The 288358-nt window shown below is 37.7% G+C and overlaps 12 protein-coding genes and 1 long non-coding RNA gene across 31 annotated transcripts in view; 10 read left to right on the top strand and 3 right to left on the bottom strand.

Annotated features, from left to right (window-relative positions):
- The window catches only part of LOC146518007 (metabotropic glutamate receptor 4-like), a 197185-nt gene extending 161849 nt beyond the window's left edge, over positions 1-35336 (top strand). For 3 of the 4 annotated variants that reach the window (XM_085158659.1, XM_085158661.1, XM_085158660.1), the window contains exons 8-11: positions 7222-7358; positions 8556-9491; positions 23066-23312; positions 26120-35336. In XM_085158659.1, coding sequence (XP_085014785.1) covers positions 7222-7358; positions 8556-9491; positions 23066-23312; positions 26120-26169 — 1370 coding nt within the window. In that variant the 3' untranslated portion in view covers positions 26170-35336. Of the gene's footprint in view, positions 1-7221; positions 7359-8555; positions 9492-23065; positions 23661-26119 lie in introns of all 4 variants that reach the window. The other variant, XR_014873973.1, reaches the window with a different exon arrangement.
- A 36961-nt stretch (positions 35337-72297) lies between these two features.
- On the top strand, positions 72298-97730 carry LOC146518006 (immunoglobulin-like and fibronectin type III domain-containing protein 1). 2 transcript variants are annotated; one of them, XM_085160189.1, is made up of 24 exons: positions 72298-72485; positions 77601-77691; positions 83762-83881; positions 84143-84285; positions 84400-84499; positions 84639-84683; positions 85899-85932; positions 86021-86204; positions 86356-86469; positions 86559-86727; positions 86997-87269; positions 87524-88489; positions 91123-91247; positions 92332-92473; positions 92668-92961; positions 93064-93360; positions 94067-94246; positions 94354-94482; positions 94571-94879; positions 95304-95389; positions 95487-95679; positions 95771-96067; positions 96544-96870; positions 97133-97730. In XM_085160189.1, exons 2-24 carry the CDS (start codon positions 77643-77645, stop codon positions 97135-97137), a joined length of 4581 nt encoding a protein of 1526 aa, XP_085016315.1. In that variant the 5' UTR covers positions 72298-72485; positions 77601-77642; the 3' UTR covers positions 97138-97730. The 2 variants fall into 2 exon arrangements, with proteins under 2 accessions (XP_085016315.1, XP_085016316.1); XM_085160190.1 differs by lacking the exons at positions 72298-72485; positions 77601-77691 and adding an exon at positions 78939-82595.
- Positions 97731-104381: 6651 nt separating this feature from the next.
- On the top strand, positions 104382-110816 carry LOC146518005 (immunoglobulin-like and fibronectin type III domain-containing protein 1). The gene is made up of 4 exons (XM_085161381.1): positions 104382-105474; positions 108934-108996; positions 110000-110122; positions 110498-110816. Exons 2-4 carry the CDS (start codon positions 108951-108953, stop codon positions 110695-110697), a joined length of 369 nt encoding a protein of 122 aa, XP_085017507.1. The 5' UTR covers positions 104382-105474; positions 108934-108950; the 3' UTR covers positions 110698-110816.
- On the top strand, positions 110817-120105 carry igfn1.4 (immunoglobulin like and fibronectin type III domain containing 1, tandem duplicate 4). The gene is made up of 19 exons (XM_085161367.1): positions 110817-111002; positions 111202-111283; positions 111359-111551; positions 111722-111835; positions 112195-112363; positions 112463-112735; positions 112901-113116; positions 113326-113361; positions 114686-114801; positions 114999-115140; positions 115232-115525; positions 115642-115944; positions 116202-116381; positions 116479-116607; positions 116717-116796; positions 116985-117177; positions 117351-117647; positions 118715-119041; positions 119132-120105. The coding sequence occupies exons 1-19, from the start codon at positions 110903-110905 to the stop codon at positions 119134-119136; spliced, it is 3249 nt and encodes a 1082-aa protein (XP_085017493.1). The 5' UTR covers positions 110817-110902; the 3' UTR covers positions 119137-120105.
- Positions 120106-126321: 6216 nt separating this feature from the next.
- Positions 126322-136990, top strand: LOC146518003 (immunoglobulin-like and fibronectin type III domain-containing protein 1; the record flags this gene model as incomplete). The annotated part of the gene is made up of 22 exons (XM_085159268.1): positions 126322-126466; positions 126558-126697; positions 127652-127751; positions 127860-127886; positions 128175-128220; positions 128295-128490; positions 128770-128883; positions 129001-129163; positions 129268-129540; positions 129741-130070; positions 130547-130671; positions 130821-130962; positions 131258-131551; positions 132371-132670; positions 133052-133228; positions 133353-133481; positions 133618-133926; positions 134560-134645; positions 134751-134943; positions 135576-135872; positions 136435-136761; positions 136877-136990. Coding segments are annotated over 22 exons (3918 nt in total), but the record flags the coding sequence as incomplete, so codon positions are not given.
- A 1722-nt stretch (positions 136991-138712) lies between these two features.
- LOC146518002 (protein phosphatase 1 regulatory subunit 12B-like) lies at positions 138713-150809 on the top strand. 2 transcript variants are annotated; one of them, XM_085161377.1, is made up of 8 exons: positions 138713-138840; positions 140846-141020; positions 144800-144816; positions 144991-145129; positions 145782-145883; positions 146070-146120; positions 146200-146250; positions 147794-150809. In XM_085161377.1, the coding sequence occupies exons 2-8, from the start codon at positions 140919-140921 to the stop codon at positions 147878-147880; spliced, it is 549 nt and encodes a 182-aa protein (XP_085017503.1). In that variant the 5' UTR covers positions 138713-138840; positions 140846-140918; the 3' UTR covers positions 147881-150809. The 2 variants fall into 2 exon arrangements, with proteins under 2 accessions (XP_085017503.1, XP_085017505.1); XM_085161379.1 differs by lacking the exons at positions 138713-138840; positions 146200-146250 and having other exon boundaries at positions 140543-141020.
- Positions 148890-177116, bottom strand: syt2b (synaptotagmin IIb). Of its 4 annotated transcripts, XM_085161373.1 has the most exons (10): positions 176934-177116; positions 176768-176790; positions 160189-160417; positions 159912-160072; positions 157773-157904; positions 155993-156160; positions 154916-155083; positions 153768-153885; positions 153437-153570; positions 148890-153296 (listed from the first exon to the last, which is right to left on the bottom strand). In XM_085161373.1, the coding sequence occupies exons 3-10, from the start codon at positions 160391-160393 to the stop codon at positions 153081-153083; spliced, it is 1302 nt and encodes a 433-aa protein (XP_085017499.1). In that variant the 5' UTR covers positions 160394-160417; positions 176768-176790; positions 176934-177116; the 3' UTR covers positions 148890-153080. The 4 variants fall into 4 exon arrangements, with proteins under 4 accessions (XP_085017499.1, XP_085017497.1, XP_085017500.1 ...); XM_085161371.1 differs by having other exon boundaries at positions 176768-177115; XM_085161374.1 differs by having other exon boundaries at positions 157773-157895; positions 176768-177114.
- A 3494-nt stretch (positions 177117-180610) lies between these two features.
- Positions 180611-191023, bottom strand: mybphb (myosin binding protein Hb). The gene is made up of 12 exons (XM_085161369.1): positions 190734-191023; positions 189641-189703; positions 189334-189468; positions 188538-188705; positions 185300-185388; positions 185020-185215; positions 184800-184939; positions 184471-184630; positions 183323-183459; positions 181965-182151; positions 181787-181840; positions 180611-181092 (listed from the first exon to the last, which is right to left on the bottom strand). Exons 1-11 carry the CDS (start codon positions 190939-190941, stop codon positions 181809-181811), a joined length of 1515 nt encoding a protein of 504 aa, XP_085017495.1. The 5' UTR covers positions 190942-191023; the 3' UTR covers positions 180611-181092; positions 181787-181808.
- A 154-nt stretch (positions 191024-191177) lies between these two features.
- On the bottom strand, positions 191178-278105 carry LOC146517997 (neuron navigator 1-like). 11 transcript variants are annotated; one of them, XM_085161355.1, is made up of 32 exons: positions 275831-278104; positions 274964-275050; positions 244280-245088; positions 243899-243987; positions 229969-230071; positions 227491-227850; positions 213625-213775; positions 211955-212255; positions 209935-210694; positions 207886-208296; positions 207165-207206; positions 206919-207079; positions 206271-206444; positions 205672-205724; positions 205289-205312; positions 204689-204766; positions 202860-202943; positions 202351-202462; positions 202135-202256; positions 200928-201106; positions 200567-200723; positions 200176-200368; positions 199547-199647; positions 199352-199447; positions 197796-197964; positions 196300-196535; positions 196019-196170; positions 195862-195933; positions 195307-195503; positions 195087-195205; positions 194674-194871; positions 191178-194569 (listed from the first exon to the last, which is right to left on the bottom strand). In XM_085161355.1, the coding sequence occupies exons 3-32, from the start codon at positions 245059-245061 to the stop codon at positions 194486-194488; spliced, it is 5760 nt and encodes a 1919-aa protein (XP_085017481.1). In that variant the 5' UTR covers positions 245062-245088; positions 274964-275050; positions 275831-278104; the 3' UTR covers positions 191178-194485. The 11 variants fall into 11 exon arrangements, with proteins under 11 accessions (XP_085017481.1, XP_085017486.1, XP_085017483.1 ...); XM_085161360.1 differs by having other exon boundaries at positions 199547-199644; positions 275831-278101; XM_085161357.1 differs by lacking the exon at positions 274964-275050 and having other exon boundaries at positions 275831-278105.
- On the top strand, positions 264812-269543 carry csrp1b (cysteine and glycine-rich protein 1b). The gene is made up of 6 exons (XM_085161376.1): positions 264812-264944; positions 265825-265934; positions 266384-266552; positions 266801-266930; positions 267024-267117; positions 267941-269543. The coding sequence occupies exons 2-6, from the start codon at positions 265826-265828 to the stop codon at positions 268015-268017; spliced, it is 579 nt and encodes a 192-aa protein (XP_085017502.1). The 5' UTR covers positions 264812-264944; position 265825; the 3' UTR covers positions 268018-269543.
- On the top strand, positions 274202-275570 carry LOC146517998 (troponin I, slow skeletal muscle-like). Its single transcript, XM_085161380.1, has 5 exons — positions 274202-274322; positions 274413-274544; positions 274670-274759; positions 274907-275083; positions 275302-275570. Exons 1-5 carry the CDS (start codon positions 274314-274316, stop codon positions 275404-275406), a joined length of 513 nt encoding a protein of 170 aa, XP_085017506.1. The 5' UTR covers positions 274202-274313; the 3' UTR covers positions 275407-275570.
- Positions 278106-279227: 1122 nt separating the features above from the next.
- LOC146517996 (uncharacterized) lies at positions 279228-282400 on the top strand. The gene is made up of 3 exons (XR_014874312.1): positions 279228-280054; positions 280203-280247; positions 280366-282400. It is a non-coding gene; the product is annotated as an uncharacterized LOC146517996 (long non-coding RNA).
- Positions 282401-282407: 7 nt separating this feature from the next.
- tnnt2b (troponin T type 2b (cardiac)) lies at positions 282408-287792 on the top strand. Its single transcript, XM_085161375.1, has 10 exons — positions 282408-282434; positions 282560-282581; positions 282678-282741; positions 282843-282959; positions 283047-283124; positions 283303-283404; positions 283489-283598; positions 283732-283822; positions 285018-285058; positions 287392-287792. The coding sequence occupies exons 4-10, from the start codon at positions 282861-282863 to the stop codon at positions 287429-287431; spliced, it is 561 nt and encodes a 186-aa protein (XP_085017501.1). The 5' UTR covers positions 282408-282434; positions 282560-282581; positions 282678-282741; positions 282843-282860; the 3' UTR covers positions 287432-287792.
- Positions 287793-288358: the final 566 nt, after the last annotated feature.

Raw genomic sequence — 288358 nt, 5'->3', positions numbered from 1 at the left:
CGTGGATTAGTCTCCCCAGAGCCCGGATCTCAGAATTGTTGAAGCAGTGTGGGTTCATGTTGAAAGAGAACAAACGGCAGGCAATTCCTGAGGACAACTTCAAGGCAGCTTGCCTAATTCAGGATCATTAGAATTGTAGACACTCTGTTTTTGTCTTAAATACAGTATATCTTGATATCTGGAGTACGAGGTCTTCTCCTCTGGGAAATACAGTAAGAAATGAGGGGTGATTCAAGAGTTTTGCACAAGAGCAACCTTTTTAAAATCTTATTACATAATTCCTCAACACAATTTTTAGCATCAGTTCAGCTCTTTTCACCCTATTTATGATATATTGATGTAAAGTACTGATTACAATCTCCTGGCTTAGTAGTAAATCAGGTGCCCTTAGCACTGCTCCACACCAGCTGAGCTGCTCAGGATCCAATAATGTGAGAGAAAAACAACTCGCAACATGCAGTATGTTGTTGACAGTGGTTCTCGTGATCTGATGTAAAACAGCTTCTGTAGTTTTCTTTTCATCCCAGACAAACAGGTTCTGATAGTTTTTGTCTAGACAAATCATGTTTATGTCATTGTTTAGACAGTGATGTGCAAGATTTCCAATTGCATATGCTGTATATAGACCAGTAAGCCTGGAGGTTCAAAGGCAACCACTCTTGAATTTAATGCAACTTCTGTTTCTCCCTTTTAGAGCTGATGTTTGGATGCTCCTACAAGAAATGACATTTTCGACCATGGGAAACAAGACATTGAATTAAAATTGACATATTGAATATATAAGAACTGCATGATGGAATAGCATGTTAGTAATGTGTGTGCATTATAAGTGCATCCACAATCATTTCAAACATTTATTTAATTGGGCTGTTTGTAAAGTAATGATTGAGAGATGCTCTCTGTAAAAAGTGGTTTCAGGGTTTTTAGCCTGTGAGCAGGGACAGAAAACTCCTGTGCAGTAAGCACTTTTGAGCTGAATTTTGTTCTTATCAGGGAGACTATATTCACACCATCAGACCAGAGGGGTTGCCTTGAGGTTACACTACACTTCATCTAATTGCATCAGCTCACAGTAGTATATTGAACTTGTCCAGATACATAAAACAGCCCAACAGCTGACACTGTACTTACTGGCCAGTGTACAAAAACTTCAAAGATAATATTTATCTCTGTGTTGGGATATTAGCATGTTACTCAGCAGTAAATACATCTGAGCAGTTGTCCTGTTTCTTCCTACAAATTGACAGAAATGTATGTAAAAGTAGGTCATTCTTTGTTGTGATGAATCATTCTTGAGGCAGAGCCAGCAAGAATCTATTGTTACACATTTCTGTTTATTGTAAGCAGTTTCAGCAGACATCTTCTAAAAATAATTATAATTTCTTCCTCTGCAGACCTGCATAGTTGTGCCAGGAAAATACATAAATGCATCAATATCTGAGCAGACTGTCATGGGCTCAACAAGGGACACAGTAGCTGATGACAGATAACCTTTTAGAAAATATTAAAAGAAAAGTCAAAAAACATTTATTTCTATTGGTCTGTGGTGTCTGCGCTTTCTCGAAAAAGCTTTTATTCTTTTGTATTTTCCCACACAGATGTATCTGGGGATGTAACTGTGTTTCGTCTTTTGTAAATCACCAACTTCACAAGTGCTGATTATTGGTTCATTCAGTAGCAGCTGGAGCTGCACTCCACAAAGCGAAAGAATCAAACACCTTCAATCTATCTTTATCCAGTGTTTGACACTTTAGAGCTTTCCTTTTCTTCCTCCTTCTCAGCAATGCATGTATCTAATGGTTGTTGAGACTTCAGTGGGCCACAGTTGAATGGAGCTTCCTGTCAGTGTTTCATGGCTCCTGCAATCACATCAGGGGGAGGTGTTTTTGTTCTACCTCTGACTGAAAAGCAGTGGCCTTTCCACTGTCTTTCTCGCCAGGGACAGCAGTTATGAGTGTGGAATAAAGGCACGGTCTCAGGTTTTTCATTTTTCATTTTCTTCTCTTTCTTCTCAAGGATATGCAAAATCTTCATTGTGCATGTGCAGTATGTCTGGGGTTTTTCTGTATTCGGCATCATACTCAATCATGTTATTGACAAAAGATCCCCCCATATCTTATAGGAATAGACATTATCTTAAAAAAAGATCTATTTATCATTCTCTACTATCAACTTCTGTCCCCTCAGATGAGCAGTACATCCTGTTGTTCACAGAGTCTGTGTCTAATACAGAAGCTATAACAGTTAAGCAAATGTTGAAATACCAGCTGGGGTTGTTATTTATCTTTATTTGAAACAACTTTAATTCTACCAGAAATAGGCCTTCTTTGCTAGTGCTTGTAACCGTTTGATGAACTGCTCTCATTTTAAAATCGTATTTAGGGTGACTGTAGGAGGTGTGACCTCGTGGCTATGGTGTGTTGCAGGTAATGTGGAAACACAGAGAGAATGACTGACCACCACTCAGTGTAGTGTGGACAGCATCAAAGAGCTCGTAGTCAGAGCTAACCAGGCATGAGGAGCTACTGTCAGACTGTGTTTCTCCTCTGGAAAGATGGAGAGTGCGGTGGAGCTTTGTCAGCCAATGGAAACACATTTAAAGTCCTTTGAGAGTGTTCCTGTGCACGCACCTTAGTTGTACTATAGCTGAACTGCTTTTCAGACGAGAGTGGCTTTTCTGTGTTCTTGTTTGTAAGGCAGTGTTAGTACATGGCCACATAACACAATTTTGTGTCTTCATCAGCCCTAAATAATTTGTTATGCATTGGAAGTGCAGTGTTTACTTGTGTTTTTCTGGCGAGAACTGCTGAGTCAGCAGAAGACGATAAACTGAACAAACCAGTTTTAGTGCAGCGGGGTGTGGCAGTGGAAAGCTGGCAGATGTTGCTCGGAAACACAGACAGAGGGAGAGACCTCTATGCTCGTGAAGAGAATCTCTGAAGTTGCTTTACACTGATGACTTTTCATTGGGAAAGTTTTGAAGTAGGATTCAAAAACACTTCTCATCAATCCATATGAAAGCACTGTTTTCATTCATTTACTATTCTAGTGAGTGTTTTGGGGTCTTTTTGCATCTTTCTGAGCCTAGATTAAATGAGTCAATACAACAAAAGCAACACTTGCAGCACATTGAAAGTTCAAAAGGTATATTCATGCTTTTACATGCTTTTAAAACAGCTGCACGTCAGGTTGTATTGACAGTATTTTATGGTAGAGACAGACTAAATGAAAGCTGTGTTTCTGTTTTATAAAGAGAACGTCCTAAAGAGAACTGTTTAGTGTGACATAGCTGCTCTTGCACTGATGAAAATAGTGCTGTGAGATTCCACATTATGCTAAATTTACCATGCTAGCTCTAACATTACTGTTTTTTCACTCCTCTGATGCTTTTTGCATGTCCTTCATTTGTTTGTGTTGGGTAATATTTAAATAACGGCTTTTATGTGACAATTTGCAGTGTTATAAAATATCTACACTCTCTTAGCAGATCCAAAACCCAGATGTGTTGTGGTGATTTGAATATATACATTTTCACATATTATAGGGTTTTTAAAAGCAACCACTTGCATGCTTTCAGAACATTTTAGGGCCAGTTTGAGAGTACTTGCAGATAGTGAACGTGTATATATGCTATGACTGAGCAATGTAAAGGTCATGCCTGTGACTGAATGGCTTAAAGAGTGAAAGCGGATCCATGTCAAATTCGACATTGTGTGTCTGGGTACAGGTCATTAAGAGTTAATGACCAGCTGTCATGCTGTTGTCATTCACTGAGGTGGTTGTGCATCGATGCAGAACAAGCACATGCTGGATTAATGATCATATCATGGCAATTATTAAGGAGTTTATGTATACGTTTACTCGGGATTGTCACAACAGTGCAAGAGAGAAAGAGGTCAAAATCATTAAATATTACATATAATTACAAGCACCTCATTAACCCCAAACGAGCAGCCCGAGGTACACACTTGTGCTACCCCAGGCTACACTACCACATTAGTTCACAGCACAATGGAGCCATGGGACAGTCCTCTGTGCAAATAAATCTTTCCTGGACTTGAGAGTTGACTATTTAGACAAGCAGTTTACGGCATGATAAATCTAATTTCTTAGCTGCAACTGAAAACTGACCATAGTGCCGCAAAATAAACTACCTTCCTGCACACTTAAGATTGTATTTCCCCATTTTGCTTTAATTTTGTTTCATTATAGAAAAATAAGTGGCCAATATGTTGTTAAATTTTGTTGATATCCTGTTCCAGTCCCAAAGTATTTGCCCCCCCCCCCTCCCCCATACTGCATTATTCTAGAAAAGCTATGTCTAGTTAGGATTTAGAAAGCTAGTGTTATATCATGTGATAGCAAGGTAATTTATAGTCATTTGAAAAGAAAAGTACACCACATGATTAAATAACTTGTGGAACCAACTTCATCAGCAATAACTTAAGTAATCTCTGTAAAATTACTGTACAACATCTTTACAATATCTGTAGAACATTGCTTAAGTTGATTTTGGTTTGCAGGCGCTTGTTTATACAAATGTTTCTCAAGGGCCCACCCAGAGCTTTTGACTGGGTCAACACCTTGATTCTTTTCTTTTTCACCCATCCTGTTGTAGATTTGCTTGTGTGTTTCTAGTCATTGCGCTTTTGTTTGGCCCATTTTTCAATAAGCTTTAGCTGTCAGAAAAATGACCTCGCATTTGACTCTGGAATATTTTCACATATAGATGAGTTCAGTCGACCTAGTGACTGCAAGGTGCACAGGTCCTGTGGCTCAAGACAACCCTGTATTATCACCACCGTGCTTGACAGCTAGTATGAAGCGTTTGTTCTGATATGCGTTTGGTTTTCAGCAAGTGCGCGCTGTACATTATGGCCAACCATCTCTACTATGGACCCACCTATCTAAAGGACATTGCTTCACAAGTCTTATGGGTTGATTAGGTTCAGCTTTACATATTTAAGCTGTGCTGCTGTGTTCTTTATAGAGAAAAGACTTTTTTACCTTTTTCTTCTTCTTATTAAGAAATACTTGCTCAGTCTTTTTCTAATTGTACTGTTATGTAGCTTTTATAGAGTTGGTCACACTTGCTGACGATCAGTTAATCAACTGCTTTGATTAGCATCCAGCTGTTTCTTACTCTTAGTTTTTTCGCTGGACTTCATATTCCTCACATTTGACTCTTTGCATTAGTTTCTTGAATTCCCCAGATTTCCAATATTAAAAGTTACATGGTGTGAAAATGCTTTAGTTGTCAAGATCCAAAAGTATTCAGTTGTACAAACACTGTTCTTGCTGATGTCTCTTTTAGTGCATCTAACCACATTGCTCCATGCTATTCAAAGTCAATGTAGCACAAGGAATTTGGGGCTTAATGCACCCTGTCTCTATCAGAGAGTTACTTGTGTGTCCCACATACATACTAAAACCAACATCATTGTTTTTATATTTATAATGACCCAACAGAAAAATAAAGAATAGTCCATTTAAATGTTATTACAAAAACATATATAAATAAAATCACTGCAAAACTGCTTTGTTTTTGTATATGTGCATAAAAGAGAAGATTAACAGTTGCTCAGAGACTCAATAAGAGACCAGTCAGTCTATGAAAGGATTTAATTTGCAAAGCAAGCATAACCAAAAGGCCCACAAGGCTTTACATACAACTATATCAGACGCATTGCCGTATCATTCTCTTAAAGCCGCCAGTGACATTCATGGTCCGTTTTCCTCTTTCACTGAAGGTGTCCATAGGAGCGTTTGATCTCATAGTCTATATCCAAGCTTTTAAGGCTTTAGCTTGAGGTTATGTGTTCAACCATGACAGCGTAGGCAGACAACCATGACACTGGAAGGAAGATAACTTTAATCTTTTTTAAATTCCACTGGTCATTAGTGAAAATAAAACAAGCTTTGCATGATTAAAATCTCTGAGCAAAAATGTCATAGCTTACTAACACTGGCGATGTTCTTAATATTTTTATATAAAAACTGCCTCTGTGGTTCATAAAGTCACTGTAATCCTCCCATGATCAGTAGCTGCTATGTGATGTGGGCGGCATTGTCACAAGGCTGAGTAAAACAGTAATGCCGTAATCCAACAGGGCTGACTCATCAAGATGTGGATTAGGGTGCTGCTTCCCCAGAATTGAAACAAAGAGCAAGGACAAAAAAAATTCTCATCAGCAGAAAATCCATCAGCAGCAATTGGCCAGGTTTACCTTTTTCGTCTTAACTGAGATTTTAATTGTCTTTGGGAGACTTAATGTTAAACCACAAGTGGCCTAAATTAAAATAAAATGAAATAAAAAGAAGCATTTACGTCATTCTCTGGCCAAGAAAGATTATTCTGTGAATACCATACTGTGATTAACATACTTATAATAAAACAGGAAGACAGGAATATTATTTAGAGTCATTATTGCAAAGATAAATTATAGCCCACCTTAGTTGACAGAAAAATCAGTACAAAATGCGGTCAGTACTCTATCTCTGAACTTCCTGCTCAAGTCCAACTGTTTACAGCCAGTTTGCTGTAAGAAAAAGGTGGGCTCTTAAGGTTTCTTGTGTGCAGTGAGATGCACTGATAATGGATTTTTCTTAAAAACAAAACAAAACACAGAAACAAAACAAAGTGATAAAAGAGAACCACGAAAATTCTAATTAATTGTCAGATTCTTATGTATTTTTTATTTATTCTACCATATATGGGTTTAATTGCCAAGATTGATAAGCTTAGGAAACTGGAAAATTTGATTATGTTCAAGATGAGAACTGCTGTCTTCACTTTACTTGGTTCTTTCAGATTCTGTTTTGTTGTGTTTAAGAAGTTGGCATGTTGACATATCTGTCCTACCACTTTTAGCCAGTGCAAACTACAATGGAAAAATAACATTTACATTTCACCTACAGCCAAGTAGAAATGTAGTGGAAGCAACTGTCAAATAGCCAAAAGCTAAAAAAAAAAACAGAAGTCACCATTGCTTTCAGTTACTGAACTCAGTGGAAATGTGGTCAGTAATCCAAGACTGGATGGCTCATTTAGAACTTTGCTGGTCTTTGATGGATCTCCACCTCCTCCACGCCCTTACTTTCCACATATTGATGAATTATTGTACACTATAAAATCACCCATGACCACAAGAACTGAAAAATTGTAAAAAGCCCACACAGAACACAGATAATGACGATGAATATTTTTGTTCTCTCACTCAGGCATAGCTGGCAACCCAGTGCTCTTCAATGAAAACGGAGATGCCCCTGGACGCTATGAGATCTACCAATACCAGATCAGAAACCGAACAGCCGAGTACAAAATTATTGGTCACTGGGCGGATCAACTCCATCTGAATGTGAGCACTGGCATTTTCTATTCTGTGTCCCCTACAACTTATGTTTGTGTCAGTGTTTGCAATGAAAATCCTCCGAAAGGTTACTTCAGCTCTGCAGCTGCATGCTAGATCTCTAACCCCTCTAAACCATTTCACAGTGCTCAGTTCTATCTTCAAAGGTGTAAATATCCAGGGGGCACTTTAAATGATTAACAGAATGCACTGTGATGAAAAGAAGGCCATGGGAGCTTACGGACAGACATATTTAATATCAGGCAGCAGACGGGATCACTGACTTCCAAAAACAATACTGTGGGCAGGCAGTGTGATGAAGTAACAGTATTATAACAGTAAATTACATAAAGGACTCAAACAAATTATGTTTTCACAAAATGAAGAGGGGGCCTTGGGCAGGCAAATGAGTTCAATTGAACACATGAGGCCGGCTGAGGGGAGCTTTGTCTTCTTCTCCTCTTTCAGCACATGTTGTTGAAAGAGGTGATGAAGACAAAGCTCCCCTAAAGGTAAGGTATTTGTAGGCACCTACTGTAAAATGTGCCAGGTCTCATTTTGAAAGGCAGCAGTATTTAATTAGTGTTATTTGAGTTCTCAATTAAATACACATTTAAAGACAAATTTACTGGCTTTGAATGAACTGGCACAATTAAATAAAACCGATAACATTAAAGGGAGCAGACCTTGTTTCAAATGATGAATTTAATTTATCCTCCAAAGTGTGCTTAGGAAACCAGAAAATCCACAAAGGGGAATAACAGTTTGAAATGAGACATCTCTTTCTACTTTGATTGATTAATTTTTAACACAAAAAATTGCCAAAGCCAAAAAAAAGAATACAGGAACTGTGCCATTAGTTCACTGCAGCACAAACATTGCGTTTCTCTTTTCCTCTCAGACTTGCCCTTCAGAAAAGTTGACTTACCACTGAAAAATTTTGCTGAATGTATGAGGAATACTTGAATAGTTTGCCTTTTTTCAACTTCTCACCCAGATAAATACAGAGAACCAAAAACACGAATTCTCCTTGGCTTCCAGAGCTTATGATGACCATTTTGGATCAATAAAGCACCCTTTTGTACCTATCTCAGCTCTATGCAATTCAGTGAGCTTTGTACACTAAAAATCTTTTCTCAGATGTTTCTTCTCTCTCTCTCTATTTGTCCATTCATCCCTTTCCACATTCCTCTGCCTCCCTCATAGGTTCGTTCAATGCAGTGGCCCGGTGGGGTCCGTCAGATCCCTTTCTCAATCTGCAGCCAGGCCTGTCGGCCTGGTGAGCGCAAGAAGATTGTGAAGGGCATCCCTTGCTGTTGGCACTGCGAACGCTGCGATGGCTATCAATACCAGGCAGACACCTACACGTGTAAGATGTGTCACTTTGATTTGAGGCCCAATGAGAATCACACAGGCTGCGTTCCAATCCCCATTGTTAAGCTGGAGTGGAGCTCTCCGTGGGCAGTCATCCCTGTGTTTGTTGCAGTCATTGGCATCATGGCCACTTTGTTTGTGGTGGTCACATTCGTTCGCTACAATGACACTCCAATTGTGAAAGCATCAGGCCGGGAGCTAAGCTATGTCCTGCTAACTGGCATTTTTCTCTGCTATGCCACAACGTTCCTGATGATCTCTGCCCCTGATGTCGTAATCTGCTCCCTTCGTCGGATCTTCTTGGGTCTGGGGATGAGCATTAGTTATGCTGCTCTGCTTACCAAAACCAATCGTATTTACCGCATCTTCGAGCAGGGTAGTATGTCTGTGAGCGCACCAAAGTTCATTTCTCCAGCCTCACAGCTAGTCATCACGTTCACCCTGGCCTCGGTGCAGCTGGTCGGGGTGTGCATCTGGTTTGTTGTGGATCCCTCCAAAGCTATTATTGACTATGAGGACCAGAGAACCTCTAACCCATCGCTAGCTCGTGGTGTGCTCAAGTGTGACATCTCTGACCTGTCCCTCATCTGCCTGCTTGGCTATAGTATGCTGCTCATGGTCACCTGCACAGTGTATGCCATTAAAACCAGAGGGGTGCCGGAGACCTTCAATGAGGCCAAACCAATTGGTTTTACTATGTACACCACCTGCATTATTTGGCTAGCATTCATCCCAATCTTCTTTGGCACATCACAATCAACAGAAAAGGTAAGCTTACAACTAATACTGGAGTGCAATTTGCATTTTCTGTCTGTCAGTTTCTTTTAATAAATGCTTAGACATGCAGCTACACAAATCTCTAACACCTATTAGCATGGCTTTTGGCATTCTTATATTTCTTGACATTTACTTAGAAGACAAAAATAACCTCACAAATAATTGTACGCTGGTGACCATGTAAAGCAGAAGTAGTCTTATCATAACAAACAGATAGCGGGTTTACAGACTGACTTCAACCAGTATTACGTGGTTTCCCTATTTTCCTTTAACAATTGTCTTTATCTTGCTTTAGTAGAATATCACAATTATCAAGAAAGACATGAAGCAAAGATTATAGGAAAGATTTTTTCTACTGCTCTATCCAGTTATTCAACCTCTTGTGGGTGGTGGGGTGACCATTGGGTTAAGCCTTCCTGCAGTATTAAGCATTTATAATTAGATCCACCAAGTCTGCTGAATTAAAGTGCTATTTGAATGTTAAATATGTATCTAATTATAATGAAAAGGCTAAATTATGGTTATACTCAGTTTTCCTTACTGCTGTTCTGTAATTTTTAAACATTTTGTGAAGTACCAGTAATTATAAAAACCAAGAACTTAAAAAGAGGATGCTTGTGAATACAGAATCTGCAACGTGTACACATAAAGTAATGTAAATGTTTCTGTAATAACTCTGAAGGCAACTCACAAGCCTGTGACTCACATATATGTGACAGCTGTATGCCACAGTGCATTAGGGAACCATGAGCTGTTTACATAAACACAAACTCCCACTCTTATTCCCATGTCAAATCAATGTGCCCGACCTCTTGAACCATAGACCTGGACTGTGTTCAGCAGGAGCACTGAGGTCAAGAGGGATCCAAATGGGACATGGAAATGAAGGTTGGGCTTGGACCTCACATTCAGAGGAGAAAGTCTGGGGACAAAGCCAAAGGGGTACAACAATGACACAATAGCAATGTGTTGATGCAGTTGAAAGAGGTGTTTTGGCAGTGTAACAAAAGGGGCTCGATGGCTACAAGAGAGGGCAGTGGTGAGGCAAAAAAACAAAAAAGCCCTAAAACTGGCACGGACACTATCAGCAGTGCCAGCATGGGTCTGACAGATGCAACAAATTAATCCTTACCTTCTTCCATTTGGGATTAAACAAAACAATGCTTCAAAATGCTGGCCTGGAAACTGGCTGTGATAGTTAGCTTGGTGGGAAGAAAAGTGTGTATTGTGGTTCAGAGCACACCCCCGCCCCCTCCCAATTTCTGTAGTTTGCGGCATTGCAGAAAATCTGCATATGACTGTAGCCAATTGTATTATATTTATGCATTATGTGATTGGCAGTACAATGACTTATTTTCATATGCTGCATGTTGCATTAATACTATGAAGTCTAAGCTACAGGCTGTCTCCTACCCCAAATGTTAACTAGCATGAACAGAAAAAGTGCAGACAACAGTATTTAGTTGCTGAAAACTGAGAGACCAGTTGAGTTTCACACATATTGCTTGATTAATGTTACATTTCCTCAATATAGTCAGAGGGGGGAAAACCCATCAGCTGTCGTCACTATACATTTTTCATTATCATACACGTAGCATACATAGTAAAGAAGAATTGGTCCAAGTGCAAAGCCCACATTATTTTTTAATGTGAGTGTTGCACATCTGAAGTCGCATGTCAACACCAGCCACGGAGATCAGTGAGTTCTTTGTTTAATCATTCCATCTCCTCTCTCTGAAGATGAAAGAGAATTATACAATCACAGAGAGATTGAACAGCTTTTTTAGAGGATGAGGTAATCCATTAGCTAGCCTGGCTTTGAATAGTAAAATAGAAGTGAAAAAAAATCTTTGAAGGGTATGTGAAGTCCTACTTTTTGTTCCTTACCTCAGATGAATTTAATTTACAAACCCTGAAAACTTTTCTCACCCAGTCTTAATATAAAACACTTTTCTTGATCTAAATTACATGAGTCACTTATTAATTATTATTTCCTGTGGAAAACTGTACACACTATGGCTGGAGGACAGTTTTACTTTTATCATTTAGAAAACTTTTACTTTGGCCCCGAGCTATGTTAAGGTAAAACACAAAATGGAACACAAAATGGAAGTTTAGCTTCAGGGAAATGTCCTACATTTTTTTTCTTTCCTCATTTGAGAGAGAATAATCATATTTAATATATAACCCAAAAGGGCCTTTGAGTGTTGAGTCTGAAAAACTTAATTTAAGTTACTCTCCAATATGGTTTATAGCTTTGTCAGACCACACAGCATACTGCTACTGCAAATGTTTTTTTGGTTTCTTTTTTTTTTTTTACCAAGCACTTAGAAATAATGGGAACAAAGACCAGATGTAACTTAATGAATCAGAATGAGTTTTGTCCCTTGAGAGCAAGAGCCAGTATTAAGATATTGCTGTAGAAAAATACATCAAAGTCTTAAGAAGGCAGAGGTCAAAGCAGATGAATGTCCACAGGACATGGAAACATTGGTTTCTTGTAACGAAGGCTACATCCACACTAGCCTGGATAGATTTGAAAAGGCGTTTTCGTCTGGAAACGCCTCGCGTCCACACTATCGTTTTCAGTCGTTTTCACAGAGTTGTCAGTCCACACTCAAACGGCCAAAACCACTTATGTTCCAATACTGCACATGCGTGAAACGCAAGACGATTTGATCTGCCTCATTTCTGTCTGTTGTTTATTTACTTTCCGGCTCTTTGAAACGTCGCGGCAAAATGTCGAGGAAAAGCACCAAGTTTTTTAAACGGACTAACGATGAGGTGGAGTTCTTGCTGCGAGTACCAAAAGAGTACGAAGTTGCAAAAGCCAGTGAGAATTAAGAATTTGAAGAAAAGCTATCTGAAGCATGTACACAGTGGGGAAAAAAAAGGGATTGGCCATCTCTTGGATTTATGTAAGCATCTTGTAGCTCCAAAAGTTGATTCTGTTTATCTGGACGTAGTGTTTTGTGGGAGAAACGTTTCGTCACTCATTGAAGTGACTTCTTCAGTCTCGACTGGTGGTTACATTTACAAAAGTCTAACTTGTAATTTGAACAAAAATGATTTCATGTTTCTAGGTTGAACGTAATTAAATCATGTAGGATCTGTATGAAATTCAACAACTTAATTTGTTCTTGTTGAGATGACATGATAACCTAGTAAGAGTGGTTAGTTGCTGGACTCATGAAATTCACAAGATCACATGACATTTCAAACTGTAGGAAAATCACTGGCGTTTTAAGAGACAGACAACTACACACACACCACGTGTCTGCTATAGCTATTTATTGTAGTTTAACCTGTCAAGGACAAAAACGTACAGAAAATTCTGCATCAAGCCTTGAAATCACAGCTTTCCTACTTTTGTTAAGCCTGGATTGGTGGTGTGGTGGTTAGTGCTGTTGCCTCACAGCAAGAAGGTCCTGGTTTCAAATCCACAATCTGGGTATTCTGGTTTCCTCCCACAGTTAAAAGTCATGCAGTTAGAGTTCGGTTAATTGGTGATTCCAAATTACCCATGAATGTGAGTGTAAATGGTTGTTTGTGATAGACTGGTGAGCTGTCCAGGGTGTACCCTGCCTTGTAACCTATCACTTCAGAGTTATCCCCTGCAACCTGGATAAAGATAGGTCCACTATTGAATTAGTAAATCCAACATGCTCTTTTTTTCAGTGCAAACTGATATTAATCTTTAATAGGGCTGTCAAAATTGAGAGCAAACAAAGAAACCGCTGTATAATGCCCTCTGATATCTTAATTTAACTGGTCACTGGAATTGCATCACATGACTAAAATGTGTCATCGTTTTCAAAAAGTCTCAGTTTTTGCTGTCCACAATGCAACGCAAAAGCACCGTTTCAAATGTATGCGTTTTCGAGAGTGTTTTCAAAACACTGCATTTTCCTTGAGGGAAAGCACCATCTCAGTGTGGACGGAAGGTCAAAACGGAGAGAAAATGATGCGTTTTCAAACGAAAACACATTAGGATGGCTGCTGTGTTTGCTTCGGATTACTCCTCACCCCCCACCCGACCCTGTGGCTTGTCACGTGTTCCATAATGTTGTGCTGTGGACATTTATGTGCTTTTTTGTGCAGAGGAGTTTTTTTGTTTCCTGTTCTCATGCTGTCCTCCCAGGAGCCCAGCATGAGCAGAGGTCTCTTTTTTTCCTCTTGTACTTTCCCATTGTAGTGTATATTTTAGTGTTTTTTTCTGTAACGCTACCGATCTCCGACCTGCATCCCCATGTGATGTCTGTGTTGTGTGTGTAAGGTTGGGGGGGGGGGGGGGGGTCCTATTTCACTGCAGGGCAACCTGTACGTGGCGAATAAAGCCTTGATTGATTGATTGATTAGTGTGGGTGTAGCCGAAGAGATAGTTCCAATACCTTGAAGACAAATGACACCCTAAATTATTTTTAGGGTGCGTTCACACTGAACGCGATAGACGCGACCAGAGCATCAGGTTTACATGAAAAGTCAACGGAGGAGCGCGATGAAGCGCGACTGGGGGTCCTGCGAAAATTCAGAAGCAGATTTGCGTCGCGGAAACGCGTGCATTCGCACATATTGCATCTACCAGTCAGGAGCCTGGTGACGTGATGCTCTGACCTAGTTCAAAGGGGCAGGTCCAGCCAAAGCCCTTCATTCTTCATTCAATATGGAGGAAAGGCTAATCAACGCCGTAGCAAGCCACCCGGAGCTGTACGACACCAGCTGCTTTCTCTACCGAGAATTTTAATATTATTTCAAATAAATTTTTGTAATGACTAATGTCTCAGTTCTACTACACAGCAAATATTGGCACACAACTTGACACATGTAGAATTTATTTCATATTATACTAATGAAAAAATATACTACTATATAGGAACATAGTGAAGCCCAATTATTTAAGAGAATAAAGAGAGTTTAGTTTATTTTGGAGGCAAGCTTCATTTATTAAGAAACTTTTTTAAGAAAAAAAGGCAGGAACGCTCTTTAGAGGTTTGTTTGTGGCTCTTAAAAGGGCCGTTGTGGGGAAGTCACTGGGACTTCAAATGAGCATATATTAGCACAGGTATCGATAAAGGACTACTGTTTTAAACACTTTTACTAACCGCAGGCAGACGGACAGGTGTTTAGGTGGGCGATGCTTGGACCGACACGGGACAGCAGCTCCTCAAACTGGGCGAGGGAAAGACGGTGGTACCGCTGAAAGCGTCCGTCATCCAGACACAGCTTCTGGAGCAAGTGGTGAAACTCGCCAAACTGCTCACGCTTCTGGAGGACCTGATGGACCCAGGTACAGCGAGGATGTCCTTTACGCCGCTGTTCTGCTCTCCAGAGTAAATAGAGAAGGGAGACTCTCTCTTCAAAGGCTAGATCGACAGCTGCCATATGGCACTATTTCCTCCCACATTTCCGCTTCACGTGCGTGAAAATTGCATGTTTTGAAGTGCAACCAATTCACGTTGGTCGTGCGTCGATGTGCGAATGTGCACGCGACCAGCTAGGGGCGTCTGGCGCTTTTTGGTCGCGTCTATCGCATTCAGTGTGAACGCACCGTTGCTGAATACAGATATGCATGGAGTTGAAATTCTCTTGTTCAAATTTGCTGTATACAGGACTTCTAGCTAAATTGAAGGGTATTAATAATAACAATAACAACAACAACAACAACAATAACAATAATAATAATAATAATAATAATACTATCAGAACCATGATGAGTTTTTCAAAATAGTCAGTAACAGTCAGTCAGAACAGTAATATCACTGCAATAGCAGCAAGATTGTCAGAGCTGATGATTTTCTGTGACATAGGGCCTAAATGAGCGTGTTGGAAAATGCCTTCTTCTGTCTTTGTAGTGTGTACTGCAGAGAGGATGAGGATGGATAGTCCATGATGGAGAGTATTTTGTTCAATGACCTCCTGCTTTACACTGACTTGGAGTTTTTTTTCCCCCCAATTAAAGTTTGGGCCTTGAGAATGTTTTTTTCAATTCTGTTGCCATGTACTCTCCTTGAAACCACTCCACAGTTTATACACAGCACACAGTCTGAATGAAGACTACTTGAAAATCTCGGGAATATTTTTGTGCACAAAACTCAGCAAAAAGAAAAGAAAAAAGAATAATCATCTTGTTCTTGTACACTTGCACTAGAGATGGTCATGGGCTTGATTGCACTTCTAGCCATCATAAGATTGTTGACTATCTTCCCGGTCTTAGTGCACTTAGTGCAATTTGCCTCATCAGGGCAAACAAATATCCACCATTACCTCAACTCTAGATGATCTGTAACAGCACTCTACCACTGCAGAGTGGTCAGAGCCTTTACAGGTGGCTTGAGTTAAACTGAAAAGCTGAAGCGAAGAGAAACGGACAGGATATGACCCCAGTGGTGCTCTTCTGTTACCATGAAAACAGTGACATAGCTGCCATTTACATGTCACCATTTCTGATGAATGTGCTCAAAGCCAATAAGACCTTAAAGGAAACTTGTTATGCCCATTTCTAACTCCATATTTTTACTCTGTTAGAGTAGTTTGATGGGTCAAAATAATCTTTATCTACATGGAATGTTGGTGCACACAGTTTCTCCAGGCCTAAAGCAAGCAGCTTGAGCCTTTTTCTTACTCTCACTTACAGCCAACTTTGCTCTTATTTACTTCTCCTCATAAATAGAAGATCTGAACAGCAGCTGTGTACCTGAGATAACTATCCTAAGGATACACGCTCTCATTGGCATCATACTGCACAGAACCAACAGCAGAAACACTCAGCATGCTCCCCTCATTGGTTATGAATTTGGTCATGTATAATATGACCACTCATCATTTTAACAATATATATATTTATAGAAATGAAGAAAATGATAACAGGAATAAATATAGGAAGTTAGATCATTAAGCAGATTCAGAACCATTTTAGGAAGTGTGGACAAATAAAATTTCTCACCTGTTGAACAAACATTGCATTTTGGAAAGTTAGCTAGTTTTGCTGTGCCAGATTTTCTTCTTCTTGTTTTATTTTTTTAAATAAAGCCCGTGACTGATTTGCTGAGATGTTATATAAACAATGATCTTATTTAAGGAATTAACATGTCAAAGCAAACACACCTCATAATCATGGTACTGTAAATGTCAGGCTGCACAAAGCTTCACAGCCCACATTGACGAGTCTTTCAGAGCAATTAAATGCTCCACTTCCTTTGGGTCTCGATTTACCTTATCTAGCTGTGTACGCACTCATCACCCGTTTACAGCAGGCCTCTGCCTCAGCATTACAAGCACCGTCATTTAATTGTCATCTGGTGCCAAGACACATGCAACGAATGCCATAGGAGGCTTTTCTATCATTTAGACGAGGACATCTGGTCTATCTATGGAGTGTTTATGCTACCTTCAGGAATAGATGTGACACCTGCTTACCTGGAGAAACTGTCTAAATCAGCGGCTGTCTCAAAGATATAGGAGGAGGAGGGGCAGCAGACAATAGCATGCATGGGAATGAGGCTACAGCGCAATGGGCTCAGCTTAAATTCAATCAGCCCACACAAAGAGGTCCTGCCATTACAGGGCATGAATCGTCTGATTAACTGAGTGGTGTTGTTTATTTCTGTATGAAGTCTCCATCTCACTATTGGCACCGTTAGGACAAAAAAACAAAAAAACTGCTGTTAAAGTGGTTGTCAGACAAAGAAGTAGGAGTTTCAGTTCAACCAGACCAGAGTCAGGAGAGGGGTTTTTTGTTATTTTTTTGTGTTACACAGTGTAATCTGTGTTCATACCTGCTACCACCCATTCCATGTTCCTTTCCATTTCTCCCTTTGTCTTTTCTCAGTCGTAAGATAAACAGCGTTATTCACAGTAATGCCCCTCAGGCTCTGTAATAAATAATGAAGATTGATGCTACGAAGCAGAGGAAGCTAAGCAACATCTTGGACTTCAGAGAGCAGTTGTTGCATTCATTAGGCCTAAAGCACTGCAGCCCTCTGTTGACCTCTGGGTGCTTTGATAATGGGTGGATAGGCCGTGAAGCTAATCAAAGCCAAAGAATTGTGATCTTTATAAATGACAATCTGCCATGAAGCTATATTATTGTGTCCCCTAAGGGTTCTATTTGTTTATTGGCTTAATTAGAGTGCAATTACAGTGAACTCTTATGCAGCAAACTCCTCCGCTCAGTAATTCCATAGCATGCTGAGAAAAAAAAGTGCCTTAATATAGTGAGGGAATTATGCAAGTTTAAATAAATTTGATTGTTTGCATCCTGCCTCAGAGACTCTCTTGGGTTGAATTGAAAATGCAGTCTGTTCACGTTTATTAGCTGTCAAATTAATGTTATGAGTTATCACAGATGTTTTTACTCAGTTTTTCTCTACTCACCGTAGGCCAGGGTGTGGAATTGTTTTATTACTTCTGCAGGGATGAAAATAATGAAATACAATTCCTATGATTACTGTAAGAAAGTAGATTATCATTATTGGTTATCTTCATGTGTATTTTTTCAATTGCAGAGTTACCAACAAAAAAACAAAAATCTAATGGTCTAATACATCTTCACGCCCAAAGCAACACAGCTTCATTATGCAGTGTTTTCACAACCATGTAGAGGCCCTCTCTTACAAAAACTCTACATACTACCTCTTCTGCAAAAGTATTGTATGTTAATTAACTGTAACGACTTCAGTTCAAAGGTTACAGGTATAGCAGATTGTTAATGTTTCAAGTTTGTGTTAGCCTGGCAATCTAACAAACTTTGGCTTGCTACGTTTGCTTATTTAGGATGCATTACCATTGTTGCTCAGTTAATGCTGCATTTGCTTGTTCTCTGGCTTGACAGAAGTTGAGCTGTGTAGGAGTAAATAGGAAATCCACATTTAAATATGACCTTATCATTTCTGTTATGATTTTTTTTCTTTTTCTTTTTTAGAGGAACGGAGGTTCTGAGACTAAAGAGCAAATTCAGCAGATACAACAACAGCCTAACTGCTGTTACACAAAGTATTCAGTTTCATATAGTATTTTTGTGAGTGCATTACACTGTGCGTAAACATTTTGCAGCTTCCTTTTTTGCTTTAAAATGTCAGTTTATGAGCTTTATCTCTACATTTACTTGCTTTAGGCTCGGTGTGGCTCACTGGACTTATTATCACCATATAACGAATTTTCTTTACCACAACAATTTGCTGGGCCCCCAGTGAGACCCATTGTGTTACTTTGTATGTCACTCACAATTTCCCCAGCCAATATTTTTACTGGCCCCCATATGACCACACCTATTAAAAAAATTCTGGAGGTGACCCTTGCTCTTCAGCTTCCTTTTTTGTGTAATACAGCCATGTTTACTAATAATACCATTATTTCACCTACGTTTTATTGGAGTACTGTTGTACACAAGTACATTTTTAATTGAGTAAATATTTCCAGGACTCTTCCCATCACTGATCATCCAGGTACTGATAGATCCATGACTTCTTTCCATCTAGTTCAGTCATTAATGAGTACTTCTTATATGTTATGTTTTGCCTAAGGCAAGCTACGCTAATGGCAGTGTGATGATATGTGTGTGAGATATATGGTATCTCTCTTCATTTCTCTTCCAAGTTGCTCCAGTGATTGAATGCTCAGGTACATTTCAATCAGGAGGAAACAAATTAATGGACTGAATATTGGACGTGCTCTGACATTGAAAACAGGACTCCATTTGTAAGCTAACATCAATGAGGCAATGGAGAGCGGATGAAAGTTTCTTTTCTCATGGCACATGTTATCTGATGAAATACCAAACAATAATATATTGATTTCAAGTAAGGTCAAGGCATTAATTTCCTTTCATCTAACATATTACATTATATATATATATTATTATAACATATTGCCATAGACCAACAAACAAGCAGGACTGAGATTAGCTTATAAAATGTGCTGATTTGTTTTTCCATTGTTCATCTATAAGAAGGTATCCATTACTATAAAATCTATCACTTTGTCTATAATGCTGTTACAATTGATTCAAAAGGTAAAAATAACAAATAATTGTTTATTTTTAAAAAAGTAAACAGTTCATGCACTAACTGGTCACTTCATTAGGTACACATGCTAGTCCTGGGTTGGACCGCTTTTGTCTTCAAGTGCCTCAGTTATTCTTGCCATAGATGTACCAAGGTGCTGGAACATTCCTCTTGGATTTTGGTCCATATTGAAAATATATCATTACTCAGTTACTGAAGATTTGTTAGCTGCACATCCATGCTGTAACTCTGCTGTTCCACCACATACCAAAGGTGTTCTGAGATTGATTGGTGACCATGGAGGCCTCTGGAGTACAGGGAACTCATTGTCATGTTCAAGAAACCAATTTGAGATGATTTCAGCTTTATGACATGGTTTGCTATGCTGCTGGAAGCAGCTATCACAAGATGGGTACACTTTGGTCATAAAGGGATAGACATAGTCAGCAAAAATACTCGGGCAGAGCTGTGATGTATTGCTAACTTGGTACTAAGAAGCCCAAAGCATGACAGGAAAATATCCCCCATGCCATTGCACAACCACCAGACTGAGCTGTTGTAATAAGACAGAATGGAACCATGTTTATGTCAAATTCTGATGCTACCACCTGAATGTTTTGCTGTAGAAGTCAAGACTCTTAAAACCAGGGAACATTTCTGCAATCGTGTATTGTCTAATTTTAGAAACTGTAGCCTCAGTTCCCTGTTCTTAGCTGACTAGCTGTCCTTCAAATCACCTTTCTTCCCCATCCTGTTCAATTTTATTTATATAGCACCAATTCACAACAGCAGTATTATTGTAGAGACCCTACAAAAATACAAACATTACTCCATTTAAATTTAAATAGGTCATCTTGATCATCTCTACATACCTTGCCTTGAGTTGCTGCTGTTTGGCTAATTAGATATTTGTGTTAACGAGCAGCTGAACAGTTATACCTAATTAAGTGGCCAATGTATATTATCACCAACATTAAATGTAAAATATAAATTAAACTATTATTCTTGCACACTGTACTATTTGGCATTAAATCCACTTATATTCTATTCTTAGCCTCTACAATGTGACAGCTTACTGATTGTCCTTATTTATATCACTGCTGACATAATATTCAAAATTTAAAATAACCTTACCTAAGGTTACATTAGATTAAATGATAATAACAATAATTGTGTTTGAACGTGAACTAATTTACAGTGAGATATGGTGCAATTACATAAGCATAGTAGTTATTATTGGAACTGCGTTGATAAGTTGATTAGTTGAGCCACAAATAAACCAGTCTTTTGTTATAATCAGTGACCGAGAGGATGGATTTTAAGATGATATTATTCCTGGGTGAAAGGCAGCAGAACACTTTTATGTTCTGTTTATGTGATGAACAGCTTGGGTTCAACAGTCCATCCCCGAGGCAGCAGTGAACCAAGCCCTGAGCAGTTCACTGGTTAATACTCCCCACAGCTGGGAGGGGAGCGCTGCAGCTGTCTCTCTATAATACTGACTCCATTCTTCCTTCTTCTCTTCAGCCAGCAGTCTCACATGGAAAGAGGGTTGGCTGAGTATATAGGGAAAGCACTGTGGAGAGTCAAAATAATAAAAACACACAACATATTAAAATAGAGGTCACGTATGAGAAACTGTTACTTTTGTTGAATCAAAAAATAGCAGAGACCTGATGAGGAAAAACTTAAGCTAGTCAAAAGAAAGATTGACTCTTAAAGTACCAACACATAAAATACTAGTGAGTAAAAATCGATGCATGAGAGGATTTATCGTCTGATTCGAATATTGTTCCTGCAAGAAATAACAGATTCTGAATTGTGCGGAAATGTGTGTTCATTTGAATACTGTAGTCGACTGTGGTTTAATTATCTTTGTAAATCAGTGATTATGGTAACCAAAGAATGAAAAACCTGCTCTCGTTTCAGTCTTTCTTTTTGTTTCCATTGAGATTCGTGTTGCAGTGTTTCATACTGGAAATCTGCTGCTCTATTCTAAAGGGAAAAACAAAACACAAATGGTCCTCATAGGGCTTTTTTTTTTTTTTTTAAATCAAAAGCGCTGTTATTTTTTCAGCTGTTCAGTGAACTAAAAATGTCTCATTAAACACTTTTGAAAGTGATGGACAAGGAATAAGTTTTGCTTAATTCAGTTTGAGGAAAGTGTGAGGGGGAAAATGCACTTACTGTTTCCCATAGTAACAGATGCACATTGCATTACAATACATTTTTGTATGTATTTATTTTATTGTATCTTTAATAAAGTTAAACTAAACTATTAGGACAAGATCTAAGCAAAAAACTTAACCAGAATTTTCACTTCAAAAATGTAAGTTAGTTAGAGCCACAGACTATGCTAAAAGTTAATCTACATTAAGAATAAATCTAATGGCAGACATTGCATTTATTTGCATGCTAAAGCCCATTCATAATTGTTTTGTTTTTATATTTTCACATATAGGCATTTTTCATTTTTTACAGAGAGGATAATCCTTACTACTCGCACCTGTCCTCCTCCGACTAAATACATTAAACCTTACACCCACAGCAGGTTATAACCCATTACATTATTTTAAGCCTCGCCATCAATTTTGATGCATTAGGAACAATTTTGGTGGAATTGAAGGAACAACAAAATTTCTCATTATCTGGACTTGACAGTATTCATACATTTATGTAGTTACACCAGGTAAATGATCATAATTAGATTCTTGTTGTGTGTTACACAGGTGTAGTAAATTACAGCAAGCACAATTTAATTTCTATCCAAACAAAACTCCTCCTTTTTAGTGAACTGAACTTTCAATTTTATATATATGTAAAAATAAAATTTTATATATTTCGTTTATATCTCGCTATATATATATATATATATACATAATCGATGGATCGAGATAGATAGATAGAGTGTGTGTGTGTGTATCCCAGTATTAGCCAATAGTAAACTCATTCCTCAATCAGTCACAACAGTATGATGTTTAGAAATTGCATAAGCTTTTCTTCTACTATATTGCATCTTTAAAGATGACTCATTAATTTGCTGCAGTTCTGCAAACAATTAAATGGAATGAATGAGGATGATACTCTGTTGCCCTCCCCCATAATTTGGAGAATTTGACCATGTGTAAAAATTTCATGAGCTTGTTTCTTTTTTATGGGCCTGCTTATTATGAGTCAGAAAAAGATCCAATCGACTGGCGTGATCAAATCTGTGTTCAGGGTGGACGTGATAGTCATATTAAAACTAGAATGGCAGAAAATTAAGTAAACACTGTGGCCCTGGCTGGCTCAGCACACATACACCATAAAAGCAGATAGGATGCTGATTTAAAACGAGTTTAACACATCATTTTCATTAGATAGCTTTGCAGCTTCTACTGGACAAAGTGGATACTCGTTTAAAAACTCCTTGACCAACACACGGGTCATTGAATACTCTAATTATAATGATGCACAGCAGATGTCTCTTGTACTGTACATGCCACTGCCCACACAGAAAAATCTGTAATGCAAAACAGTGTTAAACTGTTTGTATCATTCATTTTTGGTTTTTGCCTCTTGCAGATGTACATTCAAACAACCACGCTGACGATCTCTGTGAGCCTGAGTGCTTCAGTGTCCCTCGGGTTGCTCTACATGCCCAAGGTCTATGTGGTTCTTTTCCACCCTGAGCAGAATGTGCCTAAGCGCACACGGACCCTCAAGGCTGTGGTTACTGCTGCCACCATGTCCAACAAGTTCAACCCCAAGGCTGGACTCAGACCCAACGGAGAAGCCAAGACCGAGCTGTGCGAAAGCCTCGAAACACAGTGTAAGAGCAAAAATGCAAATGAGGAAAGCTTTGACTAGAAACCTGCTGGCTTAAGTTCAGGAATGTTTTGTCCTTCCGTGTCTGTAAAACAAATTGATGCAATGATAGGATGCAGTGTGAAAAAAAACAAAACCTTATTAACAAATGTATAGCATGTTATTTAACACTTCATTGAATCTAGTAAATGTGACACTGTTATTCATTTGGTGGTGAGGCTGTGGAAATTGTTTTTCAAGAAGCATTACAGGAATCACAATTATGTGTGTGAGAATGAAGTCACAAAGGAATGGATTAGAAAGCATATTCTGGAGTCCAGCAATGGAACTAAAACGCCTGTAAAACATTGAGGTATGATTTTATTACTGGCATCAATCTTCTTTTTTTTTTATTAAAGTGAATGTTTTCCAAAATGTCAAACTATTCCTAAAATAACAAGTAAACGAGGGTAACACACGTCCAATCGTCTAAATTTTAGGCCTTCTCTAAAAAGATGAACATGACTTTACCACATCTTAAAATTTGATACAATTTGATTGTTTCACTTTTAAATGTGTTTTTTGAAAAATTGTATTGATCATGTTGTAACAAAATTGCAGTATGAAACCAACACGGAGTCAATAACTGCTAATGCAAACTGTGCAGCCCTGTTAGAAGCATACAAGTCTCAAAAAAGGTTAGGACAGAGCTGTGTTTACCACTGTGTGGCATTCCCTTCTGTTAAAAAACAGTCTGTAAATATGAGGGAACTGAAGAACACCAGTTGCTGCACTTCTGGGAGAGGAATGTTGTTCCATTCTTGTCTATGTCCGTGTTTTTACATTTTTGAAATTCTTTATTATATATTTTTTATTCATCTTATCATAGAACAGTTTTCCATTTTGCCTCAGTCCAGATGAGCTGTGGCCCAGAGAAGACAGCGTTTTTTCTGGATCATTTTCACATATGGTTTCTTCTAATCATCATACTGTAGAACTTTAACCTTCATTTGTGGATGGCACAGCAAATTGTGTTCATAGACCTGACCTTTGTCCCTTTATTCAGATTCTCAAAATCATTTTGTGATATTATTTAAAATGTACTATAGGTGTTGAGTTAGTCAAAGTCTTTATTCTGAAAGTCATTATTCTAAAATAATGAATAATGAACTAATTATTCTGGAAATTATTCTACAATTTGTAGATTTTTTTGCAGACTGATAAATGTCTACCCATCCTTACTTCTGAGAAAGGCTGTCTCTCTGAAGTGCTCTTTTTTATAGCCAATCATGTTACTGACTTGTTGCCAGTTAACCCAATCAATCGCAAAATATCCCTCCAGTAGTTCTCGTAGTGCAATACCACTTTTCTAACATTTTGTTATCCCTGTTCAAACTTTGAGACATGTTACTGCCAACTAATTGGAAAATGAGCTAATTCATCAAATATTAAAATGTCTCAGTGTAAACTTTGTGTTTTCTATTTCTATCTGTTTGAATTCTGCTTTATTTATATTTTATATAGCGTTCCAGTTCTTGTGTGAAACTGGGTTTCTAATAATTTTTAGTTTATCTCTGACTTAAACTGTTGATTTTTGTCATGCAACCATTGCTTATAATTCATTATAATGCAAATATTTACTTGCTCTATCCTGTAAAATGAAGCCATCGGACTGGGAAATCTATCTGCATTCATTACTATTAACTGACATATATATAAACTGAAATAATATTCAATAGATAAATTATTGAATCACTAATCAAAGCCTAGTATTTGCACACATTATTAAAAAAACAAGAAAGGTGTTATCTTTTATAAAGCAGCTGAATCACTGTGTATGCCTCCTAATCTCAATACCAATAAAAATGCTTGGCACTCCTGTGACGCACTGTGGATTTATATTAGTGAGGTAAATAATGACCTCAGCAATTGAGTCAGCAGAAATTACTCAAGTGGCATTAAAAAAACCTCTTCTTGCCTTAAGTTGGAAAAGGTTTTTATCAGTCTGTGGTCAAAACCACAGGTATTGACAGCTGTTTCCTTTCATAGGAGAATAAAATAGCTGACATATATTTACTGTTAGCACAAAACCAGAAATCAATGTAAAACTTATCACAATGCTCTGCAGTAACAATAGCACAATGGTGTGAGGCCAGTCACAAAAACTACACATATCCAAACAGAGCAGCATTAATTCCATTCTTGCTTCATGTTTGTGTGGATGGTTAAAAGGGCCTTTTGTTAAAATAAGTGTCGAGAAGGCAGAGACGCTGAATTGATAGCCAGCAGCAAATTATCCTGATGGGGTTACCGTTTACAGGGGCTATACAGTGTATGGCTATTTGAATGAGCGCCATTTGTCATTGTCATCACCAGTGTGGATATATGGCTTGATGAAATTGAAAAATTCCTGTCTGGGCCAGCTCCCCCCAATGCTGAGATGTAGTGGCGATATGTCAGGATTTATCTGCTCCCACTCAGAGAATCAGCTAACATGGTCCGGGGAGACAGCTGGAAAGTTAACTCCTGATAGCTGTGAGGAAAAAAAAAATGGTAGTGGTAGCTAAAGGTAATAGTTACATTTGGCACATGCTAAGGGGAAAAACATGACCTGAGAACTAAGGAATTTTTAATAGGATCGGAATATCATAACCAATCAGGAACTAAACACATTTTTTTCAGCCCTGTGTATCAGTTTCTTACTCTTGTTACTACAGGAAGAGTGCTAAACAAAAAGAGCCTCATGCCCAAATCAGCTCCCTTTCTTAGGTTACAAACTTTTCCTCAACTGTATCAAACTCTGACTCTTCCTTCTCATTTCGTCTCTTTCAGCGTTTTCAACAAAGCAAACCTACATCAGCTACAGCAACCATGCAATCTGAAGGACAAAGGTTGTTATCACGATTCAGGATTTCCGTCCCAGCAAAGAAAACAAATCATGCAGTGGAATTTCAAGCATCCGGCAAAAATAAATAAAGTCAAATAAATTAAATAGATATGTCTTTTTTGCGGGTGGAGATCGGAGAAATATTGCACAAAGACGCGACATTGTGTGGAAAGAGCACATGAGATGCAGGGACGGACAAAACTTGGGACCAGAACAGATAACAGCACAATTTTAAGGTTCCATCTTTGGTCTGCCTCACAAGAATACATACATAAAAGAAAAATGAAAATATTTGCATGGCAGAGGCCTATAGACTGAAGGATGGAGCTTTCCTTTTCTGTGTTTACATTTCAGCTATGCCCTCTTTTAAAGACTTCTCCGTCATCTTTCGCAGCACTGACTGAAACTGAAACTGAACTACGAGTGAGAATATGTTCAGGTTCTTAATGTCGTCTGCCAGTTTTGTGAATTATAATTAATCTTCAAATCCTCAAGGCATCACAAGGGATTAATCAACACCAAAAAGGCATGAAAACATGGTCTATGGATCTCTGAGAGGGGCTTGTGTTTATTTTTATTTCTAAATGTGTTCTGGTCTCGTGAGTCAAATGACTGGAAATATTGATCGTCACAACAATGCAACAGATCTTTACCAGACTCCATGTATTTTGATTTCCTCTTCCAAGTTGCCGATGAGTTAATAAGAATGACTACACATATAAAATGGTCTCTGCCGATTTTGAGCATGCCAGTTTTAACATCCTGTGTTGTGTTGTTTAAAAAAACAAAAGGAAAAAAAAGGAATGCGTTTAAACTCTGTTGCAGTGTTGTTAAAAATTGTTTGGGCCTATTGTACGTTAAAAACTGTTCTCAAATGGTGAAGGTCTAGTGAGTGATTGTTTATCTGTGCTACAGTAAGGCCATGATTTGTATTACCAGCTAGCCCAAGGCTGCCACTGCCCTCTGCATATCTGTATGTGCTTTGAAACAGTGGCTCATGGTTAAAATAAACAGTGTTTTAGCCAGGAGATCTCACTGTGAGCTGTTATCCAGGATGACCCTACCACCACTGCCACCAGCTATTCTCACACATTCATAGTGTAAGGGTAAAGCTTAGCTGTACAGATCCATTAGTAGGGGAATTAAGATGAAGTATGCCCTTGAGAGGATCATGCAATATACCCTGAAGGTGATATCCATAATGGACCAGCTACTGAAAAAAAAAATCATGTCCTCTTCAGGCACTCTTGTGATAAGGAGGAGGTGTCAGGAAGTTGTAAGGCATTTTAGCAAATGAAATTCTAATTGCAAAACTATACAATATCTCTATCAATCACTCCGAGTTGGCAGAACAGATTAAGGGTTGGCTCCGTGCAGTATAAAAGCCCTCTATTGTCTTGGGGAAAATATTGTGGGGTCATTTGTGTTGTGAATTCAATGCTGCTTTTCATGCCTCCCTCTGTATTACTTTCAACACCATTTGTGTTGCAGAATAAAATGTCAGTGCTGACCAAATTAAATGGTAAGTTAATGTATGTTATTAAATAGATTGATGATGTCTGCTTTATGTCCTGACATATCTTAAAATTGGGGAAAAAATACAAAAGGATACAGTGCCTGGCTAGCTATGTATTTGTTAAACCTCATGAAAACTAATGAAGTGTGTGAAGCATGTTTAGTTTTTTTTTTATACAAAATTTTATTTCTATTAAAAATGTTTTAAAACATTATTGTCCATTTTCACATTTCTGTAATTCAAGAAAGTTGAAAATTGGTTTGTTTATTATTTTATTTTCAACAGGTTATCATTAACAGTTCCTGTCTTGTCTTGTACATATGTTGCTTGAGTTTTAAAAAAAAGAAAGAGAAAATGATACATTAGCAAACTTACAATATCCCTAGCTAAATGATTGGCAGCACTTCTGTGTGAGTGAGTGTGTACTTTGTTCCCAATGTAAAGTGTTTGTCCGCCCTGAAGAAAATAAGACAATGGGTGACATCCTCTGAATAATACGTTGCCACAATTGCTCTGATAATAGTGCTGGAAGAACACAGAGTTGGTGGAAAGAAACATGAAATTATTTTAAATGAATGGGGAGCCCCTACTTGCATCCAAGGCCTTTGCATGCAGAAAGCTCTCTGCATCTATCATCTTCTCCACGCCTCCCTGATAGTGTGAGCCCACAATACAACAAAAGGCTTGGAAAATAACAGTCATTGCATAGCAAGAGGAAGAAGAAACAGAGCACAGAAAAATGACGCACTTCAGTACATTATCAGTACATTATTAGAATCATCATTATTAATAGATCTGGAAGAAAACCCATCAAAAACCAGTCCTCCATCTCAGTAGGTTTTCTAATGACTACTGGAGATGATCCAAAAAGCAGATCACAAGACATGCTTGTACATCTCTCATGCTTTTAAAAACACAAGCTATAAGCATACACTGTCCAAATGTTTATTACAATTCATTTAAGTTCACCAACAGCGCAGGTATGTAATAAGATTGATCTGATCTACATAACTTGACACCCTATACCACACCTCAGTAAATCCATACATTTAAACTACAACTGATAAAACAATCATTCAATTCAAAAACTGCAGTATCTTCTAAATGGTAAAAACTTCAGTTCGCAAACTTTTAATGTGAAACAGCTGAAGAAGGGCACAGCAAATGGGAGGTGATCATAATGAATCAGTGGTACACTACATGCTGTTTGGAATCATTATCACCAATCCTGATATACTGCTAAATTCAAACCAACAATATGGTGAGAATTGCATTAGTTTATCAGTTCATGACATAAATGATTTTGCATATTTAGCACCAAAACACAGTTTGCAATATGTATGTATGTGTCTGAAAGTGGATCTCTCCTTTTTGATTCTGTTCTGCTTATCAGCAAGTGGTGGCAGTACTATTCCATAAAACGCAGCAGTGAGCCAACTGCAGACAATCAGATCTACATTTTTATGTTTTGTGTTTTCTAAGAAAAGCAAACAAAATTGGATTTTTGCAATGCCTGCCATCAGAGGAATGTTAGCAAAGTCCTTCTGGAGGCAATGAGCAATCTTGAGCTATATGTGTTATTGTAAATGTATGTTTGAACAACTACATTACTGCATCAAATACAGTAACGTAATTGTTGACCGATGATGTCATGGATGTGCTATGAGCATGCAGAGGTAGGACCCAAATGCAGGGCTTGAACACAAAGGTATTAACTAAGGAAGGCAGATTTTATTGCTGTAGGGCCAAACACAACCTGGCAAACCTGGAACCTGGGAAACTGAACTAAGAAACTAGGAGCTAGGAGAAAACTAAGAGTAATGAGCAAAACTGAGGAGCTCGGGGAAACACACAGCAATGTGGAAAACGTGACAACATGCAGAGGAAGACAGAGGAGTAAAATACACAGAGGATAACGAGGAGATGGGAAACAGGAGGGAAACACAGCTGGAGCTAATCAGATTAACGGCACAGGACAGGAGACTATCAAAGTAAAAACAGAAATGTGGGACACACACTAAGACACGGACTGACTGAATACAGGAAACAGAAGAGGTGAGAGACACGACTGGAAAACAGATGAACAAACATGGCGACAGAATTAACATTCATGAAAGACAGGACAGACTACACACTGAACATGGACATAGGGGAGGCAAGTAAACAGAATGAGTAATACAGCTAAAACAAAGAATATAAATCAAACACTGGGTCACAGACCCAGGACCATGACAAGTTATTTTGATCCAATGTCATAATGGTGTAGAGATAATGATTGTCTCTGGCTCACCCCATCAGACTACTTTAACAAATGTCATCCTAATACATATAATTAATACAGTAAGAAGCAAATAGATAAGTACACTTAAGTGAACTAAGTGTGACATTATCTTTGAGGTAACAAAATATTCCTGACATCAAACATTTGCCAGTGGCAATGATATCTTGCAGCAGGAGTTAAATGCTCTAACCACTGAGTTCCAATAGAATACAGCCCAAAAATAAGATCAGCACTCAGCACCAAACAACTGAACTCAACACTTATTCTGGTTCTCAACAACAAATCCACCAAACTCGAAGTAGACAGATTTAACCTTTGTTGTGACAGTCAAAGTGTTTATTAGAGAGATAGTTATGTGGATGATATATAATGTCTGACTAATAGAACTTATAATAGCTGAATTCATGATTGATACAAAGGACAAAAAGAAATAAACCTAGTTTAATGATTTTTTCAAATGATGGTGCAACCAGAATCTTCAGCCCATCAAAGACTTTGGTGTCTGAAACTATGGACTTTCGTCCCAACTTTGCAGGAGACATGCGAGTGTGAATGTGTTATTCTGCCAACAGCTGGCCTGTCCTTGCTTCAATGCGTCTGACTCTGAAAGAACAATATTTGGGACAACTTGAGATGTTGTTTGGCAGCACAGCGGCAAAATACACTCAAGAAAGAAAATTGTGTGGGTGGCCATATCGACACAACTGTCGAGCGATTCAATGCAATCTGTTCAACTGTGTTATTGCAGACAGGGAGATACAAATACTCAGATAAGCAATGGGGGGGGGGGGGGGGGTTATCAACACAGGCTAATGATACACGTATGAACCAGTATGACGCTAGAAATGTACAACTACATCTCTGATGAGGTGGTCTCATGATATGAATAGTGACAGCGAAATCAAGAAAGTAAGCTTCCGTTTTGAATATAGATCTCTCCTCAGCATTATGTGATCTTGGTAAAAGAGACAGCTGCTTTAGAATAGTGGAATAAATGAATTTCAATGCTACTCACACAATAGGGGAAAATATTAACATAGCGTCCATGCAAACCCCACCATTTGACAACTGGATCATAGAGCAAGCAATAATGCTTTCATATGTTCTTGAAATCATCTTGTCCATGTCAAGTCTTTAAAATGTGTAAATGCAAGACATCTGTCTTTGCTCTGAAAAGCACTGCAAAAGTAATATAATTTGGTTTTAGTCATCAAAAACATTTCATTAAGCATTTAATCTGGATCTGACTGCAGTGGATGGGAAGTGAAGTGCCAAAGCTGAGACAATCCTCATGCAAGTATGAATAGCTGAGCCGATAAAATGTTTATTCACTAGTCCACTCCCGTGTGCACCTCAGAATAATACAATACAACTGCCCTCAGGTGACAGAATGAGTGCAGGAGCACATTTGTCTCGAATTGAGCACCAATATACAGCAGGATTTGAGAGAAGCAATGCAGTGATGCTTTCTCTCTGGGGTCCCGTGACTGGGCTCTCTCAGCTGTGCAGCTATGCTATTGTATACCATCACAAATGCAACACTGACAGGGGCTGCTTTGCTGTAAAAAGCCTGATCTAGAGGCAGCGTCAGTCGAAGAGGCTCAACCAATTCACTGTGGACAGAAACAGAAATGAATGCGTGAATTAAAAAAAAAATACCAGCATGTAACAAAAATAAACTGGAAATGTTTGAAAAGCTGTCTGTCCCATTTCTTTAAACATTTAAACCCCTAACATTTCATTCATCTTTTGTCTTAGTGATCACAGACATGCTACTATAGCTCATACAGTACACAGTGCATACACTATGTTGCTAGGAAACAGTACCTCATGAATATCCTGCAGTTACTGCGCAATCAAAGGAGTAATGTTCTGATAATGCAGTCACTGCATAAAAGCAAAACGTTGAATATACTCACCAAAATGTGTTACACTGCAGTTTTTTGTTTTTGTTTTTGTAGTGTGTTGCATGCAACATTGTAAACAAGACTGCACTGATGCATGTGCTGCACCATCATTTCACTTTTTGTTTAATGCTTCAGAAAGGTACTTTATTTCCATTTTCTCTGCAATGGCAAAAATGTTACTAAAAAGTGTGAATATGTTATCAGCATTAATGCTAGATCTGCATATTGTAAATAAAGAATAAAGAAATTAGAGAAAAGAAAAATACCACACTGCTCTGACAGCCAGTACTTGACTAGAAATGCCAACCAAGTTTCATTAATTCATTCCACTGTGCCAGAAGCATTATTTTACTTGCTTTACTTGCTTATTTTACTTATTTCATTGGGACATGAAGATATCATTTGCAATTTCAAGTCAGAGGTTAAGGTTTTAAAGAAAACACACTCCTCTGTAACGCTCAACACGTCATCATCTTGACTGTGGAGTCCATTGAACAATATTTCTAATTGAGCCCCAGGGAAGATGAAGATCCAGACAAGTGCTGTAAGTAGAGCTCCCCAGGTTAAAGAGAGACACTGTGGTAATGTGTTTTCCTCTGGGGAGAAAAAAAAAAGTGTGAGGAGGTGGGTAAAGTCTTTACAATGAAACTAGGCCATCCTAAAAAGAACAGGGAAAGGCTGTGACAGTAGAATGCAGAGCCTAGTTTACCGCAACCTGGGTCTCATATTCACCACCAATAATGCTTTCATTTGCTATGCACCACTTCACTCTCTCCTTTTAGCTCAGTCGACCTCAAACGCACAGTGCTCTCTGTTAAATACATCTTCTTAGGTATTCTGTCAGAGAGTCGTTTCACTGTCCAAATCTAGATTTTGATTATACAAACAACGACAGGAATATATTGTATGTTTATGCTGATTCAAAAATGTGGCAGCACTGACATGACGTTCTTTTAAAATTTAATGTATTTTGTTAATATTTAATGCTTCTATTCATATTACACAACAACAGAATTTATATTTCTAACCTGTCATTTCTCTTTCTGTGCACCTGAATATGTCCTGTATTTATTTATTTGAACTGAATTTCCTTAAATGCCATACCAGTATGTATGATCGCTATTACCATGGTGGTGTCATAACATTATAAATTAGTCCACCATTACCAATTACTGGATTTACTGTCATGAAATTCCTTCAGGGTTCTTCATTATAGCCTGTGTCATGGTCCAGTACAGTTTAAAATCTAATTTCTGTTTTTGGTTATAGTTTTAGTTATATTTAAATCCCTGAGTTAGCTTCAATGATTTGGACCCCTGGGTTGTTATCACACTGACTGATAATACCTCCTTTGCCACAGTGAAAACCCTCTGGAGCAAATCATATAGTTTTAATACTACAAGCCATGATCAGTAGTTTAAAAGAAAAAGACAGTCATTATGTTATTAAAGTTTTACACTACTACTTGCTCACTCTGACACAACCAGGGTTTTTTTTTATGATTTGCATAAAAACCCATGAGATGGGATAAAGGGTAGAATGAACTTTTTAAACTCAGGCTTTCTGCTTGAGATCCATAAAAAGGCATGTTTGAAGAGTCATTTGAGTTTTCTTCTAGTAACATCAGTTACTTACATCATTCACAGTATGTTAATAACTTTTTCTGTATTACTAGTCGTCACTAGAAATGCCTTGATCCTTTGCTCATCCTGAAGCTGCTGGTTTGTGGGTGGCTCTGAGCTCTAGATAGCTTAAGCTTTAGACATTTTTTTTCTTTTTCATCCTCTTTAAAATTTCCATGTCGAACTGGAGGAAGGCAATTTAAGTATCTGATTCTGTTTTTGACAACATTGTTGTGCTGTTGAACAAAGGTCACCAGGAGGAGTTCCCGGTAAACTTTTTGTGTCCACCTCTGTGTACATGAGGAACCTACTGACATGTTAGCATGTGGCTGTGATTCTACACGTGATTCTGGTCCCTGGATGGTTGTTTAGTGCATCTCAAAAGTGGATATGTGTATAACCTTCACAATTTTTAAACTCTGTTTCAAAAAAGGCTATATTATTAGTATCGGGGCTCTACTCAGATCTGCCCAGATAAAAAGAGAGCCATCTTTGTGCATTGAGAACTCTGGCTTTAGGGTCAAAATATCTGACTAACCCTTTAATCTTGCTTGGTAGTACATGCCTCCAGATGGAACTCGAACTGTGGAACACATCAAGTAATTGCAGACTATTGAGAAAGCCACTTTTCCACATTTTACATGTCATTTGGTAGTGGTCTAGTTTTTGCATGTCATTTTACAAAGTGTCATTTTATAGCATTGCATCTTGAATTAGGGGTAGGAGATAGGCCTAAATTGTTATTAGCTATAAATAAAAGCTGTTAAATACGACTTTAGCTGCACACATGTATTGTATTAAGACACAAAATGACTCAAGAAGAATAGTGGCCTGAATTTTTGATATCAGTCTTGTAACTGACAAAATAGCAGGCCACTGACAGCAGGTCACTGACACAAAAGAACACCTTATTACAAGCACTCAAATGTTAACTATGATACTGTACATTTGAAAAAGTAGGGCACAGTAAAGCTTAATACTTGGTAAAATTCAACTGACTCACTAGAGAACAGATTTTTATCTTTTGTTGTTTAAACCTCTGAGCACTCTAACTCTTTTGTTGTACCTCTCTTCTTCTGCTGAGCAAGTGTTACTAGCAGTAACTAACAGCAGAAAGGAAGTTGTTATTTCAAAAATGTAAACCTAAAAATCCAGGTGTAGACATTGTTGAGCAATTGGTATTGATTGGTATTGATTTTATCTTCGATCCGTGGAGAGGACATTATTTTTTAAAATTGTGGTTTAAATAAAGTGTTTTAATAGTGCAAAGACTGTAAAGTATGTCTGCTTTTTATATGATTTTTTTTGCAAGCGTTTAAGTATTTTAGTCATGGTTCTTGAGCCAAACCTAATCTAAACATAGAAAGTTTGACAAATTGAGCATTGTGGCTGTTCTCAAATGATGCAAAGTCAAACCTAGCTGTAATTCCAACAGCCATGATGATCTTAGTGCCAGCCAGCATCAGCTTATGGCTCAGCTGATGCAGTTCTATGCATCCAAGTGGCAAATTTCAAATACTATTGAAGCTGCTTTAGCCTGCCCACAGTTGCGGTGCAGCTGCATCCCGCTTTGTAGCCTACCTCCAACCTAGCTCCTCCCTTCGTGCTTTGTCCGACTTAATCATTGTCAAATCTGTTTTCAAAGATGCCCGGACTGTTCTATGCTGTGGCCTTGCTGGTGCTCCTCTAACTTCTGGCTTTCTATCGACACATTGGATGGACCATCCTTTGCTTTCAACATCCAGTCATGTGAAAAAAAAAAACCAAAGTCTATAACAATACATAAAAAGTCATCCAGATCTTACTAGACTTTAAACGAGGTAAATACAATCTCAGGTGCGCAATAACACAACATATTACATCATGTTAATATTTAACAAAAATATACTAAAAATACAAACATTGTGCACCCCAAGATTCAATGGCTTGTACACCTACATCTTTTCTTCTGAAGCAATTCTGTTGTAGATTTGCTGGTGTGCTGGGGATCATTCCCCTGTTGTATGACCCAATTTCACCCAAGCTTTAGGTGCCTGACAGATGCCGCACACTTGACTCTGGAATACATTGGTATACAGAGGAGTTCATAGTCAACTTAATGACTGCAAGATGTTCAGGTCAGGCTGTAAATCCTCACTCCTCCACCACAATGGTTGACAACTGGCATTAAGTGTTTGCACTGATACAATCTGTCTAGTTTACACCAAACACAGCACTGTTCTCTATGGCTTAATTTTTCCACTTTGGTCTTATCAGTCTAAAGGACATTGTTTCAGAAATCTTGTGGTTTTTCCAGGTGGAACTTTAAAATAAGATAAGATAAGATAAGATAAGATAACCTTTATTAGCCTTAACCATTAACCTTTACAAACCTAAGGTGTGCTGCTACGTTCTTTTCAGAGAGAAGAATCTTTCTGGTAGCACTTCCAAACACGCCACACATACTGTAATAAATTGTAACATTTGACATGCTAACTGAGTCCTGAAGAATCTGAGATTTACTTCTTGGGGTTTTTGTCATTTCTCTGTGTACTGACCTTGAGTGGATTTGCTGAGATGTCCGCAAATCTGGTAAGACTGGCAATTGTATTGAATGTTTTCCATTTGTGAATAATCTTTTTTACTATAGAATGATGGTCTTGAAATTGTTTGGAAATGGCTTTATAATGTTTCTGAGATTGAGCAGGAGAAACATGTGCTTCTCTAAGATTCAAATGATTTTTTTTTTTATCATGTCTTGATACATAAAACCTTCGAAATGAAGGAGGATGCACTTTTTGCCATGACTTTATGAATAAGCGACAAGGTCCCAGAAGTGAGCAATGCCATCAAAGGTACATTGGTGCAGATGGAAATAATCTTCCTCTGACTTTAGCGGCTGTGAGTGAAACAATCATAGCTACGGTGAAACTAAAAGAATTCAACAATTAATCCATGACTCAGTGCAAAGAAAATTAAATGATTATGGTCGAGCAAGAACGCCTGAGTCAGTCACAAGTAAGGGAACTGACTAACTAGCTGTTTTCCAGATTTTTTACATTTTATTTGGACTTCTGAACTGTCTCAAGTTTGTTTTACATATTTTATTTCATCACATGTTGTACTTGTGATATCTGAGACTATAATAGGTAGCAGGTAATTCAAAGAGAAACATCCTAAGAATGAGACTCATGTGTGATGTTATACAATAAAATACTGGAGCAGAATGTGACTTAAAATGGTTAATAAATAATGGGGGCTGGACTATAATGGTGATTGTCTATGTATAACTAATGGAATGACAAAGTGGACAATGAGTACTCCGAGAAGATCCACATTTATCTTTCATCTCACGAGGGACTCTGGAACAACTTTGTGTGGACTTCGCTAAGAAGTAGGTCAAGTCTAGATAGAGGTGAACTCAATCCCTAAAGCTGTTAAAAATCATGATTTATTGCAAACCATTCAAAGCCCTTCACTGCATTAATACTGGATGAAAATGTGATACATAGGGTAAAAAAAGCTTTCTAGTTTTATAAGCAAACATTGGTGTCTGGTCACGGAGAAGATGGGAGCTCATATTGTAATATATTGTCAGAGAGTCCAACATAAGAGGAAATATGGGCCCATTTTTAATATAGTTCAACCTTCCAGGCAGATAGTAGGGCAAGGGTCTTCTAATATGACCACTCATATTTTTACAAATATTCTCCAATTTAAGAAACACCGGCTCTGATTATATTCACAAAGATTTTCTCGCTACAAACAATAACCGAGATATTTGCTCAATTTCCATGGAGGCAGGTTGGCAACAAACTATAAGGATTATGAGCTACAAGGGGATGTTTATCTCTTTGAGTCTCACTTTTCTACCACAGAAACTGTAATTCCCCTGGATTGATTTGGTTGTTAAATGTTCTATTGAGATTAATATTAGATCCACAGCCTGTTTTTCCTATAAATACAACTATGCTTAAAATGACTTTGTGCTCTCACTCTTCAAGCCAAAAAGCCTTTTTACAAATTTGATACATGTTGATCTTTTAAAGTAGAATATTCTACACACTAAAATCTGCAATACCATCATCTTTTACCCATTATAGGACTTCAGAAACAAGCACCTAATATTACTAAATTACTGCCTTGTGTTTTCTTGCAAAAAACTTTTTACTCGAGGCCTGTTTATTTACTAACTCAGCAGTTGCAGAGCAGCATTAGTCTAATAATTTTAATTTCAATAATCAACTTAAATAACCCGGCTCTGCTAAATATTCCAGTGTGTTCAGCAAAGAGTTTTAAACTCATGTGCAGCAGATTTTCAGTACTTTATCACTTACACCAGCTGCCTGGCTCCAGCCGAAGACGACACCATAAGGGTGAACGAAAATGGTAAAAAACCTGGAATATAATGAGATACAACTCCTTGTAAAGTTTTATAACACTAAGCAGGGTTGCGGATTCAGGTGACAATTACCTTTATTGCCCCTGTACCCATATGACTGACTCTTTTCACACCATCACACATTATTGTTACATCTCCATTTCCATCCATCCATCCATCTTCATCCGCTTTATCCGAAGCCGGGTCGCGGGGGCAGCAGCCTAAGCAACATCTCCATTTCATAATTTTAAAAAAGTACATACAAGTGTATGAGTGTGCTATTTTAGCTTTTTGAGTTATGCGTGAGAGAATACTAGCAAAGCAAATAAAACCATATTCACAGTTACACATATTTCAGGGGAAACCCATTTTCTTTGAAAAGCCTCTGAGCATGTCACATGTAGACTGTCATTAAGTTAGTATTTTGAAGAGAGAATAGCTATGAGGATGCACTTCCTCATATAAATGACATTGAATGAAATGACATTAAAGCAGTCTGATGTATGGCTATCAAGATAGACAACTGACAGGTGGCCAGATGGACAGATTTCTCAAATTATACTCATTAATGTCATGTAATAGTAATTGCAATTTCATGACCTCCTCTTAAGGGCACAGCTACATATCTAAATGGACCACAAACTAAACAAAGGTGAAAGCTTTAACTTTACATTTTTTACATATTTGTAATGCAAATTTCAAACTTAAGGTTCATATAGTTTTGGGAATAACAACTGAGACAGTATTTTTTTTCCCAGTGAAAACTATAAACATGGTGACACTACTGCTTTTTGACTCAAGGCAAAAAATTTAAATTTACCACTGGGCCTCCAAAGTCTCCAAATGTATGTTCAACAGTCTGTGACAAATGCTATTAGTCACAATGTCCCTCTGATGTAGAGGGTATGATATAGGGCCTCATCAAGCCTTATCCAACTTAATCACTCTGAGTTTCAAGTCTTGATGAGTGCACAAAGTGCCTCTTTCTCTCTTGCTTCACTTGTCACCTTAAGGCTTTACTCTGTGCTCTCACAATCTTGGCAACAAAAAATATTAAAATAAAATATACAAATGTCTTTTTTCCCCCATGTTTTTTACTTGGGAAGATATTATAACTGAACAAAATAAGGTTGTTAAAGAAAACATCTGAAACGTAATAAATAAAAAGTCAGTTCAAAGTATTAGAACAAGGAGGTGATTTTTGTAATATGCCTCCATGCATCATTATGATGGTTTTTAAAGGAGTTGAAGACTTAACTTTCAGCTTTAATTCAAAAGGTTAAAAAACAAATAAATATAATTCTAAACATACTTTTTTTGTAGGATGCATTTCTATTTTATGTAGATAATGGACATGTGGATGCTGCCTTCAACTGCTGAATATTTGTGGTTCTTTTTGCTTTCACTTTCATCTTCAGTAAATGGAAGTCACACTCTAATACTCTTATATTTAAGATCATTCAATTTCAAATATTAAGATGCACTTGTTTTGCTTTCAGGGCATGCTCTGGGTCATTATGCATCTGTATTATGGAGCAGCATCCAATCAACATTGTGGCATTTGTCTAGATCTGACCAGACAGTATACCTCTATACACTTCAAAATTAATCCTGTTGCTTCTATCAGCAGTCACAACATCATACAGCAATGACCCAGTTATATTGGCCATGCCATAACATTGCCTTTACCAGTTTTGACAAATGACATTGTGTACTTTGGATTATGAGCCTTCCTTTACTTCAAATTCTTCATTTCCCACTATTTGGGTACACGTCAGTCTTGGCTTCATCCATCTAAATAATCTTGCTCCTGTTTAGACATTTATTTAATGTAAGGCCACAGAATTTAAGATCATGATTAACTCCCACCTGGTTATGGGTACAGATTTGCTGGGTACAGATCAACTGATAAGACAACGTGTGAGGGTCACATCGCAACCAGCAGGTTACACCAGTAAGATGTGGTAGGTGCTGTGCTCAGCAGTAACACAAGGTTTTCTGGTGCTCTCGACATCTTGAAAGCATAGGTAGAGACAGAGTCTGTCTATTTGGAGAACCCGATAAATAACATAGTTGACTTTGGGCCAGAGGTGCCAAATTCCATCAATCCCACAAAATGGTTCAGAGAACAGTTGTTAGGCTACAAAAGTGTTGTGCCAATGTGTTCTCCCTACCAGGTTGCACCAGTCTCATACAACATAATGCTGAAACTTGGTGGTTCTGTCATGACCCATAGGTTACCAGAACAGAAGTTCTGTAGAAACTGAAAGCAATGCTGGAAATGGGGGTGATGATCTCATAGTGTCTGCTATAGCTTATACCCAACTATTCATGTCATTCAAAATGTTAAGCGAGTGAAGTGTCATGGTTTTATGCTTATCCCATGCCCCTGATCAAAAAGCTCCTGGAAGTTAACCAAGCGTTCCTGGAAGAGTTCCTTCTCCTCAGAGTCTAGGGAAGTTGGTATATCCCACTCTATTCAATATACCAACTTGATACATTTACTTTCAGTTTCTTTATTCTTTTTAGGTACCTTATGGACAGGGTGCAGCGTGTTATGCTGCTACCTGGACAATGTCATCATCTACTGCTCACCTGGCATGTGCAGCAGGTGGCCATGGTATTGGAGTCTGGGCTTATCACTAACCTGAAGAAGTATGCGGATCGATGGAGAGAGGTACAGTATCTGGGGTACCACATGGGCAGTCAACAGGTGGTCTCTTAGGCGGATGAAACTCACTTTGCTCTCATCCAAATTTGTTCCAGAGGCCAGAGCAATGCCAGGTGGAATTTGAGAGTGAAACAATCTCCACTCAGCGCTCCTTGCTTCTCTCCTCTTTGTCTCGCAGATTCATGCTTCAAACACAGGGCTCAGGGCCATATTGTTCCAGCATGGATATCAGCCAGAAACTGTCAGAGTGTGGAATCAGGCTACAGTACTGTTGAGAAAGAGTGTCCTAGGATACTGTACCCTATTACTGCCTGGGACACTCACTGGGGGCTGCAGGAGGAGACACGGGGCAGAGTGATTTAGGAACAGTGCCAGGTGAGGTGATTGGGACACCTGTTGTGCATGTGCCAGTTATCCTCTCCCTTTTTTGTGAATTAGGTACAGGCCTCTTCAAAGACACACACACGCTAACCTGGGAAGACAGCCAATAGGCTGTGGAATGGAAGACGGCTCTTCACCCTTAAAGAGTGCTCTTCATTTAACTAGATGTAGCCAAGAGTTTTTTCTTGACCTACTTTAGTTGTAGAAGTCATTTTAAGAATCTGACAAATTGATGATGTGGACCCTTCATCAACAGCTCCTTGGACTGAATATTGAGAGTTTCCATGAACAGGTGCCAAATGCAAATTCAGCTATTGGACTTCAGTAATGAATTCAATTCATTGTCCAGTTGCTTTTGAGCCCGTGGCTGTGATTTCTAAATGGTAAAACCAGAGGTGAACATCGCCATCGCTGCCCCTAGACTCTGGAATAATCTCCCAGTCGAAATCCGTACTTCGGAATCAATTCAATCGTTCAAATCCCATTTAAAAACACACTTGTTTAACTTAGCTTTTGAAACAAATTAATTTGACTTTCATTCAGTCTGCACTACACCATGTAAATTCAATTTTAAGTATAATTGTACTATTTGTTCTTTATTCTGCCTGCACTGTGGTTTTATTGTGAAGCACTTTGATGTACACTAGTTTTTTTTTAAAATGTGCTATATAAATAAACTTTGACTTGATTTGACTTGACATCTCAATTTTGTAATTTCAAATCTATTGTGGCGGTGTTGAAATTGTATATTTCAATACTTGACCTGACTGCATAATACACCAATCAAAACACAGACACAAACAGGGAGCTGATTTAGCTACTGGCTGAGTCAAAGTCAGAAATCTGGTGGACACATTCACAGTACACTAAATACTTCTTTCATCAACAACTTAACCACACCAGTCCTCAGTGATAGTCAATTAGGCGTGAGAAATAACAGGGTGCAGTCTGGTTTCTGTACTATGTGGAGCCAAATACAATGCTCATAAAAGTGACATATTTCAGCCCCCTAATTATTAACCACCATCTGCACGGTGTCTGAGGGATTAGGATGATTTTTTTGGGGAATCCTAAATAATGAACCCTGACAAACAAAGTGGCACAATGAAAGCTAATACCATATTTCAGAGGTTCAGGCTTTATGCTTAAAATGTTGATAACTGCACTAATAAGACATTACGGCGAACATCTCTGTTATTGCTCTCCATCTCAAAACGTAATGTGACATTTTTGATAGGTAGCAGGAGCTGGTTTACAATGTTAACCACTTAAGCTTAGTGCATTTGTGTTTTAATATTTACTGATGAGCACAAACAAAGACTGAAGAAAATGGGAATGTTATCTCTTTGACAGTTCAGACCAATCATTGTACAAACCAGTCCATTCAGTATGCATTGATATTGATATTTTCAGTTAGATTAAAGTGGGAGACAGTAGTTTGGAATAATTAAACATATATGGAAAATTCGCTGGTTAACTTTCTCTCTGAGAAAATAAGGATTGATTTTACTCCTATGTCATTTTAGTTCTATGCTGAGTCAGTGCGCTGTGGCAAAGAGTAAGTAGAAAGCTCAACCTTGAAAAGAAAAGGCCATAGTCTTAAAAGTCTAACGGCGCTTTCACACAAACTACACACCTCTAACTATCTTTCTCTCTCTCCTTTTTTTTAATAATTTATTTATTTTTTATTACACCACAGAGTAATACACCCAATTTAGCCTGTCTATCTCTATGTGGCTCCAAATGCCCTCTTTATTTAATTTAACACTCGTCAGGGGACAGGCAAACAACAATTTCAACCACTGAAACGAGGAATACAACCTTTTTCAACCTTTTTCTCTTACTACTCTAGAACTCAACCTTTGTTTGCAAAATGTGTCTTGTTCTAGTCCAGAATAAATGTAAACCCGTGATTACACAGACGTTTTCAGTGTTATTCTGTAGCTATGCGGGAGTCCTCAGTTCCCAAGTCACCACCTCGGCTAACCAGACGCCGCTGGACCTGCCTGCGCGTCCACAGACAGGGGGGTTGCCACACCATGAACAAAACCAATTTCCACAGGTCCACTAGGCATCAACCTTTGATCCTAAAATGTGTCTTTGCTCTAATGTCCTCCCATTCACACATCAACCGTCACTGTCACCATGTTCATATTTCACACACAGAAACACAGCAAGCGCATCTCATCAGCAGAAACACACAGAAACACAGCAAGCGCATCTCACCAGCAGAAACACACACAGAAACCTCTGAGCTCACCTTTGAAAATGCAAGCGCACCACAAGCCAGACTCTATTTCACCTCTATTTCATATTCTACACTTTGGCCGCGTTTTGGAAGTTTTTCCCCCATTTCTTGCACAGAAGCCAGTCATAGACAAAATTAATTATGGAGGGTAAAGTGGGCTGCGCCCTAGTCTCAACGTAGTAAGTTTTTAGTATCTTGCTAGAGCCAGTTCCTATAACACACTTGAATTCTAGTCTCAACGTAGAATGTTTTTAGTATCTTGCTAGAAAATTCCTATAACACACTTGAATTCAGCCTCAACTTATGTTGTTAGTATCTTGCGCCGAAAACCAGACACCGACAATTTAATGTGAAAATACGTGTAACTCAGCGAACAGATTAATTTGGAAAGCCCAATATGCACATTTGGTATTTATAATACAACAGGCTGTGCTTACCTTTTTATATTTGGACCCGGTCCTCTGTTTGCTTCGTTGCACGATCTCACCACAGGCCAAATCTGCCCCTCCTCAGCACACCAAAGATCCGGGTCACCAGGCACCAAGTTGTTGAAATCTCCCAATTCTTTGAATCTTTGGGCTGAAGGAAGGACAATACTCGGTGTATAAATGCTCAATCAACAATCCTTTATTTCCATACAATTTCCACACAATGAGCATAAACCATCCGGATGGGGAGACATGCATGAAGAGGGTTACAGCAAATCTCAAAATGGTGATGTGTTACACAGCTTCTTATAGTCTCTACTGGCCCCCCACCTTCGTAAAACCTAAACATTCACATTCTATCTGTCAAGGCGCCTAAGTTATCACCTCGGCTCCTTGTCTTTCTGCCCTCTACAACGGTGGGGGCATGGAATGTGGTCTGTTTCTGCTATTATCGGCACAAGGTCCTTTGCACACAACATTCTATGCATGATTTAGCAGTCTGACATGTCAAGAAAACAGTGTAATACATTCACAGCAGATAAATGGTGGCGCCCACCTGTCTAACAGAACCCAAAGATGGTCACATTCTTTCAACCCCAAAAATATACTGGAACACTTGTCTAACATACTACAAAAATGGTCATGTTCTTTTAACCTAAAAATATAAGGGAAACTAAGCTACATAGAATAATGATCTCACATTATTAACAGGCTCTCTCTTCTCTCTATGTCCTCTCACCCCCTGTGGGCGTTCTGTCCTTCAAGCTCAGGTCCTCTATCAGAGGCCTGGGAGCTTCAGTATCCTGCGCAGCTGTACCTAGGACTGCACTCTTCTGGACGGGAATGTCGAATGTTGTTCTTGGGATCTGCCTGAGCCACTCGCCTAGCCTGGGATTCAGTGCTCCAATTACAACTGCATAGTAGCATTCCAACAGCGCCCTATTTTCATCTCTTGCCCACAGATGCCATCTTATTCCAGTAGCCCACTTCTCATCAGAGTGTCCTGGTTCCTCAATGCCTCATGTGACAGGTGATAGGCTTGGTTAGCACGGGGGGTCTAGGCTAGAACCCTTACTGGATACAGAAGCCCTGGTCAGGAATCAAACCTGCGACTCCCATTATAAAGGCGTGCAGTCTTACCACGAATATATTGAATGAATGTCTAAATATATTGAATGAATTGAATGTGTTGGCACCAGATGTGTAATATTATAGCGCGTGATGTCGGTAGACAGGGAAGCTGCATTCGTAAGTAATGAAGACATAATTCTATGGAAAATGCTTGCACTGTCCAAACTAATGCTAGTAACAGCTTTCAGGGCAACGATAATCAGCCTTTCAAAAATTTCTGATACAAATTCTTAGGCAGTACAAAAGACTCCAAAGAAAACTGTGGAGCAATTCAAAGCATGCACTCTAAAGAATTGTTGAGAGCACTCAAGGAAACAAGTCTTGGAAGTTGCTCTGCATATGTTTAGGCAGAGTAGATAATCACTAACAATCACTCCACTCAGTCTTATAAGGTGTGACAACTGACACGTGTTTTCCTGGACACTCTCTCTGTCTGGTTTCAGTCTGAAAATTGCACTGCCAATATATATTACCTCCTATAGACTTGCTTAAGAGGTAGTACAGGGAATACGTGTTAAGAACCTCAGAACGGATAGTTCTGTTTTCCCTGAGTTCTTATTTGGTAAATGGTAAATGGACTGGTTCTTATATAGCGCTTTTCTACTCTTCTGAGCACTCAAAGCGCTTTACACAACTTGTGCATTCACCCATTCACACCCATTCACACAAGCACATTTCTCTAGGTGCTTTTCTAGATAACATTCACACACATTCATACTCCGATGGATGCATCGGAGAGCAATTTGGGGTTAGTATCTTGCCCAAGGATATTTGGCATGCAGACTAGGGGAAGCCAGGAATCGAACCACCAACCTTCTGATCAGTAGATGACCTGCTCTACCACCTGAGCTACAGCCACCCCATTTGTGCCCTCCTTTTTGCCTCTACAACATACTCTTAAATCCACTGGGTTCTGACATGCGCGACCTGCTGACTGATACAGTAATTGAAGGACAGTTGGTAAACTGTGTGTCTGGCTGCTACTACAACATGTATGCTTAGTGCTGATAGGAGAAAATATTAAACCACAACTGGGTAAGAGTCTATACTCTGTCACTTTTCAATCAAAGGTTTTAGAGTACAGATAAATCAATATCTGTGTTTAGACATATTCTACCTGTAAACAGATTAGTGAGTCAGTGTGCTGTGGCTGGATATTTTAACCTCCAATCATAACTGAAAAATGATTATGTTTTCAATGGTTGTAAGGATTAATGGTATATTATCTGACAACTACAATAAGCAGCACTTTTGCTTTTACAAGAAAAACCTACTTTCATTAGATAATTTAACCTCTTTTCATTGCTTAAAACTCTTAAGAATTGCTTAAAAGGAATAGAATATACATTTATCACAGAATCGGTTTCATGGAACTATATACTTAAGTGAGCAGGCTTTAAACAGAAGCAGGTAAGGGCTACAACACTTCAAGATGTCCTAAAACCTCAATGATTCTTATTAGTTACTTTACAAAGAACATTTTGTTTGTGAAATTGTATGACCTACTCATATTATCTGACAAAAGACTCTGAGTGACGCTTAAAAGGTACTGTTGTTTTCCAGACTGCAGATGCTTGGGTAAAGAAATTCACTGCTCAGTCTGTTAGGTCTCTGGCGAGGTTTTCTGCTGCTTTTATTTTAGTATAATCAAGAGTCCTTGAAGCTGACAAACTGCTTTTATCCTGCTCTAATGACGGAAGACACTGACAAGGAGCAAACATCACAAGAGGAAGGTGTACCTTCGTTTTACATGTACAGTGAAATGAATGAACCTCATGAGATGGACTCATGACTCATAATCCACAGACATAGGTGGGTGATTCGAATGACTAATACTGTCCCTTTCCTTACATATTACTGTCAAATTGCCCTTCATGAAGGCACTGAAATTCGTATTCAGCAGGAAGGATGGAGTACGCAGGTAGCTGTGGTGGTTGGATCCCTAGGGAGAAGTATTTTCTCTGTGCTATTAAAAAAATAAAACACCTACCTTGTTGAAAAACAACACATGCCCCACTGATTAGTATCGCTGTGGTGGCAATTAGTAGTGCAGAGTTTTACAAGTTTATTGTTAAGCAGGGTGCTAAATAAAACAGTGATGGCAAGGCTTTTGATCAAATAATGCTGATGATGAATCAGCAAAATCAAAAACATAAGAATTCATACCTTATTAAGTCTCGCTGATGAATATTAACCTGTGTCTTTTGGTAAGTTTTTGACATCCTTTTATTTGTGGCTCCAATATTGTATTTGCAACAAACATGATAACTTCATGCAGTCATGCTGGTATTTTTTTTTTCTCCTAGTCAATATTTCAGAAGTATACATGCACTATAAGTTATGTGTTTCTGGAAATAATAATTAAAAAGCAAGTGATGCATTATATCTATAGACTAGAAAAGTATTATCATGTGAAAAAGTATTATTATCGACACTAAATGGTCTTTTTACATGGAAAGAGTTTCCTTTACATGCTATTTGAGGTCTTATTGTTAGCAGGTTGTCGTGTTTTGATCTTTTAAAATTATATCTTTTAAAATCTAAAAGTATTTTCTCAGGTTCATTAACTCTACAAGAGTTTTTGCTTGATTTGTGAAGCAATGATTTCTTGAAAAAAGTCCAAAATGCCACAGGATCATAAAACAAGTAGCCAGAAATCCATCCAGAAATTTGCATAAACAAAGTCTGCAAAAACTGAGAAATGACCATGAAAGTATACAACTGATAAATAAACTGCAGAAATTAATCTTTGATTCAATGGTATTACTTCCAGTTTTATTTTTATATTTTATAATAATGTGTTCTCAGCTCAGAGTGTCAAATACACATTGTTTCAGATACTGCTGGCATTGCAGAAATATGTACAAGGTGTCATTTGGCTTGGATGTCTTCATGCACCAGCTGCAGCAGTATTGTAAACCACAGAGGAAAGGTCCGCATTAGGATGCTGGAGAGGTGTCATAAATGGTTCTCAGATAGGAGAACACAGTTGGTATCCTGTTTGGTCGTTAAGTTACGGCACCCAAATTAATTGATTCGGTTTAGGCAGTAAAAATAACTTCTATGGATTTATAAGGTGATCTTGTATTAAAAAAAATATGAAATGTGGACTGAGGTGGAATTATGAATAGGCCTATACGGTATACTGGTACATGAGATGTCAAGGGATCCTTAAAAAGTGTTCATATCTGATGAGGTGGGAATGGGAGCCATCAAACTATTGTCATAACTGGTGTATCATGTTGTTGACTGTACTACTTGACTGGCTCTAAATTAAAAAAAAAATAAAAGGGTTCTTTTTATAAACTGTTGAGTATTTCTTTTCTATTTCTGTGTGTCATCTTTTCACACAACTTCTACAACTAGAATAAATATAGAGAAAAACAGTAGGGAAAAAGTTTATAAACAGAACCCAAATAAATAGAACCCTAATAATATCTTATGAGATGAAATGTTATATTCTGTTGATCTGAAGTACAAAGTATTTGCCCCCTTCCTGATTTCTTTAGTCTAATGATCACAGTGGCAGACATAGAAGAAAAGGTCTACAGTATGAAGAGTTAGACAGCACCAGGCCCCAACATGATTCACACCTACTGGTTAAAGAAGCCGACTGGACTCCGTGAGCGTCTGGCAGCACAAATGAACCAGCTGCTAATGGAAGAGAGACACCTGGAATGGCTAACTGAATGTCAGGCAGTCCTGATCCCCAAGGATCTCCAGAAGAGACAGATCCCATAAACTACCGACCAATAACCTGCCTCAGTACCACATGGAAGCTCCTGTCAGGCATCATAGCCGCTAAGATGAACAGGCTCATATCAATACATAGCACAGAAAGGCCTTGGCAGGCACACCAGAGGGGTGAAACATCAGCTATTGGTAGATAAAGCAGTCACCAGAAATGGCAAGACCAGGCTTACCAACCTGTGCACCTGGATTGAAGCCTGTGACTCAATGTCCCACATATGGATCCTGGAATGCCTTCAATTCAACAACCTCAACAGGACCATAACAGCTGTCATCAGGAATTTGATGGGGATGTGGCAAACAACACTAGAGGCTAACTTCAAACCAGTCGCACAAGTCCCCCTCAGTGAGATTACTGACAAGATGGATACCAAGTACGGAACAGAGAATTGTCAGCCACCTCCTCTAAATAGATGACATTAAGCTGTAAGTCAGGAGTGAACGAGACATACATTCACTGGTTCACACCACTAGAATATAAAACAACAATGTCATTCTGTCTGGAGAAGTGTAGTTCAATGGTAACAAAGACAGGGAAGGTATTCAGAACTGAGGGCACTGTACTACTACAAGGGAAGATTGTAGATGACTTGTAGATGACAGCTACAAGTACCTTGGAATCACACAGGCAGACTGGAACCACGATGAAACTGCTAGGAAAGCTGCAACCACCACATACCTGCAGAGGGTCAGGCAAGTCCTAAAGATCCAGGCAATCAACATCTATGCCCTACCAGTGATCAGATACCCTGCTGGGATAATAAGCTGGCCAAAGGAGGAGATAGAGGAGCCACTGACATCGACACAAGGAAATTCCTTAGCATGCATGGAAGATAGCTACAACTGACAGTGTGCTTAGTGAATACCTCAGGCAGCAAAAAACCTGACAAAGAAGAGGAGCACGACAGGCCCTTGCATGGCATGCGTCACCGGCAGATTGAAGAACTGGCTGACATCCAGAAATCCTACCAGTGGCTAGATAAAGCTGGATTGAAAGACAGCAGAGAGGCACTAATCATGGCAGTCCAAGGAACAGCAAAGATACGGCGCAAACCCAAGGATGAAGGGTAAAGACCACCTCGCAGGGCAAGTGGGGACCTTTATTTTACATGTACACAATTACCCATTTGAACCCTTTAAACAAGCTGTCAATGCTGGAAAACCCTCCAGTGTGACTGAACTAAAACAATTCTTCAAAAACAGCCAGCCAACGCCCCTCCAGAGTGATGCGAAAGACTCATCGCCAGCTATTGCAAATCCTTGACTGCAATTTTTTTGCTTTCACAGCAGTGAGCAGTGGGCATTTATAGACAGATAATCTTAAAAAAAAGAATTAAAATGTCATAACTCAAGATTTTGGAAGTATATTGTGGCAGGAAAAGTAGATATCTCAGAAAAAAAAGTTGTTGGTACTCATTAGGTTGGAAAGGGTACCATCTTGGAGTTTGGACTCCACCAATTTACAGGCACCAGTGTGTATACAAATTAACCCTAAAAGCCTGAACCATCAAAAAATTACCAGAAAGTTGTATTTTATTGAAATGGTAGTTTTGAATCTTAAAAAAAAATGTTAATTTACATATATCAGTTTTAATTTGTATCATATTTGCTACATCCAGCTCTTTTATTGCAATGTATTGCTTTTTTAGATTATTTTGATTTTTCGGCGGGAACAAACATGAAGATATTGTGAAGTCACAAAAGCTAAAAAAAACCAAAAAACCCTCATATATCTAATATGATACACTAGGCATTAGCATAGAATAACATTAACATAGAATATAATAACATAAACAAAATAGAACCTTTTAGTTTAAATTAGAAGTGTTACATTTGGAGAGAGAAAAAAACATTGTGGTGGTACAATTAATTCTAAATTATATCAGAGAATTCTATAAAAAAATGAAAAAGTGAGTCATGCAGAAGAACAATAACCCTCAGTTTCCACATTGTTCTGCAAAAAAATGCTTGAGGATGAATAAAGAAAACATTTTACACAATCAAGTCTGAGTCAAAGTCCTGACCTTAACCCAGTAAGTTGGTGGACGGCATGAAAGTGGTTCATCTGAGGTTAGTTGCTGGAAACAGTAACCTGCAGTTATTGCTGCACCAGTGGATCACATCAATGACTCACTCTAACATTTCCATTTAATTTGATTTCATTCATTTGTAACTAGATTCTCTTTTTCTACTTTAAGGACCTATAAAAATGGATGATGCTTTATTTCATTCGTATCCAGGAGAATAGAAAGGGTTTACTATCCCCCCACCCCCCCACCCCATCCCACACACACACACACACACAAATGACGTAGTACTCATATTTAAAAGGATTAAGACCGTAGGGGATCTCTTCAACATGTTTATTGGCAATTCTTGTAGAATTAAAATTAGCAAGTAATAAGCTAATGAATGGATGAAGTTGGATGGATGAAGGGCCCTGGTTTAAGTACTTGAAATAGAACTTTAGTTTTAATATTGACTAACAAACCTACTGAAACTCGCAGTTCCATAGTCTGGCTTTACGATAAATTTGCTGTAGTTAAACAAAATGAAAGAGAAACTGCATGTACAGCACACTGGTAACATGACACTATCATGCTGATAAGAGGTAATGGAGAAGAAATGTGAGTGATGATGAAAGGGCTGGCACAGTTGAGGTTTTAGCCTCTTGATTTCTATGTACACTGTGTTAGCAGTACAGCCAATGTCATTGTTGAGCAATGAGTCACAGTCAGTTCCTTGTGGGAGAATCATCCACAGGAAACCTGGATTTAGAGGAGTTTCTTTATTAATGTTATACTTTTGCTCCTTTTCTTTTTTGCTGGAGGAGCTTTTAAAAAAAAATGAAGCGCTGCCGCTCATTCAGTGTGACAAGTGAAAAGCCTGACTTTTTCAGTGTATTCTACAATAACATAATATTGTGGTTCCTTACCCCCTGACCTTGAGGCTACACTTGTCATTCACACCTACTTGCACTGAACAGATGTGGAGATGCAATATAACATCTAAAATGCATGTAAACGTTTAGCTGATCATACTCTTCACACACCTTTTTAGTGAAGTTTAGTGACCTATTGCTATTTTTATTGGGTTTTTTGTTTGTTTGTTCCTATAGTTACAGTGAAGGAGGTTCGAAGCTGGATCAGCCAGACTGGAGGATAAATGGCTATTATGATGGAAGGTGAAATACAGCACAATCAGACTTGTTTTTTTCCTTCTTATTGGCTGTTTCCACAGCCAGAAAAAGCCCAGACAGCAGAAAGAAATAACTGAGCAATTCTACTCCACATAAAAAATACAACTATGTCTGTGGCTTTACCTTCCTGTCTAATTTCTTCCGCAAACAGTCTTTATCCTCCTAAGCAGCCGATCCATCATACTTTAGAAAAAGGCAGACTTCCTTTGCCAAAGTCCAGTTTGGTCAAAACTGAATTCGAAAATAGTAACTGGTATAAATGTTTTTGTAACCAACTGTATGGTTATTTCAGACTAAGAGCAAGCTGACTAAGCTGTGATACAAATCCATAACCAGCAGGTATGATTTACATGCCTGATCTGCTCAACCCGTATCATGGCTCAAGTAACAAAAGTTAACTTGTTTTTGCATTCAGACTCCAACTGCCTGCGTCTTCACCTAATCCATATGAAGAAGCAGAGATGGGTAAGTATCTCACAGGAATATTACTATGAGGCTCATGAGGTAGCTCATCGACAGATGGATGGCATTCTGCAAAGCCAGAGATGGGGACCTTAAGATATTAGCCTAAATGATGACCACTATTTCCCCTAGCAAAGGATAAGGCTGTTGAGCGCCAAATAATGGCCACAACAGAGAAAAAGAAATGACTTAAGAAGGAAACATTATACTAGTAGAGGCCCAATTTCAGTAGCAGCATACTTAAAGAATGATAGATACAGAATGTGACCAGATATAATGAAATTGAAAAGTATAGTGATGACAGCTGGTCTAACGTTCGAAACTATTTGCACAGAAAGAAAAATTTAAGTTACAGTCTTATTAGTTAGAAGTTTTTTTTGGCAGTAAGTCCACAGTAAGCTTATGCTGGCATAGGATTGTATATACCAGTGAAGTTACACGATTACAACTATTAGAATCGATGATGGCTAGCAGATGTAATAGTAACCATTTTTAGCAACTTGGTTTAGCATGCTAGTGTTCGCTTATTAGTTTTAACCAGTAATTGTTTTTATTGTTTTAAAGTGTGTTTTAAAGTGTGTTTGATTTTTTTTTTATTATGTTTTTTGTTTGCATTATTGTCTATTTAGCAGTCATAACTTTAGAGTAAAAGTAGTTTAAGGCAAAGTACTGTTCAAGCATGCTGGAAAACACCAACTCAGTTTTTAATGTCACTTCTCAAAAAAGGAAAATGTTTATAATATGACTAGGAAATGTTTAAAGCCATGTGGAGATTTTGTTTTAACAGAAATACATGGGAATACATTAGTGTAGTTAAAGACACTATGATATTGGTGAGCAATAAGTACCATGATATTAAACTATGCAAAAGTGCATAGATTATTAGCAAGATATGTTAATGCTGCATATCCACTCAATCATGATTTTGCCTTGTTCCCATTAAAGGTGCACTATAGCTTAGCCCTCGTAAAGAAAACAAATTCTACTACTGTCACTAATATGGTGAACAAATAAGAATGTAAAAGTCAAGGGACCATTATGATCACCATGAATATCTGTACAAAATGTATAAATATTGATATTTAAATCTAGACCAACGTTGTTAGCCTGAGAGCTGCCAGCATGGCTTTGATTCTGGCACTTCAGTTAGATGTGCTCACCACTGGTGAAAGAAATATATTTGCAGAGAATTCTCCAGTACTAAGAGACAATATATTATTCTGCATAGTTACAGCCTTGGTCAGCTCAGACATAGAGTAGCTATGTGGAGGATTTCACTCTTGAGTTTTCTCACACATGAGGTTTTCAACAAGAAGGTCCTTTAAAGAATGGCGTGTGTAAAAAAGAATATATTCTCACAACAGGGGCTCGTCTGTCATCGTGGCTGTGCAGAGGTCCATTATTACATTGGAGTTATCGCTCCTGTCTCTGGTAACACTGCAGTTCTTAAACAGCTACTATAAGTAAGACTTATGGTGACCAACACAGAGATATATATAATGGCAAAGCATCATATGAAAAATTACTGCTTTGCCTGAGCTTATTTGCTGGTGCTTGGGTTTGGCTGTGATATATACCAAAAAGCACAATACCAAAATGGTTTGTCTGTCAGTGTAGGTGGGTATCAGGCAGGCTAACGAGCTCAGTTCTAGTATCCCATCACTGCACTATGATGAACATTTACCATCCTTTAATGGATATGCACAAACAAGGTCATCCTATATACATTTGCTTGCAGCCATGCAGTAGCCTTGAATCTGATACACTGACTTGTATTTAATAATGTATTGAAATGAATGACGTGAATATACTTCCCATTCACATTTTCCATAAGTATTGATGTAATTTACAGAAAATCAGATATAAAGAATGCCAATTAACATGCATTTCCACCCTATTAAGAGTTGATGTGCATCAAGATAAACATCCTGTGGGTGCACAGGGGTAACTAACTGCTGCTAAAGACATGATGGAAAAAGGTACATTTATTTTACAGGAATTTATTGATCATTGCTTAATGTTATGTTAATATTTGTGAGCTGTTCACACAAATAGAATGTTTTTGTCTACTTCAGTCAAATATACAAAGTATGCAGACTGTGTGGCAGGGTGTGTGTTTTATATGAGCTGCATTTTTAAAAAGTAATAAAGGCATACTTAATAGTTTAATGATTATATTAAGTTAATAATTATTATTCACCTTGTACAAATAGTATTAATGAACCACTATTCATTTAAATTATATTGTATTCACAATATCTTAATGGTATTCAACTCAGTTTTATTAATATAATGCCAAATTACAACAATCAACAATCTGTCAACAATTAGCTAATTCCCCATAAGTGCACACTTGGTGTCAGCGGGAAGGAAAAACTCCTTTTAAACAGGAAGAAACGCTCCCTGGAGCCTGGAAGTTGTGACTGGTAAGAGATAAAGAGAGGGAGATTGAACAAAAGAAACACAGTGGAAGAGAGCCAGAGTTTAATAATAACTAATGATTAAATGCAAAGTGGTGTATAAACACACAATGAGAGAAAACTCTGTATTTATACACCTATTCGAACATGACAGGCAAACTGTCTCCTACCTAGGAGAAAAGATGAAAACAGCAGTCTCCAGAGTCAAAGACTTTCATCTGCCTACCCTGGATTTCAGTGGCTATCTGCAAGGTTCTAATGATGTCATGATTAAATAGCTTTCTTTTTAAGAACACAATTATCTGCTGTTTCATTTTTTAAAACTGATCGCCAGTGCTGCTGTTTTCTGGTGAGGACAGCTGACATTTGGTCCTTGGTGGTGTTCTGCCAGGCCTGGACCATGGCCAGTTTTTAGTCTTGTAGCCTGCAGCTCGGTATTTACCAAGAGAGACATCATTTGGAATTGCAGTTATGTCACTGACTTGGCCATCCTTAAAAGTCAAGAAGGTGTCACTGTTTGGCTCAAAATATCTGACAAATGGTATAGTCGCTGCTTTTAATGCACGCACATGGTAGGGTAGAGTTATATTATCAGTAGAAATAATGCATATTGATTCTCAATAAATATACTGCTAAATTCAAGTTAGATTCAAATGTACTTTAATATGATATTTTCATTATAAATGATTCTTTAAGAGATATTTTTGCCTATAGTCACATAAAATTTGTACTTGTGGCAGTATAATGGTCTCTGGATCATTGGGCATATTTAACAACATTTGCAAGACTGAAGAGAAGTTAGAAGTACTTTCCTGGGTTTCAGAATACATAACCAAAACCTGCTGTGGTGAAGAGAAATACTCCTGGAGTATTCCTATTCAATGCTTGCTTTTACAAAGAAGCAATTTGGAGGTTTGATGCTTGAAATCATTTTCTCCGAAAAGAATGATATGCTAATCTTCTTAAAAGTGTGCTGTAGGGTATTTCATGTTCCGGCTATGAATCATGCTATTGTTGGCTCTCACATTAAGGTGGATGCACGACTACACCTGAGCCCTTTTAAAAACCATTTTTACTAGTAGCTTTATCCTGTTCCTGGGTGACCTCCCACTTTGAAGCTTCATGCTTGAAATTTAGCCTCGAGATCTTTTGGAGGGGGAAAAAATGAAAAAGTAAATAAATAAAATCCTTTCATCCTGCAGCTGTCAAAGATTTTTCAACACTTTGGAAAAGGTGTTTCAAAGGCAAAAATCAGATTAAACATTTAAATGATTGCTTTGGTCTAGTCAACCGTAACTCAGTGTCTCTGGATAGTGTCATTCTGTCATTTCTGAGACAGCTTTCCATATTCTGATTTTATATGAACAGAATTCATAAACTGTCATTCAGTGCCACCTCCAGTATGTTATCCAAATGAGAAATGGTTAGGTGGACATAACAAAGAAAGATTAAGTGGAGGTCTTTCTATTAGGAATACATATATTACTAAGACACCATTTATCATCTAAGGGAATTTCATACTGCAATCAGTATTACATGGTCACACTAACTGCAGCAACAAAATGGGATCCAAGCTTCATAACTGCATTGTAATTCAGGGTATAAACATTCTGACCAGTGTGTGCCACATGACTCCTCAGCGTTTGATTTTTAATTGATTAAAATGTGTTAAATTCACACCCTGTTGTGAGGGAAGCCTGTCCTCACAGTAAAGTGTAACAACACCATCTAGTGGCTGCATTGTCCACACTATAACGATGACAAATATGTCAAAGAATCATGTTAAGCTCTGAATGTTGGAATCTGTATTGGAAATGACTACAGTTTTTTTTTTCAGTTTAAATGACTGTTTAAACAGTGAGTCCATAATGTGATTTCATAATGCTGATGGGGCCATTTATGTCTTGCCCACATTCCAACACTAAGTAGAAATATGATCTATGTGGTTTTCATGGCTGCTCAGTGCTGACGATCAGTTTCCCAAGACCTATTTTAAACCCCGCTGGCCACACGGTAAACACCACAACATGCCCCTGGCCTTCATCGGATGCCGATAGATGCATGTTTCATAGGCTAAGAAAAGCAACACACTAATTCCCTTTTTCAACATTATGTTTAATGAAGCATCTTAACATGAGCACAGTGAATGAAATGCTAAAGTAAATACTACAGGCACAGACTTTGCCTTAGTTTATATAAATATGCAGTTGATGAAACCACACAAGAGAAAGCCACAGGAACTAATTTTCACCTACTCCAGAATAACAGGATGCTCTGATCCACCTGGCCTCTAAGATTAGCTTTACTGATTGCAGTGAGTGCAACTGATTAAATTTTTTTACAAAAAAGAAAAAACTATTATAGATAATTACCAGTAATTATCTGTAATAAAAGGCAATCTACATTTCTTCTATGTACCTGCATCTGTTTAGAATAAAGAAAGAAAGTATCAGCTTCCAAAAACCATAACAATTAAGACAATTAAATTAGATTAATAAAGTTCATCCATGTTCAACCTTTTTTTATCTATCACTCACACCCATTTGTAGTTTGTTACAGTTTTTATAGTTTAAGACTCTCTGTAAATTTATTACTTTCATCTTCTCTTCATATTTATATATAGATATATATAACTAACAGTCAAATTCCTTGTCTGTGTGCACAAACATGGCAAAAAATACCAAATAAAGATGGTTCTGATTCTAAAAATGAGTGAGTGCCATTAGTATCCATAATGTGTTTTTTCTCAATCAAAATATCAGTTCTTTTTGACAGTGACAGATGGTTTCACATTTCACTAAAATATGTTTGACAGAAAGGTGATAATATGAGCATCTATGTGGTTATTAAGTCATCATAATATATCTGATAAAAAACACCATTGATTGCGGCTTTACTTGCCAGTAGATAAGGGCCTGCCTAGTTAGTTTAAGACTTACAGCTCCAGTGATCCTTATGCCTTGCTGTTGGAAGAAGGTCTCTTACATTCTGTTTTCAAGAAGAAAAATCAAATTGAGATGAACATGGAGAAAATATGTGTATTTGAATTTTTCTAAGGGGGTCAGGCTTTTTATGTTTTTCATTTAGATGTAAACAAAGAGCATTGCTCAGAGAATGTTATCGCTATGTGTTCAGTGTCATGGCTTTTTTGTTTTCTGTAATTGGTAATCTTCTGTGTTTAGTCAGTCACACTCACTACCAATTACCAAATCACAGTGGCTACTTTTCCTATAGTAATTAAAAATTGTGTTGCTTCTGGCACAAACTTACACATACATTTCAAGTGTGCAAAGGCTTTCATGAACTGGATATAGATCTAGGATGTGAACAAACACCTCATGTCCATGTTCATTTAGGTGAAGGGTATCGATTTAAGTCTATCTATAAACAGTTTGCTGCAGCATCTCGTAGAAATACTGGGGCTACAGAAAAATGATAAAACCATTCATGTAAGAATGTGCTTGTGGCTCAAATGTCGAAAGGGGCCTCTGTTTACTGTTGCAGAGTCAGGTCGAAATGGGTCAGACGCTTTGGACCACAGAATCATCCATCATCTGCTGGGCAGGAGAGGACAGGGGGAAACTGGTGACAGTCAGGCTATTCCAGCTGATGATAAAAAATCATCAAGATCTCAAAGATTAATCTCAAAGATACTCTGTAATCGACTGCTAAGAAATTGCAGGTCAGTGAGGAAACACTGATTATATGAGCATGTGGGTTATTTAGTTAGATTTAAAAAAAGCCTATGTGTACCCTAACTTCTGCCCTAAATCACACTAAAACTGGAAAAGCACTTAAGAAAACGGACAGATGGATGAATGAACTGATAGAAGATCATTACTTCATTATTACCACCTAGATGTAGGACTTTTTAAAAGGAGTTGGGAGTCAGGGAATCAGTCAAAAGGGAGGGTGACAAAACGAGATGCCAGACCAAATCACGTGAAGTTTAAAGACTTTAGACGCAGGGGTTTCGAACTCCAGCCCTCGAGGGCCATTGTCCTGCAGGTTTTAGATATCACTCTGGGTCAACACACCTGAATCAAATGACTAGCTCATTACCAGGTCTCTGGAGAACTTCAAGACATGTTGAGGAGGTTGTTTGGCATTTAAATCAGCTGTGTTGGATCAAGGACACATCTACAACCTGCAGGCCCTCGAGGCCTGGAGTTTGACACCCCTGCATTAGACAGACCTCCCACTGCCAGTACAGTATAGTAGAAAAGTGCTCCATATAACCCCAGTTCATTATGCACAACACTGAAAAACAAGGTACAGCCACTAATAAAAAAAGAAAACCTGGTCATAATTCTGTTTTAATCTATTAAGAAGGATGAATAAATCTCATGTCTTGTTTCAAGTTCACCTTTACAAAGATCAAGATCAAAACTTCAAATATAAGAGCTTTAACATTATACTCTTTGCAATATTCAGTGAAAAACAAAACATAAAACACCCACCCCAGCTACACCCTCGAGCAGAGAATGCAGTCTGAAAATTGACCATAAATTAAATTGTTACTGTGAAAGTATCTAATTAAACATTGTATATTAAGTCATGTCTAAGTCCATTGAGCCATTTCTGTTTGAAGAGTGTGAAGAATATTGTATTTACAAAACTGTTTTATTGGAGTGTTGATATATTTTCTTTAATACTCATTCTAGTTATTCTCTCTGGATCTTTTTTCCCATTTTAAAGTCTCAGGATGTCTCAGGGCGAGATCAAGTACCAGCATGCTGCATCAGTGTTGTCATAACCTAAAAAAAAACTTTTATTGGTGCTAATTTACCACTTTTATGGCCAAGGTTTAACTGAATTTTTATGAGAATCAATAAGAATGATTGTGACTGGACCTCCAGCAAATGAACATCAATAACATCTGGACATCTGCACGTTAATAACAGAAATCTGGAATTTAAGAATATGTAAACTGTAGCTTTTCACTTTAAAAAAAAAAAACTTTTATGACTTTATTTGTCACTGGAAACCAGATATGTAGAATAGAAGCCTTTTATTGTCATTGTACAACGGATTTATAATTACAAATACATTGCAATTATGACAGTTGCTGAGCAACAGAGCTTACATTAAAAGATCCAAAGCTTAAGATTTCATGTGGAATGCTTTAACATTAACCACAAAGCACATTTTGTAAACCTACCAAATGACTGAAAGAGAAAAGGAATAAAATTGTGAGTCATTTCAGATCAGATTTTGCACTAAAGGAAATTATTTAAGATTATCATAATTTCTTTACAACCGCTGCGAAACACAAAATCACATCCATTCTAACTTTCACAGACATGCATTACTCGTTGCAGAGTCAAAAGAAGCTGATTTAGAAAAGACTGAACGGGTATCATTGAGATGTTGTAAGTAAAGGTTAACATCAATAAATTACAAAATGTTTTATGTCCACAAATATGTTCTTTTCAAATACTAAAACATAGAAATTTAATATGGAATGAAGCTACCAAATAATCAATTTATAAATTTGATTTGATAATGTGCACTTCTGACAGATTTCATGTATTTACTAAAATACAGTTAAAAAACAAAAAACTAAACTGGTTGGACAAGAGGACATTTGATGCATTTAAAACATTTTCAAATCTACATTATTATATATTACAATCTATATTATTATAAATTTAAACTCAAATTAATTTTTAGAGAAACTTTTAGTAATTAGTAGTAAAATACAACTGTAAACTGTCACATGGTCAGAATGTAAGCATTTGGTAATTTCTTGTTTATTTATAGTTACAGATATTATGGTGAGATGATGGTGCTGTGGCTCTGTCATCACACTTTGTAAATCTAAAAATCAAAATCTTTTCTGAACTATAATTTAAACAGTCATCTATTAAACATTCAGTGTGTACAGCTGTATATAAAGCATTTACCGTATTTTCCACACTATAAGGCACACTTAAAATCCTTTAATTTTCTCAAAAATTGACAGTGCTCCTTATAATCTGTCAAAAAATGTTTTAGTACAATTTTGGTACAATTTTGACAGTTTTGTTTCACTTAATGCACCTTATAATCCGGTCCACCTTATGGTCCGAAAAATACGTTACTTCCCAGTGATGTAATATAATATAATACTATTTTTTTGGTCCTAGGTTTTCAAGTGTTGGAAATATTGAAATACATATGAAATGTAGCAAAAATGTGTAATTTTAGTTATTTTGCTAAAACTATCACAGGTGTTTACAGGTAATCATGACAATTAAACAACTTTCAAACAAAGAAGAATGGGAAATAAGGTTTATTTAACAAAAAGTGTTATTTAACAAAAGTATTTAGGCTGAGAGAAAAAATAAACAAGAATAGAAAACAAAAGGCAAAAGTAGACTCAGAAAAGTAGACTAACCCAAATCAGGCATACTGAGACAGCAGAAGCAAAACTGAACACAATGCACAAGAGTTTAGGGACTGTCTAAATAAAACAGGAAGTAGCACACACACCAAAACTAAGACAAGGACATGCAGACTTGACACTAAGACAGGGGTAAACAAACATGGAAACACATGACAGACTGGGGGAGACAAAGGAAACATAGGGAGAAGAACATGGAGACAGAGCACAGAGATGAAACAGGGACGAGCGACAGAGAGGGCGAAAGACATGACAGACAGGGAACAAAACTCAGAGACCAGAAAAAAGGGAGTGGGACTATAAACTGATAACCATGAAGTAACTTAAAACTAAACTAGAGACCTCTAATAATATAGCAGAGAAATTACCAGGGATTACAAAACTCTACAATTTCAGTAGTTTGGTAAAGCTCCAAAACACAAAAGGTCCAAAACACAGAACACTGGGTCAACAACCCAACCCCCCATGACATAAGGTATGATTAAGCAGCATCATTCTGAGGTTACGCACGATCTGATATCCTCGTGTTGGTGTTGTTCCCAGATCATCATACTTAACACTAGAATTACTGAGCCTTTTTTTCCCTGCTGCAGTCCCTACTACTAGATTTACTAGCCTGCGCAGATTTGCGTAAATTCCCCCCCCCCGACCCTAACACCTCTTGGCACCCCGCTGAGATTTTCACAGGTCTTCAGCTCCATTGTTCTCCTGCTTTTGTTGTGCAAAGACACCCTCCCCCAACCCCCAACCATGAGAGATTCAGGTCTTTCCTTCCCTGCAAGGCTACTTTCCTTCCTTACTTGCAGCGTACAATACACCATGGTACTTCTTGTCAATCCTTGTCACTACATTGCTTGCCTGCCCATAAACACATATACACAGAGTTGTACATATATTTATATAGCCACACCTTACATATTATGCATAAAGTCTAGTTATACACACACACACACACACACACACACATCTATATCTATATATATCTATATATATCTATATATCTATATCTATATCTCTAATATATATATATATATGTATATATATGTATATATATGTATATATATAGATATATATAGATATATATATATGTATGTATGTATAAATGTATATATATATATATATATATATATGTATATATATATATGTATATATATATCTGTATATATATATATATATCTATGTATATAGATATATATATATATATATATACACATATATATACATATATATATATATTAGAGATATAGATATAGATATATAGATATATATATGTAGATATAGATGTGTGTGTGTGTGTGTGTGTATACATACACCAATATTTTTGAATACACGTATCCATATTTATGTTTCCAGATTGTTTGTATAGTGCACTTTCTATACCGTGCTCTTTGTACAGTTTTTATTTAGCTGCTTTTGTCTTGCACTGTCCACTTTTTTGCAATGACAATGCAGATTTTCCACTTGTGGGACAAATAAATGCAGATTTGCTGTGTGTGTGTGTGTGTGTGTGTGTGTGTGTGTGTGTTTGTGCAACATTGGCATTTGTTTACTCAGATCCAAGGCAGGCAAAACCTCTGTGTTACAACCTACATAGAAAAGACACACATTCACAATATATGGGTACACAAGTCTTTTTTATTTCAAAGTATTTCCGACTTTACAGCGTTTGCAGACCCAGTGTCCATCATCCCTGCATTTGGCACAAGTGAATTTCTGACATGTTGCACAGGTAAACCTGCTGCGATTCCTGTTGCAGCTCTCTTGCACCTGGCACTGCGTTGTCTTTACAGTCCCTGGCACAGCAGCTGCAGCAGCTTCAGCAGCCTGCCTCTGTGCTAATATTTCCTTGAGCTGCATGAATCAGCAACGAAGTTGCTGAGCTAGAAGACTCAGAAACAATCTTCTTTTGCCTGTCCACCCTGTACATGCCTTGTACAAAATGTAGGCATTCACCGCCGCCAGGTCCAGCATATTGTAGAAAGCCGCTACTGGCCACCTGCGTGTTGCTGCTCTTACGGAATACATCCGTGCCATTTGGTCCAGCACGTCTACACCACACTGTAAAAGCAGAGAGAGAGTCATGAGTATATGTTTTTTTCTATAGGCCTGTATAGCACACATCAGAAAACATTGTAGCACTGGTGTAAAATTGTACACACATTCACATACCTTCATGTGGTTATAGTCTGTTATCGTGTTGGGTTTCCTCTTTCTGTCATCACCGATCGTCACGTCTTGGTGCATGGAACTTAGAACACACACAGTCTTGTTTTTTTAGGTGCATAAATTGTCAAGGAGACACCGCCACTTCTAAGCACTGAAGTGGAGAATACCTCTCGCTTTGCAGTATCTTTTGCAAGTTGAGGAAGTTCACGCCGGACTTTATTCACCGTGCCCAGTAACGTTGTTTTGCGCTGCAGCAGTCTGTGCGACAGTGACAGTGAAGTAAAGAAATTGTCCGTTGTGACGTTTCTCCCATCATCCAAAAACGGCTCCATCAGTTTCATGACCACGTTCTCTGCCAGCCTCTCTCCCTTCTGATGACTGGGGTCCTTTCCCAAGTAAGGAGATGCACTGCAGACATATTTGGTGTCCAAATCCATGGTCATCCAGAACTTGATCCCAAATTTGTCTGGCTTGGTTGTGATATACTGTGTGAATGGACAACAAACCTTGGTAGGGAACAGCTGTTCATCTATGGTCATGTGTTCTCCTGGAGTGAAACTCTTCACAGTTCTCGTTGCACAGTTCTCGTTGAAGCGTGTCCAGATGTCTGAGATCGCCGCAAATTTGTCTGTTTTCACCCGTTCTGCCCGCGTGTCCCTGTCATCAAATCGAAGGTGCATAATTGAAATGAATCTATCTCGGGGCATTGTCTCTTTGATTACTGACACCAGAAATCCTCCTGACCAGCAATCCACAATGGCACCAACAGGACACATGATTGCTCTTACAAACAGGATTGAAATGAATGCCATCAGTTCATGAACTGACAAATTCCAGTCCGGCTCTGTTCTGCGGGCTTGATGTACCGTACAGTCTCTGATGGTCTGCAGCATTCCCACGTCTAACAGGCAAAGGAAGCTTTGGAGCACACTTGTAATCTTACGTTGTCAGAAGATAAACAAATAGAGAATGGTAAATTTACATGAACTTCACTCTAAATGGGTTTATATAACCCATATGTAATATGGCAATGAGGTGTGAATGTGTGTCTTTTATATTTGCAGGTCAGTCAATGTGTGGGATATTTTCTATAGATACGGCAGGCATTTCTGAAAGTTGTAACACAGAGGTTTGGCCTGACTTGATTCTGAGCAACTCAGAGTAAACAAATGCAAATGTGCCAGGCCTCAAGGATAATGGGTGGTTTGCACAACAAAAGCTGGAGGAGAAACGAGCTGACGACCTGTGAAAATCTCAGCAGGGGTGATTAACACCTCGGGACTTGCACCAGAAAATAAAAAAGCCAGTAATTCTAGGGGGAGTTGGGTTTAGGGAAGTTACGCAAATTTGCGCAGGTTAGTAAACCTAGTGTTAAAGGTTGTTCCAGGATCAACATTGCAAGTGACCAATCAGAATGTTGTGATGTCATACTTTTGCGACTTCGGGAAAAACCGGCGTAAAACAAAAAACTGTACTTAAGCTGCGAGAAACCGCCTTTGTCCGCCAATCAACGGACCCTAACCCTGACCCTAACCCTAACCCTTTAATAAACGCTAAGCAGAATTGATATTGTCCTTGCAACATTGGAATTTCATAAATGCACAAATGGGTTGGTGCGCAAAAGAATAACGTCACAATAATGTGACTGGTCACTTGCAATGTTGAACCTGGAACAACATTTTCATGATGATCTGGGAACAACACCAACACGAGAATATCAGATCATCCCTGAGGTTACTACCACAAGTCAGTATATAAACACTGTAATGTGCAGATATTGCCATTTTATTGCTAACAGGTTATCACATTGTTTTGCTTTATAGATTACATTTGTTTCTACATTATCCCCCAGTTTCTGACACATTGTTACACCATTAGATTAAATGCCAATGTAATATTACTCAACTATAACCATTGTTGATAGAGGAAGGTTAATTGGGCATTATTTGGATATTACGTTGGTAATCCAGTGGTAATAACTTGCTGTTCCATGTTATTACCTTTTTTCTTCAACATTATTACCCCTTAAAAAATGCTACCAATGGGCTTTTTCGTCTGTCCCTTCTTCTGTTCTCCACTTGCTCTGTTTCCTCAAACTTTTTACAGCTCTGCTTCATACCATGCTGTGATATGCCAACTTTTCTTTTTTCCTTTTCTTTTTTTTTTTGCCTGTCCCGTTTGGTTCTTTTGCCATTAGAATTATTGTCTAAAGGCGAAGAAAGATGACCAACGGATTTACTTTATCAAATGGACCATCCCAGCCTTGCTGTAATGATCTATTTGATTCACCTTTTATTGTTTATTTTATTTTTTATTTTCACTTGTTAGATACGGGACAGACTTGAATGAGGAAAAGAAGAGGGACGGGGATAAAGGGCAAAAAACAAAAACCAACAAAATAAGCAGACAAAAAAAAACCATATATCAATCACCTGGATCACCTGTTGTGAAAGAAAAAAGAAAAAAGTAAATACTAAATATTAAACATTATTTTGCAGCATGCAAGATTGAGAGCGCACAGTGTGCTTTGAGGTAGGAGGCAAGATATGCCAACTTTTCAGCTAATCGTTCTTTGCTAACCCCTTTGTTGTTGCAAAATTACTATTTTATGACTGTCAAACTGTTTTATCCTTGGCATTTTTCATAGATTAAACAAAAGAAATTGGAACAAATTATGCATTTTTTGGGACACCCTGCCAGTAAGAATGTGCCTAACGATACAATTCAAAACTGGTTCTTTCCCAAGTTGTCTGTTATGTTTGCTTTGAAAGTCCTTCAGAAAACCCAGAGAATTACTGCTCAAGGCAATTTTGAAAAAAATTACAAGAACATCTGGCTTTGGAAGTAAAACATAGAGAAATGAGCAATAGTTACATCCTTGTGCACTGTAGTTGCACTAAAAATGCTTCTTATGTAATAAGTCATTCAACTGCTAGAGGTTCTTATAAAGCCAACATAAAGATAGGCCATATTAAGAATTATAGCACACAGGAAATCCTTTCATGTTTCTTGTCTTCTATTCTACATTTCACAGTATCTTCTTCAATGTGGAATGAATGTGCTACAAAAATGAAAGACAATGCCCTATTTTTAATCTTTGACTGCAGTCTGTAACATGAAGCACATGATGTAAAGTGCATTGGTATCAAACTGCTGATCAATATTCTTACTATTTCTCAGAGTGAATATCTGCACAGTGGAGTACTTGCATCACTGACTCAACTAATGCTACCCTAAAAGGATACTGGGTGGGGGCAGTAAATGAGTATCGCCAAGTTTGCAGTATCCTAACTAGTATCATCAAGTGTCCTGGTATGCACTAGCAACAGGTGGCACCTTTATGAGTGCCAAAAGTGTTGCATGACAGAAACGTCTATGGGTTTATTACCACGACCAAAAAGGAGAGATGGGCAAGGGAAGAGGGAGCAGGATTTGAAGGTTCATGGATGAGATAGTGACCAAGGAAATACAAAGAGGAAGGAAATGAAATGAAATGGAAAAAAAAAAGGTTTAGACACTTTGTCCTTTTGTTTTTAACATTTTAAGAACAGCTTGTTCCTTGACTGCAAACAGAGACATGTCAGTTATCCCAAACCTTTCTTCAGCAGCCAAGACACATGATGAACAGAGAATTCCAGAGAGGTCACACAAACCTCGACCCCTACCTAACTCTGTCATGCTAAAGGAGCCTCTGATCATGCCTCAAGTCAGATGACCTCAAATAATTTTAGTTGTAAAAGACTGTGGCCTACTCAGTCCAAATCAATGAGCATGACATCCATCCAAGTTGCATAAAGAACGACATATATGAATAAATTAAATAACTACATATAACTACACTCCAAGAGGTTTGGTTTTATGTTTTCTGAAGAACAAGGTCATACTGACTCGATTACAAATACAAATATGGTAAACAATCCTGATATCACCTACCCATGCCAGATCAATCTATACTCTTACTTAGACTAGATACACTTTGCTATTACTGGGTTGTAGCCGAACCAATTTGATTCTTGTAGTGGAAATCAAGCATCATCACACCAGGAAACATAATTCCAATGTTCTATTGTACGGTTATATTGAGCGATGTAAAATGCCCTCATTTTTCTCCTGACAGTGATGGTACCCAGTGTGGTCTTATACAGCTGTAGCCCATCCCCATCAAGGTTCAGCGTGTCTATTCAGAAATGAGTAGTGTAAAGAGTGTTTACAAGACATTTTTACCTATTAAACTGCCGCTGTCTGTATATTTTATCTTTTGTGCAGAAAAATCAGTAGATCAGCAGTTTCTGAAATACTCAGACTGCCCTGTCTGGAACCATCATCAATGACACATTCAAAGTCACTTAAATCACCTTTCATCTGCATTCTGCTGAACTTCAACAGGTAGTCTTGAACACGTCTGGCTGATTTGATATTTGTGTTAATTCGGAGTATAAACACTGGGATCTCATACAAGATCAAAAAACACATTAGCTTTTAAACACAATGTACAAGCTGTGGCAATTATGTATTCCTTTAAGAAAAAAAGTAATACATAATTGCCACAGCATGACTTACGTACACCTAATTCATATCTAATTGGATTAGATTAAACTTTATGCTTAATCACACATCCTTGTGATCCTACTTGAACTCACGGCGCTTTCCTGACAGATTAACATCAGCAACTCGCAACGGTGACATGCCATATGTGCCCATGCCCCATTCCTGCTAAATTGTCAATTAACATGTATGAAAACAGTATAATCTCTCATACATGTGTTCTATGTCTGCTCAACCATCTGTTAACTGGACAATACTAGAGCCATACAACTGCACCTACCTCTACCCTCATAGATTTAACAATTTACACAGTTACAAGAATGATACAAAGATTTACAGCCTGAATAACAGAAACAGATTACAGTGATTAAACAATACAAGGCTGAGTACTCATAGGTATCAAATTGCATACAAAACCTGTACCACTAATTTACTGAGTGTACGCATCTCACTGGCAGTCAAGTAGAGGTAATGCTATGTACAGTGCAGACCTCAAGTTCTCTGGATGCGATGAGGAGTTTGCTAAGAGCAGATGCCTGGTCAATGTCTCTTAGTATATTTTCAGTAAAGTAATACTTTGAAAGTCTACTTAAACCAAAATGGGTTTTCCATGCTGTTGAGTCTGTGACGGGGACAAGATGAGCATCACTTTAGGGTTGGGAAAGTGTAAAAGGCATGAATTCAATTATTTTGGATTTAAAGTAAGACATTTAGCTTCTTCTTTCTCTTCTCTGGTTGAACGTGCTAGTGGTTTGGAGTGAGGCTTAATCTTAATACATTTCTCAACACAAACTTGTGGGATCATTTCATTTAAAGTTGTAAATACATACATCTCACTTTTTCAATGTATTCAACTGTGCCAAAAATTGAGAATCAAAATGACAGATACAAAGCTATATTCACACAGTAAGAGCACAAAACTGGACAAAACCAGAAAAGCCTTTCATGTTTACAAGTACTCTCACAACAAAAGGTGTTAATAATGTTTTTTGATTCATACACTACATGCTGCTCTGGCCACAGTCCTAGGTTTGGTGTAGCAAAGCTGGCAGGGCATTGGATCTGACACAGGGAGAGACCTCATCAGCCACTTACCTCTTTTAAGAATTGGGGCCATCACCTTTCCAGATCGCACCTTTTTCTGGTGCACTCCCTGTAGTTCCAAAACATTCCAACGCCATTAAAATTATCCACGTAAAACTAGCCACATGAAGGCTAGTTGTTGACCCTCACTGCTTACTGGACTGCTTACTGGGAAAAAACTTTGAAGTCTGTCTATTGCAGTTCACAAAAACATGCAAGCTAACAAACCAATAAATCATTCAAAAGACAAATCAACGACAAGAAATGGATCAACACTGATTTATTTGTTTGCAAGACAAAATGTAAAAGATTCAAAGGAAGATAAAATGTTGCGTGCAAGAAGAGATTCAAAGGAAGGACAGGAATATAAGATAAGATAAGATAAAACTTTATTAATCCCTCGGGTGGGTTCCTCTGGGAAATTTGTTTTCCAAAAAGCACAGCACCGACAGAAGTTACAGAGTTAAGAATATTATATATATATATATATATATATATATATATATATATATACACACACATATATAAATACAAAGACATATATAGATAAAATATACAAAGGGGATAAATAGAATAAATAGGAATAAAAATAAAAAAGAATAGGTATCAAAGAATAGGTAGATATGTTTGGTAAATGGAGTGGAAAGGAGACAAAGTAGTGGAGTGTGAATTATCAGACAGACCATTAGAAACAGACACACACTGCTGTAAAGCACCAGTTTGCAGGCACGTCATACTGCAGCTCTGAGGTTTTTTTTCTTTCTTTCATTTTTTCTGATGTAAAATTCTCTCTTTGTGTCACCGTCCATTCCATTGCAGTTTAGCACAGAGACACCTTCAGTTGTCTAAATCACACTGCTGCATGGCTTGTGATAGATTTATACAATGGATTATTTGACACTTGAATCAGCACAGTGGATTTTATTCTTCATCTCTTTGACTAAAAGCATTTTTGTAATTCTTTCATTTAAAGTGTCAAGATGAGAAATGTTCATATTAAAATAAGCCGATTCAAGTTTCTTATGGATGCCTGACTATTGTTTAAAAACAGGCTTTAATGGGAAAATATATCCTTTAACACAGAAACATGATGTTGTTGTTGATGCATTTATAAAATATAGACATTTCAGCCATTATTCATATGAACTGACCTGAATGAATGAATGAATAAAAAGATTTCTATGTTTATGTTATGCCTGCAATGGAATCCACAGGTCACTTGCAAAGCATGGCCTATATAATACTGGGAAAAACTAAATTCATTTATTTATTTATGTCCCCTTGCTTTCTTTTTGACACTTTTGAGAAAAAACCCCCCACTGTAAACACAATTTATATAATCAGAGATTCTCCTTCTGAATGTTTTCAAAAGCTACTGAAGTTTTATATAATGTAGAATAATTTAAATCGAATATATGACCTGGGGGCTATCCTTTCATTTAATATGGATTCAATAAAAATTTTTGGTAGGCACTGTATAGCGACGTGTTTCAGTTGGAGTTTAAAAAGTTGTTAAAAAAGTCAAATTTAATTAACTAGACCAAACCAGTACATTTGATCTCTATACCAACCAGCCACAACATTGAGACCAGCAGCCTCACACTGTGTAGCTCCCCTTTGTGCTGACAAAACAGCTCTGAACCACTGAGGCATGAACTCCAAAAGACCTCTTAAGGCGTCCACAAAAGCTGGCACTGAGTCATAAAACTGCAGGGCCCAAAGTTGGAATCACTGATATTAGTACATATGAGAAGATGCACTCCGAGAAATTCCCAGGTGATTCAAAGTCGTTGCAGGCTGCTAATGTCTGATGTTCTTTTGTCGTGACTTTCTTTCTCAGGGAATTATCCTATCCAGTGTAATATAACAGTAAATAATTTTTGGTTTTCTAACTTGTCAAAATAGTTTCAAAGGAAAAGAAGGTAAAAGTGGCTCCATAAGAGCATTGACACCACACCTGTTGGATGTCATAGTGTCATATTCCTCAAATCAATTCTGAACATTTTTTGCACTGTCACAAGGTGCATAATTTGTTTTCTGAAAGAGCCTACTGCTATTAAATAATACTGTTTTTGCTGGCTGACAGCATCAAAAAACAGCAAGAGGAAGTTTTTCAGACCTCTCCAGACCTCAACCTGACCCAGTGACATGTCTAACCTCAGCCAATAAATTATGCCGGTGGTATCATTTTTCCATGTGAGTGAACGCATAAACCTCTTAAGTATCTGATGCAAATGTATGCATGTTCATTAAGTGTTTATGATTGTATGTAGAATATGTAGAAACAAGTAAGTTACTGCTCCCTCACTCTATGACAAATTAAATCCTCATGCAGGATTATTCTGTAGCGGAATTATTTTCTGGAATAGGTTTTCTCTTATTTTTACAATGAACTATATATTTACTTAAGCATAAGTTAAATAGTGGTGGGCCTATATATTAGTATATTTTGCCTGGAGACCTTTAGTTATTTTTAGTCAAAGTTTGCTGTCAAGGCAGGAAGCTTAAGGAAATATTGTCATGTGTTAAATTTTTTTGGCGTAACTACTTTTGAATATTAGATTTTTTTAAATCATTAAATTCATTATGGTATTAGTATGTATGTATTTCCAGTAAGGATGTTTTTGTTGCGGTTACTAACACTCGTCAACACCCACGAGCAAGTTTCAACAGCTGCCTGGTGATTGGCAGAACACCCAATGGGAGGGGACAATATGACACACCTACAATACACATCATCTCTTTATTTAATCCTCTGTAGACAGTGTCTGGCAAGTTCTAGAGCAAATCTTAAAATAATACCACAACTATACTAAACATGACATGCAGTCTGCAATATCCTAGTGTGTATTAAAAGACATGATACAAAAGCATTTATAGCTGCAGCCTTTAAACTTGGCCTAAATAGGAAAGATAAACAACAACAACAACAACAACAACACATTAATGGCAAACCTGTTGTTAGATATTACATGATGATGCTTATCAACTCTAATATGCCAATCTGCTATGAAGATTTTGAAAACAACCCTCTCTGGATATCATACTTTACCCATTTAAGATGATCATGAATACGTATTTCTACTCCAGTTGCCACATCAATATTAGCCATTTAACTACTCCCTATTTTGTTAATAAAAGTTGACGGGGTGATAATTATTATGTCCCAGCAGTCAAGAATGGATTGCTTCTGATGAATGCCAATGTTAGGTTATGAAGTTATAATGCACTGGATGACAGGACATCATCTCTGCACTGAAAATGTGTAGTTTTGTTTAATGTTTTGCAACGTCCCTTTCCAGGTGATATTTGGGGTTAGTTTATAATTAAATTGTGTTGAATGGTATGACGATTAATTTTTTGTCCATCATTTTATATGCTGGTTGTATAAACACACATTTTAGAAAGAGACAGAAAGAGAGGGAAAGATTCAGGCTTCAAAACAAAAAAACAAAAAAAGAAACTGTATTAACAAAAAAAAATTCTTTAATAGGAGTTCAACCTGCTGCCACCCCCCACCCCTTCACATTACCTCCCTGCTTCACCACCCACTCAACCTCCAATGTCTTTGGGGTCACGACTAATACAAAAAAGCCTAAACAGCTTTTGGCAGTTACTGGGTCCGGGCAGTAGAGGAGCATTGAGCTCAGGCTTGCACACTGCTGGAAGGATCTATTACACTGAAAAAATTAGGAGAAGGCACAGTGTGACCAGACTGCTGTCTGAAAGGGAAGAGTGCTAAGAGGACTGAGGCAGGTAGGTGGCCCTCAAAAATGAAGGCTGGATAAGTAAATGTAGAAATGAATTGCAAAAGACTATCCTCTGTAAGTTTGCAGCTGGGAGCGCAATCTGCATAAATACAATGTCTACCATCATTGTTTATATCAGAAAGATGTCAGTACTTTGTAAACAGGTGCTTAAGGTTGCAATAAAAAAGCTAATGTGTAAATGCATGAAACATGAAGAGATGTTTCTATTTTCCTATCCAAAGACTGAGCTTGAAGCTTAAAAGTGCATATAAGTCACGAATGTGGTATCTGATTTCAGTTTCTAAAATTACAGTGCATGCAGGGTTTGCTATCATATTAATAATTCAGATATACATTAAAACTTACAGGACATGATTTAATTACAAAGAGGACAGAATTGATGTTGCTGCATGAAATCGCTTAAGCAAGGCATGTAGGCTTCTCAGTTTGAATTTCATAGCTTTAAATCTGGGAAGCTCATCATAGCAGTATGGTCAGAGCTGCGAGGTTGTTGGGTGATGACTAAGTTTAGAAGGAGGTATCAAATCAATATGTGACCTAAGATTCAAGAAGCTGCATGGAGGGAGTGGGTTGTATTTTGGCAGAGAACTGTATTTCTTTTTACATTAAATGAATTCACAGGGCTACAGTTCACAATGTACAAATCCTAACACTGAGCACATACAGTGCATCTTTCTTGCATTTAAAGAGTGAAAAAACAAAGCAAAATGCTGTATTCAGTGCAGTTAGTAGCTTAAATAGACAAAGACCAGCAGACTCATTACAACATACATATTATATGTAGGCTAAGTATTTCTTACATGTTTTGAATAGCATTTATCAACCGAACATAAAAACAAATCCATTGGGAGGCTCAAATAGTACCATTAACACTTGGACACTAAAAGACATGTCATCAGACTCAGTTTTGTGTTAGAAAGTGACTTCAGCTGTGCATCTTGTGCACTCAGCTGCAATCAGTGATGTGTAGAAAAATGCAGTGAGGGACATTTGAGAAGCTACCAGATGCCATTTCCAGAATATGTAGTCAGCGGTGCAGTCATCTGCAGTAGGTGTCACATGCGCTCTTACGTATTAGGTGCAGTCTAGTTGTCTGCTGTTTCTCTTTCTTCTTTACAAATTTCTATATGTTTAAGACTCCATTTCATGTTGGTAACATAAAAAGAGATCATTTCAGTATTGTAAGCAAAAGAAATACATAGATTTCATTACATAATAAAAAACCAATCATCATAAATATATCAGTGCTATTTTTTCCACTTTTAATTAAAATGAAGAACATAATAATGAATAAGTACAGTAGTGAAGTATACAGGAAAACATATGAGGCAACAACAACAAATACTTTTCTGTAGCAGTGGCCCAGCATTTCAGATAGTCCATCTCTAATTTCAGCCGTGGCGGCTTGTTATCTTGCCTGCAGTGACAGCCACCCTGCCTACATACTGGTTATATGTAATGATTTTTTGAAGCGGGTTTTTTTTTCTTTTGTTTATTTTTTTTAAGTAACAACATTTAATGAAATGCAGCCTGCAGCATAAATCCGTGAATCTCTGGGACAGTGACTAAGACAGATTTATTCTAGAATGCATTGATAATAAAAAAAATGTCTAGAATATCCCCTCCCCCACAAGTCAAAATTTTAAAAAACAGATGCAAGCCGCAGCAAAACAGTAAATGATAAGAGCTAGCACAGCAACAACTATTCAGTGGAAGAGAAGATGAGAGCGTTGCCTTTTGCAAGATGTCTCCTTTTGCGTGCTGTTTTCCCTTTACCATATGTGTTGTTCATTCTCAAGACAGACCAAGTGCCAAGATCACTGCTGGAGCCCAGAACCTTTTTAACATATGCTAGAGCATGTGCACAACTATAAATAAAACAGTTATTTGTGGAGATGTTAATGTGGAGATTATTTGACATCCAAATTGTCCCAATATATATATATATATATATATATATATATATATGAATACATTTCAGCATTAATTTCAATATTTATTTCTTATTCTTAGCTACTTGAATGAGTGCATGGGCACAGATTAGCTGAGTCTGGACATGTCAGTCTCTCAGAAGATCATCTCAATAGATCACCCATATCCACCACACACCAGCTTTCAATTCACCCAGCCTAACAACCTTCAAATGATTGGAGGAGTTCATATAGGTTCAAGCACACATGCTTTCTGAATGCCTAAATTTCTGTAAGAGCAACATCGAACAAGCAGGATAACAAAGCAAGCATAAATTTAAGAATTACATGAGCAACATTTCAAAGTCATGAGCATTTTGGTTATGGCTGTTTCTTCATTAGTAGAGTGTGACACATGAACTAAACCATGCTTTAAACACTAAAAACTGTTCAAACACATCCTGAACCAGGGGTAACATATACACACACATATATGAACAAGACTTACCTCTTCACATCAACGTTATCTTCTAAAAATCCATGTTGAGCTACAAAGTAATGACAATAATATTATTTACCCATAAGTAACCACACCCACTGTAAATCTCTGTCCAATGAGGAAGTTAAGACGTCTTAACATGACTCTTTGGTTCAAATTTTACAAGAACAAAAAATAGTAATGGCATAAATCCATATACATGACCTTTTATAACTGTAACGAATGCTAATTTGTCAAGTGTTGTGTTGCACCTGATGTTCTAAAAAAAACCAACCCCAAAACTATGGCGTTATTTTTGTGCCACTATTCTGAGCGCACGTAAAAAAAAATTTGCAGGTGCAAGTGTTGCATTTTGCGGAGAAATTTATTTTGAGCGAAGAACAACTGAATTTGAGTGAACAGAATTCATTGCTGCGTGCAGAAAATGTATTTCAGTGTTTGCTACTATTCACACACACGCACAATAGCAGCCCCTCTCGCTCAGTTTTTGCATTTGCGCTTGCTCGCAATGTGTCGCTTGCGCTCTCAACATTTCTGCCCGTGCGCACTCAACTCTTTCTCTACACCGTTATATTTGTGCCACAAAACCAGCCAATCACAGACTTGGATGCAAAAAAAATCTGATTGGCTGTTTTGGTCTCCAATCAGCTCGAAATGACGAAATGCAATATCCCAGAATCCATTTCGTCCAAAACTTAAATGAGGCAGCGGCGGAGAAACACGGTGTGGCGGAGTTTGAAATATTACTCTGTCTGGGTCACAAAATAAACTTTTAAGATATTTTCATGCCAGAATGGTGCTGTGTAAACTTCAAATATCTGCTGGATTTATCAAACATCACATATTTGCATAACTGCTCTAATGTTTTCGGAGATGCCTGTTACCCACCAGCTGACCGGGTGGGCACTCGGGTTAAACATAATATATAAGGCTGAACTGACAAAAAAATCACTGATTACACCACCAGGTATTATAGGAAAACCATAAAGCCTTTGAACTAAAACAAACACTGTTGTGACAGTGACGTACACTGTCTTGTTGGTATATATGTATGATTTGTATGTGATGTCTTGATAAATTGAGCAGATATTTGAAGTTTACACAGCACCATTCTCGCATGAAAATATCTTTCTTCTGTTTATTTTGTGACCCAGACAGAGTAATATTTCAAACTCCGCCACTCTGTGTTCCTCCGCCACTGCCTCGTTTGAGTTTTGGACGAAATGGATTCTGGGATATTGCATTTCGTCATTTCGAGCTGATTGGAGACCAAAACAGCCAATCAGATTTTTTTTGCATCCAAGTCTGTGATTGGCTGGTTTTGCGGCACAAATATAACGGTGTAGAGAAAGAGTTGAGCAACACATTGCGAGCAAGCGCAAATGCAAAAACTGAGCGAGAGGGGCTGCTATTGTGCATGTGTGAATAATAGCAAACACTAAAATACATTTTCTGCATGCAGCAATGAATTCTGTTCACTCAAATTCAGCTTTTCTTTGCTCAAAATAAATTTCTCCTCAAAATGCAACACTTGCGCCTGCAAATTTTTTTACGTGCGCTCAGAATAGTGGCACAAAAATAACGCCATACAAAACAACAAAGAAAATAAACTTTAGAGCATCTGAAACAATATTTCAGTCAAGATGGAAAAACAATTTTCCTTTATAGCTTCATCTCTTCAGCTTTCAAACACTTACGGAGCTAAAAAAAAAAAAGGTGATTTGACACAGTGGTACACATGCACAAGTTTTTTGAAAGTTCCTGCATTAAATGTTGGGTTTTTTTTGTTTGTTTTTTTGAGGAGGTTGTCTTTTTGGTCTACAAGACCTACATTAAAATGAACTTTAACTGATTTTTTTAACTGAAAATATTTGAAAAATTTTTAAATTTGTTTTAATTGGTATTAACATCTACACAGCTACATAATGTGTTCCTTTGTTTTTATAAAATAGGGTTGTATTAACCATGGTGGTGTGATTCTGAGCCAGTGAAACCCTTGTTGCTCAAGAAATCTCACAAAATGTAGTACTATGGAAAACTTTGATGTATATTTTCACACACACACACACACACACACACACCAAATTAATTATCCTCAAATCATTTTGCGGCATGACACAGTCAAAAGCATATATCTTCAGCAATTAAATATAAAGAATTTCCTTTGAATTTCATTTGATCCTTGTCACTGACTTCATCCAGAATTGTACAGATGATCCCAGAACTCTTCTAAGAACAGTAAAATGTTTAAAAATGTTTGCAGTATAATGTCTGTATAATTATAAATTTCAAACTGGCATGTAAGTTATTGTCATTAACTGGGTGATCATATAATTATAGCTGTACAGTGTGCAGCATATATACCACATTATATGAGGTTTCATTGAGCACCTCGGTTAATTAACAAATGTATGCAAAGGAATCCTGAGACACAGAATAATCCCATGTTAAGTCTGACATTCACTGCAAATGACGTTGTGCCACTGGAAAAGTAATTAGGGCAGTCTGCTTCAAAAGCACTACATTACTCTATGAAAACTTTTAAATGGCGTCTGCTTACTTTTTCAAAAAGAAAACAATCCCAAAATTAAAAGACTAACACCTCAAACTCTGACACAAATGTCTTATATCAGGGATTTGATTTGAGCCACACTTGTACAGTACATTTTAGATTTCCTATTCTGTCTTTTAGTGCAGAGCCTTCTGAATCAGCAGAGCTCAAGAGAAAACCAAGATGTCGAAGAAGTCAAAGGTGACCGATCAGACTGCCACTGGGCAGGCGGGTAAGTAAAGAAGCCAGTCAATGGTTGGTATTGCAGCCTTGTCACCCTGTACGTTCTATTATTGCAGTGACACACAAGAACAGGATCCTTCTCACAGACAGCAAACACCTAATTTTATTAAAACTAAAGAGCTGTGTGACACTGCATTCAAGAATAATTAAGACAAGAAAGCAACAGGTAAAAATGGCATGCCAAATGGTACTTAAAGAATAAAATTACAATAAAATGTGTAATATAAAGGCCATCACCAACAACTTAAAAAGAAGATAAACAATACAGCTGCTTATTTTCTTCAGTGGAATCAGTCTATACAAGATCCCTGCAAGATATTGAGATTTTGTGTGGCAATGAGAAAACAGATGCTATTTTTCTTCTTTTTTTCTGTCTAAGAAGAGAAGCCATTTTTCGGTCACTAGCTTCTCCACTCGAATGAAGATGTCGATCAAAGAAATGATCAGCGGCATCGCTGACAACACAAGAGAAGATGCAAACAAACTCACATCGTGTTTAAAAAAGATTTTTTCATGACCAAAGACAAAGAATACTCAGGATTCATCTGAGAAGCAATGCTGGCAATGCAACCGTTGGGGACATGGAAGATCAAAACAAGATCATCGAAGATTAATTCAACACACACTTCAAGCTGCCACAAATAAAGAGGGAGCTGAAAATGAAATTGTGTCTCTGTTTGATAGAAGAAAAACTGAAGGCTTATTTGAAATCATCTTTCTACAAATTGCTTTTCTATTTATACATAATTTCTCTCAAGCACTGCACAGGAAACATCCTGAGATGTCTACCATGAGAAAATGCGTAAGAAAGTGTGAAGCTATGTCTAATCATCAGTTGTACAGTACAGCATTTACATGCTTGCTGTAACAACACATTGCTAACCTCTGTCTTATTTTTTGTCTGCGACTAATGATTTGATGTGCAATGTGTCTCTAAATATTTGGGTCTGCTCAAGTCTGTCTGTTTGCGCTTTCGATTCCTGGGTATATACTGTATACTGTGGTGTTTTATGTCTATTATATGTTATAATCCTGTCGAAGTTCCAACCCAACATGGTGCTTTTGTCAGGATTAATATTTACCTGTCCTGTTCCCTCTCCCACTTTCACATTACGTGTTAAGTCGGCGGTTCTGAGGGAGTTCACCCAGACGACAAAGGTATGCGAGCGAAAGACAAAAAACAAAACAAAAAAATCAAATTACCTGAACGATTCATCTTTGTAAATGCATGATTCCATGATGGGTGAGTTGCATGTATGATATGATCTTCATCATTCATTGAAAGGTGTCATCCAGAATGGATGATATGACTTTCAGTGTCACAACAGATGCATTTCATTGTGACATTTTCAAACCCCTCATATGAATAGTGTCTGCAGGCTGTTGCTAGAGGGCACTGCGGTTGATTGCCATCTGTTGACTGTAGCTTGTAATTTCAAGAAAAAAAAATGCCACTTTTAAAGATGTATTCAAATGCAAAGTAACCTTGTACAATATGCTGGCACAGTTCAGTCTAAATAAGTGAACTTGCTCTACAGGAATGGCATAATGTCTCCTAAAATCTATCTAATGCAACTTGCCACCCTGTCACATTAGATAGATTTTTGCACTTTCTAAGGACCCTTAAAAAGTGCAAATTTCATCAAGCTTTAACATAATTACATTGTAATTACTTTTAAACTGCAAATGGTGTGCATTTGGTATAAGTAGAAAGATTACCAGTAAATTATATCTGAGTACTTTCCTTTAATTTGGACCATTCTGTACCCTCTTAAATATTTTGACCTTTGTATTCCTGCTCAACTGTGAAATGTCAAGGTAGCCAGCTAAAATTACAATTCTCAGTATCATTTAATGTCTTATACACGACAGACAAAAGCACTGGGTAAAAACCTTTAATCTATCTTTGAATTTAAGAGTTTTAATCCCATTGCTAGAGGAATATAAAATCACGCATCTGCAGTCCACCTTTACAAGAAAGTGTAAAGAGTGGAAGAGAAAGACCTACTGCAATACTGTATGGCACAACACTGTAACAAAAGAGTTCATGAAATTTCTTCAGCTCTGCTATAGACCATGTAAAGATGCAGATTTATAAACCTCCTCTGGTGTCAGCACAAAAACTGTGCAACAGGAGATTGACGGCATGGTTTCCTATGGCCAAGTAGCTCCAATAGGTGTAAATATGTAAGTGCCCTGGGACTTTTGGGCCTATAATGTATTATTTCATTACTCAGTCTAAGGTATAAAATAAATAAATCTCATATTTTACCGCAAATCTCACAATTTATACACTGTGACTAGTGCAATGGCGTTTAGTGGCCTGTTCTACTCAGCAGACCTGACCAACTCTGACCCTGACTCTTAAGAATCTTTGCGGTACCAAATCAGCTAACAAGTTTTACATCGATAAGCACAATGAGTAACTTATTCTGCTGCAGCATTTAGTGATATTTTAGTGATGTTGTGGTGATGTCATGCAATATAGTATAAATGCAACCCTAGTAACAACACCAATTTTACACTAAATTAAATCCAATTTTCAAAGTGTACTCAGTTGTACTACAATCATCCTCACTTAATCTTCCTATAACCTCTAGTATGACATCTTAATTAATCCAATAATAGCACAACAAGTCCTTTCTCATAGTTGCGTTTAATGTTGCACATATTTATTTGTACTCATTTTGCATGTGAAACCAGACATTAATGACTCAATCTTCAGATCACAAGTGTGAGAATCAGCCAGTCAAATCGGCCCGCTGGACAGCTTTAGAAAATATGAAGCAGGCCAACATTTGTGGGCCTTTAACTGTATTTTTTATATGTTTTACAGCTTTTCCTGATGATAAAGACTTCCCCACAGCCAGTCATGCTACACCAAAGTAAAGTAATAAATAAACAATTACATTTCAAAATAGTTTTCAGTAAAAAGAAACACTGAGATGTGCTATTGAAATTGCACTTCTTGATCTTATTTTAAGATATCTAAGAGATTAAATATGTAGTTAAACATCTTTAAACATCTCTACACTGCAAATTAAACAAAAATAAACCAAAATGTTTTTTTCATCAGAGCTTTTTCACAAGATAAAACGAATGCAAAGCCATTTTCCTGTGAGACACAGGGGGATTTAACAATAAATTAACAAATAATTTGGAGGATTAGAGAGCATTTTCCAGGGTTTTTATTAGTTGAAGTTTTAAAAAAATAAACATAAACAAAAAACGCACTATAGAGTTTAACTACAGTAGGACAGTATCAAATAAAATGTCAGTCTAATCTGACAAAAAGGTTGAAACTGTACTGTTGAGAACACAAACATCTGACAAAAATAAGAACAAACTGGTGAGTGAGCAGGTTTTGACAGTCTACCTGAATAGACTCATTATTCATTCATATCATTCATTCTTTTGTACAGTTGTTTGCTGAGGAAAGCAAAGTGTATAAAACGTCATTCAAATAACAAGAGCCTTATGAGACACAAAGACACAAAAAGGGAAAAAATATTCATTTAAAAAAAGAGAAAAAAAGAAACAAGGTAAAAGGAGAACGACATTAACAAGATAAATGCATTATCCTCCTGCATTCATTTGCAGGGTGTAAGGTTGCAGGGTATAACTACTTAAGTTTTAAAAGTAGATTTTAAAAATTGTTTTTAAAAAAATGAAGTGGAATATCTTTTATGAGTTTGTTTGCCAGCTAAGCAAACACTGAGGGACAAAGACTCTAAGAACAGATGGTACAGTAATTATCATTATTACTAATTCATTCCAAAAAGAGGTTCATTGCAAGTGATGAAGAGGCAAAAAACACACAAAAGGAAAATTTCTTCTGTCGCATCTGTGTTTGGTAGACAACTCAAACAAAACAGGGACACTTCCACTGCGACGGTAGTGCAAATTTTCAGTGACAGCAATCATTTAACTCAAAAAAACCCCAAGATATCAGGGATGTGATGTTGAGAAACGTAGATGTAAGACAACTCAGATATAATATACAGTGGAACCCCGACTTACGAATACCCCATTTAACGAAAAATTCAAGTTACGAAGGAACTTAACGGCAATATTTCTGCCCGTGTTATGGCAAAATGCCCGAGTAACGAAATCCGCTGGCTCTGATTGGCTGAGGCCAGAATGCCTACAATTCCTTACGAATCATGTGACAACCCCCTTGGCTTTTGTACTTGTGCTTCGCTGTTCCACTTGAACGACGTATTGTCGTTGCAGTTAGCAATGAGCCTATAGCCTATCTTTCACTCAAAGGGCGCGATGGGTGCTTCGACTTACGAAAAATTTCGACTTACGAAAGACCCTGTTTTTAATCAAGAACATACGTCTTTGTTAAATCTACTTCAGAATGACAGAACTGAATTAAACCTTTTCGTACCACATTTATGCTAATTATTTTTAAATGTTATCTGCAAATTGACCGATGATATCAATGCTTGGCTTTCATGTCATTCTAATCACTGTCTTATTTTGAAAAGCTGATCAACATTTTCATGCACACATGTTGTTTTTATTGTTGCATCATCCTAAAAATTCCACAGTGTGAACATCCAGCTTGCTAACAGCAGCAACACCAGTGTAACGTTATCATCACCATGCAGCATACAAACCATATATACTATTCAGTAACTCCTGCTGCAAGCAATTTAACTTATTTAATTTAACTAACTAATTTAACAGTGTGCTTCAGACTGCAAAATGCTGGGTGGAGCATTCTGCTCTCACAATCTTTAATAAAAATATAAATATTTTGTAGCTAATATTCTGCCTATTGCAGGTCATTCATGCAAGGTGAAAATAATTAAAGACCAGGGATCCCTGGGCCAGCTTTATCCTTGTGAACAGCAATCAGTGATGAAGTCTTCGATATTGCTGAGGGTTAGTTCATATGAATACTCTAATAGTACAGCACATGGATGTAGATCCATGTCTGATTCTGTTGACACATATTTTAAAATACAGAATGCATGAGCTAACCTCGACCTTTGTTCAGTTTTATCTTTCCTGGTACTCACAAATTTAGAATAAACTGTGCTGAGTGTTTTAGTAAATTATAAATGTGTTTTTTAAGAGTATGTATGCATTAAATTGAAATAGACTGAGAAGAAAAAACTCTTAATCACAAGCATAACCTATTCCACATGACCAAAGTGCTGATTTTATGCTAAAAGACTGATTTTATTATTATAATAGCACCAACTATGATCTTACTGGGCTTGAGACTCACACAAATATTTGTCTGAGACTCAAGCCCATAAATATGGCACATGCTAATATCACTAAACACTACACAATCACTACTACAACTACTTCAAAAGCCCATAGATTTGTTAAATTGTTATAGGCAACTCTGTCTTCTTTCACAAAGTTACTTAAAAACCTAATTAAATATCTCAGTTATACATTCATTGTAAGTAACGGTTTATGATTGTTCACCTTTCTCTATGTAAGTGGCTTTTATCCTACTTAAACAGCACTAGGAATTGGATAAACTGTGGGAGCAAGTTCAACAAACCTTCAGCAATATCAAACTATCCCAGCTGATAGCTGACATATTTCATTCCCAAATAAGCTGACTGTTAAAGTATTATTCCTTCACTTAGAATAAGCACTTGCAGTTTGTAAAGAAAAAAAATGGTAGATAATCTTATAAAATGCAGCTTTTCTTAGCCATTTTGTCATGCAGCAGTTGAAATTTAAGCGTGTATTGTGACATTTTAACATCAGAATATGCACTCTCTTCACACATACTTGTTTCATATGTCAGAATGTGACTGTGTTTGCAATTGACCCTGACCTCTTTCCTTTTTTCTGGTCTGGGTTTTTAATTTGTATCTGAATACAATCTTAGCCTTTCTTTAAATGTGCTGGGTTATTTTTTTGATCAAAATATGACTTTTTTTTTTTTTAGAGTTATAGAGTTGCTTTTTTAACATTTTAAGTGATCTATTATCCTCAGTCTAGATCACACAAATTTGTGTATACCTGGTCTGCTTTGAAATATTAGGGGTGCCTAATTGCCTATTATGCCTTGATTTGGTTAGGCATCAGGAAGAAGTCAAAAGTGCCCGGTGTCATGATAACACAGTTTATGGAGGAACTTCCAGAGGGGATGACAACTCCAGATTTCACCCGCAAACCGATTGCTCTAACTATTCAAGAGGGTAAGTCTCATGTCATGTCTCAAATGCTTCACAATACAATACAAAAAAATGTGCTGCACACTGACCTACACCTTAAACCTACACAAGTATTACTGACAAATACTGGGAAGTCCTAATTGTTCTGGTGATGTAATTAAACTGAAGTCACTAACAAAAGTATCTATTAAACAGATGACAAAGATAAATTCCATTTATTCTATAAATTCCATTTATTAAGTTATTTTTTCAATACTAAACAATCCTCAACTTTTTCTATTATAGGTAAATTTGCAGTCTTTAAAGCCATAATAGTAGGAACCCCAACCCCTACTGTGACATGGAGTAGAGCAAATGGAGAAATAGTTTTTCATCCTTCTGTGTGCCAACAAAAATATGATGAGGCAACCCACGAACACACCATTGAGGTAAGCTCCACAATAGCACTTTCAAGGTACAAGTGATTGTGAGCTGAAATAAATAACAACACTTAATATGCAGTCAAACATAAGAAAAATGACATCAGCTCTGTGCTTCATTAGTTCCCTAAAGTTTCTCCAGAAGATGCTGACACCTACAAGTGTTTTGCAACAAATGAATATGGAAGGGCTGTTTGCACTGTTGTTTTAAATGTTATTGCAGGTAAGACTTTTATTCTCTGAAATACTGTCTCTTTCAGATGTGTTAAAGCTGAATTAAATATCTTCATGAGCAACTGGTATCATTATGATGAATTAAAAACAACACTAATAAATAAATAACTATGTTTTACTGTTCACAGTTGGATTTTCCAAGACCAAAGAACTCCAAAAGGCACAAACTGAAGGTAAGAGCTCATAAACACTTGGTGTTGTATGACCTTGAAATGTTTTCTTAGAAGCATTTAGTGTTTCCTTGACTAAATGTTTCTTCCTCTTAAAAGGGAGTTTTTCTTCTTCCCACTGTCGCCAAAGTGTTTGCTCAATAGAGCAGGGGTAGGCAACTCCAGGCCTCGAGTGCCGGTGTCCTGGATGTTTTAGATATGTCCATGATCCATCACAGCTGATTTAAAGGGCTAAATGACTCCTCAGCATTTCTTGAAGTTCTCCAGAGGTCTGGTAATGAACTAATCATTTGATTCAGGTGTGTTAACCCAGGGTGGGATCTAAAACCTGCAGGACACCGGCACTCGAGGCCTGGAGTTGCCTACCCCTGCAATAGAGGGTCATATGATTGTTGGGTTTTTCTCTGTATGTATTATTGTAGGGCAGGGGTCCTGCAGGTTTTAGATCTCACCCTGGGTCAACACACCTGAATCAAATGATTAGTTTATTACCAGGCCTCTCAAGAACTTCAAGACAGAGGAGGTAATTTAGCAATTTGAATCAGCTGTGTTGGATCAAGGACACATCTAAAACCTGCAGGACACCAGCACTCGAGGTCTGGAGTTGCCCACCCCTGTTGTAGGGTGTACCTTACTATATAAAGGGCCTTGAGGCAACTGTTGTTGTGATTTGGCACTGTATAAATAAAATTGAATTGAATTGGTTGTTATCAGGCCAGGACAAGTTATGCATTACACCGCTTCTGAAACATTTTCTAGAAAATAAGCAAACTGCATTACAACCAAACTATAAATGTAATTCAGAAAACATCTATTAGATTTTACAGAAGACATTTAGGGAACTTGGCAAGATAAGTTAAATGGATATTGATGGGCTTTCTTTAAATCTACCACTATTTAGTATGATAGAGTGGTTCACTTTTTCTCCTACACTATTTGCCCATTAATTTTAATTGCAAGCTGAGATTTTACTTAGTGATTTGAATTATTTGGAAAAATCTGTCACATCAGCACAGTTTCACTGTGCACTGCCACTTAAGACATCAGTGACTCTTTTTCTGAAAATATTAACCTCAGCCCCCAGACGCTTGCCATTATGAAGCTATGCTGTGGTTTAGTTTCTAGAGCCTCCTCTGGTCAGAGCCTCCCACATTTATGATATTTCTATATTGACTGACAGATTTGTGTTTTAAGTTTGTTTTTTTTATGGTTCCTCAGATATGGTTGACTTCAGAAAGACACTAAAAAAACGGTGAGCTTTTTTATAGCTTGTGAACAATTCTTACTTTTTGTATTCTTTATAGCTGTGAATTCTAACTTAATGCTGCTTGTCAATACAGTAATCCAGATGGAACACGTGAGCCTAAGCCAATGGAGACAGAGGAGAAGGTCTGGGAAATTCTGCTCAGTGCAGACAAGAAAGACTATGAGCATATCTGTGCTGAGTATGGTATCACAAACTTCCGTGGCATGCTAAAGAAACTTAATGAAATGAAAAAAGAACGAGAAGAGGAGGTCGCAGAGGTACAGAACTCTGGCATTGTTTTATTCAATCAAAAGCCTCTCCAACAAAACTGCTTTTATTCAGAGAGGCCTATTTTGTTTTCTTTAAATTTGCTGCATTGTATACTGTCGCTTGACTATTATTATAATTTTTGATATATCTCTGCCATAGTTTGTCACACATATCACCAGTTTAAAGCCTATTGAGGTCAAAGACGATGATTATGCAACAATTGAGTTGGATATGGACCTCAAGGATCCTAGCAGTAAAATGTACCTGTACAAGGTAAGAAATTAACTGCTCATTACGTTTTGTCTTGCTTCTTTCTTTTTAAACGTATTAGCAAAATGTTAATACATCTTTAAATTCTGCAGGATGGTGTCATGGTTCCATTTTCCAAAGATGAGGCTGATGAGCAGAAACATAGTTTGAAACAAGTTGGCAAAAAATACATATTCAAAATCAAAAAACTAGGAGCAGAAGATGCTGGACTCTACTCAGTGGATGTTGAGGGTGTCAATGTGTTCTCCACTGATTTTAAAGGTCTGTCTTTAATCCAGGTATTAAGATTAGATAAGGTTTAGGTCTATTCAGCTTCTTTTATTGTTACTTAATTATCTTATAATTGTTAACCATAAATCGTGTTTTCCATTTGATTGAAATGTACTTACAGCTTAAATTAATGTAACTCATTAAGTTCGGGTAGCTCTGATGAAAGAGTTCTTGAACATGTTTAGCAGTTTAGATAATGGATTGAGTGCTGTTAAATACGTTTTTCTCTGATTCTTTTGTGTCTTTTTAAAACCTTTCAGTAACTCCAGTCGAATTTGCTGTCAAAATACAAGAAGTCACGGCAGAAGAACGAGAGGACGCCCTCTTTCAATGTGTCCTAACTGCACCCATGAACGAGATCAAATGGTATGGCAAAAGTGCTCTGCTGTCAAATAGTGAAAAACATGAAATTACTATATCTGAGGATAAGCTCATCCACAAATTGATTGTGCGGGACTGCATGCCTTTGGATGCCGGTATCTATGCTGCTGTGGCAGGAATAAAATCTTGCAACGCTTGGCTTATAGTTGAAGGTGAGAATTATGTACACACACACACACACACACACATATGTGTATAGATATAGATAGATAGATATCTATATCTATATATATCTATCTATCTATCTATCTATCTATCTATATATATATATATATATATATATATATATATATATATATATAAAATTGAAAAAAAAATCACAAAATTCACATTAAAAAATTGAATATTCCAAAATTTTTCCAAAACCAGCTGCAAGTTACAAATATATCTGATATGTTTTTCATAGCTGACAAAGATCCTGCAAGTAAGGGCAAAAAGGCGGCTCGGAAAACCACCATGGCTGGAGGTAGCAACGAAGAGGAGCTGTTGAAAATAGCAAAGGAGCAGCAAGAAAAATATCAGAAAGAATTGGAAGAAAAACTGGAACTTGCAAAGAAAGCCCAAGCCGAGAGAGAAGCCGCTGGAGCAGCAGCCCAAGAGGAAGAAAAAGCAGCTAAAAAGGCAGCTGCTGAAGCCAAAGCTAAAGCTAAGGCTGCTGAAAGAGCTAAAAGGGCAAGTGCGAAAAAAAGAGCCGGTGCTGGAAGTGGCGCGGCCTCTGCTGATGGAACTGTTGGTGCCGAGGGTGCTGCTGGTGTTGGTGGGGCTGCTGGTGGTGCTGATGGAACTGTTGGTGCCGAGGGTGCTGCTGGTGTTGGTGGGGCTGCTGGTGGTGCTGATGGAACTGTTGGTGCCGAGGGTGCTGCTGGTGTTGGTGGGGCTGCTGGTGGTGCTGATGGAACTGTTGGTGCCGAGGGTGCTGCTGGTGTTGGTGGGGCTGCTGGTGGTGCTGATGGAACTGTTGGTGCCGAGGGTGCTGCTGGTGTTGGTGGGGCTGCTGGTGGTGCTGATGGAACTGTTGGTGCCGGGGGTGCAGCTGGTGCAGGCGGGACAGGTGGTCCTGGTGGTGCAGGGGGTGCAGGCACTGGAGTTGATGGTGGTGCCAGTGCTGGTGGACAAGAAGGTGGACATGGAGCTGCAGCCATTGGAAAAGGTGGAGTCGGTGGCGGTGAAGGAGAAGATGAATATGATTCATTTGAAGATTCTGATGAAGAATTTGAGGGGGAGGGGGGAGAAGAAGGATGTGTAGGAGGAGGAGGAGGAGAGGAAGGAGGAGAGGGAGGAGAAGGGGGTAAAGGAGGAGAGGGGGGAGGTAAAGGAGGAAAACGCAGAAAACGTGTGAGAGCTGGTCCTCTGGTTCCAGATACAGTAATAGGTAAGTTGTTAATACTCTACTGCACTACACACAGAATTATATAATAAAAAAAAGAGTTGACCATTTTTATTCTCTTTCAATTTAGTTAATTTATATTGTATTACACAACTTTTCATTTACGCTGTTAATATTACTAGCAGTCTATTCTGTATAAAAGTGCTCTAAAATAATTAGAAATATAAATGATGAGGAAACCACAAATCAACGTGGAGACTTGTGGTTTCCTGTGAAAAAGAAAAACGCTGAAAAAAGGTAAATGTGGCATTTGAAGAACCTTTTATTTGTAAGCAACGTAAAGGTTGCATGCTGTAGTTTATTGACAAATAAGTCAGTGGGAATGAAAATCGCTATCATTACACCTGTAGGGAATTCTAAATACTTCAGTTTAGATTCAGGTGCGTAAGCAGTAGCTGATATCTTACAAAGTTTTTCAGTACTCTGCGATGTCAACTGCAAAATCAAGCCCCACGAAGTGGATTAAAAAAATAATAATAATAATAACAAATTCCAGAAGTGTCTTGTTAAACCTCAGTAAGTAAGAGAACACTAGGATGTTAAACAAGCTAAAGGGTTAAGTTTACTGGTTCTTGACAATCCAACATTCAAATATAATGTCATTTAATGAGTCATCTGTAAGTGCAACAATGTATTTACAGATCACATGGTTTTCAGTCCAGAAACAATGAAAACTTCTAGCTAATAAATTAGAAAAAAAACTGTTGTATATTATGCCTGCTTTTCTTTGTTTTTGTGTCTTGTCTTGAAAACTAGCATATGTTTTTTTACATTTTAAACTCTTTTAAAGCTTTCACATATATGGAAAGTCATCTGTATTTGTGTTTTATGTGTATTGTGCTTTCATGTTTGTTTTTATGCTGTATAAATGTCATGTTTGAATCATTTGAGGTCTTCTATTTAGTAGGCAAATAGGAAAGATTATTAAAACCAAAACAACTTCACATAACGAATCATGAACTGTCCACTTTTTGAAGCACTAGAAAATTTAAAAAGGATCAGCACTTTTATCACATGTATTACTGCTTTTGGTTATTTCATCTATTTATTTTTCACATATACCAAGAAATACTATCCAAGTTAGAGATCACCTTTTCCACCACTCTGTTGTACCAACTGCTGTTTGTTTTTATTATCTATGTAAATATTTGTTATTATTACTGACTTTATCAATGTTATTTGTAAGGCTTAACCAACAGCAAATGAGAAATACTGGACTGATGGTATTTATGGTGATGTCCCTTAAACTTGAAAAGCAAAAAACTGAGAAGCAAGAGATACCAATGGTGATAATGGCACTGGACCATCAGCAGGCAGTGATGAATCTCCTGAAAATGGTGAGGGTGCAGATGATGATGAGCCAACAGCAGCTGGCAAACGTTCAGGCAGTGCACAGCAAGGCTGACTGTTTGATGAGACACTTGGTGGTAAGATTACAGGTGCTATATTAACTGCTGCATGGGAAGCAATCTCACTGGAAGTCATATGATGAGCTGATGACATTTCCAGTGGCTTGGGACTTAATAGAAGTGTGTGATCATTAAGAAGAAGAGCAGATTTAATGTCTAATTGGATAAATTACAATGATTACAGGTCAGGACAAGTGGATTTAACTTTGAGCATGCATTTATTTAGGAAACATCAATTAAATTTGATACACTAATGTTTTTTAGCTTAATTGCCCCAGAATTGTTAAAACTACTTCACATATTTTTTTAGGTAACAGAACACCATTACTTATACAATTTTAATTGTATTTTTTTGACCTACAAGTGGATTAGCTGCCAACAATTTGTTTATTTGTGTCTACATGTGTCTTTGTATGTATTTGAAGGTTGGGTGTGGTGTGTATGTATGTGATTTTTATGCATCTGTGCTTTGTGTGCTTTCTATGTTAACAATCTTGCTTTTCATTTTAAAATGAGTTAAGTTAATTCAGGATGAATCAGTGCTTTGGAGTCATTTTTTTTAACTAGTCACTTAAATACTTTGTGTAGTTGCACTCTTACGTAACTGGAAGATGGAAGACAACTTGGACTGACCTTGGAGGATGACTATGTCCTAAACCAGATTCATGGGTGTGGTTTTTTTTTTTTTTTTTCCATATTTCACTTGATGCTGAATTTATGCCAGCAAAAATGACATACTCCTTCACTGACCAAGAAGGTCAATCCCAAGTGGGACATCTTAATAGTAAATCTTTCTTTTTCCCAAGACTAATTAAGTGAACAGAGACAAATGGATGACTCTGTGAAGACATTCCGGAGCTGTGCCAAGTGTTGGCTTGAGCTGACGAAGACCAATGCCATATGAGACAAGCTACAAATTTTAAAAAAATAAAAATATCTTCATCAAGTAATTTTTTTCCCCAAAAAACCCACTCTTATTGCATCATTTACCAACTTGGATTAAACAGCTACTACAAATCTGAAATTTCTGTCATAAACACTTATTTTTTATAAGTAAAAAATAAAATAGGTACGTATGTCCACAATTGCATTCCTGCATACATGAATGGAAATCTTCAAATCACTAAAATTGCAAATGTACAATTACAAAAATGAAATAAAAGATAAACTGTATTTGTTTTACTAACTTAATGTTTGATAAATCTTCAGACCCAGGAGTTCACTTTCATGCTGGGCTTTCTGACTGCAAAGCCATTATTGGAGAAGCGGCAGAGCTGGAGTGTAAAGTGAGCAGTGAAGACTGTGTGGGAGTCTGGTACAAAGATGGAGAAGAGGTAAGCTCGTGGTCTTAAATCTGTTCATGTTGCATTTAGACTTTATCTGCATGGGTTTCCTCTGGGTACTCTGGCTTCACCCCACTATCTAAAGACATTGTATTTTGGCCATGGATGACAGGCAGATATTATTATAGAACAAAGCGCTATATCAGGGGTCTCAAACTCGAGTCCCACAACACTGAATATTGACATGAAGAAATATAATGCAATTTGACCCTTGAAGTTACTTTTTTGTTAGGATTTGTTTGTTGCTGAGTGCAATGTTAAAACACTCTCTTCAAAAAGTTGATTCTGTTCATCTGGACGTAGCGTTTTGTGGGAGAAACGTTTCGTCACTCATCCAGTCAGCTGAGACTGACTTCTTCAGTCTCAGCTGACTGCAGGTTTCCCCAATCTTATAAACACTACATTTGCATAATGACTGAAACCAGCCCACTGAAGGATCAATGGGCTGGGAGGTCAATTCCTTAATCTTAATTATGTAAATTCTCATGACCATTGATCAACAACCACTGACCAAAACCCACTGATCAAAGACCACTGATCAATGGCCATGAGTACCATTCACAGAGAGTTGGGGAATGGCTGCAATCACAGCATTGTAAGATGGCGAAAGATGTACCCTTAGTCCCCCTCCTCGATTCAGAGATGGTCTTTCCCTTTTCACGTAAATGGCCTCGTAGACTCCACGCTCAAACTAGCGTTCCTCCCTGTCCAAGATGTGTATGCAAATGTACTGTTTATAAGATTGGGGAAACCTGCAGTCAGCTGAGACTGAAGAAGTCACTTGGATGAGTGACGAAACATTTCTCCCACAAAACGCTACTTCCAGATGAACAGAATCAACTTTTTGGAGATTTACTTTCCTAGATGATTGAGAATGCATCGAAATGTTAAAATAGGTTCTTTAAAAAGCACAACATGATTTAATATGAGCAATATGAGCAGACAGTCCAAACATGTTGAGGGATGGCCTGTGTTAGTTCAGTGAAAGTTATTTTTTAAATAAAACAATTTTCACTTGCAATCAAAAACTAATTTGTACACTTATGCCTGCATTTTTATTTTGTTATTATTCCAGATTCAGTCATCTGAGGGGTTAACTATTTCAAAGGATGGAACATTTCACAGACTGAAAATTCATAAAGTCACAGAAGAATTTGCAGGGAAATATAAATTTGAAGCAGACGGGCGTAAGACAGAGGCTGAGATTGCTGTTGAAGGTAAAAACATTAGTATTGCAATAGCTATTTTCTTGCTCACAAGGTTTGCATCATTCATTAAGCAGTGTGTTTAGTTCATGATGAAAAATAATTTTTAAGAGCAGTGCAAAATAAGTTTATTTATTGTACATACAGTAACTACAAAGCATAACAGTGCTTGAAATATGTTTTTGTTTTTGTATGACTCATTCTAGATCCACCACGATTTAATGCTGAAGATCTGGAAGCATTCAAAACTCCTGTCACTGTGAAAAAAGGACACAAAGCTACGTTCAACTTGGCTTTTATTGGACGGGAACCTATAAAAATTCAGTGGTACCATGAGGGTGAAGAGCTTTCGGAGGAGGCAAACATCAAGATAGAGCATTCAGAGGGGTCTACCCGTCTACTGCTATTGAAGCTTCAGCGTAAAGATAGTGGTGAAATCAAGATTAAACTCAAAAATGAGTTTGGCACTATGGAGGCTCTCAGCCAACTTGTTGTACTGGGTGTGTGTATAGAGCTTTTGCATAAGATACTGGATTTAATACACTTAAAAATCTTGGTTCTGCACAGATGAATATTCTGTATGGTACTTTCTCTTCAAACAGATAAACCTACTCCTCCAATGGGACCTCTAGAGATTGTTGAAGCCTCCGCCTCTGCAGTTGAATTCAAGTGGAGACCCCCAAAAGACAGTGGTGGCTGCAAGATATTAAACTATATCCTTGAACGACAACAAGTTGGCCGTAACACCTGGAAGAAGTTGGGGCCAATTGGTCCTGAGGCCAAGTACAGGGACACGGATGTAGACCATGGCCGAAGGTATTGCTATCGCCTCAGAGTGGAGACTGACATGGGCAACAGTGAACTGATGGAAACAGAGGACATTCAAGCTGGTACAAAAGGTGAACTAAGATAACAATTATTTAAATGCCATCTTCTCAAAATACCACTGTATTAACGATCTGGTCATCAACATTCAAAAGGCAAATCTTACAGGTAAAAAAAAAAAAAAAAAAAACCTTTTATTGAAAAACTCAGGTACTTGTTTTTTGTGTTTTTCCTCCTGTGCTTCACCATAAAATTGACTTTCCTCAATTTTCACAAATTGAAAATGGGAATGGTCTGCAGACAGCTGCGAGATAGGACATTCACTGTTTATTTTATTTTAAATAAGCTATGCAAACTTACTTCTATGACAATAAATTGAACGACCTTATTTTCATTTTCCCATATACATTTTTTTCTATTCAAATCTTTGTTGAATTAGGAAAAAAAATTGACAACTAAAAGTCAGGCAAAAGCTTTCATTAACAATGTAATAAATCTAGCTGTATACATTTCAAGAGAATGAATGGAAACATTTTGCTGTGCTAATTTCTCATGTGGCAAGACTTCTAATTTAAGGTAGCTAAATAACTGAAGAGAATGCAAAGAATATCTTTTAATTCCAACTGACCACTATGGTTTATAATGCAATAAAGTTATGGTTCAGCTTTTGTGTCATTCTCAGTGTCAGTTCCTCAAAAGTAGACAACCTTTTTTTATTGAACCTTTAGACAAAAACATATAAATGAAAAACATACTAATCCCACTCTTTTCTGTATACAGCATACCCTGGACCTCCATCAGCACCCAAGGTTGTCAGTGCCTTCAAAGACTGTATCACTCTCTCCTGGTCTCCCCCTGCTAATACTGGAGGAACCAGTATTCTGGGATACAACCTTGAAAAACGCAAGAAGGGCAGCAACTTATGGGGCCCTGTCAATCCACCCAATGAGATGATTCAAGGTTTCTTATTCACAGCCAGTTTCTGTTTGTTTATGTTAGAATAACGTGACAGCACAACAGTGATGTCCTAATGATTTATTGCTGCAATTCAAATTTTTCCCTTACAGGGAAGCAATTTGCTGTCAAAGATGTAGTTGAGGGCATGGAGTATGAATTCCGTGTGTCTGCGATCAATAACTCTGGAGCCGGTGAATTTAGCTCCCCTTCAGAATTCGTGTTTGCCAGAGACCCTAAAAGTAGGTGGAAACTAATACGGTTGGCATTTTTTTGACTATATTTAGCTTTGTGTAAAAATAATGTTTGTCTTTAAATCATATTTTACAGAACCTCCTGGTAAAGTCAGTGACTTCAAAGTGACAGATTCCACTTACATAACCATGTGCTTGTCTTGGACAAAACCCAAGGACATTGAGGGGGTTGAAGATGAAGCAAAGGGATATTTTGTGGAGATCAGGCTTGCAGAAAACACAGAGTGGGATCGCTGTAATTTGAATGCAATAACCATGACGTCTTATACAGTGAAAGGCATGAAGTCAATGGCTATGTACTGGGTAAGAGTTGTTGCTATCAATGAAGGAGGTCATGGAGAGCCACAGGAACTGGATAACTACCATATCTCTATGCCTCCTCCTGGTGAGAAAATTCCCAAATGTTCTATTTAATGTAATGATTACAAAGCAACATAATAATGATAAATTCAGTAATTATTCTTTGTTTTGTTTCCACTAAGCAATGCTTGACTCAAGTTAAGTATATAGTTTCAATTACTTGTAATTACCAGAATTTTGCATACTTCAGAAATCTAATAACCAGCATAAAAGGTACAACCACAATATTTGGCAATACATACCAGATTAAAATCTGAGGTAGTTTCCTTGAGCATCAATGCACCCAGTGTCTCCACTGCTCATGGTACATTTGAATTGCTCCATGTATAAATATCATCTTCTGTGCCAAATTATTACCACCAAAGCCTACTTGCGAGATTTGTCTTCCTGTAACTTTTACCCAATATTAAATTTTGTTCTGACAAACTTTCATCCTGCTGTTTACATAGTGAGGCCCCGATTCACTGATGCCAAAATTAAGAGTTTTATGGTGGTGAGAGCAGGAAATTCAGCACGATTCAACATTAACTTTGAGGTAATAACTTCATTACTATATTTGTGACAACAGACATATAGGGATTTATTTTATCTTCTTACAAACTAAGAAAATTACATCTTTGTATTCTTTCTAGGCCTCTCCTTGGCCAGATGTAATCTGGCTGAAAGATGGCGTGCCAGTGTCTAAAAAAGTGACCATCAGTAATGCAGAGGGTACATCCCAGATTCTCATTCCTTCTGCTGAGCGCTCAGATACTGGAGTCTATACAATCATTGTCAAGAACATTGTTGGGCAAGAAACAATCAGCATTGAAATTAGAGTCACAGGTGTGTTTGGTATAATCTTGTATTTATTGTAAAACTTCCATTTCATATGCTGTGGACAAAAGAAAAAACGAAACTTTCTTTTTAACTCCAGATGAGCCCAAGCCTCCAGGTCCTGTGGAGTTAGATGAAAATGTGCATGGTACTGTGACTATTTCATGGACAGCATCTCCAGATGAGAAACGTGATGACAGGCTGCACTACATTGTGACCAAGCGTGACTCAAGCAAAAGAACATGGAACACCATTGCAGATCGAATCTTCAACAACAGATTCACAGCATGTAACATAATGCCAGGACGAGAATACCAGTTCAGAGTCTATGCAAAGAACGACATGGGCTCCTCCAAACCCTCTGAATCGCCCAAGTGGCTGATTCCTGCCAAAAAAGGTATGCACATGGTTATGCCTGTCCTTTTGGAAGACATGTTAGTTTGAAGAAGAACTGCAATTTTTAAGAGTACAGCTTTAAGAAAACCCAGTATTAAATATTAACAACTAAATGACTCTTTAGCTACAAAATAAAGTTTAACTGTTTGTGACCATATCTATTTTACTTCATTTGCGCTGACACTGATGTTATAGGGCCATGTGTATATATAATGTGGACAATGGGTATGCATTGCTGTATTTATCTGTATTTGTTTTTATGACTTATCCACTGATATTTAAAACTTTAGAGTTTTGACCTTGTTTCCCTTTTGCTTTGCTGTATGATTATGACAAACTCTAGTACACGAACAGGACTAGTATCTTCTTTCATTTTCTAATAATTCTGTTGTAGCGCCATCATCAAGACAGTATTGACACATTTTCTAATGTTAGATGAATACAATTAGAATGCATTGCATGTTTCCTTTCTTCCAGAAAAGTTCACTGTGAAAATGCCAGAGTCAAAGACGTGCAATCTGCTGTGTTCTCCCAAGTTCATTGTCCCACTGAAAACCCACACAGCTCCTGAAGGGTATGAATGCTATATGACTTGTGCTATAAAAGGGGCTCCAACACCTCATGTCACATGGCTCCGCGACAGTGTCAGTCTGAATACAAACACTAACTACCTAATCTCCAACACCTGTGGAGTATGCTCTCTGCTCATATTGAGGGTTGGCTCGAAAGACACCGGGGAGTACAAGGTTGTTGCAGAAAATTCTTTGGGAAGGGCAGAGTCTGCAACTAAACTCACAGTCAGAGGTAAGCCTTTCAAAGAGACATTTTATGCCTTTCCTCATTTGCTGTCATAATGAGTATGTATGTATATATATATATATATATATATATATATATATATATATCAGATGTATATACTAGTATGATGTAAATCATCTCTTCATGTTTTAAATAATAAAGGAAAAATAATTCCTGTGGGCAAAATGCTCACTTCAGGCTGCTCTCACCAGTTTCGAACATTTTCTTTCCAGAATGTGTTTATTTTTGCTTTACCTTTTCTTCACAGAATAATTGGACACACCGAAGATGGCAGACTTCCTTTGTAATGCCAGCATAAATCAAGCTCATGATAATGCCACATTGTTTGCAGTTAAGTGAGAACTGTCATGAATGAAACCTTTGTTGTTGTTTTTTAAATTATGCTAGTGATGCCTTCCTTATTTGATTCACAAATTTAAAAAAAAAAAAAACATCATCTAAAGTCAAAGTAACAATAAAGCCTTAGGCCTGCAAAAATTGCTTAAATAAAAGTTACCAACATGTGTCTATTTTGATTTCAAGGGTATAGCAGTAATGAAATAAAATACTGAAATATAACTGTGAAAACTATATACAGTTTTTATCTCTACACAGCACTGATTGTTATTAGATTAGTTGCTATTAGTCTGAAGGTGATGAAACAACTTACTTGTGTCTTAACAGATTTTTAGATGCAAGGATCTTTGGCTTGTATAGGAGGTGTTTGTAGAAGACCCCAGAATAAAACTAATATGAGAAAATATATGAACTGACAGGATATTTACATTACAATGACACTGCTGTCATAAAATGACATCAATATGATTATTGTGTGAGTTTGATGTAAATAAACATTTCAAACAGCATCGTGACATGAATTTTTAATGTGACCTGCAAGTCACTTTGACCTGAAAATAATAATAAAAATGTACCGGGCAGATTTTTGTTACTATAGACTATTGTGGCCCTGGGTCAAGCCTCAGCCTAGCAGACAAGTATTGAAATTTATGTGTGTTGTTCACATTCATGAAACTTTCTGAATAATAACTTATGTCCAGCATTTCTTATATTATATTTTTAAGCATATTTTGAAAGGCTCAGCCACCATTCCAAGTTTAGAGTCAATAAGAACTAGAGGCTTAGGTAAACCCTGAGCCATACATAAATTCTGAATGCAGGGTGACACAGCTCCGTTTCAAATACTGAAATTAATATAAATGCTAAATCTGCTCATATTCACGCTCAGCCTAAACCTGCAATAAAATAACTGTCGCTCATTGGTACCTTAATTTTAGAATGTTTATCTTGCTTTGTTTTGATGAACAAATAAAAATGTATTCCTTTTCTTATATGTTCAGATACATATCAGATAGCCTACATGTAAGATCAGACAATGCCAAGGCGGCTCCACCAGTGGCACTACAACCCTCTGTATCAGATCCTATAAGACAGCACAGAAGCACCCTGCTGCCATTCTAAAGTTGACTTTCCAGTTTTGAGGATAATATTAGTGAGCCTTAATGCTGCAATTTATCTGCTGTCACCTTTTCAAGAACTTATAGGAATCCAATACCAAGGCTTATGTCAGTAACCTCCAAGAACTCTGGTAACAAACAAAAGTAAAAAACAGTGGTTAAAGGTTGTTCTGAGGGTCTTTGAAAGGCTTTACTGCATCTCAAAAAGAAAGCCCAGACTCAAGAATCATCTGAAACCTAGCTGACAACAGACAATGGAAATTGAAAATACGGTAAGTAAAATGACCAAGAACACTGTGATGATCGTGTCCACAAACACACAATTGAAAAACTCTAGTATTACTAATTATATTTCACAATCATATAAATCAGATACAGAATAAGGTTTAATGCTGCCAACTTATTTTCACATTTAAGATTTCCAGTTACTAAATGACTGGTTTAATCAATTAGCTTTTTTTGTTTTAATATATCATGACACTGCACTATTTTTTATAAATGATGGTGTGCACATTTGATTACACTGTTTTGCCATGAATTTACATAAGTTAAAGTAATTGTTGTTTTTATTTTCTTGAGCTTTCTGTGTGATATGTGTCTTTGTATTAAATTTAGTTATTGACTCTGGGGTTTGCCCCTTTTTCGTTTAAAACCCTTTAAAACATTAGTATATAGATTGAGCTCCATCTCATTTGGGCAAGTCAGTTTGTTAAGAAATTATTTATTCATTTATTATAGACAAACCACATTGCTGTTATTTATATTCACCATTTAATAAAAGCATAATTGTGAAAAAACAAACATATTGCTACTCATGCTAATGTCATTATGGAGAGAAATTGACTAAATTTATTAATAGTATTCATGAGAGAAAAGAACCAGATAAACTACACAGAACAAGCTCACGCATTTATATGCTTATATTTACCATGTTGCTCTTAAGATTTTTACACCTTTTTTCTGAAACTTTAAAATTCTTTCAAACAGAAAAGGGAAAATTACATGATATGCACGCCCATGTTATAAATCAATCAGTTCACTTATAACAGCGTTCAAAAGCCAACTCTCTAATAAATATGGCTTCACAACAGTATACCAAGCATACAAACCCATTAAATATGTAGGCCTTTTATTAACTGACAGAGCCCAGATGATTCATTTTAATTCAATTTAATAGAGAAAGCTTAAGTAGCTATCAAATATACTGTCATTGGACTATTGAACCATATAAATGAAGGAAGACTGAGCATAAATATATTGAGAACAGCAGCTTTCACATTGCTTTTTCCCTGAGATACAGTGTGATACAGCATGTTGTTGACATTACATGAGAACAATCAATTTGAATCTTCTAAATATGCAAACACATTGCCAAAAGTATCTATGATCTAAATCTTATTTTTCTTTCTACATTCATTTGTAAGTCATGTAAGTATGGTGCTACGTCTTCTGCTACATAACAATGCAAATGCCCTCAATTTCAGTTATGCAGAACAGAACCATGCAGGTACAACAGCAGGTGAAACGTTGTTCTGTTTTGGTTTGACAGGTTTATGTTTTTAGATACAATTCTATTTTCTAAGACTTCTGCATTTTTTCCTCTTTTTGGATGGCTGACATTGAAAACAAAGACAAAGCCACAAATGAATGGCAAGTTTTGCAAACTGTTGAGTGCAGGCAAGAAAGATTACACGAGCATCTGTTCTGAACTACTGATTTTTTCTGGATGCTAAGGAAACTACATGAGCAAGAAAAAAAGCACATTTCAGGTTCATCTAAATATAAATACAAAGAAAGCACAGTTATATCATCAATAGCAAAATGTTGCCATACAAGAAAAAATATTTTAACTGTCACATTTCTTTTGCCGATTACAACAAAAATAGGTTGTTGACAGATTTTGCAAGATAAAATATATAATAAATAAATAAATAAATAAATAAATAAAAATAAAGCTGATAGCATTTCAGACATTGATATTGAAATGTTACCCCAGCACCCTTTTAGCATTCACTTGTTTGATATTTGATATTTTTGATATTTATTTATTTTTTTAAATAAATCTAGAACTTGTAAAATTAGAGTACTCAAAGTCTATCCTACTCACACACTGAAACAGTTTTTCTGGCTGCTTGTGACTGAGTAGGATGAACGAAATAACACAGACCAAATCTCAGTTCAAAAAAGTGGGACAGGAGTTTGTGGTCAGCAACAACAATGTTCATCGTGCATCCTTTGGATGGCTGCATCCAAATTGAAGGCCAAGTTTCAAATAATGGGGAATGTCAGAGATAGGCCATAAACTGAGCATCCCAAGAAGACGACACTACAAGACTGTTTCCTTACCATGTCAGCACTTAGGAACTGTGGGCAATGTTATACAGATTTACAGTGAAAGCTTGAAGAATAATATGGCTTACAGCTCTTTACCCAGAGATACTAGACATAGTGCACACAGCCAGTCTCTAATGTCAAGGGGATGGCAGGAGACCTGCCAGGCCACATATTTTTCTGAATACTATTCCAGCCACTTGTTTATGATGTTCTATGTATGCCCTACCTGCTAGCATCTTGCAACCTGATGTTATGTGCTGGATTAGCTCAGTGGCATCTTTACACCTGGGGTCTTGCCTGGTGTGATGGACACCAGTCTCAATGGATCTTGTGCTCAAAGCTTGTTCCTGTGCTGCCATGATTAGTGCCTCTGTGACATCTTTCAGTCCAGCTTTGTCCAGCCACTGGTAGGATTTGTGGATGTCAGCCACTTCCTCTATCTGTCAGTGGAACATACCGTCCAGGGCTTGTCCTTCCATGATAGTTCCTCCTCTTGTTCCTCTTTTTTGGGTTTCTGCTGCTTGAGGTATTCACTGCTGGACTTGGGGTGAAACCCTCCATGCATGGTCAGGAGCTTCCTTGTGTTGATGTCAGTGGCTTCTATTTCCTCCTTTGGCCAGCTTATTATCCCAGCAGGGTACCTAATCACAGGCAGGGTGTAGGTGTTGATAGCCTGGATCTTGTTCTTACCGTTCACTTCTCAGGACTTGCCTCACCCTCTGCAGGTACTTGGTGGTTGAACCTTTCCTAGCTGCCTCTTCATGGTTCCCATTTGCCTGTGGGATCCCCTGGTACTTGTAGTTATCCTCAATGTCTGCAATGTTGCCTTCTGGTAGTTCAATCCCCTCAGTTCTGACTATCTTCCCTCTCTTCGTTATCATCTGACTACACTTCTCCAATTCAAATGTCAATGTCGTTGCTTTATACATCCTGGTGGTCTGGCTCAGTGAATTGATGTCTCGTTCACTATTGGGATACAGCTTGATGTCATCCATGTAAAGGAGGTGGGTGATGATTGCTTCTTTCTGTAGTCAGTATCCATAGCCAGTATACAAATAAATAAATGACCCATTTTTCACACACTGAAATCTAAGGCAATGCTTGACCATGAATATCTTAAAAAGCATTAAAGATAATAGCTTGAATTTTTACTGTTTTTTCTTACCATCAATGTGAATCTGTAATTTCGTACAAATGTATCAAAAATGTCTAAATATTGGTTATATCAGCACTACTAAAAGTCCCATATTTGAGGATACATAAATCAAAAACTTGAAATTGCAAAAGTCGACTTCTGGATGATATCTTGTTGAATTACACAATATTGTAAAATAAAGCAAGTAAAATACTTTTAACATGAAATTCTTAGACACAAAAATGAAGAAAATGCAATTTTTCATTCAACTGTCACACTACAAACTACAAAACAAAAATATTAGTAGTCCTGATAGTACTCTGAACAATTTAGTTCAATATGTGAATGTTTTCTTTTATTTTCAAGATCTGCGTCATTCCATCTCCAATCATGAAACTTTTTTTGCAATGTGAAGTTGTTGTTTTTTGTCTTTTGGGTTTTTTTTCCAAATTTTATCTAATATTTTATATATTTAGTATTTAGACATTTTTCAATGTATTTGTTCCAAATTAAAGATTCTGATTCATTCTGATGGTAAGACAGATCAGTAAATATTTCAGGCTTTTATCTTTTATAGTTTATATAGTTTACCAATATTCTTTTTTAGATTTTCATGTTTAAACATTGGCTCAGAGTTCACTGTGCAAAAAAAATAATAATTGTGCTACAATTATAATATAAGGATTGTTTTAATACTTTCATTTAATACTCTTGAGAAACTTGAAGTCTAGAACATCGCAATATGCTGCATTTGAACAAAAGTGGTGTGAAAACTCCCACAAACAATCTAAAGAGCTTTGAAAGAAAAGCATCCGGACTTCTTTAATTTTCTTCAAGACATTTCACCTCTCATTCAAGAAGCTTCTTCAGTTCTAAGAGCAGATGGTGGAGACCCAGATTTTTTTAAGCCCTATGGGAGTGTCCCCCAAGGGGGGCATGGATCCCCTATTGATCCTTCACCTAATCACACGAGCCAAGGTGTGAAAACGGGTGTGGGTCACAATCAACCAAGGCTTCAGATGAACCCGCTGTGAAACCTAGCCTCACCCTATCATGTGATTTCCTGAGGTGAAATGGCCCAGCATGTGAGTGGGTCTGGGAAGGGATTTTAAAACAAAGACAATATAGATATGCTATTTTCAACCACCAATAACGTTAGATGTGTTTTTTTAAACACTGTTTACTGCAAAATCATTCAGATTTCCTACAAACCAGTGTATACTGTGTGAAAATACATGCCTGGCTTCAAATTTATCTTTTACTCTGGTGTTGCAAGTTGCTAGGGAAAGTCATAAGTGATACAATTTCATGTGGATGACAAAGTACAACTGTGAAATAACTAAACATCTTTTATAAAGTGCTAAGACATGCAAACATTATCAGTAGCCACACTGTATCCTATTATTAGTGGCACACATCATTAGTAGGAGTTTCCTGTATTAGGCTTTGACATTTGGAATCCTATAACCACATACCAATGGTATATAGAAATTCTCTGTAGTAATGCAGTAAGGAGCAAAAGCATACCCTTAATTTAACAACCTAAAATAAGCACTCATTTGAGAACATAAAAATATATGCCATAAATGATTTATCTTTCAGCCATTTAACTGTAGTTCTATTATACTAAGTATACTGACGTATTATGCATTTAAACGAAAAAGGGAGAAAAACCTTTTGAAAAGTGATGGTAACACACAGATAACATACTACCTTAGTTCAGACTATACTGCTTTGTGCAATTTTAGCTTGTTTCATCATTGTTTTGGAGGGTAGCATTTGAAGCTTTCGACTTTTGTGACCTTTTGCAATAAATGCCGTCAAGCCCATCAAGCCTCTCATATCAGCTTTCACTGTCTGAGAACCTCATAGTTCTTGTGTCACACATCCGGCTTTTATTAAACATTTTGAACACACACACACACACACGCACACACAAGTTCATGCTCAGACTGAGCATAACTCTGTTATTATGGTACCACAATAACTGGGCAGTGGTCTAAAGTGGCAACAACCGTGACTCCATGATAAGTCTGAATGACTCCTAACATATAAGTAAACAGCGCCAAGGTTTAGTGCGTTAAACAGAAAAGATATTTCTACTAATTAAAAAAAGTTAATTTTCTGTGATGTGTTAAAAGTAGTTTTACAATTCTTGGTCAATACAAAATTACCCTATTAAACATTCTTTTGGATGTATAAAATAACATCAATTAGAGGTAACAGTGTAGTTCAACTATGTAGAATTGCATTGTTACTAAATACAGAAACAATGGAAAGAATACAGTCTTAATTCGTGGGAATGATTTCTGTCATGTGCTCAAGAAAAGTTGCTTTGGAAAGAGCAGTACTTTAATTCCTCAGAGGATTTCCCAGCCTTTCAAAGCTGATTTATTAAACAAGAAAAAGAAGAAATTTTAATGACAGCAGAACAGAAAAGCTGTCCTTGTAGGTTAATACACTGCTCAATTAAAAGAAATCCCCTTCATCGCAGGAATCATTATGGAATGGGTAATGTATTAGAAATGAAAAGATCCTACATAATTTACTGCACTGAAGATTATCAATCTATGGGGGTCTGAAATCAAAGACACCCCAAAAATCCAGATCTGTAGAGGTCTGTGCATCCCTGAAAGGATACAGTATGACTTCCCAGACCATGACTGACCCACTCTCAAACAGGTCATGCTGAATTATGTTACAGGCAGCATGTTCTCAACAGCTTCTCCACACACATCCTTTTATGTCTGTAAACAGTATGAGGTGCCAGTGGTGGACCTGCCAGTTCTGGTATTCTATGGCAAATGCCAATCGGGCTCCATGGTGCCAGACAGAGAGCACAGGGCCCACTAGAAGGCTCTCGGGGCAAAAGATGAGGAGGAAATAAATCTGTCAGTGGCTTGCACCCTTCCTGTGCAGCAACGTATATAAAGAATATAGTTTGGTATATATTATTGTTTTTCCATGCATATTTGTTATCATTTGGCCTTTTTAGTTCAACCATCCCAGAAGAAAGCTCACCTATAGTCCTCTCAGAGCATTGCTACCAAGTCTTGTGGCTAATTAAGCCCATTCAAATACTGAAGAATAAATACTAGAGGGTGTGAGGCTGTCAGCTGCATGTAAGAAGGCTGTAGTGGTCACAGTTGCATTTCCCATTTTTTAAGCTAAGTATAAAGTAATGGGAGTGGCTGAAGACTTTAACACTAGTGTACACACTTGCTTAGTTGAGTATTTCTAAATGATCTGTAACAATCTGTGAAAGGGACAGAATAAAGGAACTGAAACAGGGAGAATGTAAAATGTAAAGTCTTGTAAAAGTGGTATGTGTGATCATAACAAGATTCATTTTTAGGTGCGTCATTCACAGTAAATGTCCTGAGGAAGCTTATGTATTTGTCAACAAGAAGTCCCAGTTATGGTCATCTCAGCACAAGGCTTGCAGGCAGCCTTGGCTTTCCGTCTTCCTATCTAGAGGTTGTGATTTATGCCAAAAACAAAAAAGCAATCCCATTTCTTGGCAGGCACGGTGTCTGACAACGTGGGAGCTTGTCGCAGAGTCATTGGCATTCCTGTAAGGATTTAATAGCTTGTAGACCAGGAAGGCAACACTCGAATATCAGCCAGGGAAGCAGCACCACTGAACAGGATCACAGGAGTACTGGGGTGAGTTCATCATTCATCTTATATACATCACCAGTCTTAGATGAAGGTGTTAAGTATTAAGACATGGCTCTAGTTTTTAACACTCAGTTCTGAGCCATATTAAATCTTAAAGATAACAGTAAGTCCATGTGATAAACTGTGCAAAGTATTTGCCTATAAACACAACTGAGCTGACTTAATAAAAGTTCTTTGTTGTCCACATGAAAGTGGTTTAATCTTCCATCATTCACATTATTTAAGTACAGTGAAGTTGTTTTCTAATTACTCAGCTCCTATGTTTCATTAAATATGCATTTCAAAAGGTTTTTCAAAAATTTTGAAAATGCAACAATAATGCACGTCAGTATACAAAAGTAACTGCTTACATGAGTTCAAATAAAATGAACTTCATGTGATTTCCAGATCTTGTATATAATTGTAGCCAGTTGGCAAAAAATCCTTACTACTCATAACTTTCCCCTATGTTCTTGCACATAGAAAACTTTGAAAATTTCACAGCCATACCTAAAACCAAGAATGATCCTTTTGAGAGCATGTTATTTTATATTTTTTTTTAAACTCCTAACTTTAATTTTTCTTCATGAATAGTTACTCTAATCTGCTCTATTAATTTTTCATCCATCAGCTTATCAATTTATGGCCCCTCAAAGTTTTAAATGAAGATTTAAATAGATAAATGAGCTGCATAAAAATACAAAATAGCTTATGGTGAAATTCTGGAAAAATTCAATTTCAGCAAACCTGGCACTCTAAGCTACTGGCATCAGCGTCATCTCCGTAGATAGCCACATGCTTTCTGAACATGCCCCTCATGGTGTCTCCCTTTTAATCATCTTTATGATGCTCTCAGTCTCTGAGTATACTATCCCGTACTGTATTTCATCTCCAGTCAGAGAAGCAGCTGGTGGCATTAACATCAACAAGTTAACATCAGCAAAGGCGATATTTATCCTATAAAAACAACTCACACAGCAAGGAGTCCTAAACTGGAGTGTGTTGGAAGCAAAGTACACAAAAAAAAAGAATTTCTAGAGCAAAAAATTTAAAAAAAATCTAAATCTCAAAGGTTTTTCTGACCATAAAAAATAACTTTGCAGAACAACCATAATGGGAGCTCAAGTTATGAGCTTAATCTCATCCCATTTATCCTAAGAATACAAGAATACAACAATGTGCTTAGCAGTAACCATTTTCTGTTATATTTACTGAATACTTTAAAATATTTAAAGGCTTTTCACCATTTAGTTGCTGCTCTAATCATAAGTAAATGCACCAAAAATTAAAAAAGACTGATTATGAAGGTTATCTGTTTTGTGCCCATAGATAGAAAATGTGGTAATCTATAGTGATTTAATTTGCTAGACTGAAAAAGTTTCACCTCAGTTTGACATTATCCTGTCAAAAGTGATTTACAAGCATATTAAGATGTGCAAGATGGGATGTTCACAGTTTTATGTGGCATGTGACCTATCATATGACAGTCCAGTTTTCTCATCTTCCAACAGCCATGAAGCGCTGAAACCCTAGAATATCACGTGTCTATACCGGGATGTGCTAGGTTTTTGCAAATACTATACATGAGAATGAAAGATGTCGCACGCATCTGAAATATAAAGTCAGTGTATCTAATTAATCCGCAACAATGTAGAGCTATACAGACTGAAAAAATATGATGATTAGTCAAGTTACTCAGGCATTCAGAAACAGTTTATTTTCTTGTTCACAAATATGTGAAAGAGCTTTACACAGTTTGGTGGATTTTGCCATAACAGCTGTAGACGTCTTACACCCTTCCCTGCTCTTAGATCAATGACTCAGAACATTAGCTCTGTACTTCATTTCATTTGGACATAAAGTTCAACGCAGCCCACAGAACTTTTAACTGGTCCTGGGACACAGGAAATGGGTCGAACTAAAGTGCTCTGGAAACATTGAGTTTTGGGAAACAAATTTTCATCGACTGTGACTCACATCCACTCAAAGCAACTCATTTCATAACACTAGCAACAGGAATTTACAAATTCTGTAAAAATTCCCTCTCCACCAAACTAAAAACTACAGTATATGTAGATGTGATGATGAAACTGCTAAAGTGTAAGAGGGAACATTTGGGAACATTAGCATTTCTCTGTCAAATGATATTTTTTACAGTATACAAAATTAGAGATCCAAGCAATGTTTTCATGTTTAAACCTATAGTCATGTACAGTTTTTCTTTTCCTTTTCTCTCTTATTTTTTTCCCCATCAGATATGTTTTGACTGACAGCTTTGACAATCTCAGCATACAATACTAAACAGTATGTAATCCCAGATCTCTTCCTGTCATTATAAAATCTATCAAGCTGATGTTTCTCAACATATGGAAACAAAAACAAAAAAATCCAAAAAAACAAAACCAAAAAACCCATAAAAGTAATAAATAAATACATCAGCTTATCATTTATTTCAACCAGAGTGATGGTTATAAAAGGATTTATTGACAGAATTTGTTAGTTTTCATATCATTTCATACAATCTCATCTTTCTTAAAACCAGCACTGATAAAAATATCTAATTCCTGCAATTATGCATTAACGTTCTAACAAAATATTAACATTTCTGCAAATCCCCTTAAGCCCCAGCAACACTGAATCCATTAAAATTAATGTTCAGTCTATTTTAGTCAAGTGACATTTGTCACTCTAAGTATAGCAATCATGTGGGTAATGAAAGCCATGTAGAGATCCCTGCTGTGGATGGATCTTTAAGATCATAAAAATGTGAATTTGCTAAGCATGTAATCATTTAAACAACACGTCAGCTTGCTGTATCTTAACGTCACAAGAAGAAAACTACAAATTAATAATAGTTTACACAATAATGTCATAAAGTGAGGTAAGAAATCTGGGCTTTTCACCTCAGCTATTCTTAAAAATTTGCTTTCCTTACTTTAATTACTCTTGGCATAGGGCAAGAGTTAGACGACATGCAAAAACAGATGTCCATGTTCTGTGTCTTTTGCCGTGTATTAACAGTCTGAATTTGTAACCAGTCACAGTATTTCCCTTAAGAACTCCCATAACAGGTTCTACATTTTTAATCCTTCTTTGTTTTGAATTTGTCCTCAACTAATCAGTCCCCCAGAAAAAAACAAAAACAAAAAACTCACAATTTGTACATTTTGTAGTTTCTAAAGAAGAACATTTTCAAACATGGCCAAACTTTCCTGCACATAATGATTTAATGAAAGGTTGGTCACATCTCACAACGCCTCTCTTAAGCCAGATAACTTTTGAGTCTCAGTTTCAACTGAATCTTTAAACAATTTCTTTCAATAATACTTAATAATACTCAATAATCCAGTAATACAAAACTAAAAATTGCTCCTGCTATTTTAATAAATTAGTACACTGAAAATATTGTGTTATGTTTCCTAAATAAATTAACTTTTTTCCCCAATTCTTGCTGAATCCATTCAGGAATCAAAAGACCCAAGATGATTAGAAAATCAAAAGTGACAGACGGGACAGCCGCTGGCCAAGGTGAGCACTACATATAACTGTCTATTAGTGGCACTACAGAATAATCGACTAGCAAAACACTGTCTGTACAAATTTAAACAAATGATTTTTGCTTTATTATTCTAATTTCAACATCAATCTGCAACATGCAAGTGTTAACCAAATTAAATAAGTACTATGAATCTAGAGGGGAAATTATTAAATTAGGTATGTTTGCATAATTCTGAATTTGTCTGCTAGTCATGAATGTACATTGTCTATTACATTCCTCCTATTACTAAGACTATACCATACATCAGGCAGACAATATTACAGGTTTAAGCAAGCGCACGTTCATTGATAAGCAGTAGCAATATAGAATAGGAAATGTGTACTGTAACCATTACAGTGCAGATTATATATTGGTACTACTTTTTAAATAGTTATATAGCATTACTATTCATTAAATATTCTGCAGGTCAATTTATTTATTTTGTTAGCTTGTTTGTTTTTTGGGTCAGTTAAACTTAAGTCGAATCCAATGTTACTACTATGCTGATCCATGCAGTACATGAGCTCCTGCTGCAGAGAACTACAGTGGTAAAGAAGGTAAAGAAAGCAACAGAAAAAAAAAATGTTAGCCATTTATCTACCTACTGCTCTTGAAGGCATCAAGAAATCATATGCAATGAATTTCTTGATATGCATGTAATTTGTGTGAATATGTAGATGCATTACTAAATATCTGTTCTCAGGCTGAATTTTAAATATGGATTCATACAGATGATGTAAAAGAGGTAAATCTGACTGAAACGCAAACGCTACTACATTTAGTATATAACTCAGAGTGGTGATAAGGTGAGTAACATTAACATTTTAAAACATCAAGTAATAGAATGTGTTTTCAGCAATGGTTTAAGGGGGCTTGCTTACAAAACAACAGGTTTTGATGGCGAATACAATTACGGCTATGATTTTCATCCTTTTCCTTGCTCCGAGTGTCACATGTATTGCCACTGACATTTCATTTTCCAATTCTTGACAGTTGGGATCAAGAAAAAATCTAAGGTCCCTGGAGTGATGATTACACAGTTTATCGAGACGCTGCCAGAAGGAAAGAGCCATCCAGACTTCACCCGCAAGCCAATTGCTTTGACCATCCAAGAGGGTATGTTTCATAGCAAAAAAATAATAATTTTAAACATTAATATTCAGGGGAAAAAACATCCCAAGGAAATATGTGATTCTGCTAAATGGATTAGATCAATTCAATTTGCCCAAAGAAAAAGTCTCTGCCTTTCAAAACCAAGAAGCCTGTGTCAGTAGAATTGCATAAACCGTGACTAAACATCTGCAGAAGTGACAATGTTACCAAATCTATTCTGCATAACACAAATGATCTTTTTGCTTCTGTAATGTGAATGCATTAACAGGTACTGTTCACCCATTTCAATTTAATATCCATACTAAATGTCACAGTATATATTTGGATCTCTTCACTGTCTCCAGGGAGTGACCTGTCTTCTTTTTATTTTTCCCACAGGGAAATTTGCTTTCTTTAAAGCTATTGTCATTGGAGACCCAACACCAACTGTAACATGGAGCAGAAATAATGGAGATGTGTCTGATACTTCCCGGTACCAGAGTAAATATGATTCCCTTTCCAATGAGCACACATTTGAGGCAAGTGATACAGTAAAACTAAAGCAACATGTTCACATAAAGGAGAAGCAGATAATGTAAAGACAATCTAGAAGACAAAGATATTTGATTACATCAAAGGTAAATAATCTTTGTTACAAAAAGTACAGTTATACAATTTTCAATAATAACCACATTATTGACTTCCACACCACGAATTGTGATAAATTAGATCAAAATGAAATTTAACACATTTGGTTGTTAATTATCTAGGTCCATTACACTCAGTATATCTTTTACTGTCCAGATGCCAAATGTTGCCTCAGATCAAGCAGATACCTACAAATGCTTTGCCACAAATGAATATGGACAAGCCACGGTCACAGTTGTTTTAAATGTGATTGAAGGTAAGGACTAATTGCTTTGTATAGATATGGAGATAGTGTGATGAAAGCAATCATAGAGTTATTAAATCTGCATGTATTTGAGTCTGCATGCAGATTCTGCCAAATTTGATACTTTGTTACTTCTACGCTTAAGGCTATTTCTGTCATTTCACTTTTTCCTACATAGTTGATAATGTATCATCTTTTTTTTACTTTCTAGTGGGCTTTAAAAAAAACAAAGCCCAAAAGCAAGCAGCTGATGCAATAGAAGGGGATTTTAAGACTGTTCTAAAAAGGAAAAGGTAGGATTGAGGTAGTCTACTGATCACCATGCGTCATCTATAGATTTACAATTTGTTTACTATATCCATTTCCAGCAAGGTTCAACCCAAATCTGAGCAACCTGAGAAAAAAGAGGGAGAAATAGATCCAAAATTTTGGGAGCTTTTAATTAGCGCTGACAAGAAAGATTATGAGGGAATCTGTGCAGAGTTTGGGGTAACTGACTATCGTTGGATGCTCAAGAAATTAAACGAGATGAAGAAAGAAAGGGAGGAAGAACAAGCACAGGTCTGTGATATGGTTCATGATTTTTTTTACTTCCTTTATGAGGCTTAATGTTGACTATACAAGCTTAAATTTGTTTATAAGTTTATTCTTGAAAAAATAAATAAAGCTATTTAGTTGCAAAAAAATGTCTGTTTGCTTTCCTTTTATTAATTCCTCTGTTTTTCTCCCAGTTCGTCAAAAGCCTCTCTAATCTGAGACCTATTCAGGTCAATGCAGATGGCACTGCATCCTTTGAGATAGACATGGACCTCATTGAACAAAGCAGCTCTATATTCCTGTACAAGGTAAGTGATAGAATGAAGTCCTAACGCTACTAAACCATAATAGTACAAAACAATAGAGTCATTATCTAGGACCACCCCAAAATACCACAGCCATAATATGACCAGTGCTTGCAAAGATACATCAAGATAATTAGATGATATATACCAGATAACAACCTTTGAATTAATTTTTTATGTTTAAACATTAGATATGCAGCTTTGGTAATGAGTTTTTACTTTTTTTTATGAAATACTGTTATAATGCTATCAATATTTAATCAAATAAGACTTTTTTGTTTTGCTATTGTCTTGCAGCTACATTGTGCTATGCGAGTACAAAAACATGTGAAAATAACAATCTATGTATACACACTCCACAGGATGGTGAAATGATCCCTTACACAAAAGAACTGGGTGATAAGCTCAAGCACAGCCTTAAGAAAACTGGAAAAAAGTACATTTTCAGCATGAGAGACCTAATGCCAGAGGATGCCGGGCTGTACCAGTTGGATGTCGAGGATGTCAATATGTTTTCCACTGATTTTAAAAGTAAGCATTTTTACAATTGCACATGACACAACAAAATGAAGGATGTTGAAATAAATTCATGTATAATGTAGTATAATAAACAAATGTCTTATTTTTTAGTCCCCATGGTGGATTTCTTGGTGAAGATTCAGGAAGTAAAGGCAAAAGAGAGAGAAGATGCCGTATTTGAGTGCGTCTTGACAAACCCCTTTGCCAAGATTTTGTGGTTTGGCAAAAATGTGCCACTGGAACAGGGAGATAAATATGACATTGAGGTTTCAGAAGACAAGCTCATTCACAGGCTGGTGGTTAAAGACTGCATGGTGGCAGATAAAGGAATTTATTGTGCCTGTGCAGGGATAAAATCTTGCAGTGCTTGGCTTGTCATTGAAGGTATATTATCTCCCACCAAAAGGCTATCTTATAATATATGATATAATTAACTGACAATATTTTTTGAAAGATTAGATTAATTTAATCTATTATTGAGTTCATGACATAAAATAAATTTTTTTTAAGTGTACACTGTCACAAATCTAATTGTCTTTCCCAATTCAGCTGATAAAGATGCACCAAAGGGTAAAAAGACAGCAAGGAAAACAACAAGGGCAGGAGGATCTGGACAGGATTTACAGAAAATTGCCCAAGAGCAACAAGCAAAACTAGAAAAGGAGAAAGAGGAAAGAAAAGAGCAAATGAAAGCTTCTGAAGAGGCTGCACCTCCACCTGCTGCACCCACTGACACTCCAGTTGTGGCTGCAGCTTCCAAACCAAGTAAGAATGCCCAGAAGTGGTTTTAAATGAACATTAACCACATTAACCAAGAGAGAGTCATTTTAGATAAGTGTGATGCACCTTTTCATATGAATATTATGTTGTTTATGTGGTTAGTCAACTTTTGTTATTATGGGTAATTATAATGTGTTACTCTATCAACCTCTGACTTGTTTTTTTTTGTGTGGTAAATGAACCAACAATGACAGGTTCACATCCACCAGTTGTGGAAGCACCAACCACTGGTAAGATCCTAAAATTACTTTGAGAACTAAAGTTCTTCTTACATCTAACTATTTAAAAAGTATTATTTATGTAAATCACTTATTGTTGTTATTGCCATCAGGCCACTCACCTGAGGAAACCAGTGGTAGTGAAATGCTAAATCAACCACTTGCATGTGCAGGCATGCCAGATAGTTAAAACTGAAAAAGCACTACAGTACTAACAATATAGAAAGACTAATAAAATATCTATATGGTAGCTTACACGACTTTAACAGAAGTGTAAAGAATAACACATTAACATCAACGTATTTTTTTATTCGAACCCCTGCTTACTTTTTTAATGCAGATAGATTTTAATTAGACAGAATATCAACGAAAAATCCAGAGGGGAAAAAAAAACAAAAAAACCCCCAAAAAAACAAAACGAATGACATAAAAGTTATAAACTGATTTTCATGTCATTGAGCGAAATAATATTTGGTCCCTTACAACTCAATCAGTGAATCAATAAAACCTGCTAAAGTCTAGAATGTGCCATGAGACCATCAACAAGAAGCTTGGTAAGAATGTGACAACTGTTGGTGCAATTATTAGGAAATGGAAGAAAAACAGCCTACAATCGCCCTCGGTCTGGAACTCATTGAGTGAAATAAGTATTTGATACCCAAGAAAAAAAACAAAAAACTTAGTACTTGGTGGAGGAACCCTTGTTGACAAGTACACTGGTCATATGTTTCTTATAGTTTCTGTTGCACTTTTTCAAGTTTTTCAGTACCGCTTGCTGATTATTTAGCATTAGTGTTTGCAGACAGTTCCTATAAACAATAGGCAACAGTAGGAATCTGTTAGCAACCAAAGTATTTCCAAAAAGGTATCTGGTACAGCAGCCCTTTTGTGAATGATTTCATCTAGCAGCAACTATTCACAAGCTGGTCAGGGAATACACATTTTCCCTAACAACTGGTGGTTACCAGGGGTTCACTGGTGATTTTCAGTCTGTGTTATAGAGACTTATACAGACTCAGGCCTAAAGTGGATTTTAAGTTGGGAGTCTATAGGGACTTTCTTGTCTATGGAGCCAGTAACTGCAGCAATCCCCAGATGTGGTCACTTGTTTGTTTCACAAACTTGTTAAACTATTGAAGAATTACAGAAAAACCTTCCAAAACATCTAGAAAGTTCTCACCTTCATTTAAACATAGCTATTTACTGAAATTAATAAAAAATGAAACATTTAAATACTGTGTGTTTTCTGTTTTTATTCAATATGCATGCAGTTTTAAAGACAAAGCTTCATCACAAAGAATGCCAAGAGGATTCTAACTGCATTTATGTTTCCTAGAGCCTGAAATTACCTCTGGACTTTCTGACATTTATGCCCTTCGAGGAAAATCAGCTGAATTGCAAGTGAAGATGAACATTGACAGTGATGGCACCTGGTTCAAAGATGGAAAGCAGGTAAAGCCAATAAATAAGGATTATTAAATCTATATTTTTCAATTTAAGATAGCATTTGTAATAAGTTAGTATTATGAAAAACAAGAAAACTCTACCTACAGTATGTTTCTATCATTAACTAATTTTATATAACAAATTGTGTTAACAAAATTGCCATATCAGGTACTTTCCCTTTGCTTTTTTAATTTCCTTTTTAGTTAAACTCAGGTGCTGGGATGACCATAACCAAAGATGGAAATTCTCATGAGCTAAGAATTCAAAGCTGCAGTGATGACAGCTCTGGAGTTTATCAGTTTACATCAGGGGAACACAGCACACAAGGGAAGGTTACAGTTGGAGGTATAATATACTTTCTCTCGCTGTTACACTTCTATTAAATGGAAAAACAGTTACAGATCTTTAAAATGGACTTGTGCTTTGTGTTTCATAGATGTACCCGAGTTTGACCCAGATGACCTTCACAAGTTCTCCAAACCTGTGATAGTAAGAGTGGGACAAAATGCTGCTTTCAAGATGCCCTTTCCTCCTCAGGAGTCTTTGGAGGTCAACTGGTTCAAGGATGGCACTGAGCTGAAAGATGGAGGAGGAGTTAAGATTGTGAGGGAGCGCAATCACAGCCGCCTGTTGTTCAGAGACTGCCTGCGGATAGACACAGGGGAAATAAAGATCCAGCTGAAAAACCCATTTGGAGCCATAGAGGCCACATCTAAGCTTATTGTGCTTGGTATGGAAACAAAGATAAATATATGAGAAAATGAGGTTTTCTAAAGGGTAAATCAATAAACTTTCTAATATTTGTTAACTCCCATACTTATGTTTAAAATTTAACATGATATCTAGATCGACCCGGTCCACCAGAGGGTCCAGTGAAGACGGTTGAAACTACCTCATCAATAATTGAGATTAAATGGGACCCTCCCAAAGACGACGGCGGATCTGCTGTAACCAACTACATTATAGAACGGCAGCAGACAGGACAGAGTCTGTGGACAAAACTTGGAGACGTCTCAGCGGACAAGACCTCCTTCAGAGATAGGAATGTGACACATGGAAAGAAATACAAGTATCGCATCTATGCAGAAAACCCTGAGGGTATTAGTGATGCCCTGGAGACAGCTGAAAGCATAATGGCTGGCATAATGAGTGAGTGTGGAAAAATGAAGTCGTGTTTAGTGTTTCTCAGCAAATCCAAATGAAAACGCCTTCATGTAGCTTTTGTGATTGCTTTAAATACTTTATCATTGGAACAGCTACTATAGAAATCTAACATTCTATCATGGCTGGATTTCTGCTCCATCTTTAAGAGAAACTGCTTGCAAATGTCTTTGATTAATTTAAGTATGTCCTAAATATTAATGATGAGATTATTTAATTAATTAGACTTCTTACAATTGTTTTAGTACTCGCCGGTCCTCCTGGTGCTCCTACAGTGGTAAGTGCTTCAAAAACTTGTATCAACTTGACCTGGACCCCTCCAGAGGATGACAAAGGAGTGCCGATCATTGGGTACCAAGTAGAGAAACGGAAGAAGGACACAAATGAGTGGATGCCCCTAAATGCAGTTAATGAACCTATTGAAGGTTTGTAAAACAAAAATAATTTCTACTCCTAAGGAACAATTAGCACCTTTCTTTAAAGAAAATTGACTCTTTTATCTTGACATTAATCATATTCCAGACATAAAGTACGCAGTCAAAGATATCACTGAGGGTTCAGAGTACGAGTTCAGGGTTACAGCAATCAATGAGTCAGGATCTGGAGATCCAAGCCCTCCATCTGAAATGGTGTGTGCAAAGAATCCCAACAGTAAGTCTTGACATGCTTCAGTGTGAATATAAATGATTACCTTAGTTATCCAGAGCAGGGATTTTTTTTTCCTGCATGAATTTGAATGTTTTATGTGTTTTATATCCAGTGAGACCTTGTTTTAAGGATCCAGAGGACTTCATTGTTGTCAGAGCAGGAAATTCTGCTCGTGTCAAAATTTGCTTTGAGGTATGAATGAACCTAAAATCAGGTTTCCAAGTATTTTTTCATCCCTTAATAACTCTTAAATCTGTCATGCCAGTATTTTCTGCATTTACTTCCCTTGTCATATTTTTTGAGTTGTAAGTTCACCACAGCATGACAAGGGAGGATTTGCCTCACATTTAAGGTAATTTATCCAATATCGATATCTTCAGGCTGAACCTCCACCTCAGATCACTTGGCTGAAGGATGACGAGAAAATATCTGCGTGGATTAATATCATAAATACAGAGGGAACATCTCAGCTTGTTATTCCCAATTCAAAGCGCTCGGATTCAGCCATCTACACTATTAAAGCCAAAAACTCTGTGGGTGAGGCTTCATTTGACATTGAACTTAGAGTCACAGGTAAGGACATAGATATCAGCCTATGATTAATGTAAAACAGGTTGTATCACTACTAGTTTCTGTACTTAGTGAAATATATAATAGACTATATTGTTATTCAATTTGCCGAACTGAACCAGAGTATTAGCAAAATAATTATCCCACTTTCTGTAACTTATTCTGTTTTTTGCTAGATGAACCCAAGGTTCCAGGGCCTGTGGAACTAGAGCAAACAGTACATGGAAAGCTAGTGATATCATGGGCTCCCTCACCAGACCAGGAGCTTGATGACCGTCTGCACTACATGGTTTCTCAACATGACTCCCTCAACAGAGTTTGGAAAACTATAGCAGACCGTCTATTCACTAACACATACACAGCTAGCAACATCCTTTCTGGGACAGAGTACCATTTTCGAATCTATGCCAAGAATGATATGGGACTATCAGATCCATCTCCGTCACCTACATGGGGCACCAACATCAATAAAGGTGGGTTAGTCATTTTGATTAACAGTGAACTAAACTATAGGGTGCGTTAGTTTGATAATTTAGGTGCTTTCCAGTGACCATAACAGCTAATTTGTCAGAAACAAACATTTTCATGAAATGCATCTTGTGTCATTTAAAATCTAGTGTCATCACTAACATTAATAATAATAATGTAAGAGGTAACATAATTTGAACAATCAAGAACAATCAAACTATTAGAATGATTCTGAGGTTTTCCTCGTGTATTTAAAACCTGCCTGGCTAACCCAGGCCAACGTATTATAAAAGACTGCAAGTTAAAAGTGGACAATACACTGTATTAAGAACTAAAAGTACAGTATATACATTTTTTAAAACAGAAATCATCTCATCATTCTCTTTATTGCTATGTCTTGGTTAATGATTGCATTATTCGGATTTGTTTGTGTGATGTGTTTTGTCAGTTTTCTTAAAAGAATGGGATACATGTATACTTGTGCTTCCTGAGCCTAATAGATAAAGGAGTTTAATTTAATTAAAAACATTTTTCTAAACTAAAACGAAAGTCCTGGATCTTTAAAAAGAAAACAGAATAAAACTTAAGCAAAACAGAGAGAACAATAGCTACCATGCACTTTCAAACAATTAGCCAACAGTTGCACTCCTGCTCAGACTCTGGGCAGAGTCATCACACTTATGAAGTTGTCCTTTCTCAAATTTAGCACACAATATAAAGGCTTTGTTTAGTTGTTTAGCTGCATCATGTGTGGGACGCCATACTATGACAACTTCTTCAGCGTCACTGTAAATTCTCCAGATGATTATTATTCTTACATTCGCTCACTCTGACATTTCCCAGACAAACAGGCACAGACTGCATTAGGGAGCTGACAGGATATGTATTCTCACATTGAGCTCTACCACATATCAAGAAAAGTTCAGGGTTGCACTGGATATGTAAAACTGTTATAATGCTGCTATTTGAAATATGATTAGTACGAAGCAATTTTGCAAATATTCTTGGACCTTTATTGACATTATTAAAATCTGACTTTAAATACTAACTTTGAACACTCCTTCTCTTTAAGTTCCAGTAACTTCAAATGGAGTTATTTCCACAGAGGTCTCCTTTGAGAGACCTCCATCTATCTTGGTCCCTCTGAAAGTCCACACACCACCTAAAGGTTACCAACTCTTTATGACATGTGCCGTTAGAGGATATCCCGCCCCAACTGTATCCTGGTACCTGAACGACATCTGCATCAACTCAGACAATAATTACTACATCACCAACTCTTTTGGTGTCTGCTCCCTGTATATTCTCCAAGTTCGGTTGAAGGACAGTGGGGAATATAAGGTAGTCGCAGTTAACTCTTTTGGCAAGGCAGAGTGTTCCGCTAAAATTTTTGTCAGAGGTAAGCTTTATTTAAGAGTATTATTATATTTTTGTAGTTTGTGATGAAGGGTTTATTCTTATAATTGTTTTGCCTTTTTTTTCTGAACAGATTAATTGGCAACAAACCTTTGTGAAGCTTTTCTTCTTACTGAGATCCTGTGGAAAATACAGAAATAAAATGAATGAATTTTTTGGTTTGCTATATAAGAGGAATAATATACTTTCAATACAAAGTGTGGGAAGAAAAAAATTAGCTTTATTGCAAACTCATTTGATGTGTCTGAAGTGCAATATCTACAATTGTTACCCTGTCACTGGTAACAATAACTATTAAAATGAGTGAAGTGGCAATCTTCAGTATAAAAACATCTGTCAAATTGTAATTGTAATCTGTAATAAATCACCAAACTGATGTGTACTCAGTGTTCTGCCTTCTCACTTATTCTTGTTTTATTGAGAACTTTTTCTATTTTTCACTGATACAAACATTGCATGGGTTTCAAGCACCACATGGCTCCAATTTATGAGCCCATGACAACATGCACGTCACAGTTCTACATCAAGCACTTATGATCCAAGTGTGCATTTTATTTCATTCCCACATATATCCATTTCCTTTACATACTTATTCATGTAGATCTAAATAAAAAGACATCGATTTGCATTTTATCTAGTGTTGTAAAGCTACTATGAAAGAAGTCCATGTTGACAATGAGAATAGTTACTGTACTAGATCTAACCTGTTCATTTAGATAAGATAAGATAAGACTTTATTGATCCCACAACGGGGACATTTTTGCGTCACCTCAGCTCAGGTACAGATATCAGAAGGAAATACAAAGATACAATAAGTACAATCAATGAAAAAAAGTAAGATAATACACTATATACAATGGTAGCATACACAGTATGTGATTATGGATATGGTTGGAAATATGGAAGACATATAGCTTGATATAGCTATTGTACCACTACTATTCCTGTTTATAGACATGTACACACTAAATATACATATGTATAGATATACATACATATATACCTGCACATGTCCATACACATGGAAGGTGTTCCATCTGTGAAGATGTTCACAGTGTCCAGTGACTTATGACATTGCGTTTGAGGAGTTATAGAGTCTAACTGCTGTTGGGATGAATGATCTGCGAAAGTGTAGCAGTGTATAGTTACTGAATAGAGTAAAATAATGCAGCAATGATCTTATATTAACGCAGCTTCAAGTCTCAGAATCAGAATACTTTATCCCTAATCCCTAAGGAAATTGTGTAAATGTCTACTAGATTATGTAAAAGTCCTTACCGCATTTCCCTCCATTGTCAGCTCAGTTGTGATATTCCTGATGTCATCAGAGTTTTCTTGCAGTTGAGTCATTTACTTTAAAAAGGTCAGAGTAACTATTCTAACTGCGCTGATATGCCATGCTTGTTTAACCTCTGACTGCTAACCACTGCTCAGTACAGAGTTCAACATACCACCAACACCACGAGCAACCACCTTTCTATAATGCCAAAGCAGACACAGTGTGACCTCCCAAATACCAAAGGCATGCTGTGAGAATTTCTGCTGATACATTTAGCGGCCTGTTGGAACAGTCAATCTGTTCATTTCAATTAGAGATTATTTTACCAAATAAAATGTCTCATGTTAATGTTTATTGACCAATAAAGTCCATAGTACAGTGATCATATTACTATAGACCTCGTGAAGCTGCCAGTCAAAACCTTTAAGTTAGATAGTTTGCCTATAAAATGAAATTATAGGCATAAGTCTGAACCTTGAACCATGGAGTATGGTAATAACCGTCCCTAATGTAATTGTAATTAATGAGAATATGCTGGAATCCATCTTAGTTTTATTTGAATCTGGTGCAATTTAAATCTTCAAATTAATATACAGTGCTGATGGGATTTTTATCTTCTCAACAGTAATGTTTGAAAAGTGTTGACTCGGTATCTCCAATGCCAGATTGAATGAACAGTCATAATGTATTTCCAGTGACAACTGCAAAGTGATCGCTTTCATAGAGATGCGTAAGATGAGCCTCGAGCCTTTACCAGCGTTGTAATATGGATTTTTACCAACTATCCATGTAAGGGTTTCTATGTGCTCCAAACGTTTATCACCGAACAAAAAGGAGTGTCCCCTTTGAAATATTGGGTAGTGAGAAGAGCACAAGTTGAAGGCGGATAACTGATCAGAGACGACAAAAAACAAAAAGTGAGTACAGCTTATGTTATTAGAAAGAATGTATGTTAGTAATTTTAATCAGTGTCCCAAAAGAACTACTAAACTAATATTTCAAACATGAGGTTTGACTGAAATTCTTATGCAGTGCTTTTGACAACCAAACAAATTCGTCAAGACTTTTAGTACTATTTTATAACTATGGCACACCAAAAAGGTATTATTTGACTGAAAGTGCAGTCTAGTTCTAGTAAATGATTATCCTGTAAATTTACACCTATAATAAATATATAATAATAATGTTAAACTTAATTTAATAAAGAAAATTATCAAGATATTTTCAGTTGCTATAGAAGTCAAATAATACTGAAAACAGAAAAACAGAAGACAAAGATCCTGGAGATTTTATGACTTGGTTGTATATTACCATTTGCATATCAGTGCAAAATTGATATATCAAAGTGATGTCTTTCTGATGATCTTCTTGTGTGGTAGTACAACCTTTAATGCAATACAGTCAAAAAATCAATTTCTACAACAATTCTATGAAAAGGAGAAACATTAATTGATCTTTTGAGATCAGTCCTAACATTTAAGATCTCAACAATGAATGACATTTAACTGTGTGACTTTCCCATTTGGCTTCCCATGACTTACAAAAGACTGAACCTATAAACTAGGTCTGAACTACAGACACTGTGACACATCAAAGCTTAAGCTTTTTTTCTGGTTTGTAGATGAAGGTCAGATATGCTTTTTCACATTTTCAGTGTCTCTTTTATGGTCCTAAAAATAAAACACTGTATAAAAAAGCCTTATGGCCATAATCTTGATATAAGGTTCATTTTGTTCTAATTAAAAGCCTCTCAGCTCTATAGCCATTAAAATAATTACTGAACTAACTTAAAGATTAAAAATAACCTATACGAAGCATTTCTTTGGTTTACTATCCACTGTTATTTAAGGTTCCACTTTTCACTTAAGAAAATGTGTACTGAACTTGAAGTTTATTTTTAAATTAGACTTAAAGAAGTGCAGTCATCTTCTTTTGAAGCTATTATGAGCTGGATGACTAAGAGTCTACATAGAGATATCCCTAAGGAGTATTATAAAGCAAAGGAGCAGTTTTAAGCATTGATGGCATAAAAAAACATATACAGGTTACTTCATCGCCTTATCACTTTGATATAAACACTGAGCTCTCTTCTATGTTTGGATCCTGAGCAGTTAAATTGTTGGCACAGCCACCTGACTCCACGGGCAGTTGGGTGGAGTGAGTCACTAGGTGGGATTTCACATTCCCCATTTACAGTGTCCCAGCATGTCTCCAACTGTCTGCACAAGTCACGCGTCAAGGAAGTCAAGGAATTCCCAGTTTAATGATACATGAGAAGATGCTTGAAGGCAGGATTTCTCAAACTCTAGTTGCCCATGGCTCTGTTTCTAGGTGCCCTTGATTCTTGCCACACTAGCAGCTACTAGAAAAGAATGGTTAAGTGATACTGACTATAACGAAAAAAAATTTTATAAAGAAAAAAAAAATATTAAGACTTCTCATAATTTTTGCTGCAGTAAAGAAATAATATATTTTCTTCTAGATGTTTTCTTTATGAAATGCATTTAATAATCTCAGCTAAAGAAACTACTTACCTGCAAAAAATAAATAGATAAACAAATAACTGATAAACAAAACTTTGTTCGAGTTTCCTGCAAACTGCTGATTATGTAGATACAAGGGAAACATAATAAAATACATAAAGGATGAATTTGGTCATATATGGACAATATGAAGTATGAGTACTGAAAACTGTACCTTTTTTATCATGTCAACATGCAGCAATTTTCTTTCATTATTATTCAAGGCTAAATTTGTATAAAATGTATAAAACATAACATCCACTCACCCACTACATCATTAGTTACATCTTGCTAGAACTGAGTTTGGCTCATGTTGAGACGATAGTATCACAGAGTTGGTGCAAATCCATGCAAATCTCCTATTCCACCACATCCTAAACCTGCTCTGCTGGATAGATATGGTGACTGTGGAAGCTATTTAAGTACAGTGAACTCATTGTCATGTTTAAGAAACCAGTTTGAAATAATTTAAGCTTTGTGACACGACACCTGGCTAGAAGTAGCTTCCAAAAGATGTGTACACAGTGGCCATAAATGGCTGGATATGCTCAGTGACAATACTCAGCTAGGATGGGGTGTTTTTATACAATGTTCAATTGTTTGAAACACTCTGGCCATTCTCCTCCGACTTCTAGCATCAAAAAGCATTTTCACCTAGAAAACCGAAGGTCACTTTTCTCTTTTTTGAACCATTCTCTGTAAATAATTTCTGAAATACTCAGACCAGCGTGTCTGCTACCAACAATCGTGCCATATTCAAAGTCACTTCAGTCACCCTTTTTCCCCCCTTCTGATGCTTAGTTTGAACTTCACTTGGTTGTCTTGACCATTTCAACATACCTAAATGCACTGGTTTACTGCTATGTGATTGGCTGATTAGATATTTCCATTAACAAGCAGTTGAACAGGTGTAACTAATGAAGTGGCTGGTGAGTAGATGTAAGGCTTTTTAATACTAATGAAATCAGCTTTGATTATAATGACAGCATTAGTTAACAGTGACAGTCTTTCTTTGTACTTTAGCCACACAAGGATCGCACCTCAGATCTGATAATCAACAATCAAACATCGCCATGAGTTCAAAAACAAACCAGGACCCAAAAGCCTTCGGTAAGTATGAAAAATGTGATATTATATATTATATTATATACATTATATATTTCTAGCTTCTATAAAAACAGCAACAGCTGCTGAGTCTAGCAAGTCTACCATGGGAAGTAAAGGGATGGAGGTTTAGGTTCCTGTATTTGTACCTGTAAGTAGGATTAACTATCATTCAGGATCAGACTACTTAACTCTCATTGACTTGCTAATGTGAAACATTAGCAAATATAAACTATGGACAGCTATTCCCTTATAAAACATAGCCAGAGGAGACTGAAATCATTAATGGTACAGCTTTGTAGTATACCAGTGTTTCACAGTAGACAAGCTCACTGTTCTTACAACATTTTGTAGGCTGCACATCCATCTGACCTACATCACACCTTGGGAGATCAGCTAATTCAGTTTAGATCATTCATCAAGCCTGGAGATAATAAAACCCCAATCGTTATTTTATGCATATATTTATCTCTTTTGATGTTTAACATGGTGTCATTCTTCAGTGTCACCTGTATCTGAACCGAACTGACCTTTTTTGTGTTCGCTCCACTGCTATGCATTTACTGTTTAATGCAGAAGTCCCTATGGTTATGACACATATTTAATTTTGGAAAAATTATATGAATAACAATTAGGATTAATAATTCCTTCTGCACTGCCGTACAGTCTGCTATTCTCGCACTGAATAATTTGTGTGTGTGTGTGTGGGGGGGGGGGGTTCCACTGCCCAGGGCCTATGGCTTCAGAATAATCCGTTTATATCACAGCTGGACTCCCATTCTAGGGATGCCTCGTAAATGAGATATTTTAGTTTTCTTCTTCATAAGGAGGATAATCTGCAGAGTATACAGTATTGAAACAAACTGACATACACGTTCACTGTGATTTTACTTGTAAAGGTGAAAATAAAAGAAATAAATGAATGGACATTATAAAAAGTAAGCATATGGTTTAGCTGGGTTTACAGCAGGAATATCTACTTTATACAGTCAACAAATTCTTACCAAATATGTTCCTGCCAAGGTTCCTGCTGCCAAAAATCCAAAAATTCTTCATGTAGTAATTGCTATGCAGAAAAAATACAAAAATGCTCTCCTGCTAGATTATGTCTAAATCAATGCTTCAGTAACAAGTTTCTAAGAATCATGCTTGTGTCCAGATGATATAAGCATGTGCATCAACCCCTTGACAGATTACACATAAAGTTTGATGAATATTAAATAAATGCCCTCAAATGATGTTAAAGCCACAGAAAAAAAAAAATATGCAGAGTAGACAGTCTCAAAGTGACTCACAGAAGGCATGACCAAAGAAGTTATTCCTGGATACTCCATGTCTGATCAGATTTGTTTTTTAGTTTAGTTTTTTTTTTTATTTCCTCCTCACTGAATAAATCTGAATATGATTGGTATCTCCATATTTAACTCTGGCATAGTTTGGTAACAAAAGTATGGTTTAATATAATATATTTAAAAAATATATTACAATGACGCTCAGACAGTTTGGATTATATATGCTGAATTATGTTAATATAAATGTAGTAGTAAACACATACTAAATGTACAAGCCTCAGAGTGCTTAATGCAGCTGAGCTGAACACCATGCATTTATCTAAAACCAGCAATAAGTTAAATGAACTTAGTGCTCTATAACATGTCTATATGATTGGAATTTTGAATAAGAGCAAAAAAACAAACAGAAAACCCTGAATAATATGTTAGGTGTCTTTTTGTTCTCACAAAGAACACAGTTAGTGTTTAATACAGTAACAGATCCTAAAACTTAGTTTCAATCTACTGACTTTACAGCTCTATAATGACTTCTTAAATAGACACACTTACAACTTGTCCAAGACACAATTTTTATTGCAATTTTTTACAATAACAATTTCCTAGCATTTATGTTTTTTCATGCATTCCTGCTGGTTTATGTCACTTCTTGGTTAAACTAAAAATAAATAAAAATAAATGAAAAATTATCATGCTGACAGGTTAAAACCGTCTAATTTTAAAATAAGTCCTCCAAAAATCTATACATAAATTAAGCATTTAATGAAAAATTACATTAAATTAATACATTAAATTAATTAAACAACAAAAAAAATGTGTAGAATTTAATCCAAACTTCAGCTTAGTCAATAGAGTTTAACATAGTTCAAGATCTTGTCATGACGTAGCTGTAACATTAAGAAAAGTAAGGAAATGGTGACCTCTTGTGAAATTCCAGTGTGAAACTGCAATTGTTCTAAATAATATATACCTCTGCACACACATGCATTTGTAACATCTATGTTTTTCTGTTGGTAGCGGGCTTCCTGTTCATGTTTACATTCATAGCATCAACCAGCTATGCTGTTAAACACCAAACCTTCCCTTGACAGTGGCTATCAAGAAAAGGTCCAGGGTTCCTGGGGTTATGATCACTCAGACTGTGGAGCAACTGCCACCAGGGAAATCGACCCCCGACTTTACCCGCAAACCAATTGCTGTGACTGTCCAAGAAGGTAGAAAAACAACCATAGCCAGTGAAACTGACAATAACAATAGAGCATAATTATTAACACCTGCATCACTGTCATGATTTCATTATTTCAGGTAAAAAAGCCTTTTTCAAAGCTATGGTTAGTGGAGAGCCAGCACCAACTGTGACATGGGGGCGTAATAAAGGTGAAATAGATGACCCAGAAAAGTACAAGACTAGATATGATGAAAGAGCTCGAGAACACATTCTTGAGGTAAGAACAAAATAAAAGGATTGGGCTAATGATAATTTGCCAACTTTAATTTTTCAAGCTAAACATTTTTAAAGTCAATAAATTCTTTTTTGAATATTCATTAACAATTAAAACAACAGTTGTAACTCTAAGTGTACAATATGCATTTATTTGTAAACTTGTAGTAATTGTAGGTGTCACGGGCCTGCAGCTGCAGACTGTGTGGCGAGAGAATAAGGACCCAAACGCGGACACTTGAAAACATGAGTGGGTTTAAACAAAAGGGGAGCCTTTTATTTAGGTTGAATGAAAATACAAATAGAAGTCAAATGAAAATTTAATGAAGACTTAACTAAACTGAGCGAGCTAAAGCTAAACACTAAACACAGGGATTACGGAAAATGAGACCTGGACACAGAAACCTGGAACATGGAGCGTGAAATGCAGGTAACCTGACAGGGTACAAAGAAAAAACAGAGGGTGATGAAGGAGAGTGGAAACAGAAACATGTCTGGGAAAAATAGACATAACCACACAGGGGAAGCAACACTAAACACACTGAACATGGGACGAGAGACTGTCTATATAAAATAGGAAACACACTAGGATGCAGACTGAGACACGCACTTGACACAGGAGAAAAGAAGGCACATAGGAACAAGACGAACTGGGAAGATGAAGGGAGGAGACAACAAGAGGGAAACATGGAAGCGAGGGAAAGAGGTAGCGAGACCAAACAGACACAACTGGGGAAACACACACAGAAGACATGACAGACTGATAATAAACAAGCAGGGATAAAAGAGTCATGAACCAAAAGGAAAACCCAAAAAGCTTGGTCACAGACCCCAAACCATGACATATGGTGCTAAAGCTCCATAACCAAGTTTAACTTTTTTTGGGAGATAGACTCAGATATTGATTCCACTATTGTCAAATATTTACATATTTCACGTGAGAATCATTTTTTGTCAGATAATCAACATCAATCCAGACCAAGCAGACACTTACAAGTGCTTTGCCACCAATGAATACGGAAAAGCTGTCTGCACCACCACTCTCAATGTCATTGCAGGTGAGCTTTATAGTTAACAATAAAAACTGAGTTAAACAACTTTACAATATACCATGTCTGGTAATTAATGATTTCTTGTTCTATTGTTGTTTTCATGCATGTATGAAGCCGGCTTCAGGAAGAAGAGCAAGGGAGGTAAGAAAGCATAGTTTAACATGAACTGGTTTACTTTTTCTAATAGCGTCCAATCCACAAGTTTCTTTTTAGAATTACAGACTTTTAGCATATTTATTCTTTGCAAAATTTTACTTCGGTAGCAAAACTAGTTTCTTTTTTATTGCAAAATAGTAAAATTTAAACAAAAATTGACAGAGCCTTATAAGAATCCTTCACAATTAGATTTGGAAAAAACATACCACAAAGTGAAAAAAGTGTCCAGATGGCAGAATTTTATTTTAAAATTTAAGTCAAAATTTCTTTCAGGAGGTCAGCAGGAACCACAGGATTTTAGATCAATGCTCAAGAAAACGTAAGTTCACATCAAAGTCAAATTATTCAAAATCTGTTCTGCGTGTTGTAATGGCCTCCAATGCCCTTTTTTAGTGTTGTTGTCACTAGGAAAAAGCAACTCCCACCACAGAAAGAGGGAGAAATTGATCCTAAACTCTGGGAACTGCTTATAAGCGCACCAAAGAAAAATTATGAAAAAATCTGCTTGGAATTTGGGGTTACTGACTTTCGGTGGATGTTGAAGAGATTGAACCAGATGAAGAAGGAAAGGGCAGACGAACAGGCAAAGGTACTGTATAAATTAACAGTTGCACATGAATTCTGGATTTTGTATCCTGAACCAACAACATGTTGCTGAGTTTAAACAGGTAAGAAGGTTGACTTGCATCTTGAGCTTCACTTTAAAACCTGGTAGTTCATCCTGCTAAAGTCTGCTTGGTTATTTTAAATGTTTCTGATTTAATTCCTTCCTTCCATTTTTTCAAAACGTGATTACTTAAGCAGTAAAGTTTAAAACAACACTTGCAGACACATACATTAGATAAAACTTGTTATCTTTCCTTTATAGGTTGTAGAGCAGCTGGACAATGTGAAACAAATTGAAGTGAAACCAAACGGAAAAGCTGAATTTGGATTTGACATGCAGCTATGGGATCCCAATAGTGCAGTTAACTTATACAAGGTGAATTTAAAACCATTCTAAAACAGCAAAAAAAAATTTTAATAAAACTTGCTAAATAATGATTTAATAATGAAAATAAATACATAAATAATAATGTTACTACTTCTGTCTCAAAAGGATGGCGTAATGGTTCCTTATGCAGATGATGAAAATTCAAAACATAGCCTTAGGAAAAAAGGAACAAATTATGTATTTAGCATTAAAGACCCTCAGCCAGAAGATGCTGGATTTTACCAGGTTGATGTCGAAGAGGCAAATGTTCTTGCAACTGACTTCAGAGGCAAGTGAAACTACTCTTAAAGTTTATAAAACAAATCAAGTACATTTATATTTTGGAAATGAGATCATCTTGGGTTTCAAAATCTACCTTTTTTCCTCTCTTAGTGCCTGCAGTGGAGTTTGTAGACAAGATTAAGGATGCTAAGGCTGTTGAAAGTGAGGACGCTGTATTTCAGTGCGTTTTGTCAACACCACTCAACAGAATTACTTGGTCAAGAGAAGACTCCTCACTTGAACATGGGGACAAATATGAGATCACCGTCTCAGAGGACAAACTAACTCACACATTAAGAGTAAAAGATTGTGAAATTGCAGATAAGGGGGCATATTATGCCATTGCTGGTATTGCTTCCAGCAGGGCCTCTCTCATGGTGGAAGGTGGGACATTTTTCTTTTTTGTACTAACAAAGCACAACAATAAATAAAAATGCAAATGGTGTAATACAAAGACAAATAGTCTTGAATGTTTGATAGTCGTGATATTACTGAACCCGTTTTGCTCATCATTTACATTTTAGTCAAACCTTTTGACTGAAATAACTGATTTGTTCTCTCTATGTGTGTCTACTAAAACTCAGAGGATCCAGATGGCCGGAAAGGTCGCAAGGGACATGATAACCTGTCTAACCAAGGCTTGGACAAGGCAGTCAATCGAGCACTTGCTGAAAAGAAAGCTGCAGACACACTTGGAGATGCGAACGATGGGGGTGATGGAAGAGATGGTTTAGGGGCTGGGGATGGTTCCAGTGGTAAAATTGGCGATGGTTCTGGTGACAGGGATGGTGATGGAACTGATGGAGATGATAAGAACCACTTAAGAAGCGAAGAAGATGATAAAGATACAAAAGATGATGCGAGTAAGAAGAAGCAATCACGAACTGGGCCTTTGGTTCCTGACACTGTCTTAGGTAAAACTCCTTACAACATGGTTTAAAGACTGAATAATGTATGCTCAGATTACAGATTATTATAATGTCAACGCTTTAGCTCAGCTGTTCTCAAGGGTTAGCGTCTGCAAATACTTGTAACTCGGCAATATCAGCCCATTTTCAATCAGTGCTTCAGGATGACTCCACTAAAGGTTCGATCAGATATAATGTTTGAGGCTTAAGTATCATTTCTATTCCAGGGGGAAAAAATGGACAAAAGTGAATGTGGTTCGATTTTTAGCGAAAGATAATCATACAATATACATATTTCCCAATCCCATCTGCTGTCCACAAGAAAGTGCATACTGTAATGATAAGGATTTTTAAATTAAAGTGTGCACTTATATGCTTTCAGTTTTATCTCTATTGTAATTTGCTACTGATGTGTCATTTTAAAAATAATCAAAACATAATTTGTTATACAACGTGATTATTTTTTACATTTTCACATGTAGATCGAGGTGTTCAATTTGTCAGTGGGCTATCAGATACGAATGCCAATATTGGAGAACGGGTGGAGATGTCTTGCAAGCTAAGCAGTGAGACGTCAGAGGGGCGCTGGTACAAAAATGGGAAACTGGTAAGTCAAAGGAGTAAAACAGGAGTGTAAATTGACACAATTCACTGTATGTGAAATTACTATAACTACAACTTTGTTCTTTTTCTACAAATAAGTATCATTTTATATAGTCAATCACTTTTTTACTGTTTATTTACTTATTTGTCTAGCTAACAAATGAAGATGGGGTAACAATTATCAAAGATGGAGCCTTTCACAGGCTGATAGTTGATTGCTGTAAAAAAGATGATGCAGCTGTGTACCGCTTTGAAGCTGAAGGACGTAAATCAGAAGCAACACTTAGTATTCAAGGTCAGAATATAATGAGTAACATGGCTGTAGCACAGCAAAACATATCAGATAATTAGTGCTGTCAGTGTCAATCTCGTTAAAATGACGTTAACACCATAACCGCATTAACACGGCAAATCTCTGTTAGCGAGTTACCGCGGATCGCTGCACAGTGTCAACGCGTTAACGCGGTTTTGCCGTTGACAACACTTTAACGAGATTAACACTGACAGCACTACAAATAATATAATAACACTTTTAAAAAGGTTCTCAATGTTTAAATAAAACACTTTTTCCCGTCTCTCCTATACTGAAGATCCACCAAAATTGGACCCTGACGCACTAGGAAATTTCACAAAGCCAGTCATTATAAAGGCAGGCGAAAATGCTGAATGGAAGCTGCCATTCTCAGGCCAAGCACCAATGACTATACAGTGGTACAAGAATGACGATGAGCTGCTGCCAGCCCTCAATGTGAAGATTGAAACATCTGATACTGAGAGTCAACTACGCCTTATTAAGTGTCAAAGAAAAGACAGTGGAGAGGTGAAAATCAAAATAAAAAATGAATTTGGTACAACAGAGGCAATATCCAAACTTATTGTACTGGGTGAGTTTTCCTCAGATATAATCTGACAGTTTCTGTGATAACAGCCGAGGACATGTTAGACATAAACAGGCTGTGAAAAAATAACGTTTTCTACTTGAGCGTGCAAGTGGTATACTGGCAAATGTTTCACAAAAAAGCCCTATGAATAAATAAATAAATAAAGGCTTTTATCGCCACTGAAATGATAATGCTTTTAATTTTCCGGAGATAAATACAGCAATTAGAGGAGTATGTTTAGGAAATTATGACTTTGTAATAGCAAAAATTACAGACATTAGCTTAATTGTTACATATTATCTGGCATAATGACCTGTTCTAAGTTGGTTTTCTATTATATTTACAGTTTGTTTGCTTATGTTGTGCTTTATTTACTTTATAAATTAAGTAAATGAAGCACAAATTATATTGTTCATAGTGGTGTGAATAGTGAATAATTTAGTTGGTAGCTGGTTTGAGGCCCATCCCCATGCAAGAATGGAGATATTGCTTTAAGAGCAGAGCCTGTCTACAGAGAAACCTGAGCAATTATTCACTACAGTCTAATTACCATAATGCATGAATTCCAGCATGGCCAACAGAAGTGTACTGGATTGAGGCTTTCAACATGAAAATATCCATTTATTATCTTAAAAGACAGTCATAGAAATAAATCCCTGCTTGTAAAATGACCGTGCGTCAAATAAAGGCCTGTTGCCTTAAGCAACTTGAGTAAATTTAAAAAAAATGCCCTGGTTGCTATTTGAACAAAAACGGTATGGCAAAATGTAGAATGTGCAAAGATAAATGCCTCTGACGCATTTCTTGTCATGTTGTTAACAGACAAACCAACACCTCCACAAGGGCCTGTGGACATTATGGAAAGTGCTGTGACATCTGTTGAATTCAAATGGAAACCACCAAAAGACAATGGTGGATGTCCGATCGCAAACTACATCATAGAGCGACAACAAGTAGGGCGAAATAAATGGACAAGTCTTGGTGAGATGCCTGGCAACAGCCCAAGTTTCAAAGATTCAGATGTGGACCCTGGAAGGAGATACTGCTACCGGATCAGAGCAAAGACTGAAGAAGGTATCAGTGACTACCTGCAGACAGAGGACATACCAGCTGGTGTATTACGTAAGTTTTCAGTTAATGCCTTCTTCTTCATTACTTTTTCTTTGTTCAGTTTAGAAGGAAGTATTACAAGGCATGTCTTTTTAGTATCCAGGTGGAAACACTTTGTTTATTGCAGTAAAACCCTGACTAGCCGCTAATAAAATGTTTTTGGAGAAGTTAAAAGAAATCCATAAAGAATATATACAAAGCTATGTTAAATATATTAAAACACTGTCTCTGAATTTATGTGTCTAATAAATACTCTTCCATTTACACATTCTTTAGTTTTCAGCCACCTGCTAATTATGGATGACGCAAATAATAAAAGTAATGTTGAGAAACATGGCGTGGCAACATTGATTAATTAACTCACTTTCACTTTGTGTCATATATCCCCTGCAGGTTATCCTGGACCACCAGCTGTACCCAAAGTGGTCAGTGCCTTTAAAGACTGCATTAATCTGGTATGGAGTCCTCCATGTGACACTGGAGGAACCAAAATAGTGGGATACAATTTGGAAAAGAACAAGAAAGGCACCAATTACTGGAGTCTTGTAAATCAAAAGGGGCCAATTACAGGTATACAACTTAAATGCTGAGGCGCAGGACATTTAGCTCAAGAGTAAAAATAAATGCTTGTGATGTACCTGCACACATCAGTGCAGATTTGTATTGATATAATTGCTCCTTCCGGTGTCTATAGATACAAAGTATGCAGTTAAAGACGTATTTGAAGGAGCAGCATATGAATTTCGAGTGTCAGCTGTCAACCTGTCTGGTGCTGGAGATCCTAGCATTCCATGTGACACAGTTATTGCAAGAGATCCAATGAGTAAGTTAATCACACAGACTTATGTTTTACTGTATTTGGGGGGATTTTTCAGTCATGAAAGTCATTCTTTAAACTAAATATAATTCTCTCTGCTGTGTAATATAAAAGCTTCACTCTCACCTTGCTGTTATTGCAGAACCCCCAGGCAAAGTCACAGACCTTAAATTAACATCTTCCAATTACACGACATTTTCGCTGGCTTGGACTAAACCTAAGGAAGTGCAAGGGGTAGAAGATGAAGCCCAAGGGTATTATGTGGAGATCAGACCAATAGAGAACCTTGAATGGACCCGCTGTAATACCACCCCAATTACTCTAACATCCTACACTGTGCTTGGCCTTAAGGCAATGGCCACATACTGGGTGAGAGTAATTGCCACCAATTATGGAGGTGATGGAGAACCTCGGAGCTTTGATAATTATATCATTGCTATGCCTCCTCCTGGTAAGAAATGCAGTTTTTATAGTTTGGTTATTGGTTATTTCTAAAATGAGATATATTTATATTTATTTTTCACAAAATGCCAAAGAAAATATGCAGTTTTTCTTCTAATACAACACACCTACAGAGAGGAACAATTGTCTCAAAAAAGCTTACAGTTGTCAAAAAATAATGTTTGTGTGCCATACACCCATTTATATCTGTAAATATACGAGACGGTGGGTGAGAATTGTTGTGACAAGACAGGTTATGACTGAAAACATCTGATAGGATTATAAAGCCCAGCATGGACAAAAAAAAACTGCACTTCAAATACATCATATCAGCAAGCATAGCAATTTAAATCTGTAGTTCAAACTCAAAGAAGAATTGTAAAAGAAAAACTAATGAGTGCATTTAACACCTTTTTAATTGTTAGTTTTATTCCCACTACTAGTACAGGTTTTCTGTGTAGTTGAATTATGACTAAAAAAGGGAGGTCTAACAATGGAATTAAGGTTAATTATACCCTTTGTGTCAACTATACACAGAGCATGTCCTCATAATACAGTAGAGAGATTCAAAATATAGAACTCCCTCAGCAGCTTTATGACTTACAAATTTAATTGTATTGTATTCTAAATCTCTCTCTCACAGTCAAACCAAAGTTTAAAGACCGCAACATGAAGACCTTTGTGGTGGTGAAATCTGGAAACACTGTTCGCCTCAACATCAACTTTGAGGTATTATTCCACAGGCTTTTACTCTGTTCACTGTGTGAGAATCTAATCAATGCTGTTAGTTAATATAGCAATATATTAATTTGACTCCTATGCTGTCATCTACAGGCGTCTCCCATGCCTGAAATCTTTTGGTTAAAGGATGGTATTCCAGTACCAAAGCATGTAACCATTACCAACTCTGATAAAGGATCTCAACTCTTAATTCCTACATCTGAGAGGACGGACACTGGCATCTATACCATTACTGTCAAGAACATGGTTGGCCAGGAAAGCTTCAATGTTGAAATCAGAGTTACAGGTAACTGTCCAAGAGCCATAGCAATGGTTTGTTATTGTTAGGCTAAATAAGACCATATATTGAAGCCAAATTAGAGTAAAGCTATGAAATCTACTTATCCTGTAAGTTGGCTGGATACAGTTGCATGGTAATTGCAGTACAGAATAATAACTTAATTTGGTGACTTGGATTCTATTTGTATTCATACTACCATGGAAACGTATGTTTTAGCAAATACAATGTGATTAAAGTAGGAACAGAATACATGTATTTATAACTTAATGTACCACATAGGTTGTACTACTTTAAGATCACATTAAAGGCATGCAACACTGTAGATAAGGGAATGCTTAAAGCCATAATCCTGTGACTGTAACAAAATACTCCAGTCCAATTTTCGCTCTGCCTTTTACTTTGCCTATTTCAAGAAATCCCTTTTTCCCCAAGCTACGCTTATTGCTGCAGTTAGCTGTACCTGTGTTAGGAGTTTTACTTGAATGAAAATCGTTCTAATTCAAAGCCTATCTGGCAGAAGCTGTACAAAAATCTATTTCCTGTCCAAACCATCAAGGGTACAATTTAGACTGAAAATCAGGAACCTAGCCCTGCTATATCACTAAACAGTATTTTTAAATCTCTAAATTTTTCTCCAGATGATCCTAAACCTCCAGGTCCAGTGGAGTTGGAACAGAATATCCCAGGAACAGTGACACTGTCCTGGACTCCCTCTCCAGATGAGAAAAGGGATGACAGGCTGCACTACATGGTATCAAAGAGGGACTCCTTCAAACGGACTTGGAGAACAGTGGCAGACAACCTCTTTAACAACAAATTCACAGTTGTCAACATTTTACCTGGACGGCAGTATCACTTCAGGGTGTTCGCTAAAAATGACATGGGCCTTTCTCCTCCTTCCGAGTCCCCTGCGTTTGAAACCAAAAAGGAAAAAGGTTTGTTTCAAGTTTAATCATGAAAACAATACAAAACTCGCAATCATTTTGCAAACTGTCAAACTAAATCACTGTTCCTAAGATAAGCTAGGTTCTCAAGAAAGTGAAGATATCTTTAAACAGTAAACTATTAGATTTCCTTGACGTTCATTCACTGTTAGACTGGGGTTTGAACCACAAAAGTATAAAAATATTAATCAGATTGTCAATTAATAAACTAAATAAGCCCTTTTCTGTATTCAATACACGAGAATAAAATATGCACAGGCAGCCAATAACAGACGGCAAAACTGACAGTAAGAAAGTGCATGATAGCTCTAAATATGGACTCATCTGTGAGCTTAAATGTGTCTGCTCATTACCCATGGTTATTAAAGATAAATGCATAACACACTTTTTTCACAACCTTTACTTCAATCTAAGAAATCAGATTTGAAATCAACATAATGTTTAAATTTCACTAATTAACACTAACCATGCTTTATCATAAGTGTTCCAGTCTCCCCTACTTTATTATTATTTTTGTTAAAATATAATTACTTTTTGTGATTCTTTGTTTCAGAAAAGTTCCAAGTAAACAGGCCAGAGATAAAACACCGGATCTTCGATTCTCCTCCCTCCTTTATTGTTCCCCTGAAGAGGCGTACAGCCCCACAAGGTTATGAATGCTACATGAGCTGTGCCATTAAGGGTGATCCAGCTCCATGTGTTACGTGGTACTGGAACAATATCAGCCTCAACACAAACACCAACTACCACATCACAAATGTATGTGGAGTCTGCTCCTTGCTTATATTGAGAGTAGGACCCAAAGACAACGGGGAATACAAAGTTGTCATACAGAACAAACTGGGCACTGCGGAGTCATCAATGACGCTGAATGTCAGAGGTATTCACAAGGTTTAACAATCATAAAGTTTTTACTAATCTGAATGCCTGTTGTAACATTTGAGTTTGCAGTATGTAGATTAAATAACCTTAGAGCAATATTGCTTTTTTTGCAGAGTGAAGACAAGTCACAGCTCCTGGGAAGAAGCTGAACAAACACCTATGTGGAAATAATATAACCAATAAATAAAATGTAATGGAAAATGTGGTCATTTTTGTTTAAGTGGTAGATGTTGCAAAAATAGTTTAAAATATTGCTTTTTTAAATTCTGGAATGGGATCCAAAGCATTGTGAAAGAAAGACAGTTTGAACATTTCAACACAAATGTGAAGTGCCATTGCTAGTAGTCTTAAGATTACATTTATTTATTTTTCGTGTTAAGGTTTGCTATGGCAAATCACAAAATATCCAGGTTAACTGTGTCTGCAACTAGTACGAATTATGATGAAACAGCTCTCTCTTGAGGTGAATGTGCAGTGTGACACCTGAATGCTGCAATAACAGAGTTAAAGACAGTCACATCAGATGGCAGAGATGGAAATGTTTCCAGGTACAGAAAACATAAAAGACTGCATTTCCATCTTACTTCATATGTTTAAAATGAAAAGGCTTTAGTATTAATATATTAGTGTTTGAACTGCAGCAAAATGTTACAAGTCAAGCTCTTTCCTCTTTTATTGACCATGTAAATGTGTAGTTTCAAACATTCCTCAAAATCATATTTTGTAGTAATTTAGTGGTAATTAAGCTATTTAGGCTTATGACTTATAGGTAGATCTATGTTTACAAATAGAAAATATATCAGGGAAAACATATGTTGCTGTAGCTCAGGAGGTAGAGCAGGTCATCTAGTAATTGGAAAGTTGGTGGCATGCCAAATATCCTTGAGCAAGATCCTAATCCCAAGTTGATCTCTGATGCATCCATTGGAGTATGAATGTGTGTGAAGGTTAGAAAGAAAGCACTCAAGTAGAAAAAGCATAGAAAAAAAAGTGTCTGTGTGAATGAGGCAAGTTGTATAATGCACTTTGAGTGCTGCAGCAGAGTAAAAATAGTGCTATGAAGTGAATTTAGTTCACAGAAGACACCCAACTCTGGTTAATTCCCTTTGCTGTTTCTACTGTGATGTAAAAATCATACCAGCCGCAACAAGAAGCAGCTTCCACCTGTTGGAGAAACTAGTGTGGTGAATGTTAGTGTTGGTCCTTTGTACCTTTACAGTCAGGCCTCTGAGAAGAGGGATGTATGTGTAACATCAGCACAATCGTAACCTCCTAAGACCCGAACTCTTCCACGGCATGCATTTTTAATTTCTCTTTGATATTTGGGCATATTGGGGCCCAATGAATGTAAAAACAAAGAATTACCAGATTTTATTTTACCTTATTTTTGTTTTTATGAAAAATCAGAGCCACATATGAGGATATTCGTTTAAAATTTTGATAGAACAGTAATGTCCTCGTAAGTGGATATCAGGCCCTTGTAGAGCAAAATTGAGTATTTTGGTCTAAATAACCCAAAATGTGATGTCCACATATGTGGACTCCAGGTCCTAGGAGGTTAAGAAACTGTATTTACAACAACAAAACCTCCAGCAGGTGATGGAGATCACAGAAGCACAAATTATCTAACTTTATCGCCTCTAATCAACTATATAAGTACTTAATTAATATTAAGTACTTATATAGTTACTTATTTCATTTAGCTATCCTTCGGAAGTTGCATTAAAACACACACGCACGTCATATATACACGAGTTTAAAAACAAGGCACCAAGATATAAATAAAATAATGGAAGCATTGCAGTTTCACTTCATAGATAAACGTGTAACTGTTACGGCTCTAGCAAACTTGTTATGTGTTTTTGTGTGTCCCGTTTTCCTTCTCACCTGACTTTGGCCGCCATCCAGTTCCCCCGGTTAGCCAGTGCACAGCTGGGTTCACTCAGCAATTAGCCACCCAACAGTAAAAGTTGTTGAAGAGCTGCTCACTCCTTCGGCGTGGAGCAGCTTCAGTGCTGTGGTGAGCTTGGGCGTCTGAGTCACAACGCCAAGCCTGTAGAGGCCTAAGCTGAGGTGTGTCTTGACAGTATTTGGGTCTTCAAGCTACTAGACGGTAGCTAGCGCCTGTTTACAGGAGCAGTGTTTTTCTTTGCTTTGCAGTGTCCGTTCTTTTCAGCACATTTTAGTTTGTTGCTAATGACGGTTTGATGAAGCCCTGTGAATGTGTCCGATCGTGATGTTTCCATGTGCTTTTTATAATGTCTTTACTTATATTACTAAATAGAGTGAACAGGGTTTACAAAGGGGTTATATTTCTGCCATCCTCTTGGTCCGATTTCTCTTTAAGTCATTTTTAATGTCAATTAGACTTTTTAACTGGATAAATAAAGGATACATAAATGTCAGGTTCCCATATTGTGGGTTCTACCTTATGACAAGAATGTCATGTTTGTGGCTCAAGATGACTTGATATCATTCCTTAGGGATGCATTTGACATATGTTTCACATATTATAGGCCAACGAGTCAGTTATAGCAATTTAAAAACGGGAAATCACTGTACACAGTTCTCTCAGTGTGAAGTTATTTTGTGAAAGCTACTGTTTTCTGCCAGCAGGTGGTGCCTGGTTACTACCATATGATGATGAAGCATACTGAATAAAGGGGATATGGAGAAAACAAAACCTTTGTAACTAGAGGATATGTGCCGTTAATCGTTATTTATTTTTTTTGTAGCCAGTTTACAGGTTACTGTTAAATGTATCTATACCTCAGATTTCTCATGTTAAGTGGACTACTGTCATCCTTCCTCAGCCTTTGAACTGAAACTGATTAATAGACAACAGCAAGCCCTTTTTAAGTGACTGACTGACTCCTGCATTGTTAGGATGTTGCACTTTATGTAAACTGTACTTTCTCGCTGTTGTCCAGCATGAAATAAATAGAATAATCCAGAATTCTTCTTCAGTTGCAGTTACATCATGTACGATGTGATCCCATCAGCATTCGTGTAAAAATTTAAATTTGTAGAATTATTAGATTTTAATGTGATTAGAGTACATGGAGATGATGTGTACACTGACTGAGGCTGAAACAAGAAATAAAACCAAGCCCTAGTTTGGTATGACTAAGATTCCTAAAACTTTCACCTCTCATAATGCTGAGAAACTACTCAGAATCAGATATTTTTGCAAAAAAAAAAAGTGTCTTTACCACTGGCACACATTTACAGCAGTGCATTATTTGTGAATAACTCACAGAAAATGTACCCTTTTTAGATAAATGAATGCCAAAAACTGCCTTTGAGCTACACTGCATTGCAACTAATGTAACCACAGACACATGCAACTTGGAGCTCGGTCAAAAGATTAACCTTTAACCTTTACAGAATATACTGTAAGACATAGTATACACATGTCTCCATGGCCAAGCACCCTATATGTTTTTATTATTACTTTTCCTTCCTTTACTACTGTGCATTCAGATGTGTCTTCCGCTAGTTATTTAAACTGGTAGGTTTTCATTTATTTATTTTAATGTAAAAGCCTTGGTTCCCTTTTGCTTAAAGGACTCTATAGTAAATCACATTTTAATTCACAAGGGAAAAAAAATTCTTTGCCTTGAAATATGTTTACTTCCCTTTGCATTACATACAGCATCACATTTACAGAATTTACATTGCATCAAAGTTACACCGTAATATACAAAACAGGCTTTTCTTAAAAAAAGAGAATAATGTATATTCATTTTAAAACACTATTAATATGACTTTTTATTGTATTTGTATTTGTAATTTTTACTCTCGTTTGTTAATTCCTTTACACAATGCTGCTATAAAATCCTTTGGTACACACACACACATGCACACGCACACACATTGCAGCCCGCCTACTCCCCTCTCCCACCACTTCCCCCCACTATCTCACACTTGTGCAATTGTTTCACTCTCTTCTGATATGCAATGTCTTTCTATCACGTGAAGAAGACGCTTGGATTGTCCTTTTACCAAAGAAAAAACAAATCTGATTTTAATCTTACTGGATAAAAAATACATATCTCTCTACTTCTCTTTTGTTTAAGAAGGACATTAAAAAAAATTGGACATACTTCTGACGACAGTACTGCTGCATGCAGTGGTTCCAGCTGCCCAGGAGCGATGTCATCTCTACCCTCTCACAACAAAGATCCGTCACGCATCAGAAAGCAGCTCTCTGACTCTTGTCCAGTTTCTTCTGTTGCCACTACTAAGAGCCTGCGGGTAAGGCCTGATTGTCTTTAATCTTTTAAGTGTTTGTTTAGTGGCAGGAAATGCCATAAAAGGAAAACATTAACTTTGAGGTTCGGTCATTGTCGAAGAAATGTGTTGAAAACAAGCCACAGAGGTATTTCTGAACATTAGAACACACATAACTCATCACTGCCTTCAATCCAATCTATTTTTTTGGTCTGTTTTGTTTTTTGGACATAATTGTGTGGCATTAGCTAATCATTTTCTATGATTTATGCAGTACAATTAGGAAAAATTAGGGAAGTAGAATTTCTCAAAATATGCTGGACTTCATGTGTCTTCAACTGTTTCTGCAACATGATTACAATGTTTTATTTTGGTAGTCCAGTTTGACATTCTATCACTGCAGAGGTGATTTTGTGGTAATTTAGTAAGCTTATCTTTAGGATTACTTCTTTTATTGCACTCTAGGGTCTGTGCAGTTAGATTATTAGATACTTGTAATAAACCATGTGGAGAATGTGCAGTTTTATATTGTTCATTACTGTATATGGGGATAGTTCAAATGACCATAGTAACACAGAAACTGATAAATAAAGCTACACATTGATGTTCGTGAGCAAGGGAGCAGAAAACTTGAAGGAAATGTTGTAATAAGCAGTTAGTCTTATCTGTTTATGCAAACCAAGAACCTCTTGAGAAAAATATATGGTGTGACGCAGAGAAAAGTTTGTGAGAGAAAGGGCAACAGGAAGAAAGGAGGAGGAGGAGGCAAGAGAAAAATAGAGAGAAAGAGAGACAGAGCAGGGGGGATGAAAGACAGGATGAAGAGGAACAGAAGGAAAGAGGGACAGAGTGCTTGGAGGACTGACTTGTGGGAACCCAGTATTTATGGATGTTTATCTCTCCGCTAGTCCTAAGGGAAGCTCATATTTTCCATTTGGGAATAGCTGGTCATTAGACAAAAAGTCGCTCACAGAATCTGGGAAGGCTGGAGGACAGATTTCAGATGGAGTCAGTCCTTCATGAGACAAAGACACAAAAACTTTTTGATCAGCATCTGTTTCTGTGCGATACTGCTTAATATAAATCAGAACTTTTTCCAGGTCTGAATACAGTATATTGTTCATTGTCATTTACCTAGCATGGCAAGGTTTGCAGACATGACTGGATGTCATCTCTTTAAAGGTCCCATAAATGTCTGAAGTGAAGCGTATCACTGTTTACACAATGTGCCTTCAACTTAAAACCCCGTCTCTTCTTTAGAGAATTTAGCTTACTTTATCAGTTTCACGTGACATGTAGCCCTCAGGCATAGGATACATATCGGCTTTTTGGCTTAAGTTTATACTACAGTCTCTACCAAAGGTCTCTGAAAGAATAAAGATGCAGTGTAAACTGTAACTGTGTGGACTGTCTTATATTAACAAGACAATTCTCTGTTTGAATTTTCTAAAAGACAAAATGCAGAAGTACAGGCAAAAAGCAAGATCATTACTTTTTCAAGCTTTAAACAAACGTATTGTTTGCACTAAAAGAGATACAGTAGGAGCTTTTCTTATGATGAATAAACAGAAAGCACACTTGAGGATTAAAAGGTGGGTTTAGAAAAGAAACGTGGCAAAGCTATTTTTGTCTACTGGAGGCTGTATTTTGTTTTCTTGCCTTTTAATCTCTCACATCACACAAAAGTGGACAGCCATGCTAGTATCTTTACAAGGCTGTATTTAGGAACAGCAGTGCTTTCAGCTAAATGCTAATGTCACCACAGGATTTGGGCATATATTTTCTTTTGCTCTCTAAGGTTAGGATGTTTGTGCCATAACGTTTGCTAATCAAATGATAAAATCTTACCAGATTATACCTATTGCAGACAAATCTTTAAAGTATAACAATAACAAGTATCCAAGAAGTCCTCCAAGCACATAATAGTGTTGCTAATTTGTTCCTACTAATTTTAATAAAGAAATTCTTTATATGGATGTCCATAATCTGTAGGCAAGGGACATAATGTTTGGTAGTGAAAATGTTTCTGTTTATAGGCTGCTTGTAGTCTGAGTGCTATTGACCAATGATTTAGCAGGTTTGGGTGCATGCAAGTAAGCAGTCAGCATGGAGAGCAAAAGAAACAGCATTTGCAAACACATCCAACTGTTGAAACGAAGACTCCAGTCTGACCTTTTTCTAAAATGACTGTTTAGTTTTGCCTTGGCTCTCTGTTTATTTTTCATTTCCTCTTGCTATTTGGTTGAATTCAGACACAGAAACTAGTTGGTTAGCATTAGATAACAAGAGCAATCTGAGTTAAAATACACAAAAAAGCAGTAAACACGTGTTAAAAAACAGCTTTATTTCCTATACTCTATGGTGCTGAGTTACACTCACAGATTGTAGATAAAGCTGGATATAGCCACTGTGACATCATCTATAACTGGTCCTGCAGTGAAACTTCTAGTTGAGCATGTTTGCCACTGCTAGCTGTTTTGAAACCAAATTTCATGAGTGACATTAAACTGAAGGCGCTTGTAGGAAATGGAAATGGAGTGGAACTCATGTGGTGTTTTATAGTCTTACTGACCACTCAAAGTGCTTTGGACTACAAGCTACGAGCTACAAGCATATATAATCTAAGTACTTTATCTACCTCATGTTTATGGCCAATTTAAAATGAACAGATAAACCACAAATACATATCTTGAGCGAAAGCCTGAGTGCCAGTACAAAAACACATGCAGGCACGGGGACAACATAACAATTTTTTGCAGTAACGGTAAACATATTTCAAGCAAGTGCTAGAGACTATTCAGGGGGCAGAAGAGTTTTTGTTGAGCTCATGGATCAGAGGAGCCAGTGGATGATTTCTATAGAGTCTGACTTCTATTTGCATCATAGGCACTGCCAGTTGCTGGCCACGGAAGAATAGAGGCTCAAGGGACTTTTACAATGGCTGTAGTCTTCAGAACAGAAAGCTAAGTCCATTGTTTAGATACAGTCTATAGTTTCACTACAGTTGAATGTGGCAGCACAAGTGTACATTTTACATCCACTTTTTTCTTCTTATTGTTGCTAGTGGTCTTAACTTTAAAATTTCAAATCACAAAAGGAAACAAACTTTAAAAAAATATGCTATGGCCTTCCCAGTCACTGGATCTCAACTGTCAACTCAGCAGAACTGGTGTGGAAGACTTTGTACCATATATATAGTCCTTATATTTCATACTATACTATAATTACTAACCTTATAAGTTGATGTATTTATTATCCTATATTTTGTCATCTCCTAAGGAAATTATTTCCTAAGTTAGAGGTAAGCAGTAGTCGGTGCAGTAGTTATTACCTTTTTTGGATGTGTTTTAGCTATCTGTGCTTGTCAGTTTATTTAAGGAATCATTTCCTCTCCCCCCCTTTAACTTGGCTGAGAATTTCAGACTGCCATAAACCTTTTTTTTCCCCACTAAAAGTCCCTTTCAACATAATTCTTGAACAAGTAATTTCCCAGAAACCCAGACATGCGATTGCATGAATATTAATAATATAGTCTGTATCTATATTCGCTGACATTGCGCATGTAATAAAATATACTCTGAGTCCAAATTACCTTTATTTTGTTTGTGCATGTGCTGGAAAATGGGTTTGAAATGGTTCCTTATGCAATGTAAGGTTTAAGTTGGGGTTAAGCACTGCTGATATCTTGGTTGTGATAATCAGGAATGTTTTTAAAAGTGCTTAGTGTGGTTGTCATACTGTATTTTTTTTTTAAACTTTGGTCAGATTGCACCCCTTTCTAAAACATTTTCTTCTCATTTCAGCATGAGAGGCTGTCTAGGTAAGGTTCTTCTAATTTGATTTACACCATCAGTAAGAAAGGCATTACCACGTATTACCAGAATGACAGCAAAAACAGGAATCTATCCATTACTGACAGGAGTATATCCATTCAATTGGGCCAAGAGTGTGCTAAATCTGAATTAATAGTTACATACATCTCCTGTGTCTTCAGATTGGGATCATCGGGATCATCTGATGTCTCCAATGACACATCAACAAACCATGCTGAGTCCTACTTTTTACAAAGAGAGAACAGACTATCTGCAAGGAAAAAGGCACAAGAAGAGACAGCAAATAATGATTATAAAAAGGTATGCGATAGATTTGTAATATGTAGATTGTGAGTGCTACTTTTTGACAGTACTGTAGATGATTATGTACTGTAATAAAAGAACAAAAATAAAAAGAACACACAGAGATTCAGTGGGCTCAATAATTCGTAACATTTGGATTTAATGAAAATGATGAATAGAATGGGAGCTACTGCTGATAATAATCAAATCTAATTTCAAATAGAAATGTTTTTAATGTTGTCAGATGAGAAAAATAGTTTATTCATATGACATTATATGAAAATGAATCAGAATCAGATATTCAGGGGGACAGATACTAAGATGCTAATGGGTTCTATGTCGCTTTATGAAAGTAATATGATCACCAAAGATAGCACAGCTTATCTTGACAAACACAAGTGCCATGAGTGATTCATCCAAAACTTGTTGAAGCATTTCCCTCACAGCCACTAATGTGAACATCACGGGAGGAAAAAAGTCTCCAAAGTCAATATGATTCATTATACATGTAACACATATACTAAACCTAATGGCAATCTAATGTCTGTCAAGATATTTTAAGGAAGAAATCTGACCCTGATGGCAAATGATGAAAACTGAAACTACCACAAAAAAGAGTCCTGGTGGCAGTGTTTGGTGGTGGAAATGCTAACATGTGGGTATTTTGTAGATGTATGAAAAGGCACTGGCAACAAATCAAAGGCTCAAGTCCCGACTGGAAACAAGTAAACAGGAACTCACCATGATGCAAGACCAGCTGGAGAGAGCACAGGTACTCTAAGCAAGGCTGAAGTAATGATCCAGAAACACTACTGAGAAACAAATTAACCATCTGTTTAAAAAGGGCAACAGTCCATTTCTTTTTACATAAATATGAGACATTGGTAACAGAGACTGTAGAATCAAGCTCTCTCCATAAATTGCAATCTTTTCTCATAGTAATCTCTCTTTGCTGCAGAAGGGGAGACAGGATGACTGTGGGGCCAATGTGCTAGAAGCAGAAAAAAAGGTATGGACTCAAGAGGAGAAGTGTTTTTTAAGCATTTTTACTCATTTATTTTAATTACCTTTAATGATTATACTTAAAGGAAAGCTGGAGCCTTAAAAAGAGGATATCAGATATGGAAGAACAACTGAAGGTAAATGTTTTATAAATGCCTTAAAACTGAATTTGAACATTAAGTCTCTTTTGAGAATATACAGTAAGTGTTTGGTTGTAACTTGGTGCTGTGGTCTCAGCTGTTTTGTCTTCAGTGGCTTTAGCTGACATCATTTGTCACCATTATGCTCTGCTGGCTGTGGAATGTGTGAGCACTGCAGTGACTGAGCAATCAGTATTCATCTGCAGCGTATAGCCCACAAATGTCTGCTGTGTTCTGCACAAGTGAATGCAAACAAAAATCTCTTGTTGTCTGTGAATGAGAGACCTAAACAAAGATGCTGGTCTAAAAATATACCTTTACAACAGAGAAATTATTCAAAACTGGTCTAAAAGTATCTGTCTGTCAGTGTGTATGAACACATTATTGTATTTGTTTAATAAAGATCAGTCTGTCCTTTATTCTTTAGGCCAGTTTTCTTTCTGTACCAGTTACTAATAAGAGTAGAAACCAGAAACCTTTATAGAATGTAGATAAAAGATGGACATACCATAGTCAGTATGATATCAGGTTTGGTTAGAAATAGGTTTAGAAGCCTCAGGCCATGGATCAGATTGAGAAACCAAGAAGCACTGAACACTTATACAGTAGCAAACTATGAGTCACAAGGTAGGTCCTCTCTGCAGCATACCTGGTTTTTTCATCCTATTTGACTTGAATGGGGTCCAGAGTCTAAAAAGAGAACTTAAAAGTAGCAACTAAGACCTCAGGAGAGTGTTTACCCTGGCCATAGATCAAAGGAGCCAAAAAGCATTTTTTTCCCCCCATAGATTACTATACAACTGAACATGCAGGAACCATCTCATGCTGGTGATAAGACAGACTGTAGGTTTAAGGCACTTTTACATTGCTTTCACTTTTCAGACCCTGAAGCTACGTCCATCATTTATAAACACCAGCAAACTTGTATTGAGTTTCACTTTAAGCAGGACCTTGTTACTGTCCACTTTGTGAGCAAGAATTTTTTTTCTCTTTGAAGACACCTTTCTGTATCCATGTGTTTCTCTCTCCTGTGTTATGCACAACTTTTAAAAAGTGGTCTCTGCACAGATCAAGATTCATTGTATTTATTAATATTGTATGTAAATGCTATGACAGTTACGGGGTGTTGTGGTCACTGTCGATCAAATCTAGTGAAACAAATTTTGTACTCAAAGTAAATATTGTTTATAGCAAAAAATGTTTACTTGTGGTTTTGCAAGAATCCAAGCTTATGCCTTTGTTTTAAGAGGTAAATTAGCTGCGGGTGGTCTGTTGTTCTCTGAATATGCTTCCTGCTACCTCCCATTTGATGTGACCAAGGCTGAAAAGATTGCTGACATGACCAGAAATAAAAACCAGTCCTTGGTGTGTAGTCCATGAAGACACTACCAAAATATGAACTTACTTTTAAACTACAAATTAAGAACAAGCAAATCCTTATACTAACCACTGTAAGCAGAAATGCTCTACCTGGGACGAGTTGTAGGACTTTTTAGATATTCTGTCCATCCTTATGTTTTTATACTCTCTTTTCCCTCAGATTAAAGCAGAGCTTAAGATGGAAAACCAGAGACTAAAGGATGAGAATGGGGCTTTAATCCGTGTCATCACCAAACTCTCCAAGTGAGAAGGGAAGCAGACAGGAGGGAAGAAGAAGAAAGGATTCAAGAAGTCATATTTTAATCTGTATCCTTTAAATTTCTGAAAGCATAAGTCCATCCTCTGAAAAGATATGTACATTGGTCAGCAGAATGTATTAAACTGAGCCCTTTCTACTGATTGTTTAGAAAGATGAAAGAGATGTTGATTTAATACTGATTTTCCATCCTGTTCACCTATAAGAAGACACATTTGTCCAACTGTAAACGCACAATACATCAATTTAAAATTTAAAATGTAAACTCACTAAATATTTCTAAATAAAGGCAAATGCCAGTTTATGTGTTTCTTATTACTGTCTTTACATGAGTAAATTGTCCTCAAGTAAACAGTATATAAAATTTTGTCACTGAGTAGACACTTTCACAAAAATGGACAAAATATTGCAGGTATTTCCAAAGAAGCATTGCCATGGAAACAGCAATATTTGGCCTATTCCATATGCAGATCATGAAAATGGGCTCTGAACTATCAGGGACAGTGGGTGATGGATGAGAAACATTTTTTAGGAACGTAGGAGTGTCGTCTCTGATTTAAGAGCTTTACCTTGACTGATGATATTGCAAGTAACACGATCTTTTGCTTACAAGTTTAAATAGAAAAAAATGTTTAAAAAAATTATGTATTTATCTATTTTTTCCCTATAAAAGTGTCAAAACAAATTTAGCTTTCTTGTAAAATATCGGTTCAATCGCATGCATTTATTAATCTGTCATATTAGCGTCAATTAAGTAGGAGTTGTGGTGATTTTGATCAAATCACATGGACTTTATCAGTAAATGGTGAATATGATATCCTTTATTTAAAGGCATAAAACTGTGTCTTTTTACATTTTTTAAACGCTGGGCTGTCATCTATGTGTCACACTCAGCTACTAAACTGTTTCTTGGCATTTATTTTATGCATTCAACGCCACCCGCTGGCCATAAGTGGAAATGCATCCTCTACATACATTTACACAACACATGGGACAAAGCTACTTAAAATGCCTTTATTTCCTATTATTACATATGAACAACACAGAGATATGCTCTGATCACATCCTCATATTTTGGTTCCCTTGAGTACTTCAGTTCTACACAGAATGATGTATGAGTACAACTTTTTTGGTCTTTTTTGTTTGCTTTTCTGCTGGAAAAACATGGATTCTGTACAGAATTAAATCATGCAGTTCACAAAAAGGCACAACTATTGACACACCTCTACAACAAGACAAAACAAGAATGACGAACGACATTCAAGCATTTCCCTTGTCTATGTTGCTGGGTAAGTGAATATATAAGCGAGCCGGACTGTCTTTGGATGTTCTGTTATATGGCTATGTTGACTTAACAGGATCATGACTGTAAAGGAACATTACCGAAGCAGCAGGTTGGCAGTATTGCATTTCGAATGTTGAATGTTGAATCTGCACTGTTTGGGTCTGCTCTGTGCCCAAGACAGCTTGTGAGACCCAGGAAGACAGGGATTTTGTTGCCTGCATCGCAGAGAAGTGCTAACATACCTTAACAGAAGACCATTTAACGAATGCCGGCTCTACACTCCTGTTGAAAATACATAAACTAGCACATGTAAAATATAAGTTCTATATCAAAGAGTAGAGGATGTGCTGACACACAGTGTACTAAAGGGTGTAATGAGGTGCTTCTCCACAAAAAAGATATTGGAATTAGACATTAATCCCCTGTCTTCAGCTCATCTCCTCGAAACCAGAAACACAGTCTTAATGTGAAAGATAGAGTGCAGGGAGGATTAGGCGCGTTCATCTCCATGCACTCCATCTTATAAATAAGGATTTATCCAAATGTAAATGATAATGACTCAAAAAGCAAAAAAATGAAGGCCCACATTGTAAATGATGTGGTAGACAGCGTCAGTATCTCAGAGCATGCACAAGCAACACAACACCAGCTCATCCTATTGTAATCCCTTAGTTAAAGTATATCAGTTCATACAGTGGCATTTGTAATGAAAAAAAAATATTGATTGCTTGATTATTAGATGGTAGCTACTTAAAAGAACAGCATCAATAATCTGGTATGCTGTAATAATATTTAATTACTTATGAAGCAAAGAAGACACTACTGAATAATGAATTAACTGAATTCAGTTTAGTTTATCCTCCAATTTAGATAAAAGCTAATTTGCTTGAAAAGCAACAAGATGAGGAGGTACAATTTAATGAAGTGTGACGAAAAAGGGGCTACAAGTCAGTTAGCTAATGTACGGCACTGACATTTGATTAACTAAGACTTGACACCCGTCTGGCAGGAGTACATAAAGGAAACACTTAGGTACACTGAGATAGAAAATTAAGGAGACAACAAGTATTCTCCTGTTTTGAAATATATACAATTAACTGATTATGTATTAATACACTCAGAAACGAACAATTATTACATGACTTGTAGCCTGAGGAAAAAAAACACACTAGCGTAGAGACACATAAAAACAATGACGGAAAATCAGACGATCATGCAGTTGGATGAAAACGCAATGGATTTCCATGTGACACTAAAATCAGCTGTGTTTTTAACTGAGGCATTCATGGAGTCTGGTAAGCCAAACATGGATGGTTCAGACATACATTCAGCAGAAATTCATACACTTTGCAGTCAGTGCATCCTTTTTTGATACTCTGTTTTATTATAAAAATGACACAGAACACAAACACACATACACAATATAATTATGGTTCCTCTTTAAAACATGCAGCTATTTACATCATTTTGTAAATACATGCTGTAGCCTATTAACAAATTTTGCGGGATGCATATGTTAACAATTGTAAAGAAGTACTGTGGATGAACCTGTCAATGTGCCGCTGCTCACCATTAGATACTTCTGCTGGCGACGTGGATGCAAACGAACGACTGACTTAACTTTTTTTTTTTAAACAAACTGCCCCCTTATAAAAATGTCCTGAAAAATCCATGTTGACATTTAAAAGCACTCAATGTAGACACAAATTTCTATGAGTTAATTTTTTCCAGTTTCTGAAATTCTGAGAAAATATTTGAATGTGTTGGCCTCCCAAGATCTGATTTTGGATTTTTTGATTTAAAGAAACTAATTCACAAAACACAGATTCCCTGATTTTGTCTCACATAGAATTCACTGATAACATCAATGTATCAACTCCGGTTGAGTGGATGAGTGGGCTGGAGCCAATCCCTGGAGATAATCCACAAGGGATGGGGTAAAACCCTGGACATGTGTCCAGTTCCATCAATTCATGGCCAGTTCAGAATCCAAAATTACCTACGTAAGCAGTGAAACTCAACAACAGAGAGGCTCTAGACAGTGTTTGAAGCCAGAAATTAGTTGTCATTAATAATGATTTCAGTTACAATGATTTGAATTATAAGAAAGTGATACTGACTCTTTTCCCTCCCGGTAAATTCGGAAGATTTTTCAGGTTCAGGTTGTCACCACGTGTGATTAGAGAAAGAGTCATCCATTTTCTAAAGCTATTTTTGGGGGTTTTTAAGGTTCCTGCAATAAATGACAATTTTAATCCTACATATGTCTACATTTAACTCAAAGAAACCAATATGGGGACAGTCATGATTCTTTAGTTAAGAGGAGCTGCTACAGGAAAGAGATCAGGTCATTGGTAAATTCAGTGGAATTTAAATGTCAACATTTTAAATGTTCTATCCTCAGTCATCCCTTTATAATAATCAATTCTTTGTGTCCTTTTTTGCTTCCAAGCCACTAAACATTACACTAATAATTTGCCTACAAGTTTCAACATCACCATATTGCAGCACTTTGTCTCCAGGATCAAAAAGCTTGTGTCCCGACCGAGTGATTCAAACAAGACAAAATACTGCGAGGCATGATACATGCTCTATTCTGCAGCTCTATTTGGTTCAAGCAGATGGTCCAGGGTGTGTGTATTGTATATGTTTGATGATACAGTTGCTATGTTTAGATTCTACAAACCTCATTAATACTTCCTTTTAAAAATCAAAGCTGCATCTTACATTTCAAATTCAATAATCTATAAAAACATTTCGTCTTTGACAGAAATCCTCATGTTGTTTCAGCAGAAACTACAGAAATATTGAAGTGAATTACAGTAGAACTACAACATCAGCCAATGACGTGGAATCGTTTTAATGAATGTCAAAACATAATAACCAAAATGGCACTGTCTTTTACTAAACAACAGAAATCAAAGAAGCATAGTCAGCACTGTTTTCAGCATCATTGGTAATCCTTTTTAGTGCCTTACTTCTACAATGGATAAGTAAGGTTTTACATCCAAGTGGTCAACATAGCCAGATTTCAAATGGCACATTCACAGTGTCCCTGACACATTTTGAACAATATTCAACCACTTTAAAATAAACAATAAAACCTGCACTACTTCTCAAAGTGTCATATCAGGAAGGCACCCTTGTATTCCTGTCGTACATTACACCTGTCTGAAGACACAGAAATGTGGGTTGAAGCTAAATGCATAGATGGGCCTTCGTGGCAACACAAAACAAGCAAGTTAAGTCAGACAACTGCATCATCCCTGCTATATGGTTCTGCTGCACTGTTTGCACCATCTCATATGTGAGCTGATAAAATCAAGAAAAATGTCATACATATTCCAGAATTCATTGTTGCATTCATTGATCTCAACCTGATTCATCTGCACTTGAATCTCTTCGCATTGATAGACTTAAGACAAACTTTATGCAGGAAATAACCCCAAATTACAGTACTTTCTATTGCAAGTTAAAGCACAGTTATTAGCAAGACACAATACTGGGCGTGATGCACGCAGAGCAGTGGGGAGGTAAGTAAAGCATGCTCTATAAACTAAACTAAAGCCTTTTTTTTATATATATATATCCAGCATTGTCTTCACCAATACTTCCATTCAGTGTCAGCGCCCTAAGAATGAGATTCTTCAAATGAAGGAAAGACTAAAAGTCGATCATTCATTAACCAGTCACCCGGTAACTCAACACCATTCTTCTCAGCATACGTTAATGTGGGAAATGTGATGCTCAAAAAGAGTTTCAGATATTCTACAATGTCTTTTTTTTTTTCTTTTTTTTTGAGCAGGACTTTTGACAAATAGTCATGTGTGAAGTCGTGAAATTCATGCAAAGTAGGGATGAAGATTGGATTTCTGAGTTAGTGCATTAGCTGGTTGGTGAGATGTGTTACTTCTTTGCATTCAGCTTTGCCAGCTGGCCATCAATTTCCTCCTCTGGCTGCAATGGGTGCCACTGGGCAATGGGACGGCGTGGATTAGCCAGCATGTCAGTCCAGTGCTTCAGACCTAAGCCAGTAGCCTTATTGCCCACGAAGATTTTTCCAATGGCATCATTCTTACCTATCTTGTCATAATCAAACACTGTGACTGCCACCAAGATTTTCTGAGAAGGCAGCAAGAGAAAATTTAATCAATGATCTGTTTTCTGGGCATTTCATCATTCAAACTGTAGTGGAGATTCATTCATGAGCTATTATAACATATCAGTGAAGTCCAAAAGGTGTTGTATGACTTGTACTGTACCTGCATCTGTTCCAGCGGGATTTCAAAGCTGAAGGATTCATTGTAATATGGGTTTAGGGTGTTCTTCTTCACTGTAGTCTTCTTTTTCTTCAGACGCTTACCACCCTGGAGCAGCTGGATCTTTACATAAGGATCTGGAAAAAAAATGAATATGATGAACAAAAGAGAAAAACTTATTCTGTCAATGACACAACCTTTAGTGTTTCTTAATTTGTTTGTTTGTTTGTATTTTAAATGGTTTTTCTTTGAATTTTCTCTTCGAATTGAATTTTCTTGCATGTGCCTAGAAAATTCACAAAGGAAGAGAGTATTATGTGGGGTTTTTTTCTACCAGATAAACCGCAGGCATCCATCTTCTTCAGATTCTTTGCCTCCAGGATGCAGACAGTGAGTTTTCCAGCAGTGGGGACATAACGAAGGGAGATGCAGATATCTCCAAGTTTCTCAGGCTGAGCAGTAAGAGACACAGAAATGACAAGCACACATACTCATCAGATGTCCATAAAATGCATTTTCTGTGATGGGTGGGTGCAAAACATAGCTGTTATTTATCAAGATTTATACTCTTAGACTGAAACCGAGGGTTTTTTTGTTGCTGCGACAGTGACATTATTTGGAATAAAACCCCTCTATCTGGATTTATGATCGCTCTGAGCTTTTAGACTTCGAAAATCCACTTTGATGACTGGGGGCAGGGATAACCTTGAAAAAGACACTGGAAAAGACTAGAGATACTAGCAGGTTATGTGTGTAATCAGTTCTGATTAATTAGTTTCCTTAATTATTCAAGCAAACTATCTCAGCATCATTGTTCACAGGTGTAGAAATGCAAGGAGAGAAATTTGTTGCTCCACTGACATAAATAAATGTTTGATTTCTATATGTGTCTGAATGTTTGTGCACTGTTATGAAATTCCATCTTTTAAGAAATGCAAACTAATCCATGAGCTGAATTATTTCTGAATATTAAAGATGGGATAATCAACCAGTGCCATAGAAATCTTGCTGACTTCTCCAACCGAGTCAACATCAAGCCCCTCGGCCCTGCTGAGGAATAATGCAAACTGTAGTTTTCAAGTAAAATTAAATGCAAATAAATAAAGAGGGAGAATTTTTGGTGAACTACATTTAACTGTGTTTAAACCTGAATTGATACACAGTTAGTGCTCAAATAAGTATTCATGGCAGACTAACGAGAAACAAACTATAGTGGAACCATTTATCATAATGAAGGAACATGTAAGCTGGTACAATGGTGGAGCTGAATGTGTTCTTAATTGATTTTTGGTCAACAATGGAGCATTGTGGCTCAGAAAAATAAGATATAATTGGTCTCTGTCTAGACAGACAATACTTGATAGTAGCATCAATTCATAATTGGTTTTGGGCTTTTTCTTAGTGTTGGTTGACACCCAGAAAGTTTAGAATATCAATGGTCTATTATTTAAAAAGCACAGAATGAATCAGTTCAATAAGCACCTCCTCTTGATCAGCACTCTCGAGATCCCGCCACTCCTCAATAGGCCGTCCAAGGTCAATGGTGTTCATGGGTAGCTTTACCTCTCCAATAACATCATGTTTAGAAAATCGGTCATAGTCATAAACAGACATCACCAAGGTCTTTCCACCAAGCTCCTCATAGGGTACCTGACCAAGAAACACAATGTCACTTATAGATTGTATTTATCTGTGTCACAGGATAAATAGGTTTATTTTAATGTCATTAAACTTCACATAAACTGCCTCTGGATTTCTTGAAAAGGGCGAGTTAGTCCCACAGAAAAAAACCCTCATTAAATGATACAAATACTTGCTTACAAATTTATAGTGTTTAGCAGCTGCTATAGAGAAAACAGTCAATAATCAAAACTAAATGGAAAAAACTAAGTGAACTAAAAATGTTAAATGATAAATTATCAGAGAAAATAATCTGAGAAACCAGACAAATATTACGCCTTAAAAGCACTAAATGAAATGCACGGTTATTTTCTCAAATGCAAACAACAAACATATTAGGAAAAACAAGTTATTACACTCCAATCCACAGAAATCTATGTGAAAATGAAGATGAGGACACCTCTACTACAACCTGCATAGGCAGACATGAAATTTAAAAAAAAGCATCTTCTGTTTTAAAAAGAAAGAAAATATCTGGAATAAATTTTGATGGAGAAACAATAAATCTGACAGTGAAATTCTCATGGGAGGCATCTGGAGATGGCAATAAAGGGCAGCCTGTATAATAAGATATTTTTCTACTGCTTTTTTAAAATTTTGCAGACTGGTATCGCCTGCAGCTTGACCCAGAGAGACTTGCAAAGTCCCAGCGGGGCTTATTAGCTAGGAGCAGCTAAGAGCAGCATGTAGGCTGCACAGGCCAGTGGGTACACACACAGAGCCAGACAAACCGGACATACTGTCAGTTTCACACACAAAAGGCTGAGATAATGATTTGTGCTATGTAAAAAAAAAACAAAAAACAACTTGCTCAAATAAGATTTATGTTTCTTTTTTTCTTTTTACAGCTGCATGTTTTCATATAAGAACAAGACTCACCTTGAAAACAAATGTCTCATTGAAGACAGGGTTCAGTGTTTTTTTGTGCACTTTGGTGTCAAACTTCTTCTTCTTGTCAGGGAAGAGCAGGACTTTAACATAAGGGTCTGAGGTTCCACCTGAGTCCATGGACATGAGATCTGCAGCTTGAAGGATACCAATTGTCAGCTGTGTGGAGAAAATGAGGGTGTATGTAAGCAACAGGAGCAGTGAAAACAGAATTTTATCAGGCAAAAATGCAACTTTTCTTTGAGGGTCACTGCCTCAGACTGGTTATATAAGCCTCGCAATCCATCACCACAAGCGTCTCAGCTGACTGGAGACGTACTGGATGTCAGAAGCTTTTCCTCAGTGTCATCCAATTGTCACAGTGTGGTAACTTCTAAAAAATGTATTACCCTGTGTGCTAGAAAATACAGATTTTAGCAGTCTATATTTTACAGATACATTAAAAGTACAGCCATTTCACCCTCTACTGTGTTTCATATCTAGTGAATTATTGGCATTTTAATTGAGCACATGAAGGTTTGCTCATATGCTGTCGAGTAATCAGTTAAGCTGCTGGAAGTGCCACGGTTAGATAAATGTCTTTTTATTTACCTCAAGCCACTATAACAAGTTACCCTTTTAAGGTTTAGCCTTGTTTGTCTTTTCAGCCCTAAAAATAACTGTGGTCTTACTGACAATGTTCATCTTCTGCATACTCCTGTTCAGGTTTTGTATAGTATGTAAATGTAACCTTGAGTAACATCAACTTAACTGTCCTGTTTTGTTGCTATTAAAATTGTGAAGTTTATATTTGGTGTTTGTTCACATTCAACGCCTGAATTAGAGAACTCTCTATTCCTCAAAATGTCATGGAAAATGACTCTTTTTCTGGCTGCTGACAGTAATTTCTGATTTATGGAGTAATAAAAAAGCAGCTATCCAATATCCCCTTTGTAAAAACTTTAATACGTCAAAAGAATGAAAGAAGAATTCCGAGTCTCATTGATCTCACTCTTACCAATGTTCAGATATCTGTTCCAGAAAAGTTTTCAAAACTAGCAATGATGCCTAATTTGCATAATTGAATGTGAAATTTCAGAATACTTTACAAAAAATAAATAAATACAAATATTTGATTAATGTCTTGATGGATCCAGTTAAGGAAATCCCAGAAAGTTGATCCCGCTCATGGGTGGCGGTGGGAGGAATGCGACTGAAGAAGTAACCTGGATGAGTGAAAAAATGTTTCTCCCACTAAAAACACTGTCCAGACGAACAGTTTCAGCTTTCTGGGAATTGGATTAATGTAAGTAATGAACTAGAGAAATCTTAAGGTATTATCTTTCAATTAAAATGTTTGCTTTAGTGTTTTGGCACCTTTAGAGTCCCCTATTTTGAGTTGGATTACTCAGCACAGTGGCATTAAGTGGCATTATTGCTACTATGCATCTCCCAGGTAAAGAAAATGTTTCATTCATGACACCCATGAAAGAAAAAGCTTGTTTTTTTCTTTGCACTTTGGGTTAAATAAACAAGAAAAAGCATTCATTTAATTACTATAACTTTACATTTTTTAATTATCTTTGCACAGAACCAAGCTACTACAGCGAGTTCCATACTGAAGATGACATGAATTGGGTCATCTAACTCTTTAATTTAAACATGTCTTTAAACACTAAAAAAATTCAAATGGGTAATTTAAATATAGCAGAACACATGAAGCACTCCCTCCAAAATTGTTAAATATTTCTAGAGCTTTTTTTGTAGTTCACAAAATGTGATAACCACAGACCTTTGTATTCTCAAAGTCATAATCTATAGAGTATTGCAGCTTCCCCAGTTTCTCCTGCTCTTTCTCCTCTTCCTCTTTCTCTTCCTCTGTCAGTCCAGTCTCTCCCTCATCATCATCGTCATCCTGATGTTTCTGCAGTGTAAAGGTAACAAAACAAAAAGCTATGTTAAAGGTAAGAGTACAAAAAGCCAGGATACGGGGTTCCCCATAACAGCCAGCATGCCACAGACACTGGAGCTCCAGGAGTTTTTATGTGGGAGATACATGTTTTGGTTACTGCTTACCTGCACAGCACCTGATGATAAAAACCAGGAATTTATCATTTACAAGGACATAGCTGCCTGTAATTGGTATCCCTACTTTTTTTTTAAGAAACTGTGAAATGATTGTCTCAGTGTTTGTGGATCAGTAGGCAAGTCCTTAAATCTGACATGCTTCAGCAGTACAGTGACAGCCAGAGTCAGTGGAGGCATTGCATGCTAGTTCCACTAAGAAGGGTAATAAATGCCACATCCTAACAGTGAAACTGAAAATAAGAATAATTTCTTGTTGTTAAAGGCCTTTAATCTTAACAAATGAGCGAGGAGATATAGGTTTGGATAGACCCCTAAGGAACTAGCTCACAACAGCAGGAACAAATGCATATTAATCAATAAAAAATGTGACATAATATTCAGGGCAAGGGGATGTATCTTATTTTATAGGATTTATTTTTAAGACTTCAAATTTGTTAACCTGCATCTCTTTAAATTAATGTGGCAAAATAAATGCTTCTCCTTTCACCTCACCATTATTACAAAACTAAATCAGGATTAAAGGGCACAGCCAGCTATTTGAATTTTTTTAGAGCCTTACTGCTTCAATATGATTTTTCTTATTGAGTAATTTAAGTAATCTTGACTTTTTAATCTTTTCTTTGGGTCATCCAGTGTTGTCACATCCTATCTCCTCCTTGAGTATTACCATAAAACGAAGAGATTTGCAAATATTTGGCTCACCATGCAGTTTTATCATCACCGTTTCCATGTCTCCCAAACAACCAGCCATGCCCTTTATCACATGCACAGATTAATAGTGTTAACAGTCTTGCATATCATATTTTAATCCAATACTTTCCATATTGGTGTGATTTACAGTAACATTGTCCCAAGAACAATGTGTTAGATGGTTAGACTCTCCTCTCTGGGGTTTATGGAGCACATCATAGCTTTCCATTGTTACATTCTCAAGCTATCATACCAAAAAACTACAAAATAATGGGGACGAAATTAAAAAAAAAAAGAAAGAAAGAAAAAATAGCAAAGGAAGCTACAACTTTCATTCCATGAAACCCCCCTCCGCCCTGGGGGCCAGAGAGCATCGACATGAGCTATCCACCTACCGTAGAGCAGGAGTCCACCACAGTCAAGAAACACGAGGCACACACAAGACAGACACAAAGCGGAAAAGGAGGAGAGCAGAGAGAGGAAGAGATTCAACTCACAAGACACCAAACACACTTCAAAAAGAGAGGCAATCAACACCACCACCAACCACAATCATGATGAGAAATGACACGCTTGTTTTAGGCTCATGGCGATAATTTCACATTGTGGACACAAGCAGTTGATTGCTTTAATTAACTGTCAGTGGAGCACAGGGCAGTCTATGTTCATATAAGCTGTTTAGCCCATCAAATTAAGAATTTATCCTTAACTTTATTGCACTTTGATTCACAACTTCCTGATCTTTCTGCCGGCCTCATCCTTTCATTCATTACCTTTTAATATGATAAGCTTTGTTTTGTAAGTTGACGAAACATTCTCTGCTCATTATTCTTTGCCACATTGCAATAAAGTGTGCCGTTTTTCACCATGGAGCACAATGGAATACGTCACACGTTTAAACAACCACAACAACAACAACAACACAAATTGAGGGGAAGAGAGCTCTCCTTGTGTCCTCTACAGCCTGGGCTAAAAAAGCTGCTGGTAAAAGATCAGATTTAGTTAGCAACATCGTTAAAATCTGGGCAATAACTATCGTAATAAATAATAACAACTTGAATAATAAATTATTGTTGACAAGAAGCGACAAAACTTCACCAATGCATCTTGTAACCTTGACTCTTTTGCATGTAGGAAGCGCGAGGCATCATACCTCACCACCCTGCATGTTCTTCATGTTGAAGCCATCCTTTCCCTTCTTTCCTTTCTTGTTCTTCTTCTTCTTGCAGCAACATTTTTTGATTATGCAGAAACAGCAGGTGAGGATTAGCAATGCTGCCACTACAGCAATGGCAATCAAAGCCCACGGAGGCACTGTTGATTTCAAAATAAACGAGGAAAAGTTGATTTGAATGGAACTTTGGTGTTCGCCAAATGTGAATGTTTTGTAATGCTTGGAATGATGTAAAAAGCTCTGCAGCATTACTTACGTGGGATTTTATCAATTTCGTTCAAGAATTTGCTCTTGATCTCCTCAAACATGTCATTCTTGCTGATCTCTGTATTGTTCGAGCCAGAAGTATCTGGTGCTGAGGTGGACATGGCGGCTGAGGTGGGAGCCATGGTCATGGTGGGGGCACTGGTGGGCTCGGCCGCTGTCATGGCCTGTGGCCGTCTGAACAAGTTGAACTTCATTGTCAAAGACTAGGCACAGCGTCCCTGAAACACAAAGAGATCGGATATGAAGCAACAAAAATTGCTTGTAGTGGGATCATGGAAGATTTGTCAAAGAAAGTGAAAAATATTAAATGTTGAATTAGAATAAACTCAGGCTAACAGCGAGGAAGCCATAATGGAACGTCAGTCAAATTTAGCCATCTGCACCAACAACAGAGGCAAAGATTGAAGTAACTTCTTAAGAGGGGTGGTAAATACATTAGGTTACCTATTCACCAGCAACCAAAAATGTCCACTAGGAGTCAACCCTCACCTTCAAGGTGAAATGCAACTTCATATATGGACAAGGCTTAAAGGTATTGTTGAAATTCATTTTTGTGTAGCCTAAACTTATAGCCGAATAATCACTCCAGGTATGGTAGAGTATCTACTTGATTAGCAGATCAGACAGTTAGAAAGACTGCAGTTTCACTTAAAAAAAAAATACATTAATTTTCCACATATCAGTCAAGACCACTGCAGTTGGCGGCATGATTTTTGGTTCTCCCTGTTAACTATTAACCTAGTTAGTAATCTAAAACTCCAGAAAGCTGCTAAATCGATTCCTCAGCTTTCCATTATAATTTTTAATTTTATGTTTGAGTGATGATGACCTTGAGAGCTGCAATAAGCTTTCTCAACTCTGTGAAAGATGGGGAGTATGAAAACAATGCTTCATCTGGGACTCATCACACTCATCACACAAGTCACAGAAGTTGAAAGCCCTTGATGTTGCTGATGATATGATAATTTAGTGTGTGTGTGTGTGTGTGAAACTGTGACCTGAGATGATTACACCTCCACCTTCAAACACAATGATCTTCCAGACCTAAAGGAGAGTCTAAAAAGTTATCCAAAATTAAAGGAGTCCTCAATATATGTGAGTATCTGTACATGTACACGATGGCACAATTGTTAAATGATTTTATAGAATAATCAATACATAAACAGCATCATTTTGTCAGGTAAGTATAAAGAGAGACATTAAAGATGAATAATTAGCTTATCTTAATGACTTGAACCAGAAGAAAACAGCTGCTAATTCAAAATTAGCAAATGTCAGTTGCTTGTCAAACTGCAGAGTATTGTTACTTAAAAATATATATGATGAGTGAGCTTTAGAGGTCCTTAAGATAGACCTTATTATATGTGACAGAACCATATCTGAGCTTCTATTTTTCTGGCAAAAATACCAGAAACACCTTCCCTGGCATGACAAATCATGCTTCCCTGTCTGGCAACCCGATGGGTGAGTCTGGGTTTGATGGTTGGCAGGAGAACAATACTTGTCCAACTGCATTGTGTCAAATATAACGTTTGGTGGAAAGGGAATTATGGATGAAGAACTTTACTGGCCTGCACAAAGCCTTGATCTCAACCCAATAAAATACCACTGAGATGAATTCGAGTTCACATTTCGAGCCAGGCTTTCTTGTCCAATGTCAGTGTCTGATCTCACAAATACACTTCTGGAGTAATGGACAAAAATTTCCACAAAAATCAGACTCGTAAAACTTGGTAAAGCCTTCTCAGAAGAGTTTAAGCTGTTCTAGCTGCAAATGTTGGGCCGGCATCACACAACCCTATGGATGAAGAATGTATGTCACTCAAGTTCAGTCATTTGAAGGTAAATGACTGAATAGTTTTGGTAATAGGGGTTTTCTTCTACCAACCAACTAATCTGTATTTATTTTTATTATTTATAATCAATGTTTTGAAGTGATCCGACCAATAAATAGTTGAAGGTTCCACCTTAAGAGTTCAAATGTTTTAAGATCAATCTTAAAATAGATTCTGAAATTTTATAGACTGAAGTTTAACAGGTTAGCGGTAGCTGGAGATCTAAGCTGTGACTTTAAATAACATAAGAAGGCAGTCATCTAAATCAGTTTCACCTCCCAACATACTCTAATAAAATGAGTGTCTTCTCAGCAGGGCCCTTTTTTAACAGATGACAACTCCTATTTAACTCTCAGCCCCAAGTGAGCATTATGTTATGTATTCTCTGTTTGCTCTTTGCATGACTGCTGGTGGCAGCAACAACACTAACATTTACTGCTGAGCACAAATGTCAATGCTCTGGTCTAATTGAACCTTGCTGTTTGTCAAACTGCTGCAGATCGCTAGATGAATTTGAAAACACCTGCTTAGTTTTAATTAACTATGAATAACTGTATTATAGTGCTGGGACAGGATTGTTTCCTACTGCATTTAGTCATTTATTTGACTACTGTGTATATCTCAGGAGCATAATGGTTTAAATTGTGTCAGTAAAACTACTTATTCACCACAGTGTGATATATTTCTAGGAGCTGCTGCTCTGACTGATATGTTTTTTTAAACCAAATAATATGATTTTGATGCTGCCTTTACTCTTTCATGAGCCCCACAAACTCAGCATAGTGCTTAAGAATAACTGGCAGCTTGACATCCTTTTATTCGTTTTGTCACTCTGCTAATGTTTCCATGTTTATTTGTTTTTCACTCCAGGGTAAAGAATTCAAAGAAATAAAGCAATTTAAGAGAAAAGGTCACAGAATTAAGATGTGTTCAAGCAACTAAGGAAAATGTAACATGATTTACATATTTTATAATTGCTAAGCACATTAGGTATAATGTTTTATATCCATGCTATGGATGTAAGACAAGTATAGAATTAGTACTGGCAACTAAGTTTGCTAGCGTTACACCTTTTTCAGTTGATCTACTGTGATCTGTGCGAGTTTCTTACTATAAAAGATGTAATAACTAAAAAAATTGTACTTTTTATTGTGTAAGCTTTAAAGTACAATACTATCAGCTTTTAAATCAGCTGTTTGCTTGTTATAACACTGTTATTTTACAGTGTTTCTACTGTAATTATCATCAAACCTTTATTACTGTAAAATGTACATACATGTCCTCCTCATATAACATGAATCCAGTTTATTGTCTTCCTTGAACTATACGGTAGCTTCCCACAATTCTTTGCAACACCTGGTTAGAGAAATGCTTGCACAAAGAAGAGGTCTGGTCAAACTGTGATTAATTGCTTCAGCAGTCTCAGCCATTGTGGATCATTGCTAGCTGTTCTCAGCTATGCAAATAGTAGATGCACATACAGAACTATCATAATCTAAAAACACTAAATAAGTGCACAGTAGCTAGATGTTAATGTTTTTTTCTATAGATATCAGCATTTACAGTATTCAACTGTATCTGTAACTGTGTTGCTGTAACTGTGTTGCTACAGTTTATGTGTCATTATCAAAGGAAGTGCTCCGCAGCTAAGGATATCAGTACCTCAAAGTAAAAGTGAACTGTCAGAATATGGCAAACATAATGATGATAAAAACCCAATCTTAATTGATTTGCAGCCCACAGATCGATAAGTATTGCATTTCAACATGTGCACTTTAGCACAGACTTTCTATTGCTGTAAGGTAGACTGTGCACTGTTCACATACAGTGGTGGTCTATGTGCTGTGGGCAAGCACATCATTGTTGCTAAGCAATACTGATAACGTCTATAGCTGAAGTGACCAACCAATCAAATAACCAGTTGGCTCAAGGCCAGTGTCAAGTCACTGCCCAAGTGGTGGGAATGACATGATACGAATGCAGACTGCTCCCACTGAGCTGAAATGTATAATGGTTAAGAATAAAGTTTTCGCTCCAGCAAAGGTTCTTCAAAAACATTTTATTCATCGCCTGCCCGTATCTTTCATTTGTCTCTAAACCCATCCTCACCCCTAAAATGAAGCACATCTGTGACTGCAATGTTAAAAAAAATCCTAACATTAAGTCAAATATGATTTTCTCCACTACCCGAACTTCCCTAAGTTAATTCTGTCTCCTCTGAGAAGAGCAGTGATGAGAGAAGTGACTGAATGGAAATAGAATATGATAAATGCCCATACCTTCCCCTCTTATTTTAGCCTACCTTCTACCTCTGTGCCATTAGCACTCAGTCCTTATCTCCCTAGGATTTCGGCAGCTCACCACTGGCCAATATCACTCAGTCACAAAAAACAGGCTCTGACACATCCTCATTCATAAGTAGAATCAGGACCGGAGAATACAGTGCAACCATAGCAGTTTGATATGGTTTACCCAGTTTAAAATGCAGAGAAGATTCCTCTAAGATAACTGTGGTCCAGTTGTGCATCTTAACTCATTTTTAATCTACAAAGATCTTCAAGACAAAACTCACCAGTCAAATGTGGTATTCCCCTCGTGGGGTGGCCCATCCAATCAATAAGTGTTTGGGTTACAGTTCCTCAGAGCTGTGGTAACATAGTCTGATCTCTCCCATAAGCAGAGACTGCAGTCTCCTCTCACTTCTCTCCACTGCAGCACTACACCCCTCCTCCTCCCCCTCCTCTTCCTCCTCCTCCTCCTCTGTCCAATGCACACCATCGCCCCCATTTTCCACCCTCCCATCACATATTTCCCTACACCCTCTCTGTCTCTCTGTTCAATGTACTTATGTACGCAACCTCTTTACCTCTTTCTCATTCCCCCAGCCTCATTTGTGATGCTGCTCACACAACTGATTGCAGCATGCCACTCTACGGTCTAGTATTGGAGGGCAGTTGTAAAAGATCAATATGCACAGACTCTAGGGTGAGGTTCGTGTTAATAAAGCCACAGCCTGCACAAGTCAGGAATAAAAAGCAAAAGTATGCACTAGGACAGCTGAAAAAGTCTTAAGGCGGTGCAGTTTTTTCTTGTTGTTGTTTTTTAAATCAGATCTACTCCATGCAATTAAATGGTTGCTAACAACTGATCTCAGAAGTATGGTTTAACCCTCTGAATAGACCATCTCTGTTAAGTCATTCAGAGTGAACAATTGAAACAAAGAGTGATTACTCCTATTTGTCCAGTGTTCACTGATCCTTCAGGAGACTTGTCAGTGATGATTAGAAGTGAGGAGATAACAAAAGCATCTTCTCGAGTTACAATACAAACAAAACGTATCCCACTGTATTGAGCTAAAACTATTACATAATGAAACGTGCTGTTTGAGCCAGAGACCTACGCAGATGCGGAACTAAACATATGAGGTTTAAAAATTTAACTTTAGGTGCCTGTAGCTCAACCTTGCGTGATAAATGTGTTTCAAATGTTCAACATCCCTAAAGCAGTTATGTTTGTACATGTTTGAACTCTTTGCAATTCTGGCATTTAACCTTTTTTTTCTTGCTTTTGCCTGAAAACCTTTTTCTTTCAGTGCTCTCCTTGGGGAAATACCTTTCTAGATGCTTAAGTTCAGCTGTCATCTGTTAGATGCCTGGCTTGATGTGGCTACTCTTGCAGTATGTCAGGTTGCAGTGCATTTAGCTGCTTCTACCAGAGGAGGGCAGGAATCTCATATAAAACTGCTGCATCACAGAGCATATTCTTTTTTTTTTTTCTTTCTGAGAACTGCAAAGTTATGCCCAGAGACATTTGTCTTCTCTGCTTTGTAGGGACAGTTTTGATCTGCTAAATGCATTTAGCTATGGAAAAAAATGACAGTGTTCCTCTTTTTAGATAGAATATTAAACTGTGGATAAGTCACCACAGTATTATGCTTGAATAGGCCCTAATGTTTTCTCCTGCTTTTTTGTGATTTTCTCGTAATATCAAAAGACTTATGCTTCAAAAGACTATTTTAACATTTTCGCTCTAGGAGTGAATTAAAAAATGCTGCATTCATCTTAAAAGCTTAATGTTTTAATTAGAAGTTAATGGATGAAATGGCTGTGCAGTGGGGCCATGGGAGCAGAAATGATCTGGCTTTGAAGAAAATAAGCAGCTAGGGTGAGGTTAGGTGGGTTATATAGCCAATTCATGGATTTGTGTAAGATATTTTAAGATATAGGGCATTTAAGTTACTACTGCTTAAGTAGTGATGTCTGCACTTTTTAAGTTTTTTTTTAAGTTAAGCCATTGTAATAAAGGAGATTGTAGTAAATGAACAGACTGTTAGATATTATACAATCAATTTTTTCTTTATGATAAAGTATATCTTATGTTATTATCTTATCTTTAAGTATTTATTTAAGACACTCTTATGCCTTGCCCTAGATTGCATGGGGCTCCTTCATGAAACCGATATGCCTGTTGTCCTTTTTTTTTTTCTTACTTGATTTCTGGTTGTTCCCTGGAGTGACCTGATATGGCCTGACACCTCGTGGCAGAGCAATTTAACAAAACCAGGAAAAATATGAGTAAGCTGTGAAAACCTCTTCTGAGAAGTCAGTGACTGTTTTGCTTTTTTATTCTTATGAAATTTATTATTAATAAATGAGTTATTTTTTATATTAGCAGCATATTAGCATTAGAGCTCCCATAGGTATGAAGAAATAGAAATCACAAGATGGCTGCAAAATAACCAAAACAAACAAACAATGAAACAAAAACAAAATGCTCAATCAATAAAATAATACCAGTCAGATTAAAAGATCGTGGATGGGTGTTAAAGATTTATTAAAATTGTTACAGTATATTTTTCAGTTAGTGTGACTAGATTGTTGCAAAATTCTCATTCTGCCCTTAACCCTCCCAAAAACTGTGCTTTTACAGTATGGTTTACTGAAATCCCCACTGCATTGTGGGATACTCAGCTTCTCCCTGGTTCTTGCATTCTTTTATGAGTACCTGTGAATGAATAAAGTTTTCCCTCCCTCTCTAGTATTCATCCCTGCTCTCTAGTGGATGAGTCAGGCCTGAGCACTGTGCAACATTAGGAGGTCAATAAGAGCAACACAGCTACTATCAAAGCCTCACATAGTAAACATATGCAGAGGGCAGCTGCTGACAACGTGTTCCCCGTGCTGAGTTGTGCTGGGACATTTTTGTTGAGAGGACTTATCTCCTCTGAGGCAGCAGAGACGATGTGGAAAAAACTGCACCTCTCCAGCTCCTGCAGGGAGTGCTGCAATGCAGGGGTGTAATGGAGAAATACGAAGCTAGAAGGCAGATTGTCCAATAGTCAGCTAGCAACTCTCTTCCTCCACTTCCTGCCTTGTTTCTTGTTTCCTAATTTCTTTCATCTTTTATGCCTGTCGTCGTAGCATTTTTCCTTCCAGCCATGTCTCTGTGTACCACTCATACACACATGCATATACTGTATCCTGCTCTCTCTCTCCCTCTCTCTCTCTCTCTATCACTCACACACACACACACACACACATACACACACACACACAGCCAGTCATTACTGCAGCACAGGCAACAATAAACAGAAAAGACCATATGCTTGTAGTTGGCTCTGTACATCATTTGCAGTGTTTGGGTGTCTCAGAAGTAGCAGTTGGTCAGCATGGGGACAGAGTGTGTGTGTGTGTGTGTGTGTGTGTGTGTGTGTGTGTGTGTGTGTGTGTGTGTGTGTGTGTGTGTGTGTGTGTGTTTGCGTGTACACACCGAGTAGCTGGAATGATGTCATTCATCTAAGTGAAAGATGGGCAAGCCTTGACAACTCGATCAATGTCAACATGAGCAAGTGAAAAACGATGCTGAAAACTGCACTTTAATGAATTTGTTACAAAAAGTCACTTTATTAATCAAACGAAAGGGCTGCTGGGCAAAGTCCTAAAGCCAAATAATTAAGCAGGCCAGAAGCTGGACTTGAAATGGGAATGTTGCTATCAGGGTATGCACCATATATTTAGACTGTCAACACAGCCGTCACAACTCGTACAGACCCTGTTTATGACAGACATTTTGACTTTGACATATAGCATGAGAACAAGACTAGGTCTAACAAAAACTCATTTACATTTTAAGGTCCCCTTGATTCATTCATGCTGATTATTCCTCTGCTTCACATATAGGCAGCAGGTCCAGCTAACACCATGTTCTAACAAGAATAAAAGTTTGAGATACACACACAGAGAGATGTGGAAAACCTGACTATAATGTGATAAAGATTAAGCCCTGTTTGTCCATGCCAATGCAGATGTGAGAATAGATTAGGAAGTGTAAGAGAAAATGAGTGGACTGTGAGTCTCTAGACTTTACTTGTTTATTTACTGATTTTCTTACATATGGCAATGCAGGTCATGGTAATCAGGCAAAGATAGATGATAAAATGTGGCACAAACAAAGGCAGATCCACACGTTTCTTGTGGATTTGGGGACACTGACAATGAAGGACTGAAAACAACACAAAGACTGGACCAATTTCTAGAATGGCTGTGTTTTGTTTTTATCTATGTACAAAGTTATCAGAACAGCACATTTTCACAGAAGTCATTTTCAGTTCTCATAACTATTAAGATTAATAATAACCGCTTTCTTCAAATGTTCAAACTGTGATAGTGAAATTTTCATGATAAAGTAAGTATACACTTTAACAGGACACAGATATAGCTAAGAAAAATTCAGCCATGACTCATTTTATTATTTTTATGATTTCTTTTCTATTGGGGCTTTTAAAAATGTCTTGGGAGTCTTTCTGATCACCCACTGGATAACAACTTGTTCAGCAGTGATTAATAAATGTCCACATGTTTATTTTTGAATTGTCGGCACAGTAAACTCAGCATGGGAGCAATTAAAACAAACAATGTTGGATATGTGTGGTATTAAGGTGCTGTATGAGAGGACAGCTAATTGATCTCTGGGAAAAATGTGTGTGTCCTTTGAATTCTTCCCAAAGTGCACGACAATATGTCTATGAAGGTTCTTATTCGTCCAGGGCATCATAGTCTAAGGAGCTTGTAAAAAGAAAAGCGTAAGTGTAACGTCCTAGGACCTAGCGTCCACATATGTGAACATCACATTTTGGGATTTCTGGACCAAAACACTTATTTTTTCCTCTACAAGGGCCTGATATACGCTTACGAGGACATTATACTGCCACTGTTCTATCAAAATGTAAAATCAATGTCCTCATATGTGGATCTCATTTTTCTCAGAAACAAAAAATTCGGTAAAAAATAAATAAATAATAATCTGGTAATTCTTTGTTTTTAAATTCATTAGGTCGCAATCAACCAAAATAGCAAAGAAAAATTAAAAATGCATGCCATGAAAGAGTCTTAGGAGGTTAAAGAAGTCCAGACGCTTTTCTTTTTCCACGCTCCTTAGATCTACAATGACCTGGATGACTGAGAACTTTCACAGACATACGTGTCCTTTGAATGATTAAACAGCAACAGCCAAACAAAATCAAACTTCAAGTTTGGCTGTCTGGAATAAATAGAATAAATAAATGCAGTATATTACCATCCACTTACTAGTGGAAAATAATTCTATTCACATGGGCAAAGCTAACAGAAGCTATTAAACACAAAGCATCTTTCCACTAAATTTCCCCTGTGTGCATCCATGTATATTAACTACTGCAACTATCACGCCCACAGACTATTTCTCTGTGATGGGAAGTTATTGAGGAATAAAAGAAAAATGATAGACAAAAAAAGGATTGCAGATCTTCAGTTGGGGGGTAATCTGTAAAGCCTTGTTATGGAAGTTTGTCTAGTAAACATTTCAGTAATATACATTTTTTTTTAATTCTTTTGAGTTCCTTTCTTTTGTTTTGATGGTTTCCACTGTGATTAGATAATGCATTATTATTTAAATTCTGACTGACAATACTTTTACAGACAGTGATATGGTTAAGGTCAGTAAAGGTGTCAATAAACCCACTGTCTCCATTTTTTTCATAGAAAAATAAAGACATGTTTTACCTGAACTTTAAGCATATATTGAACTGTAAATATGAATAAAAAAAAATAATAAAAAAAAACAATTCTGTGACAATATAAAAGGAGTCACTGAAAAGCCTTTTCACATTTCACAGACTTTGAAAGTCTGCAGCATTTCTTTTCTTAACTTTCTGCAACCTTTTCTCTTCTTTCACCACTTTTACAGCATTGTTACAGCTGCAACAGGAAGCTGTTTTCAGTTCAAAAGTAAGAATATAAATAAATAATGGAAAAACTGGTGGTGACAAATGCTACGTGGCAAATGATAAAGAATGCCCCAGTAAAGATCCAAATTAAATGATCTAAATTTAACATCTCTCCATTATACCCAGTAGGGGACAATAAATAGAAGACTTAAAGTACCGAATATTGCTGTATCTACACTTAATGTCCTGGTTATAATGAAATGTAATCATTTGTAAGTTTAAGCCATTTAAAGAAAATATAGATTATTTTCTTTAAAGAAGTTAGAAAACAAGGAAGCTACATGATACAGATTGCAGAGTAGAGTTTAATGGGTTTCAGGAACATATTTCAACTCGGTTGATAGGTTTACTGTTATAGTTATTTTTGTCTTTGATGATATTCATAGCTCATAGCAGCAAGTTTTGCAACTGCTCGTTTGTTTGTTTGTTTTTTCATTCAAAAAATAGTCTCACACCTAAAAGTGACAATATCCCAACACTCTTCTTTGTGCAAGCCAATAAAAAACTGGTATTAATCAAGCATAGTACAAATATTGACAAAGTGGTCATAATCTGTAGCCTTGCTGGCCATATTCTCTGGTCTGTGTTTTAGATCCTTTTCAACACATCTGTCTTTATCTGCTTTTTGGGGAATTTTAAGTCAGGTACAGCTAACAACATAATACCAGATCACAGCTGAGCCGCCCTCCAGCTGGTCCAGTGTGAAACCAACCATAGAGGGCCTGCGTGTAATCTTGTGGAGAAATTAAAATCATAGTTGAATGTTTTCTGTTGGTGTGGACGCCCTTATGTCAACTCTTCATTGTGTTAAAGAAAACAATGAAGGAGACTGTTACAGAAAAAGTTTGTATTAGCATCTACATTGTAAACATTTTCTAAACTCAACTGGGTCATTTTGGTGTTTTTAACTAGAACAAATATTGAATGGTAACAGAAAGTGAAAAATAAAAGTCCATGGACATGGTTGAATACAAGACAGGACTCGTGTGTTTTAGATGGAAGTCTGGCCCATCTAAGACTGGATCTGTAAGTTCTCATTGCTTAAGTGCCATGAATGCACAAAGATTCAGTGTGTACATAAGGAAAACTGAGACCATCATCACAACTAACAAGCACACAATCTCAAGCTCCAATTGTTTGAGATTTAAGATTGTTTAAGCTGGATCAAATGCTGCGCTTTACACTAGTACATATAGGCTGTGAGTAGAAAGGAGGAGGGACGCGCCATTTAGAGACTAAGAAGGAAGAAAAAAGAGAGAGAATACACCACACCACCACCAGTGAAGGATGAGTTGTCCAAATGCGTAGATCTGGGACAACAAGACAAATCAGTGTTGAGTAAAGAGAAGCCAGGAGGAGCACTAGTTCAGTAAGCAGCTAATTATATGATCCATCTGACTTCTCTACATGTCCTCTAGCCTCAAAACCATTTTACATCAGATTTTATTGTAGACTCTCGCTAATTAAACAAAGAGCAATAATTCCCCCACTTATTCTTCCTCAAAAACATACATAACAGAGCTTCCATCTTTGCAGGACGATGTTTACAGGATATATAAGTCTGCTAAAATCTAAAAGATCTGAAAATCTTTAAAGACCATCATATATCAATCTTAACATCCCCCATTTTCTGCTCCACCAAATTTCCAGATCTGTCAAGGGTTTGATGCTGAGAGAGGATAAGACAAACTGGCATCATTAAAAAAAATTCTCATCAGCAAATCCTCACAAACAGGTCTGCACTCTGCCTCAATATGTGAAAAGACACGAGGATCATTTTTATTGTTCTGTTTTTTCGCATGATTAGATATTTAGTGTAATAGATGTAGTAGAGGTAATGCTCCAGCAATGCTCCAGACCTTTGCATCTGGCCAGTGTAAGACTGAATGACCAGCAGACCATAGTAAATGCAGTAAAAATAATAAATATCTTGTTTGACAAAAGGATGCCCTGCTGTGAGCTACTTTTTTGCATTCCTTGCAGTATTCTGCATTGTTACTGCATCGATTGGCTTAGCTTGATTTAAACTGACCACAAGAAGCTGATGTATGCTTGACTGTGTTGCCAGCGGACTGAAAGCAGTTCAAGCAAAAGAAGTCAGATTCAGTATTGACGCTGTGTATTGATACACAGAACAGATCCTTACAGACCAGTCATTCGCCTATTATCCCTGAGCAGTTATCTGTTAAACTGGTGGAATTCAACTGGAAATATACTGCAGCACCAGCAAAGACACTGATTCAGCAGCTTTCACAGCAAAACTACAGCAACAACATTCCTCTTAACTTAAATGCTGTGAAAATGCTGCCTATCAACATGAAAAAAATCATCAAATGTCATGTTGTGACATGGTACTCTTTATATTCACTGTACCAGTACCAGTGATCCATGTGCACACACACACACAAACGTTGCTATCTGTAAATGAAAAACATCATTCTGAGTGTGCTTCATGTACACTGATGCACCTGACAGGCTGTGAATGAGGATATAGGTTGACAGGAGGAGGATTATAGACTGCAGAACAGCCTCCCATTTCATGAACCATCAAGCAGCAGAAGTCCCCCAGGCATGCAAACCTGGAAATGTAATGTGGAAACTCAGAGTATCAGGAGCTGAGTACAAACAACTGTCTATAATCAGGAATACAACATTAGTGATATTCTGGCTTAGGTAATTTCACTTTTACTCAGTCATTAGGTTGCTATGGCATGCAGCGAAATATGGTTTGTTTGGTTTATTTGGTTATAGACCTGTAGGGTCATTTGGAAAAAAAAAAAAGTTGAATTAAAAGACGTGCAAATTTAAAACCATATTATTTTAATATTTTATTATATTTATTTAAGGATATTTTAATTCCCCTACAACCTCCCACTGTATGATAATTGTAATTCCATGTGGAGTTGCGTCTTTTAAAGAGTCCTCTTAATTAAGAGATAAGGCAGAAATATAGAAGTATGTTTTAAGATCCCACAACCTTTCTCTAACCTTCCTCCAGTTAGGATACAGCAAAATTAAGATCATGTTAAATTATTCTAAAATATTTTTTTCTGTTCCAGTTATTTTCAGACAGGCAATATTTTTTTAATGCTGCAGCTTTTTAATTATTTTTTTTTCTTTCATGTTCTTTATTATTAGCATAATAAAAACATTTAAAAATGAATAAAGCATGAAGCAATTTTCAAAACCATTTACCAACCTGTCGAAAATTTCTATTTTATTTGGATAATTAATGCCACTCCTTAACTGAGTCTGGTTGATAAGTTTCCATTGGTGCAGACCTGCTCTTGGAGGGCTTCATATCACACTTTGATTTGAGGCTATTTGGCCTGAAAAGCATTTAATGTGGTGGAGGAAGAGTGTGTACGGGTAAGAGTGGAAATGGGCCAATAAACCTATGTTAACAGCAGCTGGGAACTTAATGCTAACATCAGCATACTGACATGAAAAAGTCATGGCATTACTTTTAGCCATCACACATTTATTTATTGCAAATCACTTAGTCTACGAACTGCAAAGACAAAATTTATCAGAAATGTTCATAATTACATGGTTAGCATACCATTTGCTATCAGCATTAAAAAGTGAGACAAAGCCTCAAAGGAAACCATCAGTAGGATAGTTGCGTTCTAATATTTGGTGGATTTGTAGTAATTAGTCACAAAGTAAATTTTGGACAGTGTAGATCTTTTCCTCATGATGGTGCCAACTTGAATGCCATAGTTATCCAATAGCTGAGGGCAAACATTTCATACTAATCTGCAAAGTTGGAGCCCATGTGATACTCGCATTGTTGTGATACATGTTATTGGGAACAACAAATGCCAGTGGGCTACCTCATTTTGTGTGAAATTATGATAAATTCTGTAAGCCTGATTTGATATTCAAACAAAACAAAAAAAGATCAAAACACTGTCACTAGGAAATCACACTGAACACTTAAGCATTTAATAGATACGTTACTTCCGTCAAATTACTGCTGAAAGAACCTTTGTCAAAGAAGCTACATAAATATGTTAAAAGAGGACACCCCCCACCCCAATGAAATGCTATACTGATTTCATCACAACACACCAAGTCCTTGTGTGTCCTCTTTGTATGCAGCTTCTTTGCTACTACAGCAACAAAAACTGTGCAGTTCAAAACAATACAAACTGATATCCTTTATGAGATCCTTTAGACATTTTAGAAATGACTCAACTGATGTAGTTGAACCATTTTTTTATGTCTCGTACGACTTTGGAGTCTTGTTGTTAATCTCAAAATCTGTCACTCATTTTTGATTAGTCACCATAGCAACTTGATCTGGACCATCTTAAAAGTCCTACAGATATGATGTATAAAAGATATGAGAAAGCAAACAAATCAACATTTAGTCATTTGTGTTTATTTAAAATACTAAAAGAAGAACTCTAGACTCTGTTAGGCCACAGTACTGATATATATATACATCCATGATATATGAAGATAGAGCTTCTAACTGGCATAGCTGATATTTGATAACTGGTAAATGAAATCATTGACCATCTTCCAGTTTTCATAGTTTATGATAAGAACTGTACAATTAATAAACCGATCAGGAAAAAAAGCTAATGCAGGTGTGTAAGAGATAAATGTCTAAATGCTTTTAAAACAATGGAATGACAGAGCTGGGTGGAAATAAGATGAGAACAGAAAAAAAATGACATGTGATGTCAGTGGTGCATATAAATGTAATGTCCATGGATAACAAAGGGTCTACAAAATACACCTGAAAAGAATCATGCAATTTGAATAAAACTAAAATAATGTATATTATAATTATGAAAGCAGAAATATGCATGTGCAGATTTAAGTCAATGGGGTTGATATTGAAAGAGTAAATTAAAAACAGACTTCTTGGGATAATAAAAGTTACAAGATTTAGTTTTCCAGGTTTATTCAGATTTTGCAATCAGCATTGACGTGTGGCTGTAAAGTCATAAAGTTGCCAAAACTATATGTGATTATATTTTTTATTTTACATGGTGTATAAATTCGGTGTAATCAGAAATATATTTAGTGTTGTTATTAAGGTTTCATTAAGGAAACTGGATAAAAAGTAATGCATATTTTACTGAGAATGCTTAGGATTAAACAAGAGTACATGTCTTTCACTGCTTTTAAGATATGTACAATTAATCAGCAAATGTTAATGTGATATTTTTCTTCATTTTGTTTCATGCAGCTTTTGGTATACTGTTTACATGTTTTAAAAAAATCACCAAACAAAAAACCCAAAAACAAGATGTTACTCTGTTAAGCATCTATTGCAGCACAAAATGCACCATATGTATGCAGCTGCTAACATATTGCACCTGCACATGCACTGATTCATCTCTGCTAACGCATAAAGAAAATCCTCATTTGGCACACACTCCGAGGAGTGTTCCTGTCATGTACTCATAATATCCCTGGGGAGTAAAGAGACTACTGCATCACCTGACCTGTTCACACCTTTGCATCATAATCAGCCCAGGAACAAACGAGGCAAAAGAGAGTATTCCCCCTCTTCTGCAGCAAAACGTGAGTCACTTTTAATTGATTAGAAACGAAAAAAAGAAAACAGAAAAAACAGATATTGGAGATGAGATATGGGGCTTAACATGAAGAATGTGCCTCCTAACTCAGTATCCATCAGAGGCTGTAATGCAGAAAGCTTTACCTTCAATCACCTTCAGCCAAGCAAATCTAATCTTTTTTTAAAGAAAAGGCTGCATTGGAGTTCTTAAATTCACCAATCTAAGTACTAATAAGATGACTCAGATTCATTTGAAACACTGAGCTTTGCGTGGGCCCTTCACTCTTGCTGGCTCAGCACATTTGACTTTGCACACACTCCCAGTGTATTTTTACTGTATAACATTAAACAGAGTACCGTCATCCCTATAGAGCATTCGCACACCAAAACAAACCAATAAAATAACAGAAACCAAAACAAAACAGTGAGAAAATGAAACAAATGAAACAAATGAAAATCTGTTACATATAACAATTTAATGTCTGCGCACTAAACATCAATCATCGCTCACTGTTAATCAGTTTATAATCATCTTTGTCATAATCAGCCAATGAAAGTCAATTAATATTTGTTTAACAGTGAGAAAAAATTCAGTTCTCAAGTTCTATCTCACTCATACGTGCTTTGTTTATTATGTAACATTATACTGCAGCGCTACATGATGCTACGCACCAGTCATGGTGGCATGCTTTAAAAGTTCCACTATAGCAGATTTTCTAATACGAGACCCTGCATTAAAAGGAGAAGTGCTAAGACTGTCTGCTCTAATTACCCCTGAGCCATTTATTCTCTCTTTTTCTCTGTGCAGGGCTTTTTTTTCTACATTCATCCAGGATGTGTGTAATGAGGCTAGGTGCCTCTGTGACAACTTGCCACACAGCAAAAGAACCAGTAACAGAATGCTTGGACATAGAGGGAAAATGCAGCTTACCTTGCAGAGAGATGTGCTTCCTCCTAACCAAGGAGAGCGAAAAACAGGGTCAGATATGTTCTTAAAGAGATGAGAGAAGTCTTAATAGTCTGCCCTTTGACTCATCCCACCCTTGAAATACATTGCAAAAAAAGAAAAAAAAAGTAGTAGCAGGTCCCAGTGTAACCTGGGGGAGGTTTCTGTCCTAGAAGACACACATAAACGAGACTCAGTTTGTTGCTACTGCGTGCTCAGATCTGGCAGGGAGGAGAGGATACACTCATTAACATTGTTCTAACACACTGAAATAAGCACAAGCATCAGAGCCGGTGCAGGTCCACTGCTGTATTTCCCGGCACTGCATGCTCATTGGCTAAGGAGCAACTCAATAAAACCTCTCCTCGTCATCAGTTGGATAGGGAGGGGTCTAGATTTTCTTTGGCACACTAATAGCTGTGCTCCTCCTCTTTTCTTCCTCACTCTATCACTTTTTCCTCAGTACAAGCAGACAGGGACTGCTGAGCTTTGAGAATTAGACGCAGGAGGAAAACCAGGAAGGGGGGGACAAAGAGAGGAGCGGGAGGGAGTATAAAAACAGGGGGATCGATGAGTGATGAAAAGAGAGGGTGAACGTGGAAACCAGCAGTCTGCAGTGCCTCTCAAAACAGAGCTCGATTTAAGGTGTTGTACCTCCCTGCTGCAGGAACTGTATGGGGACCTGAGTGCAGTGAGGTGTGAGCAGAGAGGATAGAGGAAAAGGGGGAGGAGGTGAAAAGGAGAGAGAGAGTGGGAGAGGGGGAGTGACTTGGGCTGTTTTTGCTGCAGTATAGAGGCAAGCAGAACACAGATGGGAAGTTTGTTGTTTTTTTCTGAAGCAGTTAATGTGAAGCAGAAATGGCAAAGTAGTTCATCCACTCTACAGAAGCATCCAACATGTAACTGGAAAATAATTTAGAAAGTAGGATGAGACACATAACTGTGGCATTCACGTGGGAGATAGTATTCAACAACAAAAAGTGCAAAGGTCAGTGAGTCAAGGTGATATATGTAGAGCTTTAATGCAGCAGGATGACAGCAGAGAAATGTCGTTTGGTTTGACAGCATATTACTGTATACGTGTCTACTGGCCATCTCTTTAAGGTTTTGTGATATAACATAAGCTTTAAAACGGCTATTTTTTTTTTCTTTTACTTTTCACATATCTATTTGGTATCTTGGTTTTAAAAGAATGAAACCGACTAAATAAAATCTCATTCTGCCATCTTAATTTGAAATATGGTAGCTGGACAGCCTTCCTCTGCAGGTTCCTCCAGAAAAATCCACGTACTGTGTGGCCGGGGAGAAGCATAAAAATACACAATTTCCAGAGGCACCAATTTCCCCAAACAGCACCTGTAAATGTTTAATAGAAATGAGAAGGAATGTGTTTGTTTGTGCATAACAGTATCCTCTTCTCATTCCTCCTTAACAGCATAAATCTTTGGCAAATGAAAAGTGTGCTCAGACAGTCTATCCAGCTGATTTACTGGTGCAACATTTGTTAATGAAAAGCAACGACAGGACACTGTTGTGATGGCCAGTTTCACCATTACGCTTATTAAACCTTCTGGGACCATTGCCAAAACTCTGCAGCAAATGGCAATCAGGCTACCCTTCAAGAGTGACGCACCATTTCATTGCCTTTGGCGTTACCCTTGACATCCTGTAGCAGTGACCGGGCAGTGCTCGGCGCATTACCCACAATTAGAGCAACACCGCAAGATGTGTCACAGATGCTGCATCACTGAAGCATCCAGGATTTCTATGAACTTTACGTTCTGCTGTGCTGATTTGCTCCCATTCTTGATCAGAGGGGAGGATGATGGAGAAAAAAAAAGTTTTGATAGAATCCAATTATTCAGCCATAAGATATTTGGTGATTGCCTCCTGCTGAACGTTATAGCAATAAATTGGAATAGATGAAAGGGAGGCACAGTGGTAATTCAACATGGAGATTAGAGGCAGAATATGTGCCTGAAGCAGCTGTGAAGGTCTGGTTTCATAAAGGTGAAGCAGGGAGTCTAATGAGGCTCACATATAAAATGAAGATGTAATAGTGAAACGAGACAAAGAATACAATGGTGTTAGCTGCACTATGAGGATGAACAGCTGTGCTTTGAACCAAACGTCTCCCAGCTACCTTTCAACAGGTATCTTCGTAACCACACATTTTTGGTCTGCAGTTGCTGGCCTCACCAACATATCCAGTGCTTTTCCTTGTGGTTTGCCTCAATGCTCCCTCCACTCACTCAGAGTAACTGTTTGAGACAGATGGCTGCCGTCCACGGATCTCTTTCTTCTAGGGAGTTCTTTCTGCTATTTGGAATATATCCAAAAACTACATTAACAATTTTTTAACAGAATTTCTGGATATCTGCAGTATATATTTTTTTACCTTACAGCAATGTTTTGATCTCAAAGTAGAAAAAAAACCCCGTAATCCTCACTCTACTATTAATATATTTTTTGGTGGATATACTATATTATTTAATGCATGTTTTTACACAGTCCATCTGTGACATAATGATGCCTTTCATTGGGAGCTGGAAACCTTTTCAGTGCAGGATCTAAATTAGACAGGAAGTCTCTTGCTCCATGACCCTATTGCGGCATGTCAGCATCCAGGGAACAGCTAGAAGTAGGCTTGAGACCCATTATGGCTCATAGCCCACAGGTTAAAGCTGCACTATGCAAATTAAGCAAGTACCTTAAAATGTCAGGAAACAGTGGAGCCTATCTATTTAAAGACATAAATTACACATGACTGTGTTGATCTTTGTTGACCTCTAAAAGTCATGTTTGCGGGGTTTATTGTGACTTATGAATATAGTTTTCATTTGACAGTCTATCATTTTATTTCTAGTTGTCATTACTTAATTGAAGCACTAGAGGGCGCCACACTCAAATAATCTGAATAAAGCTGCATTTTCTTTTTTAGCTGGGTCACTCATTATTATGTAGGTTTTGAACACTTTTCCCTTTTTTATTACTTTACCAGAATAATTTTATTTATCCACTCCTTTTTAAAAAAAAATTCTATCAGTTGGCTACTATGACTTAAAAGCACATTTTGCCAGCTGAGCTACTGATCCCTAAAATAACCCATGGGAGATGGAGCACCAGGGCTAATTTTGTCAGCCTGTGTGTGAACCCATGCGTCTCTGTAACCTGGATATCTCTGGCATCCTGCCTGGTACTGTATCACTATGCCAATAACTTCAAGACCAAATACTTACAAGTTCAGTATTATACACTGGTATTATTATTATGGACGTTCTGGTATGCTGTAGTACTTTTGGGTCTTTAAGAGTCACATGAACAACACTGCTGTCTCCAGTTTCTTACTGGACTTCATCCAGAAGCCTCATATACTCAGTAGCAGTATTGACATTGAAAAGGAAAGGTATTAGATAAATGTGTGGATATGGAAAAAGTTATAAAGAAAATATGAATTTCAAAACTGAGTTTAAACCTGTATTTATCTTTCAGGTAGTATTGAATTTTAAAAACAGCATTTTTAAATGTGTTTGGCTTACCTAACCTGCTCAAAGACTTTGTGTACAATTACATGGAATCCATTATTTGTATTTGGAGCAACTGAATTCTTTATTTTTGCTCAAATTAGTAGCACACTTAATTAGTAAATAAAGTAAATCAGTACCAACACACCTAAAAAATGAAGTGTAACTATATTCTAAAAACCTCAGCAAGCATAGCTTGTTTTATCAACGTAAACAATTGCAATCTATATAAATATATAACACCATAAGTGTTCTCCATGTATGATCCCTGCTTTATTTTTTCCCTCCATAGAGCTTTTACAGATTATCATAGCACAATATTAAGTTTTTATTTAAACTGCTGTACACAATAGAAGCCATTACATGGCAGTGGTTACAATTTACAGAAAACAATGTATTGAAAAAATAAAACCAGAAATTAAATAGTTTATTGGTATAAACTCATTGATGTTACATGTAGTTCTCCTACGAGGAACAGAACATCCATCCTGCAAAATTCTTGGTGTTAGATGATAAAATAGGAAAGAACAGTGTCCTACGAATTCATAATTTAGTTACCATAGACTGTGTTGTTGGGGAAAAAGCTGATTGTGGGCAAGGATATGGACTTAAAAATGCAGTTGTAGCGATGGTGACGATATTTAATATTTAATTGTAATTATTTTTCATCATAATTCATTGTTCATCGTAATATTTGTTAGGGCTTGGCGATAGATCAGTCTACATCCATTAGGCAGTGTGGTCACCAGCCATATATACATGTTCGTCCAGGAATCCAGCACCTTCCTGCAGGGAAACAAAGACATTATTTAAACTACAAAAGTTTTTTTTATATATCAGTGTGGATGACCATTTTAGAAACACTGTCAGGCACCTGAGACTGCAAAGGCCCCTCTCCTTCTGAGTCTAATTTGGGATTGGATCAGTTGAACAAATAGCAAAAACATATGCTAAGAAATAAATTAAGCTGCAAAAACAGCAGTGATTTGAAACAAAGCACACATAAATAATTTTCTTGTATTTTTTTTGATGTGTTGTACTGTTTAAGTGTTAAGAAGTGACCTACAAATAAAATGTTCCTAGAGGAAGCTACTGCAGCTACTTCTGCTGAGTTGATGAAATGTGATTAAGTCTCCAAACTGAGTGCATGGGCAGTCATTACAGTTTTAATTTATGGGTGCTAGTGATTGGACCATTTCAGTGGCAGTGGCCATGTTTTCCAAGTTTAGTTCTCTCCAAGTATGGACACCAAGTCCTTTAGGCAGCTGGTGAAGACACACATAGATCAACCTATCCAATGGATCTTATTTAATTGTTTTAACACAAATGTCCAGCTACAACAGCACTACAATCAAAGCTAACCCCAAAATATTACCGTTCTGTTAAAAGTGTTGTGACAAAGTTGTATACTTGGTGTACTGATATTCTGAGAGCAAATAAAGTGTCAAAGTATTAAAAGAAAATAAATCGGATTTCTCACCTGTGAGCGTCACAATGTCAGCTTATTTCTTGTCGGCATCTGCAATCACTGGCTCTGTATAACACAAAGACATGTGATATTCAGGATACCGACAAAGCAAGTCCTACAGCTGAAATAGAGTTTTTACACATATCCAAAAGACCTCGGATTTTAGTACAGCTTTAAGATCCTGACTTACGTTTGACCTCCAGCTTGCAGCTGACAGTTGCCTCTCCGTGATCATTCTTGGCTCTGCAGGAGTACACACCTCCGTCAAAGTTGCCAGGCTTTCGGATCTCCAGGGAGCAGATACCCTGGACACAGATCTGCCTGAACTTGGGGTCATCTCCGATAATCATCTGGTTTTTCATCCACTCAATCTTGGGCTGTAGAAAAAGCGATTCATACAGTATAACTGGATGTAAAGAGCAAAACACCTTGCAAAGACTATGAACAGAAGTATTGTTGACATATTTGTGGCTTTGGGACTGAAGCAGAAACAACGTACACGCACAGTTTGGGAGTTTAGTGGCATTAAAAGATAATAAATATCTGGTGGCCTCTTCGCATCGTCCTGTGCTTAGTACCGTTGATCCTACATCCTGTTGGTGACCCAGTGGATTGCAGACATGAAAGAAGAGGTAAGGGACTGAGACAGTGAGCTAATGGGTGCAGCTTCCGTAGGTTTAAGGAAGAAGGTGCCTATGGAACAGTCTAGCTAGTTTGCGCCTCTGGTAAAATCTAATCTGCATGCACATTTAGACTTTAATATTTGAAAGACCAGAACTGTGTCGGAGGTTCTACATATGTAGCGATTATCTAAGCAAAGCAAACATTCTTCAACTTCTGTATTTTGTTAATAACAGGTAGTAGTAACAGGGACCTAATAATAAATGTGAATTACAGTGCTGAAGTATGATGAACCCGGGTGGACATTTGGGGTGTGGTTTTACATGAGATCAGCTCTTCGAAGATTCTTACCTAGTTATTATCCTTTTAGCATTACTTGCGATTATTGTGATGTTTCTTTCTTTCTGTAAGAGTCTGTATGAAGAATGTAATAGAAGGGTACGTCCACACACTTTTATATGGCGATGATTTGCAAACAAAACTGCAACCAGAAAGTAGCCAATAAAATAGCTTTCACACCTGTCTGTAGTAGATATTTGGATTCAGGTGTTGACATAGAGCATTTTTATTTCGCTTGACCTTTTAGGGAGCAAGCAGAGGAGACTGATCACTGATGTTCACTCTCCACCTCACAGTATAAAGCACCTTAAGACAGCGGTTCATATATTATGAATATATGAACTGAATTAGAGAATTACAAGAATATAAATACAATTCCCGTGGATTCATCAAGCAAGTTTTATGAAAAAAAAAAGCTTCAAGCTCTGTGATCTATCTTACAAGCAGTAACTTGGTCCATCAAGTTAATGACTGTAGACTGAACTGAAATTAAAAAGCACACTACTGTTGTCTTGAGACCAACAAGAGCTTACAATTGATGCTGTTGAAGTGCTAATAGAGTGCAAATAGAGAGAGATGTTACTATACTTTTGGGGATCCCCTGACGGAGCAGAGCAGCTTGGTGCTGTAGCCAACAGTAGTGGCCCGGTCAGCCAGGGATGTGGTAAACTTGGGTGCCTCACTGAAGTCATGTTCCTTGTAGTCAGGAGGCTTGTAGTCAATGCCTGAAAATAGAGGAAAACACAAAATATGTAGAATGAAAAAAATTAGAAACATGAATTGCAGCCATGGCCTTTTCTATACATCCCCTCACATAGGTGATGGAGAACAAAACTGTCTGATGCAGTCATATCGCACATCAAATGGTTTCTAACCTGTTTCTGAGTGAAAAGTCAGTGTGATGTCTGACTGTCCGCTCATAAGAAAAATAGAGGTAATTATCCAGTGAAATGTCAGAAAAACGATTTGCTGTTGTGTATATTGCCTTGTGCATCACGCTTTATCCGGGGATCACATAACAGATGTGTTTCTATTAGTGGAAACACATCTAATGTGGGCTGTCTCCTGTTTAGTGCTACATGTGAGAAAAAACAAATCCTGACCAGGTTGTCGGGGAAAGAAATGTGACTAACGGTGTCAAAAGCCATTTTAACTCATACAAATTTTTAGCAAGCTAAATCGATTTTGTTTTTTAGTTTTTATTGTAAAACAAATCAAAATGTTCATTTCTGGCTCCAGAACTGTCCTTTATAGAAATGCAAAAATTGTCAAAGATTTCAGAAGTGGAGCCTTCAGGCTGCACAAGATCTTTTATTTTGAACTGTCTAGATTGTTTGCGGTTCCTGTAATTGATTTCCTCCCAGTAAAGGAAATGGAAATCCAGCTGCTCTAGTTGCATTTAAGAGTAAGATTAAAGGGATTACAGTATACTGTACTAGTGGGTGATACATTTCTTAATAGTAATCAAATAGTTGAATATTTATTGGTCCCCTGATTAGCTGTCAGGGATTTCAACCACACTTCACGCTATAGAAGTGAATTTTTGATTCATTTAGTTCTATTCCAAACAACTGTCCCTGCTCTCATTTAAATTTAGTTTAAATTTAAGAAAGGCTTGCTGATGGCAGATGCCAACAATTTCAAATTTAAGGCAGGATCCACTGCTGAATGAATGAATAAATTAAAACATTTCTGATATCTTCCCTCTAATGCTTTATAGCTCTTTAAAAAATTACCTGTCTTCAAGATCTTGGCCTCTTCTTTTGTAACAGCAGCACCCTCACTAATTCCACACTTGTTTTCACCAAACACTCTGAACTTGTAGGTGTTGCCCATGATGAGGTCTGAGACGGTGGCATTCAGTCTATGGTAATGCTCCAACACAGTGAACCAGTCCTTTAAACACACAAACACACACAGACAGACATGATGGATTATTAGCAGATGCATTGGGGATTCAGGTCATGCAGTATGTAATTTATCAGTGGGATGCTACTATTAATCATCAGACTGAGTTAGCTGTTATGACCTGAAAACAAGCGGCCCTTTGGTACAGAATACTTACTCCAGTTTTTTTGTCCGCCTTCTGCACCGTGTAACCCGTGATCTCTGTGTTTCCATTGTCTTTGGGTACAGTCCACTCCAGAGCAGCATTGAAACCCCAGGTATCCACAATCTTTACACTGGCAGGAGGCCCTGGCAGCTCTGCGAACAAACAGGCATGGGTTGAGTATCAAATAGGACAGTTTTAAAGGCATCTCACACAGTATCAGAAATTTACTCACCAACAATTTGAAGGGTAATTTGAGCCTTGTCATCAAAGTCATCCACCTTCACACACATCTCGTACACGCCAGAGTCCTCTCTCTCAGACGCACGGATGAACAGGATGCTGTCTCTGTCGGTGCTGCGAATGTTCACCCTCTTTGTGTCAAGGGGCTGCCCGTTCTTTGTCCAGCTGACCACAGGTTTGGGTTTTCCCTGAGAGAAGAAGCAAACAGACAGTGAATTCCGGTGTGTTATTTATTACCCATGGAGCGATGCGCAGAAATCTTCCAATCTTACTGTGAAGGGGATGGTCAGATTGATCTTGTCTCCAACATTAGCGACATATCTCTGCCTAAGAAAACGAGGCAGACGGACCTTGGGACGATCTGGAGAGAAAATCAATGAGGAAAATAATTAATGGTTATTCTAATTATTCTCTTTCGCATGCTGTTTGCGAGATATGAGAATGCAGGACGCTCCAACTAGCTCAGTCTAAATCATTCATTCTCTCTTGCAGAACCCACCTCCTCCCCATCTCCGCCTCACGCAAGTCACTCCATCCAAGGCTCCAGCTTATCTTCACCACCACCAACATCTAGGATTGTGGCCTAATGCCATCACCGCTGGGATTTCATTCTCTTGTAATAAGTCATCAGAGTCTAATCGCGAATAGCATAATTGAATTCTGTAGATCAATAAATCACGTTCAATTACTTCTAATGATCTGTCTTATTGAACAGAGAAACCAAGAACAAGGCTCAGTCATAGGATAGTGACTTGTGAATCATAAGGTACTGTCGCCCTATACATTAGCCTGATTTATCATTATTTATCATTTGTTTTACTCTTAATGGGAACCATTATTTGTTTGTATATTTGTCTTTTTAGCTGCTGTTCCAACCAAATTTCCCCTTGTGGGACAATTAAAGGATTATTCTATTCTATTCTATTCTATTCTATTTAACATCGCATTGTCCATTCATCCATCTGTTTGATTCATTTTCTTCCGCTTATACAATTCAGTGCCACAGTTGAGCTGGAGCCTAACCCAGCTGTTATAGAGTGAGAGGTGGGATACACCCTGGACAGGTCACACCTACAGACATATTAGAATCACTATTCAAACTAACATGCTTGGCTTTGGACTATGGAAGGATGCCAGGACACTCAGAGAGGACCCACACAGCCACAGCGAGAACACGCAAAAGGTCCCACCCACTAGATTGAAACCCAGGACCTTCTTGCTGAGAGATAACAGTTCTAACCACCACATCCTCATGCTGCCTGCATTATGTTGTGTTAAAAATATATTACAGTCTCTGTCAAGCAAGAGAAGTCATTTTTAAAAATGGGTTATTGTTATTTACACTAGCTGTGATTTTTTTTATTTATTCTTGATGAGTTTGTATAGTTGACTGTATGGGATTAACTGTGTAAATGTCATATATGATTAGCTGATGTTGTTTTTAACATTGGGGTATGTATGTATGTATGTATTAGCGGTAAGTTAGGGAGCGATTAGGAGTTATATAGAGTCTTTCGATCTATTTAGTGCATAACAACATACTTAAGTACTTAAGCAAGATTTGAGTGTACAGGCATGTAAATTCATATATATGCATCTTTATTAATATGGCATACACATGAAGTTGCATATGAAAGAATAAACTGAGACCTATGAACATGTAATTTTACAAACATTACATTTGTATGTTTTCATGCCAAAATCAATATAAATCAAATTAACATAAAGTTGATCTGAATGCCTTAATTGTTGCTATATTTATTATTGTATTCACAAAAATTGATCTACACTTGTTGTTTAGTTTCTTGCTGTGTAGTCTCTTTTGTGCGATGCAACTGAAAGCTGACAATCAGTGAATGAAGCTACAGCAGGACACTTGGAAGCGTCCTGCTGTAGCTTGTTTGTAAAAGTGATCTGCAGAGAAGCAACACCTGCTGAGTGCAGCCCAGCAACATTTGTCAGGTCTCTAAATAAAGCAGGCGTACTGTAGTCAGTATATCGCTGCTCATGACGCATGATTTGGAGATTCGGTTACCCCCACTCACATCAGAATGCATTAAAATCGCAGATGAGATACGCAGACACTCATCTGGACACTCCTAAAAGCAAATGATGAGTAAACATTAGATGGGATGTAAACTGTTAACTGTATTAAGAAAAATCAAAAAGAGGGTAAGATGAGGTATTAGAAAGTATACACTGCATGTTAGGTGTCTTATCACTTCATGTGGAGAGGATTAACCTTAATAAAGATTTGTGCTGTAAAGTCCATGGCATGTTTCAAGATAAACAGTGAATCTCCAGCGGTGTCATGAGATTTAGGTGTCATCTGAGAGGTTAGAAGGATACCATCCACCCCCTCTCTACTCTGAGTCAGGACACGCTGGAATTTACCATCCACCCCCTCTCTGCTCTTAACCCTTCCCTAAATGCTTGCAGTCAGATCACTTGACACCATCGATCTTGGAGAAGGGAGCCTGACATTCTCCTCAGCGTGAATCCTGGCAGGGATCACAAAGCAATGCCAACCCCTCCACAGAAAAGTCTGTGTTAACAGCACAGACATCCCGGTTATTTTCTAAAGCTTTGCGATAATTTTGTAGGAAACCATTCACGAGTCGATTCTATATGGAGGCCACCCGCTATGGTGAACACGATGGTTAATGTGACTACTGAAAGACTGCCAGTTCAGCTGGGATCAAGTTGCCTTCCCTCCCTGTTTGACTCTCCATTACACATAACGATGATTTGTGAGGGGACCCAGAGTCATGCAGCTCCTCCTTATAAAGCCCTCAGGGTCCAATCATCTTTCACAGCAATTCACCTCAGATACATATACTGTCTATGATTAACACTGTAAGGTGTGCAGCAACAGTAAAACCGTCCACTTATCAAGTGTGTAATTATCACACTGTTGCCAGCTGGGTCGGGGTTTCAACTCAAAGTGGAAACGAGAGAGAACACCACAGTTTTGAAATGCAACATTGCAGGCATGTGCCAGCAGGACATGGACAGCTGAGAGGAAATACATCGCTGAGCTTCTTAGCTTTGACTCCTGCACTTTGCAACTCCCCTTTCTCATAAACTTTAGGCTATATCTGTTTCAGATGGTACGCACTGTCCTCTTAAAACACTAAATGTAATCATTTAGCACCTGGGAGAAAGTTTAATTTCATATATATGATGTAGAACGTCTGTTTATCTAGTATTTTATTTCCCTTCTCTAGTGGATTTCTTAAAAAGCACTGATGTAAAAATTGGGAAATAAGAGTAGAGAATGGCCTGATTTTGGAATGATTTTTTTTTTTACAGCTTTTATGGTTGATTAATTGTAAAACAATTAGTTTATGGTATTAAATACATAAATAGTATGGACAATATATTAAATAGTATTGTTAATTCAGGATTTAGTACCCTTTAGTTTATCTTGTAAATAACTGGTTTTCCAAGAGGTAAAATTCCCTTATAGAAAATGTTCAGATTATGTTCTCTATTGGAAACACTTCTTACCAGCGACCTCCTTCACCAACACAGGCTCAGGGAGGCTAACGGGAGGACTGCGGCCACCTTCGTTCACAGCAACCACTCGGATCTTCAGGCGGTCACCAGTGGTTTGGTTCTTGATAACAAAGCGGGAAGACTTCTGCAGTTCCTCATTGACTGCTTTCCAGTCCTCAGCTGGATGAGAAAAATTACACACAATGACGAATGAGTTTAAAAAGCTGTTGTTTTTCAAAGGAAGAGTTTGCCCAATATGCAAAATGTAGAAAGAGTGAGTTTGATTTTGAGTGAATTTATACAAATTATCAGGCACTAAGAAAAATGTAGGACAGTGAGCACTCCTTTTTTTTGCAGCGTTCATATTCATTAAATTGTTGTGTGGGTCTGCTAAATCAAGCCTGCACTGTATTGCTGCTGACATTAGCTTAGTGCTGTAAGTCTAAATGCAGAACGTCCAGCAAGACTGCAGCGGCTCCTGAAATGCCTCTTTCCTTGTAGGGAGAAGGTTAGGTAGCTTGTGATATAACTCTGCGACTGACACTTCAGGAACAGCTGCTGCTGATGTGCCTGACACACTTTAAAACAGAAAAAAATAAGAATTTCTTGACTATATTTTGAAAAAATAAAAATGAAAAACGATGGTGCAATTAAAGATGCATGTTGTGAAACTGTAAAATCTGCAGCTGAAAAAGTAATTCAAAGGTCAGCTGACATTTCTGTCAGGGTATATTAATACCACTATCTGACCCCTTTCGTGGACATGCTGCTATATGATGCACGTGGTTCAGAGAAGAGCAGGGCTTACTTCCATCCTTGCAGACTTCAATGGTGTACCCATCTAGACCTGAATCCCCAATGTTCTCTGGCTGGCTCCAAATGATAGTGACCGAAGTGTCGTTCTTATCCTCAACAAAGAGATCCACAGGAGCGCTTGTGGGCACTGCAGATGCCACATAAATTACAATTATTACATGAATGAATTTTAAAGACAAAGCTTATAGTATGTTGGAATACATTTTCCTACTTTAATGTTGTAATAAGCACAAAGCAAATGACAAAAAAACAATGAAATAGGTTTTTAAATAAAGTTTTCACTTTCAAGAAAAGGTTACCTTTGGGTGGTGGGGGCGTAGGTGGTTTAGGCTCTTCTGGTGCAGGTGCCTCAGCAGCTTCAGCTGATGTTAAACAGGCATTTGTATTATTGTTGACAGCATATAATGAGCAGAGCGACAGCATCAAATATAATCCAGCTATGCATCTCACAGCTCTCTGTCCCCTTTGCTGGGAATTCAAAGGATTAACAATGCTATCACATGATGAATTTCCATCCAGTTAGTCTCAAATGACAAAATCATCTGAGTTGTTAAAGAGAAAGAGGAGTGAAGAGGAACACGTTTTCTATTTTTGCAGGTTGGATTAACTCCAGCAGAGACTGCTGCTGGTGCAGCCTCCTGTATCGCTGCACTCACAGTAGTTATTATTAAGTGTTATATATTATCAATTAATGCATTGAGGAAGGTGGAACATGTTTTGAGACTAAGCACTGCAGAAAGTTTTATCAACAAGTCACTTAGTAGTTGCTAAAGCACTAATGAACAAGTGAACTCCTTTAATTTACCATCATCAGTGGAGGCAGCTGGCAATTCCTCAAAAGCAGGAGTGGCAGCTGATATTAAGCGTTGGTGCACTCATTTTTATGGTAGAAGACATCAGGGAGTGTGCATTTCCAGCATGGCGTTAAACGATTCAAATAAAAATAAACACATACTCCTCTGTGTGACTGTGAGTCAAGTCAGTGGGAGCATTGATGTTGGCGCTAGATTTCAAAATCAGTGTTCAACAAGACGAATTTAAGTGTTATAGATTATAGAAAAACGTATTTTAGTCGATAAACATGCACTGTCAACATACATTCCTACAACAAATGTTTCATAATGCACTGTGACCTTTAGGATTATCTGCTTGTAAAACATGCAGGTGATGCATGAAAGCACATAATAGGAGGAACTTAGTTAGCGTCATTATGTTTCTGCAGAAGGGCAAAAGTAAGCATTTGAACAATTCACACTGACCCCTCAGAAGTGCACGTGTCTAAAAGGTTACCATTGGATCAATTAAAGGGTTACCGACTTATCAAAAGTTCAGCCATCGAGAAAAATGATTAAAGGTGGGCCGTTTGAGACACTGCTGTGCACGGGTAATTACCAGGTGGCGCAGCCTCTCCCTCGGCAGCAGGGGCCTCTCCCTCGGCTGGGGCAGGCGCAGCTTCAGCCGGTGCGGGTTCAGCAGGGGGGGCCTCCACGGGAGCGGGCTCCGGGGCGGGTTCAGGAGCCGGCTCTGGAGCCTTTGCCTCCTCTTTCTTGGCTGGTTCTTTCTTAGCCGCCTTCTTGATTGGGGCAGGCTTGGACGGCATGTTGGAGATAGCAGCTAATTCCCAACTCGTTTAAGTCCTTCGAACTGTATCCAGTGCCATCATTCCTGCGGGGGTGGCAGGCTTATATATGGCTCGGCACTTTCAGACGACGCCCCCTAATGTATTACATGTAATGGATACCGACACCATGTATAACTTAGACCCCACTCAATTTGTCCCAGTCTGTACACTATACATACTGTGCATTATTAACGGCTTTACTAATTTAAAAAAGCCTTTTTAAATGAATTTGATATGATGATGAACTATATTACTTAATGGTTATTGCAATTCCTAGTAACAGGTCACTCATGTCAACTTGAACAAGACGCAACAGAATAAATATAACATGTATTTTATTAATTTCAACAAACAGTGATAAGTGGATGAAAGCCTTCAGAAGCATGCCTTATCCATGTATTGGACCCAACTTTGAAGAAATATATCTTTCTCTCACAGATTTAGTTTTTCCTCCTCAGTGATTGTTGCCGCATCCAGAATGCTGACATATTTACAGACTTTACAATGATGCTCTGTACAAAATAGAGAAATTAACTTTTACAAAGGATTCTTTAGAAAAAAAAAAGAAATATCAAATATCTGAGTATTAAAAAAAGAAAACATTATCATCTATTATCAATGATTTTCCTAAACAATGCATTAATGTTAACATTTTTTCATCACACAGCAAGTTTACATGCATTTACAACACTTAGAAACCCTTGACATTTGCACGTTAGTGACACTGCATACAGCGTAACATTGTTTTCTTAATCTTAGTCCACAACAAGCTTTGCGAAAATATGACTATTCAGCAACATGTATTGGCCCAAGATGTCAGATTGTTTTTTTTTTTTACTTGTTTTAATGCAGACTAACTGCGAACTATTTCCACCTCATCTTTAGATTTTTTAACCTTCCTTGAGGGGACTGTTGTGATTTGATAAACTGGAACTGAATTGCTTTTTATTTCGTTTTTTATTGTCATTCGACGATTTACAAGTCCAGCTGCATTACTTTAGTTGCCATTCATGAGGACAAAACACATCAGCTAAACTTATGAACCCTGTCTTCAATGTATCACCAAACAAATCCTCCTCTCTTTAAGGCTCCGTATCTCCAGCTGACACCTTTATCTTGTGGTGCAGTTTGGTCCGAATTAAGAACTCAAAGCCCGACCATATGAAAACACAGCGTTTGTTTGTGAATTTCATCATTGCTGATTGCCAACACCAGTAGAAGTTGCTGCATAGTCCCAGTACACTAGTAAGCAAACACAAATCACAGCTACCACAGAACAACAGGCACAATAACCAGTGAATGAGAAGCTGGAGTTGATGGCTTTAGTTAACCTGCAAAACAGATCAGAGAGGGGCTTGTAACACAGTCTGATACCTCACATATTTACAGTAATCAAAGTCAGCATGATGTCAGGGTAAGAGTCCCAGACACTTGACATCGTTTTTGCTCTTCGATGTCTTTTCCTCATTCATTTTTTAGTTTGCTTGTGACCAGTAAGAGCTGCAGATTAGCTTGAAAATTTAAAACCAGCCTTATACAAACAGTGCAATAAAGCAAATAAGCGCGAAGCATCTCAGACACAAGTTTTTAGACTTTCTTATTAAGCTGTCTTTAAGTGGTCCAACATTCATTTACAGGTTTTACTTCAGGTGAAGTTTAGTCTGAGCACCGAAATGTTGGGGATAAAGAATTACTTCAACACCACTTGCACAACAATCTGTCATTTACTCCATAGGGGGCTTGTTTACACACATCTACATCAAATTCTTCATAAAGCATTTTAAATCTTTTTAACTCTTGCCTTGGAATAAGCATTCTCTACTACTTGATTCTGCATCATGTGCCCAAAATCCTCTCAAACGTAAATACTGCAGGACATCAACTCGGGTATATACCGTATAAGATCTCACATGACTTCAGCCACTACAGAATGTCTTTAATAACATCTCCTATGAACTGTCACACATTTTCTTCCAAATATATTTCATATTTCTTTTGCGGTTGACAGAAATTACAGACAACTTTTTGCTAACCTACCCAGAACATCTACACAGCTTTTATCCAACACTAAAACAGTTTGGGACATTTTTAAGGAGCACCATGAGTACCGCACCTAAATGAAATCAAACATGAGTGGGGAGAAAATGTTCTTTTTGTTTGTGAAGCGTGTAAAAAATGAAACGGAAACAGGCAGCTCTAAAGCCACCCTGCTCAGCCATTAATAAAAGTGTTTAGCAGTAGAACTTTAATAAGGCTTACTTTAAAAGCACCTCCTACATGACTGTTATACGGCTGCTGTATAGGTATTTTCTATACATTCATAGTTGAACTTAAAACCCTAACTTGACAGTCAATATGCATGATTAAAGTACAGTATTTGGTTCAGTATATTCGATATTTGCACCAACTAATGTAGATAAAGTAACTGCAATGCAATCTGACTGTATTTACAGAATATACACAGTAACTAGTCTGAATGTTTGGGGAAAGACTTGAAATAGATGTGCCTTTTCCTACATAAATGTTCTAGAGAAACAATCTTGAATTGGATTTAAATAACATTTACTCGTTATGTCTTCATTAGAGGTTGTTTGTTAAGTTATATCATCCCTGTGTAGTAAGTATCTAATACCTGATACATATGGCGACATTGGTGGCACTACTTAAGTAGCGACTAAAACAAAATTAAGTGTGCAGCGACAAAGTGATGAACTTACATCACTGATAAATAAGTTCTGTTTTATGCAAAAGAGTATGACAGCAGATTTAACTCAAACTATGAAGAAGATTTGCTGTGAAACGTAACCATGATGAACTGTAATATATAATATAGAAAGCTAAAGAAACAGCTTAGGATGTGGCTGTCTTAGGATGTTATTGATAAAAGCACCAGTATATTCTGTTTAAGTTGAGGTGACATTGATGTCTTTGTCTTAAGGCATATAAGTTTCACCTGCTCGGGCTGTAGAGTTCAGGATTGCATATATGTAAGATTTGGCCTTCAAAGACTGATACAGTAGATATGTGCCAAAGAACTTTGCAAGAAAGACTGGTATCTGTGATGCTGTCATACTCTTTTCCAATGGCTCTTTTTGACAAACACTTCAAGGTGCCCTTGAGCATAAAACAGGATTGACCGTGTGTTTTGTTGCAGAAGTCCCCTGAAGCTGAAGTGCTGAGCTGATGGACTTCTTAACAATCCACTAGCACCAATTTAAAAGTACTGAGGGCTACCATACTGGTAAAGATATCTGATTTATGTGAAGTGATTCTTAAATATATAGTTAAGTAAGAGAACATAGCTTTTCATTTAACAGTTTTTTTGAAAATACTGAATGGGTTAAATGATTTGGATTTAATAAGTCATATTTTCAAACTTCTCCTGCAGGAATGATGGTTTTTAATAGCGCCACAACCATTTCTGAGGGTCCATTTGTTCCTGAATATGCACTGCATACACTGCAGTGCAGTAAGCAAAAACAAAAAAACTGGAGAGCTAAGTGTTTAGGTGTGAGCTTTGTATTCAAAGTTTAGGCAGGCTAGGGTCTTCTTTGTCTGGTGATTCAATGAAATTGGCAGCCTCTTGAAGTTTCAAAAGCATTGCCATCTATAAAAAAAAAAACAAAAGAGAGATTTGGGAAATTAGAACTTCTCAGGTTTGCAGATCAGTTTAAGAAATAATAGAAAGTATTGGGACACTATCTCTATTACCAGAGGATCATTTTCCATGGAGCTGGGCGGAGTCTCTTTGTGAGGCCTCTCCTCACTTGGCTGGCAGGGGCTGCTGGAGCCGATGCTGGGAGGAGGTAGGTGGAACAATTTTGCCTGGTCCTGCTGGGCAGATGGCCAAGGCAGGGTGCCCCTCACCCACTCCACTGGGTCCTCCCATACTGCCTTTTGGCCATGGACCTGAGGAGTCACAACATAGCACCAAAGTAAAATTAGACTACAGCATTTCCTGTGAAAGGAAAGTCGATGGTGCTTTCAGAGAATAATCAAACTGCAAATTAATCTTGACCAAGTTTTATCTCAACAAGAATTACTTATTTTATTTGCTGTTATGGCTGCCCTAATCAATAAAAGCTGATTAAAAGTTTTCACTTTAAATGATTAAAGTGGTTCACCTTGATGCCATCCTTGGCCCCTTCTTGCAGGTATGGTATGATAGAGTGGTTCCAAAGATCAATGAACCATGATCGAAACTCATCCACTGTGACTGGACAAGATAAGAAAAAGCAAGGGCCTAAAGAGAAAAAAGCAGAAAGAAGAGTGAGAATGCAGCAACAACTATCACATCAAAACTAAACCTGTTTCTTCATTCCTAAAGTCTCAAGTGCTTCATACCTATGAGGAAATCCGATGTGCTGTGCTTCTCTAGGAAGGTGTGCAAATGATACCACAGTTTGGGAACCCAGTCTAACACCCTGATTAGATCCTCATTGGTCAAGTTCCTCTCATCTTCGGACTCCATCAACTTCCTGTGCAAGTATCGCACAAGGAAGCCATTGGCTGGCTCAACATTATTGGAGAAGGTCACCATCCTGAGACAATGAGAAGCATATTTGCATGTCACAACACTAGACTTAATAGTTTTTTAACAACATTTCATTATTTAAGCAGGTTTACCTTTAAGCTACACCAACATTAGATACATTGTAGTTTATAGTTAATGTTAAAATGATAGGAATGAGCTATTCTTTATAAACTACTATTAATGTTAATATTTATAAAGACGTCTTTTTATTTTGGTCTTTTGGCTTTTAGAAGGCTATCATTATCCTCTTACTTATAGTACTGGGACAGCATTATTGAATGAAGCATGCAAAAATTCTTCAACCAGCATTAATAGTTTCAACAGGTTATTGCTATATATTAGTTACATAGTCATTTATAACCAACCTGAAGCTGAGATGCAGGCCATGGTTTGCGGTCATCTTCACTGGCTGATTGCTTGTTCCAACAATGTAAGGGCTAAACAATATTGCACAGTTAAGGCCACATTCAGCACCTACATAACTATGGTTTATCAAGTTGTATTCATGGAGACGAAGTTTACCATTTGTGATATTTGCAGGTTAGAGCACCATTGACAAGTTCACTGATGGAAGCAGGATCATGAATATCATCCAGAATAACCACCAATGGTATTTCCGTTGCGCTTTCCCGGTCTATTTGATTCGCTAAATTAGAAAGATAAAGCTGCAGATCCTACAAAGAAAGAGACAGAGATTGCAATACAAAATGATAAAAGCAAAATCATGCAGGTGCAGACTGGACAAACTCAGTCTGTGGAAGAAGAATTGTGGGGATCTTTACAGGCATATCAGTTTCTGTTACCTTGCATGACTGGCGGTGCATGTTGAAAGTGACCACAATGCTATCCGTGACTTCGCGAGCACTGCGGTCCACCAGGTACTCAGCCAGCCGGGAAGCAAGGTACGTCTTCCCAGTGCCACTCGGCCCAGACAAGATTAGACGACGATGTTTGAGTAGAAGACTTATGTAGTGCTGCATCATGGGTTTGGGAATGAGAGTTTCAAATACCAGGCTGTCCACACACTTCTCCTTCAAACCTGAGCATAGTGAAGGAAAGAAAGAATGACTTGCATGATCAACTGCTCTAATAAACAAAGTTGATGACTATCTGCTAATTACATTGGATGTATCAGCGATGGTGATAAAGTGCAGTTTGATACATGATATTTAAATGCTTGATTGGAATTCTGTTAATATCTATACCAGAAAAAATACACATTGCAAGCAGGACTGGCTTCAGTCAGAAGATGTGGTGAAAACGGATTTATATTACTTTGCACGTCCTTCATAATCAGCACAGAGCTCAAGCATTTCACTCTGAAAATAGTTCTGCATCAAGTGTAGGAAGTCTTTGCACCCCCATCCCCCAGCCTGCAGAAGTGCAATCTTCCTTAACATCTATGGGGCCCATGTGTCTGACGCTGGTCGACCAGCTGGGCCTGACTGCCCTGAGATCGTGTTACTCAGAGCCCTGTCTGGGCTGCCACTGCTTTCCCAGCTCTCCGAGCACTTGGCTCCTCGCATTCCTGCATGCGAAGGTGGAGCGGGGTCAACCACCAAACCAGAACCATGACCGTTCCCACCGATCATCACTCTGGTTTAGAATCACTGATGGGCTCAACATGTGTGCAAATCAACAAAACAAAACAGTGCCAAAGGGTAAATGCATATATCTCAAATATATAATCCTAGTGATAACGCTAAGCCCACAACCAAGTGAGCCTCTGACAACAGGTCACGTTGTTGTTTACATCTATATCTGTTTAGACATGACCTTTGAACTTCTAGATATAAATCACATAATTTTATTGTATTGATATTTGTTGAACTTTGTTATAATATACATAGGAATGCATCTGAATTCTTGGATCAAGGCCAAAAATCATTTTTGTGGGGTAAAACAAACAAACACTTTTGACCATTAAATTCTAATTAGTTCTTCCTTAAATATAATTCAGTGTTTGAATCGGACAGACATATGGATAACATGAAGTGTAGTGTTTCAGGTCACAACTGTCAAAAATAATTATTTTAATAAAATAGCGTTTGGGGAGAAATAATGACCTCATCAGCTGCTTTGACCGAGGATCAGAACAGTGCAGTTCATTGGTTTTGACCACAAATGATTGTAGAGAAGTCGCCTCAAGCTAAAAAAAAAAAAGCCTCATACAAAAATCATTGTGAATTAGGAAATTTGAATGTTGAATTCCAAACTTTTCAATGAATTTACTTCTAATTCTGTGAATAAAACATCTTAAATTTAGTAGAACTTTAGAAGTTATACATTTTCTGCAAACCTTTCAGTGCCACTGTGATGCTACTGGGGCCTCGTGACATGCAGCGAGAGGGTTGTGTCTCAGGAGCTTCTCCTCCCAGCACTCTCTTAATGTGGCCCATACTGTAACTGTAGATGGAATCTGTAGACAGTCCCAGACTGGAGGTGGGGTCCACCTTGGCTGTATATACCTGGAAGAAAAAGAAAAGATAAGCAGAACTGAGTAAAACTAAGTAAAGAAAACTCCTTACAAGAAGAAGAAAAAGAAGAAGAAAAATATGTACAGTACAACAAAAAAAATATATACAAAGTATAACAAAAAATTACGAAGTTTAGAGCTATTCCTCCACACAACACATTTGGTTTTATTACCACCACACAAATAAAATGAATGATCTTTCAAGCCCATTACCCTCATAACAAAATCAGAAAGTTATTTTAAGTTTACAGATGCAGCTCAAAAACTAGAATTATGAAAAAGTTTGTAATTTCCATTTAGTCTATCATATATTAAATTTTCAATATTAGTTTTGAGTTAAACCTTAAAGCTCCTTCCATAAAAAAATCCAAATAACTCAAAATATTCAAATATTTCAATTTAAGTTTAAGTAAAGTACTATTAAAATGGTATGAATACTGTCATTTCAGTTCAGTATATGCAATCACAATCATGCAGAAGACTACCGACTTGACAGTTGTCCAGACGATGATCACTGACATTTCCCACAAGGAGAGTAACCTAGCGAAAGTTATTGCTAAAAGGTTGAGGCTGTACTGAAGCATACTAATGGAAAGTTGACTGGAGGGGAAAAGGGTGGTAGGAAAAGGTGTGCAACCATCAAGGATGTCCTCAGTCTTGAGAGGACTGTTGAAAAAGTCAACTCAAGAACTTGGAAGAGATTCACAAGGAGTGAAGTGAGGTTAGTTTAAGATACAGATATCTTCAGCAAAGTGTGACAACTACAGCTGGACCTGACTGTTGCTCAATGGTACAAAGTCTCATTTTTTTTAGATGGCTGTAAACTTTACATTTCAAAGATTTACTGTCTACTGTTTACATTTTAAAAATCAAGTCCCAAGAGTCTGCAGGAAGAGCAGAGAGGTAGAGAACACAAGATGTTTGAAGTCCAGTGTGAAATATACACAGTCTATAATGATTAGGGGTGCCATATCATCTGCTGGTTTTAATGGTGGTTGCTGGTCCATGATGAGGATACTACAGATGTTGAACATTTCTCTATTATAAACTCTTTTTGATTGATCTTGGGAAAATCATAATAACTTAAGACACTGGATTTCTAATTTTAATGAGCTCGAAGCCAGAGTCATCAAAATTAAAACAGAAATAGCTTTAAATATTTCACTTTATGTGAATGTAGAAGATATGAGTTTTTGAATTAAATACCATTTTCAGAAGCACTTGTATGTATGTTTTCTGTCTTACTTTACACCTCTGAACAGCGCTCCTGATGCTCATCTTGATGCTAAAGTTAATGTGACAGCTGAATTGCAATTGTAAGCATGCTTCAAATTTGCATTCAGCTTTTTAACAGGTTGCAGTGAGTGAGGATTTCTCACCTTAAAAGCCTGACTGACAGCTGAGTCAAGCATCACCCAATCCATCCTGCCATTCACTCTGACAGTGCCGACAAAGAAATCCTGCTGTTTAACCTCCTGTTGACACAAAGTGAAGTTAATAGGTGATTAACAGGTGACAGAGGCAATTTAAGTGGAAAGGAAGGATTTAGAAAAAGCAAATTTACGAAAACATACATCTTTAAAGACACGTAGATCTGCAACACAAACCACGACCCTGACACGATGGTCATCTCTCTGTGAGGAAAGGCTGAGAGAATCTGCAGTGTGGATGTCTGCTAAGCAGTAAATCAAAGAGTGTATAAACAGAAAAAAGAAAGCTTATGAGGCATCTGCAACACAAGTTGAAACAAGCAGTGTTAATTTTGCATTATATTCTTTATCTGCTGAACTGTAATTTTAAAAGATCATATTTTATAGACTTCAGAACAAAAGCATGGATTTCTACATCACCATGTATTAAATGACCACAGAAACAAGTAATGGATTTTGACTTCCTTGACACTGTACCCTTAATTTTTATTGTTATCAGACATTTAATCTATGTGCATATAGATTCTAAATAAAGGCATGAGGCAATTATAGGGATTCTAGAAAATCCAATGATTTCAGTGATACTGAATTACATCAAATTATTTTTTCTTCAAATAAATTTGGTTGAGAAGTTCTTTTTATCATTCAGATAAACATGCTTGTTTTCACTGTTCTGTTTTGTTTTTTTTTTAATCTAAGTACTATACCCAGTTATCTGACTCATTGTTACATTCTTACTCCTATAAATATAAATGTCAAAGACTGAGCTGTACCTGAGCTGCTCCCCTCACTCAGCCCTCTGCTGTAGCTTTTAGGCACGTGCATGGCTACTGACTGTCGGGGTGATGAGCTTCCCAGAGCAGTGAGACCTGAAGACTGGGAAACAGAGCTGGAGGGTCCAGGAGATGGACAGGGAGTACCTGTCTTCAGATGGTCGTTTTCAGCTTTCAGGTTTTCGATTGTCCTCTATTTAAAAAAATAAAATAAAATTACCGATCACTGCACTGTTTACCAATTGCAGAATACAAAACACTAAAGGTTACGATTTTTACAAAAGCAAATCAACTGGTCTAGACAAAAATCTTCATAAAATAAACATCCGGCTGGAAAATGAAATGCACTTTGAGGCCAACCTTTTTATGAAACAAACAAAATTACATATACCTGCATGTTGTTCATGGCCTCCTGCAGCTGCTCCAGCTGATGGGCTGAACTCAGAGCCTCGAGGCGGATGTCTGTCAGTTTACGCTCCTTCTCCCACAGTTCTGTGCGCAGGTCTGTTACAACCTTATCATCACCTGCCTCACTCCCTTCAGAGAGTCTGGTGACAATGAAATTATGGGAAAATTATCATTATGGTACTGTAGCAGGGATCAGAGGAATGACAGGAAAATAACAATTTTACAGAGTTCTGTGATATTCTGTTTTCACATCTACGAGAAGTTTGTATTTATTTATATTGTGATTCAATTCCTTATTTGATATGCATATAAATAGAACAATGATAAAGATCCTTGTATGATACCTTGAAGATGATGCTGAGGCTGAGGATTTCATTGACACCGGAGGGTTATCTCCATCATGGTGGATTTTGGGGGAGGAAGGTGCTGAGGATTCTGGGGTGGCAATCTCTTCAATGTCAGCATATGGCCCAGTTGGCTTTGAGCCCTTCTTACTAAAAGCCTTGTTGAATGAGCTGCGTAACTGTAGGGAGAATACATGAAATCAAGATGTAATAAATAACATGCCTGGAAAAAAACACAAGAATAAAAGCAAAAGACAGCTGAAAAGAAATTCTTAAAAAGTGATTGTGATGACCTGAGAGTTCTCAGAATGTGGCTTTTTTAAACAAAAAGTAGGCAAATATAAATTTCCAAACAAAAAAAAGTTGGTGAAATGTTAGATTTACAGCAAACTAGTTTAATAAAACTAATTTAGTATGTTGGGGTTTTCAGTGTCTGAAAATTGTAACAGCAGTTTGAAGTCCACAAGACAATAAATTTAATAATAAACATTTAATAATAAAGCACGATTAAATCATACAGTAATTGTGTATGTTTGAAAAACAAACAAACAAAAAAAGGGATGACAGAACATTTCCCAACATTTAGGAAGTATGACTCAAAGCACATGCAGGCTGGAGTGGAAAAGGTTTGAGTTTTATTTATTGTAGCAACATCACTCACCTCAAAGACCTAAAATAAAAAAGCAGGGCAGCATGAGGGAGAGACCAGAGTCATATTTAATAAGAAAGATGGAACAGGACAGGAGGCGAATCACACACACACACACACACACACACACACAAGCAGGAGCGTAAAGTAGGACAACAACTGACTTTTTCAGTCTGAACACACAAGACACAACAAGAAAGGGAAGCAAGACATGTTCATTCCTTTAAAATATTCATCCATATAACAGTTGAGCTGTATTGTTATAATCACAATTAAAAGCAATTATAATTCTATAGCTCCACCATACATTTCAGATGTTATATGTAACACAAAAAGAACAAAAAGACCCAGTTTTATCAACACAGTCACTGAATGTGGTCAGTCTGATCAATTTGGAATCACTAAATTGATACCAATATTGTTACTTTCATCTCGTTTCCTGATGATTTGTATGAAACTATGAAATGTATGAAAATGTATTTGTTTTTCCTGCCATATATTGTCCTGCACAGATGCCATACAGGACACAAATTTAGTCAGTGACCAGTGTTTCCTCACCCAGCTCTTCTTCTTCTTCTTCTTGGCCTCCTGCTCCTTGAAGCTGCCCATGCTCGAGTGGCTGGTGGTGCTGGCAAGACTGGAGAGGCTTTCTGAGGAGTTCTGGCGGTTGATCTGCAGCTCTGAATACCCAAAAGAAAACAGAAGAGTTGAACAAGGAGACAGAAGTATATGACAGTCAAAATCCTACTATATATCATAAAGCGCAGTCTGTACCTTTGGGTGTGACATCCGGATTACTGAGGGCCCCCTGAATGATTTCCTGGGCTTCAGTATTTTTGGCCTTCAGAATGTCAATGGTGTCCTTCAATTCAGTAAGCTCAGAGTCCTTAAGGAAACATCAGTATGTAGTCATGTTAGTTGATGGGTTAGTAACTGAGCCAAGATTTTTCTGTACCGAGGACTGTGGAATGCCTCTTAGCTTTCACTAAGGATGTCTGGTTGTGTTGAGTGACAACATCGAAATCCTATCATGACTCGCATCTCATTTTCATGACAACTATGCAACTTGGTCTCCTTTTCACTCACAAAACTAACCTAATGAGCAGAGTGCATAGTTTATGATTAACATCACTGGGATTTATTTGCTGATTATGTAGTAATTTCTGTCTGCTTTTAGCTGTCATGTAAGAGATTGTTTATGGCGTGTTTCTAGCGTCACCTACTTTTCTCATCAAATTTCCTCATGTAACATGTATGTATGTAATGTAATATCGCCAAAATACCTTTTGATCTGAGGAGACAGACAGTGTCTGCAGGCGTGCTGTCATCAGGGCCAGACTTTGTTCAAATGCTGCGACCAGATTAGCCTATGAGAGAAAGAGACAGAGTTAAAAGGCTACAAAGAGAGAGCGTGTGTCTGTGTGTGAAGGATGGTGAGGCAGCAGACAGGTATGAGTCACCAGCTGAAACAAATCGATTTGCAGCCTCACACACTCACGCCACGTCAAACAAATAGCTTTCTTCATCTGCTGGGAGAGGATAGAAGGGATGGAAGAGTCAACAGCTGCGGATGATGTCAGAGATGAAAAAGGACATTATGGTAATGGTGGTAACGTTCAAGCGGATGTAGCACTATGGGACAAAGGTTGTTAACCTCAAAAGCCATGGATAACAAAATCACATCTAATTAGTTAACAGGTACATGTGAGTTTTTCTTTGTTTTACAACAACTAGTTTCTACAAGCATCTTTTTGCAGACTTATTTTTTCAGTTGTTTTAGAATACCTTCCATGTCCAAAAGTCCACTTGTTACTACCCTCTGGTATACATTTAGTGCTACCTAAAATACATTTTTTGTCTCATACTGCTTGACTCATTATTAGGTTTGCTGCTGACCTCCTCAGAAGCTTTTAAAGCTATCCTAACCACCTAAGTAAAGAGCAGTCAGCTACTGAATTGTCGCTAAGAGCAGCAGACCTTCAGCAAACCTAATATGTTACACTACCGGAAAGACATTCCAGTAAAACTCATGTCAGCCTACAAATCTAAAACCTAAAAGTAAAAAATAAGTCAAAGTTAGAAAAGTCTAACTATACAAAAAGAGACGCCTCAGAAAACTGTGCTGCAACATTTTTTTTTTAGATCAGCTGTTTTATATTAAATAATGAATGTAACTGTTAGTCGTAGCTCTATTTAAAATGAAAATTAGCATTCAAATTGGAAGGCTTACGCCACACCACAACACAAGACCACCATGTCAGATGTCACAAGAGAGTGAGACAGGGTGCTCTGAAAGTAACTAACAAACCTGGCCTAGCTGCTACACACAGCATCCAGAGGTACAGGACAGTGGGAGGCAGGCAGAGGGCAGCAGTGAGTCCAGCAGTCAATGCAGCCCAGGTTGTAAAAAAGAGGGATAATGGTGTTAGGAGAGCGAAAACCTCTTACAAAAACATACGGACAGACCACCAAACACACTTAGTTCCCCATACATACATCAAAACATCCAGATTAGTCAACAGCAAAGCCTGTTAGTGCATGTGCAAAAGAAGAATGTTGTCTACTGCATCAGAAACTGCAGATTAAAGGGTCACAAGCTGTACAATAAGACAATTAAAAGTAGCTGGGATGGGAAAGCTGGTAGAAACAAAGTTACAAGCGAGTAGCCGGGTGTAGGGTTACATGATTTTGTTTAAGAGGATACAGATTTTAATAAATGCGGGGGGAAAGTAGTTCTAGAGAGAGAAGACGTAATGCGGCCTAAGTGCAATAAGGGGGAGTAAATCTTAGGTTCTGTGTCCAGCATGCTCTTTAAGTAGATGCCAGGGTTACAGTTAGACTACATTAAAGTTAACTAATGTAGTTTTTTTATTTTCTTAGGTTAGCAAAGATTTACACACCCAGATAAGCCTCACAAAACTGCGGGTACACCTGCTTTTAGTTGGTTGTGGGACAAAAGTTCAATGACTTAAATCAAGTGGAATTTACATTTATGGTTGAGCACTTTGAGAGAATACCTGTTATGTGGCCAAGTTATTATCAGATTAACTTTGGAAAACAGACGAAAAACGTGGGTGGAGGGATACAGGAGGTAGGGGTAAGGCTTACGTACATTGGCAGAAAGCTGCACGGTCAAGTTGGCAACCTTTTCCTGGGAGGATTCCAGCTCCCGTCTCAACTTGCGGATTTGCTGTAGACAAATAGTAAATCAAGTTTGAACAGTATGACCACAGCACCATACACAATACCTCAGACATAAAACCAGAGCTGATGAAGATGTAAACACAAACTTTGATAATGATAATGCAGTAATGGAATGTGTTAAATGCATAGCTTTGTTTGGTTAAATCAAAGAATGTACAAACAATGTAACATGAAGGTTAATGCTCCACCACAGCAATCAAAATAATCCAGAAATATACTCTAAACCAACAGAAATTGGATGAAAGTCTCTTTTCAACATATTTCTCATGCACTCAGAATTTAATGAGAACTGGCTGTCTTCATGAAATGTTAGAATGTATTGTTAAAGGACACAAAATATTAAAGATCAAACTAAATGAACTGAGTTATGAGCTTCTGAGATATAATCTCAGACTTTCTGAAGCACCAGTGACACCATCTGATGACAGAACCCATTTCAACAGGAAATGACAGACGGTGAGTACAAAGGCAAAATGGGATCTGAAGATGTATGGCATGTTTGCCTTACCTCCCCTTGTATCCTCTCCTCATTCTTAAGAAAGCATGGCGAAAGTAAGAGGGATAGTGTAGAGGATTCAGTTCACGGGCAGTCATTAAAACTAGTCATCAAAGTAAATATAACTAAGAATAGTTATCACTACCCAGATACCAGCTCATGAAGAGGCTTAGGAATCATAAATGCATACAAGAACGTTCCCATGTCAAACCAGTTGATAACTTGTAATTATGGAAGCTGGTCTCCTAATGAGAAATTCAACCTTATCCTACACAGGAAATACTTTTAAAAAACAGCTTCCTGGATGATTTGTAGACATAAAGAGTAAGTTCAATGCTACAAGATTAAGAGTAAAACATTTCTTATGCTACAAAAAAGAGACTGTAAATACTCACTGAGGAATGGTTGGATGAAGCATTAGATGCCAAAGACAGCACAGAGCCATGCACTGAAAACACAAGGTAGAGTTGTAAGCTTAATATTAAAATGTAGTTTCACAGAAGGCAGCTTTAATTTGCAAAGTAACAAAGAAATGTTGAAATAATCATAGACCAAAATTATAAATAAATGACTAAAGAATCTAGAAATTAAATATTTTTTAATATACCGAAGGCTCCCTCAAATCCTATTCAATATTCTATAACATTATAAAACAGTATGTGACTTAGCTGACTTCATACAGACAAAAATAAAGCATATCCTGTTTAAAATTCATTCAGATTTCTGTAATTAAAAAAAAATACTTAAATGTGTTAAAACAAATCAATTCATTAAGAAACTGAAGTTAGGGGTATCCTAATGTTGGACTCTGTATTAAAATGTCTGTAAGAGTTGTAGCAGGATTAAAATGTTGCTGTTTATGCCCTTAAACGAGTCTAACATTGTGCTTAGATTGCAGATAGACAGATTGTGTGCAGTATGAGTAGACAGCTTTGTTTCATTTGAGGTCATATTGGGAAGCTCCCCTGCAGGGAAGTGAGTCAAACAGACTCACCATCCTCTCCTGGTTCACGGAAAGACCCAGACCGCATCATGCTTTTTGGACGGTCAACCAGGGACATACTGCTGCCCAGAGGGGAGGATCCATAGAGATCGCAGGCAGAATCGCTTGGGGGCCCTATGCTGTTGGACCGCGATATCCTTGGGGTGCCACTGGAAATTGGGGCAACTATGATAACAGATAGTTGTTTGGTTCAGTGCTCCACACAGATACATATATGCATACAAAACAGTCCTGCACCTTGGTACAGTATAGCACTCTCATTCTGATGACTAAGTGTAAGGCAACACTGACACAACAGCAATATATATAGCCTCACTTGACCTCTGTTGCATTCATCTCCAGCATATTTTGAACCTAAACTCAAGTTTAAGTAGATGTTCATATGGCATAATTCAATTCAGATTTTCAAAAAAATCAATTTTAAAACATCTGGCCAATACTTCTTCACTCACAATACAGAATGCATTACTGCCAACTTGTGCAAACCCTGCTCAACTGTAAATGTTTTTCTCTCAGCACGAGCTCCATAGCCAACAAAAAGAAGCATCGCTAATCAAAGATTAGCCCTTAATGTTAAAGCTCAAAAAGTGAGGGTTTTTAAAACTTGTTAGCCAGCCAAAATGGTACACATAAACTCACCCACATTGGTGAGAGGAATCTTATTGGATAATGGGTGCAGGGTGCGGGTAGGAGAAGGCCACTGAGGGGGGCTATCACTCTCTGTCATGCTGACTATGTTGTGGGAGTGCCGTCTTCCTGGCTTACTTTCTTCACTCTCTGATAGGTTTGAGCCATAGCGTCTGCAAAAGAAAGGTTATTTACTTGAAGATGCAGCATAGTGCATGATTTTAAATAGACAATTTGACAATAAGTGTTTTGACATACTCTAAGCCTTTCTTTGGCAAGGTATTCCGATCTGTTTGCAAGCTGTAACGAAAAGAATAAAAACACAATTTTCAGAAAACATGGCCTGGGGCTGCCTAAACATACATTCCTTTGGCAGGAAAGTATCTGGAACATCTCCATCTCAATAAAGAGAAATTTTGTGATAGATGCAGCTCTTCATCTTCAAAATGAGACCTTGGACTCTCCTTTCCCGGAAAAAGGCACATATAATATGAGTGAAATGTGTGTCAGCTGCTCAGAAACGTATAGCCAAACCATCACACAGAAACTTCATCTTAGCTGGGCTTTATCCTTTGCTGCTCGTAGGATAAATGCAAATTCTTGTGATTGTTCTAATGAAAAGACATGTGGACATTTTTTATAACTGAATTCTTGTGCAATGAGCATTTCTTGTATTGCCAATTGAATTAGGAATCCCTGAATGATAGCAAAATGAAAAATAAAATAGTTTTTTGGTCCAAGGTTTTGCTTCAAATTTTTGAGGGTTTGTTTTTAAACTTTGATGCTTTTTCAAATTAGTTGCAGAAGTATTAAGCATTTTTTCTCCTCTAAGGTCACAAAACCAATTGTCCGTTCAGAGTTACTCTTTAGCAGAAACTCTCTAACAACATACACTGATGACAAAAAAACTGCATAACCCCCTTTTTCCCCAAACATATCAGTTTCGACAGAGTTTACATTACATATTTCAGACACTTGCCTGTCTGAGAGGGTGAGGGACGTCCTACTCCCAGCCCCCCAGGTTCCTGTACTCCTCTCTTCTTTATCACGGGTGTTTGTTGTAACAAACCTTGCACTTGCAGGCACACTCATCTGGAGGGGCAGGGACTCCAAGCTGCGGTGCATGCCTGACAGTTTGGGGTAGAGTATCGGCGATCCACTCAGGCTTTCACTTGCGTAAGGGCTGGGTGAATCAATATGAAGGACTGGCGCTGGGCTAGGGGTTAGGCGGGTGGCCGTGTGGGAACTAGCCAAGTCTTGGAGCTTGGAGTATGGGGGCACTTTGGGTGGAAGGTCCTGTATTGTCACACAGGAGTCGAGACTGTTTGAGTTGACCTTGTCCAGGTGAGCCAAGCTAGGAGGACGACCTAGAGACTTAGTGTTCAGCATCCTAGGATCGAAGCATGAAAGACATGATGATGAAAAAGGAAACTGAACATTTTCAAACCTGTTAAGTATTGAATGCAGTTTATTTTAAAGCCTTTTGCCCAATTTTTATTTTTTTTTAATGTGCTTGTCCTGCAGATTTTGATACTGCTGACCATAAACATTTTATTACAGCAATTAGAGCATGCTGTAGGTATTAAAGGTAGTGGGATGAAGTGGTTTGAATTGTATCTACCTAACAGACTCCAATTTGTTCATGTAAATAGAGAGTTTTATTCACAAACTAAGGCTAATTATGGACTTCCACAGGGTTCCTTGTTAGAACCAATTCTGTTTACCGTATACATGCTTCCCTTAGGTGGAATCATTAGAAATCATAGCATACATTTTCACTACTATGCAGACGACACACAACTATCTATCTATGAACCCAGATAACAAACACCAATTAGTTAAACTGCAGGAATGTCTTAAAGACATAAATTCAGATAAAACTGAGGTTATTGTACTTGGCCCTAAAAGTCTTAGAAATGTGATTTCTAGCCAGATTCTTACTCTAGATGCCATTACCCTGGCCCTCCAGTAACACTGTTAGGAATCTCTGAGTCATTTTTGACCAGGATATGTCCTTCGATGCACATATTAAACTAATATTTAGGACTGTTTTCTTCCACTTGCGTAATATCTCTAATATTAGAAACGTTCTTTCACAGAGTGATGCTGAAAAACTTGTTCATGCATTTATTACTTCGAGGCTGGACTACTCCAATTAGTTATTATGAGGATGTTGAAAAAACTCCCTGTAAAGCCTTCAGCAGATCCAAAATGGTGCAGCAAGAGTACTGACAGGGACTAAAAAGAGAGAGCAGATTTCTCCTGTTTTGGCTTCCCTTCATTGGCTCCCTGTTAAATCCAGAATCAAATTCAAAATCCTGCTCCTCACATGCAAGGTCTTGAATAATCAGGTCCCATCTTATCTTAACAACCTTGCAGTACCATATCACCCTATTAGAGCACTTCACTTTCAGAATGCAGGCTTACTTGTTCCTAGAGTATTTAAAAGTAGAATGGGAGGCAGAGCATTCAGCCTTCGGGCTCCTTTTCTGTGGAACCAGCTTCCAGTTTGGGTTGGTGCGACAGACACCCTCTCTACTTTTAAGATTAGATTTGAAATTTTCCTTTTTGATAAAGCATATTGTTATGGCTGGACCAGGTGACACTGAAGCCCCCCTTAGTTACCCTGCAATAGTTGTAGGCTGCTGGGGGATTCCCATGATGCACTGAGTATTTCTTCTTCAGTCACCTTTTTCGCTCACGATGTGTTTATACACCTCTCTGCATTGAATTATTTGTTATTATTAATTGTTGGCTCTCTTCTACAGCATGTCTGTGTATGGTTCTGCTGGAGGTTTCTTCCTGTGAAAAGGGAGTTTCCCCTTCCACTGTCACCACAGTTCTTGCTCATTGGGTGTTATATAATTGTTGGGGTTTTCTCTGTTTTCTTTGTATTTCTGTAGGGTCTTTACGTTTCAGTATAAAGTGCATTGAAGCATCTGTTGTTGCGATTTGCCACTATATAAATAAAACTGAATTGAACTAAAATGAAAATAAAAACCCTCAGAACATCAATAAAATGACAAACCTCGGTATGGTGGGTGATGACAGTTCAGGGTATTTGCTGCTGCTAGTTCGTCTCAGGCCATGCAGCTTCACAGAAGACTCTCCTGTTGATTCGGATGGTGTGTCCTCTCCTTTTAGCGAAGCACAGTCGATGTCTGCAACCACAGCCTTAGCTTTGGCCCTTTCCTTTTCTTTCTCTCGGTCTGTCTGGTTTACTGGGCCAGTACTTGTTCGATTAGTTATTTTAATGCTGGAGCTACTTGGTTCTTTAACCCTGGGGCCTGAAGAAGTTATGGGTACAGGTTTCAAGGACAACAGACTAGAGTCAATTGTACTGCTGACAGGGCGAGTTGTGGGGCGCCCAATCACACTAAGTGTGCTTGATTTGGCTGGTCGGGGCAGGCTGCGGTACTGAATGCTGTTTCGGGCGTTTGGCCCCAGGAAGCTCTGCTCACTGCTGGCATCAAAACTGTTCTTTCTACCCGAGGGTATTCCTCCTCCTACAGGTTTCACAGGGATGCCAGATGACTTGGGGGTTTTTCCCACAGTAGCAGAGCCACTAGAGATGGTGGCACCCCCTGCTGTCATGACGGTTGCTGTACCAGTTGCTGTTGGTGGTCTCTTGTAGCCAAAGGAGGTTCCAGCAGTGGGTTTAACTAGACCTGAAGGGGGCTTGCGGTGCTCTCCATGATGATCTCTGCCAGCATCTGAACGGGAACGCTGCAGACCAGCAGTTCTGATGGAAATCTTGGATTTGTCCAGTGGCTTCTCACTTTTTGGTGCTAGTTAGACAGAAAGAAAGAAAAAAACATGTTACTTTGACATTAAAAACTTAAATAACTTAAATACTTATAAAAGCAGCAGGAATTTGGGGGAATGTGATTTGTTCTATTTGTCTTTCAGCCACAATGACCATAGCCTTCCTCTTAATATAATCACACCCTGTCAGAAGAAAGTATTCAAAAAATAAATGGGTGGTTATTTGTGGAGGGGAATTTATGGGCTAGCAAACCACATGAGAGTAGAAATACATGTCATTTTTGCTATTACTGATGGGATAAAACAAAACACATCTGTCTGCACTAAAAGAACCTTTATGTATTCCTTGATGTTTAGAGTGACTCACAAAAAAAACTTTTATTTAAAACAACGGAAAGTAAAGTTTTAACAATATTTTAAAGCCTATAGTAGTGAATTAACCAACTAAATTTATTTGTCCATTTAAGACAAATGGAAGTAGATCATTTTTAAGAGGGTATATTGGACAAAAAGAGTTAAAGCCCGATATTTTTTTCTACTTACTTTTTTTTTCTTCTAACTTTAGCTACTTTAGCATTAAAGTAGCTAAAGTTCAGGTTACAGTACATTCATGAAAGCAGACAGAAAAACAGCTAACTTATGGAGTCATTGTCAAATATAGTATACGGTTTAAAATACAACAGCCAAGAGAACTTTTTTCCACCTTCAACCTGCAGCCAAATTACACAGAACTGGATATAATTTTAACGACTTACTATTTTTAAAGCTAAAATTAGGTTAAAATGAAAAGCAGGCCAGCCAAATGTTCTTACTGGAACTCAAATCTAAGCTATTATTTAATCATGGCTTGTTTTGTTAGGGATTAGAGGACATTTAAAAAGCTGCTGCAGATGGAAGGCAGTGCCTCTGCAGACATGTAGAGTAACACACTTTGCTTTAAGATAATAGAAGGTCTGGAACTGAAACTGCAATACTTTCTTTATTTAAGTGAAATGAATTTAAACTTATGTATGAATCATAGCCTAGCTTACATTTAGGAGTAAACTTCTGTATTTATTTTGTTACCAAACTCACATCAACTGTTCTATAAACTGTTATGGACTGCTGGACTCCACATAAAAGTGAGATAATAGACTGTATAAGTGTTAAAGCTATAAACGTTTAAGAACATTGGCCACACACCAAGTTACTACATGAGCCAAGCAGAAGAAATAATGGTTAGGGATAAAATACACGCAGATGCAAAGTAACAAAAAAAAAAGTTTTTAAAAAGAGAATGTCACCTGCGACTTTGAGCATACACTGGGAGGTATGGGTGATGGGGGAGGTCACACCCACAGGAGGATTTCTGCTTTTCTTGAAACTTCCTGGTTGACCCAAACTTTGAGGCTTCTTCAGTTCCCCTTTACCGCCAAAATCTTCACTAAGGCTTGGAGGCTTCTTTCTCCACTTGCTTGGTGCCTCTGTCTTGAGACTTCCTGAGTCAAAGCTGGAGCTACCAAGCTTATGGGTGCTTTTGCCATCCTCACTGTACCAAGAAAGTCCACTTTCCACCAGAGAGCGCTTCTCTGCATCAGTGCGGAGCTGTAGAGAGAGGAAGGACACAATGTGGGCAACCGTCAGACATGGTTTGTGTTATCTATGGAATCGACTGTTCTCTGTAATCTTTATCCCATCTGAGCTGCATTCCAGTGGGAAGGAGGGAGAGATAAACTGATACGCCCCAAGGGGATTTAAAAAAAAACCCCGCAGAGACAAAAGAAAGGAGAACAAAAACATGTTCAAGGATTTAACACTTTAAGAGTTAGATCAACACATTAAACAGTAAAAAAGAAAATATTACAGCAGAGGACAGCTAGAGCATTATTTTTTCTAATTTAGGGCTATATAGTAGAGAAAAAACTGCTATACAACAATAGAAAAATCATGTGGTGCACCGAGGAGGTAGCACGGAGGGCAAAATTGGGCATGCTGTTTTTTGGCACCATATTATCCTGTTATAGAGCGACAGATGGCACATTGAGTAGCTCTAGTGTTTATTTCTTCCAAGAGACCAATTTGTAAGTAAATAAAAGCACAACATTTACCTATGAAAAAGGTAGAATGTGCAGCCACTTAACCAAATCAAATTTGATGCTCATTTCTTTTCAAATTTAACAGAACATCCTTTAGGAATGGAATACTTACATGGCGCCTAATATGTTTTTCTTCACAGACATCAATAAAAGAGCTGATAAAAATGTCATAACTTAATATTTTGCATTCATTTTGCACAGTGTTATGTGGAGAGACAACTATCTCCCAGGCCTTCAGATATGAAGGCAAGTATACAAGTAAATAAGCAGTCCTGGACTAACTACAGGTTGTTCTTTGGCAGGGCATAGGATCCTCACAGCCGCCTTCCTTTGGGAAAAGCATTATAAGTAAAGCCTTGGGAAGCAGTAAGGTGGAAGTGCAGTAATAGTGGAAGAACTGGAATTCCTTCGATGGTGACAGTCACAATTACACTAGGTACTCAAATTCTGGTTCTTCAGCCAGGGTCACCTAACTCAGCTAGTGAACTTCTGCTGTGTGATAGATGCAGTGAATGCTTAACTAGACAAATTTGAAAACTCTAGCAACTCTGCAAGATGATGATGAGGATTGCACAGTGAAGCCCCAAAATATTCATGAGTGGAGGAACGCTCCCGCCACATGCATTTTTTCTGACTAGCAGGAGAGAGCTGTGTGTACCGTGACAAGGTAAGCTCTGTAGTGGCTTTTGTGGCCTCTGCCAAAGCAAAGGATTGCCTTTAACACACAACAAACTAAATCACATGGTGTGGCTTTGGAAATGGTTTCAGTAAAGAACTAAGCTGCAATCTTTAGCAATCTTTTGCTACAAACAAAATAAGTTGTGGGAAAGAACACATGCCACATGCTGTATTACAGGCCGGTACAGTATTTCACTAACCATAACAGAGGAGTTGCGCCTTGATCCCAAGGGTGTGTTTGGGAGGGAGTTGAGAGACGAGCTGGCGTTGAATTCCTCTGAACTGAGATTCTCCGAGCCATCGCCATCACCATCGCTGAGTCCACTGCTAATGGAGCTGCTCTCGTCCCAACTGAAACCAGACAGAGTAACCACTTAGCAAAAATGTGCCACTGAAAGTGTGAATGTAAAGCACGAAAAGCTGCAGAACTCTGTGTTTGAGGAGAAGATAAGTCTTGCAGCAGCATTTATTTGTCCATCTGGCTTCAGCAGGCTGTCTCTGGAGGAGGCCACGTGCTTAAACAAACAGGTAATTCCAACTTGGCTATTTTGCTTTGATTTAACAAACACATCAGCGCTCAAGACCATATGGTGAACAACTCGTCAGGCGTATATCCAGAAGATTTCTTTAATTTATGGTATACCTACATCAACACTGTCTTTAGGAACTTCAAAGATAAGATTTAAAGCCATAACTACTTGTTAAGTCCCGTATATTTTAATAAAAGTGCAAATTACAATTTATTGATTTCAACAAATCCAGAATCTGTGGCAGTTCAAATTTATCAAACGAGCTGTGTTTTACCACAAAGTGCCAAATTATAACACGAGACGTCATCAAATAGTTGCTTCCCTGGGTTTCTTGACTTCATAAAATTTATGGCCGTTTGAAACTTTCATCAATCCACAAACCCCACCATTCACAATCTTCATAGCAGCTAATAAACCTTTTTAAACACACGGCACCACAACTCATGTGGGGGAAACTCCAGTCTAGCAATCATAATAAAATGGTCAGCTTGGGCAGTAAATTTTAAGTCAGAAAAATGTGAGCTTTACCATATTTTAATAAATCGTAATGACAGCACAGCTAGGACAGCACTCTTTGTAGTTTTTCAGCACAGCTTCAAGACATGCTGATGAATCGTGGTAAATAAAAAGTACTGCGACTGACAGTTCAGTGTTTAGAAAACAGTCTGTTATGCTCAAAAGAAGCAGGATGAGAGAAATCAGAGTGACAGGCTCCTGAACCTTGCATGACCCTTCCCAACAGCCTTCAATGAAGTCCTGTCTCGCCTTGAAACAGATGCTGCCACATTGGCCCTTCTCCTGAGGCCAGAAGGGACTGGCAGTCCATGCACACCCCAGAGAAACTGGTCACTGGGCATCAGGTCTCTGGGTGCATTTCATATTTGAAAATACAGTTCAAGAAAAAGCTTCTCAGTCAACCAAAACATCACAGGATAAAACAGTTCAATCTGAGTGGGAAGTTTAAAAGAAGTGCTTTAGAAGAGCAATGATGCCATGGTGAACTTAAAAATGGTATCTCCAGAGAGCTAAATGCAAGTCCAGCTCATATTTGGTATAATTATGTTCCCCATCATTACTACTGGCAGCCACAGGTGGTAATCAAATTTGTGTTGGCGCTCAAAAATGTTGCACAGTGGAAAAGGTAAATTAATATGCCTCTTAAAAGCAGAGTAACTGCTTGAGCTGAATCAGTTCTTTTCCCTTTCTTTGGTTTCCCTGCAGAGCTCAAAATGCTCTTTGTGGGTCTGCAGTCTGCAATTAGCAGAGCCATGGAACATGGAATTGCACAGGAAAATAGAGGGAGACAAAAATGGTTTATACACACATTCGGAATGGATTTAAACACATGGCATGAGTTGAGTTATAGTTACAGCTGTAAAACAGGGAAGAAGCTTTTCTTGACACTGTGTGCTGGTTTTAAGGCTTTTTGATGTATAAAAGCAGCGTTTTAGTAAAGTGATTTGTGGCCACAGATATGTGACCTCTTGACAACAAGAGTGTAACATAAAATAAATGTTGGATTTTAGAAAAAGTTCTTACATACCAGTAAGAATAACAGTGAGAAAAGTTTCATGATTTACATTAGGCACAGATGTTAGTGGTATGTTTGAACAATACCTCCTCTGTCAGGGGCGACAGAGGGGCCATGAATAACCCCACAGGGATGTCAGCCTAGGAAGAGGCAGGAGGGCCTGTGGGCTGTTGATATTACAAGCCAAGCTGTCTGCTCTCGGAGGTAAAATCCAGACAGGGAGAGGGTGGGAGTAGGCTAGGGTAGTGCATACTTCATACATTGGGTGGCAATTAACATTTTGTTTTCTCTGGCACTACTCCTACGCATATCTGATTTGAGCCCATTTGTGATTTGTGAGCTGCAATAGTGTGAATATTTCTTCTGTTTTAATAAGATTGAGAGGTGGTTGGTGGGGCAGAGCACGGTGTGGACATTAGTCACTGTCTGGAGCTGGAAGTAGATTTAACAACCTTTGGTGGATTGGATGAACAAGAAAAACAAAAAAATACATCAATTTTTTTAGGATTAAAAAGCTATCAAGGCTTCTCAGGGACCGTCCTTTGATAATATTCTAACTATCATATCAGATTAAATAGCACACGGGAGGGAGGAAGCATCTTGTAGGTCAATTTGGTTATGTGTCTGCAAAGTTTCGGCTTAAAAAAAGAATAACGATGTGGCTCCTGGGAGCGCATGACTGTAGCTGAATGAGTGGTGAAGACATCCTTCATTATACAGATAGCTGTGGTAGCAGCGCTCCCGTGTCCTCCAAGAATAAAACTGCGTTTTTCCACAGATGCTATAACTTCAACTGCAAAAACAATGTCTGATCGTGACATTTAACTTCACGGCGCAAAATGTTACAGGTGAACGGCAAAAGTCAAATAATTAAAAATAATATATTAATTAGATTTCATCGATTACACTTTTATGCTATTACACTGATGCTCAAAAATAACGTCATATTTAGAAGAATTGAAATCCATTGAAAAGCTTCATTTCTTCGCGTATATCAGCGTCGGGGGCAAATAAAGGCAGATAATGTGCCAACGGCGATTAAATATTAATGATACATTACCTTGGAGTTAAAAGGAAAGTCCTCCTTGCTCGTGTCGCCGGCTGCAGCGGTGGCACTTTACCGACCAAAACACGCCCGCTCATTTGTGACTTGTACAGGTTTAGAGTGAGCGCAGAGTCACTCCGCGAGCAAAGACCCCTGTTCCCTCATTCAGCTAGAGGAAAAGTAGCGTGTCTCTCAGCATTCGAGCAACACCCCCTCCCATAAAGGCAAAAAAAGAAAACGAACGAGGAGATCATAGAGACCCCGATAGCTGCTCAGTCCTCAGCGAGACAACGACCAATTGCCGTGGAGCGGAGTGGTAGTCATGGCAACTCCAATTACTCCCTATGGTGTAATCCTTTACTTCGCCCCATGTAATCCGAATACTTTGATTTATGTTTCGGCTTCACCTGAAGCGCTAATTACCTTAAAAAGATTCTCCCAATGAGTCTAAGTATACCGTTATCATTTGTTTCTTCTAAAATATGAATTTTACTTTTCATGTCTATAATAAAGAACATCTTAAAAGTCAGGTATGCATAGCAAAACCTGAGAGGGTTTATAGAAGATGGAAACAGCTGCAAGGTCTGAAGAGTGGAGCCCAGTTCACGATTGCTTTGAACTTTAATGGCCAGCAGGGGCGACGCTTCTGGTTGTAAAAAAAACGATTTTACAAGTCTGTGGGAAAACCACCACCAATGTCCATTGACCTATGGCCTCTCTAAACCCTTCACTGATGTGCAGATGAGCTTTTGTTAGTTTCAAACATAATGAATATATCAATATGTTCATTTTGTTAGTTAGGATCCCCATTAGAGTCATAAAGGCAGATAATGCAAGGCTATACTTAAGCAGAGCATACTCTGAGCATTTTTGTTTGGTCGGTTGTTTGGTTTTGTTTTTTAATAAACACTGGATGGATGCATGGGTTCTTTTTAAAAAACAGTTTTAACTTTGTTGTATCATTATCAGAAGCATCGAATGTGTTAATAACAACAACAACAACAGCAATAATAATAATAGCAATATTGATTTTCACCAATTGTACATGTGGCTGTACAACAACTAAATACCAGACTCAAAACATTTCTTGTCTGTTGCATAAGCCAAAAAAGTATGTTTTTTTTTTTTTTTAAATAATGCATTAAATATGCACGAAATAGAGTAATAAATGATTCACCTTTTTTGCATTCCATTGTGCTCCCCCCCTCTTCCAAATGCAGTAAAATGAACAGACACCAACTATAATTGGCAGGCTGAGAGCAGACTTTCTTAATCCTCTGATGGATGCCATGTACGTTACCCATTATGGCAGCATAAACAATATCAGCATTAATACTAATGAGCTTAGCTACATATTATAGATACACTGCCACTAGGCCTACAAGAAGAAGGAAGATTTGAGAGGTTGCTTTTAGCAACATGGGGTGCTGTAAATAATGCAATAGTGCAAGCTCCTTGCATAATTTTGATTGATTGCGTCAAAAAAATGGTTACAAGGACGTGTTCCAATGGAAATTTTCCACTTTAGTCATAAGAACAGGGTGATCTTGATGTATATTAAGAGTGTCTTGGTGTAAATTTGTTTTGGAGTCCCTCTTTTCTCTAGTATCCAACAACTGCTGAATGGTGCTTATTGTTCATATAAAACTTCAGAATCACTCATATCCACTGACTTCAGTGCAAACAAAGTCAATCGTAGAGCTGAAAGAAATCTTTTAAACATGCTTACAAAAGGACTAAGAATTTTTAAAAAGACTATGTAAACAGATATTTCTATACTTTGACTTCTTTTTACATTAAGGAGAAAAGATTATCATGATGAATTTCCCTAAAGATGTTTAACTTCTAAGGCCTAGTTGGAAAAAAGTCATTCCAAGGTAAGGCTTGAATCACTGTGAGTGCAACCGCAAGCCCACAATGACACAAGGACCTCCACTGAGGCATGGGTAGCCTTGAAAGGCCTCCCTCCCCCTTTCATTGGCAGAGGTGATGATCTCACCAGATCTCAGCTCTGTAAACCTCTCCAGGAGGTAACAGCTCTATGGACCAAGAAAGCCCCATGCACCCTGTCCACATCATCAGTTACAAATCAGTTCAGTGTGTGCCTAACAACAATAATTTACATTTGAAATGCAGTAGCAATACACTTTATATGCAACATGACAATAAATCATTGCCAATTTCAAAAAGTGGAAAAAACAAATATATAGGACATGCAGAAAGAAAAAGAAGATTTTCCACATTGGGGAATATTTCAGAGCCAGCTTAAATGGAATTTTAAAGGACAGTGGTTTTACTTTTTGAGAAAAATAAACAGCTATACTGCCGTCAGCCTGAATCCCAGACATAAAGGCATCCCTTAAAATATCTTTAGCAGAATGAGATTCAAACCTGATACAATCTTGTTTTGTCTGTCTCCTTTTCATATCCGTGACTCTATCTACTGAAAAGCTTTTCAGTAGATAGAGAAGCTTCTCAGACTGTGGCCCTTTGCGTTTTGCTTACAAACAACATGAAACATTATGTTTAAATACCTGTTGGTGACTTCTAAACTTTCCTTTCAAATAGCTAAACACTTATGATTATTTAGTTGCTTAAAATAGTGAAATGATCTGAACTGTTTACGGTGCAAGAAAGACGTGTGTTACTCACATCTCCTGTTTATCTCAGCCAGGCCACAGTGGTAATAAACAAGATGACATCCAAAAAGCCTTGAAGTCATGTTTGTGCTGTAGAGTAACAGCTGTCCGGCACTGATAACCACATGGCATGTGTAAGAAACATCCTTTGTACATTTGCTTACATGGAAAGTTATTGAGTAATTATGCCACCATAAGTATTTACAGACTCATAAAGTGCAGATTAAACCCATCTGAGAGAAACAAAGCACCTTGTTTTTTTTTTACTGAGCCAGAAAACCATTTTCAGGATTCGACCTCTACTGTTGTGATATTTGATCTAAATCATTTGTACCATATTTCTCTGGTGCAGTAAAGTGTGTTGCATTGTGCAAGACTAAAAACTGATGAGAAATGAACAGGTTCTATCTCTGTCAGTGGCGAGATGTCTCTTCAGTTTGAATTCATCAGTAAAGACTGGCATCCAAATTAGTAGCAAACTGAATAATGTGGATGTCATAATAAGAGTTCATGTAAGCATTTCCCCCCTGAGGGAAAACAAGCATCACGGTAGCTTTTCATTATAAGTCTGCACCGTATCCAAGTAGGTGAACTCAGTAATGGTCAAAGAGACTGATAGAAATAGACCTGAATGAAAGCTGTGAGTCCAGCAATGTGGTGCAATGACATTTGATTTCCAGCAGGAGGCACAATGATTTCAAGCTGTGCCTGCTATGGCTACAGTTTAATGTACATGCTCTGCAGCTGTGTTTTAAAATGAGGCACCACTTGGCATTTAGAAAAAAAGCAGGACTTTGATTTTGAGACCTTTGATGGCGAGAAAGAGCCGACATTCCTCTGTTGTGTGCGTTCAGCTCAGAAGTACAATGTGGGAAACTGCTTTAGAAAGACAGCTCTGTGTTCAGTGATTTATGTCTGCTTAAATATCATTCATTCAGAGAGACTGCAGATGAAAAAGTTATGCATCTCAGATCTTCGCAGCCCCCAATTCTGATCTGTATTGAGGTTGACCATAACTACGCAAATAGGACTGGGCAGCCTTCGGCACAGAGCAGTGGCACATCAGTAAAGCAAATGGGCCTGGGATGCATCAGTGACCGTCTCAGAGACTGCAGCTGACCTATCTCTTCAGATCCCCAGAAAATGTATTTGTCGTCGGATTATTGGACTGGAAAATTAATGTACCATCTCCATCGACCTCATAGGAGACTTCCACCTCAAAGACACAGCAAACGATATAGACACCACACCTAATTCTGAGGCTTTCAGTCCTTTTGGTGCCACATTTACAGCCTGATAGTGTGGAAATCTGTGCTGTGCTGGTATTATGACATTGTATTGTTTCATTGTTTTGTCCTGCACTCTGTTTTTAGTTTCTTATTAATATGGCACTTAACTCTGATCTTGAACTGCTTACTGTCTGAGTAATGCAACTTGTGTACCAGGAGAGTTGAAGCAGAACCAAATCCAATATAAAGCAAATACATTTTAAATTAAAAAGACTTCAATAGTCATATTCAAAAGCGGATAATCTGACAACTCCCACTCTGAAAAAATATATATAGTGGGGAATCACAGATTAACAAATGCCATAAGATTCCCGTTTTTAAACATACCGTTGTGGGGGGAAAAAGTTGATGTATCACATTTTCCACTTGGGGCTGAGTTTAAACACCATCTGAATTCAAACTGTGCACACAGACGACCACACGCAGACATGATACACGGATGATTCATCCTCCCTGGGTGTTGCAATAATCGTCCATTATTCACATGGCTGAGGACGATGGTGAAGGTGGAAGTACACTGGTGTTGGGGGAGTCAGTATGTTAGTGACCAAACGAGCTCCATATTGACCCCAGATGCGTTCGAGCTGCTGACTTTGGAAGAATGAGTGCACTATTTATCTGTCCTACTCAACAGTAACACAAAGGACAGTATAATGGAGATTGCTTTTTTTCCATTATTGCCTCCCTGTTAACCATTTTGAAACAAATTCAAATTAACTTAGCTTAAAAATGTGTGTAGTAGACAGAATCAAGAAAATCAAATCCCTTTTTATTGAGCTCTAGCCCATAAATGACAAACTCCATGTGCTAGCTCACTAAACTGTAATACCAGCAATGCCTGTGGGGAACCAGAATAGAAAAAGCCAAAGACCAACTCTTGAGCAAATGTGTTTAAGTGGGTTTTAAAAAACGTGTTAGGCCTCAACTGTCGAGGAAGCACTTGGTGACAATAGAAAGGTCCAGCCCAGTCGGGAAAGGGAAATTGAATGCAGACTAGCATGGGCATCTATCCAGGATCAGAGGACTGCAGCAAACCCTGTGCGCATTAGAGAATGTACTTGCCGACACACATAGTTTCCATAAAGCTGTGAAATGTTTTAAAAATTAGAAAACTGCACTCACTTTCACACACGCCAAGCCTTTAATCATGGAAATGGTGAGCAAACTAAGTTTTTATCCCACTATATATAGCAAGGCAAAGATAGCAATGACATACATTCAGTATTTAAAAGGGACCAAAGGTCCAAAAGAGGGGGAATAAAGCTAAAATTATTGTTCCCCACATTTATTTTCATAGTAAATCACGGTTATCATCCAATAATGCAAACAGAAATACAAACAATGCCCTTTCATACAAGCACCTGTCCCCCAAAACGCCAGATATAAAACAATCTGGTGGTTATCATGCTGTCTTTACATCAGCTTCTCGTTGTCTTTCGATTATTCTCTCATTTTTTCTTTGCATATTTCGTTCACCCTTTCTCGCCATATCTCAAACAAGCCAGCACAGAATGCACATACACATCCTCCACGCATACATCAAATCAGCAGCTATCACACTGACACACAAGGCAGCCCCATCACTGGGTCAGTGGAAGACGGTTGCCATGGCAGCACATCCAGAGCCATGTTGCCGCATGATCAGAAGGGTGATGCTGCTGAACCAGCCCCCTGTCTCTGCTCTGCTCTAGCAGTAATAAAGAAAGACATTATCACGGACACAACGGAAAGAGATAAACTATTATGTTACTCTTGTTTTCAGACGCCGTATTTCAGGACGCCGTATATGAAGCAACTCTAATGATATTGTGTTATTTATGAGGTTACAACATTCGATAAATTTGCCCATTTGCTAATAAAACCATTTATGTACTATTTATTCAAGTCTTATGACAATGGTAACAGCAATGGCTTAAAGCAGGGAAAAGAAATTAATCACAGAAATAACAGTGTCTTGAGTCTGTTACAGCTTTAAAGCACTGAATACTCAAGAGCTTACTGTTTTGGTTTAGTAACTGCTTTAAGTGAAAAAGCTTTGATAAACTAACTGTACATGCCCAGCATCAAGCAGCAGACAGATCAAAATGAATCTGGCTGACCGAGTTATGATTCCAAATGATGGCTGTGTCTGCTGGATGATGTATTTGCCGCATTGTATTTGATGTATTGATTTTATTTTAATGTGTTTACAGCCTCCTTATCTATTCCTGAAAAAAAACAAAGCTAATATAGAAAACTGTATGTGTAAGAGCAACAAATAATGACTGGCACTTAATTATAAAAGTTACATTTTTTTTTTCAATAGTTCAAAATGAGTCTCCTAGCCAATGAAAAGCTTATGGTTATGTTTTATTAGAGGTGAGGTATCTCACATTTTCTATTTCTCATATTAAGAGACTGAGGAAAGGCATAAAAACCTTTCCTTGTTAAGAAAAAAAAAGACAGAAAAAAGAAAACTGACCTCAGATTCTTGTGGTTATCAGTAGCTCATTATTGAATTTAAGTGCCCTTTGCTCTACTGTAAGAAAAAAAACATAATTGGAAAGCAGTCGAAAGGTTAAAACCTATTTGCTTTTCTCCTCTTCCAGTTTAAGGTTTTCAAACTGTTTATCTTCTGAGAAAATACAAAAATGAGGCTTTATTTATCCCATTACGTAATTTCTTTAATGAGCATCTGTATTCGACATGAAAAGCTTGCTTACATACACTGCAGCTGAATGTCTGTAAAACATCAACCATAACTAACTCAACACCACTAAAAATCACACTGAATGCTGAACAGGAGTCATAATGTAAATACCAGATACGGAAACAACCGCCATCAATATAATGTGATTACTGGTCCACTCATAAACCAACCTCTCAAAATATGGCTTTTAATGGGATGATATCATATAAGTGATGGTTAAAAACTGGCAATATGGTGTGAAGAAGGCAGCCACAGGAAACATTTATGATTCCTGACGTGGTCAAGGCTAAATAAGAAGCCAGCTCAACATACTAATGTAAGCTGAAACACAGCAACTCACTTCCTGAGCAGTGCTAGTGAAATGAGAAAAACTCTTGTTAGCTTCACTGCCAGCCAACATTTCAAGCAGACATCGAGTCTACTGAGGGCAAAATGGAAAATGATGTACAATTTTGTTATTACACTGTATGTAATTATGGCAATTTTAGTTGTAACTGAATGTAAACATCATTTTAGGAGAGAACAGTCAAGAAGAAAACTTGCAGAAATGGGACATGGACTGGTACTTCTTTACCTCTACTAAATTTTGAGCACTCAAAAGTCTCATTTGCGCAATCACACACACATTCATACAGAGCTTTTATCTATACCTAATGGAGAAGAGGAGGTGAAGACAAGATCTAAGTGCTTTCAGGATTGCCATCTTGGTGTTTTAAAACCAGATGCGTCGAGCGAGGGTGGATTTGGCTAAGAAACACAGAGAGCATGCGTGTCCATATGGTAGTAACTTCAAAATCACAAGGTAGGGCCTCTTTAAAGCTCAGCCTGCTTGATCATTCTTTTTGACTGCAATTTATAAAATTACCTCATGATGTTTTAAACAGCACCTGAAACTATTAACTGAGATGACAAAGGAAGGAAGCTGAGGATGATTAGAAGATATGCTTCACTTTTCCAACCTGTAAGCCATGTCCAACTTTACATAAGTCTACACCACTACATGGCCAGTGCTAAATCGCAGAGAGACAAAGTAACCAGTTAATGAAGAAAGTTGTACAAAGGCTCAAACATTTTTTCCCCCGGTGCTGGTTTTTGCCAATCAAGTATTCAACACCAATTCAAATACCAAAGAAACTAAAGAACAAACCGTCTGCCTGTAGATTTATTACACACACATCTTATCTTAAAGACCTAATAGCACTTGTGGTTTCAGACCTCCCTTCTGTGGAACCAGCTCCCAATTTGGATTTGAGAAACATCCTCTCCCAAAGCTGCTGGGGGCTTTCCAGGATACTCTGAGTGTCTCTTCTTCACTCACCTTTTTTCATGTGTTTATACCCCATTCTGCATTTAATCATTAGTTATTATTAGTCTCTTGCTCTCTTCTTCTACTGTCTTTTTTCCTGTCTTCATGGCAGGTGGGTGCCCCTCCCTGAGCATGGTTTTGATGGAGGTTTCTTCCTGTTAAAAGGAAGTTTTTCTTTCCCACTGTCACCAACTGCTAGGGAGTCATCTGACTGTTTGTATTTTCCTCTGTATTCGTTTAGGGTCTTTAAGTTACAGTATAAAGAACTTTGAGGTGAATGTTGTTGCAATTTGGTGTTATTTAAATGAATTAAATTGAAGTAAACTGGATTGCTGAGCTAGAGATGCTGGACTCCACACTATAAGTGTTCCTATAGTGTTCCCTATAGGAACACTTCATTGTTTCTATAGGGCTCAGAAATTCAATAATGCCATTCCATCTCCTTTGTATTAGTGATTTGACAAAAAACGATGGATTATATCACAGCAAAGTCTGCCAGATTGTCTTTGTTCCACAGAGTATACAATATCAGTGTACAAACACTGATTATGAAGTGTTAAGTCATTAATATTTCATTAACTGTAGGTGTACACTGCACTGTTGGATGGCTTAAGATTAGAATGGTGACAAATGGAAGCAGCAGAACTGCACCTGTATATCCCCAGATCGTCTTGTTTGTCTTTAGAGAGGGTATGTATCCTTTCTTTGTAATTAAATTAGGACAAACCATCTTATAATTAGGTTACATGTTGCAGCTTTCTCTCAGACTTCTCCTGTCTGAAGAAGGCTGGAGCTGATGAGGAGACTGACTTATGTATCAGGTTATTGATGATGAAGACACACCGTAGCAGTGATAACGGTCTTTGTGAACATCTTATGTAAGCAGTGCTCCCTGGTGTGGATTAATCAATATCCATTACGCCTTGACCAATGTGCTGCAGTACCATTAGACTTGTTAGTCTTAACAACATGCCTTTTGTTTTATAATTTTTACAGTTGACTCAGTTTTCCATTTCTAGCCCATTTCTCTTGAGCCTTCAGGACTGTTTTTACATGATCTAAGTATTACATACTACAACTGCATTAGTGATTTGACATTCTCAATGTGCCATTCATATCTAGCTGATTATATGGGTGCTCATTTCAGATCAATACGTTTTATGAAAATGTAAAACTGGGGCCTTACTGAAAGGGGAGCAGAAATGGCACCTCTCCTTACAGTCGATTTTCAGTGGGTTTCCATGGTTACGCGGGAGGAGCCTGATCTATTTTCAAGAGCTGGTAGCTTCTCAATGAGCTGAACTGTAAGTGTGTGACAGGGGATGTGGAGTAAATGCAAATGCATCACAGAGAATACTGTAAAAAAAAATAATAAATACATAAATTAGAGCATGTGCTGCAGCGCCTGCTTCAGAAACTGGATTAGCTTGTTATCTACACCAAAGGGTGTTGGTATGTTTCTGCGGCACAATTCATTCTTGATATAGAGCATTAGCACCCTATTACTCCTGCAGTCACGTCCAAGCCAACAAACCAGAAGGATTTCAACCTTCCAACTACAGTATAAGCACGAACGTTAGTCAGGTTAGAGAGAAAACAGCACAAAATATTTCTGTTTCCTGGTATGTTTTGTAGAGTGAGTGACCTGTTATTACGCATAACAGGAGGCATATCCATAGCATGCTTTGGGTATAAATGGTAAAAATGCTCTATGGGGACCCGTTTTTCCCATCAAGAGTTCTTCCAGTCACCTTGAAAGCATGTCTAGGGATTGCTGACTTTGGTGGCCTAAAACAGAGAGCACGATGAGGCATTCTAAAACGAGTGTTACATAAAATGATTAGCATCTTTGCTGCCTGCGGTGTCAAAAAGCAGAGGTGAGGCTCTCCGCTCACCTCTCGAATGAATTTGAAACACCCCAGCAGAGCTACTGCAGCGAGAAACAAGGAGAAATACAGGGCAGATTTAAATGGACACTTTTAGTGCATGGATGTTACTGTGAGGAATGGACCCATTTGACATAATCCCCGTTTAATCCTGGCCTTATCAGCCTTCTGCTGCTTGATCTTTTTTCACCTCTCTCCTTCAAATTAACCATCTATCTTCACTTGTGAAGCCAGTTCTCCATGTTAATTTCATTTAATTTAGCCCTGCTCTAGTTTGCATTTTCTTCTTCTATGCTCCAATTTCTACTCATCTAAACTGTGCCTCACTTCCTCTCGTCTCCTTAGTGCACATAGTAAGAACGTGACCTGGCATGCAGGGCCTTTGGAGTGCTCCAGAGAGCTTAAGTCCCACTGCATGTGCAACCGTGATAAAGCTTCTACACTGGAGAAGTGTCCTGGATTCTTCCCCTCTCTCTCACGCTCACTGTCAGCTGTCAAGTTGTGAGTGGGAATTAGATAAAGAATGTGAGATGAGGGAATCACGGAAGATGGAAAGTGAGTGAGAAGATGAGCAAAAAAACTGCACAGGTGCAGCTTTCTACATATGTCATCGGAGCTATTTAGTGCATCTGTATATACTGTGTCTCTTTTCAAGATTCCAACACCACAGAAATGAGGGAGTGTTTACTGTGTGACTGAGAAAGCCCCAGATAACTTCTCTCCTCAGTGAAAAAGTTAAAAGAAGCTTTCCACATGGTCAGCAAAAACAGGCTCAGACAATGTCTCGGGCAGTTTGAGAAGTCCTTAAAGTGCAAGAAAATACCAAACACGTCTATAGAGATTGCTGATGACAGCTCTCTGATAAGCCCGCCAAGCAACATCAGGCTCCAGCAACAAAGAGAAATTCATGATGTCGACGTGAAAAGTTTCCTTCATGAAGGTTTTTTTTTAACCAGCAAAATATGCACACATTTGCAAATGAGGACTGATAGTATGAGGTAATGTCCAGCATTTCAAGAAGAGTGCCTACTTATTAAAATGCAGCTGAGCTTCTCATTGACCTTCTTAAGGTAGAAAGATGGAGGACAAACCAGTATGCACCATCTGCAGCAAACTATTGCTTCATGTTCTCATTTTTTAAGTGCTCTTACCCGTTAGCCAGGTTGTCATCATCATCATCTGGCAGGCTCTTTCCTAGAAGGTCAGTGTCACTCAGGTAACCAGACTTGAGATCGGGATCATCAACATCAAGGCTTTCTATGAGCTCAATACGAGACGTGGTGCTGAGACGACTGGAGCAGCGAGCAGGCATTGTATGGGCTGTGTACTGGGAACCACTCTTACTTCCCTGGTATCCGCCACCTGTGGAGGATGGGGCATCGCCAGCTTGAAGACGAGGGCTGGCCTGGCCGTGGCGCCAGGAAAGAGGCGATGAGCGGTTGGATAGGCTGGATATGCTGCGAGCATTGGTTTCATCGCTGTCATAGCCCACATTGCTGCTGTCCAGACAGCTAGAAAGACACACAGGGAGAGGGTCAGGGTGGTTTACAAACATGTTCAAAGCAATTGGTTAACAGTCTTGTCCCGAAAGAAACATAAAAGACAGACTCCAGATGTGCACAGCACACCCAGAAAACTTCTCTCTTTTTTCTTCTGAGTTTCTCTTCAAAGAAACCAAGAGTGGCATTCAGTCGCTCTTGACCTAGATACACCAGTTGTGTTGTATCAAGTTAAGGGAGTAAAACTAGAAAAGATGCTGCTTAGGAGAAGACTAAAAGATGGATAAATTGATATCTCCGTGTTGCATTGTATATAGCATTTCTCTCTCTTCTCTCTGTTTCTTCAATATACTGCTTTTGTGTACCAGGAAGTATTCCAGGTTAGCAAGGACTCTGCTTTTCAGGACCACACACAGAAAATATTAATAAAAATTTTCTCTGTTGTAAGTGGGTCAGAATTAGAAACGTCCTCCAAATGGCTAGGAGCGTCTACTGTGTCTGTCGATTACATAACTAGATGAACCGAGTCACCCAAATAAATATTGCAGTACCCACGACCATGCAAGTATTTTTATCCATTCTTCGTGGATAATTCATCAACCTGAAGGCTGAGAATTTCTGCATTTGTCAGTGACTTTAAAATACTATGATGATGAAAATTACAGGACGGTCCTGCAAGCAGCCATTAACAATGTTTCAGGTCAGTCATTGATTAACTGAAGTCCTTTTGATAGCTGCCTAAGAAAGATTTAGCGTGCAATCACACAAATGAGTATTTACTATAATCACAACTCTTTGTTAAACAACATGTTTCAAAGAGATTGAGCAGAGCAATTACATTAAAACTAAAAAGCTTTAAAGCAGCACTTCTCAACTTTCTGGTATAATAACAGCCATCACTAAACAAGATTAAGTTTATGGGCCAAACAGCCTCTTTAGACATCTAAAAGACAGAATAGCATCGCCCTGTGTGGGATAGACTCTGGATGGACAGAACTGAAAACATTAGTGCTAAACTTTTCCATATCTGTTAGTCTCCAACTCCGTCAATTATTTTGCAGGTAGTTTATAATAGTTTGTAATCAGTGCCATGATGCACATGTGGGTGTTTAGAACTAAATCTTTGTTATAGATAAGGCATAAGACATTACTTATCCAAGAGAGTTTTAAAATATAGAGGCAATGGGTTTGGTACTAAAATGATGTAAAGAAGGAAGGTAAGAAAATAGGGAAGGGCTGCAGCATTTTTTTTTAAACATGTGGAAACAAATGGAAATGCAGCACATAAGGCAAAAACAGATTGTACAAGTCAATAATGCTGAGGTCTGGACTCTGGGGAGGCTAGTTCATGACTGTATCTTTCTGTTTAGTTATGCTTTTATGTTTTTGGCAGTGTGTTTAGGATCACTGACATGTTGAAAAATGAAGCAATTTCTAATCAGATGCTTTCCAGATGATATTGGATCAAAATCTGGTATTTTATAAGACCAACACCTTTGGGTGAAATGCAGCACTAAACCATGACACAAGTTCAATTATCTGTACAGTTCTCTGTAGACACTGACTGTTTTATTTCTCCCCTGACCTCCTCCGTACATACTGACAATGATTTGAACTAAAAATCTCCCATTTGTTTTCATCACTCAATGTGACCTGTTGCCACTGATTTTCAGTCTAGTATTTGTGTAATTTGTTATCCCTCAGCCCTTTCTCATTGTTTCCCTTGCTGAAAAATAACTTGAGAAGATTTTTGGTAACACTTTAGCAAACACTCGCTGGATCAACTGAAGGTCAGTCTAATCTCTCTAAGTCTTATCTCAGGTTTTTTTTTTTTGTATCTCTGCTGTAGATAGTTTTTTAGGCTTGCCACTTCTTCTTTTGTCCTCAAAACTGCACACCATGCAGATATATGCCACCAAGAATTACCTTCTTGGTGCAATAAACCAATTCTCTGTTATCTTGTTACCAAGTGGCAACACTGTAAGCAGCCACACTACAACTGCTTACACATGATTATGTTATGTATCAATCCAGCAGGGTCTAAGTGTGTTTTTTTCACTTTAAACTGATTTTAATAAATGGATTTATCTCATAATTTTATCAATACATGTATATATATACTTTACTTACCTATGGCTCATCTGGGAGCCCCGCAGACTTGACATTGTATCTTCTAAATTCTGGCGTAGGTCAAGGACATTCTGCACGGTCCGCTTCCTCTGGGACTCAGGGTCTGTGGGTGAATGATGCAGAAGCAAAGGTTATAAAACATTTAGACGATCACAATAAAAGCCAGACACACAGTGTTCTGAGCTTAGTTTTTAATGTTGAGTCATCTCCATATGCATGTTCTTCCTTTTATTATTTGTATTTGGACTACTGTGACCTGCATCCTCTGTGTAAGAACACCTCCCATGCTTGTTCACATCATTAAGCAGACAAATGTTACTCCATAGGCAGCTTCACCATGGCAACCCCTGCTCTACCCCCCACTGAACTGATGTGGTACAGCCTAAAAATGCACCATTGGAAGGCTGCCATTGACTTTGACCTGCCACCAGGGGGATTCATGCCACACCAGGATCGCTTTTACTTTCTTTCTAGAGATTTTCTGATCTGCTGAGCATTACCTCAGAGTCACTCGGTTCAAAGTAATACAGCTAACTATAAGCTGAACTGCAGCCAGAACAGTTTCAGTGAAGGTCAGCTTATTTGGACTATACTCTGTGCACTGCAAAATATAGAGTCAGTGGGTTGTGACCGTGTCAAATCAATATTACAGTACAATTAGGAGCGCTGTTGTGGTAGCTGTAACAAACGAGAGAAACCCCCTGTCACATAAATGCAGGAAGTTGGGATTTTCCCCAGCAATGTTCAGGCAAAAACCCTCAGGCAGAAAGAAATTAATATTCACTGTATTAGCTGCAAAAGCTGAAGCAGAGGCGAGGATGTCAGGGGACCAAAAGTCAAATCATATGCTCGTCTCATAAGCAGATATTGAACTAAATCAGCAGAGCACACAGAGAGTGAATTCTAAGCCTCAATTTGAGTTTACACATTGAAATGCACTATTGTGATTTTTGCAAGTCAAACTAAAGCCTTGTTTACTATGCCACTCTGAAAAAACAGTGAGCTTTCTGAATGGTGTGTACTTCGGGGTACTATAATATACAGTAGCTACATATGTTATCTGCAAAAAAAAAAAAAAAAGAAAAAAGAAAAAAAAGACAACTAATTTATAAACACACAAGAGCTGGTCCAGAATGAAATATTGATTTCATCTTCAGTGCTATTCTGACAGAAAACTGTCTGGCTCTGCTAGCTATTTTTGAGTAAAGATTGCAGTGCAGCTGGAGTGCTACAGTACAATCTGCAGCTAAAGTCAGCCAAGAATTCACTCCATTGTTCCCCATATAAAAGATACTCAGCAGTTCTTGCTATTGCCAAAAGAAAATAAAACATTTTGGACACTTTTGGACACTCATTATTTTTCATTTTATTACATACATGTAATCATCTTCTTGCACAATTGCTAATCATTGAGTGTTTATAATCTAAAACATTGTCTGTGAAGGTTCTCAGTCATCCAGGTCATCGTAGTCAAAGGAGCTTGCAAAGAAAAGCGTCTGGACTTCTTTAAGTTACTTGAAGACGTTTCACCTCTCATCCGAGAAGCTTCTTCAGTTCTAAGGTCAAATGGTGGAGAGTCCCAGATATAAACCTAGTGGGAGTATCCCCCCACAGAGGGACAAAAGGACCCCCTGATGATCCTCTAATCGCCTGAGCCAAGGTGTGGAACTGGGTGTGGGTCCCAATCAGCCAGAGTTTCGGGTGAGTTCATTGTGAAACCTGGCCCCACCTTATCATGCGAATTCCTGAGGTCAGATGGCCCAGGATGTGAGTGGGCGTTAAGGCGTCTGGGAAGGGATCTCAAAACTGGATTATAGATGGCAGAGAGTTGGTGTCGTAAACCACCGCCTCTGTTCAAAGATGGTGGCTCACAGTGGACATAGATGGCTTCTTTCACTCCTCTTTCAAACCATCTGTCCTCTCTGTCCAAAATGTGAACTTTATCCTTAAGATGCAGATGGGCAGCTGAGTCTTGCCACCTCCACAGGACAGGTGGCAAGACTCAGCTTTTCTTTGCAAGCTCTTTTGACAATCTAAAACATTGCTTTGAGAGATTCCTAGCAGATTAGACATGAATTTCAAATAAAAATGGTATATAGTCAACATCCTGTTCTTCAGTTCTTTATCTGTTTGTAGTCTAGTGGCCTTCTTCTAAACCAGGGGTGGGCAATCTCAGTCCACGAGGGCCGGTGTCCCTGCAGATTTTAGATCTCACCTTGGGTCAACACACCTGAATCACATGATTAGTTCGTTACCAGGCCTCTGGAGAACTTCAGGACATGTTGAGGAGTTAATTTAGCCATTTAAATCAGCTGTGTTGGTTCAAGGACACATCTAAAATCTGCAGGGACACCGGCCCTTTTGGACTGAGATTGCCCACCCCTGTTCTAAACACTATACTCTGGGAAAAGCATGGGCTTCACGTGACCCCAAATAGTTTTAATATATTTGATATTATCAGAAAGAAGATTAATATCTTGAAATTGCAATGCTAACACAAATATGTCCTTAATATGAGATCAGCAGAGGTGTCCACTGAGCAATAAATCTTTTTGTCATAGTGCATTCTTATTCAGTCTTCTCATTTCCTTTGCGATTAATTCTGGGGGATACACTACAGCAGGAATGCTAGACACAAAGTGCTCATGTGAATCACATCTGCTGTGAGTATTAGATTTATGTGTTGCGTTCTTATTTAGTAGCGGTGTGGTACCCTGCATTGCAGTTGGATGGAGAAAGGGAAACTCAGACAGAATACTGAAGCAGATCTGAAATGGGAAAGTCCTATGAATGATGCAACATCTCAGGAGATACTCCATATACTCACAATGTAGGAAAAGATAAAAGTTTGAAAAGACTCCTTCTAAAATAGCTAGAGGTCCTCAGTAATTAACCTTACAAACACTGGTAGATTAACATTAAAGGAACCGCATGTTGCACCAAGTCACCAAGAAATAAAACAGCAGGGACTTGCAGTCTTTTTCAACCTCCACATTTCACTTTTATGCCTGTTCAGGGGGTTAAATTGCACATGGAAATATAAGAACTTGACAGAAAGAGGAAAAAAAGGTTTTTGCTTTAGGGCAAAAAGGAAGGGCAGGATCTTTTTGCAGCTCACATGAACCTTCTTATTTCAAAGGCAGACGTAGTAGATGACAACTGGAAAATATTTATCTTTCTAAGAAAACATGAACTGTGACTAATGGTGCAAAAAGAAAAAAAAAAAGAGGTTAACAGTCATTGTTAAACAATCTATCTTTGTGGAGTGGTAAAAATACATAAAACCATTTAATCTCTAGTCCCTACCTTTTCAAAATATTGTGTAAGAGGAAAAGTGTCTTTGGTTCTTCATTTAAAAAAATTAAAAATGTATAAAACACAGGTATGTGCAACAGAATATTGGAGCTACATTAAGAAAAAAAATGTTAACCTTTTTGAGATTAAAGTAGAAGTTTAGAGAAAAGTCCAAAGTCAAATTTATATTTTGAGAAAAAAGTCTAAATCCTATTTTGAGAAAGTCAAAATTTTGAGATTACAGTTGTTGTTTCAAGACAAAGTGCCACGGCTCCTACACCCTCTTCATGCCTTGTGTAGAGTTTGTGAAATCGTACTTCAGAATCAGTTTTAGTGGTGGTGATAACTATAAGGGCACTGATAATATGGTGCAGAAAGCTGCATCTGGTCAGATGGAGAAACCACACAAACATGAAGAGTTGGCAGTTTTGTACAAAATGAAATAGCTGGCAATGGACAGATGCAAGGATACCAACACTTACACCCTCGTGCAATAAATAATGTCTTGAAACAGCAACTTTGATCTCAAAATTTCTACTTTATTCTCAAAATGATCAATACAATTTTTGTTTTTCTTACTGTGGCCCTAATACTCCTAAGTATGAGATAACAAGAGTTTCCCACTAATACACTGGAAATACCACCTTAAAAGTAAAATGAAAATGATAATGTGGCCTTTAAAAAGTTACCCTTATGATAACGTGTGTAAAAGTGAACTTCTCTGACACTTGCGTGCCTCTGTAGCTTCGACAAAAAAAGGCAAACATAACCAATATCTCTAGATCCGCTGTGACAGATATAGACCACTGCTTCATTTCTGAAGATCTGGCATGACAGATTCCAATTATGACAAAATGAGATTTGTTCGTCCCCATGTTGTCTAGGGTAGATGGGTTTTATCAGATGTATTTCTGTCTGTACTACTCTACTACTTTGTGGACTTCTTGTATGTGCTTTACTTTGAAAATAATGTAATGCAACTGATTTTTTAATTTATTCCAAATTCTGCTGCTCTGTGAAGCTATTCTAGATCTTAGGAAGGAGTTTTTTATGTATCCATGTGCATGAAACCTTGCCTTGTGATGAGGGAGTGGTATGTACAGTAATGCTCCAGTGTCCTGCACAAACATAAATGGTTAAATTAATAAATTACCCTATTAACTAAGATGACCATTCTTGCCCTATTGGAAAACAAAGAGACCCACTATACTCATAAATAAATGCATCCTTTCAAGGAGCTCATAACGAGAGATGCTGCTGATGCGGAGCACAGAAATAAGCATTAACCAGGCCATGAATGTACTGCAGACATGAAAAAAAATATTTGCAGTAACGGGCATGTTCACTGTAAAAGTTCTGTAAACTGGTAAAACATAACATTCTGTTATAACTCTGACACTGCTGTCTTCAACCCAAAACAATGACATTACTACTGTAACATGAAAAGATTTTTTCTCAGTTTCTTGCTTATCAATTCTTCTTCGATGCAAAAACTTAAATGTCTTTCCGTGTTTCCCTGTATCCTGTTTCTGGAAGGCTATTTTTCTTTTCACAGTTCATTAAAAAGATAAAACAACTTTTTCAAAAATGCCTTCCATTTGAGCCAGAGGGATACAGAAATATCAGCCTCAAGCACTGAGCTGCAAATTTAAGCTAATAAAGCAGATATGGGTGTGGTGCCAAACCTCCAGAACTCTTTGCAATTTTGGTTGTGGCTCCACCGTTAATTACACAAAAGGGATTCGAGCAGCCAGCACAGTATAAAGTTCCTACTGGCCTCTGCAGTATGTAAGTGTAACCAGTATGAATGATAAATGTCCACATACTAATGAAGCGTGGATAACAGATCAAATCATTACAGATGTGTTCATTAAGATGCAACAGCAAACATGATGATGTTGAGTTGAATGGAAGAAGACATGCTTGCTTGTCTGTCAATGTATATATAAGGGCAAAGATTAAGTTGTGAAATACATACACTCCAACATGTCATTTTATACATCTCACAATTAGATTTGGTGTTCAGTGCATCCAAATTAGATTATAATTAGATACACAACACACCTGCAATTAAATACAAAGCTATCTATTTAGAAAATAAACAAATACAACATCTAATCATCAGAATCATAATCACCACTATATTATAATCAACACCTGTATTTATCATAAAAGCTTTCCCAATACAAAACCTGACCTACAACCTCCACAGACAAAGCCATTTTCTTTGCCATTTGCAGTGTAGTAGTACACTGGGTGGAAGCCGTCTGTCAGTGCTCTGCAGATGAATGAAGCTGGGAGGAGGCTAAATGTGTGTCTCTGTGCCTAAAATGAACTTAATATGGCATGCTGTTATTCCCATTTCTGGTTTTTGGAAGCATATGTGGAGAAGCTGATGGACCCTCGAGTGCATATGCACATGTTGCCATAAATGAGAGTCTTTCGGAAGGAGATCAGCCTGTTGGTAATAATCCAAAAACCCCCCAGGCCTAATGCAATCAGGCAGCAATGTTATGACTGCGAGCGAAAATATTTCACACGCCCAAAACCAAAGCACAAAAACCTGAGTAACATGCTAGAGGAATAAGAATCATTTCAGCTTCATGTTAAAATGCTAAACAGTGCCTGTATTCAATAAAATAAGAGTAGCATGCTTTGCAAGCATGAAGATGTCTTTGTGCTTTTTTCCCCCCCACAGTTGGTGAGCTGTGTAAAATCCGTTCAGGGGAAATGTGGATCGGGAGCAGCAAGCAGGTGCCGTGTGGTGGCTGTTTCAAAGGGGGGCGTGTTGCAGATGTGGTTCATAGCACATCGTATTTGAGAAGCCCAGTGGTGGCAAACGCATTAGGGCTTCTTGGCTGTACTCACCTAACATCTGACTGAAGAGCAGCTGCTCCAGGTCACCCAGCACTGTCACCACCAGCTCTGGGTCCACTTTCAGGAAAGGTTTGTCTGCTCCTTCCTCTCCTTGACCCTTGGCACTGCATTCCCCTCCAGCTCCAGCTCCAGGTTTCTTTCCATTGGCCTTTGCCTTGCTGGACAGGATCTCATCATCTGATTTTCCATCCTCAGGTGCTTTGCTCAAAGGCTTCACTTCAGCGTAAGGACCACGAGGTATGCGGCTCTGCTTGTTCAGGGCAGAGGGAGCAGCCAGAGGGCTAAAGGGCTTGGGTTTGCCTTGGAACAGTGAGTGTTCAGATTTGGATAGGTTTCGGGAGAGAGGGGCGCCCCCTCCAGCACTGCTGCCACCCCCTGCTGTCTTTGGCTTGCACGTTTTGATCTGCCCTGTTCCAGGCTTGGCCATGTCATCACACCACTTTGGCTCATAAAGGTGTAACTTCTTCTCGGCGTCAGTGAGCACAGCCAGGTTTGTCATAGACCTCTGTTTGCGGAGATTAGAGGGCACTGGTATCCTGCCCTCAGAGCTACCTGCCCGGTAAACCTTTAGTTCTCCCCTCGGTGTGCTCTGGGGCACTCCAGACTTGGCCCTCTTAGCTGCCATACCAACTCCTTTGCCATCTGCTTGGCCGTATGCCTTTGTGCTATCCGTCCTTTCCATCTTTAAATCTCCTTCTCTTTCACACTATTTCCAAGCATTCCTCCTGCATGAGACCATATCAAAAAGCATCAGGAGGAAGAAAACAGGCTTCTACACTTCCTTCTCTTTGTGCAAAATTATATATAGAAATGGTCCATTTAAAGCAATCCTTCAGCCTTTCCTTCCTCTGTCTCCCTCTGTCTCCTTTTCTTCCTGACAGGCTGCTGCAGCTGCAGCTGTTGCAGTGCTGCCCAGGCGCTCCCTTTCTCTCCTTCCTTTCAGTCCTCCTTTCCTCTTTTTTCCACAGTCCTCCCTTCAGCACACCCTCATGCCGCTGAACCGCGCAGCAGCAGAATGACAGCGGCGGAAGACGCAACAGTGCACCCTCCTCCCCTTGCTCTCTGCTGTCTCCCTCGCCTCCGCCTTCCCTCCCATCCTCCCTCCTCCTTCCCTCATTTTTCCTTCATTTAAAGATGCTTCGCTGTGTCTCAGCAGAATATGTAAAATACAACAGAATGAGGAAAATAGATCATGTGCGGCTTTTTTTAAACCGGCACAATTTTCCTCTAACACAGCACGTTATCGCACCATCTCCTCTGGTTCCTTTGTTCTCCCCCTCCCCCTTCTTCACTCACTGTTCAATACTCTTAACGTGGTGCATGGATAGTGGAGGTGTTATTAATGTGTTAAGTGATACCCATTTACATATGTAATTACATCCTGTAGCATAAATTAGGATGGCTGCCAGATTGCAACAAAAGGAGGAACCTCTTCCTTATCTACAGGATTTCTATTTCTTTAAGATATCAATTCTTGATTTATGCCAAAAAAAGATTAGTGGACCTTTAGTCATACTATATCAACAATAAGCACAAAATCATTTAAACTTAATGTCAACAGACGAAATAAGGAAAAGTAACTGAATAGTTTTGTTCACTGCTTGAAAAAAAAAAAAGACAAAAAAGAAAAAGAAATATGACTTAAAATGTAGTGTATCTGCCAAAAGAGTGACTTCACTTTTGCAGACTGGGAGAGCAACAAGATGTGCCAGTGTAAGCAAGTAACACACCCAAAACCACACTTTGGAAATATCTTTACGTCACCAAAAGATGCATTTAAACACACACACACACACGCACGCACGCACGCAAACATGCATGCATGCACACACTTCAAATTGCAACTCCAGTCACATCATTTTGTGCAGGGTTTATTTGCTGACATACGAGTGTAATTGTCATTCAGTATTAGACACAGCAGTCTCTGAAGAGGATTCAGGAGGCTCAGGCTCTGCAGAACTCGCATGCAGGCTGCTCTATGGAAATACTTTCGCAAATGCTGCATGTCATCCACGCCAGATATGCACAACCACAGCTGCCAAAAAAAACCAAAAAAAACACAAACACTAAACTGTGACAATGAGAACATGTTGATATGTAATCATTCTATGAAATAAAAAAATCCTTTAAAAGTACACAATTCACTTAACCAACATGACTAAAAAAAACCGCTACATGGTGCAAATCCACCGGATGTGTTTGACCTGCTTGCTTAAGTGTCGAGAGGGTTCAACTCTAACTCTCACAATAGGCTGGCAACACACTCCAATGCCTTTTTTATTAGGCTTTCAGAGCACCTGGGGTGGCTCATGGACTAGCAACCCTGTTTGATCTGGCAATTAGCTTCTGGAACAATGTCAACTCTTGTTCTTCCTCATCACGAGATCCAAGCCTCCCTGCCTGACTTGCGATCACTGCCGGTGACCTCACTCTTGCGATGCAGTGAATAACTGGTTTGTTTAGGGAGTGGGGATTTCATAATGAATCATAGGATCACAAGCCCCCTATGCATAAAGATTGCATCAGACATTGACAAACTGAATACTTTCTATCAAATGATGTTGAAAGTCCCTTAAGTGGGCCAACTAATTAATTTGGACCAGAGAGGAATAATTCAACATCAACTTTAGAACAAACAAAAAACATTTAGAATATAAATCCCATTAACTTTATTTAAAAATGTTGTCCAGATATGGTCATTCCCTCTCAGAATTAATGGTCCTTTTCAATTTTATCTAGTAAGTTTCTGCTTTACGACATTGTTAACCCTTTAACACATAGTGGTCAATACAGTGGACCGCTATTCAAAGGCTGTTTTCTTGTATTTGTGTCAGTGTTGATGGTATAATTGCACATGAACCACTACATTGGACACTGATGTGTCATTCCATACCCTGCCACCCACTGGTCGTTTAATGTTACTATAGATGTGTGACGTGTTTCATTGTAATTATTGTTATTTAACCCTGTCATGCATGAATTATGACAACCTCAATCAGGATTTTTTCTTAAGTATTTTGATTCATCTTTTCATGCTTAAAAATGAATAAAAATACTTCAGGAAAAAAAATCCTGATTGAGGTTGTCATAATTCATGCATGACAGGGTTAATTATGTTAGCATGCCGAAACTAACATAGAAACAAACTTAACATCTAAATAAAGTTTTGACTGGGTTTATATGCAAAAACCCTTTTTGCCTGATGCAGGATTTATGGCACGTCATATGTTCATTTGCTTAGCTCTTTGGCAAAACAGCGGGAAAGATTCCGGGAACGCAAGCTGCACAGATGCTGTGAAGACATATTTGTGTGCAAGCCTCCAAAAAGCCAAGAGAGGCCCGATGGTGCTAAATGCTTGTGCAGGTAGATTCATAACAAAGATAAAATGTACAGATACCAAACACTGGTTGTAATGTACAGATTTCATTGTTTTTTAATTAATAGTTTTGTTATAAATTTCCTTGGTGGTAGCTAAGATAAACGTTGAATTAATACCAGCATTACAAACATGAATAAGTGCTATGACTGGAAGTTAGTAAGAAGACAATACACTTTAACAACATATAAACCTCATTAGTGACTGTCACCTTTAGAAAACATATAAAAACTGAATTTAAACTGCATCATCAAGCGCGAGGTGGGTGGAGCTGAATCTTTAATTTGGTTTCTTTTGTATGTGGGTCTGATTCACATCCTCCAGGAGGCCATATGTGAATGCAGGTGTGTGTGTGTATACACACACACTTCTATGGCAGGACAGCTACACAGCTGTCTGTGGTGCATTTCCCTTTTTCAGCACGTGTAATCGTTTTTGGGGTGCTCAGCTGCTATGATGCAATGCACTGAGGAACATCAGGCAGACCAACACATGTGCATGAAGGGGAAAACCACAGAGTCACATGGACATTACTGGGCTTTCAGACAGAATGTGAAAAAGGCCTATTGCATTCTGAAAGTGTTTATTTGTAATGGTTTGTGCCACGCTGAGTTTGGAGAATATATTGAATTTTTTTAAGCAGCAACCATCACTCCATCAACTACTGATTTATCACATATTCCACTTACTCGTGCCATTGCCATTTCCAGTTAATGAAACACAAATGTGTGTGCCTAAAAAGAACACAACATCTCTGATTTGTGAAAAATCAATGTTGCAAATGATTGAAACAACAACTGCCTTCCCGCTTCATATGTAAACAAATAGGTGGGATAACATATATTACACTGAAATTGATATTGATATTGAAACATATTGATCACAAAATATTGTCAAGAATCATATCCAAGCAATCAAACAACAACCACACAGCCAAAGTCATTAGAAACCATCTGTTCAAGATGATTTGAACAGCCTCTCTGCCATGTGACTTGACATAATGTGTGCAGGTGCACCTTTTGCAGAGAGCTGTAGGTCGAAGCATAGAATTAAAAGCACATGTAAAAATTGTGTTGAAGTCATAATGGGGTTCTAATGCGATGCAAGAGTCTCTAAATACAGATGTAATGGAATCATTGTGTTAGCTGGAATGTGAGAAGCCTAAGGGATGAATAATTATGATTTTTTTTCCTGAACGAAAGTCTACTGATGAGCTCAAGCTGCAAGACACAATAGCAAAGGTTAAATGGTCTTGTCTACTACTTGCTGTTTGTAAAGTAGTGACTCTTCCTATCCGGAAACTTTTCTAACTGAACAGTTATTTCTGCCGAATGGAACCATCAGTGTTACACATGTACTTCATCTTCCAGCTATGTAGCTGAAGACATACGACAGGTTACAAAGACACATCTCTATGAATTTAAGCGTTCCCTAAGTCTTTCCACTGGGGAGAAGAGAAACTCCCAGACAGGAGGTGAAAGCTGATCCTCCCATCAAACCACTCAGTCTCTCAGTCATGCATCTGTCCACCCTCGGCAGAGGACCACTCAGTTGCTGGTCTGGTCTCTCCCAGAGGAGGCTGGCTGAAGGCTCTCAACCCTCAAAGTGATTAAGATAATTAAGAAGTCAGTTAAAGGGTTTTCAAATAGCCCGTGGCATTTATGTGAGGCCATTTTCAAAGTCTGTGTGATTTGGGTTATCCAGAAATAAACAACATAACTAATTCAAAATACTTGAATGCATCCCTGTAAATTCAGTTTTACTGGGATGAATTTTGCTAACTCAATCATTAAAGAGGGCATCACTGTCTGTTAATTTGAGTCAATATCGCTTGCTGTTAGGCTGAATGTACTAGTTGCCCAACCAAGACTAAATCTGGTCCAGTTGTAGTTATTGATTTCTGTATTCAACTCATGGCAGTAATACTCATACATGTCCAAGCCCATGTCCTGATATTCTATATAAATAGAATTTTGGTTCATTGCTAGTTGGCTGCAATGCGATGGGCTCATATGTCCTATATAGCACACAATAATATTCATGTTTTTTGGCTATAAATGATGGGATTTTAACATGCTGAAAATAAGAACACACCCACACAAAAAAAGGAAAAATGATATGATGCTTTCATAAGCTGTTACAGGTGCAAAGATGCTAAAAATTGGCTCTTTTTGTCCATTGGTAGGTGGTTGCTGAGCAACATAATGGTCACAATATCTACTAAAAATAAGACCATAATATCATTTAGTGGATCTAAAAATTAGACATTACTGTCATGAAATTGAAATTAAACAATGCCTTTATAAAGTGTTACAGATCCATAAATTAGCCCATTGATATGTGGTTGCTAGGCAACATGATGACATCATGCTATATCATGCAGAATTCAAATATTTTGCAGATATAAATTAGTTGCTGTTATGAAATTTAGTATGATGCCTTTGTAAGTTATTATAGATGCCTAAACATTACAAATAGGTCACCTCAGTCTGTTGATAAGTGGTTGCTAGGCAACATGATAACATATTTGATAAAAAATAAGAACCTTTAGGGGTCTAAAATGCACCGAAGTGCCAAGTTTTGATGTTCAGCTTTTGATTGTGTAGGAGTTCACAGACAGAGACTTCACGCATGTAAGATACACAAATAAACTGGTATCTGCAGCCATGCGATTCAACACTACAGTGTATGTATGCCACTTACTGCCCAAACAAGTTAAATTTGCTGATGCTCTTCATTCTCTTTTCTAAACATCATTGACACTGGGTCAAAAGTAAATAATAAAAAATAACCACAATATTACAATCAAGAATTCAAGAGTTCAGATACAATCGATTACATCATGGTGGGGTCCACATTTTAAATGCTCCACACTTTGAGTTTTAGTTGTTTGTGTGATGTTGTCTGAAAAGATTAGTGGTTTTTCATGTTTGACCAGTTTATTACTGTCAATCATTGTGACAGTTCTAAAAGAACTTTCCAACAATGGTTTAAAACAATGTTTAATATTAAAATATAAAATATAGAAGCTTCTGTGTAACAGTTTTACAACATACGGGTTTAAATAATAATTTTGTTCTGTGATGTCTGTTTATTTCTCTTAATTAATATTACTTACTTACAGTAGAGCTTTAATAAAATAGTCTCTCTAATTTGATTTAACAGATCTGCCATGCTGGTAACTGCTTGAATCTTCATTTGGAAAAGTCTATCCCTTAAAACAATGAAATAGTGACCATACAAACTATTTTAACACACTGTGCCTGTTTATGTTCACTCGTCATGTTTGTATTACAGTGTCCAAGCAACAGGATGTGTGAGGAACAGGGCTGATGCAAAAATAACTTTCAACTTTTTATGTTTTACACAGCAGTGATGCAAAAAAAAATGGAAATTTGATTGTAATGGCACATCAGAGATGTCAAAAACATTGATAAACAGTGCTGCATTAACAGTGGTGTGCGATTTGAGAGAAGTACTCTCTGCCAACAATCTGTTTTCCCACATGCACACAAAGAAAAAGTGAAGTGCTTCAGGAAATCCTGATGAACATAACAGGTGGTACAAGCAGCATAAAGATTTTGTTGCGAGTTGGCAGCAGTTTGGTGAGAACAACTGTCAAGCTGAACTGACTTCAGTGTCAACACTCAGCCATATAAAAACTTGAGTGTTACACGATGCATATAATACAAATGGAAAAACAGGGTTTTTTTCTTGTTTTCCTTCTTTTTTTGCATAAACTGCCTGACCCTTTCAGTTTTAATTGAAAAAAAGTTCATTTTTTAACGAATTAAGTAGGTCCTTTGGGGATAACAATACTAGAAAAGACTTAAAGAGTGAAAAGAAGAAGAGTGAATTGATTTAAAGTCAAAGACTGATGGAAATCCATCAGTCTTGCTCATAATTTTTAGCATCCCGAATTCACCCTTTTTATCATTAAGCATCAATTTTACTGGGTTTATATTGACACCCATTTAAAAGTTTGGGCAGCACATGTGAGTGTTTCATGTATTTGGATGTGATTTGTTTGCCTTAACTGAATATCAAAGAGCATAGAATAAACCATAAGAGAGAAATGGAATACCATATAAGAGATTAATGAGTTTTACCTTAAATTTGATCCCACTTCCACAAAAAAGTTTTCTTTTGTGGATTTTTCTTATATTTATTTACTCATATGAATGAGAATAATTAAACATTTCATATGACAACAGCAAAGATCACGGAAATTCCAAAGTCTATGACGCTCCAAAGTTATTTGGTAACTCCTAGCACCTCTAGATAACTCTAGAGGTGCAAGACCCCACATTAAGAACAACTGCTTTATAACAACAGATGTGTCCAGTAGAAAGATTAATGGAAATAATTTCAAAAAGACTCACCTAGATCATCACAACAGACCTCCATGGAGTCAGAGGAGCAGTCACTGAGATCATCCAGGGAGGTTTCTGTATCCTCATGAATCTTAAACCTATAAAAAAACCAAACAAACAAACAAACGGGTCAAACAAACAAACGGTGGTTTAAATCCATGTCTGTTTAGACATAACTTTTGACCACTGAATACTGCATTCAACAGTGTGAGGCTATATGCATAAACTAACAGACACCAGGGAGCAGGGATTTTTGTCTTTCTTTTAATAAGACCATGAATAATAAAAAAGTATGAGACATTATTAGTGTGCATTATTTTCTGTGTCCTAGAAATAAACTGCAATCTATTGTATATCTTCCTATCTTAAAAGGTGAAACACTGCCCTCACCTGAATCTAAATGGAGCAACAGCAGCCATGTTGACCTTTCCTGGCTCACTCCCTCTGCGTGGCAGGTTGAATGTTTGATGGGAAGACTTTGATTTGTTGAAAAGCTCCCTGTCAGAAGCTTCCAGGTCATAGTTGGAGAGGTTCCTCACTTCTTTTTGGAAGTTCTCTATCCCTGCTGAAGATACTCCTGGTATCTCATTTCCATTTGCATTTTTACTATAAAGAAGACGTCCTCTTCCGTAGCCTACCTGAGGATTTGGTGGGCGGTGTCGCAAAGTGTTACCCTCTTGTGCATTGTCCACACTCCTCTGACGATACTTTCCAAAGGTCCAGTTCTTGTTAGTGTTTCTTCTTAACTGAAGGTCTCTCAAAGCTTTCTGGGTTATCGTGTCGCTGCGGATGTCTGATGTGTCTTTCGAGCGTGGAACTTCCCTCCTTGGTATCTGAGGGCTGCTGTAAGCTGAGCAGGTTCCATCAGCTCGCCCTGCAGCTGCTGAGCTTCTATGTGAATACATGCTAGTCTTTTGGTGCAGCAGGTTGTTCTTTAAAGTGGCACCTCTCAGCAGCTCTGCAGCTCCTGAAGAACCAGACAGTGAAGAATATGTAGGTCGTCGTTTTGCGCTGTGCTGATACTGCATTGTGGGATTAGGGAGCCCACCGTATTGCTCTTTGGGCTCTGCCTTTGAGACCGACATTGTGCTTCGAGGTGACGGCAGACTGGAGCTGACACCTGCGTCACTCTGCCTCCGAGATATGACTTTGATATTCACTCCGCTGCTCATGGTTGTTGACAGTCACTGCTCTGAGATCTGGAAAAGAATTCAGGAAAGACAAATACAGTACAGCAGTTACAACAAGTACAAGATAAAAATATATTTTCACAACAGCAGCAGCAATAATAGTACATGTTTGTAGCAGTTATTATGTGTACTAATAAATATTCAAATGTTTCAATATTGCCTTCTGTTATTTTGGTTTATTTCTGATTAGTTCAGTTCCAGTGTCAAGGTTGAATCTTGATTATTAAGAGGTGGGGGGTGTGGGTTGGTGTGGGATGGGGTGAGTAGTTCTACTGATAAATGGCTGATATGGCAGGGCCATCAGCTAATGCATTCATCTGGGCCTCACAGGCTAAATAAGCTGGCTCAGATGAACTGTTCAGTCTCTCACTTCCAGTCCACCTTGCATTAACCATCTTTAATGTCTGTGGCTTGATTAGTTTATGTTTATTAAATTATCTTCAATTAAACATCTTGTGTGGACTCCTTGCCACCTACTTTTAGCCAGTTTGTGATAAACATTCTGCAGATTTTAATAATGCCACCAAACAATGACAGAGTTGGTTTTGTGTGGGGAAAAGAAGTGTTAGAAACAGAAAAATCAGTGAGCATTTATTTACTGGATGCAGACCTTTAAACATTAACATAAGGGCTAAGTCACACTATAGTACATAGGATCACAATGTCTTTGCCCGGTGACTGGACTGAATTTTTTTTGCTGTAAGCAACCAATTGCAAGTAGCTGGAGTGACCAACTAGTTGACCAGAGGTTAAGAGTGTGACCGCTTTGACTGCAAGGTCACGTGGCTGGTGGCAAACTGTCTCTAGATAATTGTGATCTTACTTTGACTAACTACAGTTAAGGTTTTCAAATAATTACTATCTGTGTTATAAATGCAACCAGACTGCCAGCACTTTGCAATCAATCTGCACCAGAGAGCGAAAACTCATCTCTGATGCCTTTTTTTTGTTACAGGCTACTAAACTTAACTGGTTTCCAACTGGTTTTATTTCAGTTATATTCCTATACGAACCAGAGTCAAATTCTTTGTTTGTGTGTACAAACTTAGCCAAATTACATTTTCCACAAAATACTCCTTCAAAATCCTACTCAATAAATCCGTTGACACTGAAAAAGCTATAGATCTAAGTGACCTTCTTACTGTTATATACTGAAAAAATAACAGTATTTTAAACCTTTCTGTGCACATCAAAATATACAAATGTTTATGTGTAGACATTTATCTTTGCTACATTGTGAATGATGGATAACGAGCATTCTTTAGAGATTTTTATCTTACTAAATACTGTAAAACAGCTGCACATTCCAGGCTGTCTGCTTCAGAGACACAGTTTCTAACCACATGACTTACTGAGTGAATACAAACATGAGCGAGTGGGAAAGAAGAAAGAGGAGAAGATGGTTTGAGGGGAAGGAGCATTATATCATTATGTATCGATTACAGCATCAAAGTAGCTTGAAGGTCTAAAAAACAGACCAGTCACCAGTTCAAATTCCTGTTTCGGGAGAAACACTAAGATCAGAAAAGTCTCATGATGTTTGTGTGGCCTTTGATTGCACCTCGACGTGAAGCAGTGAAGCAAGAAAAAAAAAATAAAAAATCCAGGGTTAATAATAATGAAAGGAAAACAACACTTTTTTAAAAAGATACAATAGATTGAATTGTGATCAAAATAAGAAGAAAACAATTAAACTGCCTAATTTCTAATTAATCAAAGCACCATGTGCATTTCAAAATGTGCCATATGCTTCAACAGCTTTGCCTAATGTATTCTTGGTCCTTTACCCACAACCTCCAGTGTGAAACGTGCTGTGAAAGCCAGTGGCAGACTGACACCATTTGGCACATGCGGTAGGAGGATGGCTCCTTTCAGGCCATGCCAACACCGTCTGTCCCTGTCATGGCCAGCAGACAGCACCTCTCCTCCAAAGATACAATGTAGTGATTCAACAGTATATACCACTTCAATGAACTCAATGAGGATGAGTTTCCTGAATGGATTGTATAGTAGGTGTTACAGATTCACATTTTATTTCCTAGAAAAACTTTGTGTGATTAAAGCCCTCAGTCAAAACTGGAATCCTTTTTAAGCTCGGCAACTTTAATTCTCTATATTTTAACTATTTTCTGTGTAACAATGATAGAAATCAAAATGCCCAACCACTGGATCAGACACAGTGATGTTTCTGAACGCTTTTCAACATTGCATAAGGCTACGTTCAACACCAAAACAGATAAAATTGATGGAATAATCACACATTTATAGTTCATTTAACAACTAAAACAAATATTGTGCAAGTATTTGACTATTTACATCATTGTAAATTAAAATCTACATGGTTATCTGTTTTGGACATTTCACTTAGGGGATGGTTTCAGCCCTACGATCAGATAACTATAAAGACTATAATGGATTCTGATTAAATATACACAGAAAGGAAAATAATGAGCATGCCCTGTTAACCCTCTCAAGGCAGACGTTGCCAATTTGCAACAGTTAAAAACTAACAACCTGATTACCCCACATACATATTTTATGAGGTTTTTTTACTCAGAAGTACCACTGCAGGACTTGGTTGTGCATTAGCAACAAAAAACTTAATTTGAGCCTGAGAGGGTTAATCTTTCTGAATATGTACATACAAAACCTAATTTAAGCCAATGTAAAAAAAACAAACAAACACACACACACACACACACACACACACACACACACACACACACACACACAAACCAACCCTCCTTTGTTCACATGACTCTAGTATCTGGGTTTATTTTATGATTAGCAGTGGGAATGCTGCGATATACATTGGTGTAGTTGTAGTGTAGACATTCAATTAGCTACACAATGCTCATAAAAAAGTTCCTGAAATGTTTTCAAGCGCTTCATGTTTGTCTTTTAATATAGAAATCATTCATTTTACTGCAGAGTTTGTTGCACTAGTTGTTTCAGTGTGTAACAACTAGTTTTTGCATTTTTCTTTTTCCACAGCAAGTTACTTTTTGGCATTTAAAAAACACGTTTATTTTGTGTTTACTGTATTAAGTTAAAGTACATGCTTCCCAATAGTTTGCTGAGATTCAGTTTTGGAAGTGCTCATTCCATTAATTTAGTCTATAATGTGATTAAACATGTGATTTTAGTCTAAATAAATAACTGTTACTAGTAGTAGTTTTAATGATAGTTTTAAATAATATTTGGTAATAAAATCTGCACAATACTTCCATGTGTTTTATTGATGCCTTGAAACCCTGATACGTACACTGAAAATAAGGAAATTGGGTGGTTGTTACATTTACTAAAGTCTAACTTGTAATTTGAACAAAATAATTTCATGTTTCTATGGTGAACGTAATTAAATCATGTTGGATCTGTATGAAAGTCAACAACTTAATTTGTTCTTGTTGAGATGACATGACATGACAGGATCTAGTAAGAGTGGTTAGTTGCCTGAACTCACGAAATTCACAAGATTGCATCACATTTCAAACTGCAAGAAAATCAGTGGAGCTATAAGAGGCAGACAACTACACACACACCATGTGTATTTCAGTCGCTATTAATTGTGGTTTAACCTGTCAAGGACAAAAACGTACAGAACATTCTGCATCAAGCCTTGTAATCATAGCTTTCCTACTTTTGTTAAGCCTCGATTTACAGCTTGTTGGCGTGGTGGTTAGTGCTGTTGCCTCATAACAAGAGAGTCATGGGTCCAAAACCACAATCTGGCTAGTTTGCAGTGGGGTCCCTCTGAGTACTCTGGTTTCCTCCCACAGTTAAAAGTCATGCAGTTATTAGAGTTAAATAGAGTTAAAATAAGAGTTAATTGGTGATTCCAAATTACCCATAAGTGTGAATGTGACTGCAAATAGTTGTTTGTCTCTTTGTGATAGACTGACGAGCTGCCCCAGTCCCCCTGCAAACCGGATAAAGATAGGAGGATGGAAGTTGTTGTAAATTCATTCAATTTTTATGTTAACCAGACTCTAGACTTTATTGAACATTATGTAATATGAAGACAGCATTTAATTATTTAAGTATTTAAGTGACCGAGCAGTATTGGGGTAAAGGTTATTGAATAGTGTTGGAATAAAGTGACAAAACTGTGAAGGACTAAAATATTCCAAGAGCTCAACTTATTTCATTTAAACATGTTTTAATCATGTTTTATCAACACAAAATGCACAGGTTTATTGAATATGAATAAGTTGTGTTGATTTAACTTAGTTGTTTAAGTTTCTGCCAAAGCAAAACAACTGTGTGCAACCAGTGTCCACTATTGAATTAGAAATACCGCTTATATCAACACACACAGATAAATACATGCATATGGATATGCACACACCAACACAATGGTTTTCATGTCATATTGAAATTAAAGCCACAACACACAAATACAAACAATTTACCACTGATAATTTAAAAGATTGCAAAGATAACTTATATTAGTTCCATTTTTTTTTTATTTAAGTTTTCTAAATAAATAACAGGGTGGTATCCTCATTGAAAAAAAGTTACATTTTTACCTATATCTCAAATAAATGTTCTGTTTTACATCTACACTGGCATAGCCAAAAAAAATCTTCATCTTACCTGAATAAAAGAAATGTCCAAACTTTGTGTTCCACAAAGAGACAATAAGCAGTGTGATGTGCAGGCTAATTGGCTCTCATAGTAGAGCTACACCTAGTAGGGAGATGCAACTTAAAGAGTGCTGTTTTGCAGAGAGCTTTGGCAAATGAGAAGTCAGTGAGAAAACTAGAGGGAAACCTTCATCTCCAACAGCTCAACAATCTCTAGTTTCTCTTCCCCGAGGCCACATATACACACACCCACTTCACCTATTCTGACCAGAGATTAGTGAGTCATACTTAAGTCTTTTGCCTTTGGAATCATGTGTCACAATTTAAACGTGAGTGTAAGCTTTTTATTTATTTTTAAACATGCCAGTCTTTCAGCAAGCCATCATCAAAGCACCATGCTAACTCTATGTGGAGCTAAAATTGCTAAAATTGTTCTCCAAACCTATCATCAAGCAAGAAGGCCAGACTAAAGATACTTAAACAGACCAACATCATGTCTGCAGAGGATCAGTTTACTCTACTCTAAAGTTTCCAGACTGCTCAGGAGCCCTGTACAGCTGATAATGTCAGGCCTGATAATGTACTCATAACACATCAGCAGATTAAATTTCAGGAAACGCCATTAATCCATTTTGGAAAATGTCTGAAATAAGGATAAAAAAATAAATAAATCTAGAAATAATCAACATTCAGTGAACCTTTTAAATGCTTATCAAGCCACATATAATTATATGCAAAATAGTAACTATTTTATTTCGCTTGCAAGGCCTAATTTTGGTGCTGGAGAAATGCACAGTCCCAATCTCTTTGCTGCTCACGTTTCTCCCCATGTAGCCCAGCACCAACAGATAAGAGCTGAATGAGTACATCATTACATTATCTACATAACTCAATTTTCTCAAGACTGTCATATTATCTACTTTTACAAGTTGCCTGATCTAATTGTTATATATAGCACCAAGGCCCAGATTCCTGATTTTCACCATTTCTTTCTGTGACCTAGCTTTGCCAAGGAGAAACTCTGCTGGGGGAAACATGAACTGAGGTCAGCTCAGAATGATCAGCAGCACACAGATGCACACATCCAAATTTAATATATGCATATGCACTATGAGAATATGTAACTAATGGAAGGTTCTTCTTATATTTGGTGTAAGGCACAGTGTAAGTGATCCAGTTTCCAGAAGATAATTTAATCCAGTTAATAAAAAAAATGTTAAATGAAAGTTGCAAATAAAAAAAAGAATAAATAAATAATAAATAAATAAAATGTTATTTATATATCACCTTTCTAGACAGAGCCAAAAAGTGCTGCACAAAAGATAACAAATAATAAAAAGGTAAAACAGATAATATAAAACAGGCAAAAATTAACCAAAAACAGTTTTAAAAAGGTGAGTTTTGAGTTGTTTTTTTAAAAACAACTACCGAGTCAACAGTTCTTAATGTATGAGGGAGAGAGTTCCAGAGTCTCGGGGCCACAGTGGTAAAAGCTCTTTCACCCTTAGTTCTCATCTTAGTCTGTTTTATAGCAAGTAAGCCCTGATCAGATGACCTCAGGGACCTGCTAGGGACATAGGGCTGTAGCAGATCGGAGATGTAGGGTGGTGCCAGTCCATGCAAGGCTCTGAATGTCAAGACCAGGATCTTAAAATGTACTCTAAATTCAACAGGAAGCCAGTGTAGTTGAAATAGCAATGGTGGCACATGTGAATACTTGGAGGATTTTGTCAACAGCCTAGCTGCATTTTGCACACCCTGCAGACGATCCAGAGAACCTTTGCTTAGACACATAAACAAAGAGTTACAATAGTCCAAGCATGAGGAAATAAATGCATGTATAGCAATCTCCAGTTCAGAACAAGATAAAATAGGGCTTAGCTTAGCCACATTTCTTAAATGATAAAAACAAGACCGAACCAGAGATTTCACATGCCCATCCAATGTGAGAGTCGAGTCAAAAGTGACACCTAAATTTCTGATAGAGGATTTAACATACATTAAAAGAGGACCAAGGGCTTTCACTATCTAGGATAAAAAGCTGTCTGGAGCGCATATGAGGACTTCAGTTTTCCCCTCGTTGAGTTGGAGGAAATTTGCAGCCATTCAATGTTTGATGGAAATATCGTGATGCATGCTCAATCATCCAGGCAAGGACATCCCAAAAAGTTGGTTCTGTTTATCTAAATAAAAAGAATCAGCTTTTTGAAATCAGAGTAGCATTTGATTTATCTTGTTGCTTAATAATCAGTGTTTTGTGTTTAGCCACATTAGTGTTGTGTGACTGGAGCTCACAAAGTTAGTCAATTTACTAACTTTACACTTTCACATTTGGGAAAACTGAGTGAACTTTGATTAGCACAATGTATTCACTCGTTCATATTCAATGTGAGAAAAGATACTCAGATCGGCTTTTACCCAGCCACCTCCTCCAGCTTTTCTTGGAGTGGTGGAAGAGTGGTTGTGGGGGACCAAAACATTTCCAGACCAGCCGAGAGCCATAATCTCTACAAGTCCACGGGGCCTCTGAACCTCCTCCCATTTTGACAATCATAAAACACATTACCTAGGAGGCATTCAGGTCAAAGGCTTGAACTACCTAAAACTGGGTACTTGCAATGTGTAGATGTGTAGTGGTGCTACTGTAAGCTATCTAGTAAGTGCAGAGACCCTTCAGAAGGAGATCGTTTCTGCAGTTTGTATCCATGAGCTTATCCTTTTGTTGACTACCCACAGCTTTTGGTCATAGATAAAATGGGGAAGGCAGACTGTTTGGTGAACTGACAGCTTTGCTTTCACTCACAGCTCTCTTTACACTACAATAAAGCTGTATGGCACAAGCACCATGGCAGACATGGGATCAGTCCTTTAAATTAAATTTCCTTCTCCATCCCCCCTTACTCGTAAACAACATCCTGATAAAGTGCAGCCGTGGTGAAGCTTAACTCCCATTGGGAACTGAGTCTGACTTTTAATGCAAACCAAAACACTCTATGGTTGTACCTGGACCAAATAGCCCACAAGCATGTGTCTAATACCCAATATTACACCTGTAAATAATAACCAATACTACACATCTTTATGGTGGAACACTGTAGCAAAACTGCAGCAGAGTTCCAATAACCAAAGAGCCACTCAGGTTTGAATCAAGCAGGTCTTTCCTGCCAACCACATCCCTCAAGGTTTCAGTGCCACTGCCACAAAGAGTCTATAAATTGGGCATGATTCAGCACCTTGCTGATAGATACCAAGATGGCCGGTGCATAAAAATAAACAAAAGCAAGGAAGTACCTCTGACGTTCACCTGTGAAAACCTGAATAGTGGACACAAGTATACCCACCCACGGTTATTGCCTCTCATCTGCAACTTCTGCCCTTCTCCAGTACACTGGATCCTGATCTGTGTTGTCAGGTACACATTACTTTATCTGCGCCGTTGTTTGTTTAAGTAATATGGAAGATGTTCATTTTAACAAATGACGAGTACTAGATGTTGTGGTTCTATGCATCTATCATATAAAAAACAAATCACATTTTATTCCTGTGTGTTTGTAACATATTAATTAATTTTAAGAACAAATTATGATTTGTTTTCAAACACATTTTTGTGAACATCTAATATATTTACAGCAACTGTTTTAAGTGCCCAACTGAAAAACTCGCCGTATTACTATTTTGGGAATTACTGTAAGTTTTTCAGCGATCACATCACCTCCCCAATTTCAACACAATAGTTAAGTAATCCCTCCTCAATCCATCGCACTGACTAACACATTTATAGCACTCTGCAGGAGCATTCATCTGCCGTGTGTGTTTGCTTACATAGAAAGGCATGTACATTGTTATGTAAAGTGAGTTTTGTGATCTCCAACTTCTCATCACTTCATTTAGTCTTGTAGATATTTGTTTTTCTTCAATTAGTCAAATGTTCGCATGAAACTTAACTGCTGACTTATTGTCTTTTTTTTAATTAAAGCTGTACTTTTTGTGATGTTGAGATTAGAGGGGACATTTAGGCAAGTGCATTAATCCAGGGATTTACCCTTATTAGTCGCTTTATGTAATTAACCATGGTCAGTAATGCTATGGCAGGATCAACAGCATTAAAAAGTTACATATTAAGTCCATATTATGGGCCACTGGTGATGTATTGATCAATATGTTTTAAAGCTTGAGTGAAGCACTTGTCCTTATAAATGAGCATCAAATACATTCATGTTCTTGCCAAATAGGCGAAATAAATGCTTACTAATCCTATTAGGATGAAGTCAAACTCTCAGTACTGAACAGTATTTCATAGTTGCATCCCAGCATATTTTTCCTGCACTGGTAGTTATGCATTTCTTGTCAATGACCAATGCGTGGCTTGCAGAGATGAAGAGGGGGGGGGAACTGTAATGGATATGTATTGGGGAGATGTTAACTGCATATAATAGTAGTTTATTTATGCATGGGTTTGCTTGTAGTTTATCACCTTACGTTTAGTGATTATCTTGCTAGCTTTAATGATCTGTGCAGTTCATCGATGTCAAATTCTGAGCCATCATGCAATGCCTTTATGAGGCAGCAACCAACACAGAAGCATGTGTTGCCAAGTGCTCCAACAACAAGAATGCCATCATGAAAAATCCTATGATTTCCAAAAAATGTCAATTCAGAGAATTTTTTTGGATAAAATGTGACTATCTTGTTATACTTTTATAGTGTAAACTATTCATTTTTTTGTTAATTTATTTCTTTATAAATGAGTTTGAACTAAATTCCTTTCAGTGTACTGGATCCTATAGTGGAATTACCAAGGGGGGGAATCCAGGAAAACTTTCTGATGCTACAAATAAGGGATCAGAGGACAGATTACAAGCTTAAGATTAAAGTGATTGTTGGATGCATGTCAGCAGCAGTTCTTACAGATACTGCAAGTGCCATGTGTAAAATAGGGCTCTAATTTCTGTAATTTTCTGCGCACTTGAGCTATTACGAGCTGATTTTGGTTCGTGCGCATGGAGGAGGACAAACGAGGGGGAACAGGCACATGATGGTGCAAGCTGCATCCAGAATAGAAACAGCTACATTATATTGCAGATGCTTAGAAAGAGCATCGGCTCCAAATATCCACACAGACAGCATGCTAACACAAAGCAAGCCAATAACCCAGAGTGATGACAAAGCTGAGTCTATGTTGACCCCAACCCAGCAGCCTGACCCTGAACTTGAACAAGTCACAAAGGCAGTAAGTCCGGTTTGCAGCATTGTGGCCTGCATTTCTACCTGTACATCTTTGTATAGTAGAATTACAGTGACAATCACTTTGTAATTGTGTTGAACTGGTTTTCAGCTTTGCAGTGTTCATACATATACACTAAAAGAAAGAATGGATGTGTGCCCTCATTAGGACACAGATTTGTGTGGCATGTGGGACTGTAGCTTACGGTTTATATTGTTAACCTGGCAATTATGTGACATCTTATGAAGTAAACTGAAAGTAATGTAACGGGTAGTGTGGCAAATTACTTTCTCCAAGAAGTAATTAAGTAACATACTGTATTATTTAGTAATTACTTGTCGTTTAAAAAAGTGAGTGAGGTCATTTCATGTAGACATGCCACATCATGTTGCCTCTTTGACATAAATGATTTAATTTATCTGAATTACAACAAACAAAAGTATACACAGCCCTGAAGGATTATGAGCAGTGCGGTATGTTCAGCTGTGAAATCCCTTAAGCGCACTAAAACAACCTGCTGCTGTAGTTATGCAGCTGTTATGCAACTGACATGGTTGTTTGAGGTGAACAGAAAATTATATAGAAAAATGAAAGCGTTGGCCCTGCATGCTGCAGCACCGCGATGAGTCTAAGTGTGGGAAGCTGTCTGTGATGGTTCAACAGCCTTGTGAACTGGGTTATTAGAACAGGTAGGAGGGGAAATGTGGATCAAAAATATACTTTAATCATGGACCAAACTCCAGCAACACCCAAAATAGAAACAGTGATTCAGATCATGCATAAGAAAGTAAGACATGATTTGTTACTTTCATCTTCCAGGCTGCCTGAGGTTAAAAGATTTACAAGTTTCTTTTCTTTATCCACATTCTGCTGAAACTATATGATTGATGACTGACTGACTACGCTGAACTAACTTACACCATACCATGTGCAATAAAGCAGATAGTTTGCCAGTGACAGTCTTTAGTTTGCAGACATTTATTTTACAGTACATGGTCAAACTCAGAATCACCAAAGTCCTGCTTTCACTTGCCACAGTCAAAGTCACATCTGATATGACCGACTGAGCATCTGCTCATGCCATTCCCGAAAGCTGTCACCACAATCAGCTTGTCACAATAGCCAGCAGTAAAATGAAAGGCAGAGTAAAGCCAGGGCTTTCTTTCCTTTCTCTTGACACAAACTTGAAAATTGTACCGTATGACAAGGTGCTTCACTATGATACATGTATGGTAGTTGTCATTCATTTAAGAATTCTCTTAACTACAACACACCTCTAGCCAGAAAGGAATAAACTGCTTACAACAGTTTACAAAGTCGCAGTGAAAACTGTGTACATTAACACTTGTGAACAAAAACTCATGAAAATGTTAACCCTCTTCATCTTGCAGTGTTATCAGTCCAGATTCAATCAAGGCTGAGCTTTCCTCCTAGCAGGGTCTTAACATAATCCTAGCTGAAGCATGTCAAGTCAGCAAACTGAACTTTTCCGCAAGCAGCTAAGGTTTCCACATGAAACACAAGAAAAAAGTGAAACAGTCGTGCTTTTGTTATACAGTTCTCTCTTTCAATGCATTGTCCCAGTGCTACTGCACATGTGGGGTTCAGAGTTTGTGTTCTTTTCCCAGACACTGGTGATACTGTTTAACTTAAAACACAGTCCATTGCTTCAGCCACATACCTGCCAGCAAGAGACCTCCACAGCTGCCAGATGTTCAACACAGTTCACACATCCAGCAATGTGGCGTCCTGTGAATGCTTAATAAAGAATTTGAACCTCCCCAGGTTAATACGCATACTGTTTTCACTAACAGTACACCAAAAATGCTCTTCCATCAGTATCTGCTCAGCTGAGCAGATACTGATGGAAGAATAGGGGAAGAATGGGGGGGCAACTGCGCTGAAATGTCAGTGTGCCTGCAACATGTCACTCAGCAGCTGACAACAGCGACATAAATTGTAACCAGAAGACTTAAAACTGAGGCGCTGCTCTTCCTGGAGGTTTTCTTAGTCAAAACAATCATTTCTTCATTTTTATATGTGTACACTTTAAAAAAAAGCAATTAGAATGAGTCATAACATGCATTAATCTTTCCTCCACGCCATTTACATAAAAATGATCCAGAAAAACCGTATGTGAGTGCACAGCTCACCCTGACATTGTCACGCAGAAGCAGCCCACGATTGCCATCTTTGACATGCTTCCCCTGGCAGCCATCACTGACCCTGCATACACAACAAAAAGCTAGAACATGCACAAAATGGGAGAAGTCACCCCTTGTCATGTCTGAGCTCTGACAAAGGTTTATTCTGAACACCCATTATTATATAACAGCTTTATATGGAAAACATAAAATATGTATCAAGTTTTCCGAAGCCGGCATACATGTCATTTTCGGTTAGCCAAGGTGGAACATGTCTGCTACTGGAGCGTGTCTGCGGACGAGATTTTCCAAACCAGACAAACCACACACACACACTGGCACACACACACACACACACACACACACACACACACAGAGGATTCAGGACGCTCTGAGACGTGGCATTTACAAGAAGGGAAAATAAATAAATAAATCTCCCTTTGAACATCATGGTCTCCACCATTTGAAAACATCCCATCATAACGTCATTGTGCATGCGTGTGTTGTTACATCACAACTGTCGTTGTTATTGATGGTATTTGTAACTCGAAATGAGCTATTTTACTGTTCAGTAACTCACTGACCAGAATGCCTACACTGCTACTTCTTTTGACAGGATGATGAAAATTAAACTACAACGCATCTGCAAATGCAGCAGGTCTGAAAGTCTTTTGGACATGATGGGTACTCCCGGGAAGAAGCTAAAATATGCCCTTAGCTACATTTTATAAAAATCACCGTAATAAATGTCTCACCACAGACGACTGTTTCTGTGTTGTGTCATGATAATCCAGCAACTCTGAAATGAGTTAAGTTCAAGTTGCATACATGATAGATCTGTTTTATCTAGAATGACATCACCCACCATTAGTGTTATAGTGTTATGCCAAGCCCCATGTATGGACTCCCTTTGTAGAATTGAATTACTTTATGGTTTGCACTGTATGCATTAGTGCATGCTCACATTGAATGGCACTTCAGTTCTGTTTAGTACAGACCAGCATGTGTCTGCGGAAAAGCACTACCAAGTACCAAATTGAAAAAAAGTGCTGATAGAGCATGCTTTGTCAGATTTTTTCTTATCCCTCTAAACATCACATTGATGTTACACAGATAGGCACATTTTTACCAGACAAGCAGTTTGACTGCAGTAATTTCAGGATTCATAATCCTCATCGTATTCTTGCCCAACTAATGTTATTCCCATGATGTTAGCAATCTAACTTTACACTAAGATGCTGAAGCTTACCTTCTAAACATCAGCATAGTGGAAGTGCCAGCATGCACACAGTGCGTTAGCATGATGAGTGCAGCATGTAGCTTACACAACTACCTCACAGAGTCTCCAGGAATTTCTTTGTTTTCCACTGCATTGTGGAAGCGTTTTTGTATATCATTTGGGAAACCATTAAACATCTGAGAAGTTGTTTGTTTGCTTGTTTTTGTTTTAATCTGCCATTGAAACTGTAGCTGAGGTTTGGCCAGTCGGAGATGAAAAGCTGTAAACAGTTATAAAGATATTTTTTTTCAGTTGGATTACTGGTCAATGAAAAGAACTCAATGAGCTCAGTGCAATAAACCCAACATTTGAATTTATATCAGCCTCTCAAAGAAATATCTTGAATTTTGGGCTGCTAAATACTCTGCTGAATCTAGGCCTATTGGCATTGAAGCAGCCATTAAAATCACACAACATATTAGCACATGGACTTGATATAATGATATATTTAAATATTTTTCCCTCCTTAAAACTAAAACTTTGCCATCACAGGATCTTTCAATTTCAAAGGAAGTCTTGTCTTCCAGCACTGAAACAAGAGCTCATATTGATTCAGTCTTTGATGAGGACATCAAAAACCAAAACACGAATAATCACAGGCTCCTGGAGCTCTGTGTAAACTTAGTAGATTAGCAGTGATATGGATGAGCCTGACGCAGAAGTAGCCTCGAGCACAAACAGTTATGAGTCAGCAGTATATCCCAGACATTTGCTAGGCATATGACTCCCTGTACAAGGCACGGGCGACAAAAATCTTTGCAGGAATTAGTTGAGCTGTTTGACTGTGTCCTATTCCTCTCAGGCTCTTTTTCTTTTTTGTCATACACATGATAGAAATCTCTCCACAGGACACTGCTGTTAAAGGACTGTGCGTGCGCCGATTCCTCGCATGCTCAACAAATACTACATCAAAATGCACTTATGGTAGTAGAATCATTCAACTGAGATGTTTAGAGAGAACAGGAAATAAAAAGCTAGTATTAACTTAAATGATTTCAAGTCCAGTTATATTCAAAATAATTTAACAGGTAGCATATTTCTTGCTAGTCTATTTTTATTATAACAGATTATTAAACAGACATTGTTTTCTCTATTTATTAAGCAAGAAACCCAAACTTACCTATAATTGATGCTGACAAAACTTAATGAGATGCTAACAAGCTCAGAACATGTGGATGCTGAGTGATGAGCAATATCTCCAGACCTCCATCAGCTCAAAGTCCTGTGGAAGTCTACTGTCCGGTATGCAAATACCCAGAACACCAAAGAAGCAGCTTCCAGCTCGAAGCATCCCAGCCTCTGTCCGATGCCTGGATCAAAGTGGGACTGCTCTCTTCCCGCTTGCATAACAATACTCTAGACACATCCTCAGCTGCTGCTGGTGCCTGTGGATGGGACTACTTAGCTACCAGGCGATCTCTCTCTCTGACTTGCAAATGGACCTGGCACGGTTCCAGTCCAAGTCTTTCTGAACAAAAGTGCTGAGCTTAAACTGGGTCGTATACCTGGTGAAACGCTCATAAAACAGCCTCATACTCTGCACTTAGAAATCTCTGGCGCTTTCTGTCACTGCATAGCTTGGCGGGTTGCGTATGCATCTTTTCTGCCTGGCGCTCCATGTCCTGAGTCACAGCTAGAGCCAGTGAACTGGACTAATTTGAATTGTCAATGCATGTTTGTAGTTAGCTGCCTACGGGGCACAGGCAACACGACCCCTACTGAGAATCTGGGCCAAAGGAAGCCGGCTCAGAGGTGTCAGCTCGGGGAAAAAAAAGAATGACAGGAGCGATGATATGGTGACAGCATGGGTTCACACATTTTTTTCCTCATAATCTTTGAGGCTGGGATTACAAACTGTGACTAAGACACCCCTCTCTGTGTGGTACAACCAAATATTAGAAAGCGAGTCATATGATCAGCTTACAAGGTTGAATATGTGCAGGCTAAGGACATGTAGTGGAATATAACTAAAATTAACCTGTGCTGAAAGCAATGAAACTACACACTTCAAACGGGTGTGAAGACAGAGGGCAATGAGTGATTTGATGGTGGGGTACGCCATAATTCTCGCACATTTGAGAAAATTGCCTGCCCTTGAAGTTAAATCGCTCTGCAGGATGACTTAAGTTCACAAGGGGAGATTATAGACTGTGGCAGTTTAGAAATTAGACCCCTATGTCCTCTGTGTCTGAGTCTTAAACAGGCGATAAGTGAGGATTACAGTCAAAGATGTGCACTGGCTGGACGCAGAAATTTTCAGAAAACTGTAATTAATCCTCACGCTGCACAGATAGTCCACACGTTTGGTGTCTGACCTTGAGAGATACAAATTGCTATCTACACTATAAGATCCCTCGCACAGGGCTGAACATAGTCACAGCTTAATTAAAGGTGCCAAGATAAACAATCAGTATTACAAGCAGGTACAAACATCTCAAGTGAACTGCAATGATAAAAAAAGTCCTTCATCGTCTTACGTACCCTTGCACGTTACTAACTGTGCACTTCACACTCTGATGCTTGCATGTGCTGCCTCAGATAATAAGCCTTGTCACCTTTTGCATCAGCACACAGCACATATAACACAGACAGAAAAACGGGTGTGTCTCAAGCATAAGCTCTGCCCATATGTGACCTCTGCTGGCTAATTCGTGTAGCTACATCTCTACGCCTCTCATTATGGCCACAGTGCGTGCTGCAAAGCAGGACTTGGCAATGGATTCAGTAAAACATCAAACTGCTGCTCCCTGAATCAGACAGAGAGGATTGTTCAGTGCTGAAGTCCTGCCAAAAATCCCTCTAAACACAATTATCTCCTTCCCACCCCACTCTAAATGCATCCAATGTTTTTGCTGAACAAATCACGGTTATATTTTTCCATCCTAATCTGCTCTAATGACATTAGACAAAACATTGCAAACACGTTTGGTTACTTGTGTTTAAAAAGCTATTTTTGCTTTCTCACACAAAGTAATAGAGATTCAGAATGGAGGGAGGACAGGTTTACTGCTAAAAAGTTCAAATTCAATACACTTTTCAATGTGCCGAAAAGGGCGCCTAGTGCAACCAATGACTTTTGCATCAGTCTGATCCTTAAATTCAATATTTAAGGAAGTAAATCAGAAAATTACAAAACAATATTGTTTATTATTTCCTTTTCTTTTCTTTACGTCTTTTTCCTCTTTCTCTGTTTGATTAAATGGTGTGGAAAAGGTCAGCGAAAAGTAAAAACTTGCCATAAAAATTTATAAAGATGAAGGTAACATATTAAAGCACTTGTTTAAACTAAAGATATAAGGTGAAATAAAACCAGAAAGTACTCTCATTAGAGAAGCTCAGCTGTGTAAATTTGGGGCATTTTGCTTATATAATGACATAGATTACTTTTAAAGATTCCTCAACTAAACAGTTTAATCTTAAGTAGTGAAATGAAAACAAACACAAAAACAACCAGTGAAAAATTGGAAAAAATTAGGCTACATGAGGTTGTTTTGGCAGAAGCAACACATGACAACATGAACCAAACTATGAATATCAATCAGTTGAATATGAAACACTGCTGTGTACCCAGCCAAACACACCAACACAACACAAACACATTCTCAGTGTGAAGTCAGCTCACCTCTTCCTCCTCACCTGATAACTGGCAAAGCTTCTGCAAGAAATGTTTCCAAAAGCAAGATCATTAGCAAAGAAGTGCTGGATTTAAGTCAGATGTTTTGTTTTGTTTTTTTTTAAAAAGGACCAAATTCCTCCATGAGACTTCAAGAGCAATCACTGCTCCTCCACACACTGATGGATGGACCACAGCCCAGCTCCGTCACTGCCTCTTATCATGCTTTCCCTCTCAGTCTATGCTCTTCCTCTGGATTAATCCATTGAGTAGCTGTCACTCCACCCCTCTCCTCCTCTCGTTTCCCTCTCTGTCATGAGCCTAATGACATGTGCACATACTCTACAACTACCCAAGGCAGATGTCCACAGAGCAGAAACAGAGGGCTAGTGTTAGCCAATGGCAGGCTATAAATAGGCTTCTTGAGTTCATCATTGTCTCTTCGTATGATGGTGAAGAGCCTGGAGGGCTTAGAGGGAGGGAGAAAGGCACAGCATCACTATCTGCTGGCTTTTACTTCTCTCCTTGCATCGGCTGTAATCTCCATATCGGTTTCACTTCTCCTTATCTGTCTCTTTCATAGGGAGATATCTGAACCTAGCATCAATCATGTTTACGAATGAACGACAAAGCAAAAGATTATAAAAATTATCCAAAATACAAGAAACGGCGACTCTGTATTACAATTTACTGAATAGTGGGATGATTTATATCATACCATGCATCAATCTCTTCCATCTAAAAAGGTCATGCGTGCATTTTTTTTCCACCAAGAAGGGGAATGCCTTCTACAATTGTTGAATGTCACAGTGCACAAGATCAACAGCAAAATGTCAGCAATTGTTCTTAAAGCAGAAGCAGGTAAATGTGCATGCACACAATATGTAAAGCTGCTAGTCTGCCGTAATAGACGTACAGACATGTTTAGCTTCAGTTCTTTTTCACATAATGTCTGTTGCTTTTATGAAATTTTATATTTCAACAAACAAGATCAGCTTTCAGCTGGCTGAATGTTTAAATATAGCGTGATTAAGTTAATTCATTTCAGTTCAGCTAGTTTTTGATAATAACATATATTTTACGTCAGTGGTACAAAAGGAGATAATAATAATGACATAACAGAAACAAAATAATCAAACACACTGGTATCAGCACTGGTTCAAAATGTCCCATTGGATTCCTAAACATACATTATGGGCAAAAGTATTGCACCACAGCTCTTAATTTTTAAAGTATTTTCAGTCTTAAATCAAGCAGACTGCCTTCACCAACGTTTGTGAAATAATAGGTTGCTCTAAAGAATCAAATTTGAGCATGGCATTGTAATAGGATGTCACTTTCCTCCTAGGTTTTCCACGATGAGCTGTAAGCGGTATTATTGCAAAGTGGGAGCATTTAGGAACCACAGCAAAGTGGGGATAAGTTCTGAGAAGCATAGTGCATAAAAGTCTCCAATGCTCTGCTGACTCAACAGCAGAATTCTAAACATCCTCTGGCATTAACATCAGCACAAAAACTGTGCACCAGTAGCTTCATGGCCAAGGAGCTCCTGTAGGTGTAATGTGTCGGTGGCCCAGTACTTTTGTCCATATAGTGTACATGTGAAGTAAATGCAACGCGAGAGAAATATCTAAACTACTGCCCACAAAGTTGCATCAATCACTTAAACTCAATGATGTCTTTGAAGAAAGTACTGAAGGGAAACGGACGTTGCATCTCTTTAGTAAAACACCTTGTAAGGAAACAGTACAAACTTTATCCTTTATTCATGCTTATCTGAGAGAAGGAATGTGTGCAAGCACTACAAAAGCTGGCATGTGCACATTTCCCATTTAGACAAACACAAATGTCTTTCTCCCTGAAGAATAATAGTAATGCTCTTATCTAAAGGCAGAACCAAAACAGTTAAAGCTGCTCTCAGCTACAACATGGCAGAAAAATGGATTTTTTTTTATTTTTTTTTAAAGGTTCCTAAATATTTCTAATGGGTTTCTTTATTCCTGCCAAATCACACAGCTAAATGAAAAGTTCTGCTGCTCTTTTGTGCTATTTAATTGTTGGTTTCTCTAGTGCACTCTTACTTCTATGGTTACAAAGAAGGTAAACCTAAAACATATTTTTTGTCACTGGGACTTGGAGGATGTACTTTATATCTTGCTTAGTTTTCTCAGAATTTTATTCAGTCTTTTTATATTCTAATGATTTTCTTTGCTTATGTAACGTACTTTGAAATACATTGTGTTTGAAAAAAATGCATTTCCATTGCCCTGCCTTTCTTCCTCTTGTTCTTCTTTCGGGTGCCTTTAGGGGTCAACAACAGCTCATCTGCTTCCATCTCACTCTATCCTCAGGACCATCTTCTGTCACACCACCCCTCTGCATTTCCTCCATCACCACATTCATCCCTCTATGAGGTCTTAATCATTCTCTGTTGCCTGGCAGCTCCATATTCAACACCCTTTACCCAGAATACCTACTATTCCTCCTCTGCACATGTGCAAACAATATAAGCCCTGTCTCTCTGTTGCTTTGACCGTGTGTGTGTGTGTGTGTGTGTGTGTGTGTGTGTGTGTGTGTGTGTGTGTGTGTGTGTGTGTGTGTTTAAAAATAAGTCATTAAATGATGTTTATCTAATATTTACATCAGTTTTCAATTCTCAAAGCTCTCAAAATTCAACCTTCTACATCTTCTTACCACTTGGGATAATGAGTGTGCAAACTTACAAGTTGCAGACATTTAGTAATTTGATTCAAGAACACAATATAAAACACATGCCACGACAGTGAATCTTCACTCCTTCTCTCTCCCACCCTCCCATCTCTCGATAACTACTCATTATCTTCCTCCTCCTCTTCCTCCCTGCATCTCTCCCCCTCTGTGTCTTTTTGTCACAGCTCCTCCCTCACTTCAACATGGGCCTCCCTCTGTTTCTCTGCTAACAAGTGTCTCTTCTCAGCTCAGCTGTCTCACAGTTTCATCAGACACCCACCGAGAGGAACGTCGCTTTGACTTGTTACGGGTAAGATAAATTTGAATAATTTTTTATATCTCAGCACTTAATCATACAATTTCACGCTGCAGCACAAATTTGTCTTTACTTTGTGCAAGCAAGAAATGCACGATGGAAGTTTTACTTGACATTGAAATGTTTTTGGGGGTTCTTTTTGTTTTTTTGTTTTTTTTTTTAAATTGGGAAGTAAATATATTAACATAAAAGAAGCACTGTAGACATACAATTTAGAAATAGTCAAGAGGCTTTTCCTCAGCATCAGTAGCACTGGCATCCAATAAGAAATAACTGCTGTTTAATAGCTAAAAATACCTTCAAACAAACGTTCATTTTTTGAGACAGTTTTATGTGTGATTAGAAATAATTAACTATACATAAAAAAAACAAAAAAAAAAAACAATGTTGGATCATCAAAAGTTGTTAACAATGTTGTTGTGACTACAAAACAAATTGAAAGTAGATTATTTGATTTCTCTGTGTATGACAGCACGAGCCAGGCATATCTGAAATGTCACATAGTGTGTTTGCCATTAAAACGCTTTGAATTTTTGAAACCCAGAGCGATATTGATGTGGTGTTTATACAGAGCTTGACGTCATTTTATCTGAGTAAGCTGGTTTAGTGCTATCTAAAAAATGCAAGATACTTTGCATTTTACAATAAGGACTGAACAGCCCTTCTGTTATCCACTCAACCCAGCAGGCTTAAACTGGTAAACGGAAGAAAGAGCAATATATCAAAGAAAACGGGTGCTTCTCCTTTTATAGGAATTGTTGTATCTAGCCTCAAGTGCTGCAGAAGGCCTCTGTCTGTTGACCAAGAATGATCTGAACATTATATATACAGTGGATGATAAATATACATAAGCAGCTCTCCTGTGTGTTTGCAGAATGCCTTTAGGGGGAGGAAATAAGTGTGGCTGCTGCCAGAAAGCTGTCTACTTTGCTGAGGAAGTGCAGTGTGAGGGAAAGAGCTGGCATAAATCCTGTTTTCTGTGCAGTAAGTATTGAGAATTTAAGGTAATCCGAATCATTTGATCAACAACTTCTTTAAATCATAAGAAGTGTCTGGCAGGAATGCAGAGTATTTGGCATCACAGGAGTAAAGTGAGCATCCACAGCCTTTCACTAAGACATCTCAGTCCTTATTTGGATCCACTGCAAACATGTGACAAATACTTGGGCTTCCTTTTATGGCGAAGGAAGGTACACACACTCAGTCTCAAACACTGAGCAGTATTTATCTGAGACAGCCACTGTGGTGTACACCATTCCCTTCTGTCACACAGACTTTGTGGGTATGCTACAGCTAAACATCTGTTTTTAAAAAATGGTGGCTTGTGGTGGGTGGCTGCTTTTTGAAAGATAAGCTCGTGCTGTAGATGCTTGAGAACTAACGAAAGAAAACTATGTGTATATTTGTTTTTCTCCCTTTATCTCCATTTTAAGTGGTGTGTAAGAAAAACTTGGACAGCACAACTGTGGCTGTTCATGTGGATGAGATCTACTGCAAATCCTGCTATGGCAAGAAATATGGGCCAAAAGGCTATGGCTACGGAGGTGGAGCTGGCACGCTGAGTATGGATACAGGAGAGGGTCTTGGAATTAAGCCTGAAGTGTGAGAAAAACATCACTTCCTCCTTTCTTTAACTGTTGAAACATTCAGATATATAACAAAGAACTCTATAATCAAAACAAAGACTAATATTTTATTTATGTTTTATTTACCACATGATATAATAAAACACACCAAACCTCTTTAGGTTCTGTATTTAAAGCTTAAATGACAGGAAAGAAATACATTGAATTTCTTTTTCTTAATTCCATATGAAAAGTTTTTTTTTTTTTTTTTTTTTCTAATGGCAGACAAGCTCCTCATCGCCCTACAAATAACCCCAACTCCTCCAAGTTTGCCCAGAAAGCAGGAGGCTCAGACGTGTGTCCACGCTGTGGGAAAACAGTGTATGCAGCAGAGAAGGTTGTTGGGGGAGGCAATGTAAGAAAGAGAAAAGCTGCAGTCTCAATGTGCAGTCTTGTTTCAAAATAAAAGTAGATGACAATTTAAAACATTTCTTTCACGTCTCTTCAGTCATGGCATAAGAGCTGTTTTCGCTGTGCCAAATGTGGAAAAGGACTGGAGTCCACAACCCTTGCTGATAGAGATGGGGAGATCTACTGTAAAGGTTTGTGTATACAAGTATTATATAAAAGACAGAAATATCCCTGGGTTCACACTGATTAAATATAGAAAATGCCATTTTTGCCTTGTGTAATAAGTGTGTAGTACATTTATATTATATTACCATATTTTAATTACCAAATAAAGACCATAAACAGACATGTCAGTTTATAACTGACAAAATAATAAAGAATATTAAACACTTCCCATCTCTCTGTTCAAAGTCACTCAACTGAGTAACTTGGTTAAAAGACAAAATACCATTGAAAAATCACTATATCATCTCTGGTAATGTGTAATGTGTGAGTTGAACTGCATGTCCACTGCCAAATTACTTGAGACAGATGCTCAAATGGCAGCAGCTGACACATTGACCAAGATTTCATTAAATTTATGCATTTTTTTTTTAAATTAACACCAATTCTAATGACAGGCCTCATTGACTTTATGACTGTACGGCCAATCCAATATTCAATGATCAATGAGGCCAATCCAACGCTTTGTGTGATATTCATTAATCACAGGAACATTTCACTAGACAATTAAGAATACGTTTTCCACACATTCCTTCTGTCTTCCATCAGAAAGCACTAACACGTTTATGCATTGCAAAATGGTCCACTATAGGTCTTTCTCAGTTCTAAGTTCATGCATTCGTAGTAAACCCTTGACAAACAGCAATAAAATTATAATTTCCCGGTATATAGTTAATATTGTATATGCTTAAATGTTGACATCCTTATCAAGCTCATAATTCCAGCATTAGTTCTATATTCTATATGCAAATTATGCACAGGGTTTCTCATTCATTTTAATTTCCTTTACAGGTTGCTATGCAAAGAACTTTGGTCCAAAGGGTTTTGGCTTTGGTCAGGGTGCAGGCGCTCTTGCTCATTCCCAGTGAAGCCTGAAGCCTTAGCTCACCTGGGACTGACATCTGGTGGGCTCTGATATCACAGCTTCTGGGATCTCTCAGTCAACATGTAGCTTATTTCACTCTGCCCTTTCACTTTAGCTACAGGCAATGAAAAATGAAAGAAGCACACATCAGCAGCTCTTTGAAAATAATCACCAAGCAGAGTCCGCTCCTTACTTGATGTTGCATTAGACTCCAGTGTCCAAGTCCAACCCCAAGTCCAAAAAAGTTGGGATGTGTATGTGTTATAAATAAAGATGGACAGAAGTGATTTGCAAATCTCATAAATCTATATTTTATTCACAATGGAACACAGAAAAGGCATTACATGCTTAAAATGAGGTATTTTACTTTTTCATTAACATTTTAGGTCATTTTGAATTTGCTGGCAGCAGCAGCATCTTTCAAATAATTTGGGATGACGACAGCAAAAGAAGTGCAAACGTAATGCTAAAAAACACAAAGCAGTAGGAACAGAGATTCAACAATCTGGAAAACACTCCACAAATTGATGATCAGTATTCTGAAATTTTACCAGAAAGTAATATACCATCATCAAAAGATTTAAATAAATGAAAATCAGTACTGGAATCATGTGATCATCAGTAAACTCAGCGGGACAACATTAAAAACATAACGGTCATGGATATCACCTGCATGTGCTCAGGAACACCTCTAGAAACCATCGTCTCTCAACACAGTTCACTGTGTCATCCACAAATGCAGGTTAAACCTCTATTATCCAAAGAAGTGCCAGATGTGAATACAATCTAGAAGCGCCACTGTCACAATTAGAATTTCCCAATTCTGGGACTAATAAAATCCATCTTAACTTGTGCCAAAATTCCTTTAAAAATCAAATTAGTTATTTATTTGTTCAAATGATTAAAAGTTTAAAATTATTTTTGGGAAATATGCGCACTGCATCCTGTGGACTAAAGAATGGACCATCTGACTTGTTATTAGTGCTCCATTTAAACCCTGCATCTCTGATAGTATGGGAGCACATCATTAGCAGTGAAATTGGCTTCTTGCACATCTGGAAAGACCATCGATGCTGGAAGACAAATACAGAGTTTACAGAAACAATTTCCAGACTTTTATGGACCGTTAAAGGAAGACGAGTTGGTACACACCTGTCACAACTTGCTTGGGACAAGGCTGTGACATGTTTTTGCTGTCAAATTCAAAATGACCATATTTTATTTTAAAATCTTACATTTTCTCAATTTACACATTTGCTATGTTTTTTTATATTCTGTTGTGAATAAAATGTGAGTTTGAGATTTGCAAATCATTGCATTCTATTTAACTGATTACATTTGCTACATTGACACAAGTGTAGCAAACACATCTACAAATGTTACACTGACATCTAATTCTACTTTACTAGAAACACAAAGTGTGCACTCACTGAGTAGTTAACAATTTGGCTTAAACAGCACTAGAACATGTACACAAAAGCAACTTGGCTTATCGAGTGCTAAATTTAAATAACATCTAAAAACAATAGACAACAAGAACAAAAGAAGAAATACACTTATACACTGACAACTGTGAGAAAACAGTCTTAAATCATGCCTCAGTTACATTGGTGCTGAAGCTTTTCTTACTGCTGAATGTTATAAATAATATCTTAAGAAATGCATTTTTTGCTCTAACACAAAATAAATGTAATGGCAAAAGCAAACAGTAAGTTTGAAAGTTTTCCTTACTTGTCGTAGTGCAAGTTTTTCATCGTTGTTTTTTTATCTGCTACTCAGATCTGATTAAATCAGCATGCATGTTTATGTGATCTCAAGTGTGCTTGATATTCTTTCTAAATGATCATCTAACTTAACAACATGCCAGTTGTTGTGGTGAACAACAGAGCCATAGTATTCAGCCCCATCTCTGGCTGCACCGAGGAGTTGGCACACTGGTCAAAGCGCTATGCAGCTGTGGTGGTGGTATGTGTAGAGGAGCTGTTTATTTTGGCACCATCTATAATATGTGTGAGTCACATCGGCAACAAAACTACAGCAGAAAGTCACGCAAACATCAAAGTGTTACAGGGAAAAGTGTAACTCTTTTATAGCAATTCATGAATTTACTTTTCATAATGACTATGTGGAAAAAAAAAAAAATAAAAAAAAAAAAAAAATCACATTTTTTTGATATGCTTACATAAATATACACTAGTCACCAGAATATTATGGCTAATATTGTGTAGGTGATCCAGTTGCAGCTGAGGGTTTCCTGTGGTGTCTGCTATGGACTGAACGTATTCTCGCCTTCATTCTTTCTTGTGGCAAGTCTGGTGGCAGTTGCAGTCCTGTTTCTTAAAACCAGTGTTTTGTTATGTGTTGTTTGGGAGTGCCATTGCCGTAGGGATTTCTGCCATTTTGGAACAATGTTTATGTGGGTGGTAAAATACAGATAAGAGTCAGTACTCAAGCTTTTTGAATCGACTGTTGCATTTTTAAACAGCATTATTAATCACACATCCCTCGTCTGTGATTTTAATGGTGCAGCAGTTTATGTTAAATAGGAAAACCCCACAGATCCCCTTAAGCCAGTTTCTGTAGAAAGCAACAGAGTAGCACTCCATCACAATAAGATGCCTTATTCAATTATCAATAGGTCTGTCTTTAAATTTCTCCATATATTGAAGTAATGTTGGTGTACTTGTACACTACCATATCACATTAAAAATCCAAGAGCAAAGAAGGGAATATGCTGTCATGTGACCACTCAGTGACAGGGCACTCAGTTCTATGTCATATCAGACTTTACAGAACAAGTACTGGTACTTTTAAAGCACTGCAGTTTATCCACATACACAGTAATAAAACCTGAATCATTCGGTTGACATTTTAAAGTTTTGTCTTAGAAAAAGAACTAACAAAAAAACCCCAGAAAACACCCAGAGACTAGTGCGATGTACACCACATAATCCCTTTTCATCTGTATTTATCCTTCCTGCTTCCTGGAAACAGTGCTACACTCAGAGGACTGCCGATCTGCCATACATGCTGTGGAATTAGAATCAGCTGCCGTGAGCTAGGAGGGCAACTCAAATCAGATGCAGGGATTGAGTCCTGACTTAGTGAGAGCAAAAGATTATTTCCTGCATAGTCCATTTCACATCCTTGCTTCAAAAATAATAAATAAATAATAATAAGACAGCTTGAATTATAACTGAAAGAGTACAAACACATTGTACTCATGCTATAGTTTTGAAAAACTAAATGTTTTCCCAGCTTTCAGTCATCACTGGGTGACAGGCCTGGGCTGTCCCAAGTCCCAGTCTTGCCTTTTGATCTGCCCCTTTATAAAAGCAACACATCAAACAAATACAACCATCAATTTCAGAGTCTTCTGATTAAAGATGACTGTTGGTGTCCCATACTTGACAGAGCTTCGACAGAGTTACTTTGTCAAATAACTGTTTGTGTTCCAGCAGTCAGGATGTCCACTGGACAGGTGCGTAGCTATTTGATTGACCTCTGTCAGCAGAAGACTGACTATAGACTGCAAACTCATGGCAACCACCCTCTATCCTTTCTGGCTGCTGCAGTTCCTGATATTGACAGCATATATGGAAATGATATAGTGCCCCACTTCTGGTCACATGCGACCAACAGGTGGTGCCCGTTATCCAGCAGATCTAGGCTTTAGCAAATATACAGCCACATGTTTTAGGCTCTGTGGATGGTTATATCTGGCTGTCTGTGTGAACGCTAGATCAAAGCTGCTGTATCAAATCAGGACTTTGTTAGGCTATTATGTACATGACTGACTTTCAAACTGGACTTTCATGTTTGTTGTACTAAGTGGAGAGTATGTCACTAACACAAACATCGCCCAGGCACAAATAATTTCATGGATTACTTTAAGGACTTACTGTCCTTGTGAGTGTGAACTGAGCACACAAATGTGTGTTCACAAAGACAGCCATATTCATCTGTGTTTTTATTTTGCTTGGAGCACACAAACCCCCAAATACAAAGCATGCACACAATTGCAAACTGAGACCCAGTATCAAGGAGTGGCAGCATCACACGGTGTTGCAATTTGTCTATGTTTAGTTGTGAGTCCGTGGCCAAATGAATACTGGAAACTGCATTCCTGTCTTAAAACCAAGGGCTTAATGTTGTCTGCAGCCATTATCCTAATCAGACCAATGGGGCCCTTCATTCTCAAAGGGGACATGGCAAGTCTCCAGTATCTCTTTCAATAGCCACAGAAAACCTCAGAAAATCATCTGTACTAACAAGACAGACGGTGGACTGCTTTATAGTTGATTTAACTGAGGTGATGAGGAGGTATACACAAAACTGACCAAATGTCAGAAGAAAACAATAACTGATCCTGCCTAGAATTTTAAATAATTTACTTTTGTAAAAATAGACTAAAGATGAAAAATTTATTCCAAACTGCTGAGGTGACACATCAGAATGATGTTGTTTATGCCACTTTGCCACACACTAAAGTTCACACATTATTATGAAGAATAGAAGAGCGGTGATCTGTCAACACAACACAAGCAGCACAGGCGCGATTATCTTGAGACCACCCCCTCTTATGGTGTGTGTGTGTTTTTCTATTTAAGTCTTATTGTGATAGAGAGAAGGGCCAAAAGGGAGCTGGAGATAAATGTTTCACTGTTCTTCTCTCCATCACTTCATCTTTGTCTGCATCCACAACATCAGCAAAGAAAGGTAATGGCATAGTCTTGCTGCTACACCGAATACTAACCAGTGTAGTTTTCCCTGTTCTTTTTCACTTTGTAATATATTAATTTTCAATTTATAATTTTATTACAAATATATAATCTGCTGGTATTTAAGAAAAGATCAGTAAATAGTGTGTATTTCAGTAAATAGCAAAAAGTAATAATAATAAAAAAAAAGACATGTATTACAGGTTACCTGAACCGAAGGTGACAACTCCTTTTTTTGGTTTAGTTTGATCAGTAGCCTGACATTCAAAGATTTAAAGTTCAATTACCTACAGGAAGAAAAGCAAACCATGATAGTTCTTTTCTTGTGCAAGAATTTAAAATTGTTTTTCATAAACCATAAAAGTAACAAATATGTCAAACAGTAAATAACCTGAATAGCAGGAAATGTATTGCTCTTTTTAAAGCATTACAACAAAGCACTCCCAGTTGTTGATTTGTTGATCTGCTAACACTGTTCAGTAGCTCAATATAAATCTGTAACGAGATTCAGTTCACTCTCTTGAGCAGTAAAGGCCAAACTGCTTACTTCAAGACAATAAATTATGAAGGGTGTCTGCTTGTTTTGTCTAATGTGGCTATAAGCTAAATATCTGCATGGCTATAAATTAAAACAACAAAGTACTGTAACACAATATGTTACACCATTGATGGAGAGAAAAAAAAAAAAAGAATATCATATGTGTCATATGTGTGAACATCAGTTATGCAGTTTAAGTCTGGGATGTTCTAAGATTTATAGAGCCAGTCTATATTTGTGTCTTGATCCTACAAAGCAGTGAGGGTGAAAGTGGGAAATAAATGCTATCAGGAGTGGCTGCCATGTCGAGGGCCTGGCATGCTTTTCCATGTCTGCCATCACTTCCCTTTCAGTGTTATCAGCACTAAGAGGCAACTAGATGATTTTATCCAGGAGGTTCAATGAGCACAAAGTAACAATGCCTGATAAATTTAATAAAAAAAAAAATATTGCTAGATAAAATAAAGTTTTGTCATCCGTTATGAATTTCATGAATAACCGACCTCGCTTGTCGTCAAGAATCTGGTATAACAGGCCTTGGGATATCGCTAATGTATACTTTAAGTCTTTTAACACTATACCATTGACTCGCCCATTGTGTCTTTAAGTGTTTCCCACTGTCAAGCACTTCAAAAACAAAAGGTTTTATTTTTGTCTTCCAGGGGGAATTGAATAGTCAAGATGCCTGAAAAAGCGTAAGTATATTGAGCTTCTATTATTATTTTAATTGCCGATTGAGAGGATCATTTACAAACAGTAAATAGAATTTAATCAGTAGAAATATAATTTAAACATGACAGGAGCAGTCAAGAATTACAATGAATTGAATTTCCTGTCATCAATAATAAAGCACTAATGTTGGCCTTCTGTTTCAACCAACAGGCCAGAGGTAAGACTGAACTAAATATATTTACACTTACTAATGCTTCAAAAACAGCCACTTCAATCAGCATTACTGTAGACTAATAAAATGTCACAATATGATTAAAGAAACTGTGCTTTTTGCAGAGGAAATCTAAAATCTCAGCCTCTCGCAAGCTCATGCTGAAGGTGAGTAATCTGCAGCATTTGGCACACAACAATATCTCACTCAGAAGGATCGATTAAATAATTAAATTTACTCGGTGTCTCGTGTTTCAGAGCTTGATGGTAGCCAAGGCCAAGGAGGAACTGGAGCAGGAGATTGTAGAAAAAGACGAGCAAAAGGCAAAGTATCTGGAGGAAAAAGCTCCTCCAATACAGACCGGTGGCCTCTCCTTAGCAGCGCTACGGGTACCATTTAACATTCATTTTGTTGCCACCCACAGACTAAAGCTACGTGTGGTTACAGAAATTACACTGTCAAGAACTCAGTTATTCATCTCAGGACATTACGGGGAAATGATCTAACTTTGCAGATATTATGTGAGGAGCTGCATGCCAGAATAGATGTGGTGGACGAGGAGCGCTATGATATTGAAGCCAAGGTCTTCCATAACACCAGAGAGGTAAAAAACACAAAACTGTAGCAAAACTAAAATAAAATAAATGTATCAACATCAAATAGATACATTTATATCTGTATGTCACTTTATAATATCTTATTTTGGCTTTAGATAAAAGGTAAGGGGTTTATGTCAAATTATCACCTCTAGATCAAAGACCTGAACATCAAGGTATTGGACTTGCGAGGGAAGTTCAAGAGACCTAACCTGAGAAGGGTGAGGGTCTCTGCTGATGCCATCCTGCGCTCCCTACTGGGCTCTAAACACAAGGTCTCTTTGGATCTGCGAGCGAACCTAAAATCCGTCAAAAAGGAGGACACAGAAAAGGTGAAGTCATGAGAAAGGAAAGCAAAATATACAGACACAGCTACTGACAGGAGATGCTTTGTGTAAAAAAAGAAATTAATACAGATAATCATTTACTCCCCTTGTGCACAAGATGTTTCCATACGTGCACATCAGATCTTCTGCTGATGTTCTTGCCAAGTATGAGTGGCAAACTGTGAAAAATCCTATCTCTCATATGTATTCTGTGTGTGCTGCAGGAGAAGACAGTGGAGGTGAGTGACTGGAGGAAGAATGTGGAGGCCATGTCAGGCATGGAGGGCCGCAAGAAAATGTTTGATGCTGCAAAAGGCCAAAATCAGTAAAACAGCTGGCGAACAAACAGCTGGCTTTCATCTAATCACCATCACTTGCATACCAAAGATTTCTGAGCACAAAGCATAAGGGATGCTTGGTGACTTCACATATTCATGTCGTTTAAATACCCAGTATCTTTCCTCAACACTGAAATAAACACAGCATCTCTATACTCATCGTCCCTGAGTCATCTTGTATGAAGAAGTGTTCAGTGATTTCTCTGTTTCGTGTTTATGCATACACACTAAGACACAGAAGCATACCCTTTGTAATAAAATACCCTAAATGAAACTTTACTTCAAAAGCACACAGATTCAGTTCTGTACAGCTGCACACGCGAAACAAAATTACCTGCCAAGAGATAAACGTGCTCAACAGTACAGCAACTGGAAATTTGCAGGCTTAGGTAGCATACAAAGCGCACATACTTACTGTAAGTTTGGTAAGTGAACAGGCAAAGAATAAACCCTGCGGGAAGAACCAGTTTGCCATGACGACTCCAGACAGGAAACTCCAGTTTTAGCTCACTCGAGGATGAGAAACGGAGAAGAATCACAGAAGCAATGGAAAAACACAACTATCTTAAAAACGCATCTGTCCAACATGACTGGACTTTTTGTGGACGATGAAAACGCCACACGAACTTGGAACTGAAGCAAACACTGGGCTCGAGACCAGTAGTTTAAATAGACCGCGTCATTGCAGTCTGCGCATGCTCCGTGTAGCCAAAAAAAGGAAGAAAAAAAGAAAACCACCGCCGTTTATTGAGCAGTGAATTTTGCACATGTCCCTGCATAGGTCAATAGACTAGACACCACGTTGTCATTTGCCGACACTAGCCAAGTGTGCTTGTAAGTTCTGGGACCACACCACCCATCTCTGAAAATATGTTTATCGACTCGATGTGAAATAATGTGACAACGTGGATGACTGAGAACCTTCACAATTAAAAATACCTTTTTCACGGTATTGCAAAATTCCGTTTAGTCTTGGACAACTTCTAACTAAAATGCCCACCAAGCAAGTTTTCACAAGTCAGAAGAATATAGTCTCCTTTCAATCTCACTTCTCTCAGAAAGAAGGAATATGTTTCCAAAATGAAAAGCAGAGAAAATTGTTTTCCCCTGCAAGCATCAGGAAAAGAAAAGTGGGGTTCATGTGGGTTGTAACCCTGAGGTAATAGGCCTACTTAAAACAGCTGAAGTTGTTGTTGACCCAACCTGTGCACGGAACCTTCCACCTGTAACCTCTTAACCATCATTTTCATGTGAGCTGGTGCACTGAGTGGTGACCAGTGTGTGACAGTCACTATTCTTTATTTATATTTCCGACATATAAAGAAACATAACATACGGTAGTTTCTGCTGTTGGATTGGATCTAATAAGGGGGAAAGTTTGGTATTTCGCTAAATTGCCCCCCATTAGTTACTGATGACCAAGGATGCTCAAAATAATTCCTAAAGATTATTCCTAAAGATTAAAACTGGTGCTCTGGTCCATATCAGCAAATTTTGATTTTACCACACGGTGGCAGTATTTGCTTGTGACTTCACTTCAAACAACGAGAATAATTGTGGGTTCGGTAATGAATGCATCGAGTAAACGTTCAGATGAAAAAGCTATCAATTAAGTGAAAGTTGCAGTGATAGCCGGTGGTACAGTAAGAAAAACAAAACGTGCTGGAGTTGAGAGTCTGTGTGTCGAAGAATTAAAGGGAATTTTATAAGTGTAATTACGAGGTAAAGGCTTATCTGTGTGGTTTTAGTCGTCGACTCAGGTGCCAGAAAGGCGGGGTTCAGCAATAAAGTCAAGAAGAGAAGGTGTGACTTGACAGCTTTTGATCCATTCCGCTAAACAAATATTTAGAAAGTAATATGACGTCTAAAAGGAGGAAAAACAAGTTTGATTTCAAAAACGAGTAAAGCCTAACATGGCTTATGAACATCTGTTTTACATACTATACAGAGGCGATTCTAGGTTCAAACGTAGGGGGGCTCAGCTCTCAATCATAATGACAGCAGTGCCTTGTGATTAATATTAATGGAATATGCTGTTTGCATATGCAATTAACCCTTTTCACATTCCCAAACCTCAGTTCAGTTGGATACACATTACAATGCTGGATGAGCGATTGTAGTGTCTAGGAAGGATTCGGAGTGAGTAATCACATATTTCAATCTAATCCACCAGTTTTCTCTCATTTCTCATCCTTCTTCTTCTTCTTTGGTGCAACCCTATAAATACGGGGTACCCCTTTGGCCTTTCCCCTTTTCTACAATTCCCCTGTGGGAGAAGTTGGTGTCATTTCTTTCACAACATTGTACAACACACATATACTGTATATTTAGCCACCCTGATGTTTCTGATTGTGTTTTTAGTTCATATATTGTCATCATTGTGCCTCTCTTTGGTAGATACTGTAAATGTGTAGTACGTGTGTGCCACATATGTGTTATAGACACAGTTAATAGCATGAACAGATAATCCGTGCTAGCTTGGAAGTTGTGGTGGCTTGAGCTAACCCTCTTCCCTACTGTTTGCATTTGGTCGTAGGGGCTGGAGTGGGCAAGTTAATGACTTGGAGGTCTTTGTTTCTTTTACCTTTCATTGTCAGACATAACACATCAGAACAGTTTGAACTTTACAGTTTGAACATCTTCTTTCTGCCACAGGAACGAAAGTCTTACTTAGTCTATTAATGACAAAGCAACAACGCCTCTGTGTGAGTGCACTATAACATCATGACATCAACAACATTGCACATAAAACTTGTTTTCAACCTGATGTAAACATACACGTTTGGAAAATATAACACTGAAGATAATTCCAGAAAATAATTCTAAAATATGCTGTTATTAGTGCTATTAATATAGCTATTTTAGGGGTGCTCTGATGAAATTTGGGGGTGCTTGAGAACCTATGTACTATAACAATATTAGAGATCTCTCCACAGAACATATCTTTATTAACATGATAGTGTTGTAACCTGTGGTTTGCATCACGTATTACATGAAAAGCAGAGGAATAGATGCTTTTACTTTGTAAAAAGCAAACATTCTAAAAAAAAATAAAATAATGAATGATACAAAAAAAAGGTCAACATCCACCTTCATATTTGTGAGCTTTAGCCTCGTTCTTTACGTGTATGGCAAAATAGTTTTTAAATCAAAGAAAATCAAAATCATTAAAAAAAATTTTATTACTGTATTTTAAATTGTCCTGAAGTTTAGGCATAAATATTTAAAACAATATACATATATGACATGTGTTTTTATGGGGAAAAACTTACACGTACAAGCCAAAATTTGAAAATGCGACCAGCTTTTTTTGTATGCTTATTTTTTAGTGGACAAATCTTTAACAAACGTTCATCTCAAATGAGACTGAAACAAGACAGCATGTTATTTATCCTGGTCTACACAGTGCTTATGGGTACACAGGGTTGCATCATTGAGCCTGTTAGGAAATCACATTGACAGTAAATTCCTCGACCAAACTGATTCTGACTCTGTGAATGATTAACACAAACACAATAATGTGCATGCACACAAAAATACAAAAAAAGAAAACATAAATATAAAATTATCTGATCTATGATGTCACTCTGTGTAAATAGTTCACATAAAAAAACAATAAAGAAAGAAAAAGAAAATTATGATAAAATGCCATAATTCATCGGGCATCAGTTTCATATTAGAAACATGTCCAGAGGTTCACTCGGTGCTGTAAAGGAATAGTTTTTACAATTTCCGGCAAAGAGCAATGTTCTTTTTCAGTGGTCCTATATGAGCTCATAGTACTTTTTTTTTGACAAGTAAACTATGTGAAATTATTAATAAATAATGATACATATTGATGAATAGAATATTTGCAAAAAATGTAACTGACTGTACTTTTGACAAGACGTGAATGAAATGTGAGAAAACCGAGCCAACCTGAAAAGAGTTAGGGTGGAGGAGGAACTCCCATTGAATTACCTTTGCAAAGAAAGTTTTGGCTTCAGCTGTCAAGACTAATCTCCTGATTGTGGGGTCAAATTCATTACCGAAAACACCGGGAGTATCAAAAGACTTGGCACGGTCATAAATGATGTTGTTGGTAGCATGTTTTTGCATGTAAGGACTGAGGGCAGAGTTTATGATCAAAGACAATGAACACAGGCTGGAGTCTGAAAAAGGGTGTGAATTTTATGTGAGTATTATTTTTGGTATTCTACTGTGGGAAAAATGCAGTTACTTCACTGTATAACAAAACTGCAGGCAAACCTTGTAGAAATGTCATACTCATCTTCAGAATCCTAATACGAAGTGAAAGAAAATATCAGGAGAGCTTGAGCCATGCAAGAATGTATTTGTTTGCAGACAGAAATATTATAGGTAACCTAACTCATGAGAAACTGAAACCTTCAGAGAGCAATAATCCTGTGCAGTTTGGCGGAGGTTTTAAAGGGTAAAAATAGTCAAGGCAAGTCCATAGAGAATACATGTTTTCCCATTCTAGTAGATGCTATCTGCCATCTGTTTGCAGGTATGTGCCCACCCATTGTAGACATGGGCAGCTTGCCGCCATGTGATCCACTACTGGGTTTAAAAGCTTATAGCCCACAGTGAAGGACACAGTATACAATTCCCCATTGAGCCACATTGCACGAGCTGGGTAAGTCTGCATGCTCCTGTTCTGTCTTTTTAAACAATCTAACAAAATCTGTAACTATTTTATACTTTTTTTCGTTAGATTTTGGGTTTCTCTCAGTCTGTAGAAGCCAAGTTATTAACTTGGCTTCTATGTATATTCGCATTTACAGGAACTGCATCCTAAACATGTCAGACACAGAGGATGCCGAATACGAGTAAGTACTGAATTATTTTCTGTAGAGACAAGATTGACGTTCGCAAAGTTATGCCAGCGCAAATGGAATTTAAAAGTGAAACAAAATAAATTTTGGTCTGTTTTTTTTTTTTTTTCAGAGGACAACGTGAGTCATTTTGTCAGTTCACCTAACCCATGCATGGGCTAGATAAGTTTTTGACTGTTTCTGTTTGCACTCTAGTTTACAAGCTGCAGATTCATGCAGCTGCATGTCTGCATGCATTACATAAATCCAGCTACAGTAGAAATGCCTCACCCATATTTAATTTGCCAAAGTTCATAGCTTTTCGCTGACCTCTGCTCTTTGTATTGTAAAAGAGATGAATGTATTATTGTTTGTTTATACAAACAATATCTATGACAACAATGCAAAATTTTGCTTTTTTTCTTTTGTCTGCCACTTTGTTGCTTTCCACTCTTCCATTTAAACATTCATCATTACTTAACACAGTGCATCTGCTAAGCTGCTGGCTTCACTGCACAGCCCACTGTATTTTTGGCATCTTGTTACCACTGTAGAGATGGCTGCTATTCTGTAGCTTTTCTGCCAGATTGACCTTTGTCCTCTGAGTCAGACCTCTCAGTCTGAGATGTGAGATAGTTCACCTTTTATAAACATCCCAGTGGATCTGTCCTTTCTAGTCAAATGGTGCAGTGGGTCACCATTGCAGAGACAAAGGATCATACCTCTATTTCTGTCTCCTTTGTGGGGCTGTCCAACCAAGCCCATGTGAAGATTGGCTGAAACCAAGCAGCACCTGTCTCCCTCTATGGAGATAACAGTAGCTCTTAGTGAGTAATGTAGGTCAGGCTATGTTCTCAGTAGAAGCCCTTGGGGAAGGTAGCAGCAGGAGCACAATACACACGTTCGGTTTTATTCCTGTTAGAGGACCTCCCGAATGCTGGTTTGACTTACCTTCTTTTCAGGAGGCTGAGTTTCCAATTGTGCCCACAAATGTTTGATGGAATGATTCTCCCTACAGACGTGCGGTGAGGATAGGAGGGGAAAAAATCCCCCAAAACAAAACAAAACAAAAAAGCAGAATTTAAAGCTGCTGGTTTAAAGCTGGTCGAAAAAGCCAAAAAGTAATTTCCCTACTATATTGATATTTTTTGTCTTTGGTTTAAAAGGAATTTTTAAATACAGGAGTGTTATGACTAAAGCCACTAGTATTGTCTGGAACACTATCCAAAAAAAGCTAGTATTTTAATTTTAATATTAACATAATACTGTCAAGCAAAAATAAAAATATAACACAACTAAAAGACAAAAGACAGCATCATAAAAAGAACTTTAACTCTTTTAAAAAATGAAGTGATTTAAAATAATCAGATTTGCTTCTTACATTTTCAGGTAAGGTATGACAAAGCCATGGGACCATTATTGCAAAGTCATGTCACTTTTAGATTCAAGCCTAGACTTGAGACAGGGGCTCCATCTAAGGAAAAAAGTCTGCAAACTGGCTTATAACATTTCTGTTATGTAGCTTGGAGGGGTTATCCAGATGGGCTCTAAATAACAAACTTTTCATCTATGATGGAAAATAAGGAATTCCAAAAGTCAGGTAAAAGGAAAATAATGTGTAAAAACATTAAATGTTATTATTTTTTTTACAATTTTCACTAAAGTGAGTTTCATAGTTGAGAATGCACCTGAACCACAGAAAATATGTTTATTTTCTTTAGGTGTATATTTTATAAGCGTAAGTAGTTAAGTGTGTAAGTAAAGTTATACATTTTAAGTGTTAACTCAAAATGTTGCATCAATAGATAAACATTCTTTGTATGGACAGAGACTCTAGTAGAGACATGAAGTTGTCTTTCAAGATAATCTGAAGCAGCCTGTGGACAAGAAACGCTTGTATGACTGCATGGCCCTTTATATCTATCATCTCTTTGGGAGATGTTCCTCTTAACGGACTCATATACTAAGTGCTTTATGAGCCTTAGGGTCATTCCAACGCCATCGTCACTGACAGCCACTTAGCGTCTAAAGTGATAGTGACTAATGGTTTTGTTGAGTGAAGATTTTGTGTAGGTTGCGTCTCATTATTAGGATTTCTACTTCCATAGCTTTAAGCTTTAAGCTGTGAGCTCTTTGTTTCTTTAATCAGTATTGACATTGCATCTCATCTTTCAGAAGATGCCACAGAGGAAAATGAAGGAGGTACGGAAGGGTTATTTACAAAACACAGGAACTACTGTGTGTCAAAGGATAAGTGTTCTAATATTTCTCAATGCTTTAATTTAATTTACTAAATGCTTTGATTTCTTTTTATTGTGGATACACAGATGATGCAAAGCCCAAGCAAAGGTAAGAAAAGTTTTAAAATATTTGTATAAGTCAAACACAATACAATTTCTATTAAAATACATACTTAGGTACATGTTTTATTCTTGTTTTCCTTAGGCCAAATTTTGTGCCTGGCTTGGCAGCTCCCAAGATCCCAGATGGAGAAAAAGTGGACTTTGATGTAAGTTAATTTTAGGGCCAAATAAAATGAACAAATAATCCAAACACTTGTAAACTTTAGTCCGTTGTTGTTTAAATAAAATATGAGCTTGATGTTTTCAGGACATTCAAAGGAAACGAATGGAAAAAGACCTAACTGAGCTCCAGACTTTGATTGAAGTTCACTTTGAGAAGCGTAAGAAGGAGGAAGAAGAGCTTATTGGCCTCACACAGCGTATTGTATGTTATTTTTTTCTTTTTATAGTTTCAACAACCATTTGATTGTGTTACGTTTCAACTAAAAATGTCCTTCCTTTTCAATATCAGGAGAAACGCAGGTCTGAGAGAGCAGAGCAGATGAAGATCAGAGCAGAGAGAGAAAGAGAACGGCAGAACAAACTAGCAGTAAGTGTAGTTGCTACAGAGTAACATTTTCAGAACATAACAGATATTTCCTACATGTTTAAGTTGTCTAAGAATCCACAGTTGTACCTATGAATTGTATTCAGTTTGTGCAAATTCAGACACTTCCAGCAGTCAAAATAGTGTGAACAATCAAAGGTACTCTACATCGTTTCAACAGGAAGAGAAAGCCAGAAAAGAAGAAGAAGAAGCCAAGAAGAGAGCAGATGACGATGCAAGGAAGAAGATGATTCTGTCCAACCTGACTTTCACTGGATACAGGGTAACAATCTAGTTTACCATTAAAGCATCTTACTATAAAGTCCATATAAAAGTGCATTTCCACTTGTGCTTGTTTCCTTTCCAGCAAACACAGAATGGGACAAAAAAACCAACAGAAAGAGAAAAGAAGAGAAAGATCCTGAATGATCGACGCAAAGAATTAAATATTGATCATTTGAAAGAGGACAAACTCAGGTAAAAGGACACTGTTACTAAAACACTTTACTTTCTCTTGATTTATTCCAAATATGTTTCATTTACATAAAAAAACATCTCTATTCATCATCTGATCACTATACAGTAAACTGTCATAACATTTTCTCCACAGAGAAAAGGCTAAGGATCTTTGGGACTGGTTGCGCCAACTAGAGGCCGAGAAATTTGAGCTTCAGCAAAAATGCACAAAGCAGAAGTATGAGGTAAAATGTCAACAGATTCGTGTTGTTGCAGCCACTTGTACCTAAAAAAGTTTCTCTGAGTGGACAAATTCTAGGATACAGGCCAAGATGAAAACAAAACATGAAAGTGTCGTGCCTGGGAACACCCATTGCAATGAGTCACAATTTTTTTCTTATATATTATGAGTGGAACTCAGCCAAAGATCCAAAATAGAAGGGCTATAGTACTCATCTAGCCAAGGTTTCGGTGATTGTGACCCACACCTGTTTTCACAGCTTGGCTCGTGGATTAGGCAGAGGAACAATAAGCCTTAAAAATCTGAGATTCTTCACCAATTGCTCTTAGAACTGAAGAAGCTTCTCAGATGAGAGGTGAATCATCTTCAAGAAACTTAAAGAAGTCCAGATGCTTTTCTTCCCAAGGTCCTTAGAGTAGTGGTGTTAGGTTATTGGTGATTCTAAATCGCCCATAGGTGTGAATCTGAGTTTGAACAGTCTGTCTCTCTGTGTTAGCCCTGCAAGTGGTCCAAACAAGGAACAGTGGTGAACCAGTAGCATGGATGGCCAATTCTCATTGATGCACATAGGGAGAGAAGGCTGACCCTTGTGTTGAGGTCCAACAGATGTGCTACTGTAACTCAAATTGGCAACAGAGGTAATGGTAATTCTTATTGCCCCTACTGGCGCCTTTGGATGACTGAAAGTGCTAAAAATGGGCACATGAGTATCAGAACTGGACAACGGAGCAATGGAAGAATATGGCCTGGTCGCATGGATCATGTTTGCAAGACACCAGTGATACCTGCTTGGAAACCTTGGGTCCTGCTGGATAAACAAGTGCAATCCATGGAGGCTCCGCCTTGCAGCTTACAGGGCTTAAAGGATCTGTTGTAAATATCTTGGTGTCAGATACCACAGAACACCTTCAAGAGTCTATTAGATACCATGGTTCAAGGCTGTTTTGCCAGCAAAAAGGGGAACAACACAACATTAAACAGGAGTTAATAATGTTATGTCTGACTGGTATGAATTTAACCTCCCCAGTTACTCTTGAAAAAAACAATATTGTAGGTTGACTTTCTTTGCTGTTTTTCTAGTTGCACAGTTTTCAAGAACACGTGAAAATTATTATGTAGTAAAGCAAATGCCAAGAAGTCAACATGTTGGTTTTTCACAGTATAGATATCAATGAACTGTTAAACTAATGTTTTCTCAGGTCACAGTGCTGAGAAATCGTGTCAGTGATCATCAGAAAATGTAAGTCTATTCTTTTGTGGTTTCTGTTGTCATTGAGTAGCAAAGGTAACGTACAAAAATTAGGATTTTATTTAGTGCTTTCTAACACATAGCATGGACTAAAGACTGCAAAGCTGGGTAGAAATGTAGAACTACAGTAAGAGGTGAAAGTAGTAATGAAACTTATCAATAAAAGGTTTCCACCTCCTCTCATTTCAGCTTCCCCCCCTGCTTTCTAACAACAATGGTCTCCATTCTTTTGAAACAGTAGAAGAAGTAACCGTTTGTCTTGGCAACCCCTATAGTAGGGCTAAAATTTCCTGAATATATCCAGTCAAACAGGACTGGGAAAAGTGTATGCTGGCATGTCTGAAGAACACATACACACCCAAACTAAGACCATGGATATTTTTCCAGCTGACGCCATGTAGGCTTTACAATAAATATAGTGAAGGGCTGAATAAAAACTAACAAGTTCTAATACTGGTTTTCATTCAGAATATGCAAACCAGGAACACACCCGAGTCAATAAGAGAAAAACATTATCAGACTGAAATAAATCTGAATTTATAAAAACCTTCATAGGTTATAAAGGTACAGGGGACACGGACTTGTTTAGCAACAACAGATAAACATAGTAGGCAGTTATTGGTTAGCAAATCCCATTATACAGCTATTAAAGTCACTCCAGTATCTGAGGGCTGCTTTTGTAGTGTGTTCTCCAACCCGAATGAGTAGAGTCATGGTAATTCTATATTCAGATAATATGCACAAAAATACGCACACTGTTTATTTATTTATTTTAATTTTTTATCACTAAAAACCTTTCACTAAAGTATTTTAACTCACCATATTCTGAAAATAATTCAAATGATAATGAAAACATAACTCTTGCAAGCTACTGAAATGCACCCAGTGTGACATCAAGTTTGTAGAAGCCACAGGCACAAACATTTGACATGGGTTTGTAAGTATTTTGACCATTTTTTGTGGTAATTTTGCAATTTTGTCTATGTACATTGAAGTTTAACAAAATATTGCACTGCATTGCAAAAACGACTTTTTCTACAGTCACCCATTTCTAAAGGCTCAAAAGTAATTGAGCAATTTTCTGATAAACGGTTTCATGGCTAGATAAGGCTTCTTCCCTTGTTTTCCTTGACATCTTAAACATATAAAATAGTTTATTCCTAATGTAAAATTTGCATTTGGTATCTATTCACTTTTTATTTAAAATTAGTTCCAAAGACATGTTCATGCAAGTGAGCGAGGCCATTATTAGTCTGAGAGACAGCATCAAAGAGATAGCAAAACCCTTTGGAATGGCCTCATTAATAATCTGGTTCTTAAAAAGAAGGAATGCACTGGCCAGCTCACCAACATTAAAAAGTCTCAATGACCACAGAAGACAACTAAAGAGCATGATGACAGAATTGTTTCCATGGTTAAGAGAAAAAAATATTTTTCAGCATCAGACCCAGTCAAGAAAACTCTCTAAGAGGTTGTAGTATAATTGTTAAGATATACTTTCAAGAGACAGTGATAAATGGGCATAAAAAGGATTTAAGGTGCAAACCACTGATTGACTGAACAGCAGCCACACAATAGGTATGAGTTCCTAGCTTGGCCAGAAAACATCTAAAAGAGTCTGAACAGTTCTGAAAAAAATCTTTAGACAGATAAAACCAGGAGTAACTTCTACCAGTGTGATGGAGAGGAAAAGTAAGTAGAAGAAGCTCTGTTCTGAAGTATATCACATCGTCTATTAAACACGGTGGAGGCAAAGTTATGGCACAAGTGTGTATGCCTGTTACTGGAACTAGGTCACTAGCTGCAATTGATGTTTTAACTGCTGATAAAGGTAGAAGAATCCTGAAGTGCACAGGGCTACACTCTCTATTCAGATTCAGTGAAATGCTGCAAAACTGATCTTAATGCAATTACTGCTTAACAGTGCAAATGGATATTGACTCGAGTTACTTCAGAAAAAGCAACCCAAGATTTTAGCAAGACAAAGAAATGTGATGTAAAAAGTCAGTGACACGAAGTTCAAATGTTAGAAAAGACACAGGTAAGCCCTAAGACAGAAAATTTACCTAAAATCATTTAAATTTCAAATGCAGCCGCAGTGACTTATTTGCATCAGTAGAATGAAATACATTTCTAAAGATCAATTCAAGGGTCAGCTCACAAGGAATGCAGCAACTCAGCCTTGCATACAGGTTTTCACAAACAGATATACGACCAGTGGGAGTGAATACAAGGTTGAACAAGCACTACAGATGACCACCAAAAAGCTAGGCTTTGTGCTCGCTGATATGATGATTCTCTGCTGACTTTCATTTTATTCTCAGTTCAAAGGGTGGCAGGAGCAAGCGGGGCCTGAGGAAGTAACGTCTGACATCAGCTGGAGAAAAACCAGCAACATCAGCCATCCATAAACGACTGAGAATAAGAAGCTGGATAATAATATTTTCTTAATACTTGAAAATGCAAGAACAATAAAAAAAAAAAGTACGCTCTTTTAGATGTTGTTGGTGGAATAAAGTGCATGTTAAGTTACTGGTAGCAGACAGATCAGATGATGTGGTTTAACTTGTGTTCATCTGACCATGTGTAACACATAAGGATTTTTTTTAAAACTGAATCCAAAAGTTTAAAAAACTGACTGAAAGAAATCAGAGCAACTGAACCTATTCTGGTGTGTAGGATTTTGTGATTGCAAGGACTTTCAATAAACTTGTATCTATGAAAATGGACGTAGCATTTGTATCTGTGGCTCCAGCACCCGTGGGAACTTACAGATGAATACCAACTCTATGATAGTTATAAAAGCCACACCTGCTTCAATGAAGCCAGATTGTAGTTTTTGGCAAACTGGACTTAATAGTTTTATGTGACAGATTCTAGTTAGTTTACTTTTACTTTGCTTTCCTGTTTTATTTGTGGCTTTTGACATATGACATCCACATAAGGTTGATGCATTCTCACAGTAATACAAGCTTTTTTATTAATGAACACATTCAGACACATAAATCTCCAGTGTACAATGAAGTGATTATTTAAAAAAGGTCAGCTGTGCCAGAAGTCTAAATCTAAATAATACCCACGGACCCAAAATCCCCTCATGGCTGTTCAGTGGATTATGTGGTTTGAAATGTGGACGACCAAAGTTTAAATCTGGTCAACAGTTATATAATAGAGTGAGCGCAACAACAGCTGCAGTGCCTGGATTGATAAAATAAATCATAGGGGTGGAGTAAACAGAATGCGAGAGATGAGTTGCTAATCTGCCCTGAAGCATTTCAAACTGCAGCCAAG

Source organism: Neolamprologus multifasciatus, chromosome 5, assembly GCF_963576455.1.
Source record: "Neolamprologus multifasciatus chromosome 5, fNeoMul1.2, whole genome shotgun sequence".
Classification (NCBI taxonomy): Eukaryota; Metazoa; Chordata; class Actinopteri; order Cichliformes; family Cichlidae; genus Neolamprologus; species Neolamprologus multifasciatus.
The sequence above is the reverse complement of the archived record's forward strand: the minus strand, read 5'-3'. Positions and strand labels throughout refer to the sequence as shown.

Bases quoted from the DNA above. Each gene is read 5' to 3' on its own strand.
- LOC146517997 (XM_085161357.1), bottom strand. From the start codon at position 245,061: ATGAGCAGCGGAGTGAATATCAAAGTCATATCTCGGAGGCAGAGTGAC. The intron at 196,536-197,795 runs GTTTGCAGAAAA...CACTATGCTCAG, and splicing joins CATCACAGTGGCACTGAAAG to GTTTGAAGGAGAAGTGTGTG. The intron at 195,934-196,018 runs GTAAACTTCGTC...AATATTGTTTAG, and splicing joins ACCTGCAAATATCACAAATG to CCCTTACATTGTTGGAACAA.
- LOC146518005 (XM_085161381.1), top strand. From the start codon at position 108,951: ATGATTAGAAAATCAAAAGTGACAGACGGGACAGCCGCTGGCCAAG. The intron at 108,997-109,999 runs GTGAGCACTACA...AATTCTTGACAG, and splicing joins CGGGACAGCCGCTGGCCAAG to TTGGGATCAAGAAAAAATCT. The intron at 110,123-110,497 runs GTATGTTTCATA...TTTTTCCCACAG, and splicing joins TGCTTTGACCATCCAAGAGG to GGAAATTTGCTTTCTTTAAA.
- csrp1b (XM_085161376.1), top strand. From the start codon at position 265,826: ATGCCTTTAGGGGGAGGAAATAAGTGTGGCTGCTGCCAGAAAGCTGTC. The intron at 265,935-266,383 runs GTAAGTATTGAG...CTCCATTTTAAG, and splicing joins TAAATCCTGTTTTCTGTGCA to TGGTGTGTAAGAAAAACTTG. The intron at 266,553-266,800 runs GTGAGAAAAACA...TTCTAATGGCAG, and splicing joins CTTGGAATTAAGCCTGAAGT to ACAAGCTCCTCATCGCCCTA.
- LOC146517998 (XM_085161380.1), top strand. The intron at 274,760-274,906 runs GTAAAAAACACA...TATCACCTCTAG, and splicing joins TCTTCCATAACACCAGAGAG to ATCAAAGACCTGAACATCAA. The intron at 275,084-275,301 runs GTGAAGTCATGA...TGTGTGCTGCAG, and splicing joins AAAAGGAGGACACAGAAAAG to GAGAAGACAGTGGAGGTGAG.
- igfn1.4 (XM_085161367.1), top strand. From the start codon at position 110,903: ATGCCAAATGTTGCCTCAGATCAAGCAGATACCTACAAATGCTTTGCC. The intron at 115,141-115,231 runs GTATAATATACT...TGTGTTTCATAG, and splicing joins AGGGAAGGTTACAGTTGGAG to ATGTACCCGAGTTTGACCCA. The intron at 116,797-116,984 runs GTATGAATGAAC...CGATATCTTCAG, and splicing joins GTGTCAAAATTTGCTTTGAG to GCTGAACCTCCACCTCAGAT.
- LOC146518006 (XM_085160189.1), top strand. From the start codon at position 77,643: ATGTCGAAGAAGTCAAAGGTGACCGATCAGACTGCCACTGGGCAGGCG. The intron at 84,286-84,399 runs GTAAGCTCCACA...GTGCTTCATTAG, and splicing joins CCCACGAACACACCATTGAG to TTCCCTAAAGTTTCTCCAGA. The intron at 84,500-84,638 runs GTAAGACTTTTA...TACTGTTCACAG, and splicing joins TGTTTTAAATGTTATTGCAG to TTGGATTTTCCAAGACCAAA.
- LOC146518002 (XM_085161377.1), top strand. From the start codon at position 140,919: ATGTCATCTCTACCCTCTCACAACAAAGATCCGTCACGCATCAGAAAG. The intron at 145,130-145,781 runs GTATGCGATAGA...GGTATTTTGTAG, and splicing joins CAAATAATGATTATAAAAAG to ATGTATGAAAAGGCACTGGC. The intron at 146,251-147,793 runs GTAAATGTTTTA...CTTTTCCCTCAG, and splicing joins ATATGGAAGAACAACTGAAG to ATTAAAGCAGAGCTTAAGAT.
- mybphb (XM_085161369.1), bottom strand. From the start codon at position 190,941: ATGCCGTCCAAGCCTGCCCCAATCAAGAAGGCGGCTAAGAAAGAACCA. The intron at 189,469-189,640 runs GTAACCTTTTCT...TGGCATCTGCAG, and splicing joins TACGCCCCCACCACCCAAAG to TGCCCACAAGCGCTCCTGTG. The intron at 183,460-184,470 runs GTAATTTTTTAA...CTCTATTTTCAG, and splicing joins GGCCAAGATCTTGAAGACAG to GCATTGACTACAAGCCTCCT.
- tnnt2b (XM_085161375.1), top strand. From the start codon at position 282,861: ATGGAAAAAGACCTAACTGAGCTCCAGACTTTGATTGAAGTTCACTTT. The intron at 283,405-283,488 runs GTAACAATCTAG...TTTCCTTTCCAG, and splicing joins TGACTTTCACTGGATACAGG to CAAACACAGAATGGGACAAA. The intron at 283,823-285,017 runs GTAAAATGTCAA...ATGTTTTCTCAG, and splicing joins GCACAAAGCAGAAGTATGAG to GTCACAGTGCTGAGAAATCG.
- syt2b (XM_085161373.1), bottom strand. From the start codon at position 160,393: ATGAAGTTCAACTTGTTCAGACGGCCACAGGCCATGACAGCGGCCGAG. The intron at 160,073-160,188 runs GTAAGTAATGCT...TGAAATCAACAG, and splicing joins CGAAATTGATAAAATCCCAC to TGCCTCCGTGGGCTTTGATT. The intron at 156,161-157,772 runs GTCTGTGGTTAT...TTCTCCACACAG, and splicing joins ATGACTTTGAGAATACAAAG to CTGACAATTGGTATCCTTCA.